This window comes from Cupressus sempervirens, chromosome 10 (genome assembly GCF_028749045.1).
Source record: "Cupressus sempervirens isolate cs-2001-9-10 chromosome 10, ASM2874904v1, whole genome shotgun sequence".
NCBI lineage: Eukaryota > Viridiplantae > Streptophyta > Pinopsida > Cupressales > Cupressaceae > Cupressus > Cupressus sempervirens.
This window is the reverse complement of record NC_143127.1, coordinates 264762614-265050971: the sequence shown is the minus strand read 5'-3', so window position 1 is coordinate 265050971 and position 288358 is coordinate 264762614. Positions and strand designations below refer to the sequence as shown.

Below are 288358 nucleotides of genomic sequence, written 5' to 3'. Positions count from 1 at the left end.
CAAAGGAGAAAATATGCAGATCCTGAAAGGAAATCCCCAATGCAGGTGTGTTGATACTGTCATGAAAGAGGAGATGAATGTCCTCTGTAGAATCCTCAACAAGTGCACCTGGAGGCTTGATGAAAGGAGCTGGAGGTTCAGGCAAAGCTTAAGAAGAGTCCTTTTGAAGAGAAAATACCTCAACTAAATGTGGTGTTGTAGTCAAAACAGTGATCTTGGGAACAATACAAAGGTTCAAGTGTCCTGACTGCACCACATGATGCTCTCGCAAAAGAGAAGAGCTATGCTCGAACAATGGAGATGGTGGGCCAAAGTGTGAGAAGGTGTAGAGATGGGTGGTATGATAAACTATCCCTATACAATGAGGCCTCCTATTGCACTATCCTGAATGTAGACTGAAGCTGCAGTGAACTCAATTGTCTTCCCTGATCCATTGTGTGTAATCTGATACATCAAGAGAAGGTTTGCATATAGAGATGGAACATACAATACATTATTGAATGTGCCATCTTGAATGTGAATTGAACCTTTCCTGTATACTGTTAGGGTAGTTCTATTCCCCATGAGAATATGAGGAATGGGAGAAGCCTCAATAAAGGAGAAGACCCCTTGAGAAGATGTCATATGGTGAGAAGCACCTGAATCCAGTTTCCAAGGGACTTGGGAAGGTGATGCCATGGATGCTCATAATGCATGACCTTGTCCAAAAATTGATGTAGATGTTGAAGATATGGAAGAAGACTAAAAGATAGGGACTTATGAGGTAGAAGAGGATGGAGATGAAATAGTGCTCTTATGAAGAAGAGCTTGAAAATCTGCAATCTATTTCTCATAGCCATCAAATCTCTTCTAAAAACAATGTGACTCATCATGAGGTCCCTTTTGACAATAGGAACAAGTAGGAGTCTGTCTTCTTTTTCTCCTTCTTAGAAGAAGATGATGAATTAGTGGAGTGCTAAGAAGAGGAATCTAATATCTACTTTAGCTTCTACTTATGTGTACACTGAGGTGACTTGGCAAGCAATGCCTATGATTGTGAACCTGTAAGTGAATCCATCTAAGCAAGCTTGGATTGCTCATGAGTTAACCTGTCATTGAATGTCTCAAAAGAGGGCATAACATGTCATGCACCTAGAGCATCCATAGTGGAGTAGAAGGTAGAAGTGAAAATCTGATAAGGACCTCGAAGCTTTGAGAGTATCAGAAAGATACACTCATCATTTGACTTTGTCTTTCCAGAAACATGTAACATAGATCAAAGAGACTTGAATTTCATCAAGAAATCCTCAATGTTGATGAATGATTCAAGAACCAAGGAGGTAAGATCTACATCTATCTATAGAATCCTAAGCTTATTCATTGTGCCAAACAAGGTGGAAAACTTGTCCCACATAGCCGTGTGTGTAGTCAAACCATCTAGGTGAAACAATAACCCATCTGAAATATTCATTGCAATGAGGCCCATTTCCTCATCCATCTTATTGTGATACATAAGGAGCTCATAAGGCCTCTATAGAACTAGTTGAGTCACATCGAGGCATGACCATAACCCCCTCTCCATAAGCAATCTGGTCATCTATCCTTTCCAAGTATGGTAGTTGTGAGGTGTAAAGCAGGCAACATAAGAGTTTTCCATTGAGAGAAGAAAATAGAAGTAGAAGGGTTGATTCTAAAATGAATTATAGAAAAGAAAATGCTCCCCCCACAACATATAAATATATCCCTCAAAAACCAAAGAAACAACTACTGGAAGCACAAAAACTAAGGGAAAAAAAATGTGGACGCTAGATGTAGAGAGGGAGGAAACTGAAGCCTCTACTTCAATGCCAAAAATGGGAGCCCAAATAAACTTGGAATGAAATGAAACTAGCATCATTGTCTCCATCTTGGAACCAGCTTTTTGACACTTGTTTTAGATCAAAAAAAGACCTTTGTATGCTCAAGTTATGGCCAAAAAACCAATTGCTGCTCCAAAAAAAAGCTCACTGGAAAATTACAGTCACGGCAAAAAAATTGACGACCATACGACTATCAACTAGACATCGCCTGAAAAAAAATCTAGCCATAGAAATTCTAACATCAATTGTCAGTTTATGACATCATCATGTTGGAAAATTACATTAGCAGGGTCAAAATTTGGTGCTGGAAAAATGACATGGACTGCTGGGAAGCTGACATAATTTGTTGGAATGCTAAGGTGGGTGGGCTGGGAAGATGAGGTTGTCTACTAGAGGGGTGATATCATGCCTTCACAAAGGAGGTTGGAGGTGCCACCAACGGAGGCGATGGCCTGGCGGTGAACAGGGGTGGCACTACAGAGGAGGGTGGTAGGCCAGTGGTGCGGTAGTGGTCATGGAGTAGCAACTGAGTTACGACTATACCACGGCTACACTGCCCATAGAGGTGGCACTTAGGCCAAGTGTGAGAGGTGCTATTATGACACTAGGGTGGTGTTGTAGTGGCCATTGGGTGGAGCTGCTGCTGGGGCCACCCAATTAATTTTTTAAATTTTTTTTTGCAAAAATCGTCTGTACAGCCCTCCAGGAGGCCAAAAAAATTCTCTGATGCTACAGTAGCAAAAAATCAAAAAAATTATATGGATTGTGACTGTAAAATGCCTTCTAAGTGCAATGGCAGCATCCATTTTGGCCCAAAGCAAGCCAAAAAAAAAAACCTCCTCCTAATTGAAGAAAAAAATCTTGAAAAAGCTAGGGTTTCTGACTCTGAATCATGGCTTCAAAAGTCTTCAAACTAGGAAGCAGCAGGGATGCTCTAATACCATGTAGAAGTTTTGAAAACCAACTTCACAAATCACCAAGAACACCTACATGCAAATAACCTGTACTGAAGAGAAACCAGAAAAGAAAAAAAGTAGAGCTTGGAAAATCTCAACCGTGTGAGAGTGAAAAATGTACTCCAAGTTATGAAAGCAAAAAATACAAGAGTTCAACCTTAAAGATGAATGAAACCCTAAAGGGAAATAAAACTAGGTTGCACAATATAATTAATATAAAATATTAATTCTATGCACCTAAGAGATAGCTTAAGTAACTAGAGTAATAAACAACTTAATTAATTAAATCAAGACGATCTAATTAATAAGTGTAAAAGAATAATTACTCTAACAATTATAACTATTCATAATTATGACCATTTTGAAGGTTCACATCCTTTCAATATCATTGATATATTTTCAAAAAGTCACTTCCTTAGTTTCTTCATATTGTTTTTCTCTTCCATTTTTTCATTTTGAACTTCTATCTTCTCCTTTTCCTTTTTTCTTCTCTCTAAAGTTAACCCTCCTCCCTTTTACATCTTAATTTCAAGGAGTCATGCCTCTTTGTTAAATATTTCCTAACTTTTCATTAGATTTAGTTAATTTATATTATTTTATGATATATTATTTACTTACTTATTTGTGTTTATTATTATTTATTATTAAACTCTATTTAGAAAGTTAACATACTTTCGAAAATATTGTCTCTTGTATTTTATTTTATTTATTCATTTAAATTTTATTATTTTTAAATTATTTTAAATATTTACTAAGTATGATTTCATTGATAATATCGATTAATTATTATTATTTCCTATCCATATTTTAATATTGGGTTTAACATTACTTTATTATCATTATTTATTTTATAATATTGTATCATCTAGTTACTATTATAATTATATCTTAAAATGGTGATATGACAATCCACCCTTCCTCAATTTGTTTGTCCTTAAGCAATTCGATAATTTCTTCTATTTAGATGAAAGCTATGTCTCTCTTAGTCTAAATTTTTAGGGTGTTATAATGTATATGATTAAATCTCTTCTAATATTCATTATCTTTCTACCTTAGTCTTTCAAATGAATTAAGTTTCTACATCCTCTTTAATCTTATAGGATGACAAGATCATGTTGTGATACATATCCCCACTAGCTAGGATAAGAATACCTGGAACATCAGAATTTATATTATAATAAATCACATTTCATCATTCTACCCTCTATCTTAATCCTAACCTTAAAGACATATTTACATTAGCATTTATAACCCTCTTGAGGACCCTTAGGTCCTCGGTTGCTTCTTCATCTTCTATGAAATGCTCCCTTTAAGGTCCTTCCTAGAAGAGATACTCTTTATGAAGGGCCCTTATAACATATGCATATCTTACCATTAATAAAATATTTTGGCCTTATAATCATATTAACATCACTCTCTTCCCAAATGGGACTCTCTTGATCTTAAGCTATTAAGATCACTCTCTTTCCAAGGGATTCTCTTGATGTTGACAATTAATCATACTAAGTTTAGCATTTTAATACTTCATATTTATACACATATACATACATATCCTTATATGTATAACTTTTTATCCACAACAATAAACTACAGTAACATTGACTATTCATAATAACATTGATTACCCATACCTTCCTTAGCCTTTAATATTTTTGAATTACCTTGATTGGTGGGGCACAATCTGTTTAATGGTTCAGCTACTCACTATCCACTTCTCTTATCTTTTATTTCCTTTTCTATTTCTAAGAAAAATATTTTAAAAATATATATATCTTATTCTCCAAGAGTCACAATCTTTCATAATAACAATCATTTAAAAAGTCACAACACTTCATAGTTATAATCCTTTCAAAAATTCACAACACTTCATAATTAAAATTCTTTGGGAAAGTCTCAATACTTTATAATTATAACATATTTGAAGAGTTGTAACTATTTATAATTGTGACCCTTTTGAAGGTTCACGTCCTTTCAATATCATCGGTACCTTTTCAAAAAGTCACTTTCTTATTTTCTCAATATTGCTTTCCTCTCCATTTTTCCTTTTTGAACTCCTATCTTCTCCTTTTCCTTTTTTCTTCTCTCTAAAATAAACTCTCCTCCCTTTTATATATTAATTTCAAGGAATCATGTCTCTTTTTAAAATATCTTTTGGCTTTTCATTAGATTTAGTCAATTTATATTATTCTATGTTATTTTATTTACTTACTTGTTTGTGTTTATTATTATTTATTTTTAAATTGTATTTAGAAAGTTAACATACTTTCTACAATATTGTCTATATATTTTTTTTATAAAATAACATAACACAAAATAGAAAAGATGTTCTCAAGAAAACCCATTAGGGAAAACCATATTGGGAATCAAACCCACAAGATGAATGTACTCTAGAGCTAAAATCAATGCACAGTTAGAATAAAATAGAGAATGAAAGGAGGCATTTCCACTCATAGGCTTACAACTTAGTCTACAAGATCGCTTCTCACAATACAATCATAGATCTGGCCCTTAGTTAGGTTCACCAATCTAATCTTGATTACATCATAGTGGACACATTGTCCATTACAACTAAACTAACAAGTAGCATATTGAATGCCAATATAGTTCTAATGAAGCACATATAATATCTATCTGCCTTTCTTTGCACATCTCTTACATCTATAAACACTCACTCTCTTCTCATTGTTCTTACATAATTACAAAATGATCTCTCATTTATACATGTTACAAAAATTAAACATCAACTAAGTTGGCCAAAACTTATTACAATAAAAGATACAAACATTATACTTAATCACCAATGCAATTGAAACTAAGTTATCCAAGAATTAGATGGGACCCAAATCTTCAATCACAAACACACAATATCATCACCAAAGAAGCACCAAGAATTTCATTATGTTACTCTATCAAGTTGGTCAAGACCTAAATGAAGAAATGTCAACACACTAATAAATTAGTAAATATGATCTCTCCAATTAATGTGAACCGTCAACATGATCATCACATGATCCAAGAATACCAACAAGAAGCATGAATAGCATCTAAAATATTCTCAAAATCCAAAGTCATCTAAAACTCTGATCAATAGGAACACTAAAATATCAAACTTAGTAACAACAAAAAACTATATTCTTATATTTTGAATCATAAACAATAGTATCTAACAAAAATTTGATATGTCCCAATATAAACACTAGCTTTATAGCCTCTTAAATATCAAATATGAATCATACTAAAGCAATTAATCAACACTAAACACAAGAGCACTATAACACTAACAACTAGTAAATTAATCATTGCTCACTTAAATAGTCATGTGAACCTTTGTAATTTGACCAACACCAATAACAAACATATTAGAAACTTCAACTAGAATTATAATAATAGATCATCAATATATCATCTCATTAATATAAGTCATCAAACATAATATAATATCTACAAGAGAAATAGTATGTTGACATCAATGACAAAACATTGTTGATAAGTAGGAGATATTTTTTATAGCAAGTCAAATAATGATATTGCTATTAGGATTTAACTATGTACTTTTTTAGTCAAACTCATTGACCCATGTTTCATGAGTATTGATTCACACAAATACATCTCTCTTGAGAGTAAATGGAACACTTAGAGCTCATTGGATCTAGGTGACGCTCACAGAGGTGGGGCACCAGACTTCCTAGGAGGTCACCCATCCCAATGCTACTCCGACTTGAAGGTGCTTAACTATGGAGTTTCCTCCATAGTTAAACCCACTCTACTTGCAACCCCATTTTAAAAACCTTCACCAAGTTTTTTGCCTTATGAACCATTTATTAGAAAGTCCCTTAAGCTCATGAATTGATAAGTAGGAGCTATTTTCCACAACATGTCAAATTATGATATTGCTATAGGATTTGACTATATAGTTTTTGAGTCAAACTCATTGATTATGATATTGCTATGGATTTGACCTATGTTTCATGAGTAGTGATTCATACAAATCTATATCTCATTGGAATAAGTGGAACACTTAAAACTCATTGGATCTAGGTGATGCCCATAGAGGTGAAGTACAATGACTTCTTTGGAGTTCAACCATCACAATACTACTCCAGCTTGAGTGTACTTAACTACAAATCTTCCTCCATGGTTAAACCTTCTCTTATTGTAAACCCATTTTCAAAACCTTCACCAAGTGGTGTGCCTTATGAACCATTCATTATAAATCAACTTAAGCTAATTACTTGAGTGATATGTCGGAGACATTTTCTATAACAAGTCAAATTATGATATTTCTGTCAAGATTTAACTGTGTATTTTCTGAATCAAACTCATTCAACCCTATTTCATGAGTAGAGATTCACAAAAATCCATCTCTCATGAGAATAAATGAAACATGTAGCACTTATTTGATTTAGGTGATGCTCACAAAGGTGAAGCACTAGGACTTCCTAGCAGGTCACAATCCATGTACTACTCCAACTTGAGATGGGTTACCTCTCAAGAAGTCCTATTGCTTCACCACTATAAGAATAGTTTGAATCTAATGAGTTCCTAGTGTTCCATTTATTCTCATGAGAGATAGATTTTTGTGAATAAGTACTCATGAAACATGGGTCAATGAGTTTGACTCAAAAGCTACATAGTTAAATCCTGATAGCAATATCATAATTTTACTTGTTGTGAAAAATATCTTCTACTTATCAATTGATGAGATCAAGGGGATTTATAATGAATGGTTCATAATGTATAATACTTGGTGGAGTTTTTTTAAATGGGGTTGCAAGCAAAGTGGGTGTAATCATGGAGGAAACTTTGTAGTTAAGCACACTCAAGTTGGAGTAGTATTGGGATGGGTGATCTCTCAAAAAGTCCTGGTGCTTCACCTCTATGAACATCACCTATATCCAATGAGTGTTAAGTATTCCATTTATCATCATGAGATATGGATTTATGTGAATCACTGCTCATGAAACATGGGTCAATGAGTTTAATTCAAAAACTACAGAGTTAAACCCTAATAGAAACATCATAATTTGACTTGTCATGGAAAATATCTTCTTCTTATCAATCGATGAGCTTAAGGGGATTTATAATGAATAGTTCATAAGGTACAACATGTGGTGAAGGTTTTGAAAATGGGGTTGAAAGTAGAGTTGGTTTAACATGAAGGAAACTCCATAGTTAAGCACATTCAAGCCAGAGTAGCATTGGCATGGTGACCTCCCAAGAAGTCCCAGTGGGTCACCTAGATTGAATGAGTGTTAATTATTCCATTTATTCTCATGAGATGTGAATTTTTTTGAATCAATAATCATGAAACATGGGTCAATGAGTTTAACTCGAAAACTACATAGTTAAGTCTTGATAACAATATCATAATTTGACTTGTTGTGGAAAATAACTCATACTTCTCAATTGATGAGCTTAAGGGATTTTCTAATGAATGGTTTATAAGGCACAACACTTGGTAAAGGATTTTCAAATGGTGTTGCAAGCAGAGTGGGTTTAACCATAGAGGAAACTCTGTAGTTAAGTGAACTTAAGCTACAGCAATACTGGGATGGGTGACCTCCTAGGAAGTCCCAATGCTTCACCTTTGTGAGCATCACCTAGATCTAATGAGTGTTAAGTGTTCCATTAATTCTTATGAAAAATGGATTCACGTAAATCACTACCATGAAACATGGGTCAATGAGTTTGACTCAAAAACTACATAGTTAAATCTTGATAACAATATCATAAAACACTATTGTCAGCACACATCAATAATATATAACATGGTCAACTAAACCTCTAACAATCCCTCCTTTGGAATTAATGGAAACATATGAAGTGAAGCACTAATTAATGCACGTAAAACTAATCAAATTAAATATCTCTCTCCCATATATTTCCACAGTATTCTTTAAATGTGTTGTTTTTCACACACATCTCTCCCTCTTTGGCATTAATAAAATAGGACCAAATAAATTAAATATTTGAACTCACCTTAAAATCATGAACTAAAATATACAGTACCAGACTAAACATTATTGATCCTCCTCGAAAGAAGCCCCCTATAGATAAATCCAGAGAAATAAAATTTTGAATGCATTGGATTGATGTCATCCCAAGCATCTTAGTTCTAATTAGGAGGGGCTATAAACCCAAGCTTATCTCTCAAATCCTCAAATTTATCCTTCAACAAAGGCTTAGTAAAGATATTTATAATTTTTTCCTTTGTCGACACATACTCCAATCATACTTCCTTTTCATTGAATATTTCTCTAAAGAATTGATACTTGATAACAATATGTTTTTTCCTTTAACGTTGTACATATTTTTAAAAATATTTATAGTACTAGAGTTATCATAGTGAATAATAATAGATTCATCAATGTTTATTCTTGTATATTTTAGCATTTTCTTAATCCAAACAACTTGAGTACAACTATTAGTAGCAGCAACATACTCTTCTTCAACAATAGATTGAGAAACATAATCTTATTTCTTAATTGTCCAAGATATTAGTCTCTTTCCCAAAACATTGCACTGCCACTTGTACTTTTTACATAATCTACATTACATGCCCAATCAATATTTGTATACGCAAAAATTTTGATATTATTATCCTTACCAAAACATAATCCACAGTCAACTATTCCCTTCAAACATCTAAATATCTTTTGAATAGCAACGAAATTAATTCCTTCACATTAACTTGAAATATTATTGCAATACAAATAATATTTATAATATTAGGTCTCATCTAATTCAAGTAAAGCAATCCTCTTAACTATTGATCTATGTATTATTTTATTTATACTAGGGGATTCATCATCTATAGTCAATTTGCCAATAATCATAGGAGAAACAACCAATTTTGAATCTTCCATACTAAATTTCTTCAACAATTTTGTAAGATAATTGGACCATGTATTGAAAATTTATTTATCCAACTATGTAATTTACAATCCAAGAAAGAATTTTATTTCACTTCTCATAGACATCTCAAATTCCTTTTTCATCTCATCAAAACTATCTTACATAAATCATCACCACCACCAAATATAATATCATTAACAAAAATTCAGCAATCAAAATATTTTTATCAGTCACTTTTGACTGTAAATTATTGTTAATAGTTCCCATTGTAAATCCAATCTTCATCAAATACGTGTCAAATATATCATGTTAGGATCTAAGAGCTTGTTAGAATCTATAAAGTCTTTCTAAAATTTACAACTCTTGTCTCCTTCATCGGCTAGATAAAATCCATTAGGTTGTTCTTTGTAAACATCTTCCTCTAACTCACCATTTAAGAATGTAGACTTAACATCCATCTGATATACTTTAACATTTATGTAAGTTACATAAGAAAGAACTGATGTGACAAATTCAATCCTAGAAAAGGGAGGAAAAGTCTCCTTGAAATAAATACCTTCCATTTGTGAGTATCCTTTGGATAGCAGTCCATATTTTTTTCTAAATTACCTTACCATGTTCATCCTACTTTTTTTTTTATATCTATTTAATTATGCTTACATTCTTGTTCATAGGTTCTAGAACAAGAATCCAAGTCCTTTTCTTATCAATCCAATCAATGTCTTATTTCATTACTTTCATCCAAATTTTGTCATTACATGCTTCTTTTACATCTTTAGGCTCAAATTTAGATAATAGACTATAGAAATTAAGAAATATAACTTCACAAAACCTAAAGAGAACCTGCACACAAGAACTTTCCATAGAGAACTAGAGAGAAGAAAAGCACAAGGGTTTGGCTCTAAAAATTTCCAACATTATATTATCAGACAAATTGAATGAATTTACAAAGAGAGTTCAATCATTATAAAAGGAGATCAAAACCCTAAAAGGTAACTAGCTTAGGTTGCATTATAATAATTAATAAAATAATTAATTATTATATGTCTATGTTTAGCTTAAGTAAAATAGAGATAATAAGTAATTTAATAATTAAAATAATTTAATTAATAAGAAAATACCCCATTATTCTAACCCCCTACCCTTAAGATAAACATGAGGAGTAGCTAAAAACCTAGAAACTACTACTAAAAGAAAAATGCAAATGGGTCCCAACAACAAAGGCCTGATTAGGTACCCTAGTACAAGAGAAAAGCTTTATAAAGAGAAGAAATAGAGAAAACTACATAGGAAAAACTATGTTCCACAAAGAGAGGAAGAACATGAAGAACACCAATAAATCATGAAGCTGCAAACTCTGTCAAACTACTAATTTGAAGAAACTCCACTGAATAGAACATGACCAAGTAGAGAAGACTAATTTTGAAGATTTGATCAATCAAAGATGGAGTATATCTTCATGGCCTCCAAAAATCGGAATGAAAGAGTGTCTATATGGTAAATGACCCATCTCATTGAAATGCATAGGTACTTAGCCACTCTAATTTCCTAATACGTAAGGACAAATACTAAATACATAACTCATTCTATCAAACCAAGAAAGCATTAGAAGCAACAAAAACACCCTATAATTCCAAGAGGTAACAAAGGTGCATTGAAACTGAATGTATAAAATCATGCATAATAAAGAACCAAGAAAATTGGGAGTGTCGAAGAAGTACGAATAACTATAAAGGTATGTTTCATCGATATATCATGAGGCTAATTTCATAGAAGGAACACTCACTTAACAAAGGAAGATGACAATTATAGCCAACATGAAACCCCTCATGTCACTTTATAATGTAGTGCAAGTACAATAAGACTCAAAGATGTGCAAGATCTTGAAATGCAACATAGTGACCTTTACCTTAGTGCATTTACATAAAAATGATACAAAATATGTCAACAAAGATTAGATCATACATAAGGCTACTACATTAAAAATTAAAACCCAAGATGAGTAATCCCATATTAAAAAAAATGATCCTCAGACCTGAAACAACCAAGATATCCACCAGAGTGCAAAAATGAAAAAAAACTAAATAGAATATTCTTGGATTATACTCTAGAATAAAAACTAGCATCACTAGAAAGAGCATAGAATAAGGTTTCCAACAATCTAAAGCTTTTAAAATATGGATATTGGATGCTCAAGCTATGTCTTCCAGAGTGTAAAATAGAATCTTTATCTTTGACTACAATAATAGGAAACCAAATAGAAAAATAAAAAAACTAGACCTATACTATCATGATGGGATCAAAAATAGCTTTTTGATGATATATGATTTATCAAAAAACACCTTGGTACTCCCAAGATATAGCTAGAAAATCATCAACAACTTTTTAGGACAAAACAAATCAAATATATGACAGTTTGGAGGTTGTCAAACTTCACCTTTAAAATTTGATGACATCAACACTAACACATGTATTGTTGTCAGTGTATAAGTACTACTATTAGTGCTTGCCTTACATATTTATAAATAAATAAAAGTGTGCCCTTTTCAAAAAGTATTCAATAGTGAAAACCTAACAATTGGGTGCTTTGGATAAGTACCATGATGAAAACCTAGTAAACAAACATCATGTATAGGTTATGAGCTTCTTGAATTCCATACTTGGGGACAAGTTCCATCCTATTTTCCTATCATATCATTTCCTCGATTACCCTATGTCCCTCATATTCTTTATCTTATTAGCGTCCATATTCCCTTTTTCCCAACTTTAATCTTGACAAGGCTAGGAATATCCCTACAGACATCACATGTCATATCTTCTTCATATTATCCACATCCATTTTGTCCATGTCCATTATCTCATCCACATCCCTCTGGTCCATATTACTTATCTTATCACAACCTTCTATTCATATCCTTACCCTTGATCATGCTTTCCCTATTCATGTCCTATCACTATGCTATCCAAATCTCTTTCTCAATCTTGATTAAAAATAAGTAAAAATGCAAACATGTTTTCAACACACTCTTGACATGTCCATTCCTATATTTGATGCCAATCAATACACCAATATTACCCTATATTGTCATATCTAGTCCCCAAGCTTGACAAAAACATGTTATCCCATCTTGTGGATAGTCCTTACCATCCAAACAACTCTAAGATATACTAATGAATCTTTGACCTTCATCCATATAGTATTTCATCCATCAATCCACAATGTTTTTCCCTTGCAAGCTATTGGAGGCAGTCTTAAACTCTTGAAATTTTTATTCAAAAACATTTAGAAAATTTCATGAAAAAAAATAACTCTTCAAAAAACATTTGAAAATGTCCTATAAAAAAATGCTAAAAATTAAAAAAATTCATGAAAAAACAATAACAAACATCATATACAATCTTGAAAAAATACAATAAAATATATCAAAATCCTTGGAATAAAATCTCTTTCATGACAATCAAAAAGTGATGATTAAACATCAAACCAAATTAAACACTTAGCTTCACAAATCTACAATGGACTCGTGAGACACGCTAACCAATCAATAAAAAATTATCAATCAATCCAACCAATGATCAATAAGGTTGTTGATAAAGTCCTTTATGTCAGTCCATTTTTTATTTATCTTTCATGATTATGTTCCTATTCTCCTCAATGATACCACTAAGTGGTGAGAGAGGCTATGATGGTTCATCATCTTATTTTCGTTATTTTTTATTTGTGGAGTGTTTCACTAAAATAATGGGGCAAGGATGATGTAGGATGAGTGTGATAAGAACTATCACACATTTGCCAACCACACATACCCATGATATGAGATAACCATAGAATGATATTGAACCATTCCCTTTCTATTTTTTTTTTCTAATCAAAGACAATAGTAGTATCTAGATAGTCAACATTTGGGTGCACTTGTATCTCTTCCTTTTTAATAAAGCACAATGATGAAAGCATGTGATAAATATTCAACAACGAATCAATCGACCATCATCCAAGTTGATAGCATAGGTTTAGTTCTTCTAAATCATATCTCCCAATTCATTCTTCTCACTAACATTTCTTCTATCAGTCAATCCATCAACTTGTCAAAAAATTGAAATCTTGTTATCAATTAGTTAATCAATCAATGATCATATTTCTTATATAGGATGAATCTTTTCTAAAACTAGATGTCGTCTCTTGTCTTATACAAGATAAATCTTTTTTGAAACCAGACACTATCATTTGTGTTATACATGATATATCTTCCTTGAAACCAAATGCTATTGCTAGTTTTATACATGATAAGTATGTCTTGGAACTAGACAAGATTCTTGTTAACAATATCTATCAATCAAACCATCATCATAATCTACTAAGTCTTCACTTCTTACTAATCAGTCCTTCTCTTATATCATTTCATCTAACATTTTTCATCTTTTATCAAGAGACCATTCATGCCTTTCTTGCATGAACAATCTCTTGAGTGGGCATAAAATCCTCAGGATCTAATATGAAATTCTTTCATACAATGCTCATAATCACATCATATTAAAGAGAGGCAAATGTAAACACCCAAAAATGAGTAGACTTGAGAGTTCAAATTGAATGCACTAATTAATTTGATATCAATAAAAGGTTCTTAAATCATCTCATTTGCTCTAAAAATGAATGTTTGCATCATTTATTTGTTCTCTAATAATAAATAAATAAATATATTTAATTAATTAACTTTTAATTAATTGATCATTATCAGTTAATTAAATTCAATTTCTAATTTTTGATCATTTAAGTAATTATCATTAATTATTTATGTTAGCTAATTTATTCCTCTTTATTAAATTAAATTAAAATTTTAATTAATTTCATCTTAATATCTCCCAATTTCAAGTTATATCAATTTCTAATTAATTTCCATTAATTTCATTTAATTTCAACTAATTATATCTTTCTAATTTATTTTAATTTTTTATTCAATTAAATCTTCTAAAATTAGAAATGATAAATTTATAAGAAACTATCATTTTTTAAAATTAAATATCCTCATTGTCTCAAAAATAATTGTTTTCTCAAAATCATATCTTTCAAAAATAAACATATAACATAATTAATCCAGAATATTTCCTATTATATTTTTTGGAAGTTCATCTTTTGAAAATAAGAAATATCTGATTGTTCTTATCTTCCCCTTTTCTCTTTACTTTTTGAGTTAAATTACCAAAATATCTTCAATCCTATCTCTTTTTATTCATTGATCTTGATTTTCTTTGATTAATCTTGATCATTCATTGATCTTGATTTTCTTTGATTAATCTTGATCATCCATTTTAACTAGGAAATTTATAAAAGCATCTCTCTCTCTCTCTCTCTCTCTCTCTCTCTCTCTCTCTCTCTCTCTCTCTCTCTCTCTCTCTCTCTCTCTCTCTCTCTCTCTCTCTCTCTCTCTCTCTCTCTCTCTATATATATATATATATATATATATAGAACTTATGCAGGGTTTCAATCAATCAAATATCAAACCTTCATCAGAATTTATATCAATTCCTATCATTTGATATCATACATTTCATCATATTTCTCAAAGCTTGAAATATAAGTTCTATTAAAATCACAACTAAGCACACACTTCATATGAATGAAGAGAAACAAAACAAGCTTGGAATATTTATCAATTTACATGCATTTGTGTATTTTATTTCTGACAAAAATACTTCTTATTTTATTGTTTGTAGGGTTAACTAGATTTGTTAGTTTAGCATTTTTATAAATCAGTGCTACTAATTTTATTTCTTTCTAGTCTTGTAGATTTTATCCCTATGCACCATGTTACAATGTTTATTGAAACTTTTTTTTTAAAGTTTATGCATTATCAAGATAACATTGTGGAAGGAAGATACCACTTTCACATCAGATACACATAAGCAAAACAATATAGTTTACATTCTCAAGGGTTCATTAGCATTGCATTTCATCTTGCATCAGAGCCCGATTTTCTACATTGGGAGCTTTACAAATTTGGTGTGCCCACAAGATAACTAGTCAACTTACAACAAGATTTAAACAACAAGACTTATTAACAAGAAACTTAAACAACAAAATTTAGACAACAAAATAAGAAACAATATAACGTTCATAAACAACACTTGACTTTTCAAAATCTTATTTTATGACTCTACATTTTATCTTTATTTTATCTTAGCTTATTTGGAGTGTTCTTTTTGAGTAGTATGATAGACTTTGTAGCTTATACACTTGGTATGTGACATTGATTTTTGGTCGATGTTTAGACGAGTGTGTATTGATTGGATCTTATTGAGTATTGCAATAAATATTACATAATCGCTAGTAAGTATGGTTAGAGCTTTATTAGAGGATTTTGGTTCATTTCTACACATAGATGTTTTTGAAGAGCAATTTCAATGCTGAGAAACAAATTTGTTGAAATCTTGGGAGGATTAGATTGCAAGCATTCACCACATTGTCAAGATTATTAACGGTCAAATTGAGGTACGCTTTGAGAACACATTGTGAAAATTTATTTTTGATATTTTTCTACCTTGTGTCTTTCGTGATTGCTAAAATTTATTGTCGAAGATTCATACTGTTGAGATTTATATGGAAATTTTTGAATAGATTCAATAGTAGAATTTTAGAGAGAAGAGAATTATTACCAATTAGGGTTTGAAAGAAAATTGCAATAGAAAAATCTCACATGGACTCACCAAGAAAATCATCATTTTTGCATCCATTTTTATAAAATGAAATTCTACTTGAAATCTTACCAAAAAACCAAGACAAAAATTAATGATAAATTTAAAATGTCTGAGGATACCTTCTCTAGCAATCTATTATTTCGAGGTTGGTTAAAAAAATATACGTTATTAAAAATAATATATAATTTTTTAATATTTTATTTAGGCAAGAGCCTAAAATGCAACTTTAACTTGTGAACCTCTCGTGTGAGAGGTCTTGGGTTCAAGTCTATACAACCAGAACACATAATTATAATTAATTAGAATAAATAATTATAATTAATTAGAATAAATAATAATAATTAATCTAGGCTTCGACCCACTATCAATCACACACACACACACACACACACACACACACACACACACACACACACACACACACACACATACATATAGTTTCTTTAGTAAAGATTTAAATTTTAAAAAATTGAATTAGGGGTGGAGGCCATCACCCACACCACTCCCGCATGGCTATTACAACAACCAAAGTTGTCATGGGTAGTCTTTAGGTTGTCATAGCAACCTTCCCCATTATTTGGTGTTTAATTTTTTTTAACAAACAAAATTATGTAAAAAATAATAATGTCATTAGATTTTCTTTTTTGAGATAATTTAAATATAATTAAATTAAATTAAATTTTTAAAAGAATTTACATATTATTAAATTTCATCTTTAGCTTAAAAGAATTTAAGTTTAATAGGTTCTATTTTTTTTTATCGGTAACAATAAATATATTATTAACCAAAATAAAGTTTATACAATCGATAGCCACCTAGTGGCACAGATGGTACCCATCTGCCAACAAGATACACATATCCAACTTACAAACCATCCTCAACCCAACTTCCCACCATCTCCAAGCAGGAAGAGACCCCAATGCACACATGCAAAGGGGCATGGAGGGTATTCCAACTCATTTGGATAAATCTCTTGGAAGTCTTCGAAGAGATCGATGTTTTATTCATAGGCATCAAACTTTGAGAGTTTGTCAGCAATGTCATTTGCTTCCCTCAAAACATGAAATTTTTTAAAATCTTCTAACCTTTCTAAAAGTCTTCAAATTCTCTTAGTGTCTTTGTCAAGGTGTCAGGCCTCTAACTCCCCTTTCACTATACCCTGAACAATCACTTGTGAAATGCCCTTGAGGTGTATTTTACTCATGCCAATTTTCAAATAGAGCATAATTACAACTAGGGATTATGCCTGATTGTTGGTGCCAACTGCAATCTATCTTGAAAACATCTCCACTATGCTTCCATTATTGCTTTGAGCCACTGCCCCTCCTCGAAAGACCCCAAGATTCCCTTCAGAAGCCCTGTTAAAATTGGATGCAACTATCCTCCCTATAAACTGTACAGTAGATCAATTTTCAAAATATCAAAAACATCATGGAGAAAATTTCAACATTTGATCTTCATAATCTCCATAGTTTGTAGTCAAAAACAACAACAAAATTGGAGAAAATCACTACTTTGTTTTGTCATTAGTGCATTTTGTAGATTAGTTGTCTCATTAAAATTTATCTTAATCCATCCTGATTTGGGGGGGTTCTAGTCAATTTTAGTCCTTTTTTGCTTTTGGGGATTATCCCCATTAATAGAATTAATAGATTGTGTTTTATTAAGTGATATAAATAATAATAATTTTATAATATAAAGTTATCATTAAATTTTACAATTATATGAATGATGTTATTAGAGATAGATTATCTCATTAAATCCTTAATAAATATATTTACTTTATAAAAAAAAAGTAAAATATTTGAAATGGGCTGAAATCTAACTTTATCTTATGGAGTTTGAACATATATATAGAATGAAAAACTAGATATTTATTAACAAAAGTATCTTGAGATACGATAAATCAAAAACGTATAACATTAACTTGATTTTAACCTTAACAAATTCAGTGAAGACTTAATATGACCAATAACTCATTTCTTTGATCAAACCAAACCTTATAAAAAAAATTAAATCAACTAGATGGCTGAAAATATATGTGTTTAAAATGAATGTTTATGCGGCTTTGTGGCATTTATCTTGTGATGGTTTGAACCTTTGTAGTTGGCCAGTTAGGATTTTACATGAGAGGTTAAGGATGTGATTATATTTATAGTGGTTTATGTCTTGACTATTATACATGTGTCTAATTATGAAAACCAACCATTTTATGTGAAGCTCATAACCCTCAATTATTTGATGAATCATGATGTGTTGGTTTGAGAACCGATGTTATTTCTAGTTGCTTTTATGGGATTTAATGTGACTATTCCAACTTTATGAGATACATTTGATTTATGAGCTCAGGGTAGGTTATATATGTGTATAGTGGGAAGTGGATTGTAATGGAGGCTAGAGCCCTAAAGTGGTTGCTAGCGTAACTCATTGTAAGTTACCTTAATAAGTGATAACATATACATTAAGGGGTTTTAAAAAAAATTAAAATAGTTAGTGTTCCTCGCCCATGCCTTGAGTGCTAATAAATGCTAGGACGGGAGTGGGGGAAGATGATTGGTGGCAAACTTGTATAGTTAGTTTCCTTATTTGTAAGAAAGGATTCTATTACCACAATCGAGGTCTAGAGAGACTCCTAGGGTAACCTTAGAGATGGATCATGTGATAATAATTTTCCATATACATACTAGGTTTCCTATGTGTTGTTGGTTGCGTCTATGATTTAGATGTTTTACCTTATTGTACATGTGGTACCTTTGAGATAGAAAGCTATTTGGATCCCCTTACTTAGATCCCTATTGTGATTTGTGGATTGTTATCCATATGGGACTTGACATTATCTCCCTATTACGGTGGGACTGGAACACTTAGGTTTCATGAGGTTGGTTGGTAGTGATTCTTTTTTCATAAAAATCTAAATTGTGTACCAATGTTGGATGTACTTTATTGTAGTTGTACCATTCTTTCATATCATATGGAGATTTGTTGATATATTTAGTGGATGTATTCTTGTATTTGTACATTGTGTATTTTGAGATCCTATGAGATGTTGTATTGTATGTTGTATTTATTTTATCATTTCATACCTTGTAGCATGTGCAATGGATGATTATGTATTTTGGATATGCCCTGTGGCATCTTATGTACTTTATATATTCTTTTTATGAGATCGTGTATCTATGGTTATCTATGGACATGGACATTGTCTATTTATTGAGTCTGACTTGATAAAACTTACTTGTGTGTGATTTAATGTTATGGAATCCTTGAGAAAAGTAATTTTAATTGTAATGTTTATTGTGTACATGATTTGTATTTTATATATTACTTCTACATTGTTATCTTTATGTTGTTAAACTTTCAAAAAAAAAACTATTTAGCAAACTTCGTGACATTAATGGCTTATTTCTCTTAGGTTCCTAATAGAGCATTACATGTTGGAATTACAATAGGAAAGGTAAACTTTTGAGAGGGGTGGGGTGAATTAGTACTTTAAAATTTGACCAATAAAACATTCACCACACATACATCTCATGCATTCAATAAGTAAACTAAAATACCATGTAAAGCATGTACATCTAAACCATGTAAACATTCACATATGTATGGCACTAGATATGATTACCTAGAAACTCTCCAATGAGAAGGTAAAACTGGGGTGGGGATGACACCCACAAATCTTCACTACTATAGTAATAAAGTGTATCCAATAAAGGTTACAATGTTTGATCATGATACATGATCTACCCTGTGAAAGGTCTACCCTATTAAAGGCTTACAAAGACTGTTAGGTCTTACCCTATTAAAGGATTTCAACACCCTATTAGAAGTGTACCTTGTTAAAGGACTTTAACTCACAATTAAGTAAGCACCATGTTAAAGGATTTCAATATAGCCAATTAGGACTACTCTGTTAAGAGATTTGACTGATTCACTTGTTAGAATGTCTTAGAATTGATCCTATGGTTAGCACTTTGTTGCTTGATAATAGATCACCTCTAAACTGATGTATTCTTGATCCTTCTTGATCATATGTCTCTATGTTTTATGTTATTCCCTTCCTTTGTTCCCCTTTAATTGATTTTGCAATGCAATTTCAACTCATAACACCTTAGTCACCATGAATGCTCTGTTTGTGCATACAAACTTCTCTCTTCGATCCTTCCACACGCATAAGAATTTTGGGGTTTTTCCTCCTTAAGAAGACCTTGGTGACTTAGGGTTAGGTATGAATCAATGATCGTGATTCATCCATTTTTTCGCTTAAACCTTCCCTTTTCCTAATTGGCTACATGTAATTCATACATATTCCAAATTAAGATTCATCCTTATCTCCAAAATATCGTAATTCAATGTTTAAGTCAGCTCAAAAATTGTTTACATAGTTGTTTGTGTCACTACAAACAACTATGACAAAACTATCTTACTCGACATCTAAAGTCTCTGATGCTTGACATATATTGTATTCTATATTGTGACTTGACATTTGAATGGCTCAGCATCCACTGCTTACTCGACTCCTGAATCACTTGGCATACATTGTCTGCTCAACACTCGAGTGACTTGACGCATGAGTGGCTCGACACTCACTAAGGGCTTGGCATGCTCTATCATATACATGTTGTGCTTGGCATACACTACTTGTTCATCATGAACTAAGTAAATGACTTAAGTGTATAGACATTCACTATTCAAAACCAATCTAAGATCAACAATCTCCCCCTTTGACATGAGTGTCAAAAACCATTGGTCATGCATTGATATCCTTATTCTTATGAGCATAACATATATTTTATTTGGCTTATGTACAAAACTTCAAAATTTTAAAATTTTGTAACAACTTATATATCTCATAATCTTATACCCCCCTCTGAGTTCATTCATTTATTCTATACTCAAAATGTTATACTCTTTTTGAGTAAATGTGTCTCAAGTGATACTCTTTGACTTGCTTGTTGTTCTTTGCTTGCTTGCTGATACTCTGTCTTTTCTCTATCCTTACTCCCCTTTTTCTTATTCTCCCCCTTTTCTCTCTATCTCCCCCTTTTTGACACTGATGTCAATGGGCTATATGCTGATAGTGTGTTTGTCCAAGAAATATTTATGGACCTCAAGAATTATTTTGAGAGTTGCATCCTAATTTTCACATGCTACATCCAAAGACTTAATTTGGATAGCCAACTCGGCAGCAAGGTGGACTAGGCCATCTAATGTAGAAAGATTGGCATCTTTATTCATAAGAGTTTCTATGTAGCCTAACTCCTTGTGCAAAATATCCATGTGAGGAGTCAATTTTGTTTGTATGCTTATTAGTTTGGCCCTTATGTTGGCTTCATCTACAGATAATACTACTAACTGATTCTATGCTTGCAATAAAGCTCTTAAATGTATTTCACTTTGAGCTGGATTCATAGGCAATTTTGCACCTACTAAATTAATTTGGCTTTCCAAGCTCAAAATGTGACTTCTTTTCTCTTGTGTGAAAAGTGTGGGGTTATGCAGTTTGGTGTACAGTGAGAAAATGTTCTCAAGTACCTTTTTCACACTTTCTACCTTAGTTTCCAATGCAACTTGTGTGAGTGTTATGTCACCTGATATTTTCTCATTCACTTTTCTTTGAAATTTCTTTTCAGACCACTCTAATAATTTAGCATTTGTATCAAGGTGTACATCGCTTACCTTTTCCACTATATTTGTCAATTGTTCAATCACTAGCTTGTTTCATCTAGAGTAGGCAAATTAAATGCATCTAGAAAGATGTCTTTAATATCCAACAAAGCTTGCTTCTACCTATTCTCCCCTCTAAGTAGTTCCTAATGCTTCTTTCTAGCTAGGGCTTCTTGCAATATACCCATCTACTCTATTGTCATTTTGTCAAAATCATACTTAGGTAAAACAATCTCTTCATCAAGGCTTACATCTCCATATGTAATTACCTCTTCTACCTTTGATGAGCTTGGACTCAGCATTGAGATTTGCAATGGTGTTTCATCTGTGCTCAACTTCTAAAGAGTGTGACTAGAAGGAGTGCTAGATTCTAATAAAGTTGCCAGTCTTGAATGGGTGCTTGCTCCTTTAGCTTTGGTTTCAACTTGGTCTCTTCAAGCTTGTCCTTATTTTCCACAATGTTTGGTGATGCACCTTGTACTTGTGTTGTAGGTGCAGATAGATTTAACTAACATGTTTGACTCTGTACTTCAATGGTGCATTGAGTTTCCATTATGTGCTTTCCAACTGTAGCAACCTTTGATGGTGTAGCTTCTGGTATTTTATCCAAAGGTTGTACACCAATGACTTGAGGGGTGATGGTAGGTGGTTCTTGTGTTTTCACCTCTTCCCTTTTAGTGTTAGTCACTAATTTTTGGACTTCATCTTTAACCTCTATAGGCTCTTGTTCACTTGCCTTTATTGTAGCTAATCCATATGTGACCTTCCACATCTGTGTTGACTTCTTCACAAAGTCTTCAACATTCTTTTGCAGTATACTGAAGGCTCTATATTTGGGTACAAATTTGACTGCATATTTCTTCACTACTTTAGCAATTTGTGCCTTGATAAGTGTAGGAATAACTTGAGTAAGTGATGTTTCCCTTATTTGCTTTTCTACATTTAAACAATAATGCCATTTCTGCTCTACTCTTTCATATAAACTTTTAGGCATAGAGTTTGCAAGCTCTAGAGGGGCTTTCTTAAATTTGCCATCATGGCATATATTGCCTCCTCCACTTGATCCTTTTCAACTTATCAAGATGATCAAAATCAATATGAGAAAATCCTAAAAAAATGCACTATTCCTAACATTCTCACATAGGTTTTCTAAATCTAAAATTGGGTCATGACTCACCGCTAGGAATTGGCTATTGTCATCAGATTTTATTCTCTCTTCATCAGATTCATCTTGAGAAATGTCCTTTCTCCTTGGTCTTTTCAATGCTCCTCCTTCCTACTTTGTAGGTTTGTTCTTCTCTTTTTCCTTTTGTGCAGTGACACGTGCACTAGCCCTTGTGGTAGGTTTTGTAGGTTTGGGCTAGCTAGGTTTGATAGTCTTCTTGGGTCTTGTCATTGCTTGTCCCTTATCCTTTCTCTTCTTCTTATCAGTAGGAGTAGGTGCTTCCTTGGCTTCTTCTTCCTCGGCACCTTCTACAACTTTTGTCTCTTCCTATTCCTAATCTTCACCCTATCCTTGTGTTAATGCAAGTGGTGCTTCGGTCTGACTATCCTCTTCATCTTCATCCTCTTCCTGCTCAACACCTTCACCAAATTTAGCTTTCAATTTCTTTACTAATTTTTCCTTCTTCTTTATAACAAAGGTAGTATTTAATTCCATTTTAATCTTAGATTTTTCCATCTCATAGTTTCCAAATGCTTTGGCATTTTTGTCTATATCTTTAGCAAGTAATGCAGTTATTGCTACAAAGGCTTCATCTACATTAATTTCATATCCTAATGGTGTTAGCCATCTTGCCATTGGAGTTTTTTCTTTAACAAATGTATAATTAACATCAATTAGGAAACAAACATCATCATAATGGTGTTCCACTAATAATACTAGAGTCATCAATCTCTTTTTCATAGATTGTTTCAAGTCCTCAAACTAACTTGTCATTATTGATTCAAAATTCTCACCCAATTGTTCAATGAACTCACCAATTTGTACTGCCACTGACCTTTTTGTCTTCCATGCCATAGTGCTAAATGTAGGAAATGTGTTCTGAACATAGAAGAAGATACATATCAAGATAGATCGAAATTTGCATTGTGCACTCTTTGTTTTCCTTATTGCTCCTAGGTTTTCAATTAATTGTTGTAATTGTAGCTCGGCAAGATCATATGTGTGATCCTTCTTGACAATCTTGTAACCCACATCTACTACAATACAGGGCACACCATTTAATCTACTTGATTGGTAAAATTTGTGTGTAGTTACCCTTACTACAAAGTCTATCAATGGATCTGTGATGGTGTCAATAGTCATTCCTCTCTTATTCCACTTAGCTCCTATAATCTTTTCAATAACCTCTTTTGAATCACTCCTCAAAGTCATAGGCCGATCTAGGGTTGGATACCTTGTTACTCTATGGATTATTCTTTTGGTGATTTTTATAGGCCCATTATCTAACCAAGGTGAATTATCATGAATCTTGCTCAATATAATCCTGATCCATTCTGTTTTGAAAAAATTCAGGAAATCTAGGGCATGAGTTAACCCTTTCTTTTCAACAATCTTGAATTTTTCCCTTAATACCCCATTTTCACAAAGCCTATCATAGGCTTGTATGATGTCCATGTCTCTAATACTCCCAATCTTACCATTGTAACATTTCTAACATCTTGAACCATTAAAACTTTTGGTGGAATCATGGATAATGCACCAGATGGATCTTGTTTATATGCAATGTCTGATATGACTTTAAAAATTGGTTGTTTGACCTCATTGCTAACCAATTGGACATTCAAAACCTCCTTACCCTCTACACCCTTTGAACTAGATGTCATTATGTGAAACTATGGTTTTCAAAATTTAAAATAGCATAACTCAACACTTGATAAATACCTTGCAAGATCTAACAAAATGATATTGAACCATTGCTCAAATATTCTGCAATCACTTTGGATGGATTTCTAGACTGCCTCTCGCTCTTCTTTCTCTTTCTCAATTTTGAAATGATATAAAATGAGTTGAAATCAATCAAATATCCCTTTAAAGTATTTCAATTTATGTTGAGTACTTACATAGCTATAAGCTCGGCATTAACTAATTAGTCTCACTCGACATCCATTAGTCTTTTCATTCATTCAGAAACCATTATGAGCTTGGCATCAACTAGCCAGTAAATTAGCTTGGTTTCCTCTAGCATTTCACTCGGCAATGCTCAACAATATCATGAAAAACTTGAAGATTTTACTTTGATTCCTAATAGCATCTATCATCTTTGTTCATGCTTATGTAATCTTTTCAGTACTAAATCCTTTGGAACTGATGTATGGTATAACTTTTGAATATCAATCCCACATACTTCTTGATTGCTTAGTTTGATGAGGTGTGATCACTTGACCCATTGGGTGAAGTGATCCCTTCTCCACTTAATGTGCTGCAATCCTCCTTTTTCTACCTTGTTCATTTCATTTCTGACATTTTCAATATTTGTCTTGCCTTTTCCTTTATTGAACTCACAACTTGGTGCATGTAACCTTGTTGGACAATATCGACTGATGTGACCTATATTCAAACAGCTAAAATATGTGGTTTGACTCAACCACCTTTTGTAGTCACTTTTGAAGTGTGTTCTAATACAATTCTTAGGAACATGTCCATACTCTTGACAATAATGATAGCTAGACCTTGTATTATAATCCTAGTTATAAGAGTTGCCATTGTTCTTTACCTTTGTTTGCCTATTTGATGACCACATGGGTTTGGATCTGCACTCAAAAGCTCTATGTCCATACTCTAACAATTATAACAATATCCTTAAAATCTTTTAGTGTACATGGTCTTAGTTTTGCATTCATGTGCCTAATGACTTTGTTTGCACTTATGACAGTGAACCATGCTCTTATGTTTGACATTATGATCTACAATCTTGCTCCTACACACATTAGCAGTATGTCCTTTTTGACCACAATTATGACAAGTAGGTTTGGAATTCTTACCTTTGTTTCTCCTTTCTTCAACACTTTTGAATGACTCGCCTTCTTCAGTACTTGTGTATCCTAGTCCAACTATATCATTATTGGATCTAGGGGATCTCAATAATTACTCAAAGTATTTGATGGCTGCACTTGATTTATTGAAACTTTCAGGAAATTCCTTTTCCCTTTTTAGGTCACTACTCAATTGCTCATTTTGCAACTTCAACGTTGTTATCTCAATGTCCTTGACATTAAGCTCATAGTTGGTATTCATCATTTGACTCAAAGTATCCAATTACATGTTAGAAATCTTGGTTAGCTCTGATGATTATTCCTCTAGTCTATTGATCAAAACTCATTTGTCATCTTCAATCATGGCTTTGTCTTCCATGGCTTTCTTTTTCTATTCAATCACCTCACATAGTAGTATAGCTTGTCATTTTTGCTCTAACTTGAGATTTTTGATTTCTTCAGCTTGGGCTCTGTTCTTTTCAATTAGATCTACAACTGCTACATCAAATTCATTGGAGTCTCCATTACCAAATAACTTAGTAGTGTCTATCTCTCTATATTGAAGCAATTTCCTTCCTTCTCTTTAAAGATTTATTTAAATCTTCTCTTGCTTGATTTAGTTGATGTAGAATGAGATGTATTTCAATCTCTTGATTCTCAATAATCTTTCCCAACTTGTAGACTTCCATTTCCAAGATCTTTCCTCAAAGTTGCAAAGCTTCTCTTCTAGAGAACTTAGCTGTAATACCAATTGTTTGAATTACAATAGGAAAGGTAAACTTCTAGGGAGAGGGGGGGTGAATCAATACTTTAAACTTTGACCAATAAAACATTCACCACACATCCACCTCATGCATTCAAAAAGTAAACTAAAATACCATGTAAAGCATGTACATTTAAATCATGTAAACATTCACACATGTATGACACCAAATATGATTACCTAGAAACCCTCCAATGAGAAGGTAAAACTGGGGTGGGGATGACACCCACAAATCTCCACTACTATAGTAATAAAGTGTATCCAATGAAGGTTATAATGTTTGTGTGAAATTTTTTCCCTATTAAAGGCTTACAAAGATTATTAGGTCTTACCCTATTAAAGGATTTCAACACCCTATTAGAAGTGTGTCTTGTTCAAGTACTTTAACTCATAATTAAGCAAGCACCCTATTAAAGGATTTCAATACAGCATGTTAGGACTACTCTGTTAAGAGATTTGATTGATTCACCTGTTAGAATGTGTTAGCATTAATCTTGTGGTTAGCACTTTGTTGCTTGATAAAATATCACCTCTAAACGGATGTATTCTTGATCCTTCTTGATTAGATGTGTCTCTGATTTATGTTATTCCCTTCCTTTATTCTCCTTTAACTGATTTTGCAATGCAATTTCAATTCATAACACCTTGGTCACTATGAATGCTTTGTTTGCACATGCAAACTTCTCTCTTTGATCCTTCCACATGCATAAGAAGTTTAGGGTTTTTCCTTTTTAAGAAGACCTTGGTGACTTAGGGTTAGGTATGAATCAATGACTTTGATTCATCCATTTTTCCACTTAAACCTTCCTTTTCTTGATTGGTTGCATGCAATTCATAGGGATTCCAATTTAAGATTCGTCCTTATCTCAAAAATATTGTAATTCTATCTTTAAGTTGGCTCAAAAATGGTTTGCATATAGTTTGTGCCATTACAAGCAACTATGACAAAATTGTCTTACTCAGCATTTGAAGTCTTTGATGCTCGGCATATATTGTATTCTATACTGTGACTTAGCATCTAAATGACTTGGCATCTACTACTTACTCGACTCTTGAATCACTCAGCATATATTATCTGCTCAACACTTGAGTGACTCAGCACATGAATGGCTCAGAACTCACTATTGGCTCGACATGCTCCATCATATACATGTTGTGCTCGGCATACACTACTTGTTCGACATGGACTAAGTAAATGACTTAAGTGTATAGACACTCACTAGTCAAAAACAATTTGAGATCAACATTACATCACATATATTCCATTCATTGTGTAGTAGGAATAATTACTTCACCTCAATCTTCTCTTTATCTTCTCTTTTCATAAACCTATGTTTCTTAATACAAAGTTTCCTTGAGTTTATGATCCTACTTCCACTTCCTAATTCACCATCTCAAATAAAAACTAACTCTTTGCTTCATAATTTTCTTGTACAAAAGATACACTTCCTTCAATCTACTTTTATAAATTTGGCACAAACTACCTCACATTAAATTTCTTATTTACATATTAAGGGACTTCTCACAATTCCACCTTTAGAACTTGGTGCCAAGCTACCTCACTGTCGGGTATCTACTTGTCTGCTAACTTAAATACCACCAATACAATATGGAACTCTTACCTTATAATTTTAAAATTAAAGCATATAGTGAAATTTGATGATGTTATTAGTGTTATTTTGAGTAAGGAAACTCGTAGGAAAAGATCAAGTGGATCTACATTAGTAAGTGTCTTGAACACACAAAGTAGAGGTAGAATGGATGTGAGAGGAAAAAATTCTAGTAATCATGGGAAATCAAAGGGAAAGAGGTCTCAATCTAGGGGACCAAGAGATTTATGTTACTGTAGGAAACTAGGGCATAAGAAGAAAGATTGTTGGTCTCAAAAAAATAATGAAGGAGACAAACAAGATGAAAACAAGGAGGCAAATGTGGTGAATAATAAATCCGAAGAGGATGCTTTGCTTCTTTCTTTAGAAAATATTGATGATTCATGGGTTTTATATTTAGGGACTTATTATTTTCTTGATTATGTCCAAGGAGATTTTGGGCTAGTTTATTTGGAAGATAATTAATGCTCCCAGATTATTGGAAAAGGAAGAATTAAGATTAAGTTCTAGAATGGAAATCATTGGCTACTACAAGAGGTAAGACATGTTCCAAGGCTAAGAATGAATTTGATTTCAGTAGGGTAACTAAGTGATGAGGGTTGCACAGTCACTTTTATTGATAGAAATTGGAAGGTTTCAAAAGGTTCCGTAGTAGTAGAAAAAGGTGTGAAAGTAGGCACATTATATCTTTGTATAGGTTATATTGTTTCTTCTACTTTACTTGTTTTAGAGAAAAAATAGTGTTCAGGAATGATTGTTGAAGTTGACTAGGAAGAACATCAAAAAGTTGATGTAGACTTTGAAACAACACTATGGCACAACAGAATTGGGCACCTAAGCGAGAAAGGTGTGAAATAGCTTCTTTTAAAGAAATTTTACAAGGTCAAATGTGTGCCGATATGGATTTTTGTGAAAGTTGTGTTTATGGGAAGCAAAAGAGAGTTGGTTTTGTGAAGAGTAAGAAGTAGAAGAAAAATGAGAAATTAAAGCATTTGCACACAAATGTATGGGACCAGCTTAGGTATATTCCCTTGTTAGCTCTATATATTGTGTTACATTCATTGATTATGTAAGTAGAAAAGTATGGGTTTATTTGCTTAGATAAAATATGATATATTTGTAAGTTTTAAGAAATGGAAAAGCTTGGTTGAGAATGAGATTGGTAAACGACTAAAATGTCTTAGATCTGATAATAGTAGTGAGTATCGTAGCAAAGAATTTGAAGATTATTGTTCCTCTAATGGTTTTCATACGTAGAAATTTGTTACAAAGACTCCACAAGAAAATAGAGTGGTTGAATGCATGAACATGACAATAATGGTGCTTGCAAGGAGCATGAGGTTACATGTTGGGTTGTCCTTAAACATGTGGGAAGAGGTTGTCAATATTATTTTATATTTGTTCAATAAAGGTCTCTCTACTCCTTTGGGTTGTGTTTTTCCAGATAAATCATGAACATGTAAGAAGGGACATTATTCTTTTCTTAGAAACTTCAGCTATGAGGCATTTGCACATATAGATTCTGAAAATAGAACCAAGCTAGAAGCTAAAGCTAATAAACATGTATTTATTAGATATAGCATTGATGAATTTGGCTATACACTTTAGGATTTTGAAAACCATAAAATTGTAATCTAAGAAGGGGTTTCATATTCGATGAGAAAGTGTTGTACAAAGATCTTTTGCACGAAAATGAGAAGAAATAAAATGATTATGTAGTAGTGGATGTCACTCCAAAAGATGATATTTTAGTAGTCCCCCATACCTTGCAACAACAACAACAATAATAACCACAAACCCTAGTGAATGTTATATTGTGAACAAGGCTCACTCGACCTCCAAAAAGATTTTTTCCTTCTTTGTATTCTATTTTATTAATAGATGTAGGTGAACCAAAATGTAATGATGTAGTCCTACATGTGGATACAAATTTTCAATGGGAGTCTGCAATGATAGAAGAAATGGACTTCTTGCTAAAAAATCACACTTGGGAGTAATGTAAGTTGCTTTCAAGTAAAAGGGCTTTACATAATAAATGAGTTTACAAGCCAAAAGATAAGGATGGAGGTAAGAACCAATTTAAAGCCAAGTTAGCTATAAAGGATTTGCACAGAAAAAGGGCATTGATTTTGATGAGATACTTTCTCTAATTGTTAAAATGTCTTCTATTCGTAGTATTTTAAGTATTGTGGTAATAGACTTTGTAAAAGATCATATTCTTCCATCCATATCCAACCTCAAGACTATATTTGAGATGTTCTCTACTATCAGAGACACATTTGAAATCAACAATACTAGTAGATTGTTAACCCTAAAACGAGATCTACTATACATAAAGATGAAAAATGGAGAATCTATTACATCCTATTTTCTAAGGATTTCTAAATTAAAAGATCAACTTGTAACAATGGAAAATTGAGTTGATGACAAAGAAATTAGCATGATAGCATTAAGAGGAAGGGAACATTTATACGAGGTCTAAGCTCCTAACCCAAGCTTCCTAAATTTGAATTACTAAAAAATGAATGCACACAAGAAGAATCAAGATTAGTCTCAAGAGGACTAAGTATAAATCAAGAGGGAGACATCCAAGCTCTTCATGCAAATTCAAACAAGAAAAGAAAATTTAAACATAATAGAAGGGAAATTGACAAATCATATAAGAAACATGATTGGTCCAAAGTTAGATGTTTCAAATGTGATAAAATTGGTCACTCTCATAACTTATGCCTTGAATGGAAGAGAATTTAACAAGCCCTAGCAGAAATCAAAGGAGAGGAAGTAGAGAAAGAAGAAAAAGAAAACTATGAATTTTATTTAGCTCTTTCAAGTGAATTAAACTCAAATAACAACACTTAGATTATAAATAGTAGAGTATCTCGGCACATAACCAGTTCTAGAGACAAATTTGAAAACTTCTCAGAACACTCCTCAGAAGAAGTCACCATTGGAGATAACTCCACTCATCCTATAAAAGGTATTGGCTCTTGCTCAATTTACCTAAATTAAGGAATTACTCTCCAACTCAAAAAAATTTTATATGTACCTAGAATAAAAAGAAATTTGGTGTCTATTTCTAGTCTTGCTGATCAAGGATTCAGAATCACTTTTCAAGAGGACAAAGTTCTATCTTGGCTAAAGAACTCTAATATCAAGAAAGCCATTTCTATTAGATTTAGATACAAAAGTCTATATAAAATTTGTAACAATCAAAACTTAGCTCTAAGTCATGAAACCTCAAACTCTACTAAAATTTGGCATAGGAGGCTAGGTCACCTTCATTATCGTGCATTATCATCTATAAGAAAAATTGTAAAAGGTTTACCTAGTCTCAGAACTGATCACTTAAGCATTTACAAAGGATGTGCCCTAGGAAAAAAGACAAAGCAATCATTTTCTAAAAATGTTCACAAATCAAAATCCATTCTTGAACTAGTTCACATTAACCTTTGTGGTCCTATGTATGTACCTTCTCTAAACAGGTGTCTCTTTTATGTAATTTTTATTGATGACTACTCTAGAAGAACTTGGATCTACTTTCAAAAACATAAAGAATCAGCTAAAGTATTATCAAAATTCAAAGAATTCAAAGCTCTAGTTGAAAATCAATCAGGACAGAACAAAAAAATACTAAGGTCAAATAATGGAGGTGAATAAATCTCCAAAAAAATTTAAAACTTTTACATTACTGTTGGGAATAAGAGGGAGTTTTTTGTACCATATAATCCTCAATAGAATGGAGTTACAGAACATAAAAATAGATCAATTGTTAATTCAGCTAGAGCAATAATGCATGATCAAAATCTTCATACTTCCTTCTGGGTTGAAGCATCTAACACTACAATCTACATTTAAAATAGATGTCCACACTCAGTATTAGAGAACACCACTCCTGAAGAAGTATTTACAAGTATTAAACTAGATCTAAGTCACCTAAGAATATTTGGACGTCCTATTTATATCCACATTCCTAAAGAGAAAAGAACAAAACTAGAACCATCTAGAAAGAAGGGGATACTCATTGGATACAGTGAAATAACTAAAGGCTACAAAGTTTTTGTTCTAGGTCAAAGAACAATTGAGATTAGTAGAGATGTAAAATTTGAAGAAGATATTGCCTTTAATATTTCTAGAAATAGTGATGAATCTCTTACTGAACCTATTCCTAAAGTAGATGAAAATCACCTAGCAGAAATTGAGAGGGAAAATGATATTGAACCATCTTTACCACTACATCTAATCCTGAAGATTCTGAAAATGTTAAAAATAAAAAGAGGCTACTTTGGGCTAGGAAAATGATAGAAGAAAATCAAGTTGAACCTGATAAAGTGATTTGAGAAAGTAAAAGAACTAGAAATCAGTCATGCTATGTTGCATTATTAACTAAACTTATAAAAATAAAACCTTCAAATGTTAAAGAAGCACTATCAATCCAACCTTGGAAAGAAGCAATGATTGAAGAATATAACTCCATACTAAAAAATGATGTATGGGATGTTGTACCCAGACCTAAAAATAAATCAATTATTTCTTCTAAGAGGTTGTTTAAAATTAAGGATGCATCTGATGGTAGCATTGAAAAGTACAAAGCCAGATTTGTAGCACGAGGTTTCTCACAGAAAGAAGGCATCAATTATGAAGAAACATTTGCTCTAGTTACTAGATACACTTCAGTTAGAACTATCTTGGCTATCACAACATCCAAAGGATGGAAAGTTCATCAAATGGATGTTAAAACAACATTTCTAAATGGTAAAATTGAAGAAGAAGTTTATATCAAGTGACCAAAAGGGCTCTACACTCATGACAGTAAAACTCACATTTGTAAATTAAAGAAAGCACTATATGGTCTCAAACAAGATCCCAGAGTGTGCTATGAAAGGATAGACAACTATTTAATGAAGTTAGGATATTATAAAAATGAAGTTGATCCTAACTTATACTTCAAAATAGATGGTGATGATATGATTATTCTTGTGTTATATGTTGTTGATTTGTTGATAACAGGTGAAGAACATCTATAAAGAAATGCAAACAATAACTCATAACAGAGTTTGATATGAAAGATTTAGGTCTTCTACACTATTTCCTCAGATTGGAAGTCTAGCAAAAGGGTAACTACATTTTTCTAAATTAGGGAAAATATAGAGTTGATATTTTAACAAAATTTGGAATGATGGGATGTAAACCAGCTTCTACTCCTATGGAAGTCAATCTACACAAGTTAAAGGATGATATGATCAAATTAGAATCTACAGATCCTACTTACTATAGGAAGATTATTGGATCTTTAATGTATTTAGTGAGTACTCATCCTGACATATGTTATGCAACTAACACCTTGAGTCAATTTATGTGTGCATCAAAGAAGATACATCTACATGTAGCTAAATACATTTTGAGATATCTAAAAGGCACTATTGGCATGGGAGTCAAATATGATCAAGTAAACATCAACCTTCATGGATATTCTAATTCTAATTGGGTAGACAGCCCTACTAAACATAAGAGTACTTCTAAATGTTGCTTCAGTCTAGGATCTAGAATGGTTTCTTGGTTCAGCAAAAAATAGTCTTCAGTTGCATTAAGTTCTACCGAAGCAGAATACATTGCTTCTTCCTTGTGAGCTAGAGAAATTGTATGGCTATGAAAATTGCTAATTTATTTGTTCAAAAGAGCTTTGAAGCTCACTATGATTCATTGCAATAATCGAAGATGTATCAAGCTCTTAGCTAATCCAATTTTCCACAATCATTCCAAGCATATTGAAATTCCTTATCACTACATTAGAGATATGGTGGATCGAGAAGTCATTCAACTAGAGTACATCAATACTGATGAGAAAATAATAGATATCTTTACTAAGCCTATTGCTAAAGTGAAGTTGGAATACTTCAGAGGAAAACTTGGTATGATTAAATTGTAATATTGAATATTGAATTAAAATTTTCAATTTATATGAGTTTATGCTTCTATTGTTGTTTAGTTGCATCGGATATGTAATGAAAGGTGATGATCTTTCATAGACATATATATATTCAAAAGGTAATCATTTGTAAGGTGATGATCTTGCAAATGATAGGCCTCTTATCATGAAAATTCTAGATATTGTTTCAGACAATTAGAGATCATTGATAACGAATGCATTACAATTACTCTAGATATTATTTTAGACAATTAGAGATCATAATATATGTTATGATAGTGTTCGTAGCATGGTGATTTTAATTATTTTATAGGTCACTATTTCAAAGTGTTAAGATCAGATAATGTGCTTAGATATTCTATTTTGAAATCTATTAAAAGGTGTATTACTTCTCCCTTGCTAAGAGGAAGCGTTGGTGTGTAGCATTAGTAGAAGTAATGATCAATTGTGATGTCTTATGTGAATCATGTTCTTTAGATGCATACATGCATACGTGCATACATACATACATACATACATACATATATATAATTGCATTTGGATTATTCTCACAACAATCTGTATAGTTATTGAAAGATATTGTGAAATATATTATCATTATCAAGGGGCCTTATGATCTAGCGCCAATTACATAAAGGTTGTTGAATATATGAAGTTGCTTATGTAAATTAACTAATGGTTAGTTATGCATCCATAGAGGCATGACCCTACATGGCCAAAGGCCATGTAGAGTCATGACTCCACAAAGGCATGACTCTTCACAAATATATATATATGTTCAATGTAGATTGTTGGAGACAAATACCAATACATGGCAATACAGGACCCATTGATTTGCATATTTCCCTCTGAGGATTAATTCCCAATGATCTGCATATTTTTCTTAGGATAATTCTTAGTGATCTACATTTAAGTTGTAGATTAAAGATAAAGACTCATTTATTACCATTCAAAGAACAAATTCTACATCTCTGTTTCAGAAATTGTTCAAGTATGGATATTCATTATTTTTCATATTTGTTGTAATAGTTTTGTCTATCAGAGATCACTAAATCTAATAGTTCTAACATGGATCACATCAAGGGATTGAAACAAAAATTAGCACATTCATTTTCTATGAAGGATTTGGGGGCATCAAAACAAATCCTTGGTATTGAAATTTATGGAGATAGGAAACTTAGAATATTTAAATTATCTCAGTCTAATTATATTGAAAAGGTGTTGCAACGTTTCTATATGGAGAATGCCAAAGTTATTAACACACCTTTGCGTGGTCATTTCAAATTGACTAAGGCAATGTGTCCAAAGACACAAGGAAATGAGGATATAATGCCCAAGGTACCTTATACTTCAGTTGTAGAGAGCTTAATGTATACCATAATATGTACTAGGCTAGATATTACACATGCAATGGGGGTCATTAGTAGGTATATAAGTCATTTTTGGATTGAGCATTGGAACACAATCAAATTAATTCTTAGATATTTGAGATGTACATCTAGTAAATGTTTACATTTTGGGGGCTCTACTATTGATTTAAAAGGCTATGTTAACTCGAATTTGGCATGGGATCTAGATACTAGGAGGAGTACTTCAATATATGTATTTACTATTAGTGGAACAACAATGAGTTAGATTTCTTGGTTATAAAAGGTGAATGTATTATTCACTACAAAGGTAGAGTATATTATTGCTATAGAGGCAACCAAGGAGATGATCTTGCTTCAACTATTCATGGAAGAGTTGGGGCACCCACATATGGGAAATTATTTGTTTACATATAGCCAAAGTGTCATTCATCTTTCCAATAATTCTTCTTTACATTCAAAGATGAAACACATACAATTGCAGTACCATTTTATTTGGTCAGTTTTGGATGATGGAGTTAAATATGGAAAATATACATATAGATGATAACCTAACATATATGTTTACAAAGGAAGTAGCAAGGGAGAAGTTGAACTCCTCTTCAACTTTAGTTGGTATTCTAGATTGAATGGAGTAAATGAACAACCAAGTCCAGGGTGGTTCATTCTAGTGGGAGCCTCATGAGGTAGTAGTATTGCTACAAGACTAGTCTCCAAGAGGGAGTTTATTGTTTAGTGTGGAGTTTGATCAATCCCCAAGTGGGAGATTGCTAACTTGTGGTGAATGAATAGGTGAGTATTGTACACTTGCCAAATATCCTTGTCAGGGTTCAGAGCTGGGTTGGGCCTCGAGCGAGTGTTCAAGGGTGAAGCCCCTGAGGGATTTTATGTGTGGCTATTGGCCAATATGTTATAATTGACACAAGCTTGTATAAAATAGCTCAAGGTTAGGGATTTTTTTATTGTGATGATGATTTAATAGCTTCTCAAGGTAGGATTGAGTTGCAAGGGAATGCAGATTGTAATCAGGTTAAAATCACTAGATAATAAAAATATTAGACTTGTTGTTTGGTGGATATAACCCAAGGATTAGGTGAAGCATGCTAAATCTTTATGTCTTGTGTTCTCTTTTGTGTGTTTTACTCCTATATGATATTAGTTATATTTGCATGTAATTGTTATTTCTCTCTTGCTAATCCTAATAGTTGGTTATTTTCCACACTAGTTGTAATGAACCTCTCTTACTTGCTCTCTTCTTCCTCACCAAAGTTGCACACCCTCATTCCAATCTTTATGCAACCTCTCCTTCTTAGGTGTTACATTCCTATTCCCTTTTCTTATGTAACTTGATGCTCATTGATTAATTTATGACATTCATTGATTAATTCCTTATGCCTATTAAATGTTACCTTAATCTTCCTCTTGTTCATTACGATAAATTATGCCCTCTTCTATAATTTCTACAAATTTACTAACCCTCTTATAAATTATCAATTATAATTGTCCATTCACTACCTGTTCCAATAGTGTAGGAGGTCTTTTTTTTTTTGTTAGCTCCCAACTAAATGTAAATGCTTGTGTATTATGCCCAGGTTTCTTTTTGCCACAACCTTCATGCCTTTGTGCCAAAGTAACCCTTAATCTTTTGGTTTTTATCATTGCAATCTGAAATTGACTTACTTTAATTCCTTCAACTTTTGCTTAACCTCTTCTATGCTTTTATCAAAGATAGGATCACAATCCTTGCAAATTACAAAATATTTCTCCTGTCAGTAATAATCATCTCAATATTGTAAGGAATTTTATCATCCACAAAATGTACAAAGAGAAGCCCTTTTTGTGGGATGTACTTTATAATAGAGAACTTCTCAATAAACTCAAAGAAAACATCTTTCATGCATTAGTTGTAGTTGATATTATAGTTCGTAACATCTTCACCACCGCTCTTACTAGGAAGAGAAACACCATGACCATTATAGCAGGGAAACAACACATCCCCATGCTTTATACCTTCCACTTTGTCATAAAAAACACCAGTGGTTGTTACTAGCCGCATTTTGCTCCATCCTAGACACCTGATCAAGTACAACTACTACTTTTACTACATATACTCCATGTCATTGCCACAAGCTATTGGGTTTTCATCATATTCCAACATGCCTAGGAATTCTTAAATGACTTAATAATATAAATTGCCTATCTCGTGTGAAGCATTACTGAAGACTTCCCCTAGCTCATTGGTACAAATCATTTTGACCACCTTTATTTGACATTATTCCCATTCAAACTTGAATCCCTCTCACTTACTGATTGAGAACCACAACTCTAATACCAAATTCTAAAATAAAAGAGAAACTTAAAAAATATTTTAAAACATAAATATAGGTTTTATTTATGTAGACACACAAATCGATAGTTATATAGAGGTTCACGATAAATGGTTACATTCATTTTTCAAGTAGAGTAGTTATTGTTTTTACTTCTTTGATATAATACATGACAATGAAATGAACATAAGAAGAATTGAATGATCAGATGACCATTGGACTTCACATTCTCAACATATATGTTACATAGTGAGAAAATAAGGACCAACAATTTGATTAGAAATTCAAAATATTTAACACAATAAAAAATGATATACAAAGTGTGTATAATGTGATATATAATACAATAATGTGTGTGTGTGTGTGTGTGTGTTTTGAATACTATATAATTAAAAATTAAAAAAATTCTTAAAATGACTTTCTATGCATTAATATCATATCGATAATTTAAAATAATTGTTTATATCTAGAACCAAAAATTTAATTAAAAATATTTTTGAGTGATAAGTAAAATATATATTTTTATAAAAAATTAAATTATGATATTGACATAATTTTAATTTTCTATTAAAACTATGCTATTGAAATTGTGATAGCAATAATATAATGATTTTTAATTTAATAATATACTTTTAGAAAGACGTAAAAATACCAACAATATTGTGCAATCCCATTACCATCATCATTACTAGTAATTATAATTATAAAAAGCCAATCTCGTAGAAAATTTAAAAAACACAATATTCAGAAGACAACAGATTCGTGTAAGAAGATTGGTCATGGGTTGTTCTTGTTTGTGCTTAACTTAGCCACAAACAAGAACCCATAGATACAATTTAAACATGCGTGTAATGAACACAAAGACAAAGAGGATAATGTAGTACAGGAAATCACTCTCATGGATTAAGCAAGGTTGTTGACAAAGAAACTAGTTTGCCTTTTTGACCATGTCTGCAAATTTTGTGGAGTTGCATTGTATCCAACGACCTTACTCCTGCACTAACAAATTTTCAGATATGTATCAAAATTGTCTCGCAACTCAAAGTCTCAAATCCTTGTTTATTTGAAAACCCTTAGGGCCCCTTTGGCAATGGGAATACAAGCGAAATAGGCATATGTAAATTCTTAAAATTTTGAATTCTTCGTTTGGATGCACCAAATCAGAATTAGAATACAAAGTAAAATAGGAATACATATTCCAATTTTGGCCCACAAATGAGGTTTTGCAATTCCACCCAAATAGGTATTATTGAAATACGCATTCGTATTCCACTTTTATTTATTTTAGAAAACATAAATTTTGGGGTCCGCAAATTCCCCATCAAATATTGGTTGAACCAAATAGAGAACATGAATATGTAGCCCCATTTTCTATTCCAGAATACATATTCTAGAATAGTTATTCCTATTCCCATAGCCAAACGGGTCCTTAGGCCTTGTTTGTTTACAAGAATTGGGTGGGAATAGGAAAATCTAAATACACGCATATGCTAATTTGACGTTTGTTTGCAAAATATAAAATTAGAATTAGAATTCATCTAGTCTAATTTGACCACAAAATGAGCATAGCAGAATTCCTTAAAAAATGTGGAATAAGAATAGCTTATTCTTATTCCAATTTTTAATAAACTAAATTTGATGAGTTGTCGAGTTCGTGACTTTGCCGTTTGATTGTATTTTTCGACTCAAATGCATTTTTGGACTATTTTCTCCATCAATCATAAGAAATAAACTAGGTCAACATTATTTAAAGTTTAATATGTGTTTATTTTTAAAAGGACAAAAAAGACTAGTATCATATTTGATATATTTTCTAACCTTTCATAAAATTATCTTTACAAATAAATCTTGTGTTTAGTCTTATAATTAAAACTATGTTGAAAGATCATTTAAATATCATATTAATGATCTTGACTTATTTGTATTCATATTCAAAAATAAAATGATTTTAGTTTTGATCTCATACTCATTAAAATAATTTGATTTAATTTAGAATTGAATTTATAATATACAATTTAATATGTTATTTGAATTTTGATGAATCTCAAAGGTTGTAGTATATCTTTCACTTATACAATCAATTTAAAAAATAAAATAAAGTCTAATTAAAAATAATGACTTTTTAAAAAATTAATAAAAAACCAATTTTTATGAATTAAAAATCTTGCTTCTTTAAAATATTAACAAACTAAATATTTTAAAAATAAATTATTAATTTTTTTTTTTAATTATTAAATTTTTTTTTAAAAAATTATTCCAATTCTTATTTCAATTATTGCAAGCAAACATAGAATATGCATATTTCAACTTCTCTTCCAGGTCAACCAAACAGGTCCAAATGATATACCAGAAGAGAGTTTATTCTACCATAGATGAATGCTGCATTTGATAATTCTTGCAACCAAACTAACCCTTAAATTTTAGAAGAAGCAATTCCTTGAATTCAAAATATAGTCGTCCAACAGTTCACTGCTCTGTACAGCTCCCGGGCTTCGTAAAAAACATTGTGGAGAAGAGCCACTCAAACTTTGGAGGCATTACTGAAATTCTCGTCAATGGGGAAAAGTTGGCTGAGAGATTACAAGGATTTGAGAGCTCTGCTTCGAATTTCATGCATGGCTTAGGCGTGGAGAATATTGTAAGTAGAGGACAATTAGGCGAGAAAATTGAGATGTTGGAAGGTTCTGCTTCAATTTTAGTGGAGAAAGTGAGGTGCCTTGTAGAGAATAGTGGAAATATTGAGGAGAGTTTCAGTAGTGGTGTAGATTTAAAATTGGCGGACAATTTTGTATTATTGAAAATATTTGCTTCTAGTTTGCTACATAAAATACTAGTTGATACCAGTGGTTTGAATAATAGTGAAAGTGTAGTTAATTTGAGCCATTCTATAATGAATCTCTTGGAATGGCTCTAGATTTTGAGTGCTTACTTAGGCTCTCAGTTGGGCAATTTATTGGTTGGGGTAGTGGATGATCCTCAAAAATTTAATTTAGTATTGGGGAAAATAGGGGTTGTGTTGGGTATTAATTTGGGAAATCTTAGCATGGCACCTATAATAGTGGCCACCACTACGCTTGCAACTCTAGCTAGTTTCGTTGTTGTAAAGACTGCATTTGATAAAAGGAATTTGGAGGGAAGCAATACTTTGTCGCTACGGTATGACCCTGGAATTGTTAATAAATACTTTGGAAATAGGCCTCTGATTTTTTCTTATCGTGTGCTTGAGGTCGCATTGGAGTGCTCATATCTTGCAACTAACTAGATATTTATTAACAAAACTATCTTGAAATATTCATGATAAATCAAAAGTGTATAACATTAACTTTATTTTAACCTTAACGAATTCAGATCAATAACTCATTTCTTTGATCGAACCAAACCTTATAAAAAAATTTAAATCAACTAAATGGCTGAAAATATATGTGTTTTAAAATAAATGTTCTTGGTGCTTTGTGGCATTTATCATGTGATGTTTTGAACCTTTGTAGTTGGCTAGTTAGGATTTTACACTTGAGGTTTAGGAATTTGATTATATTTATAGTGGTTTATGTCTTGAATATTATACATGTCTCTAAGTATGAAAACAAACCATTTTATGTGAAGCTCATAACCCTCAATTATTTGATGAATTATGATGACTTGGTTTGAGAACCAATGGTATTTCTAGTTGCTTTTATGGGATTGAATGTGACTATTGCGACCTTAATAAGTGATAACATATACATTAAGGAGTTAAAACAAATTTAAAATAGTTAGTGTTCCTCGCCCATGCCTTGAATGCTAATAAATTCTAGGATGGGAGTGAGGGAAGATGATTAGTTGCAACTTTGCATAGTTAGTTTCCTTATTTGTAAGAAAGGGCTTCTAATACCTAATGTAGAGATAAACTCAATGGAAGCAAAAACAAAAGGAACCAGCACCAGAAAGAGATAGATAACAATATTCTTCTAATTGATTCATCAAATGAATAGTATATACACTTGTTCTCCTAAATATTTCTTCTTCCTATAACTTCGTATCCAAAAACTTGACTAAACCTAAACCTAAAAACTCTATTTATACTTGCTAGTCTAGATTATTACAAAATAGGAAATTGACCCAAAGAGACTTCCCGCCAAAATGGCTTACAAAATATTCAAAATCAATATATAATAGAGAAGAATGACCCCACAATGGTCTAAACAAATCCCAAGAAAAGATCTTATCCTAATGACGAAATCGGGATAAATTCCTCAAGTCGGCTCATGCAGAAATCACAATGTACAATCTTTATGTGGGTGCTCCTACAGCATACTCCCCAAGAATTTTATCTCAATTCCTACTTGAGATGACCTCTTGTAGGTACCCTACGTCTTGATATCTTGTTGGGTCATCCACACATCATCTACATCCAAATAACCTCTAAGTTTTACCAAATACCACTTCCGCTCCTTTCCTCTTGTCTACTTGATGACTTTGCTATCAAGTATCCTTTCTAGCTGTAGTGTATTCTTAAATGATAGATGTTTAATGTATTCTATATCAACAACTAGTACTCTATCAATTTCTTCATTGGTTGCTTTGAATGGTGTGAGGTTTGTTATGTTGAAGATTGGAGAGATGCCAATCTTAGGTGGCAATCAAATCTCATAAGCATTGGTTCCAAACTTCTTCAATATTTGACAAGGACCTAGTTTTCTCAACATAAGCTTGGTAGATTTACCTTTTGGTAGCCTCTCTTTCTTGAGATTTTCCCATACTAAATCTCCCACTTCAAATTCTAAGTGTCTCCATTTCTAATCTGCATGCTTCTCATACTTGCCAGAGGTTTGTTGGAGTTGTGCTTTGACTTCATCATGGATTCCTTTTATGGCTGTAGCAAATTCTTCTCCTTGGGCACTAATTTGTTGCTATGAACTCATATCTCTTAACTTGAAGATCCTTCTAGGATGAATTCCATACACTACTTGAAATGGTGATTTTCATGTACTTCTATTGATGGAGTTATTATATGCATATTCAGCTTGGGGTAGGATTGCATCCCATTTTGCTACATGTTGTCTTGTGAGTGTTCTTAACAAATTGTCCAATATTCTATTAACTACCTCTATTTGGCCATCAATTTGAGGATGGTAGGCTGACAAGAATGATAAATTGGTTCCAAGTTTCCTCCATAAAGTTCTCCAAAAGTTTCCTACAAACTTCACATCCTTGTTTGAAACTATGTTGAGAGGTAGGTTGTGAATTCTTATGACTTCCTTGAAAAAGAGATATGCTATATGAGAAGTCATTGGTTGACTTACATGGTAAGAAGTGAGCCATTTTCCTGAACCTATCTACTACAAAAAATACACTATCATGCCCCTTTTGTGTCTTTGGCAGCCCCATTACAAAATCCATCATTATGCTTTCCTAGGATCTAGATGGTATTGGCAAAAGTTGATAAAGCCCTGCATTTGTAGTCCTTCCTTTGACCCTTTGATAAATCATACATTTTTCCACAAAGTTTCTAACATCAGTCCAAAGTTTAGGCCAATAGTAGTACCTTCTAACCAATTCTAAGGTTTTATCCAAATTGAAATGTCCACCCATTGTTCCACTATACTTCTCTTTGATAATGTTGTCCTCATAGAGCACCTGGGTGCACATAGTTGTCCTCCTTTGAAAAGAAGTCTATCTTGTATCAAAAAATTAGGAAAATAAACATAGTATCTTTCACCAAATTCCATACATACCTTGTAGATGTCGCCAAAATTTGGATCTGCTACATACATGTCCTTGAGTGCTGCAATTCCCACACTTTCTAGTTGTATCTAGGAGATAGTCAGATTCCTTCTACTAAGAGCATCAACAACCTTGTTTGATATGCCCTTCTTATGCTTGATGGTGAAGGTATAGTCCTATAAATACTCCACCAATTTCATGTGCCTATGACTTTATTTGTCTTGGCTATTCAGAAAACTAAGTGCTTGGTTATCGATATACACAACAAACTCCTTTGGCAACAAGTAATGTCTCCACCTTTTGAGAGCTTGAACTAATGCATACATTTCTAGGTCAGATGAAGAGTATTACTGCTTGGCTTCATTGAGCTTTTCACTTGAGAAAGCCATTGGTTTTCCTTCTTGACTAAGAACTACCCCTATAGCAACCTTGCTAGCATCACATTCTACTTGAAATTTTTTGTTAAAATCAGGTAAAGAAAGAATTGGCTGCTCACTAACCTTTTTCTTAAGCAATTCAAAAGCTTCATTTTTTGATTGAATCCATGCAAACTTACACTTCCTTCCTCTTTTAATAGTTTCTAACATAGGAGCACATATATGACTGAAATTTCTTATGAATTTCCTATAAAATATAGCAAGACCATGAAAGCTTCTAACATCTCCAACTATTTTTGGGGGTGGCTAGGATAGTATAGCACTTACCTTATCTTTATCCATCTTCAAGCTACCTTGGGAGATCACAAAACCAAGATATGCCAGCTCCTCTTGCATGAACAAACACTTTTCCAAGTTTATTACCAATTTCTCCTCATGAAGTCTTCTCAAGAACATGTCAATGTGCTCTAGGTGTTCTTCCTTTGTCTTGCTAAAAATTAATATGTCATCTAAATATACTATGATGAACTTGCCATTGAAGTCTTTGAGTATTTCATTCATAAGTCTCATGAAGGTACTAGGAGCATTAGAGAGTCCAAATGGCATTACCTTCCATTCATTTAATACATCGTTGGTTTTGAATTTTTTCTTCCACTCATCTCCAGCTCTTATTCTTATTTGATGGTACACACTTTTTAAGTCAATCTTGGAGAAATACTTTGCACCTCCCAAACAATCAAGCAAATCTTCAATTCTTGGCATTGGAAACCTATATCTAATTATGATCTTATTAATAGCTCTAGAATCAATGCACAACCTCCAGACTCCTTCCTTCTTGGGTACCAAAACAATAGGTACAACACATGGGCTTAAGCTTTTCGCAATCAAGCCAAAATCAAGTAACTCCTTTCTTGTCTAGCAATCTACTCATTTTGTTGAGGTGTCATCTTATATGTAGCCTTATTGGGTAAAGTAGCTCTAGGAATGAAATAAATACAATGACTAATGTCTCGTATAGGTGGTAAAGACTTTAGCATACCTACTAAAATCAAACCTTCATACTTATCCAAAAGTTATTTCACTTCATCAAGAATTGCCTTCTTTGTTTCAGCCTCCTTTCTGTCATTTCCAACGGGTTCTTGTGGTTAAGGGTTAGGCATCAAAAGAAAACAAGGCTTAGGTTCATCCTTCATGTCCCCTAAGAATTCATTTTTATCAACCATCATAATTTTGGCTTCCCTCTCTTTATTTTCTTCCACTTCTTCATGATCAATAAATGGAATCAATCTAATCACCTTTCCATCCTTCTTGATGGTGTATATATTTTGTTTTCCATCATGTTGTGCCTGCAAATCATACTACTAGGGCCTACCAAATAATAGGTGGCATGCATCCATGTCAACTATATCACAAAAAATTATGTCCTTATACTTTCCAATCTGAAAATCAACCCATGCTTGCTCATTTACAAGAGTTTGTTGACCCTTTGTTAGCCATGAAACCTTATAAGGAAAAGGATGAGGTATTCTCCTACGTTTTAACTTCCAAACCATCTCAAGAGAAACTAAATTCTCAGTAGATCCTGAGTCAATAATGACTTAACATACCTTACCTCCAGATTTGTAAGTAGTCCTAAAGATAGTTTTCCTTTTGTGGTGGTTCCATGGTAGTAGGCACTTTCAAAAATGTTCTTTTCATCATTAAACTTTCTCCTCTTTCAGGTACACTATCTGAGTCAGCCATCTCCTTCTCTTGGTATTCATCATCTTGTACCAAATGTGTTCTTCTTTCACCTTGTGAACTTGAACTAACTCTATCCAGACACCTAGATGCATAATGTCCCTCCTCATTGCAATTGAAACAAATGATCGGACTTGCCCTTCTACCACCAAATCCACCTCTTGAATTACCTCTTCTACCTCTAAAATTACCTTTGAAATTTCCTTCACTTGAACTAATTTCTTGCTTTATCTTCTTACAATCTTCATGGTTTTGTCCTCTTCCTTGGAAATTTCCTCTTCCACTTTGATTTCTTCCACTTCCTTTGCTATTTTGTTCTTGCCTTCTTTTCAATTTGGCTTCCACCTTCAATGCTAATTGATAACATTTCTATACTGTATCAAGACACAATAAATTAAGTTCTTCTTGAATGTTCAACCTCAATCCATTGAGATATCTAGCAACTTTTACACTTTCACATTCACTTTACTTTTCCCTTAAGCTTAATCTTTGGAATTCTTCAGTATATGTTGTGACATCTGGCTCCTTTTGTCTTAAACTTTGTCTCCTTTGATGAAGTTGGATCTCATAATCCTTAGGTAAGTATGTTTCTCTCACCTTGGCACACATCCTTTCCCCATGAAGTTATCATGTTCTTACCTCCTTTGACCCTTTCTCCTTGGGTGAAATTCCACCAAGTGAGGGTTGGTCCCTTCAACTTTGACTTGGTAGTTTTTACCTTGTCCTTTTCTACTATATTTTCACATTCAAAATGGTTGTTCAAGGCTTCTATCCAATCCACAATAGCATCAACATCCATCTTTCCTGAGAAGGTGGGTAGGTCACCTTTGGCATCCTTCTTGCCAACTCTTTCAAGGGCTTCTATGAAGTATCTCTAGTCTATAGGTAAGTTAACCACCTTTTGCTCAGGGTTATCCTCTTCTTCCCCTTCTTCCTCTTCCTCTGAGGAAACCTTTGCTCTCTTTTCCATCTGGCCCTTTGGCTTCTCAAATTCATCCAATAACCACTTACTGGTTTTCTCATGTTCTTGCATCTTCTTTGCCAGTTCAACATTGGTGACCATGTTTGATGTTTCAACTTCTAACTTTGATCCAAACATAAAATCCAATTGTTGTAGGAGCTTTCCCCAAGCTCTAATACCAAGAATGATGTAGAGATAAACTCAATGAAAGAAAAAACAAAAGGAACCAACACCAAAAGGAGATAGATAACAATATTCTTCTAATTGATTCATCGAATGAATAGTATATACACTTGCCCTCCTAAATATTTCTTCTTCCCATAACTTCGTATCCAAAACTTGACTAAACCTAAACCTAAAAACTCTATTTATACTTGCTAGTCTAGATTATTACAAAATAGGAAAATCGACCCAAAGAGACTTCCCACCAAAATGACTTACAAAATATTCTAGATCAATATAGAATGGGAAGAATGACCCCATATTTGTCTAAACAAATCTCAAGAAAATATCTTATCCTAATGATGAAATCGAGATAAATTTCTCAAGTCAGCTCATGCAGAAATCACGATGTACAATCTTTATGTGGGTGCTCCTGCACCGATACCACATAAAGTCACTAGAGGCTCGGGGTCTAGAGAGACTCCTAGGGTAACCTTAGAGTTGGATCATGTGATGACACTTTTCTATATATATACTAGGTTTCCTATGTGTTGTTGGTTGCCTCTAGGATTTAGATTTTATACCTTATTGTACACGTAGTACCTTTGAGATAGAAAGCTATTAGGATCCCCTTACTTAGATCCTTATTGTGATTTGTGGATTGTTATCCATATGGGACTTGACATTATCTCCTTATCACGGTGGAACTGGAACACATAGGTTCCATGAGGTTGGCTAGTAGTGATTCTTTTGTCATAAAAATCTAACAATTGTGTGCCAATGTTGGATGTGCCTTGTTGTAGTTGTACCATTATTTCATATCATATAGAGACTTGTTGATATATTTAGTGGAGGTATTCTTGTATTTGTACATTGTGTATTTTGAGATCCTATGAGATGTTGTATTGTATGCTGTATTTATTTTATCATTTCATACCTTGTAGCATGTGCAATGGATGATAATGTATTTTGGATATGCCTTGTGGCATCTTATGTATTTTATATATTCTTTTATGAGATCTTGTATATGTGGTTAACTATGGACATGGGCATTGTCTATTTATTGAGTCTGGCTTGATAAAACTTACATGTGTGTGATTTAATGTTATGGAATCCTTGAGAAATGTAATTGTAATTGTACTACTTATTCTGTATGTGATGTGTATTTTATATAATACTTCTACATTGTTATCTTTATGTTGTTAAACTTTCAAACAAACAAAAAATTGTTTAGCAAACTTAGTGAAATTAATGGTTTAATTCTCTTAGGTTCCTTAGTAGGGCATTACATCACATATATTCCCTTCATTGTGTAGTAGGAAATCATTAATTCACCTTGATCTTCTCTTTATCTTCTCTTTTCATACACCTATGTTTATTAATACAAAGTTTCCTCAAATTTATGATCCTACTTCCACTTCCAAATTCACCATCTCAAATACAAACTAACTCTTTGCTTCATAATTTTCTTGTACAAAAGATACACTTCCTTCAATCTACTTTTATAAATTTGGCACAAACTACCTCACATTAAATTTCTTATTTACATATTAAGGGACTTCTCACAATTCCACCTTTAGGTCTTGGTGCCAAGCTACCTCACAGTCGGGGATCTACTTGTCTGCTAACTCAGATACCACTAATGAAATATGAAACTCTTGCCTTAGAATTTTAAAATTAAAGCATATAGTGAAAATAGAGATTTTTGTATTCAACACACAACTTGCATTAATTCATAAATAGATTCTAATCAAATGCCAACATAAGCACACATTCTAAACTACAAACATGCCTTTTAAATGACTTTTCAATGCAAAATATTACACTTTCCCCTATAACTTTACTTTCCAGCCATGTCTTCACAATTTTTTGATACAAAATCAAAACCTTTATTATTTCAGGCCTTAAAAGTTACCCACACATTTCTTATTCTTCAATTCTCCTTCTTATGTGTTCTTTTTCTTTTATTCTCTTTCTAAGACTATAACTACTCTCTTACACTGTGCAACCCATTTCATTGTCATTTTCCCCACATTTCTAACTACTTCATTGTCGGTGTTAGCTTTTAGTGACTAATCAGGTAAGTATTGTACACTTTTCCTATATCATCATCAGGGTTCAAGGCTAGAGCCCTCGAGGATTATTTTTCTAGTGGCCAACATGTTATAACTGACACAAGCTTTTATAAAATGGCTAAGGGTTGGGGATTTTTTTTATTGTGATTATAATTTAGTAGCTTCTTGCAACAATATATTGTAGATTTTAATTAGGTTGAAATCACTAGATAATAAAAATATTTGACTTGTTGTTTGGTGGACGTAGCCCAGGGATTGGGTGAATCACGTTAAACCATTGTGTCTTTTGTTCTCTGTTGTATACTTTATTCCTTCATGATATTGCTTATATTTGCATATAATTTTTATTTTTGTCTCACTAATCCTAACAAGTGGTATCAGAGTGAGGTTGTTTCAGTTATCCTATACAAGAAAGTCTCATGCTTGAGTGGGAGTAATGGAATACAAGGGTAAGTTAAAGGTTGAGAAGTTTAATAGGCATAGATTTTACTTATGAAAAATGAAAATGGAGGACTATCTTTATTAGAAGGATTTATGGTGATTATTGGGAAGAAAATCTAAAAATAATTCAATATGATGGATGAGGATTGGGGTATTTTGATAGAAAGACACTTGGAAGTATTTTATTGCACCCAGCACAATTAATGGCATTTATTATTACAAAAGTGAAGATAATTGAACAATTGATAGAAACCTTAGAGAACTTGTATGAAAAGTCCTTTGCTTCAAATTAGGTATTTCTCATGAAACATTTATTTAATATGAAGATGAGAGAAGGTGGACCTATTTCTAATTATTTAAATGCATTTAACATAGTTATCAATCAGTTATCTTTTGTAAATGCCAATTTTGATGAAGAAAATAGGGCTCTCTTGATTCTATCTTCTTTGTCTGAAAGCTAGAATGGCTTGGTAATGGACGAGAGTAACTCCATTCTTAGTTTTAATACCCTAAAATTTGATGATGTTATTAGTGTTATTTTGAGTGAGGAAACTCATAGGAAAAGATCAAGTGGATCTACATTAGTAAGTGTCTTGAACACACAAAGTAGAGGTACAATGGATGTGAGAGGAAACAATTCTAGCAATCGTGGGAAATCAAAGGGAAGGAGGTCTCAATCCAGGGAACCAAGAGATTTATGTTATTGTAGGAAACCAAGGCATAAGAAGAGAGATTGTTGGTCTCAGAAGAACAATGAAGGAGACAAACAAGATGAAAACAAGGAGGCAAATGTGGTGAATAATAAATCCGAAGAGGATGCTTTGCTTGTTTCTTTAGAAAATATTGATGATTCATGGGTTTTAGATTTAGTGACTTATTATTTTCTTGATTATGTCCAAAGGGATTTTGAGCTAGTTTATTTGGGAGATAATGAATGCTACTATGTTATTGGAAAAGGAAGAATTAAGATTAAGTTCTAGAATGAAAACCATTGGCTACTACAAGAGGTAAGACATGTTCCAAGGCCAAGAATGAATTTGATTTCAGTAGGGCAATTGAGTGATGAGGGTTGCACAGTTACTTTTAATGACAGACATTGGAAGGTTTCAAAATGTTCTGTAGTAGTAGAAAAAGGTGCAAAAGTAGGCACATTATATCTTTGTATAGGTTATATCATTTCTTCTACTTTAATTATTTTAGAGAATAAATAGTGTTCAGGAATGATTGTTGAAGTTGAGTAGGAAGAACATCAAATAGTTGATGCAAATTTTGACACAACACTATGGCACAACAGAATTGGGTACCTAAGTGAGAAAGGTGTGAAATTAATTCTTTTAAAGAAAGTTTATGAGGTCCAAAATGTGTCAATATGGGATTTTGTGAAAGTTGTGTTTATGGAAAGCAAAAGAGAGTTGGTTTTGTAAAGAGTAGGACGTAGAAGAAAAATGAGAAATTAATGCATGTGCACACAAATGTATGGGGACTAGCTTAGGTATCTTCCCTTGATAGCTCTCTATATTGTGTTACATTCATTGATTATGTAAGTAAAAAAGTATGGGTTTATTTGCTCAGATAAAATCTGATGTATTTGTAAGTTTTAAGAAATGGAAAAGCTTGGTTGAGAATGAGATTGGTAGATGACTAAAATGTCTTAGATCTGATAATAGTGGTGAGTATTGTAGAAAAGAATTTGAAGATTATTGTTCCTCTAATGGTTTTTATACATAGAAAATTGTTACAAAGACAACATAAGAAAATAGAGTGGTTGAATGCATGAACATGACAATAATGGTGCTTACAAGGAGCATGAGGTTGCATGTTGTGTTGTCCTTAAACATGTGAGAAGAGCTTGTCAATATTATTTTATATTTGTTCAATAGAGGTCTCTCTACTCCTTTGGGTTGTGTTATTCTATCCTTTGTTTATGTCGCCCAATGGAGACATAAAGAAAGCCAGTTTCTTCTCTACTACGAAGGTCCCGCATAGATCGATACGCTCCTGGCCTTGCTCCAACTAGCATTATAAATCATAGACAAGTAAGAAGACACATTATTATTTTCTTAGAACCTTTAGCTATGAAGCATTTGAACATATAGATTTTGAAAATAGAACCGAGCTAGAAGCTAAATCTAAAAAATCTTTATTTATTAGATATGTCATTGATGAATTTGGCTATACACTTTGGGATTTTGAAAACCACAAAATTGTAAGAAGAATGGGTGTCATATTCAATAAGAAAGTGTTGTACAAAGATTTGTTGCATGAACATGAGAAGAAATAAAATGATTATGTAGTAGTGGATGTCACTCCAAAAGATGACATTTTATTAGTCCCCCATGCTTTGTAACAACAACAAAAATAATAACCACAAACCCTAGTGAATGTTATATTGTCAACAAGGCTCACTCGACTTCCAAAAAGATTTTCTCCTTCTTTGTATTCTATTTTATTAACACATGTAGGTGAACTAGAATGTAATGATGTATTCATACATGTGGTTACAAATTTTCAATGGGAGTCTACAATGACAGAATAAATGGACTCCTTGCTAAAAAATCACACTTGGGAGTAATGCAAGTTGCCTACAAGTAAAAGGGATTTATAGAATAAATGAGTCTATAGAGCAAAATATAAGGATGGAGGTAAGAAGCAATTTAAAGCCAAGTTAGCTATAAAGGATTTGCATAGAAAAAGGGCATTGATTTTGATGAGATACTTTCTCTAGTAGTTAAAGTGTCTTCTATTCATACTATTTTAAGTATTGTGGTTGTTGAAGATTTTCAGTTGGAGCAACTTGATGTTAAAAAAAACTTTGCTCATGGTTCTTTGGATGAATAAATATATATGGAACAACCACAAGGATTTGAGGTCAAAGCTAAGGATAATTTTGTAAACAGATTGAAGAAAAGTTTAAATGGCTTGAAGCAAGCACCTTGGGAATGGTATATTAAATTTGATAGCTTTATGAATTAGAATGAATACACTCAGTTTCATTCAAATAGTTTTGTTTATTTTAAGAGGTTGGATGATAATAGATACATTATTTTATGTATAAATGTTGACGATATGCTTGGAGGTGTGTTTAACATGGATCACATCAAGGGATTGAAACAACAATTAGCACATTCATTTTCTATGAAGGATTTGGGGGAATCAAAACAAATCCTTGGTATGAAAATTTACATAGATAGGAAACATAGAATATTTAAATTATCTCAGGCTGATTATATTGAAAAGGTGTTGCAATGTTTCTTTATGGAGGATGCCAAAACTATCAACACACCTTTTCCTGGTCATTTAAAATTGACTAAGGCAATGTGTCCAAAGACACAAGGAAATGAGGATAGAATGCCCAAGGTACCTTATACTTCAGTTGTAGAGAGCTTAATGTATACCACAGTATGTACCATGCTAGATATTACACATGCAGTGGGAGTCGTTATCAGGTATATAAGTCATCTTGGGATTGAGCATTGGAACACAATCAAATTAGTTCTCAGATATTTGAGATGTACATCTAGTAAATGTTTACATTTTGGAGGCTCTAATATTGATTTAAAAGGCTACGTTGACTCAAATTTGGCAAGGGATCTAGATACTAGGAGGATTACTTCAATTTATTTATTTACTATTAGTGGGACAACAATGAGTTGAATTTTTGGGTTATAGAAGGTGATTGTATTATTCACTACAGAGGTAGAGTATATTACTGCTATAGAGACAACTAAGGAGATGATTTGGCTTCAATTATTCATGGAAGAGTTGGGGCACCCACAGATGGGAAGTTATTTGTTTACATATAGCCAAAGTGTCATAAATCTTTCTAATAATTCTGCTTTACATTTAAAGATGAAACACATACAACTGTGGTACCATTTAATTTGGTCAGTTTTGGATGATGGAGTTAAATATGGAAAAGATATATATAGATGATAACCTAACAGATATATTTACAAAGGAAGTAACAAGGGAGAAGCTAAACTCCTCTTCAACTTTAGTTGGTCTTGTAGATTGATTGGAATAAATGAACAAGCAAGTCCAGGGTGGTTTGTTCTAGTGGGAGCCTTACGGGGTTACAAGACCAATCTCCAAGTGGGAGGTTATTACTTAGTATGGAGTTTGATTAGTCCCTAAGTGGGAGATTACTAACTTGTGGTGAATGACTAGGTGAGTATTGTACACTTTCCATGTATCCTTGTTAGGGTTCAGAGCTAGGTCAAGCCTTGAGTGAGGGTTCGAGGACAAAGCTCCCAAGGGATTTTTTTTGTGGCTATTGGCTGATATGATGTAATTGACACAAGCTTGTATAAAATGGCTCAAGGTTAGGGATTTTTTTTATTGTAATGATGATTTAATAACTTCTTGAGGTAGTATTGAGTTGCAAGAGAATGCAAAATGTAATCAGATTAAAATCACTAGATAATAAAAATATTAGACTTGTTGTTTGGTGGACATAGCCCAAGGGTTAGGTGAAGCATGCTAAATCTTTATGTCTTGTGTTCTCTTCTGTGTTTTTTACTCCTATATGATATTAGTTGCATTTGCATGTAATTGTTATTTCTCTCTTACTAGTCCTAATAGTTGGTCCTTTTCCACACTAGCTGTAATGAACCTTTCTTACTTGCTCTCTTCTTCCTCACCAAAGTTGCACACCCTCATTCCAATCTTTATGCAACCTCTCCTTCTTAGTTGTTACATTGTTATTCCCTTTTCTTATGTAACTTGATGCTCATTGATTAATTTATGATGTTCATTGATTAATTCCTTATGCCTATTAAATGTTACCTTAATCTTCGTCTATTCATTACAATAATTTATGTCCTCTTCTATAATTTCTACAATTGTACTAACCCTCTTATAAATTATCAATTATAATTGTCCATTCACTACCTATTCCAATAGTGCAGGAGGTCTTTATTTGTTTGTCAGCTCCCAACTATAGTAAATACTTGTGTATTATGTCCAAGTTTCTTTTTGCCACAACCTTCATACCTTTGTGCCAAAGTAACCCTTAATCTTTTGGTTTTTATCATTGCAATATGAAATTGATTTACTTTAATTCCTTCAACTTTTGCTTGACCTCTTCTATCCTTTTATCGAAGACAGGATCACAATCCTTGCAAATTACAAAACATTTCTCCTGTCAATAATAATCATCTCAATATTGTAAGGAATTTTATCTTCCACAAAATGTACAAAGAGAAGCCCTTTTTGTGGGATGTACTTTATAATAGAGAACTTCTCAATAAACTCAAAGAAAACATCTTTCATGCATTAATTGTAGTTGATATTATAATTAGTAACATCTTCACCACCGCTCTTACTAGGAAGGGAAACACCATGACCATTATAGCGGGGAAACAACACATCTCCATGCTTTATACCTTCTACTTTGTCATAAAAAACACCACTAGTTGCTACTAGCCCCATTTTGCTCCATCCTAAACACCTGATCAAGTACAACTACTTCTTTTTCTACACATACTCCATGTCATTGCCACGAGCTATTGGGTTTTCATCATATTCCAACATGCCTAGGAATTATTAAATGACTGAATAATATAAATTTCCTATCTCATGTGAAGCATTAGTGAAGACTTGCCCTAGCTCATTGGTACAAATCATTTTGACCTTCTTTATCTGACATTGTTCCCATTCAAACTTGAATCCCTCTCACTTACTGATTGAGAACCACAACTCCAATACCAAATTCTAAAATAAAATATAAACTTAAAAAAATATTTAAAAACATAAATAGAGATTCTATTTATGTAGAAACACAAATCAATAGTTATATAGAGGTTCACGATAAATGGTTACATTCATTTTTCAAGTAGAGTAGTTATTATTTTTACTTCTTTGATGCAATTACATGACAAGGAAATGAACATAAGAAGAATTGAATGATCAGATGACCATTGGACTTCACATTCTCAACATATGTGTTGCATAGTGAGAAAATAAGGACCAATAATTTGATTAGGAATTCAAAATATTTAACATGATTAAAAATGATATACAAAATGTATATAATTGATATATAATACAATAATATATGATATAAAAAAATCATATATAGTGAATTGATTATATGTGTGTGTGTGTGTGTTTTGAATACTATATAATTAAAAATTAAAAAATTCCAAAAATGACTTTCTATGCATTAATATCATAATATCATATCGATAATTTAAAATAATTGTCTATATCTAGAACTAACAATTTAATTAAAAATATTTTTGAGTGATAAGTAAAAGTTATTTTCTATAAAAAATTAAATTATGATATTGACATTATTTTAATTTTCCTGTTTAAAACTATACCACTGAAATTGTGATAGCAATAGTATAATGATTTTTAATTTAACAAGGACGCGTTGCGTCGAGTTCCTACCTTAAGTTTTCAACTGTTGAAAATTGGTGCGATACATATTTGACCAAAATCCAAGCCAACAAAAACTTGTGATGAGAAGCATGCTTGCCAGCTTAGAAGAATGGACTCAAATAGTTGCTCCATGAAGCTATGTGTATCCACTCCCTTCATAACAACTTGCAATATAATCCGCAACTATGTTTGAAAAATATTGGGAAAGCATTTCTGCAGAATAGATCATAGCTACAAACCTATTATGATAGCTCAAAGTGCATTTATTACTTTTTACCATAGAAAACATTGGTACATATATTGGAACTTTATACATGATCAGAGTGAAAATTTACTTGTACATTGCGTTTAAGGCATTCACTTGAGAAAGCTGGAATTTTTGCTGGATTATACAGCATTATGGGCATTATAGGTGAATCGTTGTCTCCAAGATTGTGCACAGAAAAAATTGCTATTTTCTCATAGGCGTGCAAGCTTTTGAGCTCTTGTTAAAAAGGAACACTAAAAATCACTAGTCATTAACATAATTTATGTTAATAGTTGCATACTTCTACTTGCTTTGGTAATAACATGGCAAGGAAACCCACAAAGCACACAAGCACGTTAGGGCATATTAATACCAAAGAGAAGTAGAATATTAAATGAACGACCCATAAACTTGAATAAAAATTGTATAGGAAGACATTATAATGAAAATCGGATTGCATGAGTGCAGGACTCATTGTCTTTCTCACCTCAATTAGAACCGTGTTGTCCAAGAATAACTTTGAATGCTGATATAACCTGTTGTACACCAGGTGGAGTCATAGTTGTTGCATAAAGGTGTCCAGGACTAATCACCTTCAGGTACTTAATAAGATCCTGGAGAAAAAACAGAAAGCCACTTAAAAAGGTGAATTGTGAATAAGCATGCAGGATTATAACTAGTTATATTACAAAGTCTACTTCAGTCAAAACAACACCATCAGTGTCAACTCAATATTGTAATTTCTATAATAAAATTTCAGATCTCCAAATATCTTATTAATCTTGGATCCAGTAATATAGGCTCCATATGATCCAAAAGATTTACCAACAGCTCGTATACTATGTGCTTCATCCAGATATATGTAAACCTAATTCACAATGATATATAAGGACGAGTCGTTGCACACTTCAAGATGTTTATGAAACCAAATAATAGAAACCCCATCATATGAAGAATAATTACTAAAGGATTCTAGAAAACAATATAAACTAATAATAGTAAAGTAGCCAATGAAACATTGTACTTCTTGCAGACATCCACAATTTTTGGAAGCTTACAAAGTGTACTCTAGATACCTTCCACTACAACAATTTTTTTTCCCAAGGTCTATGAGTCCTGGGCTGTCCTTCAGCTATAGGATTTTGAAGCACATCTTCCAAGTGTGAAGGTGCTAAAAGTATCAGAAAAACTAATAAGCTTTAACTTTTTTCAAACGTTTATATACTAAAATAGCTAATGGATTGTTGCTAGGTGTTTAGTAAAGCAAAGACATTGAGGATAGGTGCATAGTATAGACAGTTGTGCTGAAAAACAAGAACTTTTGACCCAGATGCTCAAACAACAACAACTATAGAAGAATGATTCAAGGAATCATTGATAATAAGATCACCCTGAGAAAGAAATGAATCAGCTAAATGGAGCCATAGTCTCAAGTGAACCTAAGTTGCATTAGAAAGTACAAGGATTTCTGTCTGTTTAAACTTAATAACTTACCTTTGCTATCAATGCTGGAAGAGTGGTTGAATTTGTGGCAAATCCCATTGCATTAGCAAAAACAAAACAGTAAGATTTGAAATACATTTCAATCATATCATTTGAAATACTGGCCCTTAGCCCTAAGGCTTGTTGACCAAAGTAAAAACATGACTACTAAATACACCAATCCATGCAATAATTTCAAGTGCACATTAAAACTATATTCTTTGCACTGTCCATCACTAGAAGTAATATTTCAATGCGTGATAAACAAAGTAAACTAACCAGGCAAGAAAGACATGAAATTGAATAAAGAGATAGAAAGAACAACATGGTGCAGTTTATAATTGTCCATGAAAACGAGCCGATTGACTATATCTGGAGTGAACCTGTATAATGTGCATAGCTTACCAAATTGATGATGGTAGCAAGGCTTTAAGGCAACTATTTCCACCCAGTTGACAAGTCCTTCAGTGCTGACATTGTGCATGTAATACTGTGGATATCCATAAGACTATTTCACTGTTATATATTTTGATCTAAAGTCTTTTCATACATTACACATCTTGATCAAATGACAAGGGAATTACTGATATTGAGACTCATATGATTTTTATTCAGAAGACAAGAAAGCAATGATGTGCAGTAGAAGTCAACTAATTATTTGGACAAAATCCTGTATTTAGTTTCAAATGAGCAAGTTATTGAAAAATTAAAACCTTGTTTACCCTAGATAAACTTTCATTCGCACAAAAAGAAGAAAAATATTACTAAAGTTTTTCTAGTTTGATATAGAAAACATCAGATGATGTCTATGATAGACTGATTGATTCTTCTATAGATACAAAATCATTAAGCTCTTTTATCAATGCCAAGAATACTTGCAGTAGTAAACAAAAAAATAGTTGTTGTTTTGGGAAATTGATATATTGATAATGGTAATGAGAATTATGCAGAGATATTATGCAATGAGAAAACAAATTTAAGTTTTCATATATGCGAGGGAATGATAGTGTTGCATCAAAAAACAGTGTGACGAAGTAGACATTTGAATGTATAATAAACACAAACTCATATAAAACATAGATAAAAAGTATAGAAAACAAGTATAAGTTTCTGTAGCATTATACAAATATGATTTCTGAGTATGTATGTTTCTTTCTATAAACAAGCATTTAGCAAAATCTAAGAATGAGTTAAGCTAAGATTGAACATCATGCAGCTATTTTCTAGCACTTGTGTTACTGGTTCATTATGCCACTAACTCCTGTACATTTTTTTTCATTTTCTTTACGTCTTTCATGTCATTACTCACGAGACTGCATTTTTCTCAGGCGTTCTTTAGTTTGGCTATTCTTCTTTGGCCTGCAGAATTGGCATATAATTAGTGTTAAAAAACCTTGATCAAGATATTAGTTTTAGAAAACTGAGTAAGACATTCAATGTTATTGAAGTTGTTGTATTTTTAAATGCTTGTTTCATTAAAATGTTTGACATACCTTTTCGCCTGAGTCAGTGTTCTGCATTGGACTAACATGGACAATTGCATTTGATTTAGTGAGTGTGAAATGACCTTCAATGAAGAGTTTTTTGAGTGTGAAGACAAATTTGGATTTGTTTTGCATGTATTCTTCATACTTGAGGTTGCGGATTGCTAGGATTAATTTATCAATCATTGAGTCATCAATGGAATAGTAGATTTGTTGGTTTTTTTTTAGTAATGAGCACTGTTTTTAAAGCACTGTTTTTAAATGTAACTTGTTGAAATAAATGATGTTCTGGTTACACTTGGTACAATGAGTTGTTCCATTGTCAAGAAGTCTGCATCCTTCGAATCTGTGTTGACAATTAGGACAAAAGGCATTGTATGGGACAGAGAATGGATTTGCGACTTTTAGTAAACCATTTACCTATTGTAGAGTGCAATTTGTAAGTAGTAGTTGTAGTGTAATCTATAGGCTATTTTGATTAAGTGCACATACGTTACCTCTATGGTTTTTTGCATTATTTTCTGTAACATCTGCAGGGTAATTTTGTCATTGAGCTTGCATATGAATGTTGATTGGCCTGTACAGAGTGTTTGTTTTTTGTCTATTCTTGTAACAATGTTCCTGAATAGTAATGCTGGTGTCTCATTTTGAGCAAGTTGATCTTTGGCTACCATGTAATGGTGAAGAAAATTGGGGTGGATCTCTAGCTACAAAGACAATAGTCAAAAAGACATATGTAAGTCTTGCATGAAAAATATATAGTTTTATGTCCTATTGATTATATTAGTTGTATTTGTATTTATTTTAGTTATTTCATGTTACCTATGCATAATCTTCTTCTGATTGGCCATCCTTTATTTCTAAGAATTTGGCATTCCCTTGTTTCAATGTGCCAACCACTAATGCACCCACAATTCCAATAGGATAATTGCTAGTGCTATTTAGGAGACTTTGGATTGTGTTGTTTGGAATGAAGTTGTATTCATTGCATATGTCATTGATTTTTTCCACTGTACTTGAATCTTTGAGCACAAGTATATAGTCACAATCACCTCTATCATAGTTTGATTTTGGTTCAATATCAAAATCTTCTATAAAAACACCCATGCCTGGAACTATTTTATCTTCAAATTGTTGTATCAAATATCCGTTAACAGCTAATGTTATTGTCATTTCTGCTTTTTGGTTTGTTAGATTTTCTCATAGCACTTCACGTGTCTTGTTGACCTTGTCAAGAGTGGCCTTGTACACAACCAAAACATCTCCTTCAAATGTGTTTTCCCACTTGCTTGAATTGAGCTCTTCAACTGAGATGTGAGCACTAGCTTTAACCCTTGTCCTGAAAAGGTTGTTGTATTAGTCTCTCATGCATGCAAAAATTGAAAAAGAAATGATTTATATGGGATGAGATATGAAGAATACCTTTTAGTAGATTGTTCTTGCCTTGTTTGTGTAGACTTTCTTGTTCTTTTAGTTGCATCCATTGATTCCTATAATTTTTGAAGAGATTGATTAGTGCATTTTATTAACTAGTCAACTTTTTGGTGGAATGTAAGTTTTGTTTGCTTTGTTTCAATTATAATCTTGTAAGCAAATACATAAGATCAACGCATAACACAGTGATTTATGTGGAAACCCAATTTGAGAAAAAAACACTAGTAACATACTATCTTTCTTTACTCCAATAGAGATCGATTGTTCGAAATAGAATAATATAATAATATTAGATATAATAATAGTATCTATGGGGAGCCCTACTATCTATGGGGCTACTTAGACCCCTACTATCTATGATAGAATTATAAGAGAGTAACAATTAAGATATTTTGACCTGATCATTAGTAGAATTTTGGCAAATAAATGACCACATACTTGATCAAATAAATGACTAAAAAATTGGTTTGTCCTATCAATACATCATTGTCAAGTAACTTCCTCAAATGTTCTGAACTAACATTGAACTATAAATGAACTCAAAATCACCGTAACTGGCACTCAAACTCCTCAAAATATATCTATAAACTGCTAAAAATAAATTAAAACCATCCATGCACTCAAAAGAAAACTTCAAGTTCATCTCTACATATTAAAAATATTAATTATCAAGTAAGTATTTCATAATCTCAAAATATAATTATTATTAATTATAGTAACATTATGTAATAACTATCTTTATAAGAGGCATTTGATATGTCATTGATCTATTTTTATGTTAGACTATATATTAGAAAAAATAATATTTTAATAGTTTAGACTATATATTTATTAAAAATTATGTAATTAACTAACCAAATATAAATATTTTATATTTTTAAGAGATGCTTTTATGTAAATTTGAAGAATCAAGCAATTAAAATTAAAAACATTGGTATAACATATAAAGAAGAATGATTTTTTTGAAAATAGCTTCTGGTTTAAATTGTGTAAGATTTTATTTTTTATGATGAATGTCTTAGATCACACTCTATGATCCATCATCAGGGTGTCAGAAAGAGATGATATGATTTCATACATCTCTTTGTAGCATCTTGATGATGGATCATAGATTGTGATCTGAAACATTGATAATAATAAAAATCTTACGCAATCTAAACTAGAAGTTGTTTTCAAAAATTGTAATGAATTGTGGAAAATTGATAACACTAAAAAAATAGTTTGATTGAGTTTTTACATGCAAAGCTAGAGTAAATAATGTCTAAATCTTGAATAAAATAGCTACATTCATTATTATAGATAATTTGGGTAGAATTATTTAATATCTCAATGTTTTTTTATATTTAAATAGAAACTTTTATTTGAAGTTCATCGCAATAAAAGATTGCAATGATGGTAGTTAAAAGGAAGAAAGAAGAGCATTCCTACACATGCAAAAAGAAGAGTGACATTATGGTAAATCAAATAGAGTGATATACCATATATTTAAAAGTTATTAAAAATTCTAGCAATAGTGATAATTTTTTTAAAATATTAGAATAAGGTTACTGGTCAATTGAAGATGATATGAGATATATTTTATTTGATTATTTACATGCCATTAATAGTTGAGATATATTTTTAGGACTAAAAATATTATACATTTTGTTGTTGATGTGAACATATTGGAAAACTTTAATTGTGGTTTTTTTTAAATCATATATTTTGTTTTACCAATATAGATGCATTTAGTATATTCAAGTAAACTACTTATCCAAAAGAAACTCATGATTGTTAATTTTTTCCATGTAAGACTTATTTAATTGATTTAGTAGAAATATGGATTAAGAGAATTGTGATGGCCATGAATCTTGAAAAGTATGACATAATTCTCATTATAATAGATTCACTCAAACTTTTATATGACTTGATTTAATAAATACATACATTTAATATTGTCTTTGAAGTTAGTAAACATTTGTCTAGAGATAATTTATGTATTTTACTCAAAAATAAATTAATGACAATGAAAATATTATTAACATATACGCTTATAAATTGAATCAGTTATTTACTTTTGAAATAAACATAACTAGCAATCATAAAAATATTGTTCCCAAAAAGTTCTCCATAATGAGTGAAAATAATTTCATCCCACCAATTATGATTTGATTACATTGTTTGCAGGTTTCTTTTTTTTTTGATATGGTCACGGAGCCCCGCGCTAAATGCCATAAAGCAACAATGGCAACCGAAAACCCAAACCCATTTAGGCATGAATTTGAAAAGTATTGCAAGCATCTCAACCAGTTGGTACATTCTCATTTTCATGACTTACACTTTGCCAATTTTTGCGCCGATTGTTCTTCAACTTGAATTATATATGGCTCTTTATTTTTTTTTGAGATAGATTTCCATGAGTAATACTCTATTTATTTTGTTCTCTTTTGAGAATTTTGGTATGGAATGTAGAAAGATAAGAGTGAGAGACTTGTGAAGGCTAGTCGTGATGTTACATAGAACAACAAGAAGGTTATTTTTCAGGTTCATAGGTACTTCTTTCATATAAATTAATTTGGGAATTTAAATTGTGTGGCATAAATCTAATTGATTCGTTACTTTGTCACATACGAGAAATCAAAGGCTTAAAAGCATTTATTAGTACATGTGTTATCTTTTTGGGGGGCTTTTAAAAGTGGTAATTGGGGGCGTCTATCATGAAACCCTCATGGTCATTGAACCCCTACTTGGTCTTTTCACCTAATATTTGAGGGAAACTTTATTAGAAAAATTTGCATTGAAGTAGTTAAAGTCTATTATTTTAAATTAAAAGCAAGAGACTTCATCACAATTTTTTCAAAATAAATTTTGCATCTCAAAAGTTATAATTCACTATAGAAGTTTATGAAGTCCATAGCTCATAGATATTTAAAAAACTACAAATATGAAAGAGCATCAGATTGTCAAAATCATACCTCTGTTCTATGGATACCACATCCATTAGACATTATAGTTGACCAAATATTTTTTGAAGAGATTGATTGGTGCATTTTTTTAACAAGTCAACTTTTTGGTGGACTGTAAGTTTTGTTTGCTTTGTTTCAATTATAATCTTGTAAGCAAGAGGTGAAGGTGATTTTTTTTTTTTGGTGTTTGCTAATGATCTGAAGTAAGCATAATTGTTGAAGTAACTAGCTTACTGTGTTAGATGCAATTGCAACAATGTTGGGAAATGATCTGACCAATATGCCTCTGTTCTATGGATACAACATACATTGGACGTTATAGTTGACCAAATGTGATCAATGAGTGGTTTGTTCATGGCATGTGTGTAGTTGAGAAGGAAGTATAATTGAAGATGTTGCATATGTGCTATTAAGGCTTTTGTGCTTTTGCTAGTAGATGTTATGTCAATGTTGAAATCTCCAACAATGTATGTATTTATATTGTTATCTATTGTGTTTGTGATATTGTCCAATGCTTTCTTAATTTCTAGTATGGGAGAATTTGGTTGTGCATAGATGTTTGAAATGTTGAATATATTGTTTAATTTTGAAATGGTCAATGTTATTGCTTCTACATATTGTGATGTGTAATTTGTTGTTCTTGCTACTGTGATTGAATTTTGTACCATTGTCATGACGCCATGTATTGCATTGTTACAATGAGCAGTGAATTGTTCGTATAAGCTGTGATTTTGGGGTGCAGAAATGTGAACTTCTTGTAAGCATGGTATATCAAATGACATAATTTGAAAGTCATTTACTAGGTCAGCTTCATGGGCACATAAACTTTGTGTATTTAATGTGCACAAGAGCAAATGTACAGTTGATTGTGGACATGTAGGATCAATGTCAAGGTGCTAAGATGCAGTTGATTGCAAGCGCTCCATTTCTATATTTATTTTATTTTTCACTCGAAAATGTTTAGGGCGTAAAGGTCTAACAAGGAACAAGTTTTCTATCGTTCTTGTTCATGATAATGCTATATATGTTATTCCATGTTGTTGTATAGCTATAGGATCAAAAGCTAATGTGTTCATTGTTAAGCCTTGTGCTCTGTGAATTGTGCGTGCACATGCTAGTTGTATGGGAAATTGTTTTCTAATAGTTATTTTCTTGGTAGTTGATATTTTTTGAATTGGTCTTGAGATGCATAAAATGGGTATCCAATCTTTTTCAATGCATTGGTTATAATATGCTACATATTTCTTTCTTTGTTGATGCCCAACATTAGGATCGTTAAACTTAATCCACACAATGTTGAAAGTGTCGTGTTTGGTGTATTCTTTGAAAATACCATCAGAACCATTGACTAAGCCATCACTAGTATTGTAATTTCCTAAATATAACTCTATGAGCGTGTTTCTTTTTAGCTGTGTTTTAGTTGGTAGAGTAGTTGTATTGGAGTAGATTCGAATACCATCAATGTTGTCTTCATATTCGTCAATGCATTTTAGAACAATAATTTGTCCAGCCATAATTGTAAGCATTTTGTTATTGTGGGCATCTACATCAATTTTTCTATAAAAAAGAAAAGGGAGTGTTGGGTCAATTGGTATTGGTCTAAAACAATGGTAGTTGAGGTAATCTATGTCTTTTAAAGTTTGCTTGGATTTGCGGGTCCTATTTAATATTTGAATGAATTTTTCATCTTTTTAGTGCATGGTAACATGTAAAGTGTAACATTTCACATTGTCTTTCCAAAAGTTGTATGTCAACAAGTCTCTATCTGTAGGCCTACTTTTGAATACATTGGAGTCTAACACTGATTGTGCTTGATATAGGTCACCACATAATCGGAGTTTTGTCATTTTTCATTTTCTTCATAACAATGTCTTTGAGTATTTGTTGTTGTTCTTTGTTAAGCTTTTGTCTAAGTTCAAAGCAGTCAACATTGTTGAGTATTTGTGGATGCTTTGCTATTTCAAATCCTGAATATGTTGTGTTTGTTATTTTGTTATGTGATCTTGTTTCAATGTCACTATGAATGTCATATTCTTCTTGAGGCCTATAGGTTTGTATTTTGTCATTGTTGTTACTGTTATCCACTGTACGCACATTGATTTCATTGGCTTCATCATCAATGTCACCCCATGCAAGGGTAGTTTTGAAGAAGAATTTTGAGTGATTTATTTTTACTGTGGGTTTGTAATGTAGGAATGTTGATTCCCATGATGTAGAATTTTGTTTGAGATGAATTTCATGTTTTATGAATGGTACAAAAAGAAGTAATTGCTCTCTACAATAATTTTCAACATCAATATGTTTATTGTTATTGATGAATCGTATTATGGTTTCTTTTTTTTTTTTTTTAAAAATTTTGCATTGCTCTAATATTATACTTCAAGACAAAATCAGCCAAACATACATGGGAGATAGTTGTTGGTCGATTTATGTAATGGTCTATCAGAGATTTTGATATTACATTTTCTGATTCGTTAGGTTCTTGGTTAATTTGAGCAGCTGGTTTTAGAACAAATATGTGTTCATTGTTTGGTCTTGTGTCAATAAACATACATCTACGTGAACTTTTATTGAGGGGAAGTGATAGAACTAAGTGAGCAACTTGTTGTGCTGACATTTGTTGCACGTTTAATAAATCATTTCCTATTTTTCTTATCATGCCTATTGGTGATCATCTTGTATTCTTTTGATAGCATGTGTCATAGACTTGTCTACTTTTGCCATGTACGAACTACAATACATTGCTGCAGCGTAAGCATTTAAGATGAATTGAGCATATGTGTTTGCTCTCCAGAGCTCTAGCATTTGTTTGCAAAAACTATTGTGATATATCTCTAATGGTTTTCTCTTTAGAAACAAAGTTGGTTTGTGTAATGTTGATCTTAGTGAAATAATGTATTCAATATATGTTGTCTGTAAATCTACTAAAAACATTTCAAATGTGTAGAATGCATCAAATTTCTTGCTCTCTAAAGTTTCAAGTATTTTTGAAATTGGCATTGTCACCATCGTGTCGTTATCAGACAATGGCTCCAAAATCATGGTATATGGTAGCGGAGGTATTAGAAAATTGTATTTGCATTTTTTCTTTGATGATTTTTTGCATTGTCTTGTGTGGTGATGTTTTTGCAATTTAGCGATTTGTGATTGCAAGTGGTCAGTGTTGCATGTTATGTGGTTGTCTACAAGTTTGATAATTTCATCATTGCTTTCTCTTCCATATATTGGAGCATTTTGAATCCAAATAAGCATGTGGTCATGTTCATTTCCCCTATTTTGAAATTTTGTAATTGAAAAGTACTCGACAACTTTTCCAAAAAAAGAATTATCAGTGAGATTTAGTTTCCTTAATGCATTAATCTTATGTCTATAATACCTAGTGCATGTAATCGGGTCCTTTCTTACTAGTTGGACAATGTTCATGTCATTAGATTCAAATAATGTGGTATCCTGCATTCTTTGTTGACGCAATTTGTGCAAATATTGCAGTGTTGTCACTATAGGGTCCCAGTTTTGTTTAGCGCTACTAAAAGTGAGGAAGAACGTAGGTGGTCCAAGTTGTCGGATCATTGCAAAGATGTTTTTCTTTAATTGATTTATGTAGTCAGACGATATTCTTATTCTTTTGAAGTCTACATATCCAATGTCAGATTTTAATATTTTTTCTAGGTATGGTTTTTGTTTAACATCCTTTGCAAGAAACTTTCTTCCTTTTAGCTGACCTTTTCTTATTCGTATCCACATTGTTGACATCACTTGGTGTATGTGTAATTTAATTGTTTTGAAAAAAAGGTTTGTTGTGTGTAGTGCAAAATCTTGATGATAATGTAATAATTTTCATTGTGCCAACTTTTGGTAACTAAATTTGCCTGTAATGTTTGTACTTCATGGCTCACCATAGAAGAGTGTTGGGAAGTTCATTTTTTCTGAATATTTGTCTTTGAAAATTCCAATTGGATAACATTGCTCAGAAGGAGCGATCTCAATGATTTTGTCTTCCATATTTTGAACACTATTGGAGTCTGTATACCCATGAATTAGAGTTTCTATTGGATTTTCAATTTCACTATCGCTTTGACTTTTTGAATCAGTTGAATCTAAATTGTCTTTGTCATCATTGTCAATGTTGTCTTCTAATGTTTGTATCCATTTATCATTAATTTGTACATTTTGCATTTTATAAAGTGTTGTCTTAGTCAAATCAAATAAAGCGTGCATGACAATGTTTGGTCACACCATGCCTTTTTGAAAAATATTTTTATATTGGAAGCATCTTTTAAGGGAGACTGCAATAGTTGATGTGTTTGATAATCACAAGGGTAAAGCACTTTGAACTATGTATATATTTACTAGAAAATTTATGATGGAACCGGTTAAACCTAACTGTGAATTTTTGTATCCTAGTTCCCATATTTGTCTAAATGCAATTCTTAATGACACCAAGCACTCTTCTAGTTGAGTCAAATTTTCTACACTATTTAGTGGAATGTTTGTGCTAATGTTTAGAGGAACAACATATTTTGGGACATTGTTTGTAGTTAAGGCATTTGTGCATGTTTTACATATTTTCTCACTACAAAACGTGATGTTTTGATTTGCTAATTTGTGATATGTAAGTTTATGGCTTTGTTTGAGTTGTTTTACGTCTTTTTTAAAATTGAGGAGTTGCAATATTGCACAAGGATGTTTTGGCATGTCTTGTATTGTAGATAAATATTGTTGTACAGGTGTGATGTTTTTTTTTTTATGCTCTTTTATTGATTGTGAGAGTTGCTTGCATCTCCAAGTTGTCTTTAAGTTCATTGTTTATTTGAGAGGGTTTGATGTTGTCGTGGTTGGTTATATTTTGATCCATTTTTTTAGCTTTATTTCTAATGAGTTTCTTTGTTGCACGCAAGTTTTTATTTGCAAGGTTTTTGGCATTATTTAGTTTACCAACATTGGTCAACTTGGCATTTGTAGGTTCATTTTTTGTTTTCCTATTTATGTTATTGATTTCTATTTCACTTTTGTTTCTAATCATTTTTTTTACTTTCAATGCAAGTTCATGCTTGGGCTAGGTCTTTTTTTCGTTTCTATGGTAACCAATGGCTCGAAATGACCACAGAGAGGATTTGTATCATTAAATAGAATGTTGTATGCAATTGAATTAACTAAGTTTTTGAAGTCAAGATATCATTTTCTAGAAGTTGAAGACCAAACATAAATGTGAATGTTTAGCCATTTAGACAACCAGTGAATACAGAATATATCACCCCATAAACCTTGATCTTCTTTTGAGCTAGTTGCTTTTGTAGATAATTACATTCTTTGTAAATATGTGTTAGGATCAACTATATTATGTAGCTCTTTCAATGTTTATGGATGCAATTCATGAGTAAAAGAGTGTATGGCCTCTTCATCAGAGTTTTTGAGGCAACTAATGAAGAAATCTATTACTCCTTTGCATATTTTAGTTGAGGTGAGCTGAAAATTGAGTAGAAATGCAAATGAATCAAACAAACAATCACCAACATTGTATTTGAAGTTATCATACCTACATAATTCATGTTGTTGAAGACTTTTGTCAATATCACATTTCTGTAAATAGGGTTTTGTATTGTATTTCTCTGCTTCCATTTTGCTTTTATCAGCAAACATTTTCAATTTTGTTGGTTTAGCATAAAATTGTTCTCTATAGATTTGATGTGAGAATTGTTGATACTGTCATGTGCAACTTTGTAAAAATAGGTCATGTGTGTTTGATTGTGTACGTGGTTGTGTTTGAGATTGTAACTATGTGACCAAAAATTAAACACAATATATCAAATTCAGTTACTAATTGACCTGCACTTGTAGAAATTATAATTATTGTCAAATTTTCATATATGTAGTTCAAATAAGTATGAAAAAAGCAATAGTTTTGTTAACTAGAGGTTTTGCTATTTGTAAAGTGTTGTGGTGAACTTTTCAAAAATGACCATGACATGCACAATAGTTTATAGAAGCTTATTGTTTGATACACATTTTCATCTATGCACAAGGAGTTCTCTTTCTCTTTCAAATGTTTGATTTGAAATGAAAAATATGTTTAGTGTTTAACTACAAATAACTTTATAGCATATGCAATTATAACTTGTGTAATAGCTAGAAAACTATTCAATCAACATCAATCTGATGGACACATCCTACTAGCTTTATATTTTTACAACACAGTTGCATTTGTGTTTATTACATATGTTGTATACTAATTCCTTGAAAAAGTCACTCATTGTTCTAGCTATCTTTGTTAATCAAAAAATTCAAGAAAATATTTATAAGTTGTTTTGGTAATTATATACCAGGATCCATAAGTTAGTCAATTATGTATAAAATTACATAGAAGAGTATTACAAAGCAAGTCACAGAGAACATGCAAAAGGATGTTTGTTCCAGTGAAAAATAGAAGAGTAAGAGAATGAAAATTTCAAAAGGCATTATTGATTCAAGTACAGTCATTTTGTCATAAGACGTATTTGTGGTATCAACCTGAAGTTGCAGTAGCAACTTTATGCTTCTAAAGTGTTATTATCCTGCATCATCCGTATTCAAACTTTGTATTAATAATTGTAATTTGTGTTCAATTTCATTTGCAAGTGAGACCTAACAGAAAACAAGTAATGAAAATTAAGGTGCAATTTTTTGGCAATTAATGAAGAGCCATGGAAAAGAAATTCAATATCTCTATCTATAGTATTATTAATATGTGACTAATGACTTTGACATTTCTTCATAATGTCATTAGATAACAATTGATAATTGCTGCATGTTACGTGCACACATTTCAAAAGTGAAAGGTACACATATGCGTGACATGCAAAAGGTTGTTATCTAACTTTAAATATATTTACTTTAACTTGTTATTGAAATACAGATTATTGCTCAATGTCAAGAGGAAAAACAAATTTATGTTATATATTCAGTCCTACATTTTGCTTTATTAATTCTCCATTTTGATCAATAAAGAAGGCATTTTTAAAACCTGTATAAATAAAACTATCCATTCACATAAGTTGGAAGAATTAGATATGAATTTACATATAAAAATATGCAAAAGTAGGCATGGAGAAGATTATATCTCTATAAACAACGAAACTTTGAATTACACTTGCTAATTTGCATGTGGTAACAGTTCATTCATCCATTGAAAATGTGCCATCTTCCAATATCTGCTACAAGATAAATGTCAGGTGACATGTCACTATTTGTAAATAGAAACAAATAATGGCAAGAGTAGTCGTGCTTTATGCTTTTGGTTGATAGGGTTCTTCTCTCTTCATCATACCATTGTCCTACAACCTCTACATTGCCATGTCTTATAATCCATTCAAGTGCAAGAGTTGGATATGATATGACAAGGTTTATTATGCACAAAAGTGTCTCAAATTCAACAGTAGCCCTAAATGGTGATAACTCACAAAACAATGTTTTGCATGTTGGATTGAAAATGGCAATCAATTCTTCTGCAGTGTGATTTGCATGGGGGAAATGGATTATAATATCTTGACAGTGAAAAATTATATGGGCTTCACTATATAACTACACCAAATGTTCTTGTTAATATTTGTACGGACAATGAACAGTCAGTGTTCAAATTTTTTTGTGAACTTTTAACTGATCAAATAATAAAGTTTTTCTATTGAATTGTATTGTGCAAACGTATAGCACAGTGCTTGCATAGAGACAGGTATTAATATTTTCAAAAACTCAGTCAAACAAGACCTATTGATCTGTACTAAAAACCAAGATATTTGCTACGCTGAGCATGACCAGTGTTAAGCATTTAATGTAGTTTTTAGGAAAAAAGGGTCTGCATTGACTGTATGTCGGCCATTACATTGTGAATTCTAAAATCTTAAACATTCATACTGCCATAATATTGCCTTCTTTCTCCTTCGTTGCTTCTTCACTACGTCTGATGCAATTTTTGAGAGCATTGCTGTGAAAAATACGGTCAAGAGCAGAGTGTTGGGTTGGCAATCTTTCCAGGTCCTGGTACAGGACTCTCCTAACGAATTCCAGTGACTCATCTCCACAAGAGGTAGATAAGGGCACAATAGACAAAATGCTCTATTTTAGTAGCCCAAAATCCTCATCCTCGAATTCGATTTGCTGGGAAGGCAACAAAGGAGACATCATTTAGGAAAACAGTCACTTTTAACTGCATGTCAAGAAATCCTTACCATAGAGGAGGCTTAGTAGGCTACTGTGTTCATCCGCAGCTCCTTGTCCAGTAGCAGCAGAGCATTTTACTCACAGATTTTTGTCAATTTTCGGCATGTAATATATGTGTTAAAGAAAGCCCTAACTACTATGTCATCCCAATTTTTTTAATCCTTCCACCTAAATTAGGCAGAGTGTGTTTGATTTATTGGACTCTGCAAGATTCTTTGTAAATCAATTTGCCTCAAAATTGTTTTAGTTTTTCTTCAAAATTAGTCTAAACAGAGTTTCTTTTACAAACCCTAGGGCCAAAAAATTGGAAGTTATTTTCTTTCCTTGTAACATAGTTGTGATCTTTGAAAGATTTTTCAATGTCAAAGTGAGATGTCTAATTCACGGTTGTAAGCCTTCAAGTGCTGATTGTTACCATTTCGAAATTATTATTAATTTTCTTCTTCTTTACTGTATATAGGAGTGTTAAATTTACTTCATCATATTATGACGTATTTTGATTCCACGACCTATCCCTATAAATCCTCCCACACTTGTTGGAAATTTTTCCAAATGAATCAAGACCTTCACATACAACTTCCTCATTTGCTACCAATTCTTTGTATTCGTCTGTCATTGTTTCGAATTTTTCCATGAATGAGATGCAATGCAACATAAAATTGGTATGACCGAGTTTTTTGTATGAACCAATTGCAGGAAAAAAGGATGATTCATGATTTGTAAGGCTCCAATACAAAAACACTTGAATTAATTAGAGTAATTTGATGGAGTTCTATGGTGTTTTAATTGTAGATGCTTTTCAGGTTTGAGTAAGTTTTTATATATATATTTTTAAATCTTTGAAGGTTTTTTTATCTTTGATGCATTTTTTAATGCATATTTAAAAATCAAACATATACAATTTATTAAATTCAATCAAAAGCATTGGATTTTCTTGGAAGTCTAAAAGCTTTTCAAATAATTCTGTTGTTGTGCCTTATCTGCTTCTACATTTTGCAAACATGTCTACCAGAGCAGTTGCAACTATAGCCCTCAACAAGTCCAATTCTACTCTTGCCCTCCCTTACATTTGCCCCAACTGTGTTCAGACACTACCATTCAGAGGAATTTTCTGGCCCTTATGGTTTGTATTACAATAGACACCGGCCTCATTCTAAATATCTATAAGCCTCCACATGAAAGCCACCTGCTGATGCCTCTTCTCTGAAATTATGTGGATATCCATGTTGTCAAACAATAAAAATGCCACGTTTGGACGACTCTGCACAATGTGAAAGCATAAATAGACACATGGACTTTTGATTGCCCATTTTCTTCTGCTCGCCATTTTGTGATAGCTAAAAAAATGATTTATATATTGTAAAACAAGGGCTTTTTAAACAATTAAATGTCATTGTGCTTAGTTAAGTATATCATTATCCAAATGGTTGTATAAAAAATATAATAATGAAGTATATTATGTATGACCTGCAGATCCTTGATGGGGAGTTTTGTTTGTATCTGAACTCATCCAAAGAACTACAGGCTAGATTTGAACCCTATGCAAGGATAATACAATTTCAATGGTGAACATGTGGTTGTGGAATTAACTTGATATTCATTGTATTTTGGCTAATAATGTCAAATTACTTTATAATGAATAATTTCTATTGCACATTTTTCTCCTATTTTTAGCTTTTAATAAAGATAATCCTTTTTTCCTATATTATTTTAAATAGATGTCATCATAAACATCTAGATAAATTTTAATGTCGAATATAAATAAATATTCAAATATTTAAGAATTAATTTATAATTTTAAAATAATAAAATATTAAATATCACATACAACTTTCATGTCGATTTGGAAAAGGAAATATAAGTCAAATTAAAATATAAAAATATAAATTTTGATATAGATAGATTATAATATGATATAAAAAAAATTAATATACCAAATAAAACTTAAGTGAAAATTGTAAAATATAGAATGTAAAATAAGAAATGTAAAATTTTGCTTGGTAATTTTTTTAATTAATAAAAAATGTGAAATAAGATATGAATATAAATTTCCACTGTAAAAATAAAGATGACCAATCTTTATTATTTTTATAGAGTTATTCAAATATAACTTAATATTGCATTAATACTAAATGTTTACATTAAATTTAAATTGAATATTCATTTACTATTTTTTAAATTAATTTTAAAATATGTTTTTGGCTTTTTTAATCATTGAAAGTTTATCAAAGGTCTTTAGAGCTAAAAATGGTTTATAATTTAATTTTCTCAATGGTATAAAAATTATTTCTAAGAAAAAAGAAAACTTATAAAATTATTTTTTTACAATACATGTAGAATATAATTATTTATAATTGAATTGCAATCTTCATTTTATTTTACATATTAAATAATACATATCAAAATTCAATATATTCATTAGATAAGAGAGTTTCAACTTTGGTTTATGAACCACCTTCTTTCCTCTTTATTCTAATCCGACAACCCAATTTCTAGACAATTCCATATTTATGGGTATTTTAAGTATGTATGATAGAATATAGTCTTATTTACAAGGAGCAAGGTGAATCATAAATTTTCCAATTGCAATAAGGCATTACAACACCATATCAAAGTATTTGTCAAGGTTTTAAACACTAGTTACTTCTATGTGCTATTAGTTGATCTTGATATCTTGCTTACTTCATTCGGTAATCAACTTAAATACATCAACTAAAAACTTCTACTATAATTATTAACAGCAGGAACTAGACAATCATTGTTCTTGGTATATGGAAACTCTATGGATTTAGTCGAACATAGTCACTAATTCTTCTAGATAGTTTTTATTTCTTGGTGGAAGAAGCATTGGTAGATATAGACTCTGTTACTAATGCTTTTTTTCTTGATCAAATTTTACCCCAGATTCTTTGTTCTTTTTTCTTTTAACATCACTGTGTCCCATTAATAACTCTTAATTTTTAAGCTTTAGACTCGTGAATTTTATGGGAATATTTTTCATGAAATGGATTAAATTTCTTTTAGGCTAGAAAAGTTTTCCTTATTTTTCAGTGTAATAAATATTCAATGTAAAAATTAGCTAACTCTATTTTTTGTGTGCTATTCATATGATGTACATAAGCATGAACCTTAAAGGAAAAACAACATGGTTATTTTACCCAAACTACTCATCATTTCTTATCGTTTTTTAGTTTCGTGTTGTTTTTAAATTTTTACCTAGTAATTCTTTTATTAAAAATTATTTTGCCCTGCTGGTAATTCTTAATTGCTACTTAACTTCTTGATTGGTGAAAAATGTTAATATTCTCATTTTTGTTAATGATCGAGGACATGCATGCCATTCAATCTGAAGTACATAGAAAATAATCATCAAGCAACCTGTATAGGTCATAGCATATGAATGAAGGAAAACAAATTAAGAAAAGCTTTTGGTACGATTCCTAAATTTTTCGTATGTATATTTCCAAATTCACCACTCAGTAAATTGTGTTCCTACTAAATAGTATCCCTATAAGGTCTACCTGAAGCCTAAAACCAATTATTTATCTTTACTTTACTTTTCTACAGTCAATGGATATCAGTTTTCTTTGTATTTACATACAAGGAAAGACAAAGGAAATGATAGAGAGAAAAAGCTTGTTAGAAAATTGTATTTGCATATAATAGTTGAGAAACATAATATCTTTAAAAATGAAGATCTATTTTGCAATGTTCTAAATTAAAATATATAATGCAATAGCTTAAAATCACTTTTGAAGAGATATAGGAATGCCTCTGGAGGATGAGCTTGGAACAATGAATATGAGGTGGACAACCCATTTTACTAGTTCTTTTTACAACTAAACACAATATATAGCTTTCTAATTTCTTAGATCATTGTAAATGATTATGGTTTTTAGTGACATATAACAAATGTTGTTTCAATTCAGAAATCAAAAGAGAGAAAATGAAGAAATGCAAAAAAAACTGAAGTATTGTTGTATTTAGAAACTCAAACTTTGTATGGTAAATATACGATCTAGGTTATAAGAGTCATTGTGGCTAATTGTAATAATATTTCTATGTAGTTTTGTGATGGGTGAAGATGTGGGGACATTGGCACTAAATCATTCTTGCAAAACATGGAATTCACTGGGCTTTTTGTACGAAGAATTTCTTTCTTCATTAAGGAGAAGACAATTTAATGGCAAGGTCAAAAGGAAACCCTGGAAAAAGAGGAATTTTATAAGGAAAATTTGGGATTTTTTTTGTCGAAACGATATTTTTAGGCTTTGTTTCAATTGGTTTTAGGCATTATGTAGACAGCCAACTAAATCAACTCATCAGGATGAACTCTTAACTATATGTTGTAAAAGACTAGTTTTATATCTACCAGATTTTTGTTTTGCTTGAACAATAGAGACCCTTTTCATAACACCCTAGCAACATTCTTCATGAAACCACATATTTTTGTCACTTTCTATGTTTTCAGTAAGAATGGAAATTTTTGCAACAACGTGCCTAAATTATGTTGCACAACTCTTCTTGTGGATATTGTTCTTTACTAGTAAATTAAATAAGGTTTATTTATTCAATTCGACTATTATTTATAAATTTATTTTTTCTAAATGACTATGATAAATAATTGTAATTACTATAAATTGTCTAAATGATTTTCAAAATAATTTTTGAATTGCTTTTGACAATTTCATTTTATTTGGATTGATATAAATAGAATTACTTGTAATATTCTATAACAATTTTATTTATATTCTATTATGTAACAAAAATATAATGTAATCTATTTACTGCTATTCAAGAATTGAAAGTATACTCCCATTTTATTTGGATTGTTCATGTTACATATTATAATTAATTGTAATTGAAATCTGAATTTTATTTTAAAATACTATTTTCTCAAAAATCATAGATTTTAATTTAGTGGAACTAATTAGTTTAATTGAAAAATGGTCTTCCTCCTATTTTCACTGAAAAAAAAAGAGTCTTTAAAAATACATTAATGTTTTGAGACCTATACAAACTTCAAATTGTTCAAAATTATAAATATAATAAATAATGATAATTATTTGTAAATTACTTTGTCCAATCAAATTTTTGTATTTTTCAAAAACTTTATCAGTATATGAATAGGTGAATTAGATTTTATTTGACAAGATAGAGAAGTCAGAGATAAATTGGTAATTTGTAAAATAGGGTCGAAACATACCAGATAGTTGGTTTGTGTTTAACTTGTATTTATAATTTGTAGTTTTTGAAATAGGCTTCGTGAACCTGTCAAATATGATATAAAGAAACAAATCAATGAACCAAATATCTTTGATTAGGTGAACAATATGTACAAATTACTAGATGCAATTAGCATAGCAAAATTGAAAAGAAAAATGATAAAAGTAAAAACTTTTTCACAATTGCAATTGCATCTTCATATAATAGAGACAAGTAATCAAAACTTTCTCACTAGGTAGGGATGGGTAGAGAACATGCAGTTAAAAATATATGAGATCATGTAATAAAACAATAATAATAATATATCACATGATATAATCAAATATTTCAATTTGCTAAAATACCAATATCGTGTACTGTTAGGTGTACAACACATTTTGTATATAGAATGACGACAACATAGTATTTAAAGTTCATGAATATTAGTAAAATGACCAGTAGTATAAACAAAAGCTCAAGTGAATAAAGATGTTTCACCAGATATAATGTTTACTATATACATATATGCACTTTACGCTCGTGCATGAGAGACAGTTTTGAGAAATCTTTTGTAGCTTAAAGTAGCTCCCTACTAGAGGACATAATCATGGAGCAACTGGTATTTGTATAAGGAAGCACTAGAAGAGGAGACATATGAATTTGCAGGAATATCATTACATCACAAACATCTAAAATTCTTGATACATTTTGTTCAGAGAGTTGGAAATGGTGAACGTGCAATGCATGGTCTACAATAGATTTGTACTTAGTACTAATGGAAATTTTGAGGGAATAATATAGACACATAGTAACATTGCATGAACTTAGAGATTCAAGGGAGAACAAGCCACCTATGAGGGCACTACTCATCTCTATGACATATGCACTGATGTATGGATCATAGTCTTCAAGAGGCTTGAACTGATGCTTGACATATGCATTTGTCATTTGCTTCACAATTTCTACATTCTCGAAAAGGTCCATGCAATTGGTGAGGAATTTAGAAACAATGGCCTTGTACCATATGGAACCAGATCTATTCTATAGAAATTCTTCACCTAGAACAATGCGCAATGACTTCTCCACACTTAGACATTTTATCACAAACACATTCTCCAAAGTTTGTGTTTCGATGACGTTGGTGATTGGGCAATCCTAGTCAGCATTTGGGCTCGAAATATAAACTCGGTCACACATTTTTAGAAGACAAAATTTGCGACAATACATTACAATATTAGATAAGAACAATGTGATACAAATCATTTGGTATAAGAAATGGAGCTTACTCACTATATTTGCGACTTGACATATGATAGTATTAAATATACTTAAACCAAAAACTAGCAAGTTATTTTGTGTTGAAGATTTAAATATTTCTATTTCTATATTTTGATTAAGGTATTTTTTTCGTTTGAAATACGTGTTACAGATAATATAACTATTTTCATTACTAACAAATTCATTTAGATTAATATAGACATTAATACTATTTATAAATATAATTGCAATTAATAATCATAAATTAATGATAAAAATAATAGATGATATATTTTTAATAATTATATTAATCATAAAATAATTAATAATTCCACATTAATTTCTATGAACCAATAGCTTAATGCATTTAAAATTGAGATTACAAATAGTAATTTAGTGCATTGGTAATATTTATATAAGTAACAACTTTTTAAATTTATCTAAGAATCGAAGAAGCCATTTATATGTATTAATTGATGTATAGATTTTTTGTATTTAAATTTTCATAACCATTGAATCCTTATGAAGGTGTATAATAAACATTTTTGTTGGGGAAGTTAGCGATTTTGTAATATTTTTATTTAGTTTTATTTAAGCATTAACTCCAACATTTAGATCTTTAAATGAATTAACAAAGTGCATTTATTTATTTTATCATTTATTTCAATTTAAAACACCAAATACATGTCACCAGACAACATTGATTATCTCATTTTTGCAACCATCAACTATGGTGATAGATACAATATTACCGTGCTCACTCCTTTCTCTTTTCATGTTGTGAATCTTAAATCTTCCCCAAATACTTTGTCTATACATTTATAATAATATAAAAATGTCCATTCAAAATGTCTCATTGCTTAAAATTTAATTTTTTCAGTTTAAATTTATTATTTAAATTTTAGTTTTAGCATATATCTATATTCCTAAAAAACAATTTAAAAATAAAATCTATATGAAAAATATTAAAATAATACAGTTTAAAGATTTACATATTTAAAATATAAACATTATGATATGATATTTTTGTTTCCTACTTACATCATTACAATAATTATTTTCATTATAATTATAAGCCTTAAAAATTTAATTACCCTTTTAGCATTTTTTTACTTATCATAGATGCTCTCCCTTTGCTCTATACCGCAAAAAAAGGCATCGTTTATCTTTTACAGAGAATGAAAAGGGCAACACAACCAGAAACATTGTCAATTGTAGGATGCAAGTTTACTTGGCTTGCAATACCATCTAATATTCATGGAAGCTAGATCCTTGTATCAGATTGGATGCCTCCCTATAGGCTTAGAGACATCTATATGAAACTACAAGCTTAAAGAAATTATGGATTAAACCCAAAAGTCCAAACTGAAACCGAAAGTGAAATCATGTATAAGCCCATAAATATGACTTGTGCGTAAAACTGAAATTACAAGTATAGCCAAAATTGCAAAATTGTGCCCAAACTTTGAAAATTATAAAAAATCAAAAATCAACTTGTAAAAGATCTAAGAAACCAAAATCCAATTATTAAAAATCAAGATACAATTAAGTTAGGCTCCAAGAAGCAACACATGATGATGTTTTAACTCAGTCATTTTTACTTGTGAGCATGGTGAAATGTCCCTTTGGACAGACTTTATTTCCTCAACCATCATCCAGAAAATTAAAACATTCAAGTCACTACACAGTGACAAGCTCAGACCCATTCAAACACAGGCTGAAATACGTAGATAGGTGTAGAACACAATTATTTCATGTCCATGTTGATTTGTTTATTTTGGATTGGTGGATGAACAACATTGAGACTGTGCCTTATCTATGCATTTCAGACCTCTGTTTAAATAGGCACAAGTTAGTGATAAAGATTTTTTTATCGGGTCCTTGCACTCGGACACAAATGAGCTTTTGTAAGATGCTAAATTATTTACTGGGCTGCAATCCTACACATTTACATTGCCACATATAGGTTTTTTATTAAAAAAACAAAATGAAAAGAGTAGAATTTGTTTTGTTCTTGGTTGGAAACATTATGTGCAGATTGGCTCTTCTTTCATTGAAGGACTTTTAAATTTTGTCATCAAAACAAAAGATAAAAAGAATTATTAAAAAACAAAGAAATATTGGAAGAATCCTTACAGATTGTCACGTGTAAGTTTGAGACTCAATTTATGAATGGAAAACTACAATTTCACTGTAATCATGAAATCGAAAAAGCTTCTGTCAAAAGTCACAAAAACAACCTCGATATCAAAAATAAGAGAAAATAACCAACAGGTGTTTGTCTGCATGTTGCGTTATGTGTTCAACATAGCTGTCCAAAGCAGCGAACTTGAAACTTGACATTTGTGTACATAGTATCTATCAGACTCTGTGTCACACTTTCATTTAATGGAATGTGCATTTTTATATGTAGAGGAAGTATTGATGATGACAATTTGCAAAAAAATAGGCTATATTCATTGGAATCTGTAATGAGATATGAATAATTATAATTCATTGATGCATCCTGCTGCTTGAAGGTAAACAACGTCTTTATGAAATGACTGGTAAGGACATAGTAATGGGTTTCCTGCTCTAATTCAACAAGGACCTATACCAGGCCCTCATTTGTTAACAAAAAGAAACCCATTAAAGAGGGGTCTAGATCAGGCGCTACTTGGGTGGATTTTAAAGAAACATCAATGACCAAAATCTATAAATGGCCACGGTGGGTGAAGCCAAATTTTTCAAACAAAATCATGGCAAGTAGGATGCTTATCCAAAATACAAACGTTACCTGCAGGAAGACGTATACAAGTGCAAGGAAGCCAGAAGGATCAGCAAGAAATTCGGCAATAACAAGCCCCTTGGTAAACTTCCATATTTGTGTGCTGATAGCGAAGCTTTGCTATAGGTGGACGATTGATCCGGGGGATATTTTCATCAAAATTGAAGTATCTCCAAAACTCCAATAATCAGCATCGAGTTAAAGTTCTCAAAATTCTAAATCCAATGCAATTTGAATGGACAAAAATGGAGTTCATATGCAAAAGTTACAATCAATCAAAGGTTGGTCAAACCGAGAATGGAGGTCATCAAAAAGGTGAAAAAATAATCATCTCCAAAGTGGTCAATAATGGATTTCAAAATAAAGAGCTCGTCGAGAGCTTTTCGACAGTGTTTGTTTCATCAAAAATGGATCCCGTACGTGGAAGTTATGTCATTATAAAGTTCAGAGTAAGAGATGAATATTGATGGTGTCATTATGACGTCAGCAAAGTGACAAGGCAACTTCAAGTTATCAAAATTTGACAAGTGACATCTCAAAGGAAGGTTTGTTTTTCCAAAAAAAATGACCTTATGGTCGGATTTGAACTCTTGACCCATTGCCTCCAAAAATAATTATACAACCACTTGACCAAGCACTAATTTCAAAACTAATGGGCAGCAACTTTATTTTAAACATTAGCTAGCGCCAATTTTAAACAAAGGAGGCCGCCGCCGGGGTTGGAACCCCCGACCGGCGGTTGCCCCAAAATAGTCTATGGCATTGCGCTATTTCAGCACTTAAAAATTATGATGCACAATTTTTTATTTAATCTTTGACCATAAACCCGCCAACCTTAGCAAATTAAGGTTATTTGTTATTTTCTTACCCCAAAATTGACATGAGCCAAATCTGTTAGAAATGGCTAAAGGTTAATTCGAAGGGAGGAATTAATCGAAGGGTCTAATATTATATCATTTTGTTATAGCCTTATTTTGGCTAATTTCATGTTTAAAAAGGGGGTTTAGGAGACTCTTAAGGGCATTTAGAAAAAGGAGAGAACGTCCAAGTGATTAGAGTAAGGGAGATTTTTGAAGTGCTCATTCCTATACTTTGAAACAACGTGATGCTATTGTACTTCAAAGGAGTGACTTTGTAAAACATTTGTACCTAATTTTGGAGATAATCAGATCGGTCCCCCTATTAGAGTAGGACTCGGAGACATAGTCCATACGGATGAACTCTGAGATCAAATTGTTTGCGTCTTCTTTCTCTCATTGTCTCATTTATCAGCTTAATCTTGTTGTTCTCTTATTTCATTTACGTTAATTTGATTCGTTAAAAGTTTTAAATTAATTCTATGTAATCAATTAGCATTCCTCTGTAATAGTCCTAGATCCTAATCAGATCAAATTTGGTATCAGAGCTTCTGTTGGACTAGTATTGCATATTTGAATGCTAACAAGATCCAGGATTGAGAAAGGCGAAGGAAAGCTCGAGGAATACAATCCTAAGATTGGAAAATGAAGGACTAAACCATCATCACAAATGGCAGACGAAGGTGGTGGACAAGCTTTTCAAGATAAGAGTATTCAGAAGACTCTTCAGAATTTGCAGACAATGGTAAAAGTTTTGGTACAAAAAAGAGAAGAGAAGATGCGAAGACGTGTAGCTTGAAGGACAAAGGGAAAAAGAAAGGTGATGATTGTGATCCACCAAAGACACCTCCATCTTCTCCTTCTTCTCCCTTGTCTCCTTCTCCCCCCTCTTCTCCTTCTTCTACCCATTCTGAGTCTTCTAATATTTTTAAGGGTGGACATAAGCCTCGAATCAAGTTGGATGCAAAATTTGACTTGCCAAAATATTGTGGGGAGTTAAATGCCAAGAAACTAGATGACTGGATTCAACAAGTAGAAGTCTACTGTAGAGTTCAAAACCTTGTAGATGATGTTGACAGAATTCAGTTAGCCACTCTTTGATTAGGTGGTGTAGGTCTAACTTGGCGGGAAAGTAGGTCTCGGGATGAAACTTCACAGCATGGTAAGTTTAATTTGTCTTGGTTAGAATTTGTTACTGCTTTAAAGAAGCAATTCTATCCCCTAGGCCATATGCAATAGTTAATGATGAATTGGCAACATTTTAGGCAAGGGAAAGGTCAATCTGTCCAGGATTACACCCACGAATTTCGTAAAAAGGCTATTTCATTAAATGTCCCATTATATACCCAGGACACTTTACTCAAGTATATAGGCAGTCTTCATTCTTACCTAAGGCATTCTATTCTCGTCCTGAATCCTTGTAATTTGGATGAAGTATGTGTCCAGGCAACACATTTAGAATCAAGGGGTAAGGGTACTTTCATTGATAAGCCTGATAAAAAGCCATCTAAGTTTGAGGAAAAGTCCAAAGGAAAAGGGAAGGGTAAAAAGAAAGCAATAGTAAAGAAAGAGGGTGAGAAACCCACATGCTCACATTGCAAGAAAGAAGGGCATGATGATTCTAAGTGCTGGAAGCTACATCCTGAAAAGAGGCCGAAGCGATTTGGTGGAAACAAAGGCAAACAAAAGACTGCTTCTATAACTCAATAAGATCTTGGATCTGACTCCGGAGATGAGACAAAGATTGTTGCTACCGGGATTCAAGGTAAAGAAAAAGGTATATCTCTCTCATCAGCTATAAATTCTTCTAGCATAAGTGCATGTACAAGTAAAGAATCTTCTCCTAAGGATGATAAGCTAAGGAATGAATTATTTCACATCCAAGTTGTTATTAAGCATACTAAGGTTGATACACTATTTGACACGGGTTCTCAAGTTAATTTGATATTTGAAGAAGTTGTTAAAAAGCTTAATTTGACTACAAAACCTCATCCGAAACCATACCCTCTTGGATGGGTTTGCGATGATGCACAGTTACAAGTAACTAAACAATGCAAGTTAAGATTTGCTATCACTACAAACTTTGTGGATGAGGTAGAAGCTGATGTAGTCCATTTAGATATTTGTGGTCTTGTACTTGGGAGTCCCTATTTGTATGATCGACAGGCTATCTTCTATAGGGGGGAAAATAAGTATCATCTGTTTAAAGACAATATTGAATACATTGTACGGGCACATAAGGTTAAGACTAATTTGGCATTAGTCAATGTTGGTCAAATGAAAAGGTTAGTCAACTCTAGTAAGAATTTTGTATTGATGATTGTAAAAGCTAAAGAAGATGAAACATCTGAGGCATTTAAGGGATGTGATCCAAAACATAAATATGAAATGGTCAAAGTTGTTTCCGCTTACAATGACTTGTTTCAGGAACCGAAAGGATTGCCTCCTAAGAAAGAGATACAACATGAGATTCAGTTGCAGTAAGATGCACCACTTCCTAATATCGGCATGTACCATTTATCAGTCTTGCAGAATGAAGAAATCAAAAAGCAAGTTCAGGAGCTCGTTGAGAAAGGAGTTATTCGTCCTAGTACTTCTCCTTGTGGTTCTCCTATTGTGTTGGTTCCAAAGAAAGATGGGACTTGGAGAATGTGTATTGACTACAGGGCTCTAAACAAGATAACGGTAAAGAACATGTACCCTCTTCCTAGAATTGATGATTTACTTGATCAGTTGAAACATGCAATTTATTTCACTAAGCTAGACTTACATAGTGGATATCATCAAATAAGAATTGCAGAAAGTGATATTTGGAAAATTGCTTTTAAGACAAAATAGGGACTTTTTGAGTGGTTGGTCATGCCATTTGGGCTTTGTAATGCACCAGCTACATTTATGAGAGTCATGAATGATGTCTTTCGTCCCTTTATTGATGATTTTGTCATAGTCTATTTAGATGATATTCTTGTATTCAGTAAGTCTTGGGATGATCATGTAATTCATGTAAAGAAAGTACTTGATGTACTGAGAAAAGAAAAACTCTATGTAAAGATGTCAAAATGCGAAATTACAAAGACATCCTTAGTGTACTTAGGCTATGTCGTAGGGAATGGTCAATTGAAAGTAGACCTTGCGAAGGTCGAATGCATTGTAAAATGGCCTAAGCCAAGTACAGTTACAGAAGTCAGGAGTTTCTTACGTGCAGTTCAGTACTGGAGGAAGTTCATTGCAAACTTCTCTTTCGTTGCATCACCATTGCATGCATTAACTAGTACCAAGGCAACTTTTCAGTGGGGAGGTCCGCAACAAAAGGCTTTCAATACTTTGAAGGAAAAGTTGAGCACTGCACCAGTGTTAGCTCTACCTAATTTACATCAACCATTTGAGATTGAGACAGATGCGAGTGGGTTTGCCATGGGAGCTGTACTCATGCAAGGAGGTAAACCAGTCTACTATCACTCTGAAACTTTTTCAGGAGCAGTAAGTAACTATCCTACGTATGATACAGAACTTTATGCTTTAGTTTAGAGTGTTAAAAAATGGAAACATTACTTAATGGAAAAAGAAACTGTAATCCACACCGATCACCAGCCACTACAATATTTGCACTCACAGTCTAAGTTGCAACAAAGTAGGCACTTTAGGTGGATGGGTTTTCTACAATAGTTTCATTTGGTGATTAAGTATAAGAAGGGTTCCCATAACAAAGTAGCAGATATGCTATCTAGACCTCCTATTCAGAATGCTTTGATAATCCTTCAAAATAGTTCTATGGTTCATGAAAGTTTTCAGGAACAATATGCTAATGATGAGAACTTTAAGGATATCTATGCAGCTTTAATCCAGGGTAAACATGTGGAAGAGAAAGATTACTATGTGCAGGATAATTTGTTGTACCACTTGGGAAAACTATGCATTCCTAAAGATGGACATGCACATGTAATTCGTGAAGCACACACTTCTTTGATTGCAGGGCATTTTGGGGTAAGTAAGACATTAGCTTAATTGTAGAAATATTGTTACTGGCCTCGTATGCAGGAAACTGCCACCAAGTATATAAAAGGATGTGTAATGTGTGCAACCAACAAACCAAGTAATAGGAAATTGAGTTTGTACACACCATTACCTGTACCATCTCGTCCATGGGAAAGTGTGTCTATGGACTTTGTGGGAGGTTTACCTATGTCTAGGAAGGGTCATGATTATTTGTATGTAGTAGTTGATTGGTTCAGTAAAATGTGTATTTTAATGCCTTGTAAAAAGTAGGTCACTGCTGAATTGATAGCTCATTTGTACTTTCAAAATGTAGGGGTTCATTTTGGGTTACCCACTTCTATTATATCAGATCGAGATTCTTGATTCTTAGGGGAATTTTGGTAATCTTTGTGGGAACTCATGGACACCAAGTTGAAGAAGAGTACAACCTTCCATCTGCAGACCGACAGAAAGACAGAGGTAGTAAACAAGACAGTTGTGCATCTACTTAGAGGCTACTGAAACAAACATCCTAAGTTGTGGGATGAAAGTCTTCATTATGTGCAACATGCTTACAACCATGCGGCACACTCTTCTACAAAGAGGTCTCCTTTTGAGACTTGCTTCGGTTACTTGCTTAAGACACCAATGGATTTTGCTTTTGGGAAGGACGATGTTGTAGATGGATGTTATGATGTAGAAAAGGCTTTAAAGTTCATCCAAAAGGTCCAAGCAATCCATCAAGTAGTAGAAGCACAGTTAGAGCAGAGCCAAGCAAAATACAAGGCTCGACATGATAAGCATCACTTTGATCACCAATTCCAAGTTGGTGATAGAGTTTGGTTACATATCAACAAGGAAAGAATGCAAGGTGAAGGAAGGAAGCTCAAGCCTATCAGGTATGGTCCTTTTGACATCTTGGAAAAGATCGGTACCAATGCTTTCCGCCTTAATCTTCCTCCATACATGCAAATTTACTCAGTTGTCAATGTTGAGAATATGAAGTTATATGAACCCCCAATGATCTTGGATGAAGACATCAGTGTTCAGGTTCCATCAGTTGACGATCTTTCATCAGAGTATATGTTAGAATTGCCAGAAGATGTTATCCTAGACAAGAATGTCAGAACTTCACGAAGAGGACCAGTTGAATACCTCCGAGTGGGATTGAAGGGAATGCATCCAAGCAAGGCAAAATGGATGGAGATTGGTAAAGTGAGGGAACTATACCCTCACCTTCTTTCTGAGTAATCCAAACTTTCGGTGGTCCGAAAGCTTCTCAGTGGGGAGGCTTGATCTGGGGGATACTTTCATGAAAATTGAAGTATCTCCAAAACTCCAATAATCAGCATCAAGTTAAAGTTCTCAAAATTCTAAATCCAATGCAATTTGAATGGACAAAAATGGAGTCCATATGCAAAAGTTATAGTCAGTCAAAGGTTGGTCAAATCGAGAACGAAGGTCATCAAAAAGGTGAAAAAATAATCATCTCCAAAGTGATCAACAATGAATTTCAAAATAAAGAGCTCGTCGAGAGCTTTTCGACAGTGTTTGTTTCATCAAAAACGGAGTCCGTACGTGGAAGTTATGCCATTTTAAAGTTCAGAGTAAGAGATGAATATTGATGGTGTCATTATGATGTCAACAAAGTGACAAGGCAGCTTCAAGTTATCAACATTTGACAAGTGGCATCTCAAAGGAAGGTTTGTTTTTCCAAAAAAATGAGTTTATGGTCGGATTTGAACTCTTGACCCATTGCCTCCAAAAATAATTTTATAATCACTTGACCAAGCACTAATTTCAAAGCTAATGGGCTGCAACTTTATTTTAAACATTGGCTAGTGCCAATTTTAAACAAAGGAGGCCGCCGGCAGGGTTGGAACCCCGATTGGTAGTTGCCCCAAAACAATCTTTTCCGTTGCGCTATTTCAACACTTAAAGATTATGATGCACAATTTTTTATTTAATCTTTGACCATAAACCTGCCAACCTTAGCAAATTAAGGTTATTTGTCATTTTCTTACCCCAAAATTGACATGAGCCAAATCTGTTAAAAATGGCTAAAGGTTAATTCGAAGGGAGGAATTAATTGAAGGGTCTAATATTATATCATTTTGTTGTAGCCTTATTTTGGCTAATTTCATGTATGAAAAGGGGGTTTAGGAGACTCTTAAGGGCATTCAGAAAAAGGAGAGAACGTCTAAGTGCTGAGAGTAAGGGAGATTTTTGAAGTGCTCATTCCTGTACTTTGAAATAGCGTGATGCTGTTGTACTTCAAAGGAGTGACTTTGTAAAACATTTGTACCTGATTTTGGAGATAATCGGATCGGTCCCCCTATTGGAGTAAGACCCAGAGACGCAGTCCATATGGATGAACTCCGAGATCAAATTGTTTGCGTCTTCTTTCTCTCATTGTCTCTTTTATCAACTTAATCTTGTTGTTCTCTTATTTCATTTACGTTAATTTGATTCGTTAAAAGTTTTAAATTAATTCTATGTAATCAATTAGCATTCCTCTGTAATAGTCTTAGATCCTAATTAGATCAATAATAGCCCTCTGTTGGCTGCTCCATTTCTCACTTCTTTCCCTGGTTCAAAATTATTTTTTACTTGGATTACATTTTATTTCGATTGTTCTTGTTCAATTTTTTGTTATTTCTGTGCCCCTGTGCCAACTTTATTGCTTATAAAACTCATGAATGCATCATATTCAGGAAACGTTGTCTTAATATATTACTGTGGGATCCATGAAAGAGAAGGGGAAAAAAGAGTTGAAGGTTTTAATGAAGACATCTGCAGACGCGTGATAAAGGTTGAGGATTGGTCTATTACTGCTCTAGAATTACCACCGAGGAAGCATGGGGTACCGTTCATTGAGAATGTCATAAAAAAGAATGATGCAGCCATAATAATTGGGAGTAGAGTAAAGGTCTTTTGGCCCCTGGACAATGACTGGTATGCTGGAACAGTCGAGTCTTTCGAGAGAAACTGAAAATGACACCACATAGTTTATGATGACCTTGGACGAGAAAATTTTTAAGATCCAACTTTTCCTAGATGATAGCTTTAGGAAAGCCAGTTCCTTAGTTTGGTCAGATAAACTAGGAGTGCAACATGCTGATAGAGTTAGAAATTCCAGAAGAAAGGTTAAGAATGGGCAAAAACTAGATCTAAAAAAATGTAGGGTAAAGTTTATCACATCTACCTACTAAAAGGAGGACTCCCAAAGCAAAGCCGATCTTACAAACAAATTACAAGTAAGCCGAGCTGCGGTAGGCCAGCACACACTCAATGACTAAGAATATGCAGAATGAAAAAGTGCATGGAAGACCCAGTTAAAATTCGTCACTACAACTACTTTATAATCCTCTCCAACATTAAGTAGAAACAAGAGAGATATCCATAAAAATATCAAATATCAGATATCCAAAATTACAGAGAAAATCCATCAATACAAACAAACATTGTCGGATCTCAATTTCACAAAACCATACACCAAACAAACACACTTAAGTTGCAATCGCCTTACTGCAAATATGCACAAGACAACAAAGACATAGAATGAGTAAGGATGTGGTCATATTACACAGTGATTGCAAACCAAAAAAAATTGTGATGCTTCACTGCAAAAGCTTACCACTTGTTCTACACATAGCACAAACAAGATCATGTGAACTAAGAAAACTAGCTTTCCTTTCTATAAATGCCACCGAGACACATTCTCTCATGTATTAATTGCCTTATGACCAAATCGAGACAGGTGTATGAATTTTCCAATAATTACTGCCAACTTGCAACAATGAACAACGAAATGAATTTCTAGTCCACAAAAAAAGATCTGATAAGATTTTACTTCATTCATGTCAGAAGAAAAAGGATGACAAGAAATGCCAAAGTCAAAAAACAACAACTCGATCACCTAATCTGCGCAGTGTTAAATTAAATGAGTACATTCCGCGCAGTCTGAAATTAAATGAGTTGTAGTGGAAAGATTTGATTACATTTTGTCTCCATTCATCGACCGAAGACATATTATTGTGCACACAACAAAAATGAAACCCCTAATGTTTAGGTAATTGGCCAATAGCCAATTCACACATAATCATTCCAATAAAGATGCAGCTCACTCCAAACCAAATATATTATCCAAAAAGTTTGTAGATTTTAAATAAACTATTGGTATTGGCGAGAACAAAATTGAAAATAGCACCCAGTCGGATGCTATAGTATCCTGCGTAGCAGAAACTAATAATATACTTTTAGAAAGACGTAAAAACACCAACAATATTGTGCGATCCCATTATCATCATCATTATTATTAATTATAAAAAGTCAATCCCGTAGAAAATAAAAAACACACTATTCAGAAGACAACAGATTCGTGTAAGAAGATTGGTCATGGGCTGTTCCTGTCCGTGCTTAACTTAGACAGGAACCCAGAGATACAATTTAAACACGCCAGTAATGAACACAAAGAAAAAGAGGGTGATGCAGTACAGGAAATCACTCTCACGGATTAAGCAAGGCTGCTGACGAAGAAATTTGTTTGCCTTTCTGACCATGTCTGCAGTTTCTGTGGAGTTGCATTGTATCCGACGACCTTACTCCTGCGCTAACAAATTTTCAGATATGTATCAAAATAGTCTCGCGACTCAAAGTCTCAAATCCTTGTTTATTCGAAAACCCTTAAATTTTAGAAGAAGCAATTCCCTGAATTCAAAACATAGGCGTTCGGCAGTTCACTGCTCCGCACAGCTTCCGGACTTCGTAAAAAACATTGTGGAGAAGAGCTACTCAAGCTTTGGAGGCATTACTGAAAATCTCATCAACGAGGAAAAATTGGCTGAGAGATTACAAGGATTCGAGAGCTCTGCTTCGAATTTCGTGCACGGCTTAGGCGTGGAGAATATTGTAAGTAGAGGACAATTAGGCGAGAAAATTGAGATGTTCGAAGGTTCTGCTTCAATTTTAGTGGAGAAAGTGAGGTACCTAGTAGAGAATAGTGGAAATATTGGGGAGAGTTTCGGTGGTGGTGTAGATTTAAAATTGGCGGACAATTTTGTATTATTGGAAAGGTCTGCTTCTAGTTTGCTTCATAAAATACTAGTTGCTACCAGTGGTTTGAATAATAGTGAAAGTGTAGTTGATTTGAGCCATTCTGTAATGAATCTCTTGGAACGGCTCTGGATTTTGAGTGCTTACTTAGGCTCTCAGTTGGGCAATTTATTGGTTGGGGTAGTGGATAATCCTCAAAAGTTTAATGCAGTATCAGCGCAAATAGGGGCTGTGTTGGGTATTAATTTGGGAAAGCTTAGCATGGCACCTATACCAGTAGCCACCACTGCGCTTGCAACTCTAGCTGGTTCTGTTGCTGTAAAGACTGCATTTGATAAAAGGAATTTGGAGGGAGGCAATACTTTGCCGCTGCGGTACGACCCTGAAGTTGTTAATAACTACTTTGGAAAGAGGCCTCTGGATGTTGCTTCTCGCGTGCTTGAGGTCGCATTGGAGTGCTCGTATCTTGCAGCTAATCTCGCAATTGACATAGCTACTGACATGGTTAAAGAGAATGAGAAACGGAGAGCTGCAGAGTTTGTGGAATTGATAACCAGACTTGGTCCTACTACAATAAAGGTTGTGTATATTTTGCTACACAGTATAATTTCTTTCTATTTGTGTTTTGTGCTTGTTTGTTTGCTTCGTCGTCATAATGTGTGTTGTCTGATTTTGCTCTAAATTGCCAAGGCCCAAGACTGCTTACTCTTGGTCCTACAATAAAGGTTGTGTATATTTTGCTACACTATATAATTTCTTTCTATTTGTGTTTTGTGCTTGTTTGTTTCCTTCGTCGTCATAATGTGTGCTGTCTGATTTTGCTCAAAATTGCCAAGGCCCAAGACTGCTTACTCTTTCATTTGGTTTGATAAAAGTATCTTATAAGATACCACTTTAGTTGGAGTCAACTGTTCAGAACACGTTATCTGCATTGTATCGGTGGAAAGCCGCAGCCTCTATCACTGGATCCTGATGGTTACCAATTTTACAAATGTTGATAAATTTCGGGGTATTGTCTGTCCCTAGATTCACATTCACCATTGTCGGGCCAACATATTTAATGTCTACTTTGTTTGGAAAAACATGTGCTGGGGCATGCCTATCCTGCAATGCCCCTTTTTCATTAATTAGTCATTTGTGGACCCCTAAGCCCATTCCTTATTCTCATGATGAGCTGGAGAATTACATTTATTAAGCTGGTCATATAATACTTTGCTCTCTGGGTATGTGCGTGGTTTTTCATAAAGGGAGGTTTATGGCATTTTCAATTTAATTGTGTCAGTTTCTCGTGGAGCATCATGAGGAAGCTACAAGTTGACTCTCAAGAATATGTTATTTTGACAAAGTGGGGATATTGCGTACTGTCTATCCAGATACCAGAAGATGATAAGGATCTGATGAGGAAACACAACTACTGCTATGCCATATCCAGGTTGGGAATACAAATGAAAGATCCACAATAAATCTAGAAGTATAGACCAGATTTAAACACAATGGTTATTTAAATGGCCTGCCAATAAGACTCCTACCCCAAATTGTAGACCATCAAAACAATAACTTGAACCATACTAAAGTGCTATTTAAAACTCCATATGGACCATATAGATTAAGCTTCTTGGGAAAGATGAAGTCAAGAAACAAGTCCAAGAGGTAATACACGAACTCAGGAAGGATGCACATAACCATTTAATTTATCTTTTGATTTGCTGAACAAACTATCATAGTTTGAACCAATATTGTCGGTAGGAGTCAACATAATCCAAGCTTGGAAACTTGACCAATAATATACGACTTGATGTTTGTACATATCTGTGCAAAGTGCAAACGTTTACTACACTTTTATGATAAGAAACCTGACTAGTGTTAGACAATGTAGAAGGTCCTTATTAGTCTTTGGTGAGTATAGACCAAAGCTGATTTATCTTAACACTGGATAAACAAATGGAACTTTCTTGAATATTCCCAATAACTGTGTATAAGGGAATCCAAATATATAAATAAGTTTGTGAGAAAACAAGCAACCAATCAAGATGCCAATGTATGAACCTCCTCAGCTAAGATTAACATATAATATTGATATAGATTAGAGAATGAACACCTTCCCAATAGTGATCAGTCAAACACTAGGTGAATGTCATGGGCCATTCCTCCTAGATACCTGATAAAGAAATTGAAGCCTTTGAATCTGGATTAGGAGTCATAGAATTCAAGGAACCAATGAAGATCTCTTTAGGAGGCAAACAAGCATCAGGTGAATCCTTAATGTCATCAAGTGTCGAGACTTGCCAAATAATCAAGTTGCTCCTTTGTATCATCATCAGATGGTAGGTTATCACAGTCATCAAGGGGTAACATACTGTCCTTAAGAGGATTATCTAGGAATGGAGAGAGATGTGGGTCTCCAAAGATCTGCTAAATCTTGGTCCAAAGGGTGTGCAGACACTCAATCTATGAGATATAGCAATGTCAAAATCAATTCTAGTCCTAATTAACTGAATTAGATGATCATTCTTGATATCCCAAACTTTTTTCTAATTGAGATGTGGCAAGAGTTGACGCCACCTAGGATGTGTTAGGGTGCCATCTTGCCAAGACTTATAATTCCCTTTGTTCAAGGTGATTATGGAAGGATGATTTAACAAACCCTTGATTTCACAGTGATGGAACCGTGGGTAGATTAGAGGTCAATACATGTGAAATTAGAAACTCTATAATGCAAAAATTGACCCCATAGTTTGTAAAATATCCAATAGAAACATTGAATTTAAATTGAAATGATGGTTACTTGAAGCAAAGTTAGGAAAATCCATGTGGATGGCTGTGTAGTGTTTGGAACTAGCTTTCCAATGCTTAATTTATTTGTGAAAAATTAACATTGTATGTATAGTTATGATTCTAAAAAAATACTCCTTAGTGGCATAAAAAGATGTTAGCCACTATTTGGCCTATCTTATGGTAGCACCACTAGGATGGTTGGAATCGATGGTGTGATGTCAGCAAATTTGGAGGCAGTTGTAATGTCCCTGTTTTTGGCCAGTCTGTGCAGTTGATAGAGTTAGCTCATCATAGCGACCCTCGTGAGCTGATAGGGCGTTTTGGGGGTCTTAGTTATGGATTTACTAGTTTTAGTAAGTCTATTTTTGGTAGTTGCTATTCTTGGCAGTGCAGGGGTGGCTTGGTAGTTGGTCATCACCTGCAGTTGATCAGGCCAATAATTGCATGAGCTCTTATTTATTTATTATTCATTGAATTGCATTATTATAATAATGTTTATATTATTATAATAATGACTTTTAGAGATATTTCTAAAAAGCAAGTTAGAAAGTTTCTAGTGTTTTGGGAAATTTCCATGTTTTCTAAAGTGGAGTTTTATGGAAACTTCTGCCAACGAAAGCTTACAAATGAGAGCTCATTTCATTGGAAAAAGCATGCTTGGATATTTTATTTGCTTTTGATGGCTTTGTGACTTTTTTTGAGTTCTGATTTTTGTGCCCTTGCTGAAGTATAAGGGTCTGAATTTTGAGTTATCCCATTGGATCTACAGCTGAAGTATTGTAGATTCAGATCTGAGATTTTAGTCAGGGTTTGCTTTGCAAATAGTTGTTGTGGTAAAACTATTTGCTAATTCTCCTATTGTTTAATTTGTGTCTAAGGAGATTGTTTGCTGGAGGTATCTTGTGGATCTATGGAAGAGGGATTTTTGTGAATTGCTGTAGAAATTGATAGAGTTTGAAATTGGATCTGTGAGATTGGCGTTGGAATTATTGCTGCAAATTGACTATAGCTGGGAATTTCAGGTTTCATATTACTCGTTAAGACTCTTGCGTAAGGTTATTAAAATCATATGAATAAGATTGCACTTGAATTTCATTTGAGAACTGGTTGCTATTTACTCTATGTGTAGAACTGTCATAATTAGTTGGCAAAAATTGATGATCATTTATGAATTGAGCACATTGGATTTGATTGTTAACATATTTCCAGCACTGTCATTTCTTTCTTATATTTATGTATGCAAAAATACAAAGTATTAACACAAGCAGAAAATATGTATGAATCTGAAATCTATCAGCATATCCAGTGGTAATAAGTTTGCTTGCCAAGTGTTTGACATAATGTCAAATGACTGAATAGTGAAGAAAATTAGGATTATTGTGGTCATAACCAGCAAGGGTTATTATAGTGGTAGCAGAGCTTGCTTGCAAAGTGTTTGACGAAATGTCAAACAACTGAATTATAAAAGAATTTGTTGTTTGATGAGGTTATAACCGGTTGGAGTTATTGCAGCAGTCTGGTGAAGGTTAGAGGCAATCACAATTTGTGGTGGCATTGGGTGGGCATAGCTAAAGAGTGTAGCCCTTTACATGGTAATGACCAGAGTTTGAGGTACCTTTAGCCTTGGCCCATAGTTGACAATATGGTTGAGGCTTAAAGTCTTTGATAGTTTGTCGACCCTATGTGATGTCACCCTAAAAAGAGACTTTCTCCTGTGGGGATAATGTAGCAATGGTGAAAAGAATATGCCAATTTCTTGTAGTGATGGTAATGAACAACATGACAATGCTATGTTGACCATATAGAATTGTGAAATTCTTCCAATCCTCAAAAATGGCTCCAAAACTGTTTGGCACCAAAGTGAATTTTATATCAATTTATAGGCTTCCAGGCCTTTTCAACTTAAATCATGACATTTATTTTGCATTTTGATGCGCTGTACACAAGCATTTGGCTGAAACTCTGCAAAAGAGGGAAGGAATTACAGAGCTAGAGGCTTGATACAATGTAAGAGTTTTTTATCAACCTCTCGATATCCGAAGGATCACTTGCAATCAAAAAAAACTTCCACATGAGAGGAAATTGAAATGCTATGAAGGCACAGAACTAATTAGACATAAAATGAAATTGGTATAAAGACAAAGAGAAAACCCTAGGAGATGTTAAGATAATGGCAAGTTCTTTATCCTATGATATGAGACACAAAAAGTAAATAACCCCAGTAAGCTTAAATAACTAGGGGTGGATATGTCAATGAGTGGTATTAGTTAGGTAATATACCATATTTGCACAAATAAAAATTATTTAAATGATTGGCCACAAAAATAGAATTGGAGCTAATTTAAAATCTCAATCAATCATTAGTTGTAAGTATGAATGCATGGCTGTATATGATTTTAAGCATTTTAAATAATATTTTTATGAAGTATAAGCACAGTAAATGTAAATAGTATCTACGTTTTAATGCCATATTAAGTAGATAATTATCTGATTCATTAGCTTTCTAAGCTGAAAACATTCGTTAAATAGGACAGAATGTGAAAGTTCCAAATGTGAAGATATTCTGATACTTGAACAATTTTAAGTGATTGACTATGACATGGTGAGTCTATGACCCTTGAGGCAATAGAACTTGGTATTTGTATCCATGAACTGAATATAAGTTTGTTGCTGAGTAAGGAGATTGAATAGTGTAGCTAAATGAGACATTGGTGGTTCAAAACTTGCTATTTGTCCTTTGTTTTTGTCCCCATAGATCTGTTTAGCATTGCAAACACCATATTTGATGGAGACCTACCAGTGCGGTTTATATTTTCTTTTCCTAAAGTGCATTTGAATTTTATCTAGGATTAGCTTAATGAACTTTGGTCAATTGATCCATTTACTAGTCTTCTACTGTATTATTCCAAAGGACATTTGTAGATGAAGTATTTTCTACTTGATCAGACGTTGTTGTGAGTCTCTCTATAACTGCACAACAAAATTCATGTATGATAATATTTTTCTTCTGATGTTATAGGTAAAGATCTTGACAAGAATTAATCTTCGTTAGGAATTGTATTTTCATGCTACAGATTGTGGACAATTAACAAAACATAAATTTAATGTTGATGTGAACAGATAGGACAAGCTCTAAGTATACGGCCTGATATTCTGCCAGTTGCATATCTCGAGGAACTGCAAAAGCTTCAAGATAGAGTACCCCCATTTTCAAATGAATTAGCAAAGCAATTGATTGAGGAGGGATTAGGCAGGCCAGTGGAAGAAGTATTGTCAGAAATATCATCCGAACCTGTTGCTGCCGCTTCACTTGGACAAGTAAGAATGAGTTGAGGATTATGTCCACTTTAATTTTTATGCATTTGAATGTTCAGAATTTTTGCATGGCCTTCTTTTTTTAAAACCCATTTCAAGAATGGAAAGGGAAATTTATCAAAATAAGAAATGCAAACACAAACATTTGCATGCCAAGAATGTGTACCTGTAATGAATCTTGCACTAAGATATGTAACAAAATATGAAAAAGACATATCTGCATTAAAACATATGTAATTGCTTTCATCTAAAGCATAGAACGTTTATAATTAAATATGCCTGAATAACAGAATAGTTCTAGGGGAAACAATTCAGATACAATCATGCAAAATGCTGGCTAAAAGAAAATCAGTGTCTTTGAGTGCATTGTTACATATAAGTTTAGATGTAAAACAATATTAATCATATAACTGAAACTAAACGTATAATTAATACAATTATCATAATCTTAAAATCCAAGCAAGGAGGGTCTCATCAGAAGGCTCATGTTGTGGAGCACATAGGGAAAGAGGAGTCAGCCTTTTTGTACCTTCCTGACCAAATGATCAACAAATCGTGCAATTCTTGTGCTGTAATAACCCTGTCTGGTTATAGCTAAATCAAGCATCAATTTCTTTTACATTTGAATGGTTTGACATTTTGTCAAACACTTGGCAAGTAGTCCAATTACCACTGAATATATGATGTCTTAAATTTTCAAACACAATATCAAGATGTACAACAAACTGATCACAAATTTATTTAATTTTGGTCTTATAAGTTTTGCATAAATAAATACCAAATGCCAATAAACAATTCTGAAATGATTCAAACCAGCCTCTGAATTCATTCATCAACAAACCATATAGCAATATAATGAAAAGGGAATTTAATTGTTGGCTGATTGCTATAAATAAGAATTTGAAGCCAGCTTGTTTACTTTCAAACTATGTAATATAAATTGAATTTTACAAATTAAGAACCTGATCTTTGCCCTAGAATGTAATTGCAAGGTCAAACTAAAAGCCGCCTGGTCCAATTTCAATCTAGCATTCATAGTCTATCCTTACAAATGCTGTCCAAAACTGATATAGAAATCACGCCAAATACAAGAACCCTTGGCATTCAAGCTATAAATCCAACACACTGATTTGATACAAATCGAACAAACTAGGATATCCAGAATTACCAAACTCCAATTTGCAGACTAAACCCTTGTCCATCAACAAAGAAATTATAATATTCAATTGTGTAAATGCTCCTCAGCCACAGTTAATACAGAAAGAGGAGACGATAATAAAACTCAAAAGTTCACAATACCTCAGCGGTGGATTCTTAGAATTAAATCTACTATACTTCAGCTATAGATCCCAAACCCATATACTTTAGCAAGCGCACGAACTTTAGACTCAAAAGTGTCACAAGACAACAAGAGCAAAATAAAATAATCAAATAATTGGATGCTTTTCTCATCAAATGTCCTCATATTTATAATCTCCAAATGGCACTGGTTTCCCAAAAGAACTCCACTTAAGAAGCTTGCTTTACACAACATCAGAATATATTGAAGTGCCATTAATATAATTTGTTAATTGCTTTTGGCTCCAAAAAAATGACCTTTTCCACCATATTGTAAAATTCTGACACACAAGGCCACTGTTTTTTATTCCAACGATTTAAAACTTTTTGTTCCGGTTCCAACAAGCTATGATACTAAGGTGACCAACAAACAACACCAACAAAAATAGCAATCTCAACATATTTAAATGAATAATAATAATAATCCACCAGTCTTGCGAAAACAATTGAAGAAGCATCAGATTTGAAATCTGACAACACCAAAGTGATCCTGATGATGAAAGACAATGAATGAACTTGACGGGGTGACTTCTATAAATAGACACTCCCTCCAAGAGTCTTGGAGCCCAAACCGAGAGCCCAAAATAGAAACCGAGAGCATCACCCAACTCCTCTAACTCAACTGAGCTCATCAGAACGAACAATTTGATTTACTATAAATAGTAAGTTCCTCAAATGGAGCCAAAACAAACCATAGGCTGTTGGAAAGCCTATAACCACATAATTGAGACCCTCAAATCCTACTGCGAGCTCACAAGGTTCACGGTGGTGTATTAACTTAGCCAACTGCAGGAAGCTGTTAAAAAAAGGGACATTACAACATGGTATATTGATTCTGGAGCATCTCGGCATCTTATAAACATGAAAGTTTGCTTCATGGAGTATAAGGCTTGTTCAAATTCAGTAATCTAAGGCTTGTTCAAATTCAGTAATCTTTAGTGGCGTGAAGAGCATACAGTTGTTGGCAAAGGCAATGCTCAAATAACTTCTAGAGGGAAAAATCTCTTTTTTCTAAATGTATACTTTGTTCTAGGCATGAAACTCAATTTGTTCTCAGTGAGTCAGATTACATGCCACTGTCCCAAGTTGGATGTCATTTTCAGTGCACATAAGTGTCATATTGTTGACAAGGAGTCCAAGAAATACAATGTGATTGGCATCAAAGATCATGGGTTGTATCGGTTTATTAACTTTAGAGAGGTTCAGGAACATTCATTGGTTGCAAAGAGTTCATCTTCTATCAATACTTTTTTGCATTGACATTGTTGGCACCTCAACCTATCTTATCTCTTTCTCTCATTTGGATCAAGAGATGGTTAAAGGCTTACCTGAGATCTAGCAGTAGATATAAGGTGTTTGTAGAGCTTGCCAAGCAGGGAGGCAACACAATTCTCCATTTTCAGAAGCACAAGCTTGGGGAGCATCAAAGGTCCTTCAATCGATTCATGTAGATGTTTGTGGACCAATGAATATTGCATTGGTTGCTGGTGCCAAGTATTTTCTCTTGTTTGTTCATGATTTAAATGGGAAAATGTTGGTGTTTTCCCTCAAGGCAAAATCAGATGTGTTTAATGAATTTTAGAAGTTTAAATCATTAATAGGAAAAGATTCAGGATGTCCAATCATCACTCGTCAGTTTGGTAATGGGGGCGAGTTTTGTTCAAACAAATGTATTGATTTCTTTTCTAAACACAATATTAAATGTCAATTTACCACACTTGATACCCCTCAACAAAATGGTGTAGTTGAGAGGAGGAACCATACTATTACAAAAACAGTTTGATGTATGTTAGAGGATAGGAATTTCCAAAGACATTTTGGGCTAAGGCAATTTACATTGCAGTGTACCTTCTTAACAGGTCTTTAACACATTTAGTCAAGATGGAGACCCCAAAGGAAGTGGGTCTTGGAGGAAACCACGAATCAACCAGCTTAAGATTTTGGCTCCAATGCATATGTTTGGATTCCAGATGCCAAGAGAACCAAAATGGACTCCAAAAGTAAAAAATTAATGCTTACCAGGTACAATGACAATCATAAAGCCTACAATCTGATTGATGCGGACATTGATCGCCTAACATTCAATAGGTATGTAGTAATTGATGAAGAGGGTGGACCTATTTATCTTTCTTCTACCATCAATAGTCCTAAGGCTACAGATATGGGTATTAAGCTTCCATTTTCTCCATTTGAATGAGGGATTTTGCTGATTCCAAACTTTTGGAATCTCCTATGTAAGTACCAACACCCAAAGTTTTTTGCCAAGAAAACTTGGATCAACATTCGCATGATATAGTTCAAGGCAGCCCAAGTCATGGTGACCATGCCGATTTGGATGAAGGCGTTTCTCCAATGTGTCCCAAGTGGTGGGCAAAAATCATTGGTGATGTTTGGGTTGATGAGCTAGTTGAGGATTGCTCATCTAGAGGCAATATTAAGCACAATACAGTGATCTTTGCTCTTACGTATAACATTCTTAGTGTTTGAACTTTGAACCCCAAGATTATTTAGAGGTGAAAGGTAAACTTGAATAGGGAATGGTTGTGGAATTGAACACCAAAGGCTTTTGAAAATGAATAATTGAATTATTTTAGATCTTTTACCAAGTAAGAATTCCATTGGCTGCAAATGGGTATAGAAAGTCAAGTACAAATCTATTGGAACAATTGACAAATACAAAGCATGGTTGGTGGCTAAAGGATTCTCACAGAGAGGTTGAATAGACTATGAGGAGACCTTAACTCCCACAACAAAGACGAGTACCATCTATCCACTTCTAGCCATGGTAGCACAATTTGGTTAAAAAGTCCATCAAATGGATGTAAAGAGTGCCCTCCTCAATGGACACTTGGAGCAAAAAGTATACATGACCTTGACTTAGGGCTTTTGAGTTACAATTAAAGAGCATTAGGTATGCAGAATGATAAAAGCACCTTATGGCCTAAAACAGGCACCCGAGACATGGTACATAAAGATTTAGAGGTATATGGATGGGCAGGGGTTTTAGAGAAGCCCCTCAAATCCCAATTTATATGTCAAATTGATGCAGGAGCATCCAAAGGTATAAGGGCAATCCTGTGTCACCCAAAAAAATGTACTTAGACTTAGTTTCTGTTTCATGTGTTTTCATTTTTGGACACCCATTTGGGTCAAATAAAGGTTCCAACTCTCGCAGTTCCACTATCAGTGTGCTAGTAAATCCCGAAAAAAAATAGGAGTATGTAATTGGGCCATCAGTTTGGTAAACTAGAAGGTGTGAATTGGCTAGATGAATGTAATTGTGATTTAGAGCATTCCAGAAAAAGAATCAGGTCAAAAGGCCCTACGGTTTGAAAGTTATTGCAGTTTTTCGAGTTTTGGAGACCTCCTAAGAATGCTTCAAAGTCAGGTTAGGGGCATTAAATGACCTCGAAAAGGGCCGAAAAATGGGGGACGAGCGAAGCTGGTCTATAGGGCTATAGAGTGCTTCGAGAGCTTTCCAGAAATGTAAATGGTTCGTCAATCGGAGCTACGGTTCAAAAGTTATGCCTCCCGGAAGTTCGGTTACCATTTCTGGATTCTTCTAGATTTGCGCCGACCTCTAATGCAGCTTCTGGAGCCTTCTATTTGGTCGGTGGATGCCTACTAGCACTTTCTAGAATGTATTCCTAGTTCTTAACCCTCCGAGGTCTATTTAAGGAGATTCTTGGCATTGTAGAAGGCCGTTTGGAGTGGAGTTTGAGAGGAGGTACTGAAAGGAGAAATTATCTCCACATTTATGCTATTGTAAGCCCTTAGGGCATGTTTTGAAGTTTATTTTTTTTGTACTGAATGTACTAGCTTATTTTTCAGTTAATACAATTTCCCTTTTTCTGTTGTGTCCATTCTATTCTTGGGTTGTGTCCCCATCAAGTGGTATCAGAGCCTAGTTTTCCTGAGTGTGTAGACAGAGCGCCGACTATGAGGCAGTTTGCACCAGGACTGTGTGGTTGTGGATTCGAGTTAGAAGATGCCTCCATGAAGAGAGCGTGGCGGAAGGGCCAGAGCTATTAATCCTGAGGAGGTTAGAGCCCTCCAAAGGCAGGTACAGGCATTGCAAGAGGAGCTCCGTAGAGGAGCAAATGTTGCTGCAGGTGACGACAGTGAGGATGACAATGAAGAAGAAGAAATGGGACCAGAAGGGGAATTTGACGGGGAAGTTCTGAATCATGCAGAGGAAAGGCTTTTTAGGGCCATTACTAAGTTTGGGAAAAGACCCACAATTGAAGTGGGTGTATTTTCAGGAAATCTGAAACCAGATGAGTTGATCGATTGGATCAATGAACTGGAAGAATACTTTGAGTATGAGGATATCAGGGACCCAGATAGGGTTAAGTTTGCAAAGGTCAAACTGAAAGGCCATGCCAAAATCTGGTGGCAAGAGGTTCAATTGGAAAGAAACAGAAGAGGAAAGGAGAAGATCACAAGATGGGATCGCATGGTGGACAAATTGAAGAAGCAGTTAATTCCTGTGGACTACGAGCTTGATTTGTTTAAGAAGATGCATGGGTTAAAGCAAGCAGGAAGATCAGTCCAAGAATATACAGAGATATTTTACCGACTCTTGATTAGAGCGGGGCATGCAGAAGCAAATAAGGAGAAGGTTGCTCGTTATATCAGTGGGTTGCGACCTAGCATCCAGGAGGAATTAAGTCTGGTAAGAATGACCAGCGTTGAAGAGGCATACCAGTTTTCCCTACGAGTTGAAGAGAAGCTGAATAAAAGGTTTGAAGGAAGACAAAGAGGGCGCGGTCAAGGAGAAAGGGGAAGCGGTAGATCATCTGGAGGCCGCAATGAAACCCAAAAGAAAAATGAAGATGTGGGTACTAGCAGGAACCAGAGGAATGAGGGTTTCAGCCGCTCCCATGATCAAGACTTTGGAAATCAGAGAGGAAGAGGTAGAGGACGTGGACAAGGAAGAGGAGGCTTTCGTGGTACCTGTTTCCATTGCAATGAAGAAGGTCATCGTGCCTTTGAATGCCCTCAACGACAAGGAAGGACAGATAGGAGAGCTGAGGGCCAAGCTAGGGTTGCTCATGTGGATGAAGATGCACAATCATCACATTCAGAGGATGCAGAAAGAGGAGAGACCTTGGTAAATGAAAGAGTCCTACTAAGTGGTGAGATTGAACTAGGACAACGGAGGAGTTTGTTCCGTACCAGATGCAAGTGTGAGGATAAATGTTGTGACGTGATCATTGATGGTGGTAGCACTGATAACTTGGTATCAGAAGAGAGGGTCTCTAAGCTGAAGCTCAAGAGGGAGAAACATCCCCAGCCCTATCGGATTGCTTGGGTAAAAGATGATCATAAGGTCCTGGTAAGTGAACAATGTTTAGTGAAATTCAAAATTGGGAGTTACCATGATGAAGTTCTCTGTGATGTTATTTCGATGGATGTTTGCCATCTATTGTTGGGTAGACCATGGCAGTTTGATAGACATGCAGTACATGATGGACATGCAAACACATACTCTCTGACAAAGGATGGAGTTCGCCACAAATTGAAGCCCCTAAAAAAGGAAGGTGAAAAGGTATGTAGCAGTGCTAGGATTTGTCTTGTTGATGAAAGGAAGTTTTTAGATGGCACGAAACATTAGCATATGTGCTATATGCTTTGATTCCTAGGAAAGATAAAAAAGGTAGTAGTGAAATACCACTTGAAGTTTCAAATTTACTAGGGGAGTTTGGAGACATTATCTTTGATAATGTTCTAGATGGATTGCCACCAGTAAGGCAAATTAGTCATCAGATAGATCTGATTCCAGGAGCTAGTTTGCCTAACAAGGCTGCTCACAGGATGACTCCTACTGAAACAGAGGAGCTAAATAGACAGGTTCAGGAGCTGTTGAGGAAGGGCTTGATTCGAGAGAGCTTGAGTCCATGTGTAGTACCTGCAGTACTCGCACCAAAGAAGGATGGAGAGTGGAGGATGTGTACAGATTCTCAAGCTATAAATAGGATAACCATCAAGTACCGGTTTCCTTTGCCAAGGATGGATGATCTTATGGACTGCTTGAGTGGAGCTCAGTACTTCACAAAGATAGATCTCAAGAGTGGCTATCATCAGATACAGATTCGAGAAGGAGATGAGTGGAAAACAGCCTTCAAGACCAAGGAGGGTCTTTATGAGTGGTTAGTCATGCCTTTTGGATTGATGAACGCCCCAAGCACCTTCATGCGGCTCATGAATGAGGTACTTAAGAAGTTCTTGGGAAAATTTGTTATTGTCTATTTGGATGATATTTTAATTTTCAGCAAGACTTTGGAAGAACATTTACTGCATATTCGTAGTATCCTTGAAAGGCTAAGGGAAGAGAAACTGTTAATTAATCTGAAGAAGTCTATCTTTGCAAATAGGGAGTTAGTCTATTTGGGGTTTGTTATATCACCCGAAGGTCTCAAAATGGATCCGGAGAAGGTAAAAGCCATCTTGGAATGGCCTACTCCAAGGACTGCTACCGAGGTAAGATCATTTCATGGTCTGGTTAGTTTTTACAGGAAGTTTATTAAAAATTTCAGTGGCATATGTGCACCCCTAACTGATACAATAAGAGGGGATAGAAAAGAGTTCAAATGGACTGCAGCAGCTGCGAGAAGTTTTGAATTGCTGAAGAAGAAGGTAACAGAACAACCTGTGTTGTTCCAGGTGGATTGTGATGCCAGTGGCAGCGCTATTAGGGCTGTATTAAGCCAAGAAGGTAAGCCTATTGCATATTTTAGTGAAAAATTGAATGATGCAAAGAAGAAGTATTCTGTTTATGATCAAGAGTTCTATGCAATAGTTCAAGCCTTAAAGAAATGGAGGCATTATTTATTGCCAAAGGAATTTGTTTTGTATACTAATCATCAGGCATTACAGTACCTAAATAGCCAAGGTAAATTGAATCAGAGGCATATGAAGTGGGTAGAGTTCTTGCAGAGTTATACATTTGTGTTGAAGCATAGAAGTGGAAAATCTAACAGGGTTGCAGATGCACTAAGTAGGAGACAGTTGTTGCTTACAGTAATGCAGGTTGAAGTAGGTGGGTTTGATGAACTCAAGAATTTGTACCCCAAGGATCCTGATTTTGCTGAAGCATGGAAAGCTTGTAAAGAACTTGTTGCTGTAGATAGAACCAAGTGGTTAGACTATTTGATTCAGGATGGCATGTTGTTCAAAGGTAGTCAATTGTGCATTCCAAGGAGTTCCATGAGGGAAAATCTGATTAAGGAGAAACACAGTGGGGGGATGGCAGGACATTTTGGTCGAGATAAGACCATTGCCATTCTTAGAGAACATTATTTTTGGCCTCAAATTTCACAGGATGTGAAGAAGTTTGTACAGAGTTGTCAGGTTTGTCAAGTTGCCGAGGGGTTTAGTCACAATACTGGCCTATATCAGCCATTGCCTGTTCCATCAAGGCCATGGGAGGACATAAGTATGGATTTTGTTCTTGGATTGCCAAGGACACAAAGGGGTAATGACTCAATATTCGTGGTGGTTGATAGGTTCTCCAAAATGGCACATTTCATTCCATGCCACAAAACTCATGATGCTGTCCATATTGCAGACTTGTTTTTCAAAGAGGTGGTAAGACTACATGGTCTTCCAAGGAGCATAGTTTCTGACAGAGATACTAAATTTGTGGGGTATTTCTGGAGGACATTGTGGAAAAAGTTAAGAACCGACTTGAAATTCAGTTCCACACATCACCCATAAACTGATGGCCAAACAGAAGTGGTAAACAGAAGTCTGGGCAATTTGCTAAGATGTTTAGTTGGGGATAAGCCCAACGGATGGGATTTGATTCTACCACAAGCAGAGTTTGCTTACAATAACTCTATAAATAGGAGTACTGGAAAATCACCATTCCAAATTGTATATGGGAATAGCCCAAGGACTGCACCAGAATTGAGGAAGATAGAGCAAGGGGAGAGGACAAGTGCTGAAGCGGAAGAATTTGCTGAACATATCAAGTGTCTACATGAGGAGGTTCAGGCACACATTATCAAGATGAATCAAGAGTATAAAGCTAGGGCTGAGCAAAGGAGAAGACATAAGGAATTTCAAGTAGGGGATCTAGTCATGGTGCACTTACGAAAAGAAAGATTTCCAGCCGGTACTTACAACAAGCTAAAAATGAAAAAATTTGGCCCCTGCAAAGTTTTGAAGAAACATGACTCAGGAAATGCATATGAGGTGGAGCTGCCAGATGGTATTCACATTTCTCCCATTTTCAACATTGCAGATTTAACAGAGTATCATGATGATGGTGCAGATGAGGAGCTAGTGTTAGAGCCATGTCCGATTCCTGCTTCTAAGGAGGAGGAGATAGAAGACATTCTAGATCATCATGTGGGTAGGAGTACCAGAAACAGGCAGTATGAAGAGTATTTGGTCAAATGGAAAGGACGACCGATCGAGGACTCAACTTGGATTTCAGCAGCTGAGGTTTCCCATTTGGGATTTCCTCTACCATTCATAAAGTGACAGGGTCACTTTTCAATCTACCCTGGGTGTCTTTGATACAGGAGCATCTAGAGGTATAAGGGCAATCTTGTGTCACCCAAAAAAATGTACTTAGACTTAGTTTCTATTTCATGTGTTTTCATTTTTGGACACCCATTTGGGTCAAATAAAGGTTCCAACTCTCACAGTTCCACTATCAGTGTGCTAGTAAATCCAAAAAAAAAATAGATGTAATTGGGCCATCATTTTGGTAAACTAGAAGGTGTGAATTGGCCAGATGAATGTAATTGTGATTTAGAGCATTTCAGAAAAAGAATCAGGTCAAAAGGCCCTACGGTCTAAAAGTTATTGCAATTTTTCGAATTTTGGAGACCTCCTAAGAATGCTTCAAAGTCAGGTTAGGGGCATTAAATGACTTCGAAAAGGGCCGAAAAATGGGGAACGAGTGAAGCTGGGCCATAGGGCTATAGAGCTTTCCAGAAATGTAAACGGTTCGTCAATCGGAGCTACGGTTCAAAAGTTATGCCTCCCGGAAGTTCGGTTACCGTTTCTGGATTCTTCTAGATTTGCGCCGACCTCTAATGCAGCTTCTGGAGCCTTCTATTTGGTCGGTGGATGCCTACTAGCACTTTCTAGAATGTATTCCTAGTCCTTAACCCTCCGGGGTCTATTTAAGGAGATTCCTGGCATTGTAGAAGGCAGTTCGAAGTGGAGTTTGAGAGGAGATACTGAAAGGAGAAATTATCTCCACATTTATGCTATTGTAAGCCCTTAGGGCATGTTTTGAAGTTTATTTTCTCTGTACTGAATGTACTAGCTTATTTTTCAGTTAATACAATTTCTCTTTTTCTGTTGTGTCCATTCTGTTCTTGGGTTGTGTCCCCATCACAAATGCATAGATAATGATATTGTTCTTCTTGTCATCTATGTGGATAATATTATCATTATAGGTAGTGGGACTAGGACCCATTTGCTTGAGCAAATCAAATGGAATTTGTGTTAGGCTTTGGATATGAGAGATTCTAGGCCTCTTGCATTATTGTCTAGGTGTAGAAGTTTGGTAAACATTGGCAGTATTTTTATTTCTCCATCTAAATATGCTAGAATTTTGCTAGACAAATTTAGAAGATTGCAAAATATTGTCTGCACCTATGAAGAGAAGGCTGAAACTTTCAGCCAAATCAGACTCAAAGGCGATTAATGAATCAACATTCAAACAACAAGTGGGAATCTTTATTTTCCTTAGAGCCTCTATGTTGGTGTAATTAAATATTCTCTAATTACACTTACTTAAGCTTACTTAGGATAATGCATTGCATAGTAGTTTGTGATTGAGACACTTAGGAGTTTGCACCTCAATTAAACACATGGTGTAGGAGAATTCCACTCTGGGTGGTCATAGTTGTTATCTCATTCCACTTTTAGTGTACTTATCACATTATCATCCTCATCATTGCACATACTTCATTGCATAATGGAGGATGATCCAACTTTGGTGGACATGTGATTCCACCTTGTGTGAGGATAGCTTATCTTCTCGTTATCATTGTCTCTTATCGCCTCTCCTATATAAAGAGGCCTATTATATACATTTCAAATCAATCCATTGGATGTCTATCAAGTCTATTATCAATAATAGCATTCTTGCATCTTTATGCAATTGTCTTGCCATTCTCTTGTGGAAGTTATCTTGGTCTTTCATTTGATTCTGGGGGTGTTGTAGAGTCACCTAAAACTCTAACCTGGTATCAGAGCTCTCATGGTGTGAAGACCTCTTCTCAAGAAGTGCAATCTTGGCTTCACTCATTGTTGGTGCAACATTTGACAATTTGGACATCACAATTTAGAGGAGATTTTGGGAATCGTATTTTGTGACCTTCTATTGCAAAAAAAAATTGGAGCTTGTTGGTGCCAATCAGAGGTTGACATCATATAGAGGAGGTCTAGAAACCCCTAGATCGAATTTTGTTTTATCCAAATCGGACATCTAAGACCAAATCTAGAGCCATTTGATTTTTGAAGGTGTGACGACGGCGATTCAGGAAAAATAATTTCAGAGGCGATTTTCAAACAGTGATATCTCCCTCATATGGACTCCTTTTTTAGAGCATTTTTTTTTGTTTTGGGGTAGAATTTCATGATCTACATAGTGGTGCAAGTGATTTTGGATCTCTATCTCTAAATTTTTCTGAAAATCACAAATCCTGTTTTCTGCAACTTCCAAGGCTCTATTTGGGCACATTCGGTAACATTTTCAGGTGCAATTTTTTTTGAAAATGCATGATTTTTCCTCCACTCTCCAAAGCTGTAATTAGATTTCAATAATTTGGAGTGGGCATATCACTTTCAAAAATAGGTCTTTTTGGCTATATTTGCACTTGGTGAATACTTGGATTACAATTTTCTTAATTGAATCAGTAATTTGAAAGAGTTATTAATTGATTTTAGTCATTCTTTAATTCATTATGGATTTTTCAAAAGTTCCATTGCTCACTCCATATAACTATCATGAATGGAAACAAGTAGTTTCTAATCAGTTGATGAGTATTGGATTGCTTAGAATGATTCTTGGACAGGACCTAGAACCAGCTATAGGTGTTGTAGAATGAAGGAAATGGTTTGATAGAAGGGATAAAGCACTTGGCTCTCTTAGATCTACCATCTCCAATGATTTGCTATATCATATTGCATCCTGCACATATCCTCATGATGCCTGGACTACATTGGAAGGAATCTTTGGCAAACCTGATAGAATAAGAAAGTTCACATTGGAGAATGAGCTTATAGGTCTAGGTCCATGTGATTTTCACAATATTCAAGACTTTTTCTTTAAGTTCAATTCCATTAGATTGGAGCTTTCTAATTGTGGCATTACTAAAGATGATGAGCAATTGATATTATCTATTTTTTCCAAGCTAGGTCCTTAATATTCAATCTTTGTTTCCACATTCTATGCTACTATGGATGCTCTTGGTAGTGCATACAAAATTCCTTCTCTTGATGAATTTGCAACTCAGCTCACAAGGGAACAAACAAAGTTAGCACACATGGGTCAATTGAAGCCTTTAAAACATCAAGCATTGGTTGCAAATGACTCCTATCCAAAGGCTCCCAAAGGAAAGGGAAATAAGTAACAAAAGGATCCTAAGCAACATGAAAAAGGTGATAACTCTCCTTCACAACATTATTGAATTCAAGTCCTCTTCAAGAGAGGAATCATCTAGAAGAAAGAGAGATAAATGTGCTTAGTGCAAAAAGTTAGGACATGATGAGCATAAATGTTTCCATAAGAAGATTGATGAGCTTACTCACATTCTTCAAAAGAACAATATCCATTTGCCCTCATCAGTGTCTTCTCCTTCTTCTCAATATCAGGCAACTGCTACATGTACATCATCATCCAAAGGCAAAGGACAAGCACTCATTGCTTCCACACATCCTGAGCAAGGTAAATGACTTCTTGATTTAGGTGCATCACATCATATGACATCTTCTATGGATATGTTTTCTTCTATTGAGCCTTGTAATCCTCCACCTATATTGATGGGTAATAATACATACATGAAGGTTTGTGAGAAAGGTTCTATTCCTATGGGGGAGGGTACATTTAATGATGTTCTTTGTTTACCATCCTTGACCACTAATCTCCTTTCCATTTACCAAATTAGTCATGGCGCACAAGGTAAAATTGATGAGTTCACTCTTGATTATATCTATGTTAGGGACATGGAGACTAGAGATGTCATAGCTATGGGAGTTGTTGATCATACATCACGCTTGTATTCTTTTGCACATTTTGTTGATAATGATGATGATATTCATGATGTACCTAACCCTTTATCAAGGGTGAATAATTCACGTGAGGAGAACATTGGACACTTGAATCATTTTGTTCTTGAGACAAGTGTTGAACTTCCTACTCCTCTAGCTCCTACTTCTTTAGACATGAGTTCTACTATTTAGTAGGACGATTTTTATGCTTCAGATCTTGCAATGTTGGATGAGTTTCTGGATGCTCTTTCAAATGAGTCTCATTATGCAGATTTGGTTAATACATTTGAGAAGGTTTCTCTTCGAGATACTTCTTCACCTTCTTTGGAGATTGCATTTCCCAACTCTTCATGTTCTCTTGGTTTTTCACATCTCATAGGTCAGCTTGATGGTGTGACAGAATCTTTGAGCTTGGAGACACCTATTTAGTCTTCAGAGATGCATACATGGAGACCTTCCTCCTTCCTCACTTTTACATGAAGTGGCTTCTCCATCATTTGATGTATTTATCTCTTCCTAAGGAGAGATGTTTCTTGTAGGCATTGGATTATATTTTGCTTGCAAGTACTTTTCATCTACATTGGAGCTTCTTTATTATGTGGGGGATATCATGTCTCCTTATTTTCTTCCTATGGGGGCATCATTCTTTGTATTTACATGATGTATGCAATTTTTGGGTGGTCTTGTGTACTTCATCCATCCATGCATCTTGTTTTCATCTCTCTTTTTGGAGGAGGGTTTTTCCCATGAGGTTTTCTCTCTTTCTCCACTTTATGAGAGATTACATTTCATGGATTGCATTGCATATTGTCCATGGGTACCTAAAATGGCCTAGTAGCCGGGACCCATCTTGCATTGTGAGTTTAAGTGCATTCCCCTAAGTTGCACTTAAGGGGGGATGTTGGTGTAATTAAATATTCACTAATTGCACTTACTTAAGCTTACTTAGAATAATGCATTTCATAGTAGTTTGTGATTGAGACACTTAGGAGTTTGCACCTCAATTAAACACTGTTTACCATATAGGGTAAACGGTTTATTAATGCATTTAGACAATAGACAAGAACATGTAACACATAAGTATTCCTTTTATTATTTGCATGTATGCTGAAGATACTACAATATTCGATATGCTTCAATACAATCATTCTCATGATGATTTCAAAGTCCCTTTTGGATGGTGTACATATACCTTTCCGAAAGGGGTGACTCAATTGTCACGCGCCCATTCGAATACTATTCTACTCATTGGCTACAATATAGATTTTACCAACAACATCATCCCCCCCAAAAGAAAAGTCGTCTTCGGACGACAATTAACAAAACAAAATACATTAACTGACTAACTATAGATCTATTTCCGTCACACCACTTTCACATTCATCCCGTGCCTACACCAAACTGGTCTCCAAAACACGTTGCATTTGTAGCCTTTGCTAACACAACACTGTGCCCTTAGCCAATTTGACCTTGATAGCCACTTGTGCCGCCTTCTTTGCTTCCAACTCTTGGGTACATTGAGCCAAGTGTCACTATACTGCCTTCAACTGGATGATCAGCTCCTCCTGAGCTCTCTATGCATCTACCAAGACAGCCTTACGTCCAACACCTACTTTGAGTGCCTCAAAGCGTGGCATCCGTCTCAAAAGGCTTGCTCTAGTGCTCTTTCCACCTTTGGCACGCAGACACTCCATGCCCACAACAGTCCACTCCGAGTGCCTCAAAGCGTAGCATCCTTCTTGAAAGGCTTGCTCTAGTGCTTTCTCCACCTCTGGCACACAGACATTCCATGCCTACAGCAACTCCAGGTCTCATTAACTGGTCACACTTCCCACATCAATTGTTCACACTTCCCACGATTGATAACTGAACTGACTGGGGGTCTAGGGGGCATCGCCCCCAATGGAGTTGAGGGGCAGTGTCCCTGCGAAGTCCTCGGGCAGAGCCCTAGGTGTGCACCTTGTCGCAATACAAGGCAGGGTCGAGGGCTGCCACCAAGACCAAATTAGCACCCTTAAACGCACACAAAACTCCATGGAACACACCTTTTTTGTGATTTTCTTTTGATCCGATACTCTTTCTGCCAACGGCTTATGTTTTACTACCTTTTTATGTCTTTCCCTTCCCTTCGGTATCATATGTTACTCATTCTGAATTGTTTTGATTTGTCATCATTTTTTTTTTAGAACCTCTTGCTTCCTAAGGGTACGACTCCTTTCTCTTGAATGCTCTGCTACAACCTCCAAAGGGTAACTTTATTACTGTACCTTTGTCATTCTCTGATCCCTTTTATTATATCACCACTTAACCCCGTATGGCAAAGTATGTCACTGTTCTTGTGTTGTACGGTCCACTCCTTTTGTGCACCTTAAGTCAGTACGTCCGTACGGTCCATACGCATGTGTTCTCTTTGTCCATACGATGTGCTCCAAGGCTGCCGTACTGACCACCATACGGTGCATGTTCTCTTCTTTCGTAAGGCCGTATGGTCCATTAAATTGGTCGTACGGTGACACTCTCTTCCTGCACTCCCCAAGTCCATACAGTACACATACTTTCATTTTATGCTTCCTAGTTGATCGTACGGCAGTACAATATCTCTAGCCGTATGAGTTTTGCTCCACTTCCTGTTCGTACAGCGTACGGTGTTTGCTAGGTAGGTCGTACACTTAGTGAACCACTAAGTTGTACGGTCAGGTCATCTTTCAAATCACATGAATGGTGTCCCCTTGACCGTACGCTATCCTTCTTGAGCTTGTACGTGCTGTACGGTGGTCTATTCCTTCCAATTCATAGTCATATGATGCGATCTTCGCCTGCACTTAATACATGTGATTTATTGAAGTCATACAGTACTGTTATCTCCTGCAGACAAGTCTTTCTGATCGTACAGTGTATTATATGGCCTTCAGTCTACTCTTTTATCCTTGCTCTATTAACATATTACAATTTCACATTCTTTATTATTATTTACATTTACTTTACATATATACATTATCTATTATTTATACTGTCTCTCAATTGCTTGTCCATGGAGGTGCGTTAATTCTTTCATGATAGACTTTCAGCGTCGACCCATCTACTGCATTGGCTACTTCCTTCTTGTCTAGCGCCCATAGCTTGATTGCTTTGTTATCGCCCACTTCGCAGATTTTATATGGCCCGATCTACTTTATTTTAAATCTGCTTGGTTTGATCTCGTTACGCTCATTATGCTTCAACACTAGTTGTCCCGATTGAAATCTGTTCAACTTCAAGTGCTTGTCATGCCACTTTTTGCCTGTTCTGTGTAACCTTCGTGGCCCATACCATAAATTCCATTGGCTGCCACTCCTTGGCGTCAATAACTATATTCTCGATTCTAAAACCTTCACTCCGTACAACTATAGTTTTTATTAAGCCCTTCCTCTTTGTTTCCTATGCAGACCACCTTTCTACTATATCTGTGGTGCGGTGTAACATATTCTTTTTGCGCAATCCGTTCACCATGTACCGTACGGTGGAATCTTTCCTTTTGTTGGGTTCATACAGTATGTTCTTCCCTTCAGCTTCAGCCGTAACCGCCTTTCCTTCTTCCACTTCTCTATATTCCTTTGGACATTCATTTTCCTCTCCTTTCCCACCTTCGTCGACTCTTAACATATTACAGCTCGGAAAGAGCTCATAATCCTCCATCTGCTAGTGAAATAGACCGTTTACCGAATCCAGATTGTCATCCTTCGATCCACCTTTTAACCATAGGACTCCTTCCTAATTCGGTTCCATTTGCTTCTTACCTTCATCCTTTTCTTCTGAATGGGATGATTCGGCTTCTTCTCCCACCATTTATGTGTGTAAATCAATAATAAATCTTCGTCCTATGCTCTCCATTAATAGTGTATTCTTTTTCTAGTCATGTTTAACCTTTTCTTGTACGAGCCATCCTCATCCAAGAATGGCGTCATATCCCCTTCTTTTTAGCGGGATGACTACAAAGTCGAGCAGGAACGACCATGTTCCAATAGTTACTGGTTGTGCCATCAGGATCTCTAGAGGCTTAATGCCATGTTGGTCTACAGTTAGCAATTGGAATGTGGGTGGCCACAACGTCGGTTGTCCCAGCTTCTTCCAGGTATCTTCTGGTAGAACATTTACTCTTGAACCTCTGTCCACAATTGTGTCTGAGAGGATCGTTCTCAATATACCCATTTCTACGACCGCTAGATGCCTTCCTGATGTGAGAGCTAACAACATTGAATTTGCTGCACTTGTTCCGCTTTCCTTCTCCTTCCTGGTTTCTTTTGGTAGTTTAGTAGCTGGAGCCATGTTTGTGAGTGCCGTTCGTAGTTGGGGCATTGTGAGGATCAAATCATTTAATTTTACTGGCATTTCAGTTTGTAATATCCGCCTTATGATGTTATGTTCTGTGCAGTTCCTCATTGAGGTACCCGTAGTATCCCCCTTCTCCGTTTGTGATTTCTCTAACTGCATCCCTTTCTCAATTTCTGCATGTGCTTCTTCCAGTCTCTTCTTTTCTTCCGTCGGGTCTGGGTACAACTTTGCCTGTTTATGCATGATTGCTAGGACTTCCTCTTCGTTCGTTCTTGCTTTGATGTTGATCAATTCACTCTTGATTTCGATTTCGGGCACTTGGCGTCTTCATGGTCTTCGAGACCACACCATCTGCATAACAACTTTGGTGTGTTCGTCGTTGTACAGTTTTGTGCAAAGTGGCCCCATAAGTTGCATGCCCAATGCTGAACCATTGGTCGATTGTTAGCCTCATATTGAATCCAACTATGGCCTCCGTTATTATTGTTGTTGTTGGTGTTGTTTTGTCCCCTTTTGTTGTTTCTGTACCCACTCGAGGTGGCATCGTATTTGTTTGTGTTTTCGTTCCCTCCTGATGCGGATGCTTCTTGTGTCAGGAGCACTTGTTGATGCCCTCTTGTTTTCATATTGAACGGGCATTCCTTTGTGGAATGTCCCGCGATTTGACAAATGTCACAGAACTGATTCTTTGGACAGGATCCCTTAGTGTGACCTTCCGTCTTGCATTTTATGCACCATAGCTCGTTTTCTTTGGTCTGGTTATTCCCTTTCTGCATATTCTTAAACTCTTTCATCATCTTGATCATATCCTTCTGGAGAGCACAAACCTTCTTACTGCCCTTTTCATCACCATTGCTATCTTCAGAAGAGGATTCGTCCGAGTCGGATGATGTACTTTTCTTCTTCTTTTTTGTTTTCTGTTCACTTTCTAAGTCCATTGCTTGATTGTATGCTTCAGTATACGACGATAGCGGTACAATCTTCATTTTTCTTTTTAACTCCGGGCGTAGTCCTTCTATGAAGCATCTCTTTTTCAGCCCGTTTGCTGGCTTACTTTCCATCTTATTTGCTAATTATTTTAACTTTCTAGTCTTTATGTTTTCTCATGTCGTTAGCTTTTCTGGATCAGTGTTAGAAAACCGATCGATTGCTACACTTCGTAAGGTGGCTGGAAATAGCCTTGCCCATTCATCTTGGTTGTTTTCTCCATTTGGTGTCCAAATCGTCTCACAAGTTTTGTAGTGTCTGATTGGGTCAGCCGTGCCATCCTCGTCGAACTTTGGTAACTTTTCCTTTGAACTCACCATCGGTACCTTTCCTTTTTTTTGTTGTGCACTGTTGTTTGTACCTGCGTTATTCTGTACTCCCGTACTGCTCTGAACGCTTGCATTACGGACACCTACGTTCTCAAGTGGCATGAAGGCTTCTTCAAGGACTTGGTTCTTTTAACCAAACTATATTTTCTCGTCAGGTGTATCAGGGACGAAGAGTTCACCCCACGCTCGAGTTCCTTCGACACTTTGAGCCACGCTGGTCCTTTCCCTTCCGTTCGGATTCCCCCTTAGTGTATACTAGTTTGCCAATTTTTCCTTTGTTCCTTTGATCACCCTTCGCCTTTGTCGGACTTCTTCTATCAACCTCTCCCTTGATCGACTTGGTGACTGCACTTCGTTCGTCAGTGCTTCCGTGGTAATCAACAAAATAGGGTATCATCAAATATGCAGTGCATCGTGAGATTATGCAATTTATCATCGAAGAGTCTGCATGATAACATAATGAAGTCTAGTGTTGGTACCATCTGCTTCATTAATAATATATCTCTAGTCGAAAAAATATTTGGTCCCACTTAACAAAGATTCAAAACTGTCTTACAGCAAAATGTGTGACTAAGGCACCTATAAACATTTTTTTTTTGTTTTCAATTTTGCATAAATCCATTATTCTTTCTTTGTTCAAGATATTTAGTTAAATATTTTAAAACTCACAAGATGAGAGAGGCCCTTCCTAAAATTGTTAGTTGAACTTGAAAATGATACAAGATTTGTGAACAATTATAGCTGATTGTTTCATGAAGAAACTGTGCTATCACTTTGATATTTTATGGTTTATGGGGCTCTTTTGTCAGGTCTATAAAGGAATTCTTCAAGATACAGGGGAAGTGGTGGCAGTGAAAGTTCAGAGGCCTGGTGTTTTGGAAGGAATTTCAAGAGATCTATTTTTGCTTCGCAATGCTTCACAGGCCTTGCAATCTCTTCCTTTTGTAGAATCAAACTTGGTTGCTCTTCTTGATAACTGGGCTTTCCGATTTTTTGATGAACTTGATTATGTGCAGGAGGTAATAATACAGCCTTAGAGCCAGTATCGAAATGACAGTGTTTTCTACATGATTACAAGAAGAGATTCAGTTATTCTTGTTCTTTGCAGGGGAAGAATGCAGAGCAATTTGCAGAAAATATGAAATCCCTTAAAAATATCGTAGTACCTAGAGTTTTCTTGCAGCATACTTCCCGGAAGGTGAGCATATGAAATCAATCATTTAATCATGTAGTTTCTTTGTAACTGTTCTTTCCTTTTATAGAAGAATATTCTTAGTAACTTTTCTTTTCTTTTATAAAAGAATATTTTAAGGGAGGGCTAAACTGATGAAATATCTTATCCTCTGATCTTGGTAGAAATTACAGATTTGACTTGTTTAATGTGTCGAGTTTATTTCATAACTTATTTGGGCATGCAATAGTGGAAATTCATATGATATAGATGTAAAATGAAATTTTAATGGAAATTAAGACTTTCTGCTTTCTATTATTGAAATAACAGAATTATTACATGTATGAATCTCAGATTGAAGGAGTACTCAGATTTTTTATTGATGTAATAAGAGAAGCTTGTATTGGTTTCTTTGAAATGCTGTTATCAGATATTAATCACTGTATATTTCAGATTGCTTTTTGGCGTCCCAAGTCCTCCTTGCATGCTGCAATTTCTGTTGATACTATTCGCTGCAAATTTTTCTTGATAAATTTTACAAATTGGTTGCTAAAAAGGTGTCTTGATAATCTGAAACTAATCAATCTTATTCTGCTCAAACTGGAATTGAATCCATCCCAATCTTCTGTTGGGGCTTCCTCTGCAGCTGACTGAGAAAGCATTGAAATCACTTGGGTTTGTGTCCAAAAATAGGATTCTTAGAGTTTTCATCCTGAAATCCAAGAGATGATTTTTCTCGTATAGAAATTCTTTGTTAGAATAATTAGATATTTTCTAATTAACTCTATTTTACTTAAACTAAACTTTAGGCATCTAATAAATAATTCTTTTATTAATTATTATTATGCAACCTAGGTTTTACCTTGTAGGGTTTTGATATCTTTTTATAAGAATTGATCTCTCTTTGTAATATTCATTCACTTTTGATCAATAGCAATTTATCTATTTCCTCATCAAGAATGTCTCATCCGTGGATCTGAGAATTCCAGCCTCCATAGCTTTTTCTTCTCTCTTTCTGTAATAGGTGTTTACATGCAGGTGATTCTTGGGAGCTTTGGGGTTGATCTTTCATCAACTTCAACACTCTTAAATCGCAATATGGTTAGATAATGAAACTCAACCCTAATATAACCCTATATGATTTCTTCAACCAAAAAGCTCAATTTCTTCCTCCAAAACAAGGCTGACAATTTAGGAAATTTTTTAGCTCTCTTATTAAATAATTTTCCATCATGAGTATGGCCTAGAAGACTTAAGTCATAACATGGTTGTTCCCTCCTTTAATGATATAAGTGATTAATTAATTGCTAAGATATTAGCTTTTTGCTCCTTATAACTAATTATTCACATTATTACCTTATCATTTATTTTATTGTCTAATCTCTAGGAATAGGAGAAGCTAGAAATTTCATCCAGATAAATTATCAAGCAGGAGGGGACATTACAACTAAGCCGGTCATTCTATATTTCCTTCTGAATTGATAGTGGCATGCCACCTGATGAGAATCCAAGCTTGAACATTTCATAGTTTAGCATTAAAAATTCTCTTATAGATTCTGAAGATGCTATTAAAAATTTACATTAGGCTACTTAATGGTTCAGGATGTGACAGTAGGTGAAAATATCTGATACTAGCATAAAAATGTGAAGAATTAAATTTGCTTGATTTATTGAATACATGGTAGATCAGTCATTGAGTCACAACTTTATATAGTTAAGGGAAATCTTGTTTATAATTATAAACTATGATGCAAATAGCTTTGGGAATGTTTTGACTATAGAAAGATCCCAAAAGACTTTGTGCTTGTGAATAAGTAGGAATGAATACGTCTTTTTATGTTGTTTGAAAATTGGTTTCTTCCACATTAAGAAAGTCTGAAAATTTCCATATTTACAAAATGTATGAATGATGCAGTTAGTAATTGAAAAATAAACCGAACACATTAATGTAGCCAATGAAGTTTGTCCACACAATTATCCAATATTGGTAGAGAATTAGTGACAGGCTGCCGGTGGAGAGCATATAACATTATGGAAATCAGGCACAATGCCTATAGGCTGCTCAGAATATGCGGGGTTCAATGGAGAAGGTGCAGTAATGATTTATAACAACTTGAACAAGAAGAATGCACAATATATGAATGTGCATGTGTATCTCTATTTTGCGGGATGATAACCTAAGAAAGCTATGATACTATTTGCATACAGAAAGTAAAGTACTCAACATGGAATGGAAGGAGAGAACAATAATATTATATCTATTAATTGATCATCGTACACAAATGTACTCTATACCAACATGTCCCGATTAAAGGAAATGATGCATACACATAGTGTCTGAGGGGTTGCGAGGCGAACCGTTGCGACTGTGTAACTCCCTTGGATGTGCCAACCGTTGAACGACCCAATAACCTGACAACATCATACCTCCCAAAAGAAAAGTCCTCTCCTAATGACTTACAACTGACAAAATAAGAGACAACTAACTAAATACATAAAAAACAGAGACTAAGGGGGAGGTTGCATCCCTCGAGTGTCCAGCAACTGACGTAGCTTGTAGATCTGATCCGTGTGGATGCGCAAATCCTTCTGTGTCTTCGTGTTTACCTCTAGAGCATCCTTCAGTAAAAGTGTTGCCTCCAGGACCTGTGCTTCCTTCTGTGCACAGGCTTCTTTAGCCTCCTCTAGCCCCTTTTTCAACCATTTTCTTGTTTTGCAAGAGCGCTGCTCACTTTGCCGCCCAAGTTGCCTGTTGGCTAGCTCCTCTTGAGCCTTCGCCTCCACCTCTCTGAACTGATCATCTACAACTCTGTCTGCCTCTGCACGCTGCTCAGCATAGTAGGCGTCTTTATATGCTGCAACTATCGCATGTGCAAGCTTCTCTATGGTGTTGTTGCTTGGTCCCAACTCAGGTTCTGTAGCCTAGTCTGCTAGCATCTCTGGTGTCTCCACTGCTGGCCACCGTCTTGCCTCAAAGCAAGAGCAAAAACATTCGGGGCACCTTCACTGGATGTAGGCTCGGATTAATTGCAATTCCTTTGTTATGGTCAAGGCATTATGTCCAAGTATTCGACCTTTCTCCAACACATCCTCTAGAGATCTAATGTACGCCATTGATCTCTCTTCTTCTGACCCATAGGATATTCTCTCCTCATCCTCGTGCCCACCTTTTTGGTCTGTATCTATCTCCATTCCTCTTGTGGCAACGACTTTCACCTTTGGTGCGACCTCCTCATCTCTTGGCGCATCCCTAGATGGTGAAATCCCCTTTTCCTGTGGTGTTGCTGGAACTCTAGCCAAAACCTCTTCCCATCTCAGGGACTGAATGGAGGGACCGACATCTGCAAGATGGAGTCGGAACTGTTGTCGCAAAAACATACTGGCCCGGTCCATCACCTGAACATCCTCAACCTCTAGCTGACTGTGTCGACTGTGCCAACAATGGTGATGACAGTCTTTGTGCCAATCACTTCTAGTATGACCTAAGGCTATGGTGATCTACTCTCGTTTGCCTTTGTTTCCTGGTGCATCTCCATCACGCCTTTGGCCAGAACTACAGCCAGTACATCTAGACTAGTCTGATCCTGGCAACTTTTTCTATCTGACTCTCCTCAAGGGCGGCAACTTGGGATGACAATTCTACAATCTCTATTCCCATCATCTCTAGAAAGATTACCTCCCCTGTTCCCTTGTCGCCTTCTTAGTCACCACTGCTGTGGTCTTAGTCATCACCGGGGGTGGTGTCATAACAATAGGTGCTCTCCTCTGGTCGAATGGTAGGATAGGAGTGGAAGTGATGGGTACCAAGTGTGCTGACGTGGGTAATAGAGGAGGTGCAAAGAGTGACCTAAGTGGGGACACTGCATGGGTCACATCATCCTTCACCAGAGTGTTGTCTCCCTCTGAAGCAGTCTTATCACTCTCCATGGTATCTTCTAGGCCACTATTAGTATCATCGGTGCCCAATTCCTGCATCACCCTCTTTTGGCCAGCCATCTTGCCATCTGTGTCTAAGTGTCGCCAATAAAGTACAGGAGGCTCTCCCTACGCCAGCTTGCCTTTCAGCGATACCTCTAACACATCAACAAGAATTTGGTGAAGTGTAGCCTTCAAAAATAATCCAATGGCGTGGTGGGGAATGTAAAAAGTGTGGTGCTACAACGTCATGAACTCCTTCATTCGATCTGCCAAGAGGGATGCGTAATCAAACACCACTCTGTTCATAAAAACCAATCTATGGAAGAGCAATATCCGAAGCCCTACTTGCTCCCGTTAGCCAAATTTTCATGACATCCAGGATACTATGCCAAGGCCCTTCCCTGACAAACTCCCATCTCATCTTGTGACCCCTTGTGCCTTTTATTACAGAATCAAATTCATCGTTTCTGAGTTCTTGACCAACCAGCTTAATACATATCTATGCTTCTTACTATTGGAGATTGCTCCTTGCCTTGCAACACGAATGCCTGAAGCTAAGACTCGTGCATTCTTTTCCATGTTGGAACTGTCTGCTTTCAATTGATCCTTCCATTGCAACCTCTTGCCTGCCGACTGCATACCTTAACCGTTTCTTGTTTTGTTTTATTGTGAAAAAAAAAACGGTTAGTGTATGAGATGACGATACTTTGTTCTCGGTGGACTTGCGTGTATTTGGAAGTACTTGCGACTTTTCTCCAATGTCTTTTGCCGCTATGTTTCTTCCTTTCCATGACTTCTTTCCTTTCCCGTTGGTTCTCTTGTGTATGTGCCATCAGTGCTCGTGTATGTGCCATCAGTTCTCTTTCTTCCCTCTGCTTCTCCAACACATCAACAATTTTTGTCAGCAGATTGCCCTTGTTCCGACCTGGGGAAGGGATTTGCGTAAGCCTATGATTTTTTAATTGCCGCTTCTTTCCTTGGTAAATTTCTGATTTTGTTGTCTCCTTTGCTGAATTTCCCTTGTCCCCGCGGTGTTTTACCCATCGTGATCTATTAGTTTTTCATGGTGGGGTGGTCTTTATTTCTCATCCACAGGGGTTGGTCTTTATTTGATGCTATGAGCCACAAGACAATGTCCACGGGACTAGTCTCTCTTTTTTAAAATTTATTAATCTATTATTTTTTTTCAATTTTTTTTTTTTTTCTGTTATGTATTGCTCATTTCTAATTTACTTAGTCGGTCAGCCTTGCTCTACCCTTCATGCCGTTGGTGATAAATTTTGAGTTTCAAACCATCACTGAATCCGCTATCTCCCGTCTATCAAGAGTCCACAACTAAATGGTTCTGTTGTAGCCAACTTCCTGATTTTGTAGGGTCCTAGCCCTTTCACCTTGAACTTTTTGGGCTTAATCTCATTACGCCCATTGTATCTTAGCACCAACTATCTAGGTTGAAACCTTATCTACTTCAAATGTTTATTGTGTCATGCTTTATGATGAGTTTGTGCTACCCCAGTCATCCTTTGTGCCATTAGCCGTTGTTTGTCTAGCTTGTTCAGCCTATACAATCTCTCCCGAAGACTTTCCATATCCTCAAGCCTATTGTCAATTGCTATCCAAAGGCTTGAACATAAATTCTGCTGGCACTATCGCTTCTTGCCCAAACATTAGTTGGAATGGTGTTTGTTAGTTGTGACTTTGTACATTGTGTGGTACACCCAAAGTGCTGATGGCAACTTTTCTTCCCTTTCAGCTTGCTCCACCCCACATGACTTGTAGATGACTGACACTAGGATTTTGTTTGTTGCCTCTGCTTGGCCATTGACCCTTGTATAGTACGGGTTCAATAGGGAGTGGAAAATTTTGAACTCAGTCCTGAGTAGTCGGATCACATGATTGACAAAGTGACCTCCCCTGTCATTGGTTAGTTGGATAGGGATGCCATATCGCATGATGATCCGCTCATAAATAAACTTCATTGCGCTTATGGTCGAGTTATTAGGCAACGCTCGTGCCTCCATCCACTTCGTGAGATACTTCGTTGCTACCATAATGTAGTGGCATCTCCGAGCCCTGCTTGGCTTTAGGGGCCCCACAAAATCTAAACCCCACTGTTCAAACCCTTGGGCATGCAATGGGTTAAGCGGCATAAAATTCCGTTTCAAGGGTTTACCCGTGTGCTAACAAGTGGCACAAATGACCATCCACTCTCTCTCATCATTGTATAACGTAGGCCACCATAGCCCTGGCAGGAGTACTTTCCTTGTCGTTGTGTCCGGTCCCATATGCCCTCCTGCCGGGCCTTCGTGGGCTTCTCGAAGGACACTTTGTACTTCCTCCTTCATGACACATCTTCTCAATACTTGGTCTGGCCCCATTTTATACAACATACCATTAATTAGCGAAAATTTTTTGCTCCTTAATGCCAACTTCTGTCGTTTTCCTGGTGGCATCTCCCTAGGAAATTGTGAAGTAGAAAGATATTTGCCGATGCTTTTGTACCACTCTAGAAGGATGGCTATACAAAATAAATGTGCATCTGAGAAGTCATCATTAACTCCTTCTGGCGGCTCCCCCGACTTTATTCGAGATAGTTGATTAGCTATAACGTGGCTCTTCCCCAGTCGCACCACGATGGTGAATGTAAACTCTTGCAATAGCAATAATCATCTGCTCACCCTCCCCTGAATGATGAGTTTGTTTACTAAGTACATCAATGCCTGGTGGTCTACGTAGAATGTGAAGGGTGTTGCCAATAGATAGTGATTGAACTTTTGTATAGCTACACCATTCCTAGAGCCTTTCACTCCATGGTGCTATAGTTCTTCTCCACCTTTGACAACAATCTGCTAGCAAAGTAGATAGGATGATCTAGGCCATGATCACCCATTTGTGCAAGTGTTGTGCTAATTGCAAAGTTAGATGCATCCATGTGCATGTGAAACTCTTTATTTCAATTTGGATATGCTAGAATAATTGCCCCAAGGAATCTCGTCTTCAATTCCTTAAAGGAGTTTCTTGCTCCGTACCCCAAACATAGGGTTCCCCTTTTCTTGTTAGCTTGTCGAGGGGGCATGAAACTTGAGCAAAGTCCTCATGTAATATCCAGTGTTCCCTAAGAATGATTTGACTCCACTGATTTCGGTCGGTGCTTCCATCTCCACTATCACATGTATCTTGTCTGGATTAGTTTTGAGTCCTGTCTTACATACAATATCCCCCAACAACTTACCCTGAGGTACCATGAATCTACATTGCTTCAGGTTTAGTGCCAGTCTAGCCCGACGACACCTTTCCATGCATTCCCCGAGTGCTGCCAAATGCGTGTCTTCTCCATTGAAGATAGATCAATCATACAAGAATGCACGAAATTTCCCTACAGACATTTTATCAAAGATATGGAGAATTATTTTTTGGAAGGTTGCTGGTGCATTGCACAAACCGAAGGGCAACTGCTTATATGCATAGATGCCATCTTCTACCACAAAAGTGGTCTTCAACTTATCCTCATCCGCTATTGATATCTGGTTATAACTAGAGAACCGGTCCATAAATGAGTACATTTCATGTCCAACAACTTCAAGTAATGTATTCGTGAACGAGATAGGGAAGGGGTCTTTTATAGTGAGCATTCAAGCAACAGAAATTGACATAGATCCTAATCTGGTTTGCCTCCTTTTTTAATAATATCACAATGGGCAAGACCCATTGACTTGTCTCAACTCGAAATATGATTCTTGCCTCCAACATGCGTTGGATCTCTTCATCAACCCTACCTATGTAACTCTTGTTCATCTTGTATGGTCTCTTCCGCATAGGTACCACACCAAGCACTAGGGGTATACGGTGTACGCACAACTTTGGTGGTACACCCTTTAGGTCCTTGTAACTCTAGGCAAACACATCTTTGTACTCCATGAATATTTTGAATGCTGCCGCCTTCAACATAGGATCCCAATCATCACTAATCAGTATGTTGTGCGGACTCTCTTCATCCCTGAGGTTCGTGACCTGTACGGATAGCTCTTCGTACTTGATTGGTTTCCTTGCATCAAAGTTGTGAGCAAGACTTTCATTCACCTCGACTTCTCCTTCTTTGTACTCCCCAGACTCCGGTGGGAAAGTCTCCTCTTCTGCATCCATTCCTTCCACTCCTAGCATATTGCAACTCGGAAATAACTCTGGAAGAGTCTGTCTAAGGAATCCAAATCATCTTCTGGACATCTTTCAATTTTCAACACACCTTCATCATTAGGCTCCATCCAATCTCTTCCCTCGTCCCTTCCACTAGACTCTCTGTTGGATTCAGATTCCGAAGCCATCTCCTCACTCACCATTTGTGTCCGAAAGTTGATAACGAACTTCCTTCTACCGCTCTCCAATGAAAGCGTGTTTCTCTTCCAATTGTAGTTTGCCTTTGCTGTTACTAGCCATCCCCTTCCGAGAATGGCATCATACCCCTTCTTTTTCAATGGAATCATGACGAAATCTAGCACAAATGGCTGGGTTCCAATGGTGACTCATTGAGCCATCAATGTTCCCAGAGGTTTGATTCCATGCTGGTCTGCATCGAGTAAGTTGAAGGTGGGGGGCCAAAGGGTAGGCTTCCCAAGTTTCTTCTACGTCTCCTCCAGAAGCACATTTACCCCCGACCCATCATTAACTATGGTATTGATGAGGATTGTCCCAAGGATACCCATCTCAACAACTGCGGGGCATCATTTATTGTTCAACGCAAGTAGCATAGGGTTTGTTGGTGTTTTAAAACTTCCCTGTTTCAAATTACCCTGACGAGAACAATATACATCTAGGGGTAGCTACTTCCCATCTTCAACATACCCTTTAAGACACTGAGCCAACTATAAGGCTAGACCCTTCTACTTTAGGCTCTGCAAAACCTAAGTGGGTGGACCTCAAATTCACTTATATTGTACTAGTGCTAAAACATACACTTGGATCTAACAAAGCAAATAAAACCCTTAATCTTCTAACACTTATGCACAGATGTTAGACATGGAATAGTTAATAACATGGCTAAAGAAATTGCTAGGCTAAGTGAGGGTATCACATTTCAGTTCTTTAACATTAAAGGAAAAAATATTTGATTAATGATGTTGATTTTGAGCAAAAACATGACATGAACAACATAACACTCTGATCCAGTAGCTGATCAGTGCCTTATCTATTGGGCAATCCCACAAACCCCTAACACACATCCCTGAAAGTCATTAACATATCCCATACATCAGGGCTTCCTAATCTATCTATTCACCTTGTGAATCAGGCATCTGCATCTTTCTGAATCTCATACTCGATCTATCCCTTCATGAGATTTGTAATCCTATGATAAATCAAGCATTTACATGACTCCTTGAGTCATAAGCAAAGTAAATAAACATATATAACCAACAGATTGCAACTGAGTTTCATACTCTTTGTTGATAAAACACAAAAGATCACAAACAACATGAATGGGAGAAAATATATCAGAATGAAGATTAACTTGCTGCTGCATTTTCATTCATTTCTTTGAAACAAATACAATAAGATGCATGAAATTGAAATGTAAAACTGCCTAACAGATTAGAACTATCCGTATTCTTATTTCTTGCTGTTCATTACAAGGGAAATTGCTGAAGAAAATGGTATCACAATAGTGAAACATGTTCAAAATTGGAACCCTTGGTCTCACATATTTGAGAAAACTCAAGATAGGAAATGAATGTAGTCTCGGATCTGATCTGGAAGTGACATGTGTCCACTTGAATCTTCATTCTTTGCTGTTGTAGAGCATCTCTCATCTTTCTACCTATGAAATCTGAATTGATTTTCATCATTGTTTTGGAACAAACCCGAAATATCTCTTCCTCAATGATGAAAACCCTTGTGTTACTAAAATATCTGAAATGCATCATTAAACGTTGATAATACCTTGATTCAACTAATTTGGATGTAACAAATTTCACCCCTAATTGCCTTCATACTGCCTTTTACATTCACTTAGTTCACCATCTCACTGGAAATCAGATCTAAACTGCCCCAATTGAATGAAATTGAAGATTGGGTACCTAAGAAAAATCCTCGCATAACTTGAACTAGTGGCCTCCTATGCGAAAACAAACTCTAGAAACAGAAATTTCATTCTCTCCCGATTCCGGTGATATATAATACTGCTATACTTACCGGGAATGCCTAGAATCTTAAAATGAAAAACAGGCTCCTGTTATAGCTTGAAACTGCATTTGAGCAAATATTTGACCATTTTCTAAATTCTAAACTTCAGAATATATCATTTGTTTATTTGAAGTGACCTTGCACGTGATTTTTAAAATATTGATTTTTTGAATTTTTGAAAATTTTCACCATTTTCCATCCAGGTTAAACTGATTTGACCGTCCGTGACACATGTCACACTTTGAGTGGCTGAATTCTGCTTCGTCATTTGACATCTGCCACCTGGACGCCACGTGTTGCTGTCCCAGTCAGCATTGTGCTATGTCATCATGACAACAACGTCATGACACATGGCACCTCGATCCACGTCAGCATCTAGTCAGCATTGCCATGTCACCAGTCACTATGTTGCATGACATGTCAGCAGGGTGCCACATCAGTGCCTTGGGAAGCGTGCCATGTCTGAAAGCCTCTGCCACATGTCCATTTCTAATTCGTCCCTCTGGTTTGCCACTTGTCAAGTTTTGGTTCATCATCAGATTCCATGTCAGCATGACGTCATTAGAGTCATTCAAAATTCCATTATATTTGCCATGCGGCATGTCTGGGCGCCACAAGATAAGCCTTCTGTCTCAAAAGGTGTGAGCCTTTGATACACTATGTTAGGGATTGTTGGTACATTTAAAAGTTTAAAAGAGCACCCATTCGACAAATGTAGGATAAAAGTTCTGTACCTATTTTTCTTTGCCAAGCCAGAAATCATGGCTATGGAAATCTTATTTAGCGCCTTCCTACTTTCAAGACCAATAACAAGCCTAGCAAAAGCCCAAGTTTGAAGATCTTCAAAACTCATAATTTCCTATGCGTGCAATGTTTTGTTTCGATTTAGCTGTGGGTTTCAATATGACATGCATGAGTTGGGAGCTCTCAAGGAATCTCTTTCTCCATCGGCATGTAGGTAGAGGCCCATGGGCGGATCACTTTTTATAGCCTCCCTGTACATTTGCAACTTCAAAAAATATACGTCAATGTTTTGAGTATGAGGCAAAGGCAATGGACATTAAAAATGTGGGAAAAGAAATAATAAAGTCCCTCCATTTTGAGTGAACGACTACTTATACAATGGTCTCCCTACTTGGAATTCCACACTGGTAGATACACCTTCTCCCTCATGCGTGGGTGTATAAAATCCAGCTTGAAACATGTTATGGGCGCCTTGGTTCTCCTTCTGCGCAATGTGAAATTTAACCATGGATGGCGGCTACGTTATCCACATTCTTTTTCAATGATGACTTCCACAAGTCTTCTCCATTTTATGGCGCCCACTCTTTTGTGTAGATGGATGGGGTGAAGTGGGAGGTGGGCTTCCCTTGCTAAACTCTGCTCCTAACATGTCTTCGCCATCTCTTCACTCAATTTGAATTCCATCGTTAAAACCAAACGCCATCTGCATATTTTCTTTTAACTACTACTCCTTAGCCTACTCACGGCTTGCTTCTTTCAACTTCCAACTGCGGCTCCCACACCTTCTAACTCATGAGCCGCCCACCTTTTCTAAAATGTGCCACCTTCATTGCGTTTCAATGCAGGCTTGGATGCATCCATTGGGGATCATTCCTCTGTTTCCGTGCATGGTCATTTGTTTTAATGAGAGTAACAAAGGGTTATGCATACTTAGGCTAACCTATGCTACTGCTGCACTCTCCATATCAATAGGAGTGCAATTGAACTTTCCATGAAAAAAGTTTCTGTAATCCACATTATCCACATAAATGTTGGCACTGCATCCTCTCTCCACTTTCACAGTCTTTGGTGTATGTGACAAGCATGTTGTAGAGTTGACGCATGACTCTAATGTTACATTCTCTAGTTTCTCTGCAAGGTTATAATAGGTTTGGGATACATTGATCCAAAATACATGCTCTCTAACTTCTGGAATGCCACTCTCGGCAAAAATCTCATATGGGTTGTATCAAACATTATTTAACAGATTATCACTATTTTCTTTGGTAGTTCAAAATCCAGCATATGCATGCGCCATATGTTCTTTCACTGACAAGTTAAACTTATGTTCTAAAGTACTCTTGGAAAATGATATCTCATATCTTAGTATTTATCATGGCTCGACATTGTGTAATTTTTATATTTTGTTGCCCATTGTAAGTAATCTCGAACCATTTATCTTCTAAATGACATACACTTTCAATCGCCTTAAATCATCAACATTATAATCCCCTTTCAAAGCATCCTCTATTCCCCATGCTTCATCAATCTAATGGGATTAGTGGGGCCCCAAAGTGGGTTCGGCTAAATTTTTTTTCGTTTTCGAATAACTGAACTATCAAATTGATCTGTTAATCATCTGATACTGATTTGATCGAAATTCAATCATTGTCGCATCATTTAAAATTGACCTTCAACCTTTCCTACAAACTGCCGGCTTCGTGCCAAGAGGTCTTTTGATTGGCTTTAAAAACTGACCAAAACACCTGACCGGGCTCTGAAAATAGACGCAATGATTCTCTGTTCAACATTCTTGCACCCTGTCGAATCTCGTCTCATGACGAATTCTCAATCAAAAGATATTTACCGTCAAAGTTACCTTCTCAAAACTACTTGCAAGCAAACATGTCAAAAAACAATAAATCACGTTCGGATTCGGCTTTGAAAACAAGTCAAACTAACACTTGGGGGCATGAAAACTAGGGCATTCGTTCACTGTCATGAGGATAATATAAATCTGCAATTAGGGCTCATGATGAATAACTGGACGCATTTGGTGAATGGTCAAAGTGGGTTACTAAGATTTGTAGACTAGAACATTGGCAGAAACACGGTTTTTTCAAACGAAACGGATCTGGGAAAGTGTGCAGAAGGATTCATCAAGATTTGCAAATTGGCACACTTAAAGTATTTTCAAAGTAGAACGCAGTGGTACAATCCATTTGATCTCACCTATCACAGATTCAGAGATATGACATCACGAACAAGGGTACCAACCAATCTACATTTTACTACACTAGTAAAACTTTACAAATTGCTTTTGAAATCACATTCAAAAACTGATTAAATGGATTCATCATAAGCTCAAAATTGAAACATAACAAGTCTCTGACCTCTAGAATGCAACACAATTTTTTTTTTCTCATTTTGGTCAACTGGGTCAAAGTTGTAACTGGTCAAACAGGGCCTCCCAGAATTTTGAACAATTTGCATCAGCATGACAACAATAAATGACCGACTTTGAGGCATTCAAAACCTAGTCCAAACATATTGAAACGACTCGAAATCTGAAACGTAGGTTCTATGATATGGATACTAAACACTCCCAAAGTGGGAAGTCATGAAACATTACTGGGTGCAAGATATTCAATTGCAAACAAGGCCTCCTGTTGCTATTTGACACTAAGGCAAGAATGCAGATTTGAACATTGCTCAAAACGAAACTTCACAAAATGACAATTTATCTTCATGGGACGAGTTGATATATTGAATGCAAGGTGTTAGAAACATTAAACACCTCTTAGGCCTCAAATGGACAGTGGGGTACACATGCATTAAAAAGCGCTTATAGGGCTTGATTTTTAGGATGGTACTCAAAATCAAGGCTTCAATTTTGAGTCCCAACAGGGTCTACCGTCGATCCTGCTGAAACGGTTGGCTGTTGTGTGGTGTTCGTACTTGGTTGTGTGGTGCAGGTGTTTAGTAATGTTGTCTTCAACTGGGGTAAGGTATGGAGGAGGTCTTGTATTTTAATTGGAACCTCCATTTGCAACATCCGCCCTAGTATGTTATTCTCAGCCTCTGTTCATCCAGAGGTACTTGTAGCAACATGTGTATCCCCCTTCGCTTTCATTGCCTTCTCTATTTCCTCTTTCGCCTCTCATACTCTTTGCTTCTCCATACAAGGATTAGGGTACATGGCTTGTTTTGCTTGGTTTTGAGTGACTGCCAGTACTTCTTCGATGTTGAGTAAGTTTGCCTGAGGCTTTGGGCAATTGGCTTCTTCATGATATCTGGGACCACACCATCGACACAATTTCTGCAGTGTGTTGTTCTTCTCATAGTCTCAGGTGAAGTGGCCCCACTGGTTGCACACCCGACACTAAATCATTTGTTGGCCCTTCAAATCGTATTGTATCTCGCTTCTACTCTCATTACCTCCTCTTCCTCCTCGCCAATTATTTCGGAACCCGCCAGATGACGCATTATTTGTTTGCTGGTTGGCCGTAGATGCCCTAGAGGTAGATGGTTGCTCCTGGGTGAAAAGCACTTGTGGCCATCTCGTCTTTAAGTTATACGAGCAATCCTTGGTGGAATGGCCCATCACCTGGCACATGTCACATAATGACTTTTTAGAATACACTCCTTTTGTGTGCCCACTTTCTTTGCACTCCATGCACCACATTTCTCCTTTGTCATTTCGCCCTACGCCACCTTTCATTGTTTTCAACTCCTGCATCATGCGTTCCATATCCTTTTGTAACACTTGTACCTTTTTATTATATTCATCGTCGCTACTACTATCCTCGTTTGAGGATTCATTGCTCTTGGATGATGACTTACTTTTCTTCTTCTTTTTTAATGTTTTAATTTCGCTTTCCAAATTCATCACTTTGTGATACACATCATTGTATGATGTCAGCGGTACAATCCTCATTTTTCTTCTCAGAGATGCGTTTAATCCATTGATGAACCATCTCTTCTTTAATTCATTTGCCGGTTGGGTTTCCATCTTCCCTTGCAATTCCTTTAACCTTCTGTTGTATGCTCAGACAATTTCCTTCTTTCCTTGCTTAGCACTGTAGATCTTTGTGACGATCTCATTATCATCTTGAAGTAGTTTAAATTCTGCGTGGAATTATTTCCTAAGATCATCCCATGAACCTATTTTTGTTTTATTCATGTCCAAATGTTGGTCGATGGCAACACCCCGTAGGGTTGCAGGAAACTATTGAACCCATTCATCTTTATCGGTAACACCATTTTCTGCCCAGATAGTTTCACATGTATGACAATGTCTAGCATGATCTTCCTTCTTGTCACCCGTAAACTTGGGTAATTTCTGCTTCAGCCTTGTCATAACTAGTGGCCACTGTGTTTCTATAGGGGGCCGTTGTGTCTGTAACGATTGTTGTTATTACACGTGAACTTGTGCTTATGTGCACTGTGTTGTGATAACTTTTGAGAAGAGGTGTGGCCGACTATCGAACTGTACTCGCTCAAATGGTGTATCTGGGGCAAAGTAATCACCGTGCACTCGTGCTCTTTCGACACCTTGAGCCTTGTTGGTTCCCTCTCTACTTCTGTCCGGGTTCCCCACCCATAGTGTACACAAGTTTAGACACTCCTCCCTTGTCTCCTCAACCAAATTCAACCCTTGCCACATCTCTTAGAGTAAGTCCTCGGTACTTCTTGGTTATAGACGGTAGGTGAACCCTGCTCTCCATTCAGTGCACCTCTTGCAGCACCGAAGTCACCCTCCGTGACCCCACCGTCGAACCCGTCAGCGGTTGTTTGAGCCTTTGCTATCGCTTGACTTGTTCTGCGAGGATCAAAGCATAATGTGTGGCGTGAATATTATCATTATTTTGTTCATTTTTATTTTTATTTTTGTTCAATTGATTTGACATTAATCCTCAACTAACATCATAGTTAACAAGAACACTTTTATTTATGTAAAGTCTTCGTACATTATTATGGTCATTTGTGCGACCGTTACAGAGGTTAGTGTTCTTTTCCACTCACACTCTACTCACATTCTCATGGCCTAGGGCTCATGGGTGGAACCTTCGACTGTTTTCATCACGCTCTTCCAATGCCGCATCTCTTAGAGTAAGTCCTTAGTACTTCTCGGTTATAGATGGTTAGGCGAACCTTGCTCTCCATTCAGTATACCTCTTGCAACATCGAAGTCACCCTCTGTGACCCCATCGTTGTACCCGTCAGTGAGTTGTTTGAGCCTTTGCTGTCACTTGTCTTGTTCTGCGAGGATCAAAGCTCGTTGTGTGGTGTGAATATCATCATTATTTTTATTTTTTTTCAATTGATTTGACATTAATCGTTAAAAAACATCATAGTTAACAAGAACACTTTTATTTATGTAAAGTCCTCGTATAGTATTATGGTCATCTGTGCGACCGTTACAGAGGTTAGTGCTCTTTTCCACTCACACTCTACTCACATTCCCATGGCCTAAGGCTCATGGGTGGGACCTTTCGACTATTTTCATCACGCTCTTCCAATTCCTGACGATTGCTTTCCCAAAAGCTCTGAAGGGTCTGCTGCCTTCGCTGCTCCTGTTCGATTTCCTTGCCTTGTTTCTGTGTTAGAAAGGCTTGTGCAAATAGTGTGGGAAACTGATGCAACAATCGGTTGGCGATGGGGCTCATGTTCAGTGAGTCCCAAACAGTGTCCTTTGGAACCTCTTCACGTACGACTTCTTTCTGTATGAAGGTTTCAATACTCGAGTGGAACAAAATGTGGAAGTTCTCTGCTAGTTCATGCTCCCCTTCGAACAACTTGGATTTTTTGTTTTCGTTAATTCTCACGTTCTCCTCTAGAGGTATTTCTATTTACTCTATTTATGGTATGCCATTGGTCACATCGCTTTCCCCAGATTCGAAAATGACAACAATGCCAAATTTACCCTCGTGGGGTAATAGATACTATTTGCATATAAAAAGTAAAGAACTCAACATGGAATGAAAAGAGAGAGCAATAATATTATATTCATTAATTGATCACCGTAGACAAATGTACTCCATACCAACATGTCTTGATTAAAGGAAATGATGCATACATATAGTGTCCGAGAGGTCGTGAGGCAAACTGTTATGACCATGTAACTCCCTTGGATGTGCCAACCGTCTAACTACCCAATAACCCGACAACATGTCTATTTTTGAGGGAAGATAATCTAAGAACGTTATGATAGGTTCTAGGTTGTTGATCTCTAATGATGGCATTAGTATGTTACTTGATGGTTAGAAAAACTGGTGACATCAAGTAAGAAAAATACATGTAATGTTCAAAGTGCATTGTGCACTGTGCACTAAATGTTCAATTAATTATGTGAATAAATATCTTACTATAAGAATGTGAAATATGTAAGTTTTGTAAACAAAGACCAAGTTACTAGTTCCAAGTTCGGGTTTAAAGGACCAGTTTGCCGATATGGAAAAATGTTGAAAAGAGGATTGGGTTTGTTTGTACAAAAATATGTAAAAACTATATATATATATATATATATATATGAAGCCTAGAAGCATGAGTTAAAATTAGAATGTCACATGGTATCATAAAATTATCAAAAACACCATAAACTTTAAAACTTGCAATCATAGCATTGTTAATCATGATCATACCATCATATACTTCAAGTTCACATTCACTTTTTGAAAAATATAACTTAATTTCACTTTATGTTATGTTTAATGTTACTTTATCATTTTGATATTTCACTTAAAATAACTATAGAGCACTTTATGTTATATTTAAGTTGAGTTGCTTTTTAAATTGTCACTTCAGTGACTATATTAACTATGTAATTTAATTTAATTATTGAGTTTCAATTCAAAACATATTAGTAATTATTAGTTTTAAAATGATATTTGCACATTATATATTAACTATATCTTGTAAATATTATTTGTGACCCATTTCCAAAAATTAAATTGACATGTGCTTAATTCATCACTTAATTTGTGTATAACATGTCGACAAGTACATTTTCATCGAAATATGTAGTTGCACCCAAAAGTTGCGATTTTGAATGAAAATGCAATATGAAGACACATAAAACATGTCATTACATGTGTTTTAAAATATGCAATGACTCCCAAAAGGTGAGATGCATATTTGTGTGTTTTCAAAACATGCAGTGACCTCCAAATGGTGTGATTTTGCACTAAAGGTCATTTAAGAGCAAAATTTCAAACATGCACTTGCACCCAAAAGGTGCGATTTTGCTTATAAACTCTATTTCATGTGTTTTTAAAACATGCCTATGTACCCAAAAGGTGCGATTTTGCCAAGGAGTCATTTTTGTAGATTTTAGAACATGTAATTGCACCCAAAAGGTGCAATTTGTCTTCAAATGCATGCATGTCTTTAAGAAACCCTTTTTTGAAGATTGAAGGAAATTTATCGTGCACTTGCCCTCTGAGAACACGTTTTTGCTTGAGATCTCCAAATTTCTTCATTTCAAATCAAAGAAATCTTCTACCTAGCATCATTTTTGCATTTGAATGCATTCCCATGCATTTGGCATCCAAATCCATGAAGAAATCTTTGCATTTCATGAAGATTTGAAGCCATGTTTTTGGCAAAAAATGTCCATTCTTGGGTGATTTAGATCACGTTTTTAGCTAAGGAAGGGGCGTTTTGAAATTTCGATACATGATCTTGCTATTGGCAAAAAGGTTTTTGCTCTTCATTTGCAAAAATGATTTACTTTGAGGCAGATTGGAAATGTTTTTTTGATGAAAAACGTCCCAAGAGTTTACATTTATTAAAAACGTTGGTATCTTGAGGGATTGTAGGGCACGTTTTGGGCATTCTTATCCAAAAATGGCTCATTGGATGCTCTTTTTAAATTCATCATTGAAAGGTTGAAGAGGTCCAAGTTTGTTTGAGAATTTTTCAAAGTTGGAACTTCTTCCCCTTCATTCTTGGCATATTAATCTTCAAGTAAGTAGATATTTTCCATTTTATTAATTAATTCATGCTTATCTTGTTGTTTCGATGCATGTTTTAGCTTGATGTTACACACTTGTTGATGTAGATGCCACGAAAAGTGCATTTTCTCTTTAAAAATGATGAAAAGTCTCATTTTCATACTTTTGATTTTTCCCAAATTCCAAATTTGAGTTTGCATGTTGAAGTATCTTGCTTGTTGATATGTTTGAGTCTAATATCAAAGGTAAGTGTTCTTTTGTGTTTGTTTTCATTGTTTGTTTGCTTGCTTTTTGATTTTTTTCATTTGGAAGAAGTTGCAAGTTCTTTCCCAAGAACTTGAGCACGTTTCACTTCATTCCACCTTCCATCATCACATGCAAGTGTATCATTTCATTTCATGCCAAGGCACATTGCATCCATTCCTTTCATATGCATGTACACTTTATGAGCAATTACATGTAATTCCACTTTTTATCTCGTAACACATTGCATCTCATTCTCTACATGCAATTACATGTAAACTCACTTTCCATCTGCATTTACATGCAATCTCACTTTTCATTCCCAATCACATGTCATATATACATGTAATTCACTTTTCATGCAATGACATCTTGAAATCCCGTTATTGACTTAGTCACTCTTTGAAAGTCAACAAATTTCATTTGCACACATTCCCATGCATTCAACTTTCATGCCCTAAAGCATATCCATAAACACACACTTTTACTTCATGTTTCCTTCTTCTCAAGCCATATTTCAGCTCTTACATATGCATGTTATTTCCTTTCAAGATCATCACACTAGGTCTTTGAAGTGTCTAATCCCACAAAATCGAAATCCAATGGAATTGAAAGATGATCTGATACTTGCGGGAAAAATTCGTAATCTTCTCCATCGGGTGCGTTTGATTCATTAGTTCAGAAGTTAGCAAATGAACTTCTTGCACTCAAGAAGCAAATATCCCAAGGGTTGTTTGAAGCTCCATACAAGGATATTCCAAGGCGACCATATCCTAATGCTGCAAATAATTATGCAGCTAAAAATCAGAATAAACTTTTTCCTCCTCTGGAGAGGCTCGCACTTGAAGCACCACCAAGTAATTGTTGGGTAGATATTTTGCAATTGACAGTTTTGGGTAAAATCCAGTCACAAAATAGAATAACCAACCATAGCGTGTGAGACAGAGTCTCTCCTACCTCCAAGGGAAGGCTCCCCCTTCTCACCGTTTCATGAATCAACTCAAGGTAAGCAAGAAGTTAAGAGATTTTTAAAGGGTATTACCAATATTCTTTCCTCTTAGCTATCAGGAAAGAATCCACTTACTCACGGAGCACGTAGTGGGCAAGATGAAACCTTGAACTACACTTCTATCTAGAGTTGTAAATGGTGATACCGATAAACTAACACTAACTCAAAGGCTAGTTGAAAGCATACCAGTTTGGTTCTAAGTCCAGTTTTAATCGATGCTATAAGAATAATCTTTACTATTGGGGTGCAAAGATTTCGAGAAGCAAATGATTCTAACTATTTTGTGAATCAAGAAAGATATATAAGCTACAGTCAAAGCTTCTAGTCTATATATATCTACAACCGCTCCTAGTCAAAACTTCAGCTCCAATTGTTTTCTAATTTTTTTTATACTCAATTATCAAGAATGCAAAAAACACATGAATCAAAGATAACAAATGCAAATCACAATTAAAGCTTCCAACTTGCACAAGTAACAATTGCACTCAATCAAAGTTCAGTTTCAATTGATTCTTTGTATTCACTTTTCTTTCAAAATGGTGCTACACAACCAGAGTTATGCTTGCACAATTTCTCCAGAGCTCTCTTACATACAATAATAAAAGATCATTTTACAATGAGAGAGTACTCTTTTTATATAGGCAAAGGAGTTGAGGAGGAAAAAGTGGGAGCAACTCAACCAACTTTGACCTAGTCAACTAACAAGAGAAATTATTGGATTACATGTCACTACACATGCAAATCGTATTACATGTAATTACAAAATTTCATGCAATACGTCCTCTTCAATCTACAAACATGAAAACAAAATAACAATCTTAAAGATTATTCTTTAGTGCCTTGAATTTGACATTATAGGAAGATCCGAAATCTCCATTGTCTTTGAAATAGCTTCTATTCTCACTGCATTGATTTCACAATCTTAGAATTCGCTGATAGAGAATATTGTAAGTGCTTTGCTAAAGATTTGTACAAAACAAACTTGTTCATTGTATGAGAACCAAAATCTTCAGAATCTAAATCAGCATTGATTCTGATTGTATATTTTGAAGTCATCCCTTCAACTGCAACCAAGTTACCATGTTCATCAAGATTTTGACATCCCATTTGTCTCAAATCACTCATGATTCCAGTTTTTATTGCCTGACAATCTTCTAAGTTTGCTTGCAACTTTGTTACAAGCTTTCTTAGTGCCTCTTATTTATAACCCATGAGTGCATGATATCTATAGAACATTTCACAAGATGGAAGAACATCACGCGTGACCATGACACCCATATCAAATTTAGCAATCTCATCCCAATCATTTAGAATTTCTTTCAAAGTATTAGCTTTCTTAATCAAAGATGTAATCAAAACATGTACCATTTCTTCCATATTTTTGATACATCCAAGGACTTTGGCTGTATCTGCAATGGCTCGTACTCCTTCAGAAATGACTTCTCCCATCCAAGATTTTGCAACTTCTATTATCCTTTTCTCTTTAGGTTTCTAAAATACAACAACTGCATCTTGTGAGGATTGCTGTATAATAACCTCATTTAAGCGAGTAACCTCTTGCTTGAGCCGATTTTTCTTCTTCCATAACTCATGATTACTCTTTGACACATTGGCCAGTGCGTCTTGAGCATCTTGTAAGCAATCTAGTATTGACTCCTTTCCAATTTCTACTCTAGTGAACTTGTAATTAGAACGAGTAAGTTCTTCAACTGGCTTGTCCACCATCGGCTCAACAATTTCTACAAACTTAGTCTTTTCAGAATCAACTAAGATCCTCGAAACAATCTTATCTTTCAACAATTTGGACAAACAGGTACAGTGGAGACTCTTGGCATTGATCCTGATTGTATCTCTGTTGTGACTAAGCATGATTAAATTTGTACAGCTGAATTCATAGGTGCATGATAGGAGGATTTTGTCATGAACAACTCAAAACCATTTAGAGATGTATCAAGTTGAGAAACTGGCCTTTTGTGAGGGTTGGAAAATCTTCAAACACATTCCCTAAGTGTTCGCATTGTTCATTTGCTAAAATGGGAGGAGCTGCTAAAGATATAGGAAGTGCCGATGTATTTACTTTTGAGGTCGGGATAGAAGGTGCGGAAACAATGGAGAATGAATCCACATCATCATCTATTGCACCCAAAAAAGGTGCTTCTCGCATAGATGGTCCCTGAGTTTGTGTAGGTTGTGGAAGAGATATGATCATGACTTATCCTTCCTCCTCATCTTCTTCATCAAGTCTATCTAATTCTCCTTTCGACTCTTGAACTTGTTCAGGTGTTTGAGATAATTTAAATCCCTTTCCACCTTTCAATTTGAATTTGAGAGATTTATTTGCATCTAAGTGTAATAACTTTGTTTGGTTATAGCTTAAACAAAACATTAATTTCTTTCATTAATCAACAATCTAGTATTTTGTCAAACACTTGGAATGCATTCTCCAATACTAGCATATGATTTAAATTGCTAAGAGCTGAACTAATCCACAGACTACAAATTTCCAAGTAGCAATCTTGTTAATTTAGTTCCAACTCATTTGCAAAAGTTCTACTGGCTGAATTATGATACTAATTTAGTAACAAACAAAGAACAATTTCCTCATCCAGTGTCTTTGCACAGTAATAAATTGCAGATTTATTTATTTATATCAATTGAAAACATAGAACCTGTTATAGAGCATTTATGAACCAAATTATGGGCTCTAGTGTCTACTACATGAGCCTCACATAGGATAGTGGAGTTCCAAAATCAAATTGCAAACCTCTAGGTGTTGAACGCAGCCCCACTTTAGTACAACATGGGCTCCCAACTTGCAACGCAAGTCACAAGAGTCAATGCAAGTTCTCCCAATACAATTGTAGCATGTTTGAAGATAAATGCAAGTTCTAATTGGTGTTTGCTGACCCGTCAAAAGTGATTGCAGGCATGAAAAATAACACCAGTTGCTGCTACGGGAGAATATGATAGCCTTCAAGAATGCATAGCAAGCTCTAACGAGCATACACATGTCAGTAATATGTAAACACTGCTCCTAGATTTTTCAGAATTTATTACAAAATTCTTAGCTAACAAACGCTTCTCCCAGCCACAGATGAACACAGGAAGGAGATGTCACAATCTTAGATCCAATCCATTGTACATCAGCAATGGATGGAAACTCACAACTCAGAAACCCTCACAAGAGATAATCAAAAGATAAATCACAACAACAAATTCTCCTTAGACACAGTTGAACAATATGAGAATGACAAATTGTATACTTCAGCACAATTTGCAAGAGTAATTCTCAAAATAACCCTTGTAAGGGCGCACACAATCAGAATTCAGAAAAGCCACAAAGGGAACAAAAGAAAATAAATATTCAAGCATGCTTTTCTCAACAAATGGGCTTGTATTTATAACCTCCAAATGTCCTTTTTGTTGCCAAAATGTAACTTCACTCAAGAAGCTTCACCACACAACATTAATTAGAAGCTTCCATTAGATTCTCTCACCTGACTTGGCTTAACTAATTAATAAATGACTCTTTCCAATAATAACTCAACTCTCAACTTAAGTGAAATTATAACTTTATAATAAGCCATTTAATAAATTAATAATAATTTGGCCACTAAAAATATAATAATTCCAAAAATACTCATCATTTAAATATGTCATTTAAAATAGGAGTTATACCTATTATAGTTTGAAAGGGTCCATCTCAATCAACACCCCACTTACCACAAATAGTAAGTACACAAAACTAAGACCAAACGAAGTCCAATCTGAGCCAAACGAAGACCAACTTATAGCTTACTGAATTGTGGAGAAGACAAGACCCTCCCAAGCCAAGCCTCTACCTCTGAAGACCCTCTACCCACAATAATTAGCCTATGAGGATCACAATAATAGGATAATCCTTGAAACTCCAATGTTGACAAAATTGGGGACATTACACTAAGGAAGATGCACCATCTTTGCTTGCAATTTCTAATTGTGACTAACTTCTGGGTGGGCCAAAACTCTGACAATCCAAACCTAACTTTGGATTGACCCTTTTGAGACCTTTGATTTTCAACCACTTGTTAGTGTTTGCCAAAATGGATTGAAATCAATCAAGGATAGAAGTACCTTCCTTTTGTTGCCATTGAATGGGAAAAGGGCATCGTTAATCAAAACCAACTTGATGATATTCTAGATCAAGAATATTACCATTATCTCCAATTTGAAAATCAGATGAAATTTCAAGCATATTAAGTTCAATAATTTGTTGCAATGTTAACCTGTAGAAGTCCATTTTCATGATATCCAACTCTGTCCGCGTATCAATCCAAACGTCTTCTATTTGATGAACATGAATAAATGCTCTCTTAATTTTTTGAATTCATTTATCTGTAATCAAAATTATATCTGGCTTTGAACTTCTTCAATGTAATTAATTGAAGTTCTGCTTCCATGGCTTTGCTTTGTGTACAAAAATGATCATATAATGACCGATCGCTAAGGGTTTGGCAGAAGAAATACCAAAACTTGGTCTATGCATAGTATGTTGATTAGATTGAACCTCCATGAGTTGTCTGGCTAATTCAATTAGAATGATCCTGTCAGTAGCATACCTAGGTAAGGTATATGGTTCTCCTTTGAAATACCCAACTCTCAAATACGTAAAAGTTGGAAACTAAAGAAAGATGCAACCATATTGATTAACCTTATCCCAAACCCCATCAGACACTCTTTTAGACAACTGCTTATCAAACAAGCACCGAAAATGTCCAAAAAATGCATCTTGAACTCTCCTATAGTGATACTATTTGTCAAAGTAATCTGATCATAATACTTTCAAACTGGAACGTGAAGACGGTCCCCTTTGGTTGAAAGCCCTGAAAAAGTTCCCATAGCAGCAACAATATAAACAAGATAAGAATTCATGTAGAATGGTGTTGATGTTCCTACATTGAATAGTTGCTCACAAAGCACAGTGCTGATAAGCTCTCCCCAAAAGATATGATCCTTATTACTAATGATTTGAAAAATGAACTTGTACATCCATGGTTCAAAATCACTGGAATCCTTGAGTCTACATATTCTATTGAGAAGAGTAATCAAGTCTTTGTATTCTGGCTTAAAACTGAATTTATGAATGGTTTTAGGCCATCTTGAGAAATTGTTTCTCTTGGAATCCAACCAATATAAATTAACATATTTTTGATAATTTCCCTTGTTTTCATTCCATATTTCCAAAAAATGCTTCTTTTGCCAAATCTACACATTCTGCAATCTGTGGTACTTTGAAAATTTGTTCAATGACCTTAGTATCAAGACTAATAATGACATTACCATCTGCATCCTTGATCGTTTTAGACTTTAGATTGAAACGCTTCGCACATCCTTGAACAAATTCCGGTTCCAGGTCAGCCTTAGGAAATCTAGACACAAAATGAATATTACTCCTTTTGATGCGTTTCATTTCATGATTAGTAGGAGCTTCTATTCTTCACAAGAAATCAATCATATCCACATGCCTGATCTCTGTATCTGAGATACAATCAAGAATAGACATGACATGAGATGGAGTTGTATGAGCCAATTCTTTATCATATTGATATTTCATTTTTCCTTTTGATTTTGTGGATGAGGGCATTTCTTGTACTTGTGCTGCAACATGAAAATTCCAAAATTTGAACACATCATCAAAGGATATTGCTTCCATAAAAACGTTGATTCTTGATCAGCAACAAAGTTTTGGAGTATGGATTAGACACTTCAAAGATCTAGTGTGATGATCTTGAAAGGAAATAACATGCATATGTAAGGGCTGAAATATGGCTTGAGAAGATGGAAACATGAAGTAAAAGTGAGCGTTTATGGGTATGCTGTAAGGCATGAAAGTTGAATGCATGGGAATGCATGCAAATGAATTTTTTTGACTTTCAAAGAGTGACTTTAAGTCAAAAATGGGATTTCAAGATGTCATTGCATGAAAAGTGAATTACATGTATATATGACATGTGATTGGGAATGAAAAGTGAGATTGCATGTAAATGCGGATGGAAGGTGAGTTTACATGTAATTGCATGTAGGGAATGAGATGCAATGTGTCATGAGATGAAAAGTGGAATTACATGTAATTGCTCATGGAGTGTAAATGCACATGAAAGAAATGGATGCAATGTGCCTTGGCATGAAATGAAATGATGCACTTGCATGCGATGATGGAAGGTGGAGTGAAGTGAAATGCGCTCAAATTCTTGAGAAAGAACTTGCAACTTCTTCCAAATGAAGAAAAACAAAAAAGAAAGCAAACAAACAATGAAAACAAGCACAAAAGAAACACTTACCTTTGATATTAGACTCAAACTTCAACATGCAAACTCGAATTTGGAATTTGAGAAAAAACCAAAAGTATGAAAATGAGACTTTTCATCATTTTTAAAGAGAAAATGCACTTTTCATGGCATCTACATCAACAAGTGTATAACATCAAGCTAAAACATGCATCAAAACAACAAGATAAGCATTAATTAATTAGCAAAATGGAAAGTGTCTACTTGAAGATTAATATGCCAAGAATGAAGGGGAAGAAGTTCCAACTTTGAAAGTTTTCCAAACAAACTTGGACCTCTTCAACCTTGTAATGATGAATTTGAAAAGAGCATCAATGAGGCAATTTTGGATAAGAATGCCCAAAACGTGCCCTACAATCCCTCAAGATACCAACGTTTTTGATAAATTCAAACTCTTGGGACTTTTTCATCAAAAATGCATTTCCAATTTGCCCCAAAGTAAATGTTTTTGCAAATGAAGGGCAAAAACGTGTTTGCCAATAGCAAGATTTGTTGATAACAATTATTCAATTGTATATTGTCATTGATGTTACACAAATGTTATACTCTAACCGAGCACTACCAGTTGGAACCGAGCTCAGAAGACTCCTGTATTAGCCGAACAGAAGACAAGTTTAGTGATCTAGTTGAAGTCGAGCTAGGTCAGTCACCAAAGGAGTTCAGATGTGACCGAGTTAGAAGTTCAGTGTCAACCGAGTCAGGTCGGTTACCAAGGAACTCAGTGGTAACCGAGTGACTTAGTTTCAGTTCAAGCTGACTTGCATCAGAATAATTTTATTTTTAAATTTTATTTATGCAAGCTGACTTAGTGGATATTATTTATTTATTTGTAAGGATACTCAAGCCGACTTGACATTGTATTTCATATATATGAAAGGTCAAGATGTGGATTGAATAGTGTGTAAGTGTTGAAGAAGATAAGATGCGAATAGAGAAGGATATCTAATTAAGGGCAAAATAGCCAAGGAGCTGCAAAGAATATTTTGATCAGGAAGGATTTAGAGGATAATCCAGAACAATGATCTGAATCCACAATCTAGTTGCTTCATAAATCAGGTCGATCATTGTTACTCTCTAACAATTGTAGCAGGGAAGGAATCTCTTAATAGAGTTGACCTAACAGTCATTTTGTAAATCCTCTAGCAAGGTGGCATTTTTAGATTGAAGTGTCTTAAGACCTCTAACAAGGCCACTCTTAATAGGGTGATTTAAATCCTTTAACAAGGTCATACCTAATAGTGTGTTTTGTAACTTTTAACAAGGTTGGCTCCTAACATGGCTCACTTCAGAAGAGTGAAAAGTTGTAACTAGTTGCATTGGTGGTTTTCCCAAATTGGGTTTCCACGTTAAATCTTGGTATCTCATGTGTTTATGTTATTTGCTTATTGCTTTATCTTTTTGCAACTAAGTTACTAAAGGTTAATGCACATTAATATATCAGATTGCTTTGTTAACCAAGTTACTGTGGATTTCTAGTTCTAACCGAGTTGTGAGTTTCAAGGAAGTTTTGTATTGACATCTAAGGGATTTGGAATTGTTTTAGTGGTAATTGATTCACTCCTCCCCTCTCAGTTACTCCTATATTTCCAACAAGATCATATATAGAAACTCCAAAACGCCCCTTAGCTAAAAACGTGATCTAAATCACACAAGAATGGACATGTTTGCCAAAAATGTGACTTCAAATCTTTGTGAAATGTAAAGATTTCTTCATGGATTTGGACGCCAAATGCATGGGAATGCATTCAAATGCAAAAACGACCCTAGGTAGAAGATTTCTTTGATTTGGAATGAAGAAATTTGGAGATCTCAAGATAAAACATGTTCTTGGAGGTCAAGTGCATGAAAAATTTCCTTCAACCTTCAAAATTGGGTTTGTTGAAGACATATGCATGCATTTGAAGACAAATCGCACCTTTTGGGTCCAATTACATGTTTTGAAGTCTTCAAAAATGACTCCTCAGCAAAATTGCACCTTTTGGGTGCATAGGCATGTTTTAAAAACACATGAACTAGAGTTTATAAGCAAAATCACACCTTTTGGGTGTAAGTGCATGTTTGAAATTTTGCTCTTAAATGACCTTTAGTGCAAAATCGCACCTTTTGGAGGTCATTGCATGTTTTGAAAACACACAAATATGCATGCCTCAAATTTTGGGAGTCATTGCATATTTTAAAACACATGTAATGACATGTTTTATGTGCCTTCATATTGCATTTTCATTCAAAATCGCACCTCTTGGGTGCAATTGCATATTTTGATGAAAATGTGCTTGTAGACATGTTATGCACAACTTAAGTGATGAATTAAGCACATGCCAATTTAATTTTTGAAAATGAGTCATAAATAATATTTACACTATATAGTTAATATATAATGTGCAAATATCATTTTAAAAGTAACATTTATTAAGATGTTTTGAATTGAAACTCAAAAATTAAATTAAACTATATAGTTAATATAGTAACTTAAGCGAAAAATTTAAAAAAAACTAAACTTAAAAATATAACATAAAGTGCTCTATAGTTATTTTAAGTGAAAAATCAAAATGATAAAGTAACTTAAAAACATAACATAAAGTGAAATTATGTTATATTTTTCAAGAAGTGAATGTGAGCTTCAAAATATAACATGATATTTTTAATTCGTGCAATTGCACCTAAAAAGTCCACTTTTTGAGCACTAAAATGGTCATATCTTTTGATTGCAAACTTCGATTAAGCCCTAGGATAGATTGAATCGAAGGGAAAACCAAAAGCAATGACTTGAGCAAAGCTAAAGGACCAAAAGCCAACAAACACACTCAAAAATGGGAAAAAAAAATGTTGAAGGCTTCAAAAATCAAGCATAGGCTCAACAAACCGAAAAACTAAAAAGACTTTGTGGAAAGCCTTTAGTAAAAGGATTCATTATATCAATTAGAAATAATTGAATGATTAATAATAACCAACTAAATAATGAACAAATCTTAGAGAAATGCGAAACTAACTTGAAAAAGTTTCATACTGTTACCTACATTTTGTGGTGATAAAATGCAGGACAACATGGTGGATCTTGAAAATAAAATAAAATTCAAATTATTCAATGCATGTAGGGAAGTAGAATGATCAATCACCTGTGTAGGAAACAAAAAGATTTAAGAATATCCCATCCCTCCTACTCGTTCAACCATTTGTCATGATGCTACAACTCTTTTGGCTGTAAGACTCTTGGTTGTTCTCTAGTTCAACTTTCATATCATCAACCATTTCTAACAAGAGGGGGCTACTTAACTCATATCAATAGAAGCTTTAACCCCACCCCACAAATAGTTAAAACATCTATCATGTCTTGCTAGTTTCAAGACCCATCACATAGATTACAATTAGACACATCAAAGTTCAACTTCAAACTAGAAATTGTTAAAACTTAATTCTAAACTTAAACAATCAAATTAAAAGAAATACCTAACTGCAATGAATGGAATGTTGCAAAGATACCAAAACATGCAAATTCGTTTTCTTTCAACGTCATGGACCTTATTCTAACTCATGCTTTCAAGTAAGGGTTGTCCACCAAGAGTATTGCGTGACACAATAATTGTCCAACTTGGATCTCTAGACTCTACAACCAAGGGTATTAGTGCCATTAGGAGTAGGGAGCAACGCTATTGCTAGTAGAAGCACTAGGATGAAAGGGAGGCATGGAAGAACCTTTTCCAACATAGCATACGAATGTGGGTGCGTATGTGCTTGTGGATTCTGATGCATGAGAACCAATAGCATTTAACTCTTCCAATTTGTAATAACCCCAACTAGTTATAAATTCATCAAACACCAAATTCTTTTATAATTCAGTTGTTTGACATTTCGTCAAACACTTTGCAAGCAAGCTTTTATACCACTATAATGAGTGCTTCTGGCTCTCAAACAATATGTAAGACATGCCTTAAAACCCTTTGAAATGAAGTCTAGCTGCAGCGAAAGAATTCTTCAACAAACAAATGCAATTGCAGATATGTAAAATGTTGCTCCCAATGTGCAGATAGAAAATAACGCCTAGTAGCAAATATAATGGGTACTCAACCAACTTCAAATTAACCAACACCCAACCGCTTCTCAGCAACAATAATAACAGTATAAGAAGATGCCAAATTCCAAATTCCCAACACCATAGTATCTCCCAACCATAGTGTATACAGCAATGGAGATAAAAACCAATTCTCAGGAAAGTAATTCACAATACCTCAGCTGTGAATTACAATGAACTTCTCAAGAAAAAACCCTTATACTTCAGCAAGGGCACAGAAAAATCAGACTTTAGAAACGTCACAAGGACAACAAAGCAAAATAAGATAATCAAATAATCAGATGCTTTACCCATCAAATGGGTTCATATTTATAATCTCCAAATGGCACAAAGTCTCCCAAATGACCTTCACTTAAGAAGATTCGCATACACAACATTAAAACATAATAAAGTGCCATTATAAACTAATTTATTAATTGCTTTTGGCTCCGAAAATGACTTTTTCCACCATAACTTCAAATTCTAACACAGAAGGCCACTATTTCTTGTGCCCAAGATATAAAACTTTTCGTCCTGGTTCCAATGAGCTATAATATTGAGGTGACCAACCAACAACACCAACAAAAATAACAACCTTAGTGTATTTAGATGAACAATAATAATAATTCACCCGTTTTGCGAAAACAACTGAAGAAGTATCAGAATCAAAATTTGATAACACCAAAGTGATCCTAACGATGAAAGACGATGAATGAACCTAATATGGTGACTTACTATAAATAGACGCTCCCTCCAAGATTCTTGGAGCCCAAACTGAAAGTCCGAAATAAAAATTGAGAGCATCTTCCAACTCCTCTGACTCAACTGAGCTCATCAGAACCAACATCTTGACTTACTATTAATAGTAAGGCCTTTAAACAAAGCCAAAACACAACATAGGCTGCTGTAAAGCCTATAACCACACAAGTGAGACCCTCAAATCCTACTGTCAGCTCATGAGGGTCATGATGGTGAACTGACCTGGCCAAATGTAGGAACTTGCTAAAAATGGGGACATTATAGTCCTCCCTCCCTAAGATTGCTTGTCCCCAAGCAATCCTAGAGAAAAATGAATGCACCATCCACTTGGATCCCAAAGGTAGAATTGTGTACCATCCCTGCTGTATACATGCATCTCCTGTAGCACCAACACCCAAATAACGGACATCAACATCAGAATCATCTGAAAATTGACTCGAGGTACTGATGAAGGCAACAACCCATTGGAACTCAATGCAACTGAAATACCAACTTTGTCCACACCTGAGTTCCCATCAAACTGATAATCACACCCAACTACACTGTGGAGATGGTAATAACCACAGGTACCTAAATCACTAACACCAACTCCAACCTCTGCCAAAATGTCTGGGATGTGTAGACATTGCAAGCAACTGTCAATCCCATCTGCAAAAGATGGTGCTAACCCATCCCATAATGGATGGTATGAAATTGGAGCCAGCCCACACCGACGTGAAACCAAGTCGTCTACTTCTGGGTCAAAAGAAAAAAGTTGAGCACTCCTCATATTGTAATACTGATAAAAACCCCCAATCTCTGTCAAGGGCTCATCATCATCGAACTAGGAATTAGAAGATGGCTCCAATCTTTGACTTTGAACTATTGGTTGGGCAGGGTCCTGGGCAACTCTCTTAGCAAACCCAACCTGAAAATCCCTGTGGGGAAGCATAGCAGACAGTCTTTACAATCTTTCTCACCAACCTCTAAATAGCATGAGAGCCTTGGATAAGAGTACCTTGAGACACTCTATATGAATCCTCCCTCATATCCGAACTCTCCAACAGATACTCCATGAAGGACTCTGTGTAGTAGAAATTATATATGAAAGTATCCACCTGCGACCCACAGCTGATCCCTTTAAAAATGTGGCACTGCCAACTGTCCAATGCTATCAGCTGTATGAGATGAAGAAATAGATTTGCTTCCAGTAGAAGGAAGCAAATTAGCATGAGAGCCCAACTCCCTTGATATTCTCACCTCATCTGTACCTATCGCACCCATATCTTGGACGAATGTGTCGGCCCCATCATCGCGTCCATCATCTCCAACCGTAGAAGCAAACTCACCACCAACCACAATATGCAATTGAACTAGATCTTGGGCTGGTGTGGTCCGAACATGCTCCAACTCCACGTCACCTCATCTAGTCGTAACTATGACTCTTGAAGAGCCCACTGAGTACACCGAAGAGAGTCCACAGTCACCTCAAGCTCTTGGGTGAGCTCCACCACCTTCTCTTTCTCTAATAATGTCTCGTGATAGGTGCTACCCCACTCCAAAAGGTAATCCCGGTCAGCAACTAGCTATGAGTAATTATGCTTCAAGATTTTGATAGCCTCTCGAAGCGCATGAACCTCTGCTAGAGAAAGAGTACTATCACTGTGCTATCAGACATAGGAGCACCCCAACCAAATGTAGCTAGCATCTGACTGACAACATCATGATGCCCAAGAGCTAAAGAAATGTCACTATCACTCACCTTCAACTGAGTGGTCACATGATGTCCTTGCAACCCCTAACTCCTATGCAATCTCTTTATCTCACTAACTGCACTGTGATAGGAAACTGAATCAAAACTGCCCACCACAAGATTAGTCATACGTGTGCCATCATCCTCGCACAACTCCTCATTAGAAGAAATGGAAACCCTCGCAATATCAATCTCCTCGCATGTCTTAGCTTCCACCTCAAACATAGGATCATGTAAACATCGTTTCTGGGACTCATCCAAAACCTTCTCGGAGTCATCACCCAATATCTAAGGGATATCATACCTAGTGCAGCTTATAGCATCATCAGATGTTTCCATACCATCTGCATCCACATCTCTTGACTTTGTTGTTAACACCTATATCACCAACATCATAGTTGGGTGACTCCATAAGTCGCCAATAACAACTCCCTCCTTTGGTGAGTCTGATGAGCCAGTGACAACTACATTATCAATTGCCTCTGAACTAACCATAACGACTACTTTGGGAGCTTCAACCTACTGAAGCTCAGTGTTGCTATCCATCATGGGCACATCCACACATCCCTGCGAAACTAGGCCATCATCAATACTGCAAATAGGACTAGCAGGTGCTGTACTAAATGAAGGAACATTAACATCATGGACACGTGTTTGTCATGTCCCAAAATTTTAATGGAATTTTTTTATATATTAAATTAATTAATTAATTGGTCCCATAATTTAAATAATATAAGGACCTTTAATTAGTTACTTTAATTAATTAATGTGGCCCAAGATAATATTTGTATGTGTGGTTCTGATTGATTTAGTATATCTTGGACCTATTTTTATATCAGTGTCCGTTGGTAAGTGTTGCCGTTGACTATCTTTGTACACCCTCGGAAACGTTTTCCTTGATAGGTATTTAAGCATGGCTTATAGGTAGTCATAGGTATGCGATTTGGATTATTTCTTTTGTACTGCGAATTCCAGTTGGGATTCGTTGTAATTCGCCATTTCGGAAGTGAAAGATCTTCCCTGTTTGGCTCGTGCGGTTTTAGTGGGATTTACCCCTCACCCTATTTCGTCTTTGTATTGCTTGGTTCGGATTTGGCAAATTAGAGTGTTATCTATATATGGAAATACTATTTGGTAACAAGTGTGTATCTTTTATATTCTGGCTTCTACAAACTATTCGTATTTAATATATGTTATTCTGCATTGAGTGGCATCATCCAATCCCTTGCATTACCGCTACCTCCGTACACCCTCCTGTAACATCGTACGGGCACATTGGCCTCCAATCATCACTGTATGGTTTACATCCAAACACCGTATGACTTCATATACCTCTGTACGACCAACTCCCATGGTTGCTCCCACACCGTACAACCATTCCATATGTCCATTCCCCCTGCCTCTGTTGTACGACCACCGCACCTTCCACTTCACCTTGTCACCGTACACCTTCATCACCTCCGTACGACCACTCCAGAGACACTGTATGGCCAGCCCATTGACACCGTACGACCTATCTGCATCAATATTCTTACTGTGTACAGACATCCTAGTCGCCATACTTGATCCACACCACACCCTCCCATTGAAATTCAGTGAGATGTTGTCTTCGACGGCAACGAAACTTTACAGTGGTCAGACAATTGTGGTCGCACAGCACAGGCAATTGAGGCCACGTAGCATGGATTGTGGCTGTGCAACACGGGCAATTGAGGCCGCACAACATGTGTTGTGGCCGCGTAGCACAAGCAATTGAGGCTGCACAGCACGGGTAGCTGTTGCACAACATAGGCAATTGAGGCCGCACAACACAAGTTGTGGCCGTGCAGCACAGGCAGAGGCTGCGTAGCATGGGCTACTAAGGCCGCACAACACGGGCAATTGAGGTTGCACAACATGGGCTGTGGCCGCGCAGCACGTGTTGTACCTGCGCAACACAGGCAACTGAGGCCGCGCAACACGGGTTGTGGCCGCGCAACACGGGTAGCTGAGGCCACACAACATGGGCAACTGAGGCGGCATAGCACGGACAACTAAGGCCGTTCAGCATGGGTAACTAAGGCTGTGTAGCACGGACAACCCAATACTGCTAGGAGTGGAACATTAAAGTGGTATCAGAGTAGAAACCGTTTAGGAGCATCTCTGAAACTTTCGGGAACATTACTGGAATTGTTCGGGAACATATCACTATTGGGGAAAACTCAAGCTTCCTTCCTTGCAACCTCAATGTCGGCCTCCTAAAGGCGAAAACCATTTACCTCGCTACCCTCTTAATTGTTGCTCGATCTGACAAACTCTCTGCCAACCTTTGTTGATGAAGCTTAAGTTTCTCCATAGTCTCATACAAGGCATTCATTTTTATGCTAACTTTCTCATTACTCCATCGACTTCTAGAACTGCTAGTATTATATTTGTCCATAGTTGGAGAAATTAAAGTGTTGGTCACTCTAGGAATCGGATCTGAAAATCATCGGAGTCGGCACTGAACAAAATAAAAATCGAGCCCAATTCCTACAGGTTGGTGAGAAACTGCTCTGATACAACTGTAATAACCCCAACCGGGTATAACTTCATCAAACACCAAATTCTTTTATAATTCAATTGTTTGACATTTCGTCAAACACTTTGCAAGCAAGCATTGATACCACTGTAATGAGCACCGCTGGCTCTCAAACAATAGGTAAGACATGCCTTAAAACCCTTTGAAATGAAGTCTAGTAGCAACAAAAGAATTCTCCAACAAACAATTGCAACTACAAATATGTAAAATGTTGCTCCCAATGTGCAAATAGAAAATAATGCTTGGTAGCAAATATAAATGGGTGCTCAACCAACTTCAAATCAACTAGCACCCAACCGCTTCTTAGCAACAGTAATAACAGTATAAGAAGATGCCAAATTTCAAATTCCCAACACCAAAGTATCTCCCAATCACAGTGTATACAACAATGGAGATAAAAACCAATTCTTAGGAAAGTAATTCACAATACCTCCGCTGTGAATTACAATGAACTTCTCAAGAACAAACCCTTATACTTCAGGAAGGGCACATAAAAATCAGACTTTAGAAACATCACAAAGACGACAAAGCAAAATAAGATAATCAAATAATCAGATGCTTTACTCATCAAATGGGTTCATCTTTATAATCTCCAAATGGTACAAAGTATCTCAAATGAACTTCACTTAAGAAGATTCCCATACACAACATTAAAACATAATAAAGTACCATTATAAACTAATTTATTAATTGCTTTTGTTTGCGAAAATGACCTTTTCCACCATAACTTCAAATTTTGACACATAAGGCCACTGTTTCTTGTTCCCATGATTTAAAACTTTTTGTCCCGATTCCAACAAGATATGATACTGAGGTGACCAACCAACAACACTAACAAACATAACAACCTTAGTGTATTTAGATGAATAATAATAATAATTCACCTGTCTTGGGAAAACAACTGAAGAAGTATCGGAATCAAAATTTGACAACACTGAAGTGATCCTGATGATGAAAGACAATGAATGAACTTGACGGTTGACTTACTATAAATAGACGCTCCCTTCAAGATTCTTGGAGCCCAAATCAGAAACCCAAAATAAAAAGTGAGGGCATCCTCCAACTCCTCTGACTCAACTGAGCTCATTGGAACCAACATATTGACTTACTATAAATAGTAAGTCTCTCAAACGGAGCCCAAACACACCATAGGCTGCTGGAAAGCCTATAACCACACAAGTGAGACCCTCAAATCCTACTGTAAGCTCACGAGGTTCGCGATGGTGAACTAACTTGGCCAAATGCAGGAGCCTGCTAAAAATGGGGACATTACACAATTACCTCTTCTTAGTATCCTTTTCTTATTCAAATGTTTCTAATTGGTCATTACAGGTACAAACTACCTCGCCACTTGCTTTTACATAGCTCAACATCATTGACACATGCCAACAATTTTTTATTTAAACCTATTAATGCCACCATGATTAATTTCTTCATAAAATGTACATTTTGTTTGATTTTGTGTTCTACCAGGGAATTCCTCAGTATATTTCCAAGTCTCAACCTTTTTACCCATTTGGAAAAATTATTGTTTTCAAAAAGTGAAGATTGCTAGAGTAAGACAATTTTACAAGCAAATTACCATTGTGTGTTGTATTTTATAAAGTTTAAAATTAATAGAAAAAATCAGCTATCTCTACATTTGTGCATTGTATTTTTTCCTTCAAAAATTTCAACTTTCAAAGGAAGAATTTAGAAAAATCAGCAAAACCCTACAAATTTTGTAAAGACATGTTTACAATGTTTTCTAAAACAGTCTAGGGTTCGCTATCATTCTACTTCTTTCATTGAAATATGCAATATATATTTTTATAGAAGACATTCAGATCTGGAATGTTTAACTAAAAAAATTTAACAAAAGAAATGAAAAATCCTTGAACATAAAAAAAAATTCAATCTAATTTACAAAATTTAACAGTTACCTCTTTTGATAAGTTGAGAAGTACCGCTGACCTAGCGTGATTTGTGGAAGCATTTTAACTCTTCTTCCCTGCTGGTTGCAAACCTAGGGCCTCTTGTTTTTCTTCCCCTCTCTCATTTTTCCTCTCTTCTTCTCTTAACGAGCAAATAGAATGCTTTATTTTTTTTGGCAAAATGTCAAAATGGGTGCCACAGCCAGGTCAGAAACCATGGACTGGGCAAGTCAGCTACTGACTTGCTGACTTGGCAAGTCATGCGGCTCAGATGGTCTGGCCCACTGAGTCACAGGTCAAGGTCATCTTGAGCTGCCCAGTCTGCCTCGGCTACACGACCCGGGCTACTTGCACGAGTCATGGCGAGTCCTACCTAGAACAATAAATAAAGAGCAGATCTTTGTTTGGAATTATTATTTTGGATTTAGTCTTTTTATTTATTATATTTGTAGGTTTCCTCCTGAAAGTGACTTTGCTTTCTTGTTTCAATATTTTGATATCTACCTTCATCTATCATTTCAGATCTACTCTGGTAATATTATCCTGCTCTACTTCTCTGTTGTTGTGGGGACTACTGTTGATATATCTCTGTTTTTTTCACCTACACTAGCTATAGAAATGTCAATGCAAATGTTACCAGAACATAGAATTGAGAAATCTACAGCATAAAGGCAAGGAATGTGGACAATAGATTATGACAGTTTAATGCTCTTGAGTTCTCATGTCTGTGGGATCAATGGCAATGATAGACAAGTTGATCACACATGAGCTGGCCATAACACGTACCACACACAAATGGAAACCTTCGCCAGTGTCTGCTTGCTGGAAAACATTGTTTCTGGAGTAGGAGCTTGTGTTATAGATTAGTATGATTATTCACCAGTAATTTAGTACTTGTGACCTATTTGCACTTCCTATGCAACTATTTCTGAACTCAGCATAATTCATTATGTGTATTGTTGTTCTCCTTCTATTCAGTGAGTCTGAGGTATCCAATCTGTTGATTAAATGGAACAGATACTAATAACTCAGTGGATTGAAGGTGAGAAGTTATCTGAGAGCAGCGAAGAGGACTTACTGCTTCTTGTCAATACAGCTCTAAACTGCTACTTGGTACAGCTTCTAGAGAGTGGATTTTTACATGCTGATCCTCATCCAGGAAATTTGTTGAGAACTACAGATGGTTGTCTTTGTGTCTTGGATTATGGGCTGATGACAGAGGTATAATCTGGTGTTCACTCTTCTGGTTTATGAAATTCCCACAATTTTACTATTAATGTATAAAAATGGTTGTTGGTGTTATGAATCAAAAGATCTTGTTTTTCTTTATTTGTCTTTTTTTGAATAACTGTGTTAAAACCTAACAATGACATTGTTTTCTTGGTAGTATTTTGATAAAGAAATGCACTGTCATCTTCAATCTTCTATGCAAGCCTTGGGAGTTGAATTAAATATAGTTTCTTTTGATGCAGGTCACACAGGAGCAGCGTTATACATTTGTAGAATATATATCTCATCTTGTCAACTCTGACTATGGGAAAGTTGCAGATGATCTAGTAAGGTTGGGATTTGTACCACCTGAACTTGTGGATCCTGTGAAAACAGCTGAAGTTGTTCCTCAGCTTAGCCGTGTCTTTGCTCAACTGACACAGGGGGGAGGGGCACGAAAAGTGAATGTCCAACAGGTTTGTATCCTTTCCACCTTTGAAAACATTTCAAATAAATAAAATCATGCATTAACATTCCAAAGGAATTGATAGTTGCCAAACAGCACATGGGAATGATACTGAACATGTTCATTGATTGCATTTCTTTGTTTTATTGAAAATAAATATGGCTTAATAGCATTGTTGGAAAAATTGAACATCTATAGGTGATAATTGGAGGAGACAATTTATGAAATTTCATTTGCCTTGTAAGTTCCGAGCTGTTTTTTGGACTGAAGAGGGGATAAAATGTATCAAAGACTGCTTGTGCCATTCAAAAATTTAACAAGCACTGTTTGTCAACTCTAGGTGGTCAGTATCTGTGCCATTTATTCATTATGAAAGCATCACTTGTTCACAGTCCATGTGGATTACATCACTTGTAAATAAACCACCACGAGATAACTCAATTTCAAAATACAATGGCCATGCCAATTCTATGGAAATGTTGATATAGGGAAATTTGTATTAATTGCTTGAGCTATTTCTTTATTTGAAAATAGCGATCATGGCAAAATTTAGCAAGCTGCTATTATAACAAGACATGAATAAGAAGCATGCAACTGCTGGCGAGTATGATGGGACGATTCTAAAAGCCGGAATGGAAAATCTGGTTTGAGAGCACAAAATTATCAGAGTATTGGTGTTGCAATCTTCTGAAATATATCTAGGAACATACTTGTTTGGTTTATATTATTCATATATAATATAATATTATAATATACAAATTTGTAAACATATTAAATACAAATATAATATTATATATATGTTAGTAATTAACAAAAATACAATAATAATAATTTTTAATTGGGTATTGCAGCTTTAGTTTGGGTATATGTATTGGTACAGTTCAGTTTACTCCTTTGGTAATGCCCAGAATTGTCATTTCCCCTTCTCAGCTCAGACCTAAATATAACTTCTTGTTAGCTCATATGGTCCCCCTGAGCTAATTAGCCTTGCAAGGGGCCTGTTTGAGGGGGCACACTTGTACCTTTACGTAGTTAGGACCTAATTTTGAATAATAGCTTTTGGGTGCCAATTTGGGTTGGCTGTCTCACTTCATTTGCAGTGTTAGAGTTTCCATATTAAAATCAGCTTGCTAGTAGATAAAAATCATCGATGAGCCTTGCTTATATATGTCTTTGAGATTCCTCTTTGGAATTTAATTGGGTTTGCAGTTTCATACATGAGATACCCTCCATACTCTACTATTTCTCAAATTAGGTGAAGTCTCTTTGAGACCTAATTGGACTCGTAGATTTGAACTATGCTGATTTATCAGATCAGCAATAATATTCTTGGTTGAAAAGATTGGCAAACTGTAATAACCCTAGCTGATTGCAACTCCGACAAACATAAATTTCCTTATAAATCAGTAGTTTGACATTTTGTCAAACACTTGGTAAGCCAACTCCAAACTGAATGTTGGTAATGTTCCTTGAAAGTTTATCATACTCTTTCTTTACAGTCTTTCAATATATGATTTTTTTGAATTTGATAGAGCTAAATGTGAATTAAATAATTCAATGGTAATGCCAAGAAATACTGAAATGAATGGGCAAATTCTACAGAATGCAAATTACTGAAGTAAAATATATTTACTCACACCACTAGTGAAATTTAGAATTTACTTGCAAATTTATATTGACCAAACTCAGGCTGCTGAAACAAATTACATAATATTGGAACCTGTTCATGTGCCAAGGCAAATCTCCCCAGCTTAGGCAACAGTCTTGTAGCAATTCCCACCACCATTTAGCAAAACGCAGCTGTTTCTTAAACCCCACGAGTAATGACAGTCAGTATTCCAAACGCTGGCCTCCAAATCAGGTTCACAGGCACCCAATATTGAACAGAGATCTAAATGGGAAGATTGCAGCCTTCACACAATCAATAGTGGGCCACAAACAAGTAATTGCAGGCCTCTAATATGACCACAGGTATTCAGGAAATTAAATGCAGGCCTCTTAACACTCTTAGATCGCTGCCCAGCCCTAGCGTTTGACAGTCAGGCATGTACAGGCTTCAAATGCTGCAGATAACCTCAGGAAAATTGTGCCTATGTACTGGATAAAATGGTTTCAATATGCAGGGAATATGAACATCCTAAATCTGCAAGGAAAGAGGAGCAATGGCATATTATAAAGTAAGTTGATCTCCAGAACAACCACTGTCCAGATTGATGAATTTTGAATCAGAAAATACAATCCTCCACACACTCTTCACAAATGACTTCTTCCAAGCTACAGGAATACAGAAATGGAAGACTAGATATCTTAGATATTGATCCACAATGCTTCAACTGTGGGAGCAATGCACAACTCGAAACTCCAAACCCTTATACTTCAGCAAGGGCACAAAACCAAACTCAGAATTTTCATAAAGACAACAAAGAAAAGAGATAAACAAATAATTAGATGCCTTTCCCATCAAATGACCTCATATTTATAATCTTCAAAATGGCACAAGTTTCCCAAATGAACTTCACTCAAGAAGCTTCCTCCACACAACGTTAAAATATTAAAGGTGTCATTATAATATAGTTTATTAATTGCTTTTGGCTCCAAAATGACCTTTTCCACCATAACTTAATATTCTGACATTCAAGGCCACTATTTCTTGTTCCCACAATTTAAAACTTTTCATCCTGGTTCCGACGAGCCATGATACTGAGGTGACCAACAAACAACACCAACAAAAATAGTAATCTCAGTGTATTTAGATGAATAATAATTATTCACCCATCTTGTGAAAACAACTGAAGAAGCATCATAATCGAAATCTAACAACACCAAAGTGATCTTGATGATGAAAGACAATGAATGAACCTGACAGGGTGACTTATTATAGATAGATTCCCCCTCCAAGATTCTTGGAGCCTAAACTAGGAGCTCGAAATAAAATTTGAGAGCATCACTCAACTCCTCTAATTCAACTGAGCTTGTCGGAACTAACAGTTTGACTTACTATAAATAGTAAGTCCCTCAAATGGAGTCGAAACACACCATAGGCTGCTGAAAAGCCTATAACCTCACAACTGAGACCCTCAAATCCCACTATTAGCTCATGAGAGTAGCGATGGTGAACTAACCAAGTGAAGTGCAGGATCCTCCTAAAAATGGGTACATTACACAAACATCAACAATTCTCGCATCAGATTGGTGGCATCATCTTATGGGATTGTAGCATTGCAGTGATATCAATTCATGTTGGATCAAAATTCATCCTTGGTGATATCATACCACCTTTGGTATTTATAACCTTTGTTGCATCTTAATTCATATTAGAGATCATCAAAGGATTTGGTCTGACCCCATCTTATACAATAGGCCATTGATAAGTTGGAAGGTCATGAATTTTAGGGCTAGTTCCCTTTCACTTGGCCACTTGTCTTGAGGGAATGTGGAAGTGGACAGGTATTGGCCTATGTTTTCATACTAGGGACTAAGGTTGCAATTTGGAATAGTGCGCATCTCCACAGTTCTCATTTACTCCTACTAGTGACTCGCTTGATTTGATCCTTGTGTAATGTCCCCTGGTAAGTTTAAACTAGTTTGAGCATAAATGGACCTATGTCTAACATATTTGAATTAGAATATGCTAAATATAGGACATTGAACGATATGTGTGTATTAGAGAATCCTTGTTAACCTTATTACTATTCTAGTTGAGGAGAATGCTTAGAACGTAAACAAGTTGGAACTTGGCTGACTGTAATCCATCTCTAATAATTCTTTTATAGTTTTTCCTATCTCCTTTTTGAATTTTTGTGGATGCTAGTAGGGAGTGGTAATCATTGGTTGTGATCCTAATTCTATAATGTGTTCAAATCCTCATTTGGGAGGTAGTTTTTGGGGGATGTCATCGAATATTTTTTTGTGCTTTCTTGGGATAGGCTCTATATTGACGTGAATGGCCTTCCTTCAAGGGGTAGATTTGTCAAGGGTCATGCATTGTGCTACCCATTCCCCTTGATCTTTTCTGATTTTTTTTTCATCTTTGGCAAGAGACTACCTTTGAAGACCCATTGGGTAACCCTTTTAACATCACTTCCTCCCCTTTGTGTTGGAAACAAATTGTTAGGTTTGGTAGATCAAATAAAAAGTATCCCAACAAATATATCCAAGGGTGCCCAATATTATATCGGAATCTAATGGTACCACATAAAAGTTTGCTTTAATAGGGTGTGTTCCTACCAACATTTCTAATTGTGGAACCTTTTTTGTGTACTTAACCAAAGCCCATGTTGCTATTGCTGCTGAGAACCCGTTGATTTCTTTAATCTCTAGTTTCCTTTTTACCACCAATGACTCACTTATTAAGTTATGAGAAGCTCCGCTATCCACTAAGGTGATAACTTTTGTCCATTAAGGGTACCTTCTATATGGAATGGACAATGTATGGACTTTTGATAAGTGATAGTGGCTGTGGTCAGTTGTTCTTCATCCTCCTCCTCCTCCTACTTAGGTTTCTTTATGAGCTTTTCCTCTTCTTCATCCCTAGAAGTTGCTTAAAATTGGTAGACTTGGATTTTACATTTGTGGCCAGGTTCCCATTTTTCCTTGCATCTATGACATATATTCAATCCTCTTTTATGACATTGGTGACCTTTTTCCCATGGCTCTCAACATTTGAAAGATAAATTTTTCCTCTTTAATTCATCATTGATGGGGTTGCCCTTATGGTGGTGGTCTACTTTTTGGAAGGTTTTACTATGATTATTTGAACTCCTATTGTTTAGGGACGATGTCTCCACATTCAGCATTGTTTCTATTGCATCATCCAAGATAGTTGGTTTGAAGGCAGCCACCAATTCCTTTATTGATTCTTTTAGCCTTTCCATGAATAGATAGGTTAGTTTTTCTTCATCTAACCCTATGACTCCTATAGATATTCTTTGAAACATACAAATATATTTGTCTATTAGCCCTATTTGTTTTCGTTAACTCTTTGAAATCCTTTTCAGGATGTTTACAATCAAATCATTTAATCAATTTATGTGAATTCTTCCCAGGAGGTTATGTTTTTGTATCCTTGAGTATGGACACCATGGTGCAACCAATTTTGGGCTGCGTCTTCCAAGTGTAGGATGGCAAATTGGATTGCATCTTCTTCTGCATTGTATTGAGGTTCAAGAACGTGTTTCATTTCTTTAATTATCCACGTGCTATGATTTTGCAAGATCTGTCAAAATTTGGTAGAGTGACCTTGCATGCTTTGTATTTCAAGTGCTTATTAGGTTTTCCCCTTTCTATTCTAGGAGTTCCTAATCTTTTTGTTTCACAATAATCTCTAAATAATACACGTCTCCTTAATTCAAGGTTTAATTTTGAGTAAGCCTCTGTCGATTCTTCCATGCTGCTAGGAAGGTGATTGTTTCCCTCTTCTCCCTTGGAATATTTTGTCCAGGTAGGAAAGAGGGTTTCTTAACCTGGGGTGTGTTTGTTCCGCTATTACTTTCTAAATGATTTGTACTGAAGTCGTCACTAGGATTCCTAAGGTCACTTGTTGAATTATTCACATTTTTTAATTCTCTCATGAGTTCCATGGCTCTTTCATTTTGCTCCATTAGTTTTTTGGTTGTTATTTCTATGAATGTTCTTAGTCCATTGCTTAATGGTTCACCCATTGTACTATTTGTTGTTTATTTCCCTTTTTCCCTTTCTAAGGTCCTTTGTGCCCTTTGGCTCTAGTGCATTAAAAGGATGGCATGATGGAAGCTCTGATAACAATTGTAATGTCACTTGATAAGTTCAAACCAGTTTGAGCATAAATGGACCTATGTCTAACATACTTGAATTAGACTATGCTAAATATAGGACATTGAATTCCATGCTAACCCTGTTACTATTTGTAACAAACGGATTTTCATATCTAAATCAAAGACGTTTTATACTAAAACCTCCCAAAATTTATATAGATAACTGAATCCTTTTCACATGACAATGACTACTTTTAACAATTAACAGAAAATAACTGTAACCATATTCAAGATCGACTATTAACTATTCATAACTGTAATTTCATGGTCAGCTGAAATAAATAGATTAACTAACGACTAACTATCATCATTGTAATCATGATCAACTGAAAGTAAACATAATCATATTCAATTTGAAATAACAATTAACTATTCCTAACTATAGTTATGTTCAGCTGAAATAAATAGATTAACGACTAACTATCATAACTGTATTCATGATCAATGATTAACAAGTAAAGTAAATGCTTAACAAGAAAGAAAGGAACATACAAGCATCATTGGAGGATCTTTTATCTAGTTGTGCAAGCCTCGACATTGGTGAGAAGAGAAGCATTAACATAGGCTTAACCTCCCAACCTCGAACCATACTTATCCCCACACATTTTATTATATTAGAATGACCCTTCCTACTTCGGAATCGGGCTTGGGATGTTCTTCAGTCTAGCCACCCGAGCATCCTGGTGTTTTGAGTGTCCACTCAGTTATGCCTACATAATTGACACTACGGACATCAAGTGATCAGTAGATGGCACATATGCCTATAAACTACCTTGGCCAAGGATTTCCAATGGGTTCAATGACCCGATCACCACCGCTCGACTTGACAACAGGTTCCATTATAGGGATAAGCATGAGCTGTTAAGTATATTTCTTTTAAGTTAATCATGTTTGATTTCTCCTTGTTTTCTTGCAGATTTATTTCACCTCTTCACCATTCCATGGCTGCGTTGCTAGTGAATCCTAGGTGTTCCGAAAAATGTCATGAGCATTCTGCTTTTAGTATCTTGATCTTAATTTGTGACAACATAAAACTTGTTCTTGAGATCAACATTATTCATTGGATAGTTTTGTAGATTTTATTGTACTTGAAAAGAAAACTTACTTAAGGGTGATATCTAATTTACTATGAGATTTAAGGGAACGACAGATAACAAAGGACGTTGAATAAGTAGCAAGGCTTATATTGTATCTTGAAAAATATGTTTGAAAAGAAGAAATCCTAAATGCCTAACTGGCTGTATTGGAGAGCATAAAAAAATAATAATATTGATTTGCCAGAACATGACCTGATGTATATACTGGATATGTCTAAATCCTTGCTATCTGAATTGGGATTCTGCGCTCCTTTTGATGTGGCAACCGTACCAATGCGGAAGCTTCCAAAAAGACGAGTACATGTAGTAGGAATATTGTTGATATGGATGCTTAGGTTGGAAAAAGGAATGAGACTTTGGCTTACGGGTTGTATTAATACGGGTGCTGGAGATGGTAATATGGAATAAGAAGTGTAGAAAGAAGAAAGCTGTGATATGCGGAAATCCTTTCTCGCAAGGCAATCGAGCATAAATAATAATAATGCCGGACTTCATACACGGCTTAATTTAAAAGGAAGGCCGTGCCTTCTTGGCTTCCGCTGGTTACAAAAAGATTATAATCGTTTCAAATTTCCAAGTAATAAATCGACTATGAAAAGAGAGGGAAGAATAGATAAAAAAAAATAAAAAGTTGAAAAGAGAAGTTGGAAAGATTATAATTTTCATTTATTATTATAATATATTCTTATATACGTTCATGTAAGTATATCAATGGGGTGACATTATTAAATTACGTTATTATAATTTATTGGTGCCATTTCATTTTTTATATTTATGTGTACATAAGTATTTATTATAATAATGTGATGAAGATCAATTAAAAATCTCTTGAGGTATGTATTATATTTTAATTTAAACTATTTTATGTTTTTCTTAGATTATTTTTCTTAATAGCTCATGCGGTCCCAAAAATGTATCCTGTGATCAAGTTGTTGCATCATTTCCAAAGAAGTTTAAGGTTATACCTGCCGTTTCCGATGATTGAACTTAAGCGGACATCCCATTCCGATGATCCCATTTAGCAATGCTTCCTCTCTCTTCACTTCTCCTACAATCACCCATAAAAACACTTCTGCCATAATAATAATTCCATAATAATTCATAAAAAACATATTAATCGTTATTTTAAATCAAACAACTGCTAATCACCTAATAATAGTCATTGGTTAACGACCATCTTCATTAATAGTTAATACAACATTTATAAATAATTACCTATTTCACATGATCATGAAAGGATACTATTCCAGTTGAGGAGAATGTGAATGTAAATAGGTTGCTTAGGTAGTATACTCAACAATTTTCCCTCAAAGTTTATAGATCCAAAGCCCTTAAGCCTTTCTTGGGACTTGCCCGCAAGGCGATCGGGGAGGCTGATCCCTAACTATCATGGAAATAATAGATTGGCTGGATTTACACTAGCCTCTCCCTGAATACTTCTTTGTTCTCTCTTCTCACACTTAATAGTAACAAGTCTTGAGCATGTATATATAATTGACTATTTAGTCTCCATAATAATTGCTTGTTACTAGTGCTTATTAAAATTATTATTAAAATACATAGTTAGGAAGACATATTGAACATATTGGTTTAACAGATATGTCGATGCTTTATTAATAATATGTTTGTTTTCCTAGCTTTGTCTTTGTTGTATGGGTGTTGCATAGATACTCTATGGTAAGGCTTGAGAGCTACAATTTATTTCTTCTTCATTGTGTTGTCTTTCCCTTTCTTCATCACTGATGCTTTATATCCTTTTTTATGTGAAGGTTGTGTCCTTTGTATGGTGCGATCATTTCTGATCTTACTAGCATTTAGAAAAGGCATGATGAGAATTTAATTTGTTAAACAAAGCAATATAATTAGTTGTTGTCTAACAAAGACGTGATTCAGCCTTCGTAATTATCCTTTGGCCAGTTTGTTTGAACAAGTATCTACATGGAAGGGGCAAATACCATTGTTGTGAATGATCATTTGTTTGGATTGGAGACCATGGTGATATTAGCTGTCAATGTTCTGTAGACTGCTTGTGATACTCATCTATTACCTGCCTATTGGGCTCTACACCACTCATGCTCGTCGAGTATGACAAATTAATGTTGATGTACAAATGCTTGGTGGATATTATGGATTGGTCTTAGGGATTAAGATTTAAATCAACATTGTTTTAGATTAATGTTAATGGTTGATTATTATCACTTAATATTAGTTATTGTTATTTAATATTATCAATATTACATCATAAATTCACCTTATATTTAGATTAATACTAGTCATTAATCTTATTGATTTATTACTCAATTTATAATATGATTTATGTTTGATCAATATCTACAATTAATTAGTTAGTTGATTTATTGATTAAATACTTATTATATAGGGGATATTACACCTTGAGAGCTGGTCTATGATGACACAACTCTTCCCAGGTTGTACCACAATATTGAAGCCAAACTCTTGGAGTCAAAGTAACCACCTACTCACCCTTGTATGATTGGTTTGTTTACCCAATACATCAAGGTTTGAGGATCCATGTGAAATGTGAATGATTTGGTGAGTAGGTAGTGATGGAATTTTGGAACGGAAATGCCATACCAAGCGCTTCACTCTCCGTTGTACTATAGTTCCATTCGATCCTCAAGAGAATGCGACTTGCAAAGAATATGGGATGATCTAACCCTCTAAACTTGCTTGTGCCAGCATGGTGTCAATGGCATAGTCTGAGGCATCCACATGCACATGGAATTCCTTGTCCTAGTTGGGGTATGTTAGGATGGGTGTACTTAATAGTCTAGACTTTAGCTCCTTGAATGCCTTATATTTTGCTCCCTGATGTCCTAAATTTTATATTTGCAAAATTGGACGACCCTACGCAATTTCTCATCAATTTGTAGTCGAGTTCTCTAAGTTAGATGTTCCCAATGATGTTTAACAAAGGCAATCAGTTACCCCTTGAATTGTCATAAGTCTTACATTATATGAATGCCATTTTCAAACTTTCTAACTAAGATGGGTTTGGTACTTGATTTTTGGTAACTTTCAAGTCCTTGATTGATTTTCTTGGTTGTTTTGATTGATTTTGGTTTTGTTTTTGTCCTAGTTTTATTGCTTTTTGAATTTTGCTTGTTTCGAGCTATTGTAGGCCTGATTCACAGCTATATTCTAAAAGATAATAATGAATTAAGCTACCTAGAGATGGTGTTTTTAAACTTGGCTATAGGTTCTTGTTCTTTGTTTAAAAACTTGTGATGTGGAATTAAAAGTTCACCAAGCCTTCTTAACTCATGAAATATGGGCATTTTGTGACTCATGACTCATTACAACTTGCTTTGAAAAGCATTCACTTGTAATGGGAAGATAAAAGTCCACCGTTGCATTTGAAATAACATTTTAAAAAGGGAAATCAATTGTTTTAAATATTATAATGCAAGTTGGGTTTTAAAACCCGATTGCATGCTCTCTTAAAAATTAAAATGCTTGCTAAGATGGATTCAAATCCTACCTTTTTCTTAAGATGACATTTTCGTAAGGCATTACAAAGATTAAGAGTATTTCCCGCTCTTGCAATGGTATTCTAAAGGCCCATCTAGGGCATTTGTTGATGACTTTGTGTGAATCAAACTCATTCCTTAGTTTCAAATAGAGAAGAAAAGTGTGACATTAATGAGAAAGGGCAGTTTTGAATCCAAAAACATGTGTTTTGTCATTTCTAAACAGCATTTTTGCTGAGATGTTGCTTACAAAGCCTGTTTCAGGGTAAAATCATTTTTGTTTTTTGGTGATAGTCTCTTTCACAAAGCTTGTATTGATCATTGCAAGCCACGTTTTTTTCAAAATGACATTTTTTATAGTGGACGTAAGTAATGATTTAAAGGCAAAATCACTCCCAGCACTTGAGATTGCTGTTTGGGCCTTTAGCGTCATTCCAAAAGCCCGTAACTACTGTAGCAATGCATTTCCAACTTGCATCATGGTTCCAAAAGCCCATCTAGCATATGTGAAGCATTTTTCAAAGGGAATAAGATTATTCTGTCTTGCAATGCCATTCCAAAAGCCTGTGCTAGGGAAAACTCAGAGTTTTAGCAACTTTTAGTGGTGCATACAGACCACGTATTACTCCTTCGATGTCGATTTTAACCTTGATTTAAAGTTGTCTTGTAATCATATGCTAAAAACACGATTGGATGTTTGAATGAGTCTTTGTGGTTTCTATTCTCAAGCAATTTGTTTCTCATTCATGGCCATTTGTCAAAAGATCATCAAAGACTCATAATTGCATTGATTGTTGAGGGGATTTGGTCAAATGTCGTTGCTTATTTAATCAAGATTTGGAGGTCGTTCTCTGAATTTGAATCAACAGAGACTTGAGGCTTTTTCTTCAAAGTTCAACTATCTTTTTCTTCACATTTTGCTTTTGCAAAGGAGATTCGTGTAGTATTGTTCTCACAAGCAATGCATGTTCTTCCCCAAAAACAATGCAAGTTAACAATATGAGTTTTTCCCCAAATGATGCAAGTTGCAATGCAAAAATCTTCCCTTCAAGAAAGAACTTCAACATTGCATATTTTCCGCTTTTGTAAACGGAATTAAAAACTCTGTAAGTTTATTTTGCCAAATAGAGGTAACGGTTTCCCTTACCTGCAAGTGGATTTTGAAACCTCACAACAAGTGTCTACCAAGCACTAGATGAAGTCTCTTTCTAACTTGTAAGTAGGCTTTTAAAACCCGTTTGAAAGCAGCAAACCTTTCCAAAATGACTTGTAATTGGGTTTAAAACTCCACTAACGAGTAAGAAGTACCTCTACTAGTATACATACACACTTGCATCACATTTTCATACCAAGTACTTATTACGAGGTAATTGGTAAATACTTAGTTATTAATAACAGAGACCGAAAGGTCAATTTATACAAAAGGAAGAGACGATGTTTCCTTAGGAAACGATCGTAAAGAATAGAAACATTCTATTCCAGAGAAAGCAAAAAACAAAAGCAAACTAAAGCTAAAGATATTTACAAGATAACCATTAACTAATAATAGACGTCTTATCTATTATTGTAATACCCTCCCTTAATGGTTAATCTATCTAACACACCAAGCTGTCCTCTGAATTTGACAAACTTATCAGGACCAAGAGGCTTGGTGAGAATGTCTGCAGTTTGATCTGTGGTAGGAACATACTGCAGATCTATAGTCCCGTCTTCAACCAGCTGTCGTATGTAATGACAATGAACATCCACATGCTTGGTTCGTTCATGGAAGACTAGATTCCGTGCTAACTTGATAACGCCTTCGTTATCAACAAACAGAGTAGTCGGTCCTGCTGGTGACATTTGCATATCCCCAAGCATCCGACGAAGCCAGACAGCTTCACATCCTACCTTAACAATCCCTCTGTATTCAGCCTCTGTAGAAGAGAGAGAAACTGCCTGCTGCTTCTTGCTGGTCCATGTGACTGCACCGGATCCCAAACTGAACACATATCTAGATGTTGACTTTTTATCATCAACAGAGCCTGCCCAATCTGAATTTGTGAACCCACTGAGTTTAGGATTAGAACTCCGAGAATACAGAAGTCCATAATCAGAAGTGCCCTTCACATAATGAAGCACACGCTTTGCTGCCATCCAATGATCAGCCTTAGGAGCTGTCATAAACCGTGAAATATAGCTGACTGCGAAGCTGATATCAGGCCTAGTAGTAGATAGGTAGATGAGGCTGCCTACTAGTTGCCTATACGTAGTATCATCAACGGAAGGAGAATCAGACTTGGCTGATAACTTGAGACCTTTCTCCATAGGTGTAGATGCAGGTTTGCAATCTTGCATTCGGAATTTGTCTAACAAGGCTCTGGCATATTTGGACTAAGAGATGAATATACCAGAAGACTGTTGCCAAACTTCAACACCTAAGCAATAATGCATGAGCCCAAGGTCAGTCATATCAAAAGACTGGCATAAGTGTTGTTTGATTCCCTGAATCAAAGATGCCGAACTGCCAGTGATGATCAGATCATCCACATAGATAACTAGAAGGATGATGTCACTGTCAGTAGTCTTGATGTACAGATTTGAGTCTGAAGAACTCCTCTTGAAGCCTTGATCACTGAGGTACGTATCAATTTTGATGTACCATGCCCGAGGGGCCTGCTTCAAACCATAGAGAGCTTTTACCAATCTGAGAACCTGATGGTCTTTACCAGCAACCTTGAAACCAGGAGGCTGTGTCATGTAGACCTCTTCATGGAGATCACCATTCAGGAAAACACTCTTTATGTCCATCTGATGGACCTTCCAGCCAAACTGTGCTGCCATGGCTAGGACTAATCTGATGGTGCTCATCTTTGCAGTAGGAGCAAAGGTCTCCTCATAATCAATGCCCTGACGCTGGGAAAAGCCCTTTGCCACTAAACGAGCTTTGTACTTATCCAAAGTATCATCTGATTTGTATTTGATTTTGTAGACCCATTTGCAGCTAATGGGTTTCTTCCTTGGGGGAAGATCAGAAAGGACCCAAGTGTTGTTCTTTAGTAGGCTCTGGTGTTCAGATTGCATGGCCTGTTCCCACTTTGGAATTCCTTTAGCCTCGGAATATGTTTGAAGTTCAAACACACTGTGAATGTTGGCCATAAGAGCAAAGTTAACAGAATCTATAGTTTTGTTCTTTTTCCGAGTAGTTCTCCCATCAATGAGCTCATCATCATGAAGATCAGCAAGTGTCTTAGCCCACCACTTAGGTCGGAGAGGAGAATGACCAACAATAGTACTAGGAGATGCTTGATCAGCAGGATCTTGATCAGAAGAATCTGGATCAAACTCAGGTGAAGCATCTTCAAAACGAGGTGATCCTGCAGGAGAAGCCGGAGGTGGCTGTACAGGTATCACTGGCAGGACTGGAGCTGTAGGAGCTACTAGAGCCCTCCCATCAGGTGGACCTAATGGAAGCCGAACTCCCAAATCATGAACCTGCATAGGCTGGTCTGCTGGATCAGGAACAGGAGAAACAGGCATGAATGGTCCTCGCTCCTCATCAAAGATTACATCGCGGCTGTATATGAGACGAGATGTCTCAACATCAATAAGGCGGTAGGCTTTGTGAAGACTGCTATATCCAGCAAGCATCAGTTTCTGACTCTTGGCATCCAACTTGGTGCGTGAAGCATCAGGGATCCAAACAAAAGCAAGAGAGCCAAAAACCTTCAGGTGACTGATTCTGGGCTTGCGACCTGACCAAGCCTCTTCCGGAGTTTTACCTTTGATCGCCACTGTGGGTGACCGGTTCAACAGATAAACTGTAGTGTTAACTGCTTCTGCCCAAAAACGCTTCGGAACATGTCTGTGTTCGAGCATGGATCGAGCCATCTCGGTGATTGTCCTGTTCCGATGTTCAACTACACTATTCTGTTGTGGCGTGTGGGGTGTGGTGAACTGGCGTTGGATGCCATGTGTATCCAAGAAGCTGGAGAAAACATTAGAACAAAATTCCCCCCCATTGTCTGATCTAAGAGTAATAATAGATTTCTCAGACTCTTTTTCAACTAAGGGTTTAAACTTCTGAAATACAATAAATGCATCGGATTTCTTTTTAAGGAAATACACCCACATTTTTCTACTGAAATCATCTACAAACAACAGAAAATACCTGTACCCAAGAACAGAAGGAGTGGCCATAGGGCCGCAGATATCAGCATGAACAAGCTGAAGTACTTGAGAAGCTCGCCAAGAATCGCCACTGGGGAAAGGTGTGCGATGTTGCTTCCTAGCTTGACATGCATCACAAATTCCAAGGTGTTGGGTTTGAATCTCTGGCAAACCAAGAACAAGCTCATCCCGAGCAAGTTGTGAGAGATAATGCACATTTAAGTGCCCATATCGTTGATGCCAAAGTGTGCTGATGGAAGATCGCCGAGCAGCCATAGCTAAGTCTTGAGAATCACTAGAATCAGTAAGTCTGAAAAGACCATGATCCTCAAGACCAACTGCAATAGTAGACTTAGTCGCCCGATCAGTGATGGTGCACTGATGTGAACTGAAGGTGACTGCCAAGTGTGGAGAATGTCGCAACAACTGACTGACCGAGAGTAGATTTAGTTCCATCCCTGGAACGTAGTACACATCAAGGAATATGAGCTTCCTCCCAACAGACTGAATTTGAATGTTGCCTTTACCAACAACTGTGTACTCTTCTCCACCACCAAAGATAATAGAATCTGAATAAGGCTGGTAGTCAATAAACCAGTCTCTGCGGTGAGCGAAATGTCGAGAGGCACCTGAATCAATGTACCAGGCAGATGACTGCACATGATCTGCGGGTCTTTTAGCCATGAAGGCGTAAAAGGCAGATTCCGCCTACTCAGTGTGCTCTGCACTGTTCGCTTTGGGTTGCGAACCTGATTGCTTAGAGTGGGCAGCTAAGCGTTTCCGACATGCAACATTCATGTGACCATACTTGTGGCAATAGTTGCATTGAATGTTCTTCTTTTTGGTACCATCGGATGCTGGAGCAGAAGACTTCTGTTGAGATGGTTGCTGAAACTTGCCCTTATCCTTCTGAAAGGATTTCGCAGCAAAGGCTTGCTCAGTGGAGGTGGAACTGGAGCTGCTACCGAACTGTTGTTTCCACCGATCTTGCTGAAGTAGCAGGGTGCAGAGATCAGTGAACTTTAGATCAACACCAGTAGATGTGATGTTGAGAGTCTCGATAAAATGCTCATAGGAATTTGGTAAACTCCGAAGAGTGATTACCACAATATCCTCTTCCTGCATCTTGCGACCGATGGCAAGTAACTGATCACGGATTTCCTGAATCCGATTCAGGTGTGCCTGGAGCGAGGTGCGCTCATCCATGACAATAGAAAACAGAGTGTTTTTCAGAAAGAAGGCTCTGCTCTTGTCGGAAGTCTCATGAAGACCTTTTAAATGTGTCCAGATTTCGGCCGCTGTCTTGCCGGATGGAATCTGAGAAAGCTGGTCATCAGCTACGGATAGTTTGAGAAGCATTACTGCCTCTCGATTATTCAGATCCCATGTATCTTGATCAGGACCCGGAGAAGTCGGACGCTGCGTAACACCTAGAACAAGTTGATCAGTGTTTCGATATTCGAAGATTGCAATGATGCGTTGCTTCCAGGTTCCATAATTGTGACCATTGAATTTGGAATTATGCTCGAGCAGAATATTTGTCAGAGATGCAATAGCACATTTTTCAATGAAAAAACTGTGAAAATCTGTGAAGGCACGTTCTTCGAGGCAAAAATACGGAAGACCCAGAAGAATCAGAGAATGACCCAGAAGAGAGCTCGAAAAACCCAGAAGGAATCTGCTTTCATTTTTTGAATCCGCTGGCTCGAAAATCGAGGCACAAAAATCGAGGCACCCAGAAAAAAGGACAACCCAGTTGAGCTCTCGAAAAACCCACCAAGAATCTGCAAACAAATTTTTTTTTCGACCTCAAAAATTAGGGTTTCGAAAAAAAATGGCCCTAGCTGAAAAAAACTTGAAAAAACTTCAGATTTCTTGATGAAAAATGGTCGAATCTGCTTCCTAGAGCACAATGACAGACTAAGACGGCTAAGAGCATGAAGATTTGATACAGAAACATGCAGATTGTCACCCCAAAAACGCGAGTCTCCAAAAAATGGCCACGATTTCCACGCGATTTGCAGACCCGTAATTCGAGAATTTCTCCAAGCAGAAAAACCCAAGGTGGGTTTTGGAGAAATTAGCTGAAATAATTTTGGAAAAATTTAAACAAATAATTTCAAGAAGAAATTATAAATTTTTCCGAAAAAATTTAAGTATTTAGCTCTGATACCATATTACGAGGTAATTGGTAAATACTTGCTTATTAATAACAGAGACCGAAAGGTCAATTTATACAAAAGGAAGAGACGATGTTTCCTTAGGAAACGATTGTAAAGAATAGAAACATTCTATTCCAGAGAAAGCAAAAAACGAAAGCAAACTAAAGCTAAAGATATTTACAAGATAACCATTAACTAATAATAGACGTCTTATCTATTATTGTAATAGTACTTGCATTTCATTCACTTGCAGTGCTCCAAAAAAACCCTGTATTTCATCTTCTCTCTCTCTTAAAAAGTTGTTGTCTTCCATTTTCCTTCAAGGTTTGATTGTCCAACATGCATAGCTTTAGATTTGCAAAGTTCTAGCTTGGAAGAAAGATCCATGACTTCTATCGTTTCCCTGTATGATGTACCTAATCAGCAAATCATGACATTGGTCTTATTTTGCAAATAGATATCAAGAAAAAAAGAGTGATACGAAGAAAGAACAACCACATGAAGTCTACAAGGAGGTGGAAAAATGGAGAACATAGAATGCTTTCTGTTGGCTAAAACTTTTGTACGTCACTGACTATGACTTACAAAATTGTGACTTTAGGCAACATTTCATGATATTTCTCTCTTCTCAATAATAGGGGAGGTTCCCTTCTTAGTGTAGGTGCCTTTAATAGGAACTTAACTGAAAATACAAAAATGATGGTTCTTTCGATCAATTCCTCTTTTATCAGCAATGATTTGTATACAACTATAACTTTCCAACTTAACAAAAAGTGCCTTATTGCTACGATAATACTAGTGACCCTAGAATTGACGTAAGATCAACAACAAGGGAAGCTGTTTACTTTTTATATTTTGTGAAACAAAAATATGAACCCAAAGTTTCCTGCACTTGTATCGAATGAAGATTCAAGCAGAATAACCAGTAAGACACAAAGTCTCTTATTGGATACCCTCAAACTGAGTAAAAACACTTACAATTGAAGCCCAAAGTCTTCAAATTTAAGTGATTACAACTACTATTAGCTCTTAGAATTTGTCGTCCTGCAACACAAAGTTCTCAAAAGATTGAATTGGCTCTAAATGCAATACATAGCTTAAAGTCTGCACAATTAAATTCAAATCCCTCTTGATCAAAGCTTCAAAATTCACAATCAATATCCGGAAAATGTCGTCACATAACACCTTGAATCAACACAGAGTTTGAAAGCAAGTTGTCTCTTTTATTTATAACAATTTAGATTTGCATCCAAGCACAAAGTCTTAGAGTGCACATAAAAACTGGCAAAATTGTCTTGCGTTGCCAAATGATGATTATTTACAATTAGCTCCCTCCTTTATATAGGAAAATAGGAGAGTGAAAGGTGGAGGAAAAGGGGGAAATTCTCAACCATCTTGACTTATTCTCTAACAAACTTATAACTAACTAATTTTACTTATTTAAAGTTGCATACCTAATGTGATTGCAACTTGATTGCATGCTAGATTTTTGCACGTAATACTATTACATGCAATTACATCTTGATTTTCCATTGCATGTGATGAAAATAATCCAAATGTGTGGCAAGACACAACTTTTATTACATCATCCTTTTTCTGTCTTCATGTTGATATATGATGCTCAATAGTCAACGCGCTCGGGTTTGGTGGAAGTTCTTGAACTGTGATGGAGCCCAGATTATTTTGCCTCCATTTGGAACATAATGTTGGATATTTTAATTTATGATAAAAAATTGAAAGATGCAAAAGTAAAGAGGGAGAAATTCTAAGATTGCAAAATCTAAATATAAGTTATCATCTCTTAGATTCAAGATGGAGAGATAATCATGATAGAACATTGTTATTGATGTCAAGAGGGCAGATTTTGATCTACATGATATCCTATGATATTCATGAATTTCAGAATTACATAGCATTGTCACATTCATCATAGCAACATAGTTTAAAATTATCAATTTCATTCATTAAATTAGCATAGAACATAGCATCAAATCGAACCATCGTCTAAGAATTGGAACATAGGATAACATCAAATGAGAGAATCAATCTGCCACAGATTAGACTTTAGAGCCCTTTCTTGTGGGTTTTGGAGGAAAACCGAATTTGTTGTGCCAAATCTTCCTAGACGGGTAGCAGCCATCTTGTTTGGGTAGTAATCAGCTACAACAATTTACTTTTAGACAATTATTGTTGCTATAAGAGCATTATCAAAGTTGAAAACAATCTGAGTATTCCTCAACCCAGTAGCAATCATTTCCAGGTCTACAATATGAATATCAAATAGAAGTCTGATTTACAATCATTTTTTAGGTCTAGTTTGTTGAACAAAAGGTGAAGTTTTAATTTTCAGTCATAGTTGGATGCTAAGTTTGTAATGGCTTCCAAAAAATGTATTTCGACATGGGTTATATTAACATATTATATTATTATTTTAATGTGGGGCCAGCGAATGGGCAAAAAATCACCATTTATTAAATTTTTTTTTAAAAGTTGAATTTTATTTTAAAATTGGAAACTTCAAGCAGTCCCCAAGACGGATGGGAAATGGCTACGGAGTCCCGGGGATGATTAACACCATCTGGAAACGCGTTGACCGTTTCCGAAGTTTCGGGGATGGGTTTCCAATTTTATTGCTTGGGTGGGGACGGCGTGGAAACGTTTCTGGCTGTCCCCAAGTCTCCAAAATGGGGACGGTTTCTGAAACTCAAAGCTTAGGGTTGGAAACACGTCCTCAGGTAACATAGATGATATCTATGGTAGTAAGTTTATAGAGGATATGAACTAATAATGATTTATGCATATAGCTAATTCACAGAAACAAGTAGTGAATGTTGGGCAATATCTAGTTTGACGAAACAAACACAAAGCTATGCATACAACAGATTATACATCAGTATATTGTCACAGACTTATACATAGAGGTTGCGCCGGTTAAAGAATGAGGAGTCTCAAGATATCAAATGGAAGAATGTGCAGATCTGATAAGCAAAACATGAGCAGCAAGTATGAGGCATTTTCACTAGGACTGGCAATATATCAAGCAAATGGAATCTGAACTTCATCCGAGTTTTCAGTATACAGTCTACAACACCTTTGATAAGTCACGATAATGTCACACAGCAACAACACCTCTGAAAATGTGTTTATCATTGAAGAGATGATGATGCAATACATACATCTATAGTATATAAAGTCTTGATGCATATGAACTCGATATGAAATGGTAGAGATGTACGAACATCAATACCCTCTAAAATACAAGAAGACTTCAAATAATAAATACTGTTGCTTAAGTGGTAATTATAATGGTGTCATGCCTAGAAAAGGCACAAACAGAAACCCAACTTATCAAAAAGATAAAGTGATTGATTCTGTGGAAGATTGCAGGCCAAACATTGGCTATATCTAAAACTGGAAAGGAATTATTTATTTAATGAGACTCTTCGTATATGGCAAATAAGATAGGGGGCAAATCCTTATCTGATGTCAATAGAAAATAAGGTTATTGTTTCAATGGCATCTCAATTACCACAATCATTTCCTTTAGCAAATTTTTTGTACATCTGTTCCCACAATGCATCATCCACACGCAGCTTCATCCTTGGTAGGCACAAAGGCAAGAAGAAGATAAGACTATTCAGAACAATCCCTCTCGATTTCTGAATGTGCCGTCTATAGGAATCACAGAGAATGATGGTTCAATTGTTGATGGAAATACTATGGAGTTCACAATAAAGATGAATACAGAATGTGCCGCCGATGATCTCCATGAGAAACGATGCAATTTTTTAATAAAGTGCCAATATAAAGCAAGCAAATATCAAGATTAATTCAAACATAAATCATGAAGTACTCAAATAAATTTGTTATTAAGGTCAATAAGGAACAATTAAGAAAAAATGATCAAATAAGATGTGTGATTTATTTAAAGTTAAAAAAGTCGCAACTTTAGAAAAATAAGAAAAAAATGAGGACATAGAAGATAAGAAAATCAAGACACATTCGGACATTAATATTCTACGAGAAGCATTTTATATTTATATGTACGAAGGAGGAAAAAGGAGCTTAATATGACTTGTAATATAAATTCATTTATTTTATTTTAATAATAAAATAAAGTGTCCTTTGCTTATTTTTAAATGGCATGGAGATTTAAACTGTAGATGATTCGTCCTTCGTAATTAATTTTTGAATTCTGTCTACAATTTAAATATCAAATAAGTGGACATGGTCATTTAGCATCTTAAATGTGATCATCATAGATATAGTGAAATATCAAATTGTTTCCGTATCTGTGTCCAGTTTGTCTTCCTACCAGAGGAGTTAAATTTCAATTTGCACTAATTTAAGATTGTGTATACCTTTGATCTACGCATCTTGATTATTTAATTGTTGGCAGTATAAGTGTATAGAACACTATAAAGTTGTACGTGAAAATCTTCACTGAAGTTGACTCTATTACCTGAATGAGCAGAGACACTGGTCTTTTTATTATTGAAGTCAGAAAATCTATAACTTTCTTCTTACAAGCATCAAATTCATTGTTAAAACTTTATACAAAACATTCAATTCAAACACTTAGCATTCAGTTTCATTTTAATCGAGTTCAAGGAACTTGCCAGCTAGAGAACTCCAAAGCTTCAATTCGCTTTAGAAAAGCTCTGAACGACGTAATCAGGTTCGAGGAGAAGGTCTACCCGCCTAGGTGTAGTGGAGCCTAAAGCATAGGGGAATCAAGGTGATTCTCATTCATTAGCCAGAATTGATTGCGGAATCCCATTGGAGAAGTGGCAGGCTCTTTGATTTCCAATTTGCGGTTTTGGGAACCAACAAACTAGAACATGAAATTGCATCCTTGTTTGCTTTGTAGCGTAATGGTGATTGTCTCTTGAAAAACACATTTATTTCTTTTCATCTCTGTTTTGAAAACATTTTATGCATTCAATCATTCTCTCATCTCATTGTAAGCTCCATTATGTGATCGCTCTTGCTTCAAGTTCGTCTTTTTTCTTTTCATAACTGTGGTTATGCATGTTGTCATTATTGAGTTTCTAGAAAAACCAATAAGAGACTGGGGTTATGCATGTTGTTGTTATTGAGGATCTAGTAAGAGGCTTTGTGCCTTACTAGTATTCTGTTTGAGTCTTTATTCGAGACAAATGCAGGAGACTTTGGGTTCTTGTTTTTGTTTCACAAAATATAAAAATTAAACTGCTGCCTCTAGGGTTGTTCTTACATCAATTTGAGGGTCACAGGTATTATCGTAGCAATAAGGCACTTTTTGTTAAGTTGGAAAGTTATAGTTGTATGCAAATCATTCCTGGAAAAAGAGGGAGAGAACCGTCCTTGTAATTTCAGTTAAGTTCCTATTGAAGCCACCTACAATAAGAAGGGAGCCTCCCCTTTTGTTGAGAGGAGAGAGAAATCTCATGAAATGTTGCCTAAAGTCATAATTTTGTAAGTCGTAGCCAGTGACATACAAAATATTTAGCCAACAGCACCCAAGTTTATGACCTCGAGGCACAAATACATCATCTTTAGCTTGATAAAGACTTGCTTGCATGTCCTCTTTTATAACATGATTATCTTGAACATTGGAAGAAAATATTTCCTTCTTCAACTTTTCATTTTTGGCCTTCTGAGACTACTTGAAATAGATATGAGAGTCACCACCTGTGTCTTCATCCTTTTCTTGAAAGAGAATAGCAAGATCACTAGTTTCAGGATGTTGTGTCGCTACCTTTACTGATGGTACCTCAATTGCAAGCTTCTTCAATGGTGAAACTAACTTTTGTTGATCCCCAACAATAGAACTGCGAGCAACAGTTGGAAGAGGCCTCATTTGTACATCTTCGTGAGGAATGAAGAACATGCCTTGAGCTATCTTCTTTTTGAGGGCAAGTAACTCATTTGCTAATCTCAGCACTATGGGATTTGTCCTTGTGATGAAAGATAAATTAGAAGGAAGATAACTTTCCTCAAACCCACTTGTCTCAATGCTTATCTTCCCAGCAAGAATAAGATCATCTTCAATTTCAATCTCCAATGTTTGTGCGGCTGCAAGAGTAGTTGAGGCTGCTTTTCTTAATAGAAAATTGATGTGAGGAATTTGAGCATTGACAAAGAAACATTTCAAATTTGCAGTTGTAGGTTGAGCACCAACTAGAATTCTTCATGTCAATTTGTTGAAATAAGCAACAAATTCATGCATAGGCACGTGAGATGACTTCTTTAGCTGAGTGAGTTGAGCCAACAATGCATGAGCATCTTTAGGAGGTTTAAATCTTTTTTCAAAATTGGCTATGAGACTTCAAACTTAGTACGTGGTGGTAAATGATAAAACCAATCAACAACTATGCCTTGGAGAGTTTCCATGAACAACTTTACAAACATGTCCTCATAGCCATGCCTTAAATATGAGAACATTTGATGAGAAAAGCATCCAATTATTTGATAATCTTATTTTGCTTTCTTGTCTTTGTGACATTTTTAAAGTTCTGATTTTTTTTGTGCCCTTGTTGAAGTATAAGGGTTTGGGATATACAGCTGAAGTATTGTGGACTTTTGAGTTTTATTATCATCTCCTCTTTCTGTATTAACTGTGGCTAAGGAGCATTTATACAATTGAATATTATAATTTCTCTGTTGCTGGACGAGGGTTTAGTTTGCAAATTGGAGTTTGTTTTGGGTAGCATTTGTAAGGGTAGACTGTGAATGCCAGATTGAAATTGGACTAGGCGACTTTCAGTTTGACTTTGCAATTGCATTCTACGGCAAAGACCAGGGTCTTAATTTGTAAAATTTAGCTTATATTACATAGTTTAAAAGTAATCAGGCTGGCTTCAAATTCTGATTTATAATCAGCCAACAATTAAATTCCTTTTTCATTATATTGCTATATGGTTTGTTGATGAATGATTCAAAGGCTGGTGTGAATCATTTTAGAATATTTTATTGGCATTTGGTATTTATTTATGCAAAACTTATAAGGCCAAAATTAAATAAATTTGTGATCAGTTTCTTGTACATCCTGATATTGTATTTGAAAATTTAAGACATCATACATTCAGTGGTAATTGGGTTGCTTGCCAAGTGTTTGACAAAATGTCAAACCATTGAAATGTGAAAGAAATTAATATTTGAAAATTTAAGACATCATACATTCAGTGGTAATTGGGTTGCTTGCCAAGTGTTTGACAAAATGTCAAACCATTGAAATGTGAAAGAAATTAATGCTTGATTTAGCTATAACCAATCAAGATTATTGCACGTGGCACATCGTCCAAAACTACTAGAACCACCCGGACTACCCACCATGCCAAACTAAACCTCTGGCTCTCTGTCTCTGGGCAGTAAATTCTAATCCCGTCAGTTGTAGTGCATTCCATACACAAACCTTCAATCACCATCCATACTCTAGGAAGCAGAAATAAAGAAAATATGCCTCTGATAATTTTTGAGCCCAATTCTTGCAAGCTAGCAGGAAACCACTTTGATAACACTGTAAAGACCCAAATTGGCTTCTAATTGGATTGCTTAAAGAACCAACTGATTTTTTTGTTTTTTATTTTTTTATTTTTTTGAGTTTGGAATATATGTTTTTTTAAAATATTTTTTTTAGATATATCAGACTTGCATACAAAAAACTCAAAATAATACAATGGACTTCCAATATAATTTGCAAGAACTTTTAATGTGACCAAAATTCCGTAAAACATTAATCGATACCCTTTTTCCAGGATGCTTATTTGCAAATTAATAATAACTACAAAAGACAATCTAGAACCTGGCAATTTCCAATGGTCTTCAATCATGTGCGCCTGGGAATTGAAAGGCAATAGCCGAATATCAAACTGCAGGTCCTCCCAAATGCATTAATTGCTCCATTAACAGTTTGCCACCCCCTCAGAATGATAGATTGTTGGGCCTGAATTAAGTCAGGGGTCTGAAACATGAAATCGCAACCCATAAAGATCAGTCGCAAGCCCTATAATTCTGAACGCTAACTGTAATAAAGTCGTGGGTCAGAGAAATGGTTGGGAATTCCCTAGCCGCCCAACCTCTATAGACCCGATTTGGCTTAGAGATTGCTAATTATGTCAATAAAAAACAAAATGCTGCCTGCAGAGATAAATCGCTGCTCAGTAAAGTATCAATTTCGAATTACTTCAGCACCACTTGTTTGTCTAGGATAGTTTAATGAGTTCTCTTCTCAAATCTGCTAGAATACTACCAGCAATGAATTCCCTTAGTCACAGACTAAACAGTAGAGAAATGGGCAATTGAATACTTCAGCTCAAATGCCAATGACAGTATCACAAAACTTCCAAAACTCAGAAGAAACCCTCAGCCAAATGCGCAAGAAATTTTATATATTATTTAAGATGATCTCTCCTCAACAATAAGCTGTATTCATAACACAAATTGAGCCATCCAGCTTCACTTTCACACCTTCCACTTAAAAAGCAACTTCATAACATAAAGTTATAAGACTTTAATATACAAAGTATTATACTTTATTAAATATGAATTAAATCATCATTAAGTCAATAAGAATACCGATAAAGACTTCAATAAAGAACCCAGAGAGACCAAATATCCAGAACCGGAGGACCATCCTGCCTGAACTGCTCAATCCAAAAATAGCAACTGACCAACAGAGACTTACTAAAAATAGTAAGTCCAAATATAGCAGTCTCGTGACAAAGACCCCCAAATCCAAGCATCAGCTCACGAGGGTCATGATAATGAGTTGACAAATCGACATCCTGAAGACCTACTCAATCGGGGACATTACACAAGCAGAGTTGTCTAGCTAAAGTTATCAAGGAATTAAGCATGTTGCAAATGGGGTTTCTTAGTCTAACTGCGTATCCTTGTTCTTTAATTGAAAATCTCTCAAAACTAGGTTTTTTATTGACAATTGCACCTAGTTAAATGTCATTTATATGTAAAGGGGTTTAGAACCACATTTTAAAATTTCACATCATTTTGATGAGATTTAGATATATTTTTTAATGAATTTATAATGTAAAGGTGGACATTTTGAGTCTTATTACATATCTCATCATTTAAACTATAGTTATATGATAATTTAAAACATGAGAGCTTTTTTGTGCAATAAAGTGGAGTTTTTATCTAGTATTGCATGTCATCACATATGCAAGTCATCTCTTAATCTCTACTATCAATATATTGAACAAGGGGGTTTTTTAAATGCATTTACATGTATTAAAATCAAAGTTGTAAATACATGCAAAAAGGTTCAAATAGATTGTCATTATTTTTGATGGTTTTTTGAACATGATTGCACATATTATAAACACTTTTGATATGTATGCATATGTATTTTACATTCAAATGAAACACATGCAAATGCATATGTAAAGTGTGTCTTAAGTGATATAAAGTGTCTTAAAATACATGTATGGCATTTCTAAAAGTTGGTCATAATTATTTCCAAAGCCAAGTATAATGTGGCAATTTTTAGTGCAAATGAACGTGTAAATACTTCTTCAAAAGTATGTCTTTATCCTCTAATTGTCATGTTTCCTCCTTTTGGCATTTTTTCTTGCCGTTGCATGTTTAATCACATGTAAATGTTATCAAAAAATGCGTATTATGCTTGTATTTTGCTTCCAAATACACTGGGTGGCGATTTTTAGAGCATTTGCATGCTTTTAGAGGCTGTGTTTTGCAAAAAACATCCCCGTCTAGGGCATGTTTTTGGTCAAAGATGGGTTAGAGGAGAAAGATTTTGTTGGTAAACAGATCATTCTTTTTGATTTAACTCTTAGATGCCCAAATTTGTGAACAATATCTGGTTACAATAGTTGGAAAGTTCCTTCTAAAAAGACTAACCTTCCTCTGAATTATTAGGTACAGCTCCCTATTGCAGATTTGCAATGAATTATGTTTGTTCCTAAATCTAAAACGGTGTATGTTCTTAACCTGAGAATAGTAGAGGTAAACCGAGCTAGGCCTAAAAAGGAACTTAGGCAAGAAATGGTATTTGAAAATTAATTAAGTTTATGAACTCACACATCTTATGAACCCATAAGACTTAACGATTCAATAGTGCATACTAACTAATACTAAACTGATTCAGCAAGCAACTAAATAGAGAGAAAGAAAGGCTAATTTGAAAGGAAACACAAAGGGATTTCTCTTTGAACCTATGACGACAATACTATCATATTTAGCTCTTTGTCTCAAAACGGGGGAATGAAGCTCTGTTCGGTCCTTGTTTTAATTCAGATGAAAGAGAGAGCATACAATTAACATGAAATAGAATGGAACAAAAAATTATTGACACAAAATATCATTCAATTGGCTCTACAACATCAAGTATTTCACACCAAAAATTAGCCAACCTTCTATTAATCTTTCGTTCTAATACATATAGGATTCCGAGATGACTGTTACAGAGGAAGTTTAATTGGTTCATTTCTTCAGAAATGACAAATGGCAAGGTGCCAGTTTGTCCATTACAATGATTACATCAAAATATGAAAGAGGTGAAATATGAATCACTTCTCCTTCTTTCCCTTTTCTGCTTTTGTCCTATAAGCCTTAGCGGCAGCAATAATTGGAATCAATTCCTCATGCCTAGGTACATGTACATTAGTATATCTTAAGAGCCATTTAGAATGCTCTTTGGCCAAATCTTTGACAACACTTAGCCGGTCTTGCATTTCCTCCATGGCCACATGTACACACCCGCCAAATTTTTGGAGTTCAGAAACTTTGTTCTAGTGACTGGAAGATATCCCCGTCAAGATGTCTATGTAATTGGAGAAGTTTGTTTTGCATGACAGTTATCCCAATGATTTCTTTCCCTTGTCCGCTAGTCTAGGAGGCTGTATGTAGACCTTTTAGGAGTTCATAATCTCTCTCCTGATCTTTCTTCACTTTGGCTTCTGTCTCCTTAAGCCCTTCCTCTGCCACCATGATCATCTCAGACTTGAACTGCATGCTCTGAAGCCACTCAAATAAGGGTTCATCTCCTTTAGGCAAGATCTTTGTGTTGATAGCCTCCTTAGCCTTCATGTGGATTATCATCTTTAGCAACGAGACACAATCTTCACTCTTAGTTTTCTCCACAGCCAAGGTGGCTCTATTTGCTGAAATGTTTCCAGCCTCAGTGTGGCATTGCTAATCTATTCTATAATGGCGAGTCCCTCCAATTTGAGTTTCTCGCTCCATTCTTTACCAATTTGCCCAAAGTGTTTGTCTTCTTGGAGCTGTGAGATGAGTGCTTGGACATCTGCAGCAGTAGGATCACTAGTGATGGGCATTCCGAAGATGCTTGCCAACAAGGTGACCAATTCCCTGATGAAGCCATTCAATTCTTGTATTTCCGCCTTCATCTTGACCTTTGACAATTTAAGACTTTCCAGCTATCCTTCAATCACCTCAGTTGTTGACTTCTATAAGCCAACCTTGGTGTCATGTTTGGCCTCCCCAAGATCTACGGAGTGTAAGGCAAAGTCATTTGTAGACAAATCTTCGATTCTTCCTACTTTAGTAGGCTTCGCAATCTCCATTGTTAGATGCCCTGTTTCAGGGTCTGATCCAAGGATGGACAAGGTCTTCTGCTTCTTAACCTTGCTCAGTGCTGATCTAGAGCGGATAGCAAGAGATAAGGTATCCTTGTTGGGGGCTCCTTCATCTTTCCTCTTTCTCTTTCTGTCTAGAGTGTCTTCCAGCCATGAATCTGTACCTATCACCTTGGAGGTAGTCCCAAGGGAATCTATGCTAAACATCTTTCTCTTGATCGGGGTGATTGTTCTCGCAATCAAAGAGAAAGGATTCTTCGGGGCTTGTGAAACAAGATTTGAAGAATTCGGGCCCTTATCTGCTCTGAAGTCTTCTTCGTTGCCTCATCAGATTCAGTAGACTCACTATCACTACTTCCTCCATCTCCTAAATCCACTACTTGCACTTGAGGACTACTCGGTAGGAGAAGTGCAACACTTACAGATGGAATTGGGCTGCTATGAGGTGAGAGGGCTAGAGTGATTGCACTATCTTTTGGTTCCTCCGTCTTCTTCTTCTCAGCTTCTGATGGAGTCCTCATCACTGGGAGGGAGCCATCTTGACAAGTCTTGGCTATGTGAATACTTTTGTCGGGAGGTTGATCACCTCCATCTGATGGTTGAGCCGACCCTTGGGTAATGGCCAAGGTTACTCTTGATATGCCACCCTGGGAAGAGGAAACTGCTGCAACTGTTGGAGAAGCTTGAGTGGTTGTACTTTTGCTTAAACTCCTTCTGCCTGTGGTCCATTCAACACATTTCCCAGTCCTTTTGATAATCTGGGCCATCATTATATCCAGCTGCTCTCCTGCATCCTCATAAGGTTCTGAGCTTATCGGAGTGCCTCTTAGCTTGGTCAGATAAGTGTTACTATACATATTCTAACCATCATCTTCTACTTCTACATCAATATTGATTTTATACATTTTTACTTGATCAATTGTTAGCCTGGCGAAAGCGCGATCACGACTTTGGAACTCATCCTTGCAATCAGCCCAGTAGTCTTCAAAGGTGGTGATGTATTTGATTATAGTTCCAATTTGCAACACCTCCCTTGCATATCCATTCGGATCAAACATGGGCCTCAAGACTTCATACATCTCCAACTTATACTTCATTTCAAACACCTTTAGCATGTTCTTTGCATCAAAACGGCTTTCACAACTGAAAACTCCCACCTTCATAGGGAATTCGTACTCTTTCTTCTTCAGACTCCCGCTTAGCACGTTCACTTGAGTAGCTTGTCACACGATCTCAATCAACATCAACATGATCATATCACTAGGATATCTCGGCAGCTTCAAGGGGAAACCATCAAAAGCTGCAAGACGCAAATATGAAAAGGATGAGAACAAGATGAAATAACTACCAAATTGGCTAATGGCTGCCATGGCTTCGGGACTGAATCTTCTCTCTGGACATCCCTAAAGCTCCCTACAAATTCTCATGGTGAAAGCATCATTAACTCTTATATACTCTGCATAACTATTTTCCAATTGTAAGCATGGGTAGAACTCATAAGACTTCACATCATCAGGAAAATTTTCCACCCTTGGGAGGCCTGGCCATAATTGTAAAGAAGATAACATGTAAATGAGGAAAGAGGACATATAGAATGTGTTGTAGAATTTTGCGGCATGAAGAGCATTGGATAGAATTTCGCTTACCTCGTGAGCCCAATCAATATATTGGGTGTCAGAGCAGATGACTTGTACGAAAAAGAAATATTGTTGAACAAAATTTAAAGCTTCTACCTCACCTTTCAATCTGTGTAAGAGGACCAAGATGTCGACAATCTCAAGTTTGAGATCAGTCTCAAACAGAGTCTTAGGAACCTTACTCTTGATGCTTCGTGGTTTTGGAACCATGACTGCATGATTTCCTTCCTTCAGATCATCTTCTTGGCGGAGAACTTGGAAATGGCTCCTCCAAATGTTAAATCTGAGAATTCCTCTCTTTCCGGAACTAGAAGGCAATTCACCACAGTTTGCCTGTCGATGAAAATCAATATTGTGTCATTTGACAACACAATTTGTCTGGTGTCTGGGTTGTAGTGATTTATACATTCATAAATTAACTTCGGGGCCTGGATTGCAATCGGAAAACCAGCTGCCTTGACCAACCTACATCCTCGGAGCTTCTCAGTAATGGGATAGATTGGCTCTGACGTCACTCTCTTTTGGAAATCCTTCATGTCATAAAAACGGAGATAAGTATCCGTGAAATTCTACAATGAAGACTTGATTCCGTTCAACCTGTCGAAACCCACAACTCTGGTTGCCATTCTTTTTGAAAATGAATTTTGAATCAAGAGAATGAGAGGAATAGCTAATGCATATATATTGGCTTTTTGAAAAGGTTATGCAAATTAACAGAATAACAGTTCAAGAAAGAGTGGTAGTTTGTTCATCTGTTCATGTTTCCATATATATAGGAGTCTCAATTCATCCATTGATCTTTAAAATTCGTGCTACACGAATGAATTGAAGGAGATATCAGTTGAAACAATAAATGTGTGGTTTGAATGGATATCTCAGGGTCTTTTCGCTGTTCCATTGGCCCAACAGTAACTTTCTATCTTCCCATACTTACTTTCCCATTTTCCTTTAAGTTTCGGGAAGTTACCAATAGAGTACTTCGTGAGAAAATATCCATTGAGTTGAATTATGCTCATTAACTCTTTCTCGCAATGGTTAGATTATTTCTATTATCTTGAGATGTTTTGCGCACAAATTGTGGGTCCAATCTGCTTACTAGCTTGATTTTCTTTAAAATCCAGGAAATCATCTTCATGGGTTGAAAACCCGCTGAGGAGAAGACAATTTGTATTTATCTGCTAAAGCTTCCCTTCTAATTGACTCATAAACCATTGTCCTTTTTGGGTTCAGAAATGTCTAAGTAAGGCGCGAAAGTTCAATAAGGGCCCACCTTTTGTTTCTTTTCCTTTAGAATTGCCTTTTGTAGAATGTTAGTGAAATAGGATCTGTAACTTGTAATAGCACTTGTGGATATTTATGTGTTTTTCCAAGTTACTATTCGAATGAATATATATGAGATATAAAGAGGCATGCCTCTTGAAGAGACATGTCTCTTTAATATATTAACTTACATTAGTTATAACACAATTAATATACCCTTAATATATTATAATGAGATATATACATATACATATACATACATATATATATATATATATATAAAATAAGATATATATGTATATAATAAGATAATTATTCTATATATAATATTTGTCATATATTATATATCTCATATATATAATATAATTTATTCGACAGAATTATAACATTAACACTCCCTCTTAATGAAGAAGGATGAAACACATAGATATTACACCAAAGGTAATATTTCAAAATTAATACATATAGGAAATCTTTGATCAGAAGATATCTAGAATATGATATCATATAAGTATTGACCTATCTAAATATCAACACATGATATTCACCAATTACTATTTGATATCATATTTGGTAACATGAGCATTGGCCTATCAGAATATCAATCAAATGATATTTACTAAATACTCTGAGTAATGGCCTATTAGAACATCAACTAAATGATATCCACCAAGTACTCAATGTGGTAATGGCCTATCAGAATATCAAGGCAAGATATTCACCAAGTACCTAAAATATATCTATACAAACAACTTGTGGATAATCAAATTAATGATATCAAATGCCTAGTTGTTGATTTATAAGATAAAGCCTTTACATGAAACAATTTCACAAAAATGAATCATGCTACAAGTTATTGTAAGAACGTCACTTTACAACATCTTCTCCTGATACAAGTGATAATCATTTAGAAGTCGTCACTTCTTCATGATGTACATAGGAGACAGGCTCATACATGAATGACATCAAAAGTTTACATGAAGTCTCTACAAATACTGTCATGTGGTGTTGTCACAACATTCACCATAAACATATCAGAGAATAAGGTTTCTCCCTCTTAGTTTGATATCAAATTTTCTGACCTCTTAGCACAAGGTTCTCTCCAATGAAGTGTCAAACTTCCTTTTTTAACCTCTTGGAAGCAAGTCATGTCATGCTTCCCTAGTTCAATGGGTATCCTGATAGCATAAAGCCTTACAGCCTACATACATGAGATTTTATCCCATGAATCATAGTCCTTTAGCTGTTATAGTTTCTAACTAGTGTTGAATCCATCAACAAGGTCTACTCCTTCTGAACCAATATCATCAAAAGTTTGATTGAAGCATTTTAATTTTAATTTTTTTGCTCCCTCTCTTTCTCCAAGGTTGTCTCTAATGAACTGTCAGACTCCCTCTCATAATTTCAATCATCAAGGATATTTGCTTCAAGAAACTCACATTATACAACCTAATCATTAGATGATTCATGAATCCTAAATCACAGCTTCTTTGGAGCTAATATCATAAGATTGAGTTTGCACAATATTTGGTAGCATGCCTAATGTTCCAATCTTCTTTCTTGCAAGGGCATCCTCAAAGAGAAAGGAAAAGATTAAGGCAAATGACTCTCTATAGCACATATATAAGTACAAATAATAGAGAGAGACTACAATGAGTAGATAAGTGTAATACTGAAGGATAATAAATACATATCTACGCATCCTTGATGCATGAAGGTCCATATCTGAAAATGTCTTCTTAGATCCTCTTTTGAATCAGCTCCTCACTAAGGATGGTTCAAGTGGGAATGAAACATTTGTTTATTATATTTCCCCCTACAATGTAAAATTCTCACTCTTATGTCATCGAACAATTTTATTTTTATTTTCACATCAAATATGATAGGCTCCTTTCTATTCTTCTTCTTTTTCCCTTCTTTACAAGGAATCATCCCTGATGATCAAGGAAAAGAACAAGAGCATAATAAAGAAAATACCTCTTATGCATGGATATAGTTAAGAGATTGACTACGACATGCAAATAAAATTAGTATTCAATACTTATCTCAAGATGCTCATTAACATCCTTCCTAATGCAATTTGCATCTTTCTTCCTTCCCTTTTGTAATCTATTTTTTAAAGAATTCCTCATTGTCCTTTAACAACTAGAAGGGGAGTACCCATTTCAAAAGGGAGAAAAGCATGTCTATACATGTAGCCTATATGCAACACGCGAGAATAATCTTGGTTGTATGTGAAGACCCACTGTTTTATAATGATCTTAAGCCATCCCTTATTGATAGAAAATGTTGAATAAAGACTTCCATGGTTCAATAATCACCTCATCCAAGAACATAGATATCATCACCATCTACTTAATTTCTTTTATATTTCATTTACCCTTGTTATTGTTGCTAGTCACTATTTACCAAGGCTTGAAGTGTATGTTCCATAAACTTTTCACTACACATATGTGTCATCATGAATAATTCAATTTGTATAGTAGTCATTGCTTTTATTTCATGCCATCAGTTGGTTTTGAAAACTTTGGCAATTTTGGGGATCTTTCTATGACTCACTTCCTTATTAAAAAAAAGTATGAATCATTTTCTCATTATGTTGGACTCTCAAAACTATCACTGGTGTAGCTTCTCATACATCTTGAAATAGCTTGTCATTGTAATTGCAAATGTTGAGGTTCAGGGATCAACTGAGTATTAGCATCCATGCCCAATGAATCTCAAGAAGGATGAATCCATATAGAAAAAGAGTCTTGGATTCACAAAAGATATGATCCATTAATCTCTTCTGGTAGTCAAACCTTCTTCAAAATATATCAAGGTCTATCCATGGTTCATATCTTCATAAAAAGATAATAGTGATCTGGAAATAGCCTCTAGAAATTAATACTACCAATAATATTATATCACATGGAGATTTTCAATTTTATTATTATTATTATTATCTGAATCATGGTAGTTATATGGATAACGGCTCCATACCCCATGATATGGATCCTCTTAATCTCCATGATGTTAATCCATAGGTTAACATAATATTATCAAAATTTCACTATTCCTCATATAAGGACCATATTTCTTAATCACAGATAGATTCATTTAAAAAATCAGTATTGAATGGATTTTATATCCATCATAGCCTTATATTTATAGACATGATACATTACAATAAGAATAATAAACTATAAGTAATACCTCCGAGAAGAGTGGGGTCTACCCCCTTTGTCATTATGTACCTGTCAACCCATCAACATTGTTAGTGTTTCGTGTTTGCTCCTCCATGTGACCTAAGACGTGGTCGATCTCAAATTCCAATTTACTGACCATTTTCAACTTGCGAATTAGTAAGAGGGGGAACCTCTGTCTCCTCCATCTTCGCTACCAGTAATAGATACATAATTGATGGTAATAGTCACAACACCCTAAACATCAGTCCTTCTATCAAAATGATGTTTCTTCAGTCTTGGAGGTTGCGTGCGTGAACTTGGAAGGTCCCTCTCTCATATGCACCAGATGTTACGTTTTTAGCCCACAGTTAGAGCAGCTTCTTCCAGACACGGCAATAACAATAGATATGTGCTCACTTACACATCCATTAATTCAAACAAGGCATTGTGGTGCCCATTTTTCATTGTAAAGGTTAAGTGGTGTGAGGCAGAGTATTTTCTTATCCACGCAATAATTCAGTTTTCCCTTAACAAGAAATTTCGTGACGAGGTAATTCTGTCGGCCGTGCTCTGCCCTTTCTTGCTCTCTGACCAAATAGAGCATTTCATCAGAGCCACCTCTGTGATTGAGGGGATATATATATTGATCACGTCAAACATTGAGATGGCAAACCATTATGGTAAGTGTAAGGAGGCCAAGAACCATCACCAAGGCTTCTGGCAACACTTCCCAAAATTCTTCCTCGCCAAGTTAAATTTTGATTTTCAGGAGCAGTTTGATAGCAGGTTATGTTCAATCAATTTGGATGAAGTTCATCGTAGGATCTTTTATCATCTTAAGCAGCCCAATATAATACCAAATGCGCACAATCAGAACATTAAAATTTCCAAGTAATTCTAATGAACAATAATTGACTTGATAATACTTGCTCCTACCATGATCAACTCGCCTTCTATCCATATGTTCCTCAATGTAGTTCACAATGAATTTGGCACAATATTTCTTTGTGTTGTTCACTATGGCACCATACCCTTGTATGGCCTTTTCATCAGTCGTTGACTGCATTGTCCTCATCGTAATCAATGTGCATTTCACATGGTGGGTCTTAGACTTAAGGTATCTCTCTACAACGACAATGCCATTCAATGTAACTTGTACCCAATATCACAATTTTAATAGTGAACTTCTTAGAGTTCAAATACAATTTATCTACTAGATAGCCGATTTTTCATATCAACTTATCGACCTTATTACTAATAGGCCTGGGAGTCTCCTGCTCTTATACCATGTTAGTGAAATACGATTTGTAACTTGTAATAGCACTTGTGGATATTTATGTGTTTTTCCAAGTTACTATTTGAATGAATATATATGAGATATAAAGAGGCATGCCTCTTGAAGAGACATGTCTCTTTAATATATTAACTTACATTAGTTATAGTTATAACACAATTAATATACCCTCAATATATTATAATGAGATATGTATATGTATATAATAAGATAATTATTCTATATATAATATTTGTCATATATTATATATCTCATATATATAATATAATTTATCCGACAGAATTATAACATTAACATAGAAAACCAACTTCATGGGTTGAAAACTTGCCGAGGAGAAGTTCATTTTGAGTTTTCCACCGGGAATGATTATGAGAGCTTGTGACGAATTTTAAACATTTTCTGAGGTAAATAATCGCAAATGGAACACCTTACTATTTTCTTACTTTGATCCATATGCATCATTTGGTGCTCTTTGCGGAAATCGTCTTCATGGGTTAAAACTCGCTGAGGAGAAGATGAAGTCCGGATTTCTGCAAGCTTCTATTTTTATTGAGAAAGTGATAAACCACAAGTAGATTTAACTTTGTAAATGATCTTTATATGAGTGACGTGAATCTCCATTGGACTAGGCACTAAGCTACCCGTACAATCCCTTCAACAAAAGGAGAACCACCCGACTATGAAATGTGGATAAGGGAAAAATGAGAAATCCGATGGAGATTCATTCCACCTAAGGGGGCTTAGACCTAGACTCAAACACAATTAGGAATTCACTAAGACACAAGTAATCACTTTTACTACTCAGGTAGAGGGTGAAAAGTGGGGCAACAGATTTCAAATTTTATGAGCTGTGTATGGAGTTTGAAAGCCCGTCTAGGGCATTTTTTGACCAAAAACGGGATTTCCAGCTTGTTTTCTCCATGCAGATCCATGTTTCTTCTTCCTTGGATGTCATTTTTTATTGATATTGCATCTTATAACAAGCTTGATTATTTGCAGGTTTGATTTGGTTTTTCTTGTTGCTATTAGCATGCATTTTTGTTCTCTATCTTGAACATTTGTAAAAAATTCTCAATTGACTTGTTGGGTGGATATTTTGCAACCAACAGTTTTGGGCAAAATCCAGTCGCAAAATAGGATGACTAGCCACAGGGTGTGAGACAGAGTCTTTCCTACCTTAAAGGAAAGGCTCCCCCTTCTCACCGTTCCTTGGATCAACTCAAGGTAAGAAAGAAGTTGAGAGATCTTGTAAATAGGTGTTACCAATATTCTTTCCTCTTAACTTTCAAGAAAGAATCCACTTACTCATGGAGCGAGTAATGGCAGGGTGAAATCTCTAACTACACTTCTATCGAAAAGCCGAAAGTAGTGATATTGATAAACCAACACTAACTCAAAGGTTAGCTGAAAGTGTACTGATTTGGCTCTAAGTCCAGTCGTAATTCGATATGAAAAAGCTTTACTAATAGGGCACAAAGACTTCCAAAAGTAAAGCTATCGTAACTATTTTGTGAATCAAGAAAGAGATATAAGCTATAGACAAAGCTTCTAACTATATATCTACACAATTGCTCCTAGTCAAAGCTTTGGCTCCAATTGCTTCATAACTCATTTTATATTCAATTATCAAGAACACAAAATTACATGAATCGATGACAACATATGCAAATCACGGACAAAGCTTCTAATTTGCACAAGTAACAATCTAACTCAATCAAAGTTAAGTGTCAATTGCTCACTTGTATTCACTTTTCTATCAAAATAGTGCTACACAAACAAAATTCTATTGGCACAATTTCACCAAATCTCTCTTGTATGCAATAAAAGATGATTTTACAATGAGGGGGCTCTCCTTTATATAGGCACAGGAGTCGAGAAAAGATGGAGGAAAATGTGGGAGCAACTCAACCAACTTTGACCAAGTCTAACTAGAAGAGAAATTATTGGGTTACATGCAACTGTACATGCAGCTCACATTACATGTAATTACATCTTTTCATGCAATGCATCCTCTTTAATCTACAAACAGTAATAAAAACAAAATAACAATCTTAAAGATTAATAAAAACAAAATAACAATCTTAAAGATTGTTTTTTAGTGCCTTGAACTTGGTGATAACATCACGCACTGTAGGAAAATCAGAAATCTCCATTGTGTTCAATATTGCCTCTATCCTTACTGCATCTGCATATGTTGATTGCACAACCTTAGAATTTTCAGTCAAAGAATCTTGCAAGTGTTTTGTCGAAGATTTATAAAGGACAAACTTGTTCATCGTATGAGAACCAAAATCTTCAGAATCTAAATCAGCATTGATCCTGATTGTATTTTTTGAACTTGCTCTTCAATTGCAATCAAATTACCATGTTTGTCAAGAATCTGACATCTCGTTTGTTCTAAATCACTTGTGATTCCTGTTTTTATCATCTAACAATCTCCAAGAGCTGTCTACAACTTTGTAACCAATTTTCTCAATGTTTCTTCTTTATAACCCATAAGCCCTTGATACCTGAAGAACATTTCATAGGATGGAAGAATGTCACATGAAACCATGGCATCTAAATCAACTTTAACAATCTCATCCCAGACATTAGGAATCTCTTTCAAATCATCCGCTTCTTGACTCAAGGCGTTCTTATCTTTGATATGCTTAAGAACTGTAAATGTTTCTGTAATGGCTTGAACTTCTTCAGGAATGACTTCTATCCAAGACTTAGCGGCTTCAATCAACTTTCTTTCTTTGGATGTCTGAGACACAATAACAATACTTTGAAAAGATTGTTGCTGAATGACTTCATTTAAGCGAATAACCTCTTGTTTGAGTTGATTCTTCTTTTCCCATAATTCATGGTTACTTTTTGACACATTAGCTAATGCATCTTGAGCATCTTGCAAGCAACTCAAACGTGACTGCTTCCCGATTTCTACCTTAATTAACTTGTAATCAAAATGGGTAAGTTCTTCAACAGGTTTGTCCACTAGTGGCTCAACAACTTCTACAAACTTGGTTTTCTCTAAATCAACTAAGATCCTTGAAACAATCTTATCTTTTAAAAATTTGGACTTAGTTTTCTTTATAGGAAGGTTATCCAGAGGTACAACCACTTTCCTTCTCTTCATTGTGATCTTGCTCAACCATGCAGGCAAGCTGAAATTTTCATCTATGGAAGCAGGTACAATGGAGACCATTGGCATTGTTCCTGATTGTATCTCTGTTGTAACTGAGCAAGATTCAGTGTGTGCAGTTGAAGTCATAGGTGCATGGTGAGAGGATTCTGTCATGAATAGCTCAAAACTTGTCAGAGATGTATCAAGTTGAGAAACTTGACCCTTTGTAAGAGATGGAAAATCTTCGAACACACTTCCTAAATGTTCATATTGTTCATTTGCTAAAATGAGAGGAGCAACTGAACAAATAGGAAGAACTAACGTGTTGAGTTCTGAAGCCGGAATAGAAGGTGTGAAAACAATCGAAAATGAATCCACATCATCTATCTCATCTAGAAAAGGTGCTTCATGCATAGATGGTGCATGAGTCTGTGCAGGTATTGGGGGAGATATGATCATAACTTCCCCTTCTTCCTCCTCATCTTCTTCATCTGATTCTTCCTCTAATTGTTCGTTTGACTCCTCTAACTCTTCCTCTGACTTTTGATAATCTCCCTTTTTCTCATTCCATATTTCCAAAGATGATTCTTTGGTCAAATTTACGCATGCCGCATTATGCGACACTTTGAAAATTTGCTCGATAACTTCTGGATCAAGACTAATAATAACCCTGCCATCAACATCCTTGATCATTTTTGACTTTGGGTTGAAACATTTTGCACATCCGATAACAAACTTAGGTTCCATAGCAGCCATGGGAAATGTAGATACCAAGTGAATATGACTTCTCTCGACACATTTCATCTCATGACCAACAAGAGTTTCTATTCTTCATAGAAAATCAGTCCTGTCCACATATCCGATTTTTGTGTCTAACACGTTGTCAAGAATGGATGTAACTTGAGATGGAGTTGCATGAGCCAACTCTTTATCAATCTGATATTTCATTTTGCCCTTAGATTTAGATGGTGAGGGCATCTCTTGCGCTTGTGCTGCAATACAAAAATCCCAAAACATAAACACGTCATCAGTGGAAATCGCTATAAATGTTGATTCTTGATCAACAACAAAGGTTCAAGTATGGATTAGATACTTTGTAGATCCGATGAGATAATCTCAAAAAGAGACATCGTACATATGCAATGGATGAAAATAGAAGGTGGAGTGAAATATTATGGAAGTGGAAATGGAAGAAAATGAATGTGTGACAGCGAGACGCATGGGAATGCATGCGAATGAAGATTGCGGATTTCCAAAAAGTGACTTAGGTTTTAAGATTTTATTGCATGGAAAATGGATAACATATAAATGCAACATGTAATGAGGAATGGAAAGTGAGATGATATGCAGATGCAGATGGAGAATGAGCTTACATGTAAGTGTGGATAACAGATGAGATGAGAAGTGTGTAATGACATGGGAAGTGGAATAACATGTATTTGCTCATGGAGGGGTAAGTTCATATAGAAAGATGGAAATGGAATGTAGCTTGAGGTGAAATGAACTTTATAGTCATCTTTGTGGAAAGGTGAAGTCAAAATACATGAGAAAACATGCATATGACATTTTTGACCTTTCAAAAAGTGACTTTAAGTCAAAAACGGGTTATAGAGATGCAATTACATGAAAGACTTTATGTAATCATGTGATGCGAGTGGATGCAGAAAGTGAGATGAGTGGAAATGGAAATGAGATTACATGTATGTGCGGATGATGAATTAGATGAAATACATGTAATTGCATTTGACGAATGAGATGCGAAGTGTTGTGGCATGGAAAGGTGGAAATGGAACGTGATGATGCTCTTGCATGAAATGGAAGGTGGAGTGAAGTGAAACATGACCAAGTTCTTGGGAAAGAACTTGCAACTTCTCCAAAAATGAAGAAAAACCGAAAGCAAGCACTCAAAACACAAAACAAACTTCAAAAGAACATACTTTGGCAAATGACTCAAACATGTCAACAAGCAAAGCTTTTCAATATGCAATTTCAATTTTGGAGTTTGGAAAAAAATCAAAAACATGAAAATGAACCATTTCATCATTTTTAAAGGAAAAATACACTTTACATGTCAACAAAATCAACAAGTGTAAATCATCAAGCTAAAATGTGCATAAAATCAGCAAGATAAACACAAATTAATTAGCAAGAAGGAAAATGTCCACTTACATGATGATTATGTGCCAAAAATGAAGGAGGGAAAAACTCCAATATTGAAAAATTCTCCAACAAACTTAGATATTTTCAAATTGCAAGAGAAATTCACAAGGGGCAGCAAATGAGGCATTTTTGATGCACAATGCCAAAAACATGCCCTAAGAATGCTCCCAACTTAAACATTTTTGGCAAATGCAAGCTCTTGGGATGTTTTTGGGAAAAAAACGTGTTTCAAATCTGCATATTACAAGTGGTTTTTGACCTTTGAATACAAAAACGTGCCCTTTAGTGTAATGCAAATGGATGTTGCCAAAATGACCCTTCTCCAAGCAAAAACGTGATTATAATCACTCTAAAATGGATGTTTTTGGAGAAAAACGTGACTACAAATCATCACAAAGGGAATGTTTTTAGCATGAAATCAAACATTCATGGCATGAAAATGCCAAAAGATGCAAAAATGCCTCTCGGGAATTTCGAGTCATTCCATGATCAAATCCAAGTATTTGAGCAAAAAACGGGTTCTTGGAAGGCAACCACATGAAGGTTTTTCAAAAATGGGTTTTGGAGGATCAAATGCATGTGTTTCAATGCAAAACACACCTATTAGAGTTGATAGCATATTTTTAAAATGTCATATGAAGCAAAATGCACCTTTTAGAGACCATTACATGTTTTAAAAATGTGTAATAGGCTCTTCCAAGGCAAAAACACACCTTTTAGGTGCATATGCATGTTTTAAAAACATGATTTTTGCTCAAAAACGGGTTTGGGAAGTGCAATTACATGTCTTTGGTGCAAAATGCACCTTTTGGTGTAAAGACATGTTTAAGTGGCATGCATATGCAATTCAAGGCAAAAGCTCACCTTTTTGGTGCATATGCATGTAACAAATGTAGCTCATCTTTTTGATGTCATTGCACATTTTAAGTCACTTTACATGCAATGGCATCAAAAAGGTCCACTTCTAAGTGATTTTACACTTTAAGTTGAGTTTTACATGCAATGGCATGAAAAAGGTCCACTTCTAAGTGATTTTACACATTTAAGTGATTTTAATAAGCACATGTCAATTTAATTTTGATAATATATTACTTAAGCGGGACATAAATTATATCTACATTATCATATTAACAATATACTGTGTAAATATAATTTAATAAGTAATATTTATTAGAGCATTTGATTTAAATGTCAAAAATTAAATTGAACTATATAGTTAATATAGTCTAAGTGAAAAATCAAAAAACAATTCAACTTAAAAATATAACATAAAGTGCACTATAGTTACTTCAAGTGATAGTTTAAATGATAAAGTAACTTAAAAACATAATATAAAGTGAATTTAAGTTATATTTTTCAAAAAGTGAATGTCAAATTAAAAATATAACATGATATTTTTAATTCATGCAGTTGCATAAAAAAGGTCCATTTTTTGGGCACTAAAATGGTCATATCTTTTGACTGACAACTCCGATTAAGCCTCAAGTTAGATAAAATTGAAAGGGAAACTGAAAGCAATGATTTGAGCGAAACCAAAGGTCTAAAAACCAAGAAACACGCACTCAAAAAATGAAGAAAAAGACGATGAAGGCCTCAAAAATCAAGCACGGGCTCGACAAAAAGAAAAAGAAAAAGACTTGATGAAAGCCTTCAATAAAAGAATTTGCTACGTGAATTGGTGTTGATTGATTGATCAATGTTAAGCAATCAAATAACAAATTCAACTTAGAGAAATGCAAAACTAGTTTGAAAAGGTTTCGTACTATTACCTGCATTTGTGGTGACAAAATGCAGGACAACATGACTTAAGAAATGCATTGATTTGAAGAGGAATTTTTCGAATCTTCTTGCCTATACAGCTTCAAAGTTGGGATCTTTTTCTTATTTCACAATCATTTGGGAAAAACTATGTTTTGGAACTTGATAGACTCAAAAACATATGCATACTCTTCCAGATCAGCAAAGTTCGAGCTTGGAAGACTATTATGGTTTTTTTGGGAAACTAAAGAACGACAACATGATGCAGCCATACAAGGAAGGGGATGAGAGATGAAATGTTTTGACATAGAATGCTTTCAAGACAGAGATGGAAAGGAACAAAGGTACTTTCCAAGGAACGACCATTATGATACAGGATAACCAAGGATGTAGGTTCCTATTCTAGATCAAGATGTTTTCACTATACCAGCACATATCAACCATCAAGCATCCTTTAGCATCGTAGGACCAATAAACAATGTTGTAATAGAAGTTGTGTCTTGTCAGGCACTTGGGATATTGTCATCATGTATTTGTAATTTGTATTTGACAGATTACAAGTAATGTAAAAACAATATGTAATAGTATCACTTGTGAAGTTGTAACATGTAATCATGTTACAAGTGCTTTAAGCCTTGTAGCATTGAATCAATCAAAGTTAGTTAATTTGTTGGAGGATAAGTCAAGGTGATTAAGGGTTTCCCCCCTACTTTCGCCACCTTTCTCTCCACTCTTTTTCTATATTAAGGAGGGAGCCCATTGTAAATAATCATCTTTCGGCAGTGCAAGAAGTTCTATCTGTTTGTATTTGCACTCCAAGATGTTGAGCTTACATGTAAATTGAATTGCTTTGAGTAACGGGCAACTTTGTGTTGATTAAGATTTTAGTGCGGACATCTTCTAGGTATTTATTGTGTGTTTTGGAGCCTTGATCAAGAGCGATTTGAGTCCAATTGTGCAAACTTTGAGTTGCCTATTGCATTCAAAGCCAATTGAACTTTTGAAGACTTTGTGCTATAGGAGGGCAAATTGTTATAGTTGGTAGTGACTACAATTACTTAGAGTTGAAGACTTTGGGCTTCTGTTGTAAGTGTTTTCTATTATGTTTGAGAGTATCCGGTAAAAGACTTTGTGCCTTACTAGTTATTCTATTTGAATTTTAAGTCGTGATAATTGCAAGAGACTTTGGGTTTTTGTACTTATTCCACAAAACATAAAAAGTAAACTATTGCCTTGATGTTGTTCTTATGTCAATCCCGGGGTCACTAGTATTACCATAGCAGCAAGCCCTTTTTGTTTAAATATTAGTGTTGTTTGCGAGTTGTTTATTGAATCATTCCTTAAAAAAGAGGAATAGATTGAGAGAACAACCCTATTTTGTCATTTTCTATTAAATTCTTATTGAAGCTACCTACAATAAGAAGGGAGCCTCCCCTATTGCTGAGAGGAGAGAGAAATCTCATGAGATGCTGCCTTAAGTCACAATTTTGTAAGTTGTGGTATCAGTGACTTTAAGAACTTTAGCCAACATGGCTCAATATACCTTGCCTTTGGGGATTTTGACCACCTATTGGGCTTCAAGGTGTAGCACAGAATGCCATGTTGTTGGGCTCAATGCACTTCAGATTTCACATAACTCTTGGACTCATTTATACCTGATTGGAAAATGCATGCATCCTGGGCTCATTCAATGCAGAATTTGAACACTTGTGGGGCTCCAAGTACATGGTGGAATTACGCTTGAGTTGGGCTTCATCAACATAGTGCAAGGCGGAATTTGTCAGGCCCTTGGGCTTGACTTGATCATCTTTAATAAATGACTAAGTGTAGAATTCAAATCTGATCCTTGCCCAAACTTCATGCACTCTATGCACTTCACTTGATCATGTTAATCCTACTTACACTCCCTTTACAAGGCTTGAGCATTACAAGTTGACTAAGAATTTGAACTTCGGTGTTTTAACTAAAAACTCATACCTCCTATAAAACTTTGACTCATACTCAAGACAAACTCTTTACCTTGAACTTGCAGTTAAGACCACTTTGAGACCTTGCCTTGTTTGTATGACCCCAAAATGTTTCCATACTACCATGAAGACTACTCACATCTAAGCGAAAAGATTAAGTCTCAATTTCCAATGGGGCGATGGTGTGAAAACCTCACAATAGGATCATAGTTGCAAAACTTGTCAGTTACTACTCGTAGTACCCACAAGCCAAAATGATTGGGGAGTAACTTTCAAGAAAACTTGCGAACAATTTTTTAAATAGTTCACACTGACTTGAGCTGGAGAAAATTGTTATTTTTGCAACAGTACTTGACCAAATCATTATGAAAATTCATCTTTTGTAGTTGCAGTTCAACAAGCACACAAGTGATTTAAAACATGCAATTGATATAGGGCTCATGATTTGGGACACCAATCTGCAGGTTTACATCAATAACTTCTTGAGTTTATGGCATGTGTTTGGCAATGCCATTTATATTTTTTTGGTATGAAATCAATTTTATTGGCTTTGCAAATTCAAATAACTTGCAGGCTGTGAATTTATTTTTCACAGTTTAATATTCTTGGATTCTTTTCTATGCTGAAATCTGAAAGTGTTAAATTTTCACCATCATAATTGAAGCCTGTAAGTTGTTTAACTTTCAACAGCAGGAAATATTACTCCAGAATTTTCTGAGGCAGCTATTCAGCATACTGAATTTCAGGAGCGGTCTATGCACCTGCTGTAGACCCTAGCCATAGGGATCCTGCTGTGGGTACAAAAAGTCTAAAAAAAATCTGAATATCCAATTTGGGCATTTGTTAATTGTTACATATTTTCTGGAATAAAATAGAATTTTTTTTAAAGAGTTTTCATGTCATTTGTGTGCACGTAGGGTTTGTTGTCAAATTTTGATTTCATCAGTGGCATACATTTGATTTCATTTTGAATTATTTCCTCTGAAGTCATAAGTTAAATCAGTATTTGGCATAAATCTGACAGGGGACATTATGGCTCCTCCTACAATGAATAGACTCTTCTTGAAGTTGATAGTGTCAAATGCTTGTTGTGTGGTTAGTACATCAAAAGACAAACTAGTAGTTTCTTTGAAGAACAAATTGCTTGGCTTAGAAGTAAGAAAATATTTTTTTGTAGCAGTGAACTATGCTAGAGCTCATCTACTTACCTTTTCCTATTTTTAAGTCTTGAATGTTGCCATTAACCTTGTTGTTCTTGTTAAACTTGGGCATGCACTTGCCCACATTTGTTACCATTCCTAGGTCATGACCAGTTCCGCCTCAAAAAAAGCATAAAAATAATTGTGCTCAACTAATTAGAAACAGAAGCCAGATCTATCAACAATGTAGAAGATGCCATGTTGGTGTATTTTGAGTCCACGAGATTGAGAGCAGCTGTGCAAGTTTTAACCAAAACCTGGCTGGGACCTGGAGCTAGGACTCTCCAAATTGACGTAAATTGACAGATCCATACAAATTGTAAAATCTCACCTCTGCATTTCTATTACAGTTATGATCTCTGGGCTCCAGTTAATGTCTGGAATCTGGATATATATGAGTTGAATTGAGGAGGCCACTAGATTTTGACCATCTAGACTCTCCCAAAATACTGGAGTGAGGTGTGAATTGTATTCAAACCAGAAAATGGTGGCCAGAGAGAAGAAATTCGACAGAAACATCCTCCAGCTCACTCCTCTTCTTGCAAATTTCTATTCTGTGTATTCTTTTCATTAAAGGAAAGGACAATCACAAAGAAATGCTAAAAATAAAAAATTAAAATATTTGGACATAAATTTAAATCATCATCAAGAGTTGATGTTATGATATTGTTAAATATGTTGTCATTGATGTCAAAGGTTGATGATCAAGGTTGTATAAATTTTAGAAAATTGCTTGAGGTGCCTGAGCTACTTGCTTGCTTGGTCGTGCAGCTTGCTTGTATGTTTAAGCTTCTTGGTAGTTAGCTAAAGCTGGCGATGTGTACATTTCATTTCTTTCACGCCAAATCAGTTTGATGTCTTGTCATGTCAGCATTTGAATTTTAAAAGGATTGACTTCTGTTTTTAATTTTATTGGGCAGCTGTGTTTGTTTTCAAACCAAGTTGCCGATGCTAGTTTTGATGCGGGTGTGGAGTTCTGATGCACGGATGTGCAATTTTTTTTATTGGGGATTTTGGATGCATTTGGGCAAGTCCATATGTGTGTGTACTATAATTTATGTATACAAAGAAATGCAAGAAATATATAAAAATAAACCATTCCATAGCATGATACTTACCATTGATAGTTCATATTGAAATAACAGTAATACTAATAATTAATTAGTAAATTACTCAAGTTCAAAATTCCAATGCAATTGGAATTAGAAAATCAATACATAGTTCATGATTCAATGTTGATCAATCAAGAGTCAAGGCTCAAGATTCACAAATCAAATTCAGTCAATCAGAATCATAAGGATTCTCAAAAAAATCCACATTTCATCATCTCCTACTGCAAGACTTGCAAGTTCATTTGAACCAAACCTGGTTCTACTTGTGCTAGATGCATGTGCCATGATGTTATCAACATCATCATTTGTCATTACAGTAAGATCCTGAATTATTGCATCCAAGTTTGCACATTCAGGGGTGTTGGTAAAAACTGTATTATAGCTGACGGGATTAGTTAGTGTCCGAAAGGTTGCGTGACGGTTGAGTCACCCCTTCGGGAAGTATATGTAGATCGTCTAAATGGAATTATGAATCATCATTGTAATCAGGATTGCATATCTACTTATATGAATAAAGTATTTTGTTTTGTGTTACATTCTAGTCTCGTAATACGATAAATATCCATTTACCTTGTAGGGTAAACATTTGGCGTCGTTCCCAGTCGAACTTGGTACAAAAGATGTGTTATGAAGATTAATGCCGAATTTTCTCAATAAAAATCGAAATAAAATAAAAGACAAGGATGATGTACGCACATCATGAGAAGCATTAATTCTCACAACAAGTGGAACGAAGGAAAAAGTTTCAGTAGCTCGCCAATGGGCACCAAAGTGGTGAGGGAGCACGGACCGAGGGACTGCATTCACCTAACAGACTGAGGAGTGTCGAGGACTTGCTTGAGGAGATGCAAGAAAGATTGAATTTATTAGAAAGGACAAGGGAGGAGTTCCTAAACTTGTATACACTGAGCGTAGAGAATCTAGACAGAAGAGAAGGAATCCGCATGGCTCGAGGTGCCGAGGGAGCACGAGCGTGGGGTGAACTCTTCGTTCCCAATACACTTGATGAACAAATACAAGTTGAGAATTGAACAACTTCACTTGTAGAAGACCTATTCACACCACAGAGTTACATGGTTGTCCAAAGTAGCGCGGTTGTGCAGAATAGCGTGGGCACACAAAATAATGCGGGTACTTAGAAGAGCATGGGTGCGCAGAACAGCATGGGTACGCAACAAGTAAGACAAATACAGGAGAAGTTAACAATGGCAGGGCCAAAGGAAAAACTTCCAAAGTTTAATGGCAATGGGATAGTTGCTCTAGTTCGACATTGTAAAATGTGCGAAACAATTTGGACTGCAAATGGCGTAATGGACCAAGATGACTAGGTCCGACAGTTTCTAGCTACCCTACAAGGTGTAGCAATAGATTGGTTTTCAGACACTGATTTGAAGAATCTAACTACATGGGTGGACGTAAAGAATGAATTTATAGTAGAGTTCCGACTACTCAGGGATGATAATGAGATAGTAACGGAAATTTACAGCACAAAACAGGGGAAAAATGAAACAGTCCATGTATCGAGGAGGTTGAAGGAACTGGCAAGAAAAAGGGAAAGCCAACCAACAGACGGGTTGAAGAAAAAGTGGTTCGTCGAAGGGCTACGACCAACACTGTAATGTCCCCACTCTTGAGATGGATTTAAGGGATTTTCAATAAAAGACCAAATAAACAAATAAATATAATATAATAATTGTTATTATAAGTAGATAGATAGATAGATAAAATTTTAACGTCCACGAGGCCAAAAAATAGCCTATGGGACAGCAAGACAACTCAAGCAGACTTAAGTAGCGCTGTTCGCCTCTTGTGTAGACTAATGATGAGCCCCCCCAATTGCTCAATGTACTCTTCGTTGAACAGGTTATGCCAAGAACTGTCACATATAGTATCCGCAAACTTATCCCTGCTATCCTTGTAGGCCTCACATTCTAGAATAAAGTGCTGTTCAGTTTCCACTTTCCCAGAATTGCAAAATCTGCAAATTCTCTCTTCCCAAGCCTCCTTTGGCCTCTTCCAATGCCCGGTCTCACAACGAAGTTGGTGAGAGTTGGTTCTCAGCTGAGCAATAAGAATTTTAGCTCTCCAAGAAATGTTGGCTCCTATGTACACTTTTTCGAGTTGATCACAAATGGGGTTGAACTCATTTATATAATATAGTTTCTTCCTCCCAATCTCGCTTCCCCAATTTCTCTTGTAGAATTTCTCCATAACAAAGACCTTTATTTCTTTATTACTTGTGGGGCACATATTGAAATGAATATTCCATTTACTCATCCACTTGATGTTTTGTTGCATCCATGTCCTTTTTCGCTTACATAGTGTGTCACTAAAGACAACTTTCGGCCATCTATCCTCTTCCATTTTTTCGATTCTTTTTAGATAGCTTAAAAGGCGAACCATAGCAAGTGCCTCAATAGGCGCAGCCCCCATTTCACTTAGCATGATGTCATATGGAACAGTGCTTTTAATTTTAAACTTGCTTGTAATCAAGCGCTTTTGGATTCATTCGATTTGTTTCCATTGTGCTATAGTAGTTCTGCTGGCCCATAATTCACACCCATAAAGAACAACTGGCAGCACAAGAAGACCAAACAAGGTTTGAATAGTTTTCCAATCCCACAACTCCGCTTCACGGCACCTATTCTGAAGAGCGTAGAAAGCCTTCTATCCACCTAATGTCCTTTTATACCTGCAGCTAGACCAGCTTAGTTTTTTGTTGAAATCGATGCCAAGGTATTTATATTCCGCAACTTCTTCGAGAACACTTCCATTGTAATAAAATTCATGTTGATGCTGTTTTTTATTATTAGAGAAAATCATAACCTTGGTTTTGCTGATATTGACTTGCATCCCCACCATTCTACAAAAGCGCTCAAGAGAAGATAGATGGTCTTGCAAACCACAAGCAGATTTGGCAATTAAAATGAGGTCGTCCGCATATAGGAGTAGCTTTATAACAAATTCCCCTAGCTGAATGCCTTCACGCTCTTGCGTGTTTAACCACTCTTCCAGTTTGTCAATATATAAACCAAATAAAGTAGGGGATAAAGGGCAGCCCTGTTTGACCTCGATATCGCTCCTAAAACATTCTGAAATGCCATCTGAAGTTCTGATTTTGACTTTCACCTCTTCGTACATTCTATGAGCAGCAGCTCTGAGATGCCTAGGAATCCCCAATTCTTCCATCCTCAACCAAAGCTTGTCTCTTGGAACGGTATCAAAAGCCTTTTTTAAGTCAACAAAGCAACAAAAAACCTCTTCTTTTTTCTCCCACTCTTTTTCAATAATGTGTCTCAGAGTGACACAGTGATCCACTGTCGAGTGCTTTGGCCTAAAACCAGCTTGCCCTTTACCACGTTTATGATTTTCTTCTGCCCATTTGCTGAGCCTAGTTTCTATCATACTGCCAAAAAGTTTAGCAAAGAGGGGATTGATCATTATAGTCCTGTAGTTGGAGGGATTGTTAACATCACCACTCTTAAAAAGTGGTATTGCAAGGCTGATTGTCCAATCTTTCGGAAACCCTTCCTGGCAGATTTTGTTGAAGATTTCAGTGATGTGCGGTGCAAGAGTTTTCATACCCCACTTCAAATATTCAGCTTGAAGCGCAACAAGGTCTTTTGCTTTGCCTCCACCCAACTTCTTAATCCCTATCTCTATCTCTTGCACAGTAAAAATATTTGTGGTATCATTGACCAAAGGTGGCTGTCCCACTCCACCCTCTTGTTCATAAAGTTTCTTAGCATAATCAAACCATTGGGTGGCAGTAATATTATTTTCAGTTTGCTTCCTCCTTGGTTGGAGTTCTTTCCAAAAACGTTTGGGGTTATTTCTGCCCAAGAAAATTAGCTCCTCTCTCCTTGTGGACATAAAATCGATTTTTTTCTTCTTTAGGATCTGTTTGTAGGTCTTAATGTCAAGGTTAGTTTTATTTGACTCCCTTAGATTTCTCCTAGCCCTCTTGCATTCCTTATCAAACCATGCATTGGCTGGAAAACAATTAGTTTCAAATTTTCTATTTTTTGCTCTCTTGCATTTTGAAAGAGCCTTGTGAATCAGATTTGATAAATCATGACTATTAACACCATGCTTATACATAGGGTGTCCCATACAAAGTTCCTCAAGAGCAGCCCTGAAAGTGTTACTATTTTTTGAAGTTAACAAAATTCTGCCCTGAGAAGGTGGGTGTTGAGGGCCTTGGATTTTTGCCCCAATCCGTCTATCCTTTGCCCAATACAAATTTACGTACAGTGGTCTATGATCTGATTTGAGATCCCAAATGTGCTCTCCAATTTCAACTTCTTCAATACTGTTATACAAATGCTGCGAACAAATTACATAGTCTACCACACTTGCCCCGTTGTATGTGTTGCAAGTGAAATTGCCCGACTTAGCCCATCTAGCCAAACCATTACAGATTATTAGATCAAATGTGCCACACAAAGCGATCAATTCTTCCCCAAAATGATTGCAGCCTTTAGCATCTTCGGATATTCTATCCCATGGATGATTTCTCTCTTCTGTGAGCCAAATAGGGTTATCATTTATTTCGGAGCTGAAAATACTTGCTTGCCAATTTGCTGTCCTAGCATTGAAATCTCCAACGAGAAGGACATCCCCACGTTGTGAAAAAACAGCAACATCTTTCTTTAACGTAGCATAAGGGTCATTGTGATTTAAACCACACTTTTTATAAATTTTAGATACTTGTGGAGCAAAGTAACAAGCTGCAATCCTGAGAAGAGTGTTATTTTCCACGATTTTGAGCCATATAAATTGTTTATTAGAATCAGTCTTTTCCAGCTGAATGACACGATTCTTTTTCTTTTACTAGAACCATTATACCTCCATAACCTTTACCATTTCCCGCTGCCTCATTCCACACTGCCATCTTCCAGTAGCCTTCAAACAATGGGGTCTTACATCCCTCATGCTCATGTGTCTCTATGAGACAAATAATGTCTTTGCCTTCCGCAATAGGCCCTAACCCAGGCCCACGTCTCCACGGATAACCTCTGCAATTCCAACAAACTAAACTTAAGGACGCCTGGGTTAAGCTTGATTGCTATTTATTTTGATGCGAAAGACTCAAAGTTGAGTTATTATCGCTAGGTGTGATTATGGATCTTGTTGTATCGCTGCCTGTTAAGGTGTTTGTTGTTGCACCTTTGTTGCCTTCTTGCTGCCCTTCATTGTAGCGGTGGCCAAAATGAGCAATAACTGCTTTTCCCTTGAACATCCAAGCTCTTTTGCCTTCATTTCTAGCTGTTCTGATTTTTTCCATTTCCATCCTTCTTTCTACTTGCTGTCTCATAGTTAAATCCTCCTCTAAAACGAAGCGAGAACCCCACAAAAGCTGTTTTTTGTTATTATAATAATGCAAGAAGATATTAATACTATATATAAATATCATAATTTGATAAATAAAAATATTAAAATAATAATAATAATCAAGAAAGAAAGAAAATTGATAAACAAATGTTATAATTATTAAATATACTATTTATACATATAATATATTATTGTATAAATTGAGATAATAGTATATGAAAATAATACAATATAATATTATTGATTAATAGCAGTGGTAAGATCTCGCTATGGATGAGTGGATCAAAAATCGATGGAGTCTTTGAGAAGCGTTGGCTGCCGACTCGGCTAGGGTTTTTCCCCTAGCCTGTTCTTGGTGTTTGATCTTTACTATTTTTCTGTTCTGTTTGGATTGTTAGCTACTGGACATAATTTGTGTCGGTGTTTTTGGAGATCTTCTGCAGTCAATTTTGGATTGGGGGTTTTATTGTTTGCATGGCAGGGCCTGGGATTTCTTCTCCGTTGGTGAGAACAGATGGTTCTTCTCCAACTATGCATGCAATGCGATCTGAATCGTTTTATTCAGGGGAGAGCTCCAAGCTGAAAAAAGTTAATGGTTGTCTTCCGCGTAGCCATGATTGCCCTGTTCTGGTTATTCCTCCAACGGCTGTAATGGAGGACATTGATTATTGGACCAAGCATGCTTTGATATGCAAATTTCTTGGAATCCGGATTTCCCTATCCGCTCTTGAGGCATGGATCCGTCGCTCTTGGCAGGTGGAAGGCGATATGGAGATTATGTTGGCAGGGAATAGTTATTTTTTTGTTGTATTCTCTTGCATGTCTGATCGTGATCGTGTTTTTGAAGGAGGCCCTTATTTCTACAACAATGTGGGGTTATTTGTCAAACCTTGGCATTCAGGTTTTAATTCTGCTGAGGATCTCCCTTCAACAGTGCTAGTTTGGGTTCGCTTGCCTCGTCTTCCCTTGGAATTTTGGCGTGAAGACATCCTTCGACAAATTGCTGCTTTGTTGGGGAAGCCAGTTGCGATCGCACATCAAACCCTCGATAAAAAGGTTATTTCTTTTGCTAGAATTTGTGTTGAAATTAATTTGAATAACCCATTACCAGATTCTTTGGAAATTTGTCTGGGGGATTCTTCTTGGGTGCAGCAGTTAGATTATGAATCCCTCCCTTTCCGTTGCCGGATTTGTCATGAGTATGGTCATTTACTGCGGCAGTGCCCTCGTAACTCGAGTTTCAAAGGAGTGGATCGGTCTACAGCTGGAAATGCTGGTGGTTTGGCAGATACTACAGGGAAAGGACAATCTCAAATGGTTAATACTACCAAGGGGATGAATCCACAAGATGCTACAGGTAAGGGTAAGGCTCCAATGCAGGATAAGGATGGATTTACCCCTGTTCGTCCTCGAGCTAAGGGACGTGGTCAAAAGAGGCCTTTGAAAGAAAGATTATCTGATTCAGGTTTTAACCGTTTTGAGGTGCTGGATAGTATGGTTCTAGAGGAGGGTATTCCTCCTCCTATCTCTTCTGATCCAGCTTGCCCAGATGAGAGATCTGTTCCTAACGATGCTTGTGGGGCATCTCAAGTTGTAGTATATCAGAATTGTGAGGTTCCTGTAGCTCCTGTGACAGCGGCTCTGGTGACTCCTACAGTGTTGGAAGATGATGATGTTGTTTTGGCTGACTTGGTTAAGGATGTGCTACCATCAGGTAAGGGCAAGGGATCTCCTCTCCCCTTGGGGTTGCTGCCTCGACCCTTTAAGCGGGCTTCTTCTTCTCCCCCTCTAAGGAGTGGGCGCAAAATAGACCAAGAGAAGATTAAACTCACAGGAGATATATTGATCGAGTCTGGTTCAGTGAAACCTTTGGATTCTCATTTTCCCAAATCTACCCAATGATGATTATTCTCTCATGGAATGTAAGGGGGTTGAATAGCATCCCTAGACAAAAGGCTATTCATAACTTGGTGGTTGATCATAGTCCTTATTTTTTTGTATCCAAGAGACTAAGCTCTCTGTGGAGTCTATGGTCCAACATGCCTCTAGTATTTGGTCTCGTGGCCAATGCCAGTGTGTTGGGGCAACAGGCAGTGCTGGTGGTTTAGCTATATTTTGGGATCCTCAAAAAATTTCTCCTCTTGGCTGGATGTCTTCTCGCTCAGCTCTCTCTATGGTAGCTTCTGCTCTAGACTCAGGAGAGGTAATCATGGTTACTAATGTGTATGCACCTGTTGATCTTGTGGGAAAGGAGGAACTTTGGGAACATATTCAATATGTTAGAAATTGTCATTCTTATCATCCTTGGGTGTTAGCAGGGGACTTCAATTCAATTTTAAGTCTGGAAGAGAAGCATGGTGGTTTGGCTAGATTGGGGCCTTCTTCTGCTCTTCTTCGGCAACACATATCTCTTTTGCATCTCTCTGATGTTAAGCCTTCTAATGGCCTCTATACCTGGAATAATCGCAGGACTGGTGTTGCTGCTATCTCAGAACGCCTGGATAGATTTCTTGTTTCTTGCTTCTGGCTTAGTGGCACCCTTACTATCTCTTCAGAAATCCTTGATTGGAGGGGTTCAGATCATTGGCCAATCAAATTTTCCGCTATAGGGGCTTATGTTCCGAAGCATCTTCCTTTTAAGTTCTAGTTGATGTGGCTTCGTGACTCCTCTCTTCATGATTTTGTTTTTTGTTGGTGGAAAGATGGTGCCCGGCATATGGTACTGCAATGTTCTCATTTTCTAAAAGGCTTCAATATGTTAAAAGGCAGCTCAAGATATGGAATAGGGAATGCTTTGGGAATCTTCACTTTATGAAGAGGCTTGCTCAAGAAAATCTTGATGTCATCACAAGGGAGATTAGAGATCGAGGTTTCTCGGAGGATCTTGGCCAGGCTGAATCCCTTGCTTCTAGAGCTCTAGAAGAATGGGAACTTCAAGAGGAAATTTTTTGGAAGCAAAAGGCTCGAGTTGATTGGCTCCAGGAAGGTGATCGAAACACTGCCTTTTTCCATAAAACAGTGCAATCTCGCCGGAATCAGAGCACTATCTCTTCTTTGGTTAATTCTCAAGGTATCCAACTGAATTCCTTGCCAGCTTTGTTCCAGGAGGCTATTTCGTACTTCTCTACCCTCTTCTCTGAGAACTCTCCTCCTGCTGATAATGAAGAAAATATTATTTTGTCCTGTATTCCTTCCCTTATCACTCAGGAAATGAATGATTATCTCATGCGTCCTATCTCTTTGGAAGAGCTGGAGGCGGTGGTCTTTGGCATGCCTAAGGGGAAGGCTCCTGGTCCTGATGGTTTTCCAGTTGAATTCTTTCAGGAATTTTGGGACATCATTAATCATGATTTGTTGGAGGTGGTTAAAGAATCCTATGCTAGCAAGCAGATGCTTCGAGCTTTGAACTCTACATTCTTGACTCTTATTCCTAAGAGAGAGGGTGCTAATCAATTGGAGTTTTTTAGACCAATTGCCTTATGTAATGTGGTCTACAAAGTTATTACTAAGCTGATTGCTGAGAGACTGAAAAGGTGGCTTCCCATTATTATCTCAGAAGAACAAGGTGGTTTTGTTGCTGGAAGACAAATTTTGGATGGGGTGGTTATTGCTACTGAGGCTATTCACTCTATGGCTACTTCAAGGGAGAGAGCCATGTTTGTTAAGCTGGATATGGCTAAGGCCTATGATAGAGTTAAATGGAGCTTCCTAAGGAGTATTCTTCTTTCTTTTGGATTTAGCTCTGACTGGGTGAGTTGGATTATGAGTTGCGTTACTTCTGCCTCTTTTTCTATTCTTATTAATGGTCAACCTTCACAACTATTTGGTGATTCTAGAGGCCTCCGCCAGGGTGACCCTCTCTCCCCATATCTATTCATCATCATGGCTGAAGGCTTGGGCAGATTCATTAAGCATCAGGTGTCCCAGAATTCTATTCAAGGCTGGCGGTGGGGTAATGGCTTACCTTCTCTTTCCCATCTTCAATTTGTTGATGATTCTGCTCTTGCCGGTCTTGCTAGGATCAAGGAAGCTGAAGCCTTTCGACATGCTTTGGACGTTTATTTGGCAGCTTCAGGCCAGAAAGTTAATGAGCACAAATCTTTCATTTACTTTTTAACACTCTTGATTCTATTCAGCACAGGATTGTTGGTATCCTACGGTTTCAGATAGGTTCACTTCCTTTGACTTATCTTGGCATTCCTATTGCTGTTTCCAGGCAGCCACGTCTCTTCTGGCAAAATTTGATTACCAAGCTTCAGGATAAGGTAAATCATTGGACTCATAGATGGCTTTCTACTGCTGCCCGAGTTACCCTTCTTCAAGCTGTTATCCAAGCTCTTCCTACTTATAGAAGCATGGTTCATGCTGCACCTATTTACTTTCTCAAGGAGTTTGATGCTCTTTCTCGACAATTCCTTTGGAGTGGTAATTTGTGTAGTACTAAATGGAGCTTGGTTAATTGGGCAACTGTTTGTAGGCCTAAAAAGGAGGGTGGTCTTGGTCTTCGTTCTGCTCTATTGAGTAGACAAGCTTTGGTTGCTAAACTTTATTGGTGATGGTGCTCTGGACAGCATCAACTTTGGGCTCGTATTATCACTCATAAATATTTTCATGGTGTTGATCCTTGCTCTGTTTCTGCACTGCCTCTTGAAGGTCGTGGCTCAATGGTTTGGCATACTTTGAAGACAGGTGCGATGTTGGTGAAGAGGGGTCTGTTCTGGATATGTAAAGGAGGTTCTCAGGCTTTGTTTTGGTCCGATGCTTGGGATGGATTCCCTTCCATTTTATCCATATACCCTCATCTTCAGCCTCTTTGTGACTCTTTTCTGGCCGCTGGATGGGATAAAGTGGCTCATTACAAGACTCCTTATCAATTGGGACCTGTTGTTGGTTATAGATGGAAGCATTCCTCTGATTGGCCTCCTGGAGGTACAGACATGGATCGTCAGGAGCTTTCTCAAATTCTGGCCTCTAGAGAGTGTTCCTCTTTGCTTGGTCCAGATGTATTGGCTTGGGGCGGTACCTTGTCTGGTAAATATCATGTCTCTGCTGGGTATCAGGAGATAACTAGACAATTATTTGGGGATGCTGAGGTCCCTTGGTGGAAGCAAGTCTGGAATAAAGTTTCTTGGTCCAAGTGCAATTTTTTCATGTGGCTAGTGGCTCACAACCGTTGTCTTACCTGGGATAATCTTTGTAAACGTGGATTTCAGGGCCCCTCTTATTGTGTTTTGTGTGGTAATGGAGAGGAGTCTGTCTCCCATCTGTTCTTCCATTGCTCCTATTCTACTCAGATATGGCACCTTTGGTGGAGAGCTTGGGGTTGCTCTTGTCGGCATGCTTCCTCTTTGCCTGAGTTCTGGGCTCGCTTGGGTAGTGCTCCCTCCAAGTCTTCTCTCCATGCTGCTTGGATTGCTGGCCCATCTTTCATGCTTTGGCATATCTGGTTGGAGAGGAATCGTCGCATATTCCAAGATGTTCGGCTTGGTGTTTTGCATCTTTGGTGGAAAATATCACATTCTCTCCAGGAAACTATTCTTGTGAAGTGTGAGCTTGATGGGGGTATGGATCCGGTTGATCTTGCTATCTGTAATCGCCTCAATTTTCATCTGCAGGATGGGGTTGTGGCTCATAGGTTTCCTTCTATGTCCAGGCAGCTTCACCATCAGAGGAAGGGTCGGGTTAACCGGGATGGGCACTGGACTCCTCCTCCCTGTGGAGTTCTGAAAATTAACACTGATGGTTCTTCTCGTGGGAATCCTGGTCCGGCTAGTATTGGCGGAGTGGCTCGTTGTAGTTCTGGGAATGTTAAATTTTTCTTCTCAATTCATAAGGGTGATTATACTAACAATCTCATGGAAGCTCAGGCTATTTTATATGCTGTGGAACAGAGTTGCTTGTGGGGATGGAGTAAGATTATTTGTGAGTCTGATTCCCAAGTGGTGGTGAACATGCTTTCTTCGCAAGAGCTTGAGGATGTTAGTTGGCAGCTGGCCACTGTTGTTAAGCAGATTCTTTTCTTTTCTTCCTCTTTTCAGTTCATTAGGTTCAAGTATATTCCGCGAGAATGGAATAGACCTGCTGATTGTTTAGCCAAATGGGCTTCTAGTCATGATCCGGGTTGGAATATTAGGGATAGGGGGCAACTGTCCTTTGAGATGGCCAAAGGAAAAACTTCCAAAGTTTAATGGCAATTGGATAGTTGCTCTAGTTCGACATTATAAAATGTGCGAAACAATTTGGACTGCAAATGGCGTAATGGACCAAGATGACTAGGTCCGACAGTTTCCAGCTACCCTACAAGGTGTAGCAATAGATTGGTTTTCAGACACTGATTTGAAGAATCTAACTACATGGGTGGACGTAAAAAATGAATTTATAGCAGAGTTCTGACTACTCAGGGATGATAATGAGATAGTAACAGAAATTTACAGCACAAAACAGGGGAAAAATGAAACAGTCCATGTATCGAGGAGGTTGAAGGAACTGGCAAGAAAAATGGAAAGCCAACCAGCAGACGGGTTGAAGAAAAAGTGGTTCGTCGAAGGGCTACGACCAACACTGTAATGTCCCCACTCTTGAGATGGATTTAAGGGATTTTCAATAAAAGACCAAATAAACAAATAAATATAATATAATAATTGTTATTATAAGTATGTTGGTTAAAGAGAATAAATTATATAATAATTATTTGTTATTATAATAATGCAAGAAGATATTAATACTATATATAAATATCATAATTTGATAAATAAAAATATTAAAATAATAATAATAATCAAGAAAGAAAGAAAATTGATAAACAAATGTTATAATTATTAAATATCCTATTTATACATATAATATATTATTGTATAAATTGAGATAATAGTATATGAAAATAATACAATATAATATTATTGATTAATAGTAGTGGTAATAAAATATTTTCTAATAAGAAATAAATATAGAATATTAGAAGCAAGTACCATTAAGCAATATCAAGGCAATGAGACAGACAATTTAGTTATTAAATATTAATATTAAGATGAATAGAGGATTGGATAGATATAAATTAATAAAACTTGGTGCATAACAGGGGGGTTAGAAGGTACATACCATGTGGAGGAAAATATTACTACAATTGCAGACCAAAATAAACATAGAAATCCAGCACATTGATAGTAGGATTATTCATTTAATAGTTTTGAAATATTACAATTTTCATTCGATTATATAGAGAGCAATTCATAATTGCCTAGGTCGGTAAAACCAAAGTCTCAAAAAGTGAATGCATCAGAGGAAAAAGAAAATGGGAAATAGACACCAATTGCCATCACAACCTATTCATTCTCATGGATAGTTAGAAGTTTAGCAAACCAAAAAAATCGCATAGGGTAGGAAGGAACCAAATACATCACATTTAGGAAGTGTAGAAATAACCAAATTCTTCAAACGTCAACAACAATAGTCCACCGCTGACATGGAGAAAGAAGGGGAATGATCACAATAAGTGTCTCAGTTGGAGACAGGCATAAATCAAAGTCCACCGTATTCAAACTACTTCATCTAGACATATAACATCTATGGAGAATATAATGGAGCCAAGGAGATAGTTGATGTGGCTTTGTGACTCCTCTCTCCGTGATTTTGTTTTATGTTAGTGGAAAGATGGTGCTCCTGCATAACATCATAACTGGCTCAATCTGCACAACATCTGTAACCCCTTCTGCCTGTGAAGATGATGCAGATAAACCATTACCTGAAGATGTGCTAATGTCTCCCTGTATTGAACCAGCATGTCTGTTAAACTCCTCATACAAGTTTCTGCCTGTCATAGGGAAGGTATGATCCTTAGGCCTATCAAAACGTTCAATCAGTCTCTCCTTAAACTCCACATATGAGTTAATGTGTGCATGACCCATAGTGACCATACCATGATGCCACCACTCGTGTGCTAACCCATCTAGGTGAATTGCTGCATACTTAATAGCTTCTTGCTTAGGCATAGGGTTCATTTGAAAGTATGTGTCAAGCCTTTGAACCCGAGCTCTTGTTGTAGACTTCCCCGAGCCATCATAATATGGTAACTGAAGTTTCCCTACTTTCTTCCGTAGCTCATAGCTCTGGTTCCTGTCATGTCCACGTGGCATATGCTTCATCCACACATCTATATACTCCCTAAAGGTAATTGCAGCAATAAAATCTGGACCTCCGACTTCCCAATCTCTCCTCAGCTGGTCCTGTATATTAGTGATCTGGGGCTCTGGTACGGGCTGCTCTGGAGTTCTAGGAGGAAATGTGGGAACCATGGGCCTCGAACTCACTGTCCTAGTTTGTTGGGGTGCATGACCGAAATTGTTCCCAACTTGTTTGCCTCCATTATGTGTCCCATTTTTATTATTACCACTTTGGTTATTACCATTCTGATTATTTCCTCCACCCACATTAGCATTCAACCCCATTTGACAAGCCATCATCTGCATCATAAGCTTAAATCTCTGATTCTGTTCCTGTGCTCTTTGCTCTGCTGATCGCTGTCTCTGTGCTAAGGTATCTAATAATTGTAAGAATCTTTCCTTTCCCTGATCTGGACCGGCATTCATTTTGTCAAACATTTTTCTCTCTATCTGGCTATTCCAAATTCCCTATAAGACCTCCACAGGATGGCAGGACTTATAGCTCTGATACCACTGTAATGGCCCTCCTCAAATCTGCTCTCAAAAATGCTGATGAAAGCTCAAGGAATTTTGTCAAACACTTTGCATACAAGGGGTCATATGACTGATATAACTTTTCAGATTGCTGCAATAACTCTTTTTTCGATTTGCATCAAAGAGAATGCTTACAAAAGTCTCCAGATTGTCTAAACAATGACCTAGCATGAATGTGCAACTAATTATGGCAATATTCGATACAAATATGTGACTTAAACTACTTACAATATGCAGTTACAGCAACTAGTGATTATGACAAATACTTTGGATGCAACCTAAGATGGCATTAATGCACTTACAACCAAGTGGCATTAATATAAACACTTAGTATGCAAAATTATGACATTGTTTATGCCAAAAAGAGAACTTACAGCCAATTGACATTTTGTCAAACAATTGGCATGCAAACTAATAAGTTGATCATCAAACTCTAGGTTTGCAATATAGATAGTCTAAAAATTACAATGCTCTTTCAATTGCAAAATCCTAGCCTTCCTTTGATACGAATAATGCCAAATGGCAAACAAAGACAAGTACAACATGAAAATAGTGAAGTGTTGAAGCTATATTTTGTACTCAGCTGAAAACCTACATTTCTCAGAAAATATGCCAAATGAGAAGTGAAGAACCTGATTGTAGATGGCTGTAATAATTTTCTACAATGCTTCCCCTTCTGCTTTGCTTTTTCCGATTTGCTTTTTCGACTGCTTTTTCGGATCCGCTCTTTGAACTGCTTTTACGGATTGCTTTTTCCGCCTACTTTTTTGGTTCCGCTTTTTTCGGGCTGCTTTTTTGTATCTGCTTTTTTCAGACTACTACCATGTTGAATCTCAAGACCATATCTTTCAATGGCGTCAAGATTTTTAGCTTGAAGGGATTTCGTCCTTCAAACTATTGAGACATAATTTTCCAATTTTTTTGATATTTCCAACCAACCATACTAAAAAGAAGCTCTTCCCTTTCTTTTATAGTGTTTTCACAAGAGCTCAATCCTTCGTTTTCTCAATGTGGGATAAAACATCACTCCCTTTATGTAACTTATGTCTCCAATGTGTTATAAAATAAAGGGGATTCTTTTAATTTAAATATTTCCCACAAACTATAGTCTATGCATTAATAAAGTTAAATATTTAAATTTAACTTTATAAAATAGTTTTGTCAATGCATAACAAATCTTATCAATGATAAACAAGTTTTATTGCCGATTTTAAACAATTACCATCGACATACCGTTGCCACTGGATGTCTAACCATATCCAAGATGACTTACTATAAATAGTAAGTATGCCCAAAGTTGCCTCAAATCCCCTCAGAAAGACCTGCAATTGAAACTATCTAGGCCAAATGGCCTCTAAGCCCCTTTAATGTCCTGGTTAGCCTACGGGACCATGGGGAAATAGGCTAACGACAACATCATGCTATGAATGCTAAAAAGGGGACATTACAATTGCAATGTTCTCATTTTTTAAAAGGCTTCAATATGTTAAAAGGCAGCTGAGGATATGGAATAGACAATGTTTTGGGAACCTTCATTCTATGAAGAGGCTTGCTCAAGAAGATCTTGATGTCATCACAAGGGAGATTAGAGATCGAGGTTTCTCAAAGGATCTTGGAAGAGTTGAATCCCTTGCTTTTAGAGCTCTAGAAGAATGGGAACTTCGCGAGGAAATTTTTTGGAAGCAAAAGGCTAGAGTTGATTGGCTCCAGGAAGGTGATCGGAACACTGCCTTTTTCTATAAAACAATGCAATCTCGCCGGAATCAAAGCAATATCTCTTCTTTGGTTAATTCTCAAAGTATCCAATTAAATTCCTTGCCAGCTTTGTTCTAGGAGGCTACTCGGTACTTCTTTACCCTCTTCTCTGAGGACTCTCCTCCTACTGATAATGAAGAAAATATTATTTTGTCTTGTATTCCTTCCCTTAACACTCAGGAAATGAATGATTATCTCACGCGTCCAATATCTTTGGAAGAGCTAGAGGAGGTGGTCTTTGGCATGTCTAAGGGGAAGGCTCCTGGTCTTGATGGCTTTCCAGTTGAGTTCTTTCAAAACTTTTGGGACATCATTAATCATGATTTGTTGGAGGTGGTTAAGGAATCCTATTCTAGCAAGCAGATGCTTCGGGCTTTGAATTCTACATTCTTGACTCTTATTCCTAAGAGAGGGTGCTAATCAATTGGAGTTTTTTAGACCAATTGCCTTATGTAATGTGGTTTATAAAGTTATTACTAAGTTGATTGCTGAGAGAATTAAAAAGTGGCTTCCCATTATTATCTCAGAAGAACAAGGTGGTTTTGTTGCTGGAAGACAAATTTTGGATGGGGTGGTTATTGCTACTGAGGCTATTCACTCTATGGCTACTTCAAGGGAGAGAGCAATGTTTGTTAAGCTGGATATGGCTAAGGCCTACGATAGAGTTAAATGGAGTTTCCTAATGAGTATTCTTCTTTCTTTTGGATTTAGCTCTGACTAGGTGAGTTGGACTATGAGTTGTGTTACTTCTGCCTCTTTTTCTGTTCTTATTAATGGTCAACCTTCTCAGCTATTTGGTGCCTCTAGAGGCCTCCGCCAGGGTGACCCTCTCTCCCCATATCTATTCATCATCATGGCTGAAGGCTTGGGAAGATTCATTAAGTATCAGGTGTCCCAGAATTCTATTCAGGGGTGGCGGTGGGGTAATGGCTTACCTTCTCTTTCCCATCTTCAATTTGTTGATGATTCTGCTCTTGCGGGTCTTGCTAGGATCAAGGAAGCTGAAGCCTTTCGACATGCTTTGGACATTTATTTGGCAGCTTTAGGCCAGAAAGTTAATGAGCACAAATCTTCCATTTACTTTTTTAACACTCCTGATTCTATTCAACACAGGATTGTTGGTATCCTGTAGTTTCAGATTGTGTCACTTCCTTTGACTTATCTTGGCATTCCTATTGTTGTTTCTAGGCAGCCACGTCTCTTCTGGAAAAATTTGATTAGCAAGCTTCAGGATAAGGTAAATCATTGGACTCATAGATGGCTTTCTACTGCTGCCCAGGTTACTCTTCTTCAATCTGTTATTGTAATAACCCCAATAGGTTATAACTTCTTCAAACACCAAAAAATCTTTATACTTCAGTTGTTTGACATTTCGTCAAACACTTTGCAAGCAAGCTCTGATACCACTGTAATAACCCTCCTCAAATCTGCCCTCAAAAATGCTGATGAAAGCTCAAGGAATTTCATCAAACAATTTACATGCAAGGGACGTATGACTGATATAGTATTTCAGCTAGCTTCAAATGATTTTTTTACAATTTGCATTAATGAAAATCTTGTGCTAGAAGACTACAATGGACTACACAATTACCTAACATGAGTGTGCTACTAATTTTGACAATATTCAGTGCATATATATGATCTAAGCATGAGAAATGAACACCTACAGCCAACTGGCATTTTTACAAACAGTTGGTATGCAAACTAACTGACTGATAAATAATGATATTAAATTGTTTAAATGACACCAGCAACTATTATCTTCTTAATTGCAATGAAAATTACAATGCTCATGAAATATGGCCAAGACTTTGGCATTTACATAGATTACAAAATGATAATGCTGGTATAATGCACACTTACAGCTGAAAGCTTATAACACCTTAAAAAACAATACTAACAAAAGAACCTGGTTGTAGATGGCTGAAATAATTTCCTTCTATGCTGCCCCTTCTGCTTTGCTTTTTACGAACTGCTTTTTCGGCCTGCTTTTTCAGCTTGCTTTTTCGAACTGCTTTTTCGTACCCGCTTTTTTAGCCTGCTTTTTCGGTTCCGCTTTTTTCGGATTGGTTTTTCGGATCTGCTTTTTGGGCTACTTTTGCGGACTGTTTTTTTGGTTCTGCTTTTTCATATCTACTTTTTCAGCCTGCTTTTTTGGTTCCGCTTTTTCGGACCGCTACTATGTTGAATCTCAAGATCATATCTTTTAATGGCGTCAAGATTTCCAGCTTGAAGGGATTTCGTCCTCCAAACTATTGGGACATAATCTCCAGAAAATTTCTCAATTTTTTTAAATATTTCCAAGCATGAATAAATGAGAGCTATCCTCTTTCTTTTAATCCCTTCCTCATTTGCTCCACGCTTCCGTCTTGCCAATGTGGGATAATACATGACTTTTAATGACTTCTTTTTTTCTTTTTACAAAGTCCATGTATGTACTCAAAAGGGGGACTCTTGATTTTTATAAAGTGACTTTATGAAACATTATAATATTTAATTTAAATAGTCATTTTACCGTTGTAACTTCAAACATTAAAATAATATACCAAATAAACTTGAAATCCCACATATAATAGCTCATTAGAAAGAGCCCAACAAAACGCATCTCATCTTGTCACTGAAAATTGAAGGCACTGCATCCCCCTATTGGCTTACTAAAAATAGTAAGTCTTCCTAACAACCCAACAAATGAACTCTGTTTGGCCTGTAATTAAATTTGACTAGGCCAAATAACCTCAGGATCCCTTTTGAAGTCCTGGTTAGCCCTCGGGACCATACAAGAATTGGCTAACGACAACATACCTCCAAACTGGCTAAGTGGGGGACATTATAGTCCGCCCCTCTTGAAATTGCTTGACCCCAAGCAATCTCAACTCAGGATGCTGAATAATCTCCTCTGCCTCCCATGTCGCATCCTCAACTGGTAGGTTCCTCCACTTTACTAGGTACTCCCTGATAGTCCGCTTGCGAAGCACCCTCTCCTTGGAGTCAAGTATAGCCTCAGGAATCAAGATAAGTTTTCCCTTATCATCGAGAGGTGGCAATACTACTGAAGGCACCACATTATGCCCCAATGCCTTCTTAAGGCGTGACACATGGAACACGTTATGTACTTTACTGTCTGCAGGCAGCTCCAACTCATAAGCTACCTCACCCACTCTCCTGATTACTTTGAATGGTCCATAGTAGCGTGGTTTCAATTTCTCTGCTCCACTCCTCTTGAGAGAGGACTGTTTATACAGCTGTAACATGAGGTACACCGTGTCTCCTACCTCGAAAGATCTCTCAACCCTGTGCTGATCAGCATATTGCTTCTGCTGATTTTGTGCCCTTTGCAAATTTTCCTTCAAGGATCGCATAATGTCCTGACACTCCTGCAATATATCCTTGGCCTTAGGCACCCTACTGTCCCCAAATAACAAATCCAGAAAATTAGGAGCATCATACCCGTACAGTGCCATGAAAGGGGACATTTGAATAGACATATGGAAAGAGGTATTATAGCAGTACTCCCCTAGATGCAGCCACTTCACCCAAGCCTTCTGCTCTCTTGCAATGTAGTTTCGAAGGTACCCCTCAACCCATTTATTCACTATCTCTATCTGCCCATCAATTTGGGGGTGGTAACTGGTACTCGGAGTTAGCTCTGTTCCACACAACCTGAACAACTCCTGCCAAAAGTGGCTCATAAACATACTATCCCTGTCGCTGACTATGTTCCATGGCATCCCATGTAATCTAAATACCTCTCGAAAGAATAGCTCTGCTGTCTGTATTGCTGAATATGTGGACGAAATCGCAAAGAAATGTGCAAATTTCGTCAATCTGTCTACCACAACAAAAATACAATCCCGACCTTGTACCTTGGGGAGGCCTGTAATGAAATCCATGGAAATGCTATCCCACTTCTTCTTTGGTATGGGTAGGGGCTGTAGTAAACCACCTGGAAAGGAATGTTCCTGTTTGTTCTGCTGACATACTGGGCACTCCCTGACAAACAGAAGCACCTCTGTTTTGAGTCCTTTCCAAGTGAAGCGCTCTCTCACCTGCCGATATGTCTTAAAGAATCCGGGATGTCCTGCCAATGGTGAATCATGAAATGCCCTCAAAATCTTCTACTTCATAGCAAACCCGGGTACTAAATAAATCCTTTCCTTGTAGATGATCAAATCATTTACAACAGTGTATCGACTATCCTGAATAGTTCCTTCAATAACACTAGATGCCCAACTATCCTTGGCATACTCTGCCATGATCAACTCTCTCCAATCGTCCATGACTATCCCAACAGCAAGCAAATGAGGCCTTCTGGATAAAGCATCTGTGACGATATTTTTCTTCCCTTTGACATAGACTATGTCAAAATCATAAGCCTGTAACTTACTCACCCATTTCTGTTGCCTGTCATTGAGATCCTTCTGTCCAAGAAAATGTTTCAAGTTGTTATGATCTGTTTTTACTGTGAATCAGCTCCCTGCTAAGTATTGCCTGAACTTAGCTAGCGCATGCATGATTGCTAGCATTTCTTTGTCATAGATGCTGTAAGTTCTCTCAACACCTCGTAATTTCCTACTCTCATATGCGATGGGATGTTTGTCCTGCATGAGGACAACTCCTACACCCTCTCCTGAGACATCACACTGTAGCTCAAAAGGCCTGGTGAAATCTGGAATGGCTAAAACAGGGCATGTACTCATCAGCTCCTTGAACCTATCAAAACAATCCTGAGCCTTCTCTAACCACTTGAAACTGTCTCTCCGTGTCAAATCTGTAAGTGGTGCTGCTATCTGTAAAAATCCCTTCACAAATCTGCGGTAGAACCCGCAAAGCCCAAGAAATCCCTTGAGTTGCGAAGTGTTCCTCGGCGGCGGCCAATCCAGAATGGCCCTGATCTTGTCTGGGTCAACCCGAACACTTCCTGCACTAATAATATGCCCTAGATAGAGCAACTCTGTCATCCCGAACTCGCATTTACTCATCTTGGCATATAATGACTCCCTCTCTAGAATGTTGAGCACTGCATCAATATGCTTCAAATGTTCCTCCCAAGTACGGTTGTATATTAGTATATCATAAAAAAAAATCAACACAAACTTCCTCAATTGATCTCTGAATACTCTATTCATACAGAACTGGAAAGTGGCGGGGGCATTAGTCAACCCAAAGGGCATGACTAAGAACTCAAAATGTCCATAGTGGCATCTAAAAGCTGTCTACTCCACATCCACCTCTCTAACCCGTATTTGGTGGTAGTCGGATCTCAAACCAATCTTAGAGAAATAGTAGGCACCGTGCAATTCATCAATAAGCTCATCAATGCGCGGAATAGGGTATCGGTTCTTGATTGTCTTCTTGTTTAGTTCCCTATAATCAATGCACATCCTCATTGTACCATCCTTCTTCTTCACCAATACTACTGAAGAAGCGAAAGGACCCTTGCTTGGTCGTATGTGCCCCATATCAATCAACTCCTTGATTGCCTTTTCTATTTCATCTTTATATCTCTTCGGATGGCGGTAGGGTGTGATGATGACTGGCTTAGCCCCTTCCTCTAACTCAATAACATGCTCAATTCCCATATCCGGGGGTCTCCCTAGAGGTATCTCACCAAACACCTTAGTATGTTTGGTTATTATTTTTTGTACATCAGGGGGATACTCCTGTTTATGTTGCTCTGTCACCTTAGGCATAACTCTGAACTCTGTTGTCCACTGCACCTGGTCGTGTCTGGAGAAACTCTGCATCCGCTTGAGTGACACCACTCGTAGTCTCCCATCTGACAAACCTTTGAGTACTATCTTCTTACCATTTGCCTCAAACCTCATTTCCATTTTCTGGAGGTTAAATGTAAACTCTTCCAGAGATTTCATCCAATTCATCCCAAGCACCATATCCTGATCACCAATGTTGACAACAAAGAAATCTCCCACCATGTCATAATCTCCCAAACGAAGCTGCAAGTTGGAGATTTTCTTGGTATAGTCGATTTTGAAGCCGTCGGCAACCATCACCTTAAATCCCCTATGCTCTTCTGTATGTAGCCCTCTACGTGTCACAAACTTTTCATCAATGAAGTTATGTGTTGCCCCTGTATCAATGAGTGCCACAAATCTTTGTCCATCCAAAGTTCCCCTAACTCTGAAAGTGACGGCCTCCTGTATACTGGACAACTAAGCTATCGTGCTATCACTGTATGCTTCCTCATGTGAAGAATTATCATCTCCATCTGATTCTGATGACTGCTCTGAATCTCCTTCCACTGACTCTTCGGCTGAAAAGTACTCCATCTGCTTGGCTTTTGCTTTCAATGGACACTTATGTGACAAATCCCAAGGCTCCCTGCAATGAAAACAAAGCTTCTTCTTCCTGAGATCATTAAGTGTCTCATTGTCCAACCTCTTACTTTCCTCCTTAGGTGGCTGACCCTCTCTACGAAAAGGTTTACTATCCTTATCTTTCCTCGAAGGGAAACTCTTTGCCTGGAATTTATTTTTAGAAGCTGAAGAGGAATCCATGTCACAAGCTTTCTTAATGGCTTCCTGCAAAGTGGGAGGGTTGAGAGCTTTAATCCACCCTCTCAACGGATCAGCTAACCCATCCATAAATAGAACCAGTATCCTCCGTTCAGATACATCTGTTACTAACACTACAAGTTTCTGAAATTCTGAAATGTATGTTTCCAATGATCCCCATTGTTTAAGCTGAGCTAATTCCTTGAAATGTAGTTCTGGATCCTTCCTATCAAAACGTTCAATCAGTCTCTCCGTAAACTCCACATATGAGGTAATGTGTGCATGACCCATAGTGACCATACCATGATGCCACCACTCGTGTGCTAACCCATCCAGATGAATTGCTGCATACTTAATAGCTTCTTCCTCAGGCATAAGGTTCAATTGAAAGTATGTATCAAGCTTTTGAACCCAAGCTCTTGCTGTAGACTTCCCCGAGCCATCATAATATGGTAACTGAAGTTTCCCTCCTTTCTTCCGTAGCTCATAGCTCTGGTTCCTGTCATGTCCACGTGGCATATGTTTCATCCGCACATCCATATACTCCCTAAAGGTAATTGCAGCAGTAAAATCTGGACCTCCAGCTTCCCAATTTCTTCTCAACTGGTCCTGTATATCAGTGATTTGGGGCTTTGGTACGGGCTGCTCTGGGGCTCTAGGAGGAAATGTGGGAATCATGGACCTTGAACTCACTGTCCTAGCTTGCTGGGGTGCATGACCGAAATTGTTCCCAACTTGTTCACCTCCATTATGTGCCCCATCCTGATTGTTCCCATTCTGATTGTTACCATTTTGATTATTACCATTCTGATTATTTCCTCCACCCATGTTAGCATTCAACCCCATTTGACGAGCCATCATTTGCATCATAAGCTCCATTCTCTGATTTTGTTCCTGTGCCCTCTGTTCTGCTTATTGTTGTCCCTGTGCCAAGGTCTCTAATAACTATAAGAATCTTTCCTCTCCAGGATCCCGAGCATTCCTGTCTCCCATATTGCCGCCTTGATCAAAGAATATCTTCTCTGTGTCTATATGATTGGATTCTATGTCCACCTACACGGATGAACTAGACTGTTTGCTCTACAGGTCTGAAATCGTATTTTGTCTTGCTTTGGTATTGAGGAAATTATAAGGCCCTTGTCGCATGCTCAAACATAAATGCTCTGATTTTAGTGTTTTGACATTTCGTCAAACACTTTCCCCTCTATCTGGCTGTTCCAAATTCCCTATAAGACCTCCACAGGATGGCAGGACTTATAGCGCTTATATCACTGTAATAACCCCAATAGGTTATAACTTCTTCAAACACCAAAAAATCTTTATACTTCAGTTGTTTGACATTTCGTCAAACACTTTGCAAGCAAGCTCTGATACCACTGTAATAACCCTTCTCAAATCTGCCCTCAAAAATGCTGATGAAAGCTCAAGGAATTTCATCAAACAATTCACATGCAAGGGACGTATGACTGATATAGTATTTCAGCTAGCTTCAAATGACTTTTTAACAATTTGCATCAATGAAAATCTTGTGCTAGAAGACTACAATGGACTACACAATGACCTAACATGAGTGTGCTACTAATTTTGACAATATTCAGTGCATATATATGATCTAAGCATGAGAAATGAACACCTACAGCCAACTGGCATTTTTACAAACAGTTGGTATGCAAACTAACTAGCGGATAAATAATGATATTAAATTGCTTAAATGACACCAGCAACTATTATCTTCTTAATTGCAATGAAAATTACAATGCTCATGAAATATGGCCAAGACTTTGGCATTTACATGGATTACAAAATGATAATGCTGGTATAATGCACACTTACAGCTGAAAGCTTATAACACCCTAAAAAACAATACTAACAAAAGAACCTGGTTGTAGATGGCTGAAATAATTTCCTTCTATGCTACCCCTTCTACTTTGCTTTTTACGAACTGCTTTTTTGGCCTGCTTTTTCAACCTGCTTTTTCGGACGGCTTTTTCATACCCGCTTTTTCAGCCTGCTTTTTCGGTTCCGCTTTTTTCGGACTGCTTTTTCGACTGCTTTTTGGGCTGCTTTTGTGGACTGCTTTTTCAGCCTGCTTTTTCGGTTCCGTTTTTTTGGACCGCTACTATGTTGAATCTCAAGACCATATCTTTCAACGGTGTCAAGATTTCCCAGCTTGAAGGGATTTCGTCCTCCAAACTATTGAGACATAATCTCTAGAAATTTTTCCAATTTTTTTTAATATTTCCAAGCATGAATAAATGAAAGCTATCCTCTTTCTTTTCCTCACTTGCTCCACGCTTCTGTCTTGCCAATGGGGGATAATACATGATTTTTAATATTACTTCTTTTTTTCTTTTTACAAAGTCCATGTATGTACTCAAAAGGGGGACTCTTGATTTTTATAAAGTGACTTTATGAAACATTATAATATTTAATTTAAATAGTCACTTTACCGTTGTAACTTCAAACATTAAAATAATATACCAAATAAACTCGAAATCCCACATATAATAGCTCATTAGAAAGAGCCCAACAAAACACATCTCATCCTGTCACTGAAAATTGAAGGCACTGCATCCCCCTATTGGCTTACTAAAAATAATAAGTCTTCCTGACAACCTAACAAATGAACTCTGTTTGGCCTGTAATTAAATTTGACTAGGCCAAATAACCTCATGATCCCTTTTGAAGTCCTAGTTAGCCCTCGGGACCATACAAGAATGGGCTAACGACAACATACCTCCAAACTGGCTAAGTGGGGGACATTACAGTTATCCAAGCTCTTCCTACTTATAGAAGCATGGTTCAGGCTGCTCTTGTTTACTTTCTCAAGGAGTTTGATGCTCTTTCTCGGCAATTCCTTTGGAGTGGTAATTTGCATAGTACTAAATGGAGCTTGATTAGTTGGGCAACTATTTGTAGGCCTAAAAAGGAGGGCGGTCTTGGTCTTCGATCAGCTCTCTTGAGTAGTCAAGCATTGGCTGCTAAACTTTATTGACGATGGTGCTCTAGACAACATCAACTCTGGGCTCGTATTATCACTCATAAATATTTTCACGGTGTCGATCCTTGCTCTATTTTTGCACTTCCTCTTGAAGGTCGTGGCTCAATGGTCTGGCATACTTTGAAGACAGGTGCGGTGTTAGTCAAGAGGGGTCTGTTCTGGATATGTAAAGGAGGTTCTGAGGCTTTGTTTTGGTCTAATGCTTGGGATGGATTCCCTTCCATTTTATCCATGTACCCTCATCTTCAGTCTCTTTGTGACTCTTTTCATGCCACTGGATGGGATAAAGTGGCTCATTACAAGACTCCTTATCAATTGGGACCTGTTGTTGGTTACAGATGCAAGCATTCTTCTGATTAGCCTCCTGGAGGCACAGACATGGATCGTTAGGAGCTTTCTCAGATTTTGGCCTCTAGAGAGTGTTCCTCTTTGCTAGGTCCAGATGTTTTGGCTTGGGGAGGTACCTTGTCTGGCAAATATCATGTCTCTGTTGGGTATCAGGAGATAACTAGACAATTATTTGGGGATGCTGAGGTCCCTTGGTGGAAGCAAGTTTGGAATAAAGTTTCTTGGTCCAAGTGCAATTTTTTCATGTGGCTAGTGGCTCACAACCGCTGTCTTACATGGGATAATCTTTGTAAACATGGATTTCAAGGCCCCTCTTATTGTGTTTTGTGTGGTAATGGGGAGGAGTCTGTCTCCCATTTGTTCTTCCATTGCTCCTATTCTTTTCAACTATGGCACCATTGGTGGAGTGCTTGGGGTTGCTCTTGTAGGCATGCTTGCTCTTTGCCTGAGTTCTGGGCCTACTTGGGTAGTGCTCCCTCCAAGTCTTCTCCTCTCCATGCTACTTGGATTGCTGGCCCATCATTCATGCTTTGGCATATCTAGTTGGAGAGGAATCGTCGAATATTCCAAGATGTTCGGCTTGGTGTTTTGCATCTTTGGTGGAAGATCTCGCATTCTCTTCAGGAAACTATTCAAGTGAAGTGTGAGCTAGATGGGGGTATGGATCCTGTTGATCTTGCTATATGCAATCGCCTCAATTTTCATCTTCAAGATGGGGCTGCAGCTCAAAGGTTTCCTTCTGTGTCTAGGTAGCTTCAGCATTAGAGGAAAGGTCGGGTAAATCGGGATGGGCATTGGACTCCTCCCTGTGGAGTTCTGAAAATTAACACTGATGGTTCTTCCCGAGGGAATCCAGGACCTACTAGTATTGGGGGAGTGGTTCGTTGTAGTTCTGGTGATGTTAAATTCTTTTTCTCAGTTCATAAGGGTGATTACACTAACAATCTCATGGAAGCTCAGGCTATTTTATATGCTGTGAAACGGTGTTGCTTGCGGGGATGGAGTAAGATTATCTATGAGTCTGATTCCCAAGTGGTGGTGAACTTGCTTTACTCGCAGAAGCTTGAGGATGTTAGTTGGCAACTGGCCACTGTTGTTAATCAAATTATTCTCTTCTCTATCTCTTTTCAGTTCATTAGGTTCACTCATATTCCTCGTGAATGGAATAGAGCTGCTGATTGTTTAGCCAAATGGGCTTCTAGTCATGATCCAGGTTGGAATATTATGGATAGGGGGCAATTTTCCTTTGAGATGGTGCAAGAATTTGATGATCTTGTTGCTCAGGATTGAGCTCCTTGTTGAGCTCTCCTTGTTGTATTCCTTTCTGTCTTAATAAATTTTTACCCCTCTTTTTCCAAAAAAAACACAAATCCATCACAATCAGTGACTAATACAAGCTGTGGATTTACAGACAATAACGGATAAGGATAGTGACTCAAGACAATACCACATATTGGGAAATAACGCACCACATATAAATTATAATCAATTATCAAAGCATAGCTGGGGCATACAATTAACAGTAAGAATAAATAGATACCATTCAAGATAGCATTCATTTGAGAAAGCAGTTAAAAGAAAATATCAAATAGAAATCTGAGAAATTATATATATATTGTCTCCCTCGTATCTATTGTAGACCTTATAGAAATCCTCAAGAGAACACCAACTATAGTAAAGATTGAGGTGTTGGATTGCAAGTACATGAGACTTAATTTTTATGAGTGACACAAATTGAAGAAAACAGGAAGGATGACCCATGGTGGTAGAATTAAATCAGCCCATGCAGTAATAACAGTACTCCTGCATAATATATGAGTAATATTCAATTCTCTTATTCAAGAAATTCATATCTACTATAATAATAAGGCAATTTCTTGCTAAGTGACCCGATAAACATATTTATATCTCCGTCATTATCTTAAAGCGATATCAAATATCATAATGAGAAAATAAAATTCAGGTTAATGTTTGGAATTTTAGGCCATTGAGGCAAGGGACATTACAAACACTGTGGAAAAAGATGAAAATTGTACCTCCAACATCGTATATTGATGCATATAACAATGCAATGGACTTGGAGAGCGAGCAGAAAACTGGCAAAAAGAAGAAAGACAAATCGTCAAATTTTGAAGACTCATCGTCCAAAAGCAGCAGCGATCAGGAATCGAGTAAAAGGGTGTGGGCATTGTAGAAGGATATGCTACGTATGATGAAAGAGTTTAAACCATGAAAAGGAATCCTGGCCAAATGAGAGAATGGGAACTATGGTGTATGGATGCAAGGAGAGCCACACAAAGGGCTTTTGTCCTAAGAACCAATTTTATGATATCTGCCATATTGCGGGATATTCCACCAAGGAATGCTCGTTCAATATGAAAACAAAGGGACATTAGCAAGTGTTACTAGTGCAAGAAGTATCCACCTCGAGAGCAAGAACAAATACAAAAAATGACGTGGCAACCTTGCGAGGGTATCAAAATAACAACTGACGTGGATGGGGCAGCGACAACAATAATAACAACAATAATAGGGGTTGTAGCCGGATACAGTACGATCTCATTGGACGAGCAATGATACAATGCCATTCCTGTAATCTCTGGGGCCACTTCGCCAGAGAGTGTACTACGAAGGGAACACCAAAACTGTTGTGCAGATGGTGTGGTCCTAGAGACCATGACAACTCAAAATGCCCTAAACTCGGGGTGAACCTGTTGACCATTGAAAGATGTGATGAGGAAACATTAGCAATCACTCGAGTGCAAGCGAAGAAGACAACATATCCAAATCCGGAAGAGGAAAAGAAAAGGATGCAACAAGCAAGAGTAGACATAGAAAAAGAGATGGAGGCTAAAAAATTGCAAACAAAGGATACTGTTGGCACCTCAAGGAGGAACCAGGCAGAACAAAGTATCATACGGGAGGTAATGCAAGTTGAGGTTCCCATGGAACTGAACGACCTTCTTGCAGTGCCTCAATTATGAACCACAATTCTAAACATGACACCATCCCCAAAGGCAGTGGAAGAGTCAGGGAAGGACACACAAGGTGGAAGCGGAACAACCATGGTAGACTCAATGCTACTTGCTTTGAACATAGGAAGACACCCTATAGTAGTCGAGATGGGTATTCTTGGAACTATCCTCACGAATACCATCGTAGATGGAGGGTTGGGAGTTAATGTATTGTCGAAAGAAACATGGAAGAAGTTGGGGCAACCTACTCTATGGCCGCCTACATTCCAACTGCTCATCGCCGATCAACACGGGATCAAACCCCTCAGGACTCTAATGACACAACCCGTAATGATCGGGACACAACCCTTCTTACTAGACTTCGTGGTCATTTCGTTGAAAAGGAAAGGGTACAACACCGAGTCTGGTAAGTGCAAGCAAAGGTGAAACACAATTGGAAAACGAACACTCTGACCATGGAAAGAGGAGGTCGTAGGTTTGTAATTGACCTACACACCCACTTGGATTCGATGAATGGCCTACTCCATTGGAAAATGGAGAACTATGAGCTCTTTATGAGCTGTCACATGTTAGGGGTCGAGGAAGGAAATAAGGGAGAGGAAAAGAACGAATTTCCAACGGAATATAGAGAAGTGAAAGGACAGGCACAGATAGATGAAACACCTGCATATACATTCAGTGATAAGAAGCCCATTAAATATGAAGAACCCACGGTGAAGACAGTGAACTTATGGGACGAGGCTAATTCAAAAAACATATTCGTGGGAGATGACTAGAATCCAATTTTGAAAGCAACAGCATTTAAGATATTTACGGAGTATAAGGATTTTTTGTGTGGACATACAAGGACCAGAAAGGGGTACCACAAGAATTGTGTGTCTATTGTATCCCACTGATAGGAGCAGTACCCATACGGAAGCAACCATACTACGTGAACAAAAACCATGCCGCATGGGTCACAGATGAGATTAACCAGATGCTTGAGGCAGGCATTATTTTTCGGGTATAGACCAATGAGTGGGTATCCCCAATTGTGATATCACTAAAGAAGGATACCACTCAAATAAGGATATGTGTAGACTTTCGCTGCTTGAACGCCGTAACAATTAAGGATCCATTTCCGATACAATTTACTGATAGTATTTTGGAGGAAATTGTGGGGCACAAAATATATTCATTCATGGATGGATTTTCCGATTACAACCAGATATCCATCATAGAGGAAAATAAGCTCAAAACAACCTTCGTAGTAGAAGACAGTGTACGCCTACAATAGAATGTCATTCGGTTTGTGCAACGTCCCAAAAAAGTTTCAAAGAATCATCTTGCACATCTTCGACAAGATGTCAGTCGGGAATTTCAAAGCATTCTTGGACGATTGGTCAGTTTTCAGTGTGGAGGACAAGCATCTGATTGCACTCAAGGAATGTATGGAAAGATGCAAACGGGCATGACTAGCACTCAACCCTAAGATGCAAATTTATGTTACCTCATGGAAAACTATTGGGACACATCGTATGCAAGGCAGGATTGAAAACAGATTTGGACAAGGTTCAAGTGATTCTTGAAATGCCACCCTCGACAGATGTAACCCAAGTGAAATCATTCCTAGGACACATAGGGTACTATTGGAGGTTTATTAAGAACTTTGCCAAAGTATCGTACCCTCTAGACAAGCTAGCTTGCAAGAGAGAACCCTACAAATGGGAAATAGAGTAGGATGAAGCCTTTCCAGGATTAGAAACACAACTAGTCATAGCACCTATCCTGGCTTATCCAAACTAGGACAAGGAGTTCCATGTACATGTCGATGAGTCGAACTACACAATAAGAGCAACATTGGCATAGATAGGTGATCACAGATTGGACCACCTAGTGTACTTTGCAAGTAAACTATTGTCTAAAGTAGAAAAAAATTATAGCACGACAGAGCGGGAGGCTCTCAGAATGGTGTATGTCATACAGAAGTTCAGACACTACCTATTGGCAACACTGTTCGTGTTTTATGTAGACCACTAGGCCTTACTATACTTGGTGAACAAGCCGATCATCTAGGGATGAATAAGTAGATGGTTACTCCTACAGGAATTCACATTTAAAATCGTGGTACGGTCCGAGAAAAGCCACATGAGCGCGGACCATCTGTTCAGGATCAAGTCAAGAGAACCCCTAGAGGGAGTCAATGATGACTTTCCAGACGCACAGCTATTTCAGATCATCGTATTACCATCCTAGTACGCAAATATCAGGGAATATCTTTCAACAGGGAAATTTTTTGAGGGAAATGCCGCCAAGCGAGAGGAGGAAACTAGTGCTAAGGAGTCGAACATTCCAATTGATCAATGGGTTGCTATATAAGATGGGGCCTGAACAGATTTTATGACGATGTATTCTGGAGGAAGAAATACCAAAAGTAGTGAAGGAAGCACACGAAGGGCCCGCAGTAGGACTTATGGGGCCAGACACAATTGCACACAAGATACTTCTGGTAGGATTATGGTGGCCAACCATACACAACGATGCCAGAGAGTGGGTCGTTGCATGTGATACATGCCAGAGGGCCAGGAAGCTACTAAAGAGGGATTTTGTGCCTTTGAACCCTTCACATGTGTAGGATCTATTTGAACGCTGGGGGATGGACTTTGTCAGGCTCCTCAAGGTGAGCAAAGCCTGAAGATGTAGGTACATTGCTGTAGCAACAGAGTACCTTACAAAGTGGGTAGAGGTGCGGAAACCAGATAACTCCGCATTGAGCATAGCAAGATTCATCTATGAGCAGATCATTATAAGGTACAAAATCCCCATACAGTTGATGAGCAACCATGGGGGACATTTTGTCAACCATGTTATCCAGCGACTCACCACAGAATTCAAAATATACCATTCCCTATCAAACCTGTACTACCCGAGAGAAAACGAACAAACAAAATCGACGAATAAAATCTTGGTTGCAGTAATTTACAAATCTTGCGCAATTGAAGGTGAAGATTGGGAGAAGTTACCATCGGCATTATGGGCATATTGTACCTCCTACAAAGTTACCACGGACACACTCCATTTCAGCTAATGTATGGTCAGGAGACTGTAGTACCAACAGAGTTCGTGGTACCGAGTTTGCGAATAGTAATTGAAAACAAATTAGGAGACATGGAAAGTCTTAGGAAAAGGTTGTATAGCTTGAATAAACTCGACGAACGATGACTACAAGCACAATAGGCCACTAAAGTTTCATAGTGCAGACGCAAGGTGTGGCACAACAAGCACTTAAAACTATACAGGTTCCAACCAAGCCAGTTGGTATTAAAATACAACAGGCGTAATGAAATCAAACCCAAAAAATTTAAAGTGAAGTCGGTCGGGCCATACAAGATTCGTGAAGTGGGCGATAATAGAGCAATCAAAATATGGACATTGGATAGGAAGGGACTAATCCAGTAAATGGTTCAAAGTTAAAATCTTACCATGAAAGAAATAAGGTCTAGGGAGAGAATGAGATCCGGACGAATAACTCGGAGGCAATATAAATATGTAATAGTAAGTAGTATATAATAATAAAATATATATAGAAAATAATAATAATTATTGAGACATATGCCAAAAATAGAGTGAGAGCAAAGAAGACTTAGATTAAAATTACTTCATTTTTTTAATTTAGTTTTGGAGAGATCACTTTAACAAGCACTGTACGGACATTGTAGATCATAGTCACCCATATGACACTACCATATAGACATGATGAGCAAAGAAGTGCAAGTAAAGCTGAGTACCATAAGGCTAAGTTGGAGAAGGGGAATTTTTTTTAAATTCCACTGTACGGCCAAGTTGAGGAAAAGCCCCCCGTATGGTCAACATAATCCGTGCATGCAATTATAAAGGAGATAGCTAGACCGCCGTACTGACATATACCGTACGGAGCATACTATCCACCGTATGGAACATGCTGAGAGAGGAGAGAACTAGACCATCGTACGAACAAGGAAAATATATAGAGATCATCCATTGTATGGGCTATGGAAAGAGTAGTGGGCTAGGAGGAAAGGGCTCAGTTGCGTAGACTGTACGGATAGAGGAAAGGAATTGTGAGTTGTTTCTTGGTTGGGCATCAGAGTTCTTGTTTCCGATGTAAGGACTTGTTACAGACAAGGTGAAGTGGTTGAAGGTTGGACAGAAGAAAAGTACATGGTGCAATTCGTGGGCCCATACAAAGCACAAGAGAAAGGCACTGTACGGCCGATTGAGAGATCAAAGTAGGAGGAAACTACCGTACGGACCCGAGAAAAAGAATTGGGGATTGTTTTGTCACCCTGCACCAGATGGCCTTGGTAGAAGGAAAGGGTGAACATGTACCATACGACTAGAGATACTAGCTACTACCGTACAAACTATCAAGGAACATCATATGGACCATTAGGAGACAATGCCTTTGTATGATCGTGTGGACATGACTAAATTGACCACGTTTAAGGTATAACTACAAAGGCGTCGTATGGACTTACAAAACAAAGACATCAAAAGCAAAGAAGGCACCATATTGTGTTTTGTTTTTAAGCACGCAATTTGGTTAGTTCGTGAGTCGTACGGACCCAACAAATCTGAAGGAATTGTAGGGAAGAGTCAAGCAGAATACCCTAACCATTTCTTCTTCACACAAAAGGACAAAAGAAGAGACAGTTATGCAGTCAGCCGGGAAGAGAGCTTGAAAGAAGTTAGACAAAGATTCAGTAACCAGCACAAACATGAACAAAATTGTGAAGACTTTTCCCTCAAGTGTTCGTGTTGCAGGAGGTACAAGCACAGGCACAAATAAAAAAGGCAGCACAACCAATGGCTGCTCCAACTCACCTCACACCTCGGAATATTTCTTTCGGAAGATTGAATGGAGCCGAATGCAGGAAATGGTGGCAGGATACACTTGAGAATCATCTAGTGAAGAATAGCATCCGGAAGGCGCAGGTGGAATGGGTGATACAAATGCTAGTGTTTTGCATTCGAGATTAGGAAGGCTTTTTGTGCACAATGATTGAGACCTATGATTGGTTCTCCAGAACCAGTTCGTTTGCTTATCTCGGGTGGGACTTGGTAATCTCATTTAGGGCACCGGACTTCATGCGGGTATTTGGAATACCCGGTCATGCACAAGGAGGAAAGAAAATCGATAACAAGCCGAAGAAGTTAAACCGAGAGGTGAAAGCGCAACTGATTACCTTCAATAGCTCCAACTTGGAGAATGATTTGAATATCAATTGTGACATGTGTTGGTTTGTCACGAACATTTGTATCTCCTCTCCCTCTTGGTATATTTGCTTCACCCAATCTATTTGGGTGCCAATTTGTTGCATGACCAAGTTGAGAGCGTGTATGGTGCATGGTGTCCATAAAATTTGGTCATATCGAGACTCAACCTAAGCACCTACACCCCTACAATTTTTGGCATTATCTGTGACCATTGGACCACATTCTCACTTCCCACCATCTCTATTGCCTCAATGAGAATTCTAGAAAAGAATTGTGAATCCTTAATTATCCTTCACAATCAACCACCCTCAAAAACATTGCCCCTTTGGGGAAGATTGCAATCACATTAATCAATTGTCAGTTTCTTGTATCTTTCCATCCATTAGACACAATAGTTATACTGGAAATTTTCCAAGAAGTTCTAATTGGTTGAAGAGCTTTGTCTATAGAAATCTTTTCTTTTTGCAAAAGAGTACTACGTGCCTTTTCAAACCCAGGACTAGTATAATCAGCTAGCGCTTAAGGGATGGCTGCGACCATTTCCTTCCAATATGGCGATCTTACCAAATTGAAAGGAAAACCATTGAAATAAAGGCAATGTGCAATTGCTTCATCAGCAAGCTCTCTTGCCTCCATTTTGAATGTTTGATCCAATGGACCTCTTTTGTGGGTAATAACTTCTACTTCTTCATCTTCCTCTCCCACTTGCAAGAATGGATGTTTGGAGGATGCAACATGACTGGTGGGCACATTCACTTTGCTCTTTGTTGATGAAGGTTTATGCAAACTTGTTTTTTATTTGCTCACTAAAGGATCAGCAACTTCTTGTTCTTTTATAAATTTGGCTAACTATGCATCACTCATCCTTTTTTCATCTTTGCTTCCCTTGCTAAATCCTATTACTTAACCATTAGGGCCCATAAAATGAGCTTTGACCCAAAAATATGAGTTGTTGAATGGTTTACTATAACATACATTGCATTTCCAAATGTATGAGCCACCTCCTAAAACCTTTGATAATCTTGTGGTGTGTTCCCATAATAAAGATGCTACATCAATATTGAAGTTATCACTTCGTTGACCTTGCCCTATGCTAAACTTTGACTACTAGTAGTGGCCATTCTTGCACAATACAAACTATGAACCTAATAAGAAAATAAAATAATTAAATTAGAAATATTTAAATAAACTATGAATGTCAAACATACAAACGCAAATATACGATGCAATATTACTAAAAAAAGATAGCTAAACTTGTTCTTTCATTTCTTTAGAAAAGAAAAAAAAAAGGAAAAACTTGAAAAAGTCTTCCAAAATTTGAAAAAGTCATTAACATCTCAAAATAAATCAGTAAAAACTCTCATGAAATGGATCAAATGCTTATCTTAGATGCTTAGACGTCCTTTGTAGAAGCTATTAGACACCCTACGAATAATCCTCTTCAAAAATAATGACCTTGCTTTAAAAATGCCAAAATGGAGACCAAATAGAAGAGAGCCCAGCTGCAAACAAAATGAGAAGAATAAGCAATGAATGGCCTCTTTTAGCGCTGTTTTAGGGTTTTGGGGCAAAAAAGAGAAAAAATATAATTAAAAAGTCAATTACACACATGCTTTTTAAAGTCACTTAAGTGACTGGGCATTGAAATAGTCCAAATGCTCTCCAGGTGCACCTTAATGCTGTCTGGGTTCTCTTCGATGCTCTTGGATGGATCCCACGTGCATCCGCACATGCTGGATGAGCTTCCCATGCGCATTGGTGCAGCATCCTAATGCATTGGCACATCCTAACGCACCAGAACCAGCCTTGGGCGATTTTCTGGATGCACTGGTATCTTAGTTTTCGAATATGGAATCAATCCATCTAATTAAGGGGTTTACAAGATTCATTATTATTGTTTGAAGGGCCATTTTCAAGGTCAGCAGCTCCAACTTTGTGTAATGTCATGAATTAAGGGAATTGGTATCTTTGCAGCCGACAGGATAGTGACAGGATGTTGATTATAAATGCTTGGGTGCCGCTTTTTAAAAAAGGGAGTATTGTTATTTTTGTGAACGCTTGGGTGCCATTCTTTAAAAGAAATGGTTTGCTGCATTATTTCCGTGCTGAGTGGTCATTTATTGAGCTGTGTGAATTTGAATTGTTAGGTTCAGTTTTCAAAGAAAATCAAAAGGGAGTAGTGCTGGGTCTTATGGTGGATGGCTTGTCCTAAATTGGTCCTGCATTTTTTGAAAACTGGAGAAATTGCTTTGAATGTGTTAGGGGTTCTGATTTTACTTTCTCAAATAAATCATGTGCACATGCAATGCCAAAAACAAAAGCTGTGTGGGTCATCATGCGTGTGTGTAAAATGATACAGAGGGATTGATATCTGTTGGTGAAGTGAGCAGCATTTTAAGGAGCTGTTTTCTTTGGTATTCTGTGTGTTCGATGAAAGTGTGGTTGTTTGGTAGTGTGGGGTATGAGTTTTATGCAGAAAGAGTCTATGGAAAAATGTTTTGTTGCTGAAGACAGATGAGTATGACCAAATTGAAATACATATTAAAAAATGAGTGGTAATTGGTGATGTATGACTGAAATCGAAAAGGGTGTGCAGCTGGGTGCTAAAAGAAAAATTGGTGACACTGATTGCAGGCAGTGATGTGTTTGAAGATATAAATAGTGGAAATCCATTTTAGTTGTAGAGTGAGTTGTGTTGTAAAATAGAAAAAGCAGATATATATACAGTAGAAGATCATAGCAGATCTGTTAACTTGAACAAAAGGGAAATTCTGTATGAGATTTACTGTCAGAATTGAAGAAAGGTTTGTTACAGAATTTTAGAGGAGGTTATGGAGTCAAGCATATGAGATGAAGCCAAGTGTGTATGAAAGTCAAGCTTTTCTAAAATCAGGAGTCAAGAAATGTTTCAGTGGTGTTGTGTAATTCTTGCAGGGTGTATTTGAAGTGTTGTGTGCGAGTTCTGATTTTTTTATTGTTGTTGTTGTTCTGCATTTGAGTTGGTGCTCAAACTGAAGTGGGTGCTTCTGCTGGATGAAGTTGGTGCTCACTCATGTAATCTGGGTTGGTGCCTATTTTTGTTAATGAAAGGCAAAGCTATTGTATGCCATGTTTTTTTATTCTAAAACTGGTGTTTGCATCTTGATGGTTGTTCTTCTAAGTTTTTATATGATTTCATATTTTCAGAAGTTAAAAAGCCTGAAATACTGATTCCCACCTCACTCTCCATCCCCTGCCACCCATCTTTGGTATCTTGTGTGCTATTCAGATATAATAATGGCAGATTGGCCAAATAAAATAAAATGTTGTAGCCATTAAAAAGATATGCTTCAGTTCACTTAAAGGTTTTAGTTTTACCATTACAGTTTTTTATTTTAATTCCTCTCTAATAATTATTCATTTTTTGGATTTATTTTCATGCTATAGATCAATTGATTACTCGTTTATTACTAAAAACCATGACTTTTTTCAAATACTCTTGACATCACAGGTAACAGAAGACTTGGCAAAGATTTCTGAAGATTATGTGTTTGTGATTCCGCCTTATTTTGCACTCATTCTTAAGGCATTTGCAGTGCTTGAAGGCATTGGATTAAAGGCAGATCCAGATTATGCAATCATAAATGATTGTTATCCTTACTTATCCAAGCGACTTATGACAGATGACAGGTATGCAATGATCTTTGTTGTATTCCTGAAAATTTTAAAACGTGAATTTAATTCATAATTCATATCGTTTCCATGTATATTCATCTGATGCTATTGTTCTGCAAAACAATAATTTATTAAGTATAAAGACCATCAATAAATTGCAAAAAAAGGATTACAGTGCAAAAAGAGGATTACAGCATTGATATCTCAGAACATTGATATTTAAAAATTAAGACCATACCTTGTAGTTATGTCTGCACTATGATTCTGCACAAGCTTAATTATTAAGTAGAAAGACTTCTGGACAAATTGAAACAAAAAGGATTAAAGCCTTGATCTACTATGGGTCACAAAGTATGGTCCAAAATGTCTTCTACATGAATGCTCTAATTCTTTTTTTTACGATTTGTCTGGAAGTCTTTCTGCTTAATAATTATGGATTATGGAAACTTGATTTCTCTAACCTTATTATTTATTTTCCAGTCCTAGGACACGTGCTGCTCTTAAATATTTCTTATATGGAGAAAGTGATCGGCTTGAGGTTAAAAGGGTTGAGGATATCATGAATGGGTTTGCAACATTCCAAAAATTGACTTCAGCACCTGCAGGTACTGATAAATCACAGACAGTACCATCTCCTATTGATCCAGCTGCAAAAGAATTTATTTCCCTTCTATTTGCACCTCAGGGAAGTTTTCTTCAAGAGCTGCTTCTGAGAGAGGTACATTCTATCACCCATTACATTTTTATTATAAACGGAAATGAGTGGAAATTAAAGAACCTTTAGTTTGTGTTGGAACTGACAATCACTTTTTGGATCAAGAATAATATGATGATTGCATGGAATTCTCGATGAACCCTCTTAGAGATAAACTTCTATTGAATGCACTTATATTTTGTTGGTTTCAAAATATATCATTAATTGAGCCATGTAAATGAAATGAGTGTCTCAGAGGCTGGCTAATCACCGGTTATGAGTCATCCCTCACAAAGTACCAGCAGATCAAAATAAAATGCACATACCTATGCTCTCAAAAAGGGCAGCCACACTCATAAAATCATAAAAGTGAAAAGTTGTATGTGCAGAAACTAAAAACAAGAAGTTCTAAATACCAGATCTATGTTTGCCTCCGCTACACTAAGAAATGCTTAGAGGCACTTGTGTGTTGTGTGGTTTGTTGCCTTGTGATCATTGGGCAATGTGCATGAGTTAGAAGTCATAGAGAAATGACAACTTGTGGAAAATAGTCATCAAAGTGATAGCTTGATTATTGAAAATACTCAGAGAGTTAAAAAATTCCAACAAAAAGTCCAAGTAATACCACACTATGGAAACTCACATTACTCAAATATCATATAAATTTAGAAGTTTGCTCAGTAACCAAAAGTTTGTAAAGTTGCCCAGATCTGCGGTGCCATCACCTTGATCTTTTTGGTAGGCAGAGATATAGTTCCAAGCAAAGTAACAAGAATCGGAATCGTATCGGAATCGGCACGGCCGAATCGAATTGTGAATCGGGGGTGAATCGCCAGTGAATCGGCGATGAATCGGCAAATTTGAAAAAACCCTTTAAATGTAGAGATTTTAACAATTTAAGACTTATTTCATGCACCCTTTATTGAATATAACTTAAACACACTATAACATCATCAAATAGAAATTGAAACTTACATATATAAACATGGAAGTTTGTGTTTACCACATGGGGTAAAGAGTTTTTATAAGACAACTTCACATCCAACACCTACTCCAAGTGCTTCAAAGCATATCACCCCTCTTGAAAGGCTTGCTCTGTTGTTCTCTCCACCATAGACACTCCATGCCTGCAACAGCTTCAGGTCTCATCAACTGGTCAGACTTCCCACGGCTGATAACCGCAGCGACTGGGGGTCTAGGGGGCAACGCCCCCAGCGGGGTCGAGGGGCAGCGCCCCCACCACCAAGACCAAATTAGCACTCTGAAACTCACACAAAACTACATGGAACACAGTGTTTTTGTGATTTTCTTCTGATTCCACACTCTTTCTGGGAACCGCTGATGTTTTACTACCTGATTATGTCTTTCCCTTCCCTTGGGCATCATCCGCTATGCATTCTAAACATTTTTTATTTGTCGTCGTTTTGTTTTTTTTTTTATAACCTATGGTTCTTCTTTTCTCTTCTCCTCTCTTCTAGTCATGCTTAACAATTAGAAGGCCCTTTAGGGTTATAACAAAGAGGAAAGGTAAAAAAGAAAGCAAAAAACATAAGTGATTTTTTTTTAATTTCCAACTAAACATGTTTGCTGCTACCAACCGATTTTTGGCGATTTCTAATGGCGATTCAGGCGATTTTTTGAGTGAATCGCCGATACATGCGATTCACCCGATGAAATTGCCGATCACGATTTCCGACACCAAAAAAATCGGCATGCATGAATCTGATCGTTGAATCGGTGATTCACGCGATTTCAGCGCAATTCTCGTTACTCTGGTTCCAAGTGCCTAAGGTCCTTATATCCTGCTTTCCTAATCCATTTGGAATGGCTTTGCATCTCACTGGGAGTTCCATTGACCTCACCATCACCCACAAATTCATTACTAGAGGCCTTAGAAGCAATCCTTGAGTAGCTGTAGTGTCCCCATTTTTAGCAAGTCTATACTGTTGATTGAGTCAGTTCATCATAGCGACCTTCGTGAGCTGATAGTGGGATTTGAGGGTCTTCGTTATGGAGTTACTTGGCTTTCCAGTGGCCTTACTATTTATCGTAAGTCAATAGTTGGTTCTGATGAGCTTAGTTGAGTTAGAGGAGTTGGGTGATGCTCTTAGTTTTTATTTATGGCTTCTGGTTTGGGCTCCAAGAATCTTGGAGGGAGTGCTTATTTTTTAGTAAGTCACCCCATTATGTTCATTCATTGTTTTTCTTCATCAAGATCACTCACGTGTTGTCAAATTTTGATTCTAATGCTTCTTCAGCAATTTTTGCAAGACGTGTAAATTATTATTATTATTCAACTAAATATACTGAGATTATTTTTACTGGTATTGTAGTTTAGCTACCTTAGTGTCAAAGCTTGTTGGAACCGGGTTGGAGAGTTTTAAATCTTGGGCACAAGAAACGGTGGCCTTCTGGTGTTGGAATATTATGATATGGTTGAAAAGGTCATTTTGGGGAACCAAAAGAAATTAATAAATTATATTGTATAACACTTTAATATGTTTAATGTTATAAGATGATGTTGCATTGAGGAAGCTTCTTAAGTGGAGTTATGTTTGGGAAATTGGTGCCATTTGGAGAATATAAATATGAGCCCATTTGATGAGACAAGCATCCGATTGAATATTATTTGTTTTTGTTGCTTTGTGGTTTTCTGAGTTACTGATTCTCAGATCCCGTGCTGGAGTATAAGGGTTTGCTCTAAGAAGCTGAGAAGGGTTTTCAAATCACTGCTGAGGTAAAATGATTCCATTATAATCTGTTTTTTTGTTGAATCTCCTTTACTTTAATTATCTGTGCATGGGAGTTATTGTTTGGAGTTTTGATTACGTTACCTATTGCAAGATTGAAGAGTTTGATCTGCAATTCTATAAATTATTGTGTCTTGGTTCAAAATTCTGCCAATTAAGAGACATATACAGTGATTGGTGGCTAAGGTGTTGCTTTCCCAACTGGAGGTCAATTGCACTATTGATAGGCATTATCTTAATTTGCAAAATTAGTGCCCAGGCTCTGCAATCAAAGACGACTTCAGCCTGGATTGGGCTGGATTCATTGACTGTATTTTGGCATCATTTTCATTGGAGGCAGCTGTTTAATGGGAGTTTGGAGCTCACTCCTGCTGGGCATGATTCTTTTCAGAAATTTGGGTATTGGTTTGACCTGCTGCAGTGACGGTTATTTCTTATCATTGGCGTTGGATCTACCTGTGTGTGGGACAATTGGTTGACTGCCCATTAACGCCCAAAATCTTCTGTTAGAGGCATACATTACTCTGCTGTTAGACATTGAATATTTCTGTCTTTGGTCGACCTTCTGCTAGTGCATTTTGAGCGCCCACCTCTCTGTGAATCCACTCCAGGGCTGCTACTATGTGGTGCATAATGTTCACAGGTTTATATTTGGTTCAATTACAGATTTTGAATTTGTTTGCCACTGTGATTTGAATAAGCAAGATGTTATCAGTTATGCACATTTTGGGTGAAATGTCGATTTGATGTTATAGATCTGTATGCATTCATGTGTATGTTTTTTCCTAAAATCTCAAAGAAGATATTGATACACTTCAAAAATCAGAAAATTAAGCATTAAAACAAAATCTTTCCAAAATTGTTCAAATCATTTAACACTTTCAGCCAGTGCCAGCTGGAGTTTTCACTGTGGTGTTAGATCTTGCTTACCAAATAGTTGACAAAACTGCTAAATAATCAACTTAGAGCAAGGCTAGGGTTTTTGCAGGGGTGGCTGGCTCTTTGGGAGGAGTGCATGAATGGAGATGTTTCGAGATGCAATACTAGGCTGGGGGCGAAAATTCTGGATGCAATACTTGGCTGGGGACGAAAGTTCTGGAGGAGGCAGGAAAAATTAATGGTGTCCCTGTAAAGCTAATCCAAAACCATACCTTGAAGTGAGGATATTCCTTTCTCATGGTCATGCATGGTGATATTTAAAAAAGATATCCAAGTGTGGAGGAGTGGCTGCTGTTGCTACAGTGCAATCTTTCTCATTAGAATTTAAAACAGAAGATATTCTATGGTGAGGCTAGAAGCTTGGGCACTTATACCCTTTTGTGTTTTTGAACCGTGAATGAATCCTACTGGCTAGGCATGGCTTAAGCCCAGATGTTTATTGTGGGATGCTTATTAACCCTCTGTCCAGCAGCTGCAATATTTCAGTGACCAAATCAGGTAGCAGGCAACAGGGGGTGAGGATGGGAAGCTATTATTGATACAATGAATCTGCTGGTATTGCTGTCTGGAGGGAGCATTCTGCATAGGAAATTGTTGTTAGAGCCTGCAGAAATGATATTTATGTTGGAAATGTAATGACAAGAAGGTGACTAAGAGCAGGGGGGTTGTGAATCAAGAACCAATAAAACTTCTCTTACTAAGATTACTTCAGCTGTACTTCTTTAGATTATCTAATCTACTTCCATGCATGAACATAAAACAATAAAGAAATCAACACCATAACACTTTGACACAAGATATGGTAACCCAGAAACCCTCCAAGTAAAAGGTAAAACTAGGGTGGGGATGACACTCACAAGCTTCACTACTGTAGTAATAAAGTTGTCCTATTAGGGCTTACACTTGATCACTTCTGGTGATCTACTCTATTAAGAGTATGAAGGACTGCTAGGTCCACCTTGCAAAAGGATTTTGCAATATAATAAAGTATCTACTTTGTTAAGAGATTTAGCATAAGACTGTTAGGTCCACTTGGTTAGAGGATTTGACTAATGCACCTGTTAGGATGAATCAACAAGATGATCTCCACAATGCAACTTGATTTGCTGAATAAGATCCTTTGAATAATATGATCCCCTGAGTGTGATGGATGAATCTCTACTCTTCCCTTTATACTGCCTTGTAGCTTGATTAGATATTATGCTCCATATTCGCTTCTTGTCTCCAAAATAATCATGTATCTTCTTTTCTTCAACTATCACACTTAGACAAATGAATTTTTCTTCCTTATATACCCTTCAAATAATAACTCTATACCAAGTTGGCTCCCACAATAGATATCTTCATAATAATCAGTTATACCTTTAAGTCGGCTCAAGTATTGAAGCACGGGCAATACAGTGCTTTTCATCTTTTGCTAACACTCGGGCAATACAGTGAGCTCGGGTGACACTGTTGCTCAATTAGTATTGGAAGCTTGGATGACACTGTGGAACTTGGGTGATATAGGAGCTCGGTTTACATAGAGAGCTCAATTAACTCTGTGAACTCGGTTCACACATGAGACTTGTTTCCCATTGATAATAATGAATAGCTCAGTTTATACTGTGAGCTTGGTTAACACAATATATCATCATTTGCTCGGGCTACACTATAATCTGCTACCTAGTGGAAAGCTCGGTTGCAGTATTAACCGACTTTTCGAGATAGCTTAAGTGGTTTGTCACTAATTGACAATGTCTTACCATAGGGTCAACACTTTGGCTTTGTTAAATATTGGGTGAATTGTTGGAAAGTAACATTGACTGCGTGCATCACAATATTTGAAACTTCCACCAAGTTATCTATTCTAATGGAGGCTCGCTTCGCCTATAAGACCTCAAGTACTCCACCAAATGATAAACAATGACCCATGTTCATTTGCCTGAGAGATTGCCATATGAAGGTCTCCATTGAAGTGCATCGATAGTAATTGTGTGAAGTGTTATACCATTGCATACTCTTCATTAATTTTTACTTTAAGAGCGCTAAAGTGACCATGAACGTTCTTGGCAACTATAGTTACTATCAGCCTCAGAGCATAATAAAAGTCTATACCTTCCTCACTCCAAGAGAATTCCTATATCTACATCAAAGGAATTATCAAAGGATTTTTGACACCTTGATGAAGCATTTCTCAGTGAAGAGACTTTTCCATTTATAGGAATGCAAAGACTCACTTGAATTATCAAAGGATTTTTGACACCTTGATGAAGCATTTCTCAGTGAAGAGACTTTTCCATTTATAGGAATGCAAAGACTCACTTGAAGTTTTTGTTTGAAGAACTTTCTAGTATGTAGATTGTCAGCAAGGACCAATGGCCCCACTGGAGGAGTTCCTAATTCTTTGAATTATCACAATGTTTTTACAACATTTTACATTGATTGAATTGTCATAGCAATACATGAGATTCATCTGTTAAGTAGGCAACCCTTCAAACCATCACATATCCTTGCATGCATCACATTCCTAATTAGTAGTTAGAGGATATTGTTACTGTATGATCATATTCCAACTTAGTAGTTAAATTATATTACAAGATTATGGTTAAATTTAAGATGGTACATTAACCATGATGGTTATAGAATTGTAATCTATGGTTGAAACTTGAAAGTACTTGGAACCTAAGTCACAAGGTTTGAATTCGAATTTGAGTTCATCAATTAAAAAATTCAAACGAAATTTGGCAAGGGTAGAAATTTAGAAAAAACAGTCGACATGAAATTCTAGTTATATATATATATATTCATGATTTTTTAAATATAAGTAATATTTCCATAAAATTGTCAAAACAGTTTAACATTGTTAAATAACTTGACTAAATAACTCAATATCAGTTAAAACTAATATATTATATTAAATAATGGTATTATATTAAATATCATAAAATTCGGATGACGTTTGGAAAGAGTAAAAATTTGCTGAAATTCAAATCTTATGGATGAAATTCGGCGAATCCTGTGACTTAGCTTGGAACTATGCAATTGCCTAGTGCCATCATCAAATGTATAACATTTATGCTATAACTTGACCATTAATGTTTCACATTTGAATTTAGTACAACTTTCACCAAATTTCACATAGCAAACTTGAGCATACAAGTGTGCAGTTAAACTGAACAAAATTCTCCTAAAGGGTATGGTATGTACTTAGAAAATATTAAATTGTGAAATAACATTTATGGAAGGGGAGGTAAGAGAGTGAGAGACCATTGAGATCATGAAGCATCTAATAGTCTTAACAGGGACATTGGTAAAACCTATTATCCAAATGCTCAAAAATCATTGTGATTAGTGTAAAGAGAAAAATATATTATGGGACATGGAAAATAATTTAATGTTTTAGACAGTTGTTTAATAAATGTCTATGGATCATTGATTGATGGTTTTCCTGTAATTTTATCTTAAACTTATTATATAACACGTTATCTATACAAGGAGCTCATATGTATGATCTTGTCACTGATCCTGATGGTGGACCACAAAGTATGGTTTGAAAGATTGGTATTCAAAAATCAATCGCAAATTGGATAAATTGGTATATAGAACAAGAGATGTATAGATACATAAAATGATAGAAAATATTGTAAATTGTTAACGTACCTATCCTACAACATAGTTGCATTTCTGTTTTTTTTCTCACCAGGTAGAGGATGATTGCTTTCTTTAAATTATGGATTATGGAAGCTTGAAATATTCAAAGTTTAAACATATAGGTTGAAAAACTTGCCTTGAAGATGTCCTCCTGCAACAATTTTAAAAGCATTGGTGATGTTTATTATGAAATTTCAAAGGAGATGAGAAATCCTCGACAATGAAGTTCAAAAGTTGGTTTTTAATGTTGAGGATCCACTTTCATTCTATAATTATCACTTATCAAACATCATTTGGAGTTTGACCAATGTCAAAATCTACACAACAAAAATGGATTGTAGACATAGCAATGATTTATTAACATGACCTGGTATTATGTGTCTAGGGGGTCCACAAAAGTCCTTTGGAAGGGGGTGATTGGTTTGACAATGTTGAAAATGCAAAAAGCAAGTCAAGGTTTCTGTCTAATGGACCCATTAGATAGTGCAACAAAATGATAAAAAATTGGCATCCTCACCAAAGCTTCTTTGACTCACACTCCATAGATAAATAAATAGTTTCAATGCTGATCACAACCAAGGAAAAATTCTAAAAATGTACTTTGTATGTAACTCTTCTATTCCAAGTTCTCTGGACTTATTGAGTAGCATCCAACTTATTTGCATATGGTGAAGTTCTGCTGTTTGTACTGTGGATCTTTAAGTTACCCATATGCGAATATTTCACTTGTATCTATAGTAACAAATAAAAGGTCTTCGTATATCAGCATACATCTGGTACCTAGTTGATAAGAAACAGGTGGCCTCACTCTAACTGGACTTATCAATAACTATAGCATTGGCATCTGAGTTCAAATCTAAACATTGATCACTAGAATTTTCTATAATATTTTTAGTTCATTTATCTGTCTTAGCAAACATAACCATTGTTGTGTGCAGCTTGTCCTTGCTGTCGATGCTTTGTCAAGAGAAGCACTTGCCGAGCTTTGGACCTTTTTCGCTTTTCAAGCATCAATTCCTTTTCTTCCCGACTTTTTTCAACCAAAATCATGGCCTATTCCTTTGTCAAGCATATTCTTTGGTTCAAGACGTATTGTATCACTGTCAGAGGAAGATGAATACTCTCTAGATACTGTAAAAAGGCTTTGGAAACTACTTGAGCCACAGTTCAGGCAACCAACATTTTTAACAGGTGGTCCAGAAGTAACATTTTCTGTGTTTTGAAATTTCATCATTTTCTTTTTCTTTATTCACACCGATCTCTTGTTATAAATTATAATTGGTTGTTCACTATTGTTTTCAGAAATGACGGGTCTAGTACAAGGGATGGTACCTTTGATGCCTGATTTGTTCCCAGGGATCCTCATGACTAGTCAACGGTTTCTTCTAATGCTTTTGCAACGGAAAGCACTTCGGCTTGCAGATGATTTGGATGGGAAGAACTCATTGGCAGTGCGGGAAAGAGATCAGATAGCTTTTGCTCATCTTGCTGGACCAGAGATGCTTTTGCCAGCACCACAAAAAGACAAAAACTCTTAAGGATGGCTAAATCAACCATCCAATTTTATCTACAATATCTCAGTCGATAGTTTCGGAGCTCATTGATCCTGTTTTCACCATTTGCAAATATATAAATCATACTTATTCCTTACCAGTGTGATGGAAAGTTGGCAACATTCTTTATTGTAAGGTCCTAGGGCATGACAGTTTCTTCCACTATAATTCTTTTAAAATCTCAATTACCATATGAAAATGTTGGGTACCTCAGATCTCAAGTGTATAGTTCTCAGAGCATATAGATTGCACAGTGGGCCATTGTTTGTGGTCGTGCATCCCAAGATTCTATGGTTTTTCGTCTGTGTCTTCTGTCCAAGAAAGAAAGCTTAACTGCATAATGAGTGTAAAGGAAAAATTCCTAGCTATTACATCCTCAATGATAGGAAGAAGAGGACATTATTTGTCTGTGGAATTACTTATCATTCAGCAGATGTAAAGATGCTTAATTGGAAATGGAATGCAAACATGCATTTTTTGTGTGAAGATGAGTTGGTTGCTGGAATGCAAGGGTTGCCAAATGGCCATTACCCATCAAAAATGTAATTGAATCATGCATTTTCTTTGAGAGGAGGTGATAATTGGAATACAAATAGATCTGATGTGATTGCCATTGTGCAAGAAAACTGAAATGGAGGATCACACAACAGTAGAGCTTGGTAAGGAATAATGGGTGTTTAGACAATAGGAGGTTTGGAGATAAAGGGAGGTTTCTTTCATCAACAAGATGGGATTTAATTTCCCATATATACAATAAAGTACAGTGGGTGTGGATGCATCCGCAGCAGGGTCTTCAAGTTTAGGAATCGAGGATTCAACAACTTTAGGCATAAACATTCATTTTAAGCATAATATTTTCCTTTTTTGGATTATAAATAAATGTAGAACTGGTGACATTTCTTTTGATCGCAGGTGCTCTTTTTCCTACACAACACGTCTTTTTAACCTTGACATACGGATTGTCTCTCAAATTCTCATTGCTTCCTAATTACAAAACTGGTGCTATGCACAGGTCATTTGAATGTTAAACTCCTGATATTCTTGAAGGATAAACCATATAGATGATTGTTGTTAATATCAATTGTTAAATTTGAGATGTCAAAACCCTGCTATTTCTGTGTTTTTAAAACTCTTGTTATCTTTAGGGGAATCTGTCTATGATCCTCAGGTAATAAGTAGAACTGTCACATTTTGGACCAGTCAACTTTTTTGAATGATCTTTAATGGGCTTTGAGTCTTTTCTGTAGATAAAGTTAGTGTCTTCTTTACTTGTAACCACAGGCAAGGCTCAAAGACTCCTGATCACAATGTAGGAACATGACATTAGAGGTCGACATTTGAATGTCACATGGCAAGTATGTTAATCTCATTAATTTCTAACCTATCATTCCACTCCTGATCACAATGTAGGAACATGACATTAGAGGTTGGTGGTCAACATTTGAATGTCGCATGGCAAGTATGTTAATCTCATTAATTTCTAACCTATCATTCCATGCAGTGTCATAATAGGGTCATTTATTATGACACTTTGATCAATTAACAAGGCAGAATTTTGTGTTAATTCCCAGGGAGATTTGTAATGTCAAAGGAGATTCTTGATTTCTGCAAATTACAAATTGTCTTAGTGGCATTGTTTTCAATTTGTTTTTGTCTCATCTTCTCACAGTTATTCCATGCCTCTTATTCTAAGCATCTATTTTGGTGTTCTAAGTAGGTATAGCAACATGGGTATTGTCTTGAAAAGTGATCCCATGAAATAGATAGTTTGTGACACTACCAACAAACCTTGTTTTAAAGATAAATACCCCAGATTTCTATTGGGACCCACCCATTAAAAAACAAAGACATACAAGAGCGAAGTGATCCATAAGGCAATATAAACAAATTACAATACCTTATTTTAACATGCAATCTAGAGTCATTTTAATAGATGGATTAATCTTCTTTTTGCCTTGGCAACTTCTCATAGTTGCTCCATGTCTCACAATTCAAAGTGCCTATTTGATGTTCTAGTTAGGCAAAACAATATGAATATGGGCATTGTCTTGCGGACAGACTGAGTGGAATAGATATGTTCGTAAAAGATACCTACAAGCTTCAACCATAAAAATAAAATACCCCAGATTTCTATTCGGGATTACAAATGTGAAAAAAAAGGACATAAAGTGACTCTTAATGCAATACAAACATTCAGAATCTCCTCAAGAAACAATTATTTATTTTTAACAAGATTAGCCTCTTATTTTCTTATTAGCATATATCTGAGGTTCTAATTAGGTGCAGCAATATGGACCTTGTTCTGAAGAGAGACTTGGTAAAATATAAATGTTTGTGAAGATACGCTGAATTTATTGGGGTCCAAAAATTAAAGAAAAATATTCAAGAGAAATGATCCTCAAGGTAAAATAGACATATTATAATACCTTAAATAAATGACTAAATTGTTTTTAATGGGTTCTTTCCATAGTGTGTTGGTCAAGTAATGGTGGTGGTGGTGTTGTGGCCAGCAAGGTTCAAATCTCCATTGTGGTATTATGATTCCAAAGTTGTGTCTTTCACTGATTAAATTGATTTTAGGTTTGAGCCTCAACTTTGATAATTGGGATGAGGTCTCATGTATGTGACTCAACAATTCGGAGCTCCAGGTCAAAAGTGTTTTATGTGGTGTCAGAGTGTATGGTGCCAAGAACACAGGTCATGTTAAAAAAAATTATCAGAGAATTTTGAATATATAGGGGCCAAGACCGGAAGTTTGTATTAAAATGAAAGTTAAGATAAATTACATATAGTTCTTTGGATCAAGCCTAAAAGTAGTAAGCCAAGACTAGAAAACCATCCCAAAACACCAAAATGGATCACTATATTGCTCCTAGGAACAGTTAAGAAGAAACTATGCATCAAGCACTGCTATTGCATACAATGATATTTCAAACATGCAATATCAAGATTATTTAAGAAATGGATTAGTCTTGTTTTTCCATAGATCCTTGTCATAATGACTCCATCCCTCATGATTCTAAGCTTCTTTGAGATGTTTAGTTCTCGTGGAGAGCTGAATGGAAATCATCCTCTAGGGAATTGGGGCTCAACTTTGTGGAAAAAAAAACATAGATATCAAATGACAGGGCTAATCGAACACCCTATTTTGCTTAGCCCTTCAAATGCTCACATATCAAAAGGCCTACCTTCATAGGAAGCAACCAGTACCTGCACTATCAATTTTGGCCATGGAAGCCTCTTCTCAAGCTCCCTATAACATCACGAATATTTCTTCTACTATATTAGGCTCCTAACACGGGCCGTCCTGCATTGAGAGAGAGAAACCAATCATTTCGCTCTGCATTTTTTTAGCAAGAAGCCTTTCTATGATATCATCATAGCTCAAGACATGCTTCTACCAAGTTGCCAACCTTCCACCACATAAAACAATTCAGAGGTTGTTTTCTAGCCTTATTTTTTAATTTCTAAACCAAGAGAAAAAATTATTTCTACCAGGATACAAGTAATAAAAGTTAAAGCATGTCTCTTCATTTTAAGAGAAATCAGAATGCTTTTTCCCAATGTGTTGCCAATATAGTTTATTGTGCAAAAGTACAACATGTAGACATGAAAATTCGGTAGCTTTGCCCAAACATGGAATATCTGAAATTTAATTCTTGGATGTTAGAAGAATAAGTTGTATTTATGTTCTCATAGGCTGGTGGTTTTGGAAGTCATGTTAGAGAGGATTTATAAGAGTAATACCGTAACACATTCTTGAATAAATCTTATTATTATAATTACAAATGTAAATGTTATTTGATATTTCGGATTTAGTGTTAGGGAACATGGCTTCAATCATTGGATGCAAGGAAGTATGGATAGTCGTTTCTTATCCGTCAGTCAATGTAAACCTTTGATTTGTGCAGATCCAAAAGTATGAGTGATTTTGATCTCCCTGCAGATTTGGTAGACGCGATTGAAGGGACATTAGAAATGGGCAGTTAGCTTTTCCAATAATTCAAACATCTAACAGAAGCACAACATGGTAAGAGAATATGTGTGCAAAGGAAAAAGTGCAGTTAATAGAGTTAGTTTTTCCAATATTTTAAACAACCAACAGAAGCACAACATGATAAGAAAATATTTGTGAGAATGAATTTATGTTGTGCAATTTATTTTTTAGAAATTGCAACTTAGTATTGTTTAAGGGCAGAAAGTGCGTTAAATTAAGAGCAATTTAAGCAAGCGGCTATGAAGAGTTTGATCCTAAGTTTTTGAAACTAACAAAAGGAGTGCTAGTTATTACAAATGGTGACGATTATACTTCCAACAATTACTTTCAAATATATTCTTAAAGTAGAAGTGAATTATGATAAAAGATAATGCAATTATTTTGGGTTGAGTCGAGACAAATGATTTCAGTTTGTTTATTTTCAGATGTATTTCAAAACATTTGAAAAGTAAAATGGTCAAAATTGATACTGTTATTTTCTACATTCATGTATGATCATACATTGTTAGCTATATGTTTAATGGATACGGTTAAATGAAGTTATATTAAAAGATGACATCATCGTACTCAAAGATCTTGTGTGTATGAGAAATGTATGTTATTTTTAATTTCTTTTTCTAATGCTAACAAAATTGAAGAATGCATGTATTCTAATGTTTATTTTCTTAAAGATAAGAAGAGATTTGGTTAACATGGTACAAATTGTTGTCTAGATAGATCAAGGGTTTATAGATTTGGAGAGTTACAATTCAAAACATCTATAATTTTAGAAGTTTAAGAATATGGCAGTCCAAGAGAATTCAATTAGAAGCTACAACATATTCGAGAGGAAATGTAATACATTCCCTCACCAACTCACAATAACATTATTATCATTTAATATTTAATCCTATCCAAATGTAACTATTGTCCGATTGTTCAAAAATATTAATAAAATCCACATGTGGCCTTGTACTGAATCAGTTTGGTATCATGTATTATATGGCCTTATTTTGCTACATCTAGTGATCCCTGTGAGGGGCATTCTCTTCCAAGACCATGTTCTTTCAAATAAATATCTACATATGTATTAGGCACCTTGGATCCCTACAAAACTTATTTTTGTCAAGATGTAGTAGCAATGTTAACATAATCAAGGTATATTTTGTTTTTCAAGACTTATGTTCTTGATCCTAATTTTTACCACAAATGCAAGGCTTTGGTTATAGAAACAAAAGAGTGTTACCTTAACATTTAATTTCAAATTACAAAGGCTCTCAAGGGCATGTCTATTGATAATGATAACTAAATTGAACATGACTACAAGGTTAGTTTTGTGCAATTCAAGTACTAGTTATTCTTTATAAAAAAATGGTGTGACCACAAAAATACAAATCAATATAATTCAATGTGTTTTTATTGGTCTTTAACATTTTTATAACTATTGAGCAAATTATGAGGATCAAACTAGTGGAAATAGTTTTGTTGTGGTAAGTAAAATTAGATTTTTGTGTTAAGGTGTATGATGGTACTATATTTGGTGTTGTGGAGAATACTAGCATCATGGAATTCAAACCGCATCCATTTAGTATGTCATAGGGTGCTAATTTGAGTTATATTCATTTATTATCATATAGTACTTTGTGGTGAGTGGAAACATGTCTAATTTACAATGATATATATGTCAATTATGCTTGTTTTTATAAATGTTAGGATTCTTGATTGTTTTGTTTGAAGAGGAAAGATTAGGAAAAATAATATATTATTTGGTCAAAGATTCACAATGGAGGATCCATATTCAAAAGATCTTTGTTGAAGGTTATATAGCCATGTCATTTAAAACATCTTGTTTGGAGTCTTTTTTATTTTAATATTTTTATGTTGGAAATAGTTTCCAAATATAGCACACTTGACTAGGTACCTACAAAGATTTAGATTGCAATACCATGGAGAGAGGCTTCCTAAAAAAAATTAGGGGTTGTTTCTAAGTTTTTAAAGGATTATTCTAAAACGGATGGTCCCATTAAATTTGTAGTGTTTTAGATTAAGGTAAAAGCAGGTTTTGAAGGGGCCCCAAAACCCTTTACATCAAAGAGAAAGATAAACCATTAAGCACAACCAGGTTTTAAAAGGACCTGAAACTAGCTAAACAACTAAACCAGGTTTTACAGGGATCTGTGACCAATAGATGTGACCAGAAAAAACAACCATAAAAACACTGGAACCTGGACAGTCCACAGACTAGAGCAAAGCAGCCTGAAAAGCCACCCCAACCAGTATCCAGCAAATCAGAAACGCATCCAGTTTACCATCACAATAAAACCAGTCAGCAAAAGGGAACATAGGATTTTCCTTTTGATTTGAAGTTTCCCTTTTGCGACCGAAGGATCATATGTAAAGGGGGAGCAGAAGGCTTAGTCTTCTTCCTTTTAACCGCAATCCAACCATCCTCTAACTTCGCTACCTCAGCAACCCAATCCTCAAAAGACAAAGACCCATGGAACCCAAGGGACGCAGAAGCCGTAGCAAACTGCCTGTGAGAATCAAACAACTTTTGGCCCCTAGGAGGAACATCCGAAACAGGGGGAGAGACCAAAACATCCACCTCAACCACCGGCTCAAAATGAACGCTATCCTCAACCACTAAAATTGCAGGAACATCCAAGGAATGTTCCACCAAAGCATCCTCCTCAACCACCGGTTCAGAACGGACACTAGCCTCAGTCACAGAATCCAAAGGAGCAACCCAGGGCTGTTTAACCATGTAGTGCTCAAAGGAGGCCCCTGACCACCAAGAAGGTGGTCGCCTAGATTTGGATCTCCCAGCAGCACAACGAGTAGCAATGTGACCTGTCAAGAGACAATTCCTACAACGAAAAGGGATACCCTCGAAATCCAACAATTGTGTCCAAGAACCCCTTGGGTAATCCAAGAAAATCGCCTCAAGAAGGCCCTTAGAAACATCCAAGTCAACAAGAAAGCGTGCACAGGTCGAATGGAGAATATTCGAAGTGTCAGCATCCACATATAAGAAATCGCCAATAGCATTTCCAATAGTTTAAAAAATTGAATCTTGCCAAAGATGTAACAGAAGATTAGGAAGCTGAACCCAGATAGGGAACTTATTAAAGGATTCCGTGAGTGGATCAAAATTCATATGCCACAGTTTGGCCATAAGTGGAAATCTGCCCAACCAAGAAAAATTATTGTGACACAAAATAATCTTCCTGTCACTAGAACTTTGAAACTTAGCTATAAAAAAACCTTTTTCACATGGGAAGATGTGGACATTATTATCTATAAGTGGCATCCAGTTCTTGGAGATCCAGACATGAAGATTAGCAAGAGAGGGCCAGTAACCTCGGAAGCGAAATATGGCAGCCAAAGAGGAAAGCTCTTCAGCTGTATGAAAAATATCTTCAACAGAGTCTGGGTCAAGAGAAACTTTAATGGCTTTTAAAGCACTTACAGGCGTCACAAGAGGGGGTTTAGATAAACTTGCAAGAGGGGGAGCGCTATGTAAGTCTCATTACTAAATCATTTCAAAGGTCCAAGATTCTCCATATATTTTAAATGGTCAATTTTAATAATTTAGGATTATGTCTTAGTGGATAGAATTAGGTGTTTTATTAAATAAATGTTATAGTTTTTAGTCGGATATGTTAGAGAGTTAGAGGAAAGGGTTAATGATGTTAGTGTCGGTTTTAGAAAGGATAAAATTAGTAATAGAAATGCCATGTGGTCAATAATTAAAAGAATCTCATCAGAAAGTTGGTGGCAATTTTAAGAGTGTTCATAATGACGAAAAAATGGCTATGGAATAAAAAAAATCGTTTCATATTCCTTCTATTTGGAGAAAAGTCAGTTTTCTTTAAAAAGCCAATCCTATTCTTAGCAGTTACAAGAATATCCATATTGCTGCATGGTATTGATGGTAAAGCATCTTTCAGATTCCTATTCTTAGCAGTTACAAGAATACCCATGATTGCTGCATGGTATTGATGGTAAAGCATCTTTCAGATTCCTATTCTTAGCAGTTACAAGAATATCCATGATTGCCGCATGGTATTGATGGTAAAGAATCTTTCATATTCCTATTCTTAGATGGAAAAGAAAACGTTTTTATTACTACTGGACAACAAGGCCAGTTAGACTTTGGTTATTAAAAAGTCAATCTTTTATGTAAAAAAACGATTCGAACTTGGGGAGGAATGGGAAGTTTTATGTCTCCTTTGGTTTCTTGTATTTTTTTTTTTTCAAGATTATGGTTCTACTGTTATGCTTTATATATTTCTCATGGCAATCAGTTTAGGGAATAACAATTGCAGAAAAAATGTACTCTGATGCGGGGTCAATATCTCAGGTTTGAACCGTTGGATTTCTCTCAAATTTTTATATGTTGTTTGAAACCTAGTTACGCCAAATATCAATGGTTGGATTGAGTAAATCATTTTTTATTCAAAATTTATTCATGTCTAAGCGCGGGTCTATCCGAAAGAAGCAAGAAGATATTTTGGGGGATTTATTTTCAGAAAAAATGTACTCTGATGCGAGGTCAATATCTCGGGTTTGAACCGTTGGATTTCTCTCAAATTTTTATATGTTGTTTGAAACCTAGTTTTGCCAAATATCAACGGTTGGATTGAGTAAATTTTTTTTGGTTCAAAAGTTATTCATGTCTGAGTGCGGGTCTATCCGAAGGCAGCAAGAAGGTATTTTGGGGGATTTTATTTTCAAAGTTTTGTTTATTGAATCTGATTTTAGTGTGTGATCCTGAAGGTTGTAGATGCCCCTTGAAGCAACTTAGTTGAGTGACTGATTCCTCCTGAGTTTTCCAAGGTGTGGCTCTGCATCATTTTTGGTATCAAAGCACAGCAAAAGGTTTGGGAAAAAGTAGTTGTGTATATGTTTGTGTGATTGTGAAAGATTGAGAGAAATAGTCTGAGAAGAAGTCCAGGAGACTAGATAAGAAGAAAATAACCTAGCTGAGGAATGATGGGACAAGAAGAAGCAACTTTGTTGTATCTTTTTAGAAGGTATCGACAGAGAAAGGATTCTAAACAGAAGGAGATAGAGGAAAAGAAGAAAAGAGAGAAAGAAGAAAGGAGAAAACAAAGAGAAGAGCTAAGCAAGATAGAAGAGGAGATAAACAATTTGAGAAAGAGACTTGAGGAGAATGACGCTAAGTTGAAAGAGAATAAAGCTAAGTTGAAAGAAGTGCAGCAAGAACACAAAGTGCAGCAAGTATCTCTTGACGAGAGCAGTAACAAGACAAGCCCTATTGGATTTGAATGCAAACAATCTGTGGTTGGAACAGTAACATGTCCTTTGAAAATAGAGACGAGTACAATGCTGGAAGGTACTCCTATGAAAAAGATTTTGGAGGCTGAGGATAAGAAGGAAGAAGTGATTCAAAGCACACAGGTAGAGGATGAAGAGTTAGATCAAGAAGAGGAAAACAATCCATTAGAAGGGCATAGATAGCAGGTGAATGTTGGTGTAGAGACTAAGAGTGAACAACAGGAGGTTGTTGTTGAACCTTGTGAGGAAAAGGTTCTTGCAGATGAAGAAGAGTTGGTGACAGGTGTGGTTGCAGACAATATTTGCCCAGATGATGGAGATGTTGACACAAATGATCAGAAAGGAAAAGATGTAGTGCAAAGATCAGATGCTGAAGAGAAGACTATTGATGACAAGAATGAAGTATTTGTTGATCATTATGATGCTCTAGAGATATACAAACGAGAAGCAAATGTTGGTATGATAATTTGGTATTTTTATGCAGGTGATACGAGGCTGTTAAATATATTTGTTCCAAGATTCGACACAGGTACCATGGAAGGCATTCATTCTACAGTTTGGAATCAGAATATTCTGGCAAGCGGCATCAATTCCATCATTCTTATGGTGACATTATTGCTTACATACAATTGGAAACTCCGAAAAAAGATTGCAGCAATTCAATGGGACTTGAATTTTTCTGTCCCTGGGAGTATGATGCAGGCGCATCTCATTACTAAATCATTTCAAAGGTCCAAGATTCTCCATATATTTTAAATGGTCAATTTTAATAATTTAGGATTATGTCTTAGTGGATAGAATTAGGTGTTTTATTAAATAAATGTTATAGTTTTTAGTCGGATATGTTAGAGAGTTAGAGGAAAGGGTTAATGATGTTAGTGTCGGTTTTAGAAAGGATAAAATTAGTAATAGAAATGCCATGTGGTCAATAATTAAAAGAATCTCATGAGAAAGTTGGTGGCAATTTTAAGAGTGTTCATAATGACGAAAAAATGGCTATGGAATAAAAGAAACCGTTTCATATTCCTTCTATTTGGAGGAAAGTCGGTTTTCTTTAAAAAACCAATCCTATTCTTAGCAGTTACAAGAATATCCATGATTGCTGCATGGTATTGATGGTAAAGCATCTTTCAGATTCCTATTCTTAGCAGTTACAAGAATACCCATGATTGTTGCATGGTATTGATGGTAAAGCATCTTTCAAATTCCTATTCTTAGCAGTTACAAGAATATACATGATTGCCGCATGGTATTGATGGTAAAGCATCTTTTAGATTCCTATTCTTAGATGGAAAAAAAATGTTTTTATTACTACTGGACAGCAAGGCCAGTCAGACTTTGGTTATTAAAAAGCCAATCTTTTATGTGCAAAACGATTCGAACTTGGGGAGGAATGGGAAGTTTTATGTCTCCTTTGGTTTCCTGTATTTTTTTTTTCAAGATTATGGTTCTACTGTTATGCTTCATATATTTCTCATGGCAATCAGTTTAGGGAATAACAATTGCAGAAAAATTGTACTCTGATGCGGGGTCAATATCTCAGGTTTGAACCGTTGGATTTCTATCAGATTTTTATAAGTTGTTTGAAACCTAGCTACGCCAAATATCAACGGTTGGATTGAGTAAATCATTTTTGGTTCGAAAGTTATTCATGTCTGAGCACGGGTCTATCCGAAGGTAGCAAGAAGATATTTTGGGGGATTTATTTTCAGAAAAAATGTACTCTGATGCGGGGTCAATATCTTGGGTTTGAACCGTTGGATTTCTCTCAAATTTTTATATGTTGTTTGAAACCTAGTTATGCCAAATATCAACGGTTGGATTGAGTAAATCTTTTTTGGTTCGAAAGTTATTCATGTCTGAGTGCGGGTCTATCCGAAGGCAGCAAGAAGATATTTTGGGGGATCTTATTTTCAAAGTTTTGTTTATTGAATCTGATTTTAGTGTGTGATCCTAAAGGTTGTAGATGCCCCTTGAAGCAACTTAGTTGAGTGACTGATTCCTCCTGAGTTTTCCAAGGTGTGGCTCTGCATCAGTAAGCCTACTTCGAAGGTAGCCACGTCTGCAAAAGACCTGCCCCTCGAACAAGGAGGTGACCCAGGAGCCGAGCGAGGGGCAAAGGAAGCCCTAACCCCACCCGTAGCAAAGGCCGAATGTAGGGTAGCCCCTTCTGCAGACCACCCAACATCACAACCACACACACGACCGGTAGGAGCAGACACTACAACGAAGGATGAGGATGCAGGAACACCTAAATTTGTAGTGTTGTTCAAGTTTGAAAGACATTTAAAATTTGGAATTTATGGAAGCTAGTGGTATCATTCATTTTGTTATTTAGAATATTCAATTTACATGAGTAAATAAATACAAAGAATTAAGAAAATGATAAAATTTTAAAAACTTCAAATGCTTGACAAGTGGTACAAAAAAAGTTTGTGGTTGGGGAAAATTTCTATCCCTCCACCTTTTCAATCCACACAAACCTGTAGTCCCAAAAAGTAGGGGGTGTTATGTTTTAGGGAAAGATTGCAATTAATCTTATAGCACTTTAAAAATAGATTTTGAACTCCCCCTCATGAGATCAAACCCTTAGAATGGCTTAATAGCTACAACAAATATTAGCATATGTGTGTACATGCTTACATATATACACAAATCTATGCTAGTAACATTTATAGTGCAACATGTAAAATATTATTAGAATTAGGGTTAATGTAGGTTACATTTATGTTTAGGATTAGGGTTGGGGTTGGGTTAGAGATAAAAATAAGCAATTTTATGATTAATGTTAGGGTTAGGGTTAAACTTATGATTAATGATACATATAGGTTCAATTATGGTCAAAGATAGAGTTAGGATTAGAGTGAAGGTTGTAGATAGGGTTAGGGTTAAGGTGACAATTAGTTTTTGGGTTGATTAGGGTTAATATTATAGCTAGAGATAGAACTAGGGTTAGGATTGAAATTAGAGTGAGGGTTGTGGATAGGGTTGGGATTAAGGTTAGGGTTACAATAAGGATTATGGTTCGAGATAGAATTAGGGTAAAGGATAGAGTTAGGATTCGAGATAAATTACTATTGATAATAAGGTTTGGGTTTGGCTTAAAATTGGGTTTAGGATTAAATTTATGTATAGAATTAAGGTTAAGTTTGGGGTTAGAATTGGAACGAGGCATGAGGATAAGGTTAGGGTTAGGTTTATGGTTGGAGATAGAATTAAAGATACGATCAAAATTTAAGGTTAGGGTCACAATTATAATTTAAGACAAATTTAGGATTAATGTCATAATTAGATTGAGGGTTGGTGATAGGGTCAGGGTTATAATTGAGGTTAGAGTTAGGATTAAATTTAGGGGTTAGGACTAAGGTTGGCGTTAGGGTTAGAGATAAAATTAGGGTTGGGATTAGGAATAGGACTATGGTTGTGATTAGAAAACAATTAAGGTAATAGCTCTAAGATTAGAGATATAGTGAGGATTGGGGAATGTGGTTATGATTATAATTAACATTAGGGTTAGGGTAAGAGATAGGATTATGATTAGGGCTATAGTTATGACTATAGTTGTGATTAGGATTAGATTTAATGTTAGCCTTAGAGATAAAACTAGGGTTATGGGTAGACCCACTTTATAGTCATAACCTTAATTGAACCTTAACACTAACTTAACCATTTAATTTACTCATTAAATTGATTAAAATAGAATGATAACAGTAATGTTAAACAAGATGTAGCCATAATTGAACCCTTACCCTAAACTCAATTTAACCCTAACCCTAAAATTGCAATGATATTTTTGTGGTAGAACCTAATCCTAATTTAATTATAATAATAATATTAACCTTGATTGATCCCCAACCCTAACTTACCCTTAACCTTTATTCTTAACTTTAATCCTAATCGAGAACCTAGTTCAACCCTAACCAAAATACAATCAAACCCTAATAGTAACTTTAAAAAAAAAATAAAGAGTCATAGTCTTAATTGAATCAATCCATAACCCTATCTTAAATGAACTCTAGCCCCTACCTTAGCCCTAATCCTTTTCCCAAGCTTATCCAAAAACCCTAACATCAACCTTGATTGAACCATAATTTAAGTATAAGATTGACCCTAATTGAACCCTAAAACTTACCTTGGTTTAATCCCAATTGAATCATAACTCTAATTAAATTCTATTTTAGTCATAATTCTAAACCATGATAATCTCTACCCTAATTTAATCCTAGCCTTGATCCAATCATAACACTAACTCTTAGTGAGCAATAACCCTATTTGAACCTTAATCTTGACCATGATTCAACTCTATTTTGATTGTAACCCTAATATAATTGCCAACCTTCACACTAGTCATAATAAAACCCATACCCTAAATACATAGTAAACTAAACTCTTATTTTAGCCAAACCTTGATCGTAATTAAACCTCAACGCAAACCATAAGATAAAATTATTAATGTCCACGAAAAACCAAAATGGTTTATGGGACTCAGCATACAAACAAAAGAGCTAGCCAAGCAAAGGCACCAAACAATGACTGAAAAGGAACAAAGCAACAAGAAGAAAGAAAGACAAGGAAAGGACTAAGGGTCCTTCATTGTCACAAAGAAATCCATAATAGAGAGGTATATTTGTGGACAATCCATAGTCTCGGATGCTGTGAAGAACCCCTATAGGATTGATGTTGCCTGTAGAGATTGGTACAATGTTTGACAGATTTGGAATGTGAAGTAGTGGAAGGCCTTTTCAAACCCTGTGGAGGAGACAAGGGAGAGAAAAAGGTGGTAATGAGTTGATCAAAACTCTGTCTCTGATGAAAGGACTACAGGGTATTCTCTCAAAGATGGGTGGCCTCCTGAAGATAAAGTGCTAAACAGTACTGATCAATATAACTAAAGAACATTGAGAGAGAAGAACAGTCTCTGAAAAGGCAATAGAATCTCCCTTTGATCTCATAGTAATGAGGACAATGAAATATGAAGTGAGTCTCGGTCTCAACCTCCATCAGAGTGCATAACTGGCATAATCAATCAGCCTAATCCATATGGTGATCAGTCCGAGCCTTGAGACGATGAAAGCAACCCTAAAAGAGCCCAAAGAGAACCGTAATGCATGATTCCAATGCTGGTAAAGATAGGCAGGGCGAACAACAATACCATCTTGAATAACAAGAAAATGCTCAGCATAGAAGGCCATCTTAGGTCGCAAACCACCCACCAAGTAGTGGTAATATACTTCCTATAGATATCCTGTCTGACATGCTCATTCAACTCCTGACGAGAGGGAAGAAGATGAGCCAGGGCATCCAGCGAAAACTGATAGGGAGGAAGACGATCAATCTCAATCTCGATCGAACCCAACAAAGAGGTGGCTTGAGCATACCAGCATCTTGATCTAGCAGAAGTGTCAGATCTCATAATCTCCACTGAAGAACAATATGCCAAAAAAGAGTATCTATGTCGGTTAGCACTTGTCTCCATAAAACCATGAAGCCAATGAAGAAACCAAATCAAGTAAAAAATAAGGGCAAGTTTGAGAAGATGAGCACCAAACTTCACGAAAACAATGCTGTGAGAGGTGAATCTGTGACACCTAATGATATGATGCAACAACAGTGTCTAGACCCGCTCAATAGAAGCCCAATCAAAAGCAATAAGAGAAGGTCCCCAAACCATAGAACCATAAAGGACTGTCGAACGAACCAAGGAGTCAAAAAGGGACAACTTGGACGAAATATCCTGAAAATGATGCCTGAAGCATTGTCTCTCCAACAAAGCCAGGGAGCCCATACCCTTATTGACTTTGGACTGAATAGCAGGTCTCAAACTAAAATGTGGTCTCGAGAATTTCACACCAAGATACATGTAAGAGGGAGTAATCTCAACCTCCTTCCCCTGGAAGAAGAAATGGAGATGAGAGGTCTTTAAACAGTTAAAGACCATAACCCATGTCTTAGATAAATTGACCACAAGCTGTCGCTAAGTACAGAAAGAAGCAAGACTATCAAGGAGTCTCTGTAAGCTATCGGGAGAAGAGGCCAAGAGAACAACATCATCAACAAAGAGGACAATAGAGATTAGAACCTGATGTAAATAACACCCATCTCCTGGTTGAGAGGATTTCATAAAAAAATCCTCCAACTCATCAATATACAAGCCAAACAGTGTAGGGGAAAGAGGACAACCCTGCTTTACGCTAATGGTGCTCTGAATCGGATCAGAAAAGCCCTCCGAAGTTCTAAGCCTACCAGTAACTTTCTCATAAAGTCTCAAAATAGCAGTCTGTAACATATTTGAAATTCCAATCTCTTGAAGCCGCTAAAATAAAGCCAACCTAGGAACAGAATCAAAAGCCTTACGGAAGTCCGCAAAACAATAATAGACCTTCTAAGAGCGGTGTCTAACCTCCACAATGATAGCCCGTAGTGTAAAAACATGATCCATAGTCTGGTAGTTTGCTCAAAAGCCAGCCTGACCTCTCGCCCTACATCCCCATCTATCAAGCTCACTGGATAACATGGTGTTCAGAGCAATGGCATAAAGTTTGGCAAAAGTATGACCAATCATAATAGTTCTGTAATTTCCTGGATCAGAAATAGGCCCGAACTTGTGAATAGGCTAAACAACATGTCTAGACTAGGAATCAGGAAACCCAGTGCAAACCACTGTATTAAAGAGTGTAGGAAGGTAAGATCCAAGAACTAAAGCACCAAGTTTGAAAAGTTCTGCCTGAAAACCCTCTTCATCAGCTGCTCTGTTGCATCTCAAAGATTTGATGGCCTCCATAATGCTAGAATAGGTGAACAAATGGCAGTGGGGAGGTGGAGTGGAGTAGAGAGGAGGCTGCCCAGGAATGTCATAAAGCGTCGTGATATGGGAGGTTAGAGAACGATAGTCGAGAGTGCAGGATGGGGGGGAACAACGAGGGAAAATGGTACGCCAGAAGATCTGGAGATTCTGGATAAGCATGGAGCAAAGGGTTCTGCACTGAAAAGAGGCAAAGGAACGTTTCTTATGATGAAGAAAATGCAAATAAGAAACAAGCAAATGGGTAAAGGTAGGAGAGTGAGCCTCAAAGGCGACACGAACAGAGCGATGGAAAGCTTTGCAGTCAACATCAAACCATTTATTCATAGGACATGTATTTCGATAGTTAGCTGTGAGAATGAGAGAGAGAGAGAGGGGAACAGTGGGGAATAGAAAGGAGAGCAGAATCTCATATGGCAGAGGCAAGCAAATCAAACATGTTTGAGGTAGCCAACGAGTCATCAAAACTAGCGGGTAACAAAAGACACCTAAGGTGATAAGTAAAGAGCTCACCATCACTCTCAAGGTAATGGAAGCAAGTAGGAAGGGAGACGATACTAGTCAGGTAGAGCAAGGGTAGGGAAGGATGGGGTGAAACGCAAATAGAAATGCTAAGAAGAGCATGATCGGCTAGCAGAAGACGCGAAATGGTGAAATTGCGAATGGAAGAAATGAAAGAAGGAGAGGAAATGACATAGTCAACAACACTCGCACCACCATAGTGCGGCCAGCAGGTAAAGAGGTCCGATCCAGGAAGGATAAACCATTCAGGATCAACAACCCAGAAGACTCACAAAGCTGGAGGATGTGGTGACCATAAACAAAGAACGGCCCAAGAACATCCTCCGAAGTGCGCTACAGGCCCATAGTAGTCGGATCTAACTCAGAAATGCAATTCAAATCAAAGCCACGATCATGTAAAGGGATCTGACGATCCTTGGTACAAGCATTGAAATCACCAAGAATTACAATATCTCCTAAAGCCTCAAACTGCGAAATACTCTCCTGAAGGTCAAAATAGGGATCTCCGGGTCATGAATAGCATAGGGAGAAGAGGTTGGAGGAAAATAACAAACAACAATAAAAATATCTCTCTGTCTATATTTCTGCCGACCAATTCGGACCCACATAAATGTGGCAAAGGCATTAGAGTGAACAACTGACATAACCCTGAAAATATTATCTCAAACCAAACAAGCAACACTCCCAAACCCACAGACCCCACTAGACATCTGAACCTCATCCCTACACACTAATAACCATTGATAACCATGATAACCTAGAAGAGGACACATAGGGCTCTTGTGAGTCTTAGTAATGGCCAAAATATCTGAAGACCCCACCACATCCTAAAAAAGACCAAGTAATGACCATAAAGAGCCATTACTATTCCAGCAGTTGATAAGAAGAGAAGAAGATCTCTTCTTGTCAGACTGCTGTCGGAACCGTCACGCCGATTTGGAGGTTGTCCTCTCTACCCAACCAACAAGAGGAGAATCACGGACCACTGCCTTAAGATTCTGAATAACAACCCATTTTCCAGCACGTCTAGCCTCTGCCACAATACCCCGAGCCTGTTTAAGTTCTGCAACTTGTGCCTTAGTAAGATCTTCATCCAGATAAATTTTTGAGGGGAGAGAGAACAATTTTCCATTCGCTCTAAGGGCATGAAGCCTATCCAGAAAAGAGAAGAATCTAAATCCTAAGTGAATCTTAATCCTAATCCTAACCTTAATTAAACATTTATCTTAATTAAACCTAAGTGAATCTGAATCTTAATCCTAACCTTAATTAAACATTTATCTTAATTAAACCTAAGCCTTATTGAGCTCTAATCCTAACAATAATGCTTATCTTAATTATTTCCTAATTAAATTTTAAGCTTAGTGACGTCTTACTGAAACCCTAATAAAACCCTAACCCCAACCTTGATCATAGTCATACTTAAACTCTCATCATAATCCCAACTCTAAGCTTTATCACAAAACCTTAACCCAAGATGTAACCCTTACCATAACCTTAAGTGAAGACCAATCCTAATTGAATTCTAATCTTAATAAAGTATAATGTTAACCCTAATTATACATATAAAAAAATTCAATCCTAACATGAAACCAACCTTATTACGAATCCTAATCATAACTCCTTATATTAAGCTTAATCCAAAATCTAACTCTAACCATAACCTTAATTGAACACTAACCCTAATTGAATTATAATCTTAATGAACTCTTATTCCAACCATGACTATATACTAACCCACATTAAACCCTAACCTTAAGTCAACCTTAAACTAACCTTAATTAAACTTTAATTTTAGCATATAATAATGATCCTTTATGATAGAACCATAATAAAATACAACCCCTTGTATTAACTCTAGGCGAACCCTTCCCTACACTAACCTTAACCCAATTGAACCCTAGCCTTAAGTAAACCTTAAAATAACCTTAATTAAACTCTAATCCTAGCATGCAATAATGAGCCTTTATGGTAGAACCATAATTAAACACAAATACTCATCTGAACTCTACGTGAACCCTACCCTACCCTAACCTTAACTTATCACCTTAAACCTAGACCTAAACCTAAACCCAAGTTAAACTTGTTAGGAATTAGTGTTCACATAGGTGTTAAAATTAATATCATGGGTGTAATAAATATTAAGTCGTTGAGACAACTTAATATTGATCAGTATAGATCAATTAGAATAATATTATGCAGTATGTTAATATAAAAGCAAGTTTTAATAATGACTCATGCAGGTATTGTAGGTGTCAAAATAATTAGTTATAATTATATAAATTGGTAAAATAACTCATTATATTTAGATAAATTGTTTAGGGTGTCACCTATAGTATAGGATATAGAAGTCCTATATATACAATGATAAAGCATGGATTATATTAATCCAATATAGTATATATAATTAAGAAAATAATATAATCTATAATTTTCTAAAAGGCAAACCATTAGGAAATAGAAGATGATTCCTACAAGGAGAATCATAAGAGTAAAGAAGGTGATTTGTTTTCAGTTCCATATAATGGATTTCTTGAAGATTTAATGAACTAATTTGCTTCCACCTTTCATTTATTTTTGCTCATATTTCTTCTATGCCTAAATATTGAACTAGATTTGCAATGAGCAAAATCATGATAAAATTGCTTGTGGAATGGTTTATTAATGTTGTTGAAGGGATTGTATCAAATATTGGAAAAAAAACATATTGATTGGAATGTGATTTCCTTGTAGATGACTCACCGTCCTCTGTGGTTTGAGTGTATTGGAAGAAATGATACTATTTTTGATGGTTTGTGAGGCCATGGGAATCTGGTAAGGTTTTTCAAAAATCTCTTTGTTGAGGTAGCAATTTGCTCTATGCCAACCATATAGGTCCAATTTTGTAGCATTTGTTTTATTGAGCAACTATTCTAACCACATTGGTTTGGACTGTGAATTTAGTAATTTGTGCTTGCTTAGATAGAAGGGCATTTTCTTTTGATCCTAGCTTGCAGGAGTCATTATCATGGTGGATTTTTATGTTGAATATTCATTGTTTGTGGTACCTTGGTTAGAGGCATGAGGGCTCTTCTAATAGGAAATGTCTATCTAAGGGCCAAAATACACTTCATTAGATAATTTATTTTCATTTATTTATTAAATAAATAATTATAGAATAATGCATTTATAAATTATTATTTTTTTAAAAATATCAACAAATTGTGTACAATCAGGTGCTTTTTGGCCCTTGATTAGCCATTTCACTTCTAATAGTTATTCAAAGGTATTGATCATTTTTTTCAAGATCATTTATTGGCTAGAAATTTCTTGTGTCTTGCTCCAAATTATTTGGTTAGTGCATTCCAATGGCACTTGGCCCAGCATCATTTTATCCTAATCAACCAATTATTCTTGTTTTCGATTGACTTGATTAACATGGTGATGTATGTTGGTCCACTATGGGGATTTAGTCTCGCACCCAACACATTTTGTATGGCCTAATTTTGTTTGAATATTTATTTGTTCTATTTGCAATAATGGTGAGAATGTGAATGTTGAGGTTGCTAATCACAAATCCACTTTGGGTCAAGTAATGAGATTAGCACAAGTCCATTTAGGAGAAAGAACAAATAGATGATTTATTGTGGGATACATATAAAGGGACATTTGTATAGACCTCAAGCATGAAAATGTGCTAGTCAAAGTAGATGGCCATGTAATGTTATTAGATTTTGACATTTCCTTCTAGTGCAACATTGTCCCAATATCACAACTTTGATTGGCTCATATGTCTGATGTCAAAACTACAAAAACTCAAGAGAAACATATCATCCTATTAGCTAGTTTGAAGAGTGGCACAATATTCTCAAATTGTGTCTAGGTATAAGAATTTATCATTGCAAAATCACAACTATTCAGGTGGGATTATATGTATCATCGCAAAACTTCATCGTTTATCAAGTAGCCAATAGGAGCAAAGTTTTTTGTCATTTTGTTTGTATGGCATGGGGTCTCTTTCTACTTTTATGCAATCTGTGTGTCATGTGGGGGATTTTGTGTTAATTATATATATTCTTGTATGAATATTTTCTTAGTCATTTTAAATTATTATTGTCTCAATTATGATTAGACGTATTATCTCTTGAACGTGACATCTACATTTATTAAATTGAGTCTTATTTATGAATTTTCTAAGAAAGTAACAAACCAATTGGAGGATGGAGACATTGAAGGATGCAGGATACTCAATGACCTCTAGTCAATGACTACCTATGGGGATGCAAAATTATTTTAGTGACAAGATAATTCGTGCCAAGATGACTAAATCCAATGCTAGTTTCAAGATGACAAGGGAAAAATCTCATATTATTTGTGATCAGAGTGACAATGATCTTCAATAGGGGTTGCATATGCAACAAGTACTTGATTCTCAAAATTTTTATATTATGGTTGGATGTTTATATCCCCAATCACATTTCTTGGTTATTAGTGAATGGATGTATTTGTCCCTATTTATCAGGCACTAAAGTTATTGGAAGAGTTTTTTCACACAAGTTGGTGATCATGATTGGATTTGTTTGTTTCCAATCATAATTTTTGTGAGCACAAGTGTATATCCTTGTTCATAACCTTAGTTTTAGATAGGTGTGTTTGTCCTTATGCAAATTTGATGTAAGACCCTGGATAGATGTTATATAAGTACCTATCCTTGGTTCCATGGTAGACGTGTTAATCCCTAACATTGGAAGCACACGAGCATAGTGAACATGTTGTCAAGTATTGTGATGTACTTTCACTCCATGTTCACACTAAGGGTGTGAGTTGGGAATTAGTGTTCGCATATGTGTTAAAATTAGTATCATAAGTGTGACAAATATTAAGTTGTTGAGAAACAACTTAATATCTATATAGGTCAATTAAATAATATTGTGTGGTATGCTAAAATATAAGTTAGTTTTAATTATTTCTCGTGTAGTTATTATAGGTATCAAAATAATTAGTTGTTATTATATAATGAGTTGTCAAAACAACTGACTATATTTAGATAAGTTGTTTAAGGAGTTTATTATAATGTTGGAAATAGAAATCCTACAAATATGTAAATGTATTGAATGAAAATATATGAAGCATGGACTATATTGCATTATTATTCAAACTTTCATTCAACTCAACCATACTTCTTATAGAACTCTAACTCCAACCTTAGCCTAACCCAAAACTTTAGTTTAGAATCACATCCCTAATTGAACATCGTTTGAATTATAAGCTTAACCTTAATTGAACATAAACCACCATAACCATGACCATTTTTTAACCCTACTTCTAGTCTCAACCTTAATCCTAACCTCAACCTTATTTATATCCTTAAACCCTAGTCCTAAGCTTATCAAACCTTAGTTAACTCACTACCCTAACACTATACCTATTTGAACCCTAATCCTTATCTTGACTTAACCCTAATTCAATCATGAACTTGATTAAAAATTATATAAATCATAATACTTACCTTAAAACTAATTAGAATTTAAAATAATTGAATCCTCTAACCCATCCAATTATAAGCCTAACCCTAAGTGAGAATAATCCTGATTGAACCCTAAATTTGACCAAGTTATTCAACTATAATGGTAACCCTAAATGAATCTTAATTTAATCATCAACTTAACCCTTACTAAATCCAAGTCATAGCCCTAATTAAACTTCAATCCTAACCCTTGTCATAATAAAACTTAATTATAACCTTAATTAACCCCTAACCATAAATTTATTGAAACCTTAACTCTAGTTAAACTATAACCCTAAAAAAGCCTTACCTTAATTTATTCATGAAACCCTAATGAGACATAATTATAACCTTAACTGAAACCTAACCCTAATATTGATTGCAACACTATCTAAACCTCAATTATAACCTTAATCCCACTTAAAGTCTAATACTAGACCCTAACATTATGTAGACCCCAACTAGAACCTCAACCCAAAAAATATTCTAGAATCCTAACCTTAACCCTAATTGAAATTTAATTGTAACATTAAGCATATAAAAACCCTAATTTAATCCTAACCCAAAATAAAACATAATCATAATTGAACCCTAGCTATAATTGTAGCACCTACTACATCCTTAATCAAATTTTTAATATTGATTCCAATCGTAGCCATAGCTTTAGTTTCAATCCTAATTTTAACATGTCTATGGGAAGCTTAACTACTCCTATAATCATGTTAGATAATGGGTGTGATTAATGGTTTAATCATATACTTTATATTATTTCTTTTCTAATTCAATTCTCAATTATTGATAGGGTTCATCAATTATTCCTTAAAACTCTAGTTTGACACTTTGATTACTATTTCTTCAAGATATTGAGAGACACATGGTCATCCATGTCATCTTTAATCAAGTGGTTCTAAATAACTTATTGCATAAAAGAATCAAGTGGTTTTAGTGGTAAATCTTGTGGTATCAGAAAATACTTGTTGCAAACCCTCTTGACAAATCTCACACTAACTACCTTGTAATCATGAATTTTGCCTAAAATAGTCACTTACATATACCCTTATGATTTTCATTAATAATCTATCATGCATTAACGCCTAAGGAAGATATCTATAATTTTGGTGTCATAATTATTGTCAAAGATGTTATAATGTCATACAATAGTTATCATAAATCCCCAAAAATGGGGGGAGCGAGTAACTTCAGTAGTTTATTGTTATATTGATGCATGTTTAGTAATAAATAACTCAATAACTCCCAGTAGGAAAGTAGACTAATATTGAGGCCAGTGGAAACATATCTACCTTGCTAATAAAATTATTTATTAACAATATTGTTGAAACCCCCGAAAATATAACAAGCAATACTAATTTTACATGGTTGATGAGACCTAAAATCCAACATTATCCAACTTGAAATCATAAATTTTATATACACTTATAGGAATACATAATCATGAATCAACATTTTCCCACTTAATTGTTACCAAGTCAAAAATATTCTTCACCATCCACCACTTGTGCAACTAAATTAATAAGAGTACTTTAATGTGTATGTATTAAATTTTTGTACCTCTAATTTTTTTTTAGAGCGTAATTAACTAGCTAGAGGAGTAGATAACAATGTACACAAAACTTATGATATAATAAGGATATTATGTTCTATAAAAACATCATAGACTATGCTAATTTGAAAATGTTTTGTTGGGATGCACGTCATTCACTAGAACCTCTTCATTCAGGGGATCCCTATCCTTTGAATTATTTTGTGACAATGGATATCATCAACACATTTTGCAACAACTTCTTTTCCAACTCCACCAATTATACCCTCCTAATTTGTAATTTTGGATACTTTTCTAACCATGAAGCTCATTCACATTTGAAGGATACTTTGAGACGTGAAAGCACACTCCAATCTAGAGGCTCTTTTTTATGTGGTGCATGCACCATCAATGTAAGAAAGTTGATAAACAACATACTACTTATATTAGATGGTTGTGACTACAAAATGACTTCTATAACCATCAAAAATTGGCAAGTGTCTATTCATAGGTGATACCCCTTGTGTAACTAAGTGTAAAAAGTGGTGCAATGATTCATAAAAAAAAAAAAAAATTGTCATCCAAGCCTATAATTGGGTTACCATGTCAGTTCTTGGTTATATATTCCAAACTCTTAGTCTAATATTTGGTTATGAAGGTAGCCACCCAAGATCTAGAGGCAATAGAAAGCACAATAATATGAAACAAGTAAAATGTATTCTCGTTATGAATGCAATACAAATCAATACAATAGGTTAAATGGAATTGGTTTGACTCAACTAGAATTAACTTGATTTAGATTTATATTGCATGGGAGACCCCTTGGTTATATAGCCAAGGTAAGTAAAATTGAGTGAATAAGATAATGACAAGTGTTGTTGACTCAATACATGATAATAAAGAGACAAATCGTTACCTATATAAGGTGTAATTACATGTCCACTAGAGATGAATCATCCTCCAATGTGCAATAAAGTATGCACACCATGTGTAACAAAGATAGATAGTGATAAAGTGAAAACACCACAAAGGTGTAATTGCTCGTAAAATATCATATTTGGTCCCTAAGTTTTCTTAAGTGAAGTGTAATTAGTACCTAGGTATGACTTAAACAAGGTAAAATACCTTAATTACACCAAAACTTAAGAATTGTGAAGGACACACCCCTTCCTCTTCTCACCAATACCTGCATCACATTGTTCATTCATGCTTGAGTAAAAGTCTCATTTTAGTTCCATATTTGTTAAGGACCATATGGAATTGGATCATACATATTGAAAAATGTCTTGTAGAAGGTAGATACAACAATAGGTCAAGGCCTCCAATTTTTTGCAAGTCAAGGTCTAGATGGTTCTTCTTAAAACCCTTCTATTGGGTCTACCCACACAAACCATTCCTAAAAGGGTTGGGTCTAGTTTGGAAAAAATGGAATACTTCTACTTTGAGATTGATTATCTAAAGGTTGCGACTAATTGTAACCATCTCTTTACACCATTCCACTTTAAGAACATCTTCATCTTCAATTAGGATGGTTGGGGGATCTTTATTGGAGGTGGATGTAATCCAACCTAAGTAGTTGGTGAATGTGATTGTTGGGACTTTCCATTTTTAGGTAGCTATCATTGTTAACATATAATTATCCTTAACATCTTCAAGAGTCCCTAGTCATGTACTTTTTTTTTTTACCAATCTCATTCTATCATAGTTGTTTCCTACATAGTTGGAGCTACAATAACCTCTTGTATTAGTTGCAACATGTTGTGGAGTGCTCTTATCAATAACTAGAGGATCTTCATATGGTGGAGTGTAATTCCCATTCTATGTCTATCCTACTGTGTTGTGGCTTTTTTTGGGTGGTTCATGTTCTAGTTCAAGATTTTTTATCATCTATAGACAATCACAAACATGAAACAAGCAAGAGTGAGATCAAGATAACAAAATAGGATAAAATTTGTATTTTTATCAATCAACAATAATTCTTTCACTATTTTTGCATTGGTTAACTATTTTGTGCGTGTAAGTTGATTGTTTAAGTTCATAATGATGCTTGAACATAATACTAGAAAATGATTTCACTATAAAAATTTGTTGTTTGCTAACTTAGTTGTATGATTTGAGTGTTGATCAATTGTACTCAAACAATTATAACTTTGAGAACTTAAACCAATTAAAAATCTAAATAATTAACAGTAATGCAATATCCACAACATGTAACACGTAACACTAGATATGTTTTTGAGGAAACTTGGTAAAGGGAAAGCCCCAGTAGGAGTCAGTCCCACAAGATGAATGTACTCTATTAAAAGTACTACGTAGGCAAGACAAAATGAGAAACAAAATGGGAATACACATGAATTCATAGCTCCACTTCCTATATCATGTTACTTACAATATAATATGTCAATCTAGCCCCCATTCAGGTTCACCAATCAACCATTGATTACAATTCAAAAGGTGGACAAACTATCCAATACCACCAAACTGACTTAGAGCATCTTCAATACCAATATAATTTGTCTCAATTGCAAAATACATACAATATCTTTATTCACTTCTTTACCATCACACTCATGACCTCAACACAGTCTCAATTAGAAAGTGATGCCCCATTTATATGTGTTACAACAATTAAACAACAACTAGGTCGATCAAGACGTATAACACCAAATGATACAAACATTATGCTCAAACTCCAAAGAAATCCAAATCATCAATGTCAAACACACCATAGCATCCCAAAAACCACACCAAGAATCACAACACGTTACTTCACCTAGTTAGCTAGAACTTGAATGAAGAAATGCCAACATGTTATAAATTCACCTCATGCGATCATCACAATCAATGTGAACCATCAAAATAATAATATCATGTTCTAAGAACACTAGCAAGCAACATGAATAACATCTTGAAACTTTTCAACATCTCAAACTAGAAATCCAAACTCATCTTTGTACTTATCAACAATAATACAGAACATTGAACTTTGTCACATGAAAAGAATAGCTTGCCAAAATTTGAATCATGAACAAAACTAGTTGAGATCTCAACTATACTACTTGCTTCTCATCAACTAAAACAATCAATATGATCCATACAAAAGAAAATACTCAATCACTATACATAGAAGTACTAAAATATATTCAACTTATAAATCAACCATAACTCACTCAATTTGTCATGTGAACTTGTGTAAGTTGACTAGATCAACTATAGACATATCTAATATACTAATCAGAATAGCAACACAAGATTTCTATTAAATCATTTGAACAACTAAAATCATCTAAACAAAACACATTATTTGCAACAACAAAAAGTATGTTGACATCGATGACAAAACATTAATGTCAACACACAACAATCTCTGCCATGCTCAACACACTTCCAATAATCTCCAACAAACCTCCAACCAAGGTGGTCATCAATAGTTTGTAGAACTTGCACCATGGTGGGAAGAACATATCTTCTATACCTTCCCTCTCAACTAGCCACAACAACCCTATTGGCTACAACTCTAAGCAATTGTATTGAGCAAACAAGCACAATCAATATAAGTTGCATCATAATGGGTAGAAATTGGTAGGTTACATGACATATAAACATTTAGAGGAATAAGAAATATAGCCCCATTTGCATCTACAAAATAATCTCTAACCACATTCATAGGCACTCACAATCTTAAATATAACTAGGACAAACATCTTTACTATAAACAATGAGTCTAGTCTCACAATAAAAAGAAATAAGATAACATTTACAACAAAATAGGAAGAAAACATACATTACAAATAATATATATGCATTAAAAATCTAAATGAAAACTCAAGGCATACACTTAAAATATAGCTTAAACCCTAGAACTATTCATTCACAACACATCAAGTAGAACATTTACCTCAAAATACATGTACAAGAGTATTAGAGCCATTTTGTTTTATATTTTTTTTAAAAGTTTAATGTGGTATCTTGCATACCTTTCCACAATTGAATCAAATATGAATTCTATGAAATACATTATTAATATTAATATGATTAAACTTATCAAAATATTTTTCACATAATAAATTACTTTTGAATTGTTTTGATTAAGTAAAAACAGGTCTTAAAGGACTCAAAACCTTACAACAACAGAGTTCTAGAGAGTAGCATGAGAAAAGAACAACAGAGAGAAGAAACCAAAAACAACATGAAATAGACCTCAAAAAACAGAAAAGAGGTCATAGAAGACAGTGCTGGAAAAGATAGCAAAGGTACAACAACCGACCAGCTAAGGAGTATTAATCAAATTCACAGCCTGGTCCACCAGAGAATGCATGGTTTCAGCAACAGTTTTCACCTTGTCTTTCTTACTGGTTTCCTCAATCTTCTTCGAATGGGCCTGAGTACGCTTGCTAGGTCCTTGAGAATCAACCCCCAAGGGAAAATCCTGGCCTTTATCTGCCTCATTCTTCTTAAGGAAATTACTCATATTATCCACCAATTGTTTAAGTTGTTTGTCCATGTTACCCAACCTGGTTTCAAGTTTTGACACCTTCATCTGGATACTACTAATGTCCTTGTCCATAACCCTCTGCTTAGCTTCCATCACAGGGATCTTGTGCATTAGATTTTTCACTTCTTCCACATTTCCTATGACCTTTGAAAGCCTATCAATGTGTTGTCCTAAGGTTCTTTCCCCTCTAGTCATTTTGCTCAATTGTTCCATTTCCTTGTTCAGTAGCACCATTTTATGCTTGAGGATGCCAATTTCCTTATGAATAGAGCTAGCGTTACCAAATAAGCCTCTAGAGGACCCGAGCCCGCCACCAAAAAAATCACCCCCATCAGATTTAAACCCCTGTTCTCCGTCATCCGCATAGTCAGAATCCTCATTCATCTTATTGACATTTTTATTATCCTGACGCTGCACATACTTCCTTCTCCTCTCCAAGTGTTGAGCTAGGGTCTCATCACCGGAATGAGGAGAAGCCCTCTCATCATGACAACCCTTGCCCTTTCCTTTGCTACCTCCCCTATTTTTGATATGCTCTTTGACAATTTCTTCAACATAATCACTTTCCCTCTCCCGGTCAGAATCCTCCTTCTCAACATTCTTTTTCTTTTTTTAGTGCTGCCACCCAAACCTTTTTTTGGGCTAACCAAACCCCCTTCGGCCTCATCTTGCGTATCAGAGTCATAGCCCTTTTCTTGAATGCTCCCTGAGTATCTTGATCACCCCCTTTAAGGTTTCTGGAATTCAGGATTTTTTTTTATTTGAGCACATTCATAATCAATAATCAATTACTTTTGAATTGTTAATTTCATTACCTATGATTTTATATATATATATATATATATATATATATATATATATATCACATACTCCATTTGAGGCCCATCATCATCAACTCTATCATCACATTAAAACTCTACTTCACTATGGCTCCATTTTAAAAAAAAATCATACAAAAGAAACACTCAAAATAAGAGCTCTAGTTGAGTTGGAGTCCCTACCTTGTATGGGCGTTAGAAAGTAGATAAAATGTATGAATGATTTTATTTGAAACATTTATTGAGAACTAGAAATAGTTCAATTTTGAATATTTGATCTTTGTATTGACTTATATTTTGCAAATTATTCCATTATCGTAGAACATAGCAATTAATAAACCTAATATTAAATTTTAAAATTAAACGTAAAACAATTTTAAACTTTAAAACATAAATTAATTTCATATCCTTTTAAAAATTATATTTGATATTTTATTAACAATTATCTTTAAAATATATTAGTCAACTTTTAAAATTTGTCATAGTCTAATTAGTTTATATTTTCTAAATAATTGAATTATCCTAGAACATATGTAAATCTGACATTAAATCTCATTCATTGTTGTCCTTCTTCCCTCTGAGGAAGGATCCCTAAACCCTAATCATGTTCGGGGTGACTCTTGCTCTCTCCTTCATCCTCTTTTTTTAGGTTTTAAGTTTGCTCTTTTATCGACACTATTTGGTGTTTCGTTTGGTGCTATCTTCTTGGTTGTAAGCTCCTAGTCCCATAGACTTGTGTTGTGGTCTCTTGTTGGACATTAATCTTATGTTATCTTATCTTTACAAAAAAATATACTTTATACATTATTTTTCAAAAAAAAAAAAGATTTTTTTTCTTGTTTTAAAAAGATGTGTATCCTAACATGAAAATCTGATTATATGTTAGCAAATTATTGAACAACCTAAAACTTAACAATGAAACACATTGAATGACAAATTGTTTAAAAAATGATAAAAACTAACCTTAAGCAAATTTAAATTTTATAGTTTTTTGACAAAACATTATATTTTAGTAACAAATTTCCTTAAAAAAATATCTTAATAATGTCACAGTAAAAAAAAATGAAACCTAATGTCAGAATTTGATTTATTTATGTTTTGATTAACTTAACATGTAGTAACTAATAATTATTATAATATAAAATTTGGAAACTAGCCTATTCCTTTACTTTTTGTTTGGTTGTTGGAATTGGGTGGAAATAGAAAAATCTAAATATCTACATTCCCCAATTTGACATTTGTTTGCAAAATACAAAATTAAAATTAGAATTAGTCTATCCAAATTTGACCCCAAAATGAACATAGTGATATTTCTAAAAAAAGGTGGAATAAGAATAGCTTATTCTTATTCCACTTTTTGATAAACCCAATTTGATGAGTTTTTGGGTTCGTAACTTTGTGGGTCAATTGCATTTTGTTGCTCGAATACATTTTTGGACTATTTCCTCCATTCGTCAACTATTTCCTCAATTCATCATAAGATATAAACTAGGTCAATGTTATTTAAAGTTTAATACGTGAATTTTTTTAATGACAAAAAAGACTAATATTAGATTGTGATATCTTTTATAAACTTTTATAAAATTATTTTTACAAATAAATCTTGTGTTTAGTCTTATAATTAAAACTATGTTGAAAGATCATTTCAATATCATATTAATAACCTCGACTTATTTGTAATTTTTATTTTCTTTAATATATATATATATATATATATATATATATATATATATATATATATATATATATATATATATATATATATATATATATATATATATATATATATATATATATATATATATATATATAAAGATTTTAGTTTTGATCTTATTCTCAAATTTATACTTATATTTACTATTTAAATTTTTAAAAATGTTATCAAATATTTATAATTTAAAATACAAACATTTGATTTTTTAAATAATAAACTTAAATATATAAAAATCTCAGTTAGAATTTAAGTAACTATAAACAATATTGAATATGATTTTAAGATAATTTCATTTAATTTAGAATTAAAATTATAATTTACAATATAATATGTCCTTTGAATTTCAGAGGTTGTGGTATCAAGTTAATTTAAAAAATAAAATGCATGCTACTTATAATAATTTGGGTTTTATAAAATAAATAAAGTTAGTTTTTATAAATAAAAAATCTTGTTTATTTAAAATATTACCAAACTAAAAAAATTATTTAAAAAAAAACATATTCTAATTCCTATTTCAATTGTTGCAACCAAACAAAGAATATGCATCTTTCGATTCCTCTTCCATGTCAACCAAAAAGGTCCAAAAGATATTCTAGAACTTATTTTAAGAATGCATGAATACCATAAGAGAGCATATTCCAGCATAAATGAATGCCGCATTCGGCAATTCTTGTAACCAAATGGACTCTTAGAGCATGTCCCCATGCCACTTCTTAGCTTATTTTGATAAGTTGTGGTTGCTCAACAATTATAGGAAATAATTGTGGAGCTTGTGGCCTATGAACATATTTTTTGCTACTTATTTTTAAGCATGAAACTTAGTCTAAATTAATTAATTAGATAATACTTTTACAAAGATGAAATTAGAAATAAAATATTTTTAAAAAGGAGGGGGAAAAGTTTGTGGAGCCATGTGATGTTTTTGGTAATAAGTAGCAACTGCTTATTTTCAGCCTCTCCTCTTTTTTACATAGTTTATTTTCAATTGCTAAATAATAGCCACTCTACTAAAATAGCTAGAGATTCTAAATTATCTTTTATAGAAACTTTTAAATTTTCATGAGAACACTAAATTGCTTAAATATAAGTAGAAAATGTAGTTAAGCAGTCGCATGGGAACACAAGGTTAATGTGAACATATTGAATACATGAATAATCTATTTAATTTTTAGTATTTGCTGGTAGGCTAAATACTATTGCAATCACTTTTGATTAAGTAGCGATTAATATTTTCAATTTGTATCAAGATAAGATAAGATAAGATAAATTTATTAATGTCCAATGAGAGACCACGAAGGTCTAAGAGACTAAAAAGCGAACAAGATAAAAAATCGCTAGCAACCAATAACAATTGAGAATTTATTTTCTTCAAAAAATTTGTTGGATTTTCATATAGCATACATGCTAAATTTTTACTTTAAAATTTATGAAAACTCATTTTCTAGGCACTGATTGGTTGAAATTGTTGGTATCTTATTAGCGAATTTGTAGGAAACACTATGCCTCAATGCTATTTTTCGAGATATCACAACATAATGATTAAAACAAAAGTAAAACACTGTCATTCTTCACTCCACTATTAGTTTCCAAACATTTTATTTTTTAATTCATTACAATGATTTGTCTTTAACTTTACTTAACAAAATAAAATGTAAATACAAAATTTTACTTAGATATATGATTTTATGTCATTCTTAAATTCACTATTAACATTTTATTTTTAAATTCATTTTAACACTAATCAATATCTCTCAAAATTACAAATTTTATCAATAAAAAACATTGTATGAAGATTACCATGTCAAACTCTAGATTGTAGATCTAAATAAATTCCGCTTGCTCTAGACTAATGAAGTCCCTATTCCTCTTATTTAATTTAACATAATTTCATTTGTCTATAATTTTTTTAAATTATCTATTTTATACTTTTCTCATCCACACTTCACTCTACAATTGCTACACTCTACAATTGCTTACTATTAGACTCCGTGGGAGATTTAATTTAGAAGTCTGCAAATTGATTTTGTTATTTAGGTACGAAAATCACAAAGGTGTTCAAATGTAATGCTAAGCAAACATCAAACTAATAACGAATATCAATTAAAAATGATGGCATTTGGAAGTGGTCAAAAGAGCTAGCTGCAAAAAACACGGTGAGTTGAAGAGATTTCGCTCTACTAGGGTTTCATGCGATCTTGCAGTTTTCTTGCATACGGCTCTTTGTCTGAGCTTTCTTTCTATTGTTTCCACTTGTCACACTGCATTTACTGCAGGAGTTTTTAGGCTAGCTTATAATGCCCCCGACCAATGGTGACCCAGTTGTTGATACTGGTGTTCACGTTGCTGCTTCGAAAAGCCATGGTGCCTCCATTGAACAAATGTCCTCGCAAATTCATCACAAAAGTTTTTCACAAGGTAATCTTGATATTATCTGTCTTTTGCAAGAATTTGATGTTGTTTGTGATTGGTTAGAAAAGCATACATTGATAGGGTATTTTGTGAGTAGGACTCCTCCTAAAGCTATGCTTCAAGAATGGGTTAACAAGAGTTGGACTCCTCATGAAGTTCGGCTTAACGTTGTGCAAAACCTTACCAAAGGTTTTTTCTTATTTTGCTTCGCCAACCCGTCGTAGGCACACGTGGTTTTTAACAATGGTCCTTGGACTATGTGTTCCTCCCTACTTGTTTTTCAAAGATGGTTGAGAGACTTCGCTATCTCTGACGACAAAAAGCTTAGGGTTTCTGTGTGGGTAGAGTTCTTAGGTTTACCCTTACCATGTTGGCCTTTTATACAATTGGCAAAGCTATCTTGAAGGATCATGAAAAAAATTTCAATGCTCACCTTCAGAAACACGTTTGTGTTGAGGTTGATCTTTCAAAGATCTTAAGGATTCTGTGGAAATACAAATTGGGGCTCAAACCTTTTCTCAGAAGGTGCTTTATTTGAACCTACCTAACAACTACTATAGGTGCCAGTTAGCGGAGCACAAGATTAGGGATTGCCCTTTGGCTATGCCTAGGGTTAAACCCCCGCCTAAAGAGGTTCTACCAAGCCAACAAAAGGGAAAAAAGAAGAGAGGACTATTGTTGGGTGCAAGGGAAAGACTCCCTTGGTTCCTAAATAGTCATATGTGGCAGTCGTTTCGGTTCCTCCTATTTCAATAGGAGTGCAAACCCTAGCCAATTTAGGGATGCAAACAGTTTTTTCGGAACCAAACCCTAGTGTTTTACAGGTTTCAAACCTTGGTGTTTCATAGGGTATTAAGGCAGTTGCTAGAGCTAATGCCTTGGTTGTGATTTGTACCCCTCTTGTTGCTTCTTCCATAGCAAATCAAAATGTGCGGCGTACTTGTAGTCCTCCCGGACATGCTGAGAAACTAGAGGAGAAGCATTGGGCCATCACTGTAGAAAATTTTCCTTCTGGCTTTAACCTGGGTTTTACTTTCTTGCAGAATAGTTACTCCTCTCTCGAGGACGAGGAAGATATGGAAGAATTTTCATGAATTTTTTATCATGGAATGTGCGAGGTCTTACAGACCTCTCTAGAAAGTACTATGTCAGGGATGCCCATTATAGACTTAGAAATCTAAATTTTCTCTGTATGCAAGAAGTTAAGATCTCTAGTTTCATGCTTTCATCTGCATGTCACGTCATTTGGCTAGATGGCATTATGTTTTCCTCTTAATATGATGCTGGCAGAGGTGGTGTAGTTACTCTCTTGTCACCTCATTTTCATTTTGCTATTATTTCATACAGTTCTGACCCCATGCACAGAATAACTTGACTTTTTCTTTCCATTAACAATCATTCTTTTAGAGTCGTTAATGTTTATGCTCCCAATGATGTTGTGGAAAGATCTAAATTGTGGAGCTGTTTGGCTAACAACTTGCCTCCAAGTACTTGGGTTATGTGTGGTGACTTCAATATGGTTGAGTTGGCCTCTAACAAAGTTGGCATTTTGCTTTTTCACTAGACAGCTAGGGAAAGGGAAACCTGGTACTACATGCACAATAAATTGGGCCTTTTTTTATCCCAATACTAGCCAGAACCAACATAGTGGGGTTTGGCACACTTGGTCCAACTTTCAAGCTAGCTTTGACCACATTTTAAAGTGTCTCAATCATGCCATGATTACTACACAATGTTTTTTCTCCTTTTCAAAGGATCGAGATTTACCTATCATTCCCTTTCCAGATGTGATGTTATCTGACCACTATTCCATTTATTTTTCCATTTCATGGCAAATAGCTGTCCAAAAAGTTGTCAAGTCACAATTCTTCCTCAACACTTTTGTGTTGATGCATGCTTCCACTATTGTTCATACCCTACGTGTCTAGAATCTAGAGCCACGTCCGCTTTTGCAAACCGAGTGGATTCAGTGGTGGAATGATGCCATTACCAAAACTGTTCGCTTTCTATGCATCTATGGACAACAATTGATAGTTTTCAGAAGGCGATCTTATGAATCCACTACTTCTGCGCTCCAAAAAGCTTATGAAGTTCTCACCCTTAATCCTTTTGATCTTGATTTGCAAATTCAACTTGCCAAATTTTGCCATGACAAACAAGTTGCCGATAATAATGTCGCTTGAGGAGCCCAAATCAAAACTCGCCTCCATTGGTTGGAGGTTGGCGACAAAGCTTCAAAGGAGTTCTTCTAGGCTCTTCGAGCCCGCCATATCAATTTTGGGATTAAAAAAATCAAACAAGGCACTTCTGTTATCTCCAGTCTCCCTGACATCCTGCAAACATTTGTTCATCACTATGATTACGTTTTTGCTTCACAGGGAAATTTGGTTGCTCAGGAGGAAGTTCTCAGAAAGTGTATTTTTGTTACTCCAATCGCCTAGCAGTTGAGCAACGCACTTTTTGTGAGCAACTTCTTACCCTCCGAGACCTTAAAGAGGTGGTTTTCTCCATGGCAGATGATAAGTCCCCTGAGTGTGATAGGTTTCCTTATGAATTTTACAAACACCTTTGGGAGCATATTGGTTTTGATCTGCACAAAGTTTATCTTGAAGCCTATCATTCTAAAAGTCTAGGAGCTATTATCAACAAAGGAAACATTAATTTCATACCTAAAGCTAGAGATCCTAAGGATATTTACAATTGGCGGCCCATTACCCTTCTCAATGTGTCATATAAGATTATCACTAATGCAATTTTTCTTAAAATTCACCACCTCCTTCCTTTAATTGTGCAGCCTGAGCAAACTGGCTTTATCAAGTCTAGATATATTCTTGACAACATTATTGTTGTCTGGGAAGGAAAGGAGTGGGCTCGCAAGTCCAAGCAGTCGACTGTTTCTTTTTTGAAACTAAATTTTGCAAAAGCCTATGACTGAATTGAATGGCCTTTCATTTTGGCTATGATTCGGGTCTTCGTTTTGGTCCCAATTTTCTGCAGTTCGTGGAGATGCTAATGCTTGCATTACCATCAATAACTCCTAATCTGATGCCTTGGGCTTTTTTGTTCCATCAGGCAAGGTTGCCCTACTTTATGTTCTTGCTATTTGCTAGCCCACTCCGTGTCTTCAGGTTTGGTTCATGGCATTTCTTTGCCAGAATCCTCTTCATAGTTAGTCAACGGTCATTTTGCTAATGATTCCTTTCTCACTCTTTTGGAGGATGAAGAAAACATCAATAATGCCTTAAATTGCCTTGACACTTTTTGTCAAGCCTTTGGCTCTACTATTCAATGGCATAAAATGTTTCGTTATCACCATTCTCTTTTGCTAGTGCCACCTTGGCTTAACCAGTTTGAATGGAAATGGATTGCTCATGGGGAGATCTTCCACTTTCTAGGCATTCCTTTTGCTTTTCAAGCGTCACCAGTGGATCTATGGAATGCAGTGCTTGCCAAGATTACTAAGAAGTTGGATTATTGGCTTACGAAACAGCTTTCCCTTGCGGGAAAATTCCAAATTTTCTTGAAAGTTCTTGCAACAACGCATGTCTATTATTCTTCTTGTTGGGCTCCTTCCAAAGCCTCCTATTAGAAATTAGAGCGATTGCTTCGTGATTTTCTCAAGGCCTCTAGTTCCGATCATCATGGCTTTCACAGAATTGCTTGGGATTTATGTTGTTTCTCAAAAGAGTTTGGAGGCCTTAGTCTTCTCTCCACTCAGAAGCAAGACCTTGCTTTGTGTGCCAAATGGATTATTTGTGCCATTGCATTTTTTCCGGATTTCCCATCAACATGCCTGCATGGAAGGGGATTGGCTTTCACACCCTTCTCATCATGCAAGAACTTGTGCTCATACAGGGCTCTTTTTTTATCAAGAGCATATGGAAAGCTTGAGAAGCTATCAAGCCTTGGCTTCACTGGTCTGGTGATGAGTTCTGTGATGGGCTCTCTTTGAACCAGCAGAACATTTGGTGGTCTCCCCTGTTTTCCATCTACGGTATTCCCCTTGCCAAGACTCAAGGTGCTAGTGCTTTGCATTTTTTCAAACAAGGCATCAAGACTCCTAAAGATCTTTTCTCTAGGGTTTCCATGAGTTTTAGATCTTGGGAAGATATGCAAGTTCAGTATCGTCTTGCCTGTTCAGATTGACAGACTTTTGACTTATTGTTTTCTGTAATTCCAAGACACATAATTCATAAAGTGGGTATTCAATCTGTTAGACCTTGGTGGACTGATTGGAAGTGGTATCCTACCACTCTTTTCACTAGTTACAAATCGAGTCTGGGTTATAGATGGTTGTCTCCCCATCTGCCGATGGTGGATACGCTTAATCAGAGATGGCATTTGCAATCTTATCTTTCTCAATGGTGAAAGTGCTTTGACACTATTTGGAGTGCTATTGCAGAATCCAAGATTGCCCATTATGCTTGGTGCCTGGCTTTTCAAGGTCTTCCCCTTGGGCCTTGACTCAAGCATATTGGGGTTCCGGATCCTAGGTGTCCATTCTGTGGCCAACCAGAGTCCTTGCATATTTTCTGATTTTGTAGATGTGCTCAAAATTATTGGCACTAGATTCATCATTTTTTTAAATCGTTTCAGCATGAGCCCTTTTCTTGGCACATGGTTATTTTGAGTGATTCCCCTAGGATCCCTAAAAAATTTACCTAGATTTGGCATACCTTCAAGATGAAGATTTTGTTCACTCTGTGGAAAGATAGAAATGTTGTTCTTTTCACTCACAGTTTTCTTGATATTAATATTGCTATGCACTAAGGTGTGCATTTGTAATAATGTAATGATATAGATTCAAGTGCAAGCAAACAAGGTGGCCCACCTTCACTAGCTTCTTAATCACTGGGGCAATGCTCCTTGTACTGTTGCCAAGCTACCTCCAGATGCCTTGGTTGATACCTCGACACTTAAAGGCCGTGGTCAGAGGCGCAACTTCTCAAGCCATTGTTCACACACTTCATGTTCCCAAGCTTCCTACCACCACTCTCCCAGCAAGGGTGATGATGGATGGAGGTGTCACTCAGTTCCCTTGCCTTGTGGTGGCACTGGGTGGTCCCTGACTCCTTGTCTAGGTGCT

General features: G+C 35.8%; 1 protein-coding gene across 3 annotated transcripts; it reads left to right on the top strand.

Moving 5' to 3' along the window:
- The first annotated feature begins 90018 nt into the window (after nucleotides 1-90018).
- On the top strand, nucleotides 90019-254597 carry LOC149533650 (uncharacterized). Of its 3 annotated transcripts, XM_089803944.1 has the most exons (10): nucleotides 90019-91300; nucleotides 96617-96814; nucleotides 116826-117035; nucleotides 117125-117214; nucleotides 155565-155768; nucleotides 156020-156232; nucleotides 240478-240656; nucleotides 241122-241359; nucleotides 249596-249848; nucleotides 249960-251114. In XM_089803944.1, exons 1-10 carry the CDS (start codon nucleotides 90227-90229, stop codon nucleotides 250193-250195), a joined length of 2895 nt encoding a protein of 964 aa, XP_089660070.1. In that variant the 5' UTR covers nucleotides 90019-90226; the 3' UTR covers nucleotides 250196-251114. The 3 variants fall into 3 exon arrangements, with proteins under 3 accessions (XP_089660070.1, XP_089660072.1, XP_089660071.1); XM_089803946.1 differs by lacking the exons at nucleotides 249596-249848; nucleotides 249960-251114 and adding an exon at nucleotides 254157-254597; XM_089803945.1 differs by lacking the exons at nucleotides 249596-249848; nucleotides 249960-251114 and adding an exon at nucleotides 254122-254597.
- Nucleotides 254598-288358: the final 33761 nt, after the last annotated feature.

Bases quoted from the DNA above. Each gene is read 5' to 3' on its own strand.
- LOC149533650 (XM_089803944.1), top strand. From the start codon at position 90,227: ATGTCTGCAGTTTCTGTGGAGTTGCATTGTATCCGACGACCTTACTCC. The intron at 96,815-116,825 runs GTAAGAATGAGT...CTCTTTTGTCAG, and splicing joins CTGCCGCTTCACTTGGACAA to GTCTATAAAGGAATTCTTCA. The intron at 155,769-156,019 runs GTATAATCTGGT...CTTTTGATGCAG, and splicing joins ATTATGGGCTGATGACAGAG to GTCACACAGGAGCAGCGTTA.